Raw genomic sequence first — 211,872 nt, forward strand, 5'->3', positions numbered from 1 at the left:
GAGAACAGAAATCGTGCTCCGGCAGTGCGGCGGCAGCAGGAGGCCCCATTAGCTAAAGTGGTGCTTCAGGTTAAGAACAGTTTCAGGTTAAGAACGGACCTCCGGAACGAATTAAGTACTTAACCCGAGGTACCACTGTATTAGGGGGGTGGGCAGGGGAAGCATGGCTTTGTTTTTTGCAGACTTCAGATGAGGACCAGACCATGTGAAAAACGAACTAAAGATATTAGCTGCAGTTCACTCATTTTCAGCTTTGTATTCTTATTATAAAAAAAGAGTGCCTAGGCATTCTGTTGTTGCGCCCATAATCTAGGCTTAAGGTACCATTTACCTCCTGGCTTCCCTATCTCTGTTTCTAACACTGGGTCACCCTATATGTCAAAGTGCAAGAGCAGACAGGTTTCTGGGGGTGAAGGGCTGGCAAGGGGTTGGGAGTAGAGTCATCATGGTAATAATTTCCCTCTTGCTGTGGAAAGCGGGTAGGAAGAGGCGTCTCCCTCCCGCACGCCCTGCATTGATGACCATCCAATGAAAATGAGTGGCAGGAGAGCCAGGCAAAGCCAAAAAAAAAGGGGGGGGGGCTTCTTCCAATGATGCAAGATTAACTTTATTGGAATTTGCTGTCATGAGAGGTGGCTGCAGTCACTCCCTTAGGAAAAATGCAGGGAGGAGAAAGAAGAGGGTCTGCCTATGGCTATTAGCGAGGGATGCGGGTGGCGCTGTGGGTTAAACCACAGAGCCTAGGGCTTGCCGATCAGGTCGGTGGTTCGAATCCCGCGACGGGGTGAGCTCCCATTGCTCAGTCCCTGCTCCTGCCAACCTAGCAGTTCGAAAGCACGTCAAAGTGCAAGTAGATAAATAGGTACCGCTCCGGCGGGAAGGTAAACGGCGTTTCCGTGCGCTGCTCTGGTTCGCCAGAAGCGGCTTAGTCATGCTGGCCACATGACCCGGAAGCTGTACACCGGCTCCCTCAGCCAGTAAAGCGAGATGAGCGCCGCAACCCCAGAGTCTGCCACGACTGGACCTAATGGTCAGGGGTCCTTTGACCTTTACCTTTATGGCTATTAGCAACAATGAACAAAAGTTTTGTGTTCACAGGCAGCCTTCCTCTGAGTAAAGCAGCCCTCTTAACTCTCTTGCCAAAGAGTCATACTCTGGAATCTGCCTTCTGCTAACCAGCAGCTGTTTTCTAGCATTTCAGACAGGAGTCTCCACTAGGCTTCGCTGGGGACTGAGCCTGTGGTCTTCTGCATGCAAGGCAGATGAGATGCTCTGCTGCTGAGCTACTGCTGTCCAGGAACAAATGTCAATGCCCAGAGTCGGATAGCACCTCCTGGGTCTGCAGCTGGGTGTGGGAAACAAAACAGTTTTAAAAAGAATTACGCATGCGAAAGCTGGCATGGTTAGGAGCTTCTCTCCGACATATTAGGCTTTGACATGAGAATAGCTGAGCTCTGCCTGGTTTCTCTCCTCCGCTCCCCCTGCTACAATCCCTCTCTTCACCATTCCCCTCCTGACTTGCGTATACAAGTCAATGTGGACTGCAAGCCTTGCGTGCTAAGTCTGTGTCACTCCCTACAATACCTGTTAGTCATGCTACAGTTGTAACCCTTCATTTCATGACAATACCTGTCTGCAAAGGGTTGCAAAACAACTGTAATGTTTTAATTCCATGGCGGATGCCAACCCCAGAAGGGAAAAGATGGCAAGCATAAGAGAGACAGAGAGGATCCCTCTCAGGATGCCAAGCTACAAATTAGTTCCAAATCTTTCTAGTGAGAGGTACATAGCAGCCCTGAAAACTCCGTCAAGCTGTGTCCCCTGACTTGGCTGCCAAGTGCAGTCAAGCCTATGCTCAGCCAATGTTGCCAAACTGGTTCTTGCCTTGTTCGCTGGGATTTCCAAGAGGTGGTTGATCCAACCAGGATGGTGGCGCATCACATTTTTGGGGATTGCAAAATGCTGGGAAACGAAAGCTCCTGTTGACAACTTGCTCAAGCCTCTGGGCTTGGTTAGGGCAAGTAAGGCCACTTGGCACAAGGCAAGCAATGCAAGCAGCCAAGACTGGAGTGTCATAAGCCTGTGGGAGACCACTCAGAAACTTCCAACTGGTCCAAAATGCATTGGCCAGATTACTGGCTGGGGTTCCATTTGTGTCTCCTATAACCCCTGTCCTAAAACAGCTGCATTGGTTGCCAATTTATCTCCAGGCTCAATTCAAGGTGCTCATGCTTAGCGACTTAGGTCCCAAATATCTGAAGGGCCGCCATCTTCCCTGCAGACCCTCTCAAGTGTGAACATCAGGAGAGGCGCCTCTGTTTGTTGTTCCACCACCCTCAGAAGTTGTGAGGTGTCCTCTGCTGCAGTCCCTAAGTTGTGAAACTCCCTGCCGAGGTGTGTCTGGTACCTTCATCATCCAGCTTTTCCATATGCTAAAGATCTCCCTCTTCACGCTGGCCTTTTGACACAAGAGAATAATTTTTTTGGGCCCACTCTAGTTGTGATGATGACTTGTTTTAAACTGTTCTCAATGTTGCATTTTGCTTTTTTGTAACCCATCCTAGGACTTCATGGCAAAGGCTGGGTAACAAATCTAAACACAAACAAAACAGCAAGGTGCCCTGGAGCAGGCACGTCCAACAGGTAGATCGTGATCTGCCAGTAGATCACTGGATGTCTGTGGTAGATCACTGGCTCCCCCCAAAGCTCAACATTTTTGCCCCCAAAATACCGGGCCTTCCACTTCCCTAAAAAAAGCTAAACAACTTGGACCTGAACCCCTAAAAAACTGGGCTTTCCTCCTCACAAAAAAAACAACTTTGACAAGGGGGTAGATCACTGCCAGTCTGGTGTAGTGAGAGCCAGTGTGGTGTAGTGGTTGAGAGTGGTAGTCTTGTAATCTGGGGAACCGGGTTCACGTCCCCGCTCCTCCACATGCAGCTGCTGGGTGACCTTGGGCCAGTCACACTTCTTTGAAGTCTCTCAGCCCCACTCACCTCACAGAGTGCTTGTTGTGGGGGAGGAAGGGAAAGGAGAATGTTAGCCGCTTTGCGACTCCTTAAAGGGAGTGAAAGGCGGGATATCAAATCCAAACTCTTCTTTTTCTTCTTCTTTGTGAGTAGATCTCAATCTCTTGGGAGTTGGCCACCCCTGCCCTAGAGCAAGCAGGTCAGGTAGTTTGCCTTTCTAAATTAAAACTTTCCACCTACACTGTTTCCTGGCAGTGGCTCTTAAGAGTCTCTAGCAGGGAATGGTATTGGCCATCACTTGTCACCTGCTCTTTTTAACTAGAGATGCCAGGAGATTGAACCCAAGTCTGTGTGTGTGCGCGCGCACTCGTGTGGCCCCCCCATGCTTCCCATCATTTAGGCCCCTAAGAAAGTGGGTAAAGGTAAAGGGACCCCTGACCATTAGGCCCAATTGCGGACGACTCTGGGGTTGCGGCGCTCATCTTGCTTTACTGGCCGAGGGAGCCAACGTACAGCTTCCGGGTCATGTGGCCAGCATGACTAAGCCGCTTCTGGCGAACCAGAGCAGCGCACGGAAACGCCTTTTACCTTCGCACAAGAGTGATACCTATTTATCTACTTGCACTTTGACGTGCTTTCGAACTGCTAGGTTGCTGGAGCAAGGACCGAGCAACGGGAGCTCACCCCGTCGTAGGGAATCGAACCGCCGACCTTCTGATTGGCAAGTCCTAGGCTCTCTGGTTTAACCCACAGCAATAGGTAGACAGAAAGAAGCAGCAGAGACCTAGCAGGCTAGTGTGGGTTGCTGCTGGAGAGGCTCAAAGGTTGCCTACAGAGAACTAGAGTTTAATATGCATTCTTTACTCCGAGGCCTTGAGTGAGGCATTACCTCCTAGAACAGCTACACACAATTCCCAGGGATCAACGTCCATTTGCGTGAAGGCATCCCAGGCACCATGACCTTTTTCCTTTATAGGTTTGTGGGTTCCTCTCTGACCATAGGGGTTAATGTCTTAATTGAAAGCGCCCCCTCCCCTCTGCTCCCTTAATCTTCTCCCCACCCCCCACCGGTCAGCAACCCAATGCCCCTTCCCCTCTCCCATCCCCTTTTCATTGTTTCCTAAACTGTCCTGTGATCCCAGCAAAAAGGATGTGGCTTGCTCCCTCTCTCTCTCTCTCTTAAGATCAAGCAGCCCATTTTCTCCAGACCCTCCTTTGTCCTCCTTCCTCTAGGCAAGCAGCTCCTTTGCATTTTAATGCCTGCTTCCAAGGGAGCATGCAGCCACTAGCAATTACAGATCCCCGTAACAAAGATCTAAGAGACAGAGGGAGGAGGGTTATTTTGACAGAGGGAAGGAAACACAGGGAAGGCTCCCAATGAAAAATCAATCGACTGGCAGGCTGAAAACAGATCAATTTGTATTGGTGAGCAGGCAGGAGTGTGTTTTATTCTGCCCAACATTTAAACATGCCGTGTCCCATGAAAGATGGAACAACCACCCCAGTCTTAACTGTCTTTCAGTGCTGATTCCATCACTGCGTGGCTGGTTTCTTCTTGCCGTTGAGGTAGACCTGGATGTAGCCTCATCATAAAAAAATGGGCTTGACCACAAACCTTTACTTATGGGAATGCAAAATCAACATTTGCAGTCCCATTTGCGGGAATGCACAAGGTGCTTCAGCATATATTGAACCCAACAAAGACCAGGGTAGGAATATCAATACAGAACCACCACCACCACCACCTCCTCCTCCTCCTCCTCTTCTTCTTCTTCTTTCGCGATCCCTCGTAGCGGAGTAAGATTGTCTTCCATAAACACTGTTTTCACAATGAGTTCGTAAGTGACTGTAGAGACCAATTCTGGACCCACACATCCTTCCACAGTGGGGACATAGGTTCCCGGACAGGAGTTGATCACTGTGTGGATTTGCCAAGTGTGCCTTCCTCTTAACACGTTTCTCCTTTGTGTCCTGAGTTCGAGTGTCTTCAAAGCCCACAACACCTTTGGCAAAGGCTGTTCTCCAACTGGAGCACTCGCAAGCCAGTGTTTCCCAGTTGTTGGTGTTTATAGTACATTTTTTTAGATTTGCCTTGAGATGGTCTTTAAACCTCTTTTGTTGACCAGCAACATTACGCTTTCCATTCTTAAGTTCGGAATAGAGTAGTTGCTTTGGAAGATGATCATCAGGCATCCACACAACATGACCAGTCCTTGGTGCTCCCCACCGCGGTCATGGGGAAAGGCACCCTACTTTTAGGATCCAACTTTACTTGGTGCAGGGGGGGGGTTGGGTGAGCCCCCAGACCTGATCCAGGAGCAATCAGCTTGTTTTCATGATTGGAGCTCACCTTTCTTACTAAGCACCATGTTATGGCTTTCTGAGTCGCATCCAGCGGTACACCTGGCTATGCTCCCTCCCATGTGCCTTTGGCACCACAGAGGGCACAACCTGAAATACCTGCAATGTTGCCAGGAAAGAGGCTTCTCCTTTCTGTACAAAGGACAGTGGGACGCAGTTGCCATCCAGCTAGGTCCCATCCAACTTGTACTACCACTCCAGAATGTAGGGTTGCCATATTTCAAACTGTGAGAATCCGGAGCTTTTTTTGGCAAAGTTTTGCCCAAAGTTGTTGAGCTTTTTGGGCGAAATAAATTGCTAAATAAAAAAAGTTATTGAGCAGTGCATAAGCGGCACTGCAGACATGGACTGCCATACATCCAGATTTGCCCAGACATTTCCCCAATTTCCGCCCAGACACTGCTGCTGACTGCAGTATTCTGGATAAAGGTAAAGGGAGCCCTGACCATTAAGTCCAGTCGTGACCGACTCTGGGGTTGCGGCGCTCATCTCGCTTTATTGGCCGAGGGAGCCGGCGTACAGCTTCCGGGTCATGTGGCCAGCATGACTAAGCCACTTCTGGCAAACCAGAACAGCGCACGGAAACGCCGTTTACCTTCCCGCCAGAGCGGTACCTATTTATCTACTTGCACTTTGACGTGCTTTCGAACTGCTAGGTTGGCAGGAGCAGGGACCGAGCAACAGGAGCTGACCCCATCGTGGGGATTCGAACCGTCAACCTTCTGATCAGCAAGTCCTAGGCTCTGTGGTTTAACCCACAGCGCCACCCGTGTCCCACAGTATTCTGGATAGGTCTGGGGAAATCCGGGTGTACGGCAACGCTATAGAATGGTAACGGTGATCACCAGCTGTTATCACCCATAGGATGGGCTTGGTTTGAACACCAATGTTAAGAAGAGCCTAGCTGCTGGATCAGAACAAAACACTCATCTAGTCCATCTTCCTGCCATGGCCAAACAGATGGTTTCCAGGAAGCCCACAGGCAACACATGGAGGCGACAGTCTCCTTGCCCCCTACACACACACACACACACACACACACACACACACACTACTGCCCATTCAGTTGCACATTGTCTCTGAAACTAAGAGATTCCACTTAGGCCTCCTCCATTAATTCATTATTTGTACCATGATGAATAAGGCAGTCACAGGCCATCACCACATCCTGTGGCACTGAATTCCATAAATTATATGTTGGATGAAGAAGTACGTTCCTTTGTCTGCCTTGACTCTATTACCAATTTAACGGGGTAAGCCCAATGTCTAGTGTTATGGAACAGCGGGTGGGGAGGCTGTGGTTCTGTGACAAGAGCACATGCTTTGCAAGCGGAAAGCTCCAGGCTCCATCGCTGACAGGTAAGGCTGTGAATGTTCCCAATCTGAAACCCTGGGGAGTTGCTGCCAGCCAGTGTAAACAATACTGAGCTAGATAGACCCATGTTCTGTAGGCTGCTTATGATGTGACAAGTCCCAAGTTCAAATCCTAGACAAGTCCTGCTCTATACAGGGAAGGGTGGCTCTGGAAATGTGCATATTTGCATTCCAAAGGTCCCAGGTTCAGTCCCTGGTAGGGTCTCCAGGCAAGGCTAGGGAAGAATCCTGCTTGAAACCCTGGAGAGCTGCTGGCAGTCAGTGCAGACAATACTAAGAAACCAATGGTCTAACATGATGTTAGGCAGCTTTCTGTGTTCTGTCTGCTTCTTCCTGAAAACTTGCCTTGGTGCAAGAGTCTATTCTAAAGTCCTTTGGCAGCCATACACACAGAATGCCTCAGATTCCATTGTGTGGCTTTGGGCACTTCTAGAGTTCTGGGTTTCTACAGGAAAATGTTTTGGGGTTGTTGCTTTTTTTGTTTGTTTAAATTGCCTGTCACAATTGGTCAATTCTCAGTCCTTCGTTATTGTTGCTATTTTTGATGTACCGAGTTGGGACACGGCAAGACTTCCAGAACTCGCTTCATTTCCCTTCCCATCCTCTCCAAAAGGGAAAGGGAAGAGACCCAGAGACCTGCACGGGTCACTTGGCACAAAAAAAGCAGCTTGGAAGCGCAGTGACCCTTTCAAGCTGAGAAAAAGCAGTTAGCATGAGAGCACGTTCAGCTTGGCTGAAAAGGAGGCCAAACAATACCCCACCATTCCCTTGGCATGTGGCACAGCAGGCGCTGGGTGCTCAGCCACTGAGCTTCTAGATGCCATAGATTGGCAAAAGGGCCTTGTTTTAGCTGAGAGTGGGAGCAATTAATGGTTTGATCCTGCATCAAGCATTTATGGTATCTGTGTGGTTATTATGATGAATTCGGACTGGCAAAACAACATAGGAAGTACACACTTGAATGTGCATGTGGCGGCACTAAGGCCAATGAGACTGAAAAATGTCACTTGCAACCAATGATTCTGCACACTATATTGCGTGGCGAGTTCCCGCCCCCCACCAGGATAAATAAAGACACGAGACACCATAATTTAAGGTTAAATGGGCGAATTAGGCCACAACTTTATTGAATTCAGGAATGAGAGGCATTGGCTTAGGCATTGGTCCTAACGACTATCCGGCTCCAGCCCATTTGCTGGAGACACGGGGAAGGGTTAACACTATATCGGGGGAGTCTCCCGCCGAGGCACGTCGACTAGGAGCTCCCCCGGGTCACCGCTCGGGGGCGTGCCTTTGGCCCACACCTCCATAGGCTTCGGACAGGGCCACGCCCCCCGGAGTCCTTTAACGGACCACCCTTCGCTCACTGGGGGGAGGTGATGGCGTTCCTCCCCCCCCCACATCCTCTTAACCCCTTCTTACCAATGCCTACCGCCAATGCCGAAGAGTTGTGACGAGTTGCTACGAGGTAGGCGAAAAACCAAATGGCTGTAAATTGCCAATTGGGAAAAATTCCTACCATGCCCCATGCGGCGACAGACCGAAGTCCATAGCAAAGTCAGAGACCTACCTAAAGCCTACCTAAAGGGAGGGAGGGTGGGGAAAAACGTGGGGGCTAGCTGGCGAAAAGAGGGTGAGCCCCCTCTGCGCCAGCCCTAAATAGGGCAGACACGGCCGGGATTCCCCTGCTCTCGCGGGGGCTGAAACCAGCCCCCGCTCACGTGGGGGGTGGGCGTGAAGCCCGCAACCCCACCTCCTGGGCAGGCCGGAAGTGGCTTTGCCTAGCAAATTCGGCTAACAAACTGTAGGACTGGCATCATGTCCTGTCCTGGTCTGTGGCTCCATCTCCTTTTAAGAAGTACTTTTTTCCATACCTTCCTCTCTAGGTAAAAGTGAATGAATCATTATTATTTTAAGGTAAGTCAGGCCACAGTTGCTGACAGTACTATACGTACCATGAAGTTTACATCGGGAGCAGCCAGCTGAGTCTCAAGGGATTTTATTTAAGGTGAAAGATGCAGCCACATTTGCGAAAGCCAAGCAGGTCTGGGAGTGGTCATTGTCTGGGTGGGAGACTACCTGGGCAGCTTACACACTGCCTTGCATTCCATCATTGAAAAAAGGCAGGATATACAGTGGTACTTCGGGTTACATACACTTCAGGTTACCCAGAAGTATTACCTTGGGTTAAGAACTTTGCTTCAGGATGAGAACAGAAATCGCGCGGCATTGGCGCGGCAGCAGCAGGAGGCCCCATTAGCTAAAGTGGTGCTTCAGGTTCAGAACAGTTTCAGGTTAAGAACGGACCTCCAGAACAAATTAGGTACGGTACTTAACCCGAGGTACCACTGTAGATGTAATAAAGGACCTTATCCCAAGGTTTTGAGTTCTGACAACGGGGGCGAAAGAAGGACGGGGGGGGGGGGGACGGACGACAAAGTTAACAGAGGATGGATATCTGTAAAAACAATTATAGCAAATATCAATGGCTGACTTCCACATAAGCATTTCAACTTGGGTTGGCCATCTGCCAGCTCCCACCTTTCTGCCTTCTTGCTTACATACAGGCCAGGATGTCACCGGTTCTCAGCTTCCTCCTCCTCAGTCTCATCTGTGCTGCCATTTGTTATACAGCCTATTGTGTTGAAATGTAGCAGAGTCCTTAAGCAAACTTAAGTTGTAAAAGGGAATGGCAAGCCCTTCAGTCACTGTGTCATATACTAGACAGGGAGCAGTAAAAGGAAGCAGTTGCTGTTTGGGGCCAAATGGGCACTGAACGCTCCATGATGCTGAAATAAAAAAATTAAGGTCTTTTATATATAATAAATGTTCATAAATGTACCAAGCAAACACGTACATAAACATATAAACCACATGTCTGAAGCAGCACAGGAAAACAGCCCTGAAACCATTTTGACTCCAAAACTGACCAGATGATTTCTCTGCAAGGTCAAGGAAAATGGAAAAACCTCCCCATTGTCTTTTCATTCACAAATCCTGTCTTAAGGGTATGTCTGTGTATTAATAGGGTGAGCCTGTGCCCTGGCTCAGGAATGAAGTATTTATCATTACAAAAGACTGGCCAGGCTCCCCAGGGTATCCAATCAAGTAAGCATTAACAGGTAATCTGCCAGACAGGAGATAAACAATGCACTCAGATTTCTGTTGTAGACCGCCCTTTCTGTGATGTAGGTATGATGTATCTGGGGGTGGTCTTGGACTCCAGGGCAGGCAATTTAAAATGTCTATATAAGGGTGGGCACACCTTGGTTTGGGGTCCTCCTCCTTCTCCTGCCTGTGAAGGGGACACCCTGTTGCAACAGTTCAATAAAGATCAGGCTTACTAGCTGCTTTGCTTCTCAATATTCTCTGATTGGCCTCTGTTATTTTCTCCGACTGATGGAGAACCTGCAAAGGACTCTATAATGGCTCTTGTGTCCCCCCATAAGGAAATAAGGGCAAATTTTCGTTTATTACAATGCCAATCACTGTCTCCACCTGAACACCAACATTTAACTCCTCAGGGCTTAACCATTGCAACCACAGGCCCTTTCTCCATTTGTCCTGCAGCCTTTATAGATCTGTGATTGCTACAGACATGTGAGCTATGATGCAAAGGCATGGGAGCAGCCTTCCTCAGTTGCACCAGCTGCAAAGATGGGTGCCAGGCAGACCAGCTGTGGTTCTTCGTTTCCGCGGTCAGCAAAAGACACGCTGGAAGTAGCAGCTTTTATGAGTCTCCCCAGGGCCTGGGAGTCTTCATGGATTCCATTCCTTTTTCTCTCTCTCTCAGCCTTGCCACTGACCTTGTTGGGAGTCACATGCTCGCTTCCCTTCTGGCTGAGTCATGTATACCCTTGGGTAAAATGGGTCTAATCCAACCGCACCATCTCCTTTCTAAACTCTGTAAAGTGCCTCCAGCAACTGGGATTAAAAACTTTGCACAGATATATGTTTCCATCATTCACAATTAACTGCGCTGGCAAGGGCACCACAACTGGAATTCCAGAGCTGAGAACACCAAGAAGGCGGTGGCAAAAGAGACTGGCAGGGATGCAAAATGGCTGGTGCTGCACAGAGCAAGTGCAGGGAGAGGGGATTCAAACCATAAAATGCAATCTCACGTATCACCCAATCTGACATCATTGTTACGAACACACAGACCTGCCTTATATTATTGGCCCATTTACCCCAGCCTTGTCCATTCTGAGTAGTAATAGCTCTCTGAGGTCCAGGCTGTGAAAACCCTCTTCCAGCTTTGCAATCTCTTCAGCTCCAGGCTACGAAGGGGGAAATTCCTTCATTAGACCGTTGTTATGAGATTGTTCCTCTCCCCCAACAAAGTAGAAAAGGTACCCATGGAACAGTTTATTTAGAAACTTCTGGACTTCTCCAAGAGACTCCTGGGAGTTGTAGTTTGCTAAGGGTGCTGGGAATTATAGCTCTGGAAGGGGTAAACTACAACTCCCTGGATTTGCTGGGGAAAGCCATGTGCTTTAGATGTATGGTGCATATGCAGCCCTAGTCTTGCTTTGAAGATTGCAGTGGGTACCAGAGATAACCTGAGCGAGGGCATAGTACTCTTTAATCAAGTTCTGGGGCAAAGACTCACTTCTGCGGCATGTCAGGTCATCATCAGTATCTGAACATATGAGGAGGTGCCATAGTTCAGTAGCAGAATGGATGTGCTTTGCATCTCAAAGGTCTTAGGTTCACTCTTGTTGGGTGGGCCTAAGAACCACTGTGTCTCCCAAGCCTCAGCTTCCAGCATTACACAGCTAAGACAGAAACTTCTTCTTCCACAGGCCTCACCTGTCGTTTGTATAACAGGTTTCTTTCAGGGGTGGGGAATGTTATTACTGGAGCCAAATGCATCTTGAGTGATCACTTGCTTCATGACAGTGACCCAGATAACCTACTGTAATCAGTCTCATTAATCGATTAGTCCCATGATACCCCCCCCCCCCGGGAGCAAATGCAGATTAGCAGTAAATTGCTTTCTCCAAATCTAATTTAAATTGAAGCACGCTGCTCTCTGTAATTGGGAGTTTCTGCAGGGATTGAAGCATGAAGGAAAGCTTCGTTTTCTTAAAGAAGGGAGAGAAAGGAAGCAGAGCAGCCATCCCCCTGGGAATGGGCAGACTGGGTGGAGGGGGATCTGTGCAAGTGACTATGGCAAAGAAACTGTTTGATTTGGGTCATTTCCCAGTGTGGGGAGGAGGGAGGTTATAGCAAAGGCCAGCTTGATCACCAGGGGGAAACCGTTGTCCCGGGAATCAGAAGCACAAAGGACAGTGGAACAATCTCTTGCGGAGCTGCAAAGTCAAGGTTGAGCACCTATAAATGGACAACGCTAGCTGGCACGTAGAGGGTTCAAGCCTTGAACAATGGCTTCTCTGCACACTGCCGCAACCTCCTTTTGTTCATTCACCTTCCCAACTTGGCACCTATCCATGTGCCTGTGACTCATCCCCATGGCTCGTGCTCCCTGGAGGCTGGCGCCTTGCTGGTGCAATTTGTCCCTTTTTATTTCCCTGGCTTTCCATTCTTCTGGGGGTTGGAGAGAGCCTTGGGGATTGGGGCACCATGTTTGCCCACTGAGTGGGCATGGTGTGAGGACACATCCCATGGAATAAAGCAGTAATAAAACTGTCCTCAGAAAGAGGAGATGCCCCCTGAAAAGGTTTTGCAAAAGTGTGAGCCTGTGAAGGAAACGTGCTTTCGTTTTTGAGAGTGGGTGGATAAAGGAGCCATCCTTATTCCATACTATGTTCACATTAGCAATCCTAAATACCTTGAAAACGGGTGTACTGGTGGGGAGAAAACCACAACCAGCTCATCGGAAGAGTCAGAGTTTTGAAGCAAGAAGGACTGGTTTTCTCCATTCACACTGAAACTTCATTCACACAAAGGCAAACACAGCTGGCTAAGTGCTCATCCACACCGCAGTTTAATGTGGATTTGAAGCTGCTTTTGTCTTTATCGCTGTTGTTGTTGTTACTTGTGGCAGATACAGCAATGATAAAATAATTTTTAAAAACAACTAAATATCGCTTAAATACATTTCAAAAACATTCTCAACCAGTGATCTCCAAGTCACCAGGAACATGCCTGGGAATGTTTTAAAAATTCATCAAATTGCCTGGGAATTTTTAAAAATTTCCCTGAAACTCAGTGATGAGACAGACACACCTCACTAAGGAGGGCATTTCACAAGGGGGGAACTGCCACTGAGAAGGCCCCGTCACAGGGAGGCTGTTGGAGGCTGAACCAGGGATTTTCTGTATGCAAAGCACATGCTCCAGTTACTCAAGGTGTGCACCCTCTCCATAGGATTCCCCATCCTTATCACATGCATATTTGCTCTATTCAGGGGCAGGTATCTCTGCTAAACAGGCCTCCAAACCCACAAAACTGCACAAGCAAAGTATCTTGACACCAAAGCAGCCAGCAAATCCTGGCCTTTAATGCAGCAGCTCCTGACTTGGGTCTACACTTGGACCCCATTGGCTCAGGCTGCCTCCTTGTTCCCTCCAAGCACGGGTCTTGTCTATTTGTCTTCTGCATCTAGAACAGAGCATCCCACTGCTCCCCCATCGCTGCTTCCATCCTTTGACCTTTGCCTGACTCAGCCCTGCTCCGCTAGCCACAAGGCTTATGGCCCGGGCAGCTGCCTGGCCTTCAGGAATGTGTCAGCAGAATTCCATTTACAAGAGAGATTTACAAGGGGGCCTCTTCCTGCTGAGGATTCACAGAGGGCCGCAGTCTTTGGGGAAAATGGACACAAAAGCACCTTCCCCCTCCCAGACATCCCCACAGAGAGGGCCCCTGTTTCCTCCTTACAATAGGGTATGATGCCACTGCTGTCCTGCTCACAACGAACTCTGTTTCTTCCAACTGGGCTGCTGCCCCTCCCTTCACAAGAGACCCTCCCTATGTCCCCATGACCAATTACTATACTGCCTAACTCCATCTCTTGCATGTAGACCTGAACATCCTTTACTTAAAGTTCTCCCTGTAAGGAGATCCAGTAGTCTCCCAGGTGGGTTGCTCTGTTAGTCAAGTGCTGGGGTCAGCAAACTTTTTCAGCAGGGGGCCGGTCCACTGTCCCTCGGCCCTTGTGGGGGGCCGGACTATATTTTGGGAAAAAAAAGAATGAACGAATCCCTTTGCTCCACAAATAACCCAGAGATGCATTTTAAATAAAAGCACACATTGTACTCATGTAAAATCACACTGATTCCTGGTCCGTCTGCGGGTCGGATTTACAAGGTGATTGGGCCAGATCCGGCCCCTGGGCCTTAGTTTGCCTACCCATGGCAAAGTGGTTCTTCATAGTTAGCAAAAATGTACCTTCCTGCACCACCAGCAGTCTGCAGTCGAGGTCTCCCTGCGCAAAGCCCAATATGCCATCTTTAGAAGAGGGCTCTGGAGACTTAGATCTGCTATTCTAGGGCTCGGTAACTTGGACTAGCTCTGGTCAACCCTGCCTGTTGAACAAAGTGTCTCTAAATGCACAACAAAACTCTTTCAAAGTACTTGAAACTTGGGGGGGGGGAGGAAGCGGTTCAGATGTTTTAGGTTTCTCTCGGGCAGGGGGAGCACCAGGCTTTAAGCTGATTGCAGTGGGAGACAGAGCGATTCCCAAGTTGCCTCATTAATTACAGCAGTAGCATGTTTCCTGTCGTTAAGGCAAGAAGGTGGGCAAAGGGCCAGTGCAGAGGCTCGTGTGTCTAGTTTGGCCAACAAGCTTTTCCCCACCACACACCCCAAAAGCTGCCATGGCGCTGGGTTGTCTCTTTCAGATGCCTCTATATCCAGACCTTCCATTTTATAGGCAGGATTGTAGGGCCTCATTTTGTGTGTCAGCCACTGGGCATCTCAACGGGAGCTGATGAGCCAAAACTGAATCTGGAGAGCTCACAAGGCGAAGGCAATGCAATGGAGACCCAGAGAAAACAACAGGAGGAGATACAGTACAAAGCCCATCATTTTTTACTACCTGAAGCCCCAGCAGATGTGTCCCTAGAGAGATGGTGAGGCAGTTCAGCTGCCTTCGGAACAGAACTACTACAAGAAATTCCTTAAATGCAGAGAAAGAGAAAAGAGAGGGAGATAAGGAAGAATACATGGGGTAGAAAGAGAACCAAAACCAAGACAGGCACTTCTCTTTCCATTTGCCAAGCCTGAGGCTCTCTGGCTGTCAACTGGGGAAGCAGGTTGCACATCTCTCCAGGGCACAGACATACTCCCAGGGCACTGTAGTGGCTCAGCCCAGCAAGAAGAGCCAGTGGCGTAGCGTGGGGGGTGCAGGGGGTGCTGGCCGCACCGGGCGCAACATCTGGGGGGGGGGCGCTCGCACTCGCAGCTCTCTGCCCCTACCTGGCTCACTCACTCTCTCTCACTGCAGTGCTGGCTGTGCGAATCCGATCCGAGCCGCTGGGTCGCCGCCCACTGTGGAGGGGGTGGGTGCCAGGCGTGCGGTGCGGAGAGAGAGAGAGGGACTATCTGGGGGAGGGACAGTGCAGCGGCCGCCCAGCGCAGCGCTGAGCGTGGGAGAGAACCACACCAGACCAGACCAGGCAGCAGCAAGAAGAAGCTGGCAGCGGCGGCAGGTTAGGGGTTAGGGGGCGCAAATTACTTGCCTTGCCCCGGGTTAGGGGGTGCAAATTACTTGCCTTGCCCCGGGTGAGGGGGCGCAAATTACTTACCTTGCCCTGGGTGCTGACAACCCACGCTACGCCACTGAGAAGAGCTACTGAGGCTTCCTGTTCAGTCTGGGATTTGCCTTGGAAAGGGTGGTCTTGACTGCCCCAGCCCTACTGAACCTGTTCTTTCTATGTTTCTCTGGTAGTGAACTCCCTCTCAGTGGCTGCCCATGCAGCAGCTCTGCAGCTGAACAGCAGGATCTCAAATGTCCCTTTTGCTCAAGTCCCATTTTCACTTATCTGGGCATCAAGATTTCAACTTGTTGGTGGCTTTTTTCAGGCCACCAACTTGATCCTATGTGGAATCAGGGGAAGAAATAGGCTGGTCTAGTCAACCATAATCAAAACATGTTTCCTCAGTTGTTAGTAATCTAGCTTACTCATCTACAATATCAATATACCCAGTTTTACTTGACACAGAACGTGAGTAACTATTTTCCTGTTTTGAATGCTAGACGGTCTAGTTTTACCATCCAACACCAGCCTAACTATGAAGGCTCTGTGCAGTTGATAGAGTAATCTGATGTCAGCAAGTCACAGCATATCTGGAGGTCAGGAGCATTTGTCACATTCTGCTGTCACTTGCAGAATATTATGGGATGAACAATGGTGTGGTTAGGGGGCGATCCCCGCTCACAACCCAGTGCTGTTGGAAATGCCCTTAGATTGCATCTAATATCTAAGAGGCGCAAACTTTCACAAACTGTGCTGCAAGGCATTCTACATATGCTCAGAGGCGTACAGCCTTATACATAAATCCTTCACAGTTCCACAACTGGACTCCAACACCTGGCCCCTGTTCCCTATTTGTGAGGCAAGGCAGACTGCAAGAAAAAGAGCGCTGGCTCCCTTCCGATTTAATGAGGCATTTCTGTGTGGTTGCTAAGAGGTGCTGTGCGGCCACCGGATGGGATCAGGAGGGTGGCTGTTTACAAGCTTGCACTATTAACATTTCAGGTTTTCCAGGGATGTGTCCTGGAATTCTAGTCTAGTCCCAAGGAGGAGAACTCCTTGGCCCTGGCTCAAGTTAAGCCCTGTTTGCAGCTCCAGGTATACATCTCACTCTCTGACTTGGCAGAGCATGGCAGGAAGAAGGGGTCAGATCAGTTTATATTCATCTTACCCAGTCTGATCTTCCAAAAACATTGCATGAACTTCCCCCTTCTTTTTAATAGTTCTCTATACTTGCCAATCATTTACTCATGCAGCCACATTCTCTGCCCAGGATGGAGCCGGTGCCAAAATTGTTCCTTTTTGTTTTGCGGCACCTTGCCACCAGCTCCACCGCTGGCTCCCTGCCCTGCCCTTCCCCTACCAACCCTCACCCTGTTTCTGAGGAGCAGCCACACACGCCAGAGCTTGTGCCCACAAAGGAGGAGGCAGCCAGGCGCCTGGCTTGTCAGGGGGAGTGATGGGTGTTCGAGTGATGGGTGTCATCTGAGAATGCCAACCGCACTGCGGGGGAAGCAGGAACACATTTGTGTGTGTGTGAAGGAGTTCCTTCAAGGTGCTCACTAACACCTGCCTGCCAACTTTTGAAAGACTATAACCCTCCCCTACTTTGCCCACAAAGTGATTTATTTCAGAAATCAAGATATATATATATATATTAAAAAATTATTATTATTCAGCTGTTCTAAATAAGGAGGTTAAATGTATTAACTAATTTATTCTACCCTGTTAGTAAATTCTCATATGGGCACCTGTTTGGCTTGACAGAAACGATAGCAAGACACTTTCAAGAATGCAGTTCACCTCCTCTCAAAGCCCTTCAGCTTATTTTCAAACAAAAGCAAGCAGCTTCCCTGCATCTTGGCTGTTGGATAGCTATGGTCTGTTTAATCTGGCAAACTCGCACAACTGCAAGAACGGGTGCAGGTGCTTTAGAGGAGGGTATTTATGACACCAGGCTGGTGACTTTGAAGATCTGATGCTAGGGGGAAAGGTGTCAGATGGCATCACAATTAATTTGGCTCATTCAATTTGTAAGGTTGGCCTTGGACAATTCTCACTCTATCCTGCTCCCACAAGGCACTTGTGAAAATCAAGATAGGGTTTTATTGTGACCTGCCCTGTAATAGGGCAGGGAAGAAAGTTGCACTGCCTGGTCTGGGTCACGGCATATTGCTCTCAATTACGAACCCATTAAGATGGTGCCAGCCCTACAAAATGAAACAGAAAGATAATAAGGCAGCTCCGTCTGACCGCAGCACAAGGACAGGAGATTCTTTCCAGCCCCAGGTGAGTCACCTTGTTGGCCGTATCAGGTTGAAGCGTATTTACACGGAGGTGGGTGGGGAGCTTTTGACTGCATTCTTGTCCGGCCACCGCCCCGCCAATTCCAGGGAGTTCTTTGATAAGGTAGAAAGAGAGCGGAAGGAAGTTTGAGGTGGCACTGTAGGTTTCCTCATACACACCCTTCTCCTCCAGTAGGTGAGGGGATGCCCCTTCCAGTTGGCAGGAGGCCCAAGACGTTCCAGATCTGATAAGAGGCATTACTATAATAAAAAGGCCTCAGTGAGATTAGCTGAGGGCAGAGCAATTGTGATAGCTAGAAAGATCAAAGCAACTGGCATATGACCAACAGAATAAGCAGCTATTAGACCAGCGCCACTCCCCACCCCCAAACAGTCCTGAGGCAATTGCCCAAGGTTGCCTCTTGATGACTCCCAGCACAGCTACCGATTGTCGCTAGCGTTTTGGAACAGGAAATAGGTGCTCCCCATCTTCAGCTGCGACACCAATTATGAATGTTAATCTATCTAGGGTTATGCATATTTTATACAGTTAAAATATGGCATTTGGGGTGGCGCTGTTCTTGAAGTGACGTGGGAGCTTCTTTAAGTTTGTACATTTTAAATATTTGTGTACAGATGTAGACTCTGGAACACTTCCTTCCTCCCCCGCCCCTCTCTTTAAAGCAAAAAATAATAGAAGTCATTGTGATTCACCCAGAGTCACAGGTATACTGCGTGAGAGATAAATGTACACACATTATACAGGTAGATAAATAAACAGAATGGGATGTAGTGAAGCCAGGCTGAAGCTGCAGCCCACACACCCAGGGAAGCGTTAAAAGGTTCTTCTCTGTTTACCCTAATCTGCCAGAACAACTCATCCGGCACTGTTGTCCTCCAGCTGTGCTGTGGCTTTAGAGCAGGAAAACTATGTGATCTGCCTCTTTCATTAAAAGGCACAGAAAACATTCTGCACTGCGGCCCCTAGGTGTGGCTGAGTTACTCAAAGCCACTCCATCTCAACAGCTGTGCTTCATTTCAAACCATTAAACTCAGGGAATAGGAGCTACTGTCTTCTCTGGTGACCGCTTGCTGGTTTGGAAACCCATCCAGCCAAATGACACCTAATAACACCACGAAGGCACATTCCTTGCTTCCTGGCTCTACCCAAAGGGGGAACGAAGCAGGAGGAGGGGACAAGGGGAGAAAGAGACCTTGTCCAAATATGAGTTGGACCAGCAAGGGATGCCAACATTTGCCGCATTTTCTCCCTCATGGATGTTGTTGGTACATCACACAGGAAAGCACTGGCACAAAGCTGGTGAGGGCGCAAAAACCTTGTGGTCAGCTGTTGTCCACGCAGCACCTCTCAGGTCAATTTGGAGCTTCTCTTGCCATGTGGGGTCTCTCTGGGGTGCTCCACCCCATTCTCCTCTTTTCTGCAGTCTTGAGATTGCGGAGGCGGCAGGGGGAGGTTCCTGGCTTTCGCCTTTCTCTGTCTCTCTGAACAGAGAGACAGAGAAAGGCAAAAGACAGAGCTTGTCCACACATGCAAGTTCTCTTTGGGGTCCAACCGTTTTTGCACTGTTGGGGTTGAGGGCCTTTGGGTCTTTGAGGCATTCCTGTAAACCCAGCAAAGGAGATACATATAGTTAAGGCTGGCTCAAACGCAAGGTTGCAAACTAGGCAACTGCTTGAGGTACTAAAATCCCAGGGGCACCTGCTTCAGCTAGGTAAATATGCTTATGTGGATTCCAAACTACATTAGAGATTGTGCCCAGTGATGGGAGCTCTGTGCTTTGTCCAGATTACCTAAATACAGAGCACAGCAGTGTGATGATAAAGGTGCTTAAATAAAGAAAAAATATGTAAACACCGTGAGCAACTGAATTCATCATCATTTAATGCACAATTGTTAGGCTGCTCAAGAGGTGGTTAGAGAGCAGAATTTTAATTCACAGAGGGCAACCAAAAAGTGAAACAAAAAAACCCACAGCTAAACCCACAGCTGCATCCTTCATGTGACATGTGAACAAGGGGTAACTTGAAGAGACCTGGGGGAGACAAAGGGGGCATGCTAGATCCCATGCTAAGGATTAGGGTGGATTCACAGCCATAGACTCCTGCAAACTCTTGCATCATTTTTTTTCTCTGCCTTGATTCTCACAGTCTTCTCTAAAAAAAAACACACACTACAGAAACCTGGCAGCTGTGAAACACCTCCCCAAACTCCCCAGTATTATTCACCTCTTCAGCTGAAACACACTTCTCCCAGGCTAGCAGACAGCCATAATCTACACTGAGAGCCTGTGGTCAGCAGCTATAAAAATCCATGCTGTAAATCTGCCACAGTCGGACATTGCTATCTCTAAGGTTTGTTCAGGAGATTTTGAAATAATCCCTTAGTGAGACATCAGGTTCCTGTAGGTGATGACACAGGGTTTCTATAACCAGAGTTTCAGGCTGTTCTCTAACCAGCTATAGACATGGGCCTCCCATTGTTCCCTCCCTTTGCTTTTCTGTTTTCTTCTCTTAGCAGTAATTTTTGGTCTTTCCTGATTTATGTTCCTACCTTGACAGTGGTTGGCCTTTCCCTTTCCCCTCTCAGCTCCCCCCACACCCCCATATAGTCAACATAGCTATTAAGTGGTTATAAGGAATGATGGTGAAATGGAGACTTCGTCTTCAGAAGTAGTGTTACACTAAATACCAGTTGCAAGAGCATGAGCAAAGACTACTGTGTTCGAGCCCTGCTTGTGCGCTTGCTAGAGGGAGCTGGATCGTCATTGTGGAGAAACAGAGCAATGGGTCAGATCCAGCAGGCCTCTTCTTTTGTTTTCAATGCCAGAAAACAACAGAGGGAATTTGTCTAGGCCTGAATTGGAATTTTTTGCTTTCCACTCCCAGGGCCTTCATGCTAACTGTCCCTTTCCAAAATGCCCTATAAACAAACATATAAACACTTAATGCACACCCATGTACTACCATCGCCTAAAATGGATCATAGAAACCAATTCCGACAACCCAAAAATGCTCAAAGGGCCATGCCTGCTTACCTTAAATTCACAGCCCTGAGCAGAGCTCAAACACAGAGTTGCTAGCCCAGGGCTACAAGATACACAGCTTCCTATGCACATCTAGTGAGCCACTGTCGGAACAGGATGCTGGACTAGATGGTCTAACTTGGCAGGGCTTTTTTCATGTCCTTATTACTAATTTTATTATTTATTAAATTTCTATGCCAGCTTTCATCCGAGGATCACAGGGCGGTTTACAACATAAAAACACACGTGCAAGCTGCTGCCATTCAGTGAATTCAGCTAGCTCAATATAAGGCAGCTTCTTAGGTTCCTAACGGAAAACTGGTTAGAAACAAACAAAATGAAATTCAGCAGAGACAAATGTAAACTTCTGCATCTTAGGTACACACAAAAACCCAAATACATGGGTACAGGATGAGGGAAACCTGGTTTGGCAATAGAACATGTGAGAAGGATCCCGGCTGATCACAAGCTGAACATGAGTTAGCTGCGTAATGTGGCAGCAAAAAAAGGCTAATATGATTTTTAGACTGCATTAATAGTTTCCAAGTCACAAGAAATTACTTTGTTCTGCAGTAATCAGGTTCATCTGGAGTGGTGGGGATGGACGGGACCACACACTCAAGAAGTTTGCTGACAAATAGGAATTGGTTCAAGTAAGGGCCTGCTGGCCAGTGGCTTACCTAGTCCAGCATCCTCTCTTTACAACGACGTTCCTCATGCCTGTGGGAAACCCGCAAGCAGGACTGGGGTGCAACAGCAGCACTCTCCCCACCTGTGAGTCCCAGCAACAGCCATGTACCGTATTTTTTGCACCATAACACTCACTTTTTTCCTCCTAGAAAGTAAGGGGAAATGTCTGTGCGTGTTATGGAGGGAATGCCTACGGGTGGCATGCCTACGGATTTTCCTCCTCTAAAAACTACGTGCGTGTTATGGTCGGGTGCGTGTTATAGAGCGAAAAATACGGTAGTTCTTATGAGAAGGAGCCTGGATGACAAGGCCCCTCTCAACTGCATGATAAAGCAGCTCATTCAGAAGTGCTTTAAATAAAACCTCAGAATGATCTGGGAAGTGGGGCGTCATTGTTTGTCTCTCCCAGCTTCTAGCAATTCAGTCGGTTGCAGAACATGCTGATCTTGACATTGTTGGCCAAACTAATTTCTAGTTAATGATGAACATGGTAGGAAGGATTAGGAGGGTTTTGTGTGTTTTTTTTGCAGTACAACCTAGGACAGGAAGAAGACTGTCCAACTGAAAACACAAGGAATGCAAGCAGGGCCCTTTTGGCATTATGCTAGCTGTTAATTATGTCCTGTTTTTGCCCACATTGCTATGGATTTTAAGATTTGCAGATTCCATGGTGCACAACCCTACAATAAGCTGAGCTGGTCTGTCTTGCATCCAAGTTATTTTGTGCCCAGATCCAGAGGTTTTTCCTACAAGAAGTCTGTCTGAAGCGACAACATGGTCAGTTTGCCAATGTGTCCAGAAGAGCCATTAACTCAAGTTGACTGCAGAACAGCCCTGCGCCTGCACCACTAAAAGTGCATTTTTAGGGGAAGTTAACAATCTGATGTGCATCACAGTATGAGTAGAGGCTGCTGCATGTCTGGGGATGAAATCACGGGGCTCACCAAACTGGTTGTGCTACTGAAATTCACAGATTTCATATTTCTGCAAATGGAAAAGGGGGGAAAGGAAATACATAAATCAAGTGGGTTTGCACTCCACAACGGAGAATGTGGGAAAATGCTACAGCTACTGCACTTGCTTTCTCCACCCCCCAACTCTGACAATGCTATCACCTCTGAAAATGGGACGAGGATGCTGGTCTTGAGATCCAATTACAACATGCAGCAGGAATTGCCCTCAGGGTCTGTGGCAATCTCAAACTCATGAAAGACAAGGAGCCATGCTTGATGGGTGACTGCAGCTCATTTCAGCTAAATTATAGAAGTGAGCAGAGAAAAGCTTCCCAATAACCTTTTCTTCCTGTGGAAAGAACCTTGGTGTTCCAGAGATCTTTCCCATCCTGCGTAATCCTGACCTGCCTTGAACCGGCTTGGCCAGGGAACAAATGCAACAGTGCAAATGTTTATTTGGCCATTACTTGGAATAGAGAGATGTAGACGTTGATAAGGCAATCCAGTTTATCTGTCTTAATCGCACAACAGCACTTCCATCTATCTCATGATGCTCTTGATGCTTGTTGTTGTTTAGTCATTTAGTCGTATCCAACTCTTCGTGACCCCATGGACCAAAGCACACCAGGCACTCCTGTCTTCCACTGCCTCCCACAGTTTGGTCAAACTCATGCTGGTAGCTTCGAGAACACTGTCCAACCATCTCGTCCTCTGTCGTCCCCTTCTCCTTGTGCCCTCCATCTTTCCCAACATCAGGGTCTTTTCCAGGGAGTCTTCTCTTCTCATGAGGTGGCCAAAGTATTGGAGCTTCAGCTTCCGGATTTGTCCTTCCAGTGAGCACTCAGGGCTGATTTCCTTCAGAATGGATAGAATCATAGAATCATAGAATCATAGAGTTGGAAGAGACCACAAGGGCCATCGAGTCCAACCCCCTGCCAAGCAGGAAACACCATCAGAGCACTCCTGACATATGGTTGTCAAGCCTCTGCTTAAAGACCTCCAAAGAAGGAGACTCCACCACACTCCTTGGCAGCAAATTCCACTGTCGAACAGCTCTTACTGTCAGGAAGTGCTTCCTAATGTTTAGGTGGAATCTTCTTTCTTGTAGTTTGGATCCATTGCTCCGTGTCCGCTTCTCTGGAGCAGCAGAAAACAACCTTTCTCCCTCCTCTATGTGACATCCTTTTATATATTTGAACATGGCTATCATATCACCCCTTAACCTCCTCTTCTCCAGGCTAAACATGCCCAGCTCTCTTAGCCGTTCCTCATAAGGCATCGTTTCCAGGCCTTTGACCATTTTGGTTGCCCTCCTCTGGACACGTTCCAGTTTGTCAATGTCCTTCTTGAACTGTGGTGCCCAGAACTGGACACAGTACTCCAGGTGAGGTCTGACCAGAGCAGAATACAGTGGCACTATTACTTCCCTTGATCTAGATGCTATACTCCTATTGATGCAGCCCAGAATTGCATTGGCTTTTTTAGCTGCCGCGTCACACTGTTGGCTCATGTCAAGTTTGTGGTCAACCAAGACTCCTAGATCCTTTTCACATGTACTGCTCTCAAGCCAGGTGTCCCCCATCTTGTATTTGTGCCTCTCATTTTTTTTGCCCAAGTGCAATACTTTACATTTCTCCCTGTTAAAATTCATCTTGTTTGTTTTGGCCCAGTTCTCTAATCTGTCAAGGTCATTTTGAAGTGTGATCCTGTCCTCTGGGGTGTTAGCCACCCCTCCCAATTTGGTGTCATCTGCAAATTTGATCAGGATGCCCTTGAGTCCATCATCCAAGTCGTTGATAAAGATGTTGAATAAGACCGGGCCCAAGACAGAACCCTGTGGCACCCCACTAGTCACTCTTCTCCAGGATGAAGAGGAAGAGGATAGGTTTGATTTTCTTGCAGTCCATGGGACTCTCAAGAGTCTCCTTCAGCACCAGAATTCAAAAGCATCAATTCTTTGGCGATCAGCCTTCTTTATGGTCCAGCTCTCATTTCTATACATCAGTACTGGGAAAACCGTAGCTTTAACTATATGGACCTTTGTTGGCAAGGTGATATCTCTGCTTTCTAAGATGCTGTCTAGGTTTGTCATTGCTTTTCTCCCAAGAAGCAGGCGTCTTTTAATTTCGTGACTGCTGTTACCATCTGCAGTGATCATGGAGCCCAAGAAAGTAAAATTTCTCACTGCCTCCATTTCTTCCCCTTCTATTTCCTGGGAGGTGATGGGCCCAGTGGCCATGATCTTAGTTTTTTCATGTTGAGCTCCAGACCATATTTTGCGTTCTCCTCTTTCACCATCATTAAAAGGTTCTTTAATTCCCCCTTACATTCAATTCCTCCTCACTTGATGCTTAACTAGTTCCAAATCAGAGATTGTGCCACCATCCTCCCTGAGTAGCTTTGAGTGACTCCATGGACATTCAGGTCTCAAAGGAATGCAGAAACTAAAGGACAGTTTTGGCAGCAGGACAAATCAGGTTTTCCAAGGTGCTAAATGCCATACCGTTTCCATGGTGCGCCACATAAACTTTGGCATTTCTTTGCTGGTCAGAGGTCTCATGTAGTGCCTCAGCTGCGCCAACTCACATCCATCCCACCTCTGTCCCCTGCTTATCCCAAAACCATGAAATTCTACAAGGACAGAATGGATGCCCCATATTTCAAATGGCACTGACTCCTTAACTGGAGAAGGCAGATGGCAACAGGTCATTGCTGCAGCAATCCCATTCCAGAGTGTCTCTCTCATGTCTCTCTCTTTTCTCTTCTACCTGGTACATTGCTTTGTTTTGGCAAGTCTGTGCCACATGGTAGACTGGGCGTGGAAGAAGGGGAGTTTATTTTTGGATATCTGCCTGCATGTGAGAGAAAGAAATATCTTGGAAAGGCAACCAGATGTTCCCTAATTGGTTTGATAAATACAGCAGATGTTTCATCTCCTTGATTTATGGCAGGAGTGGCACTGCCAAAGTTTTGTGTTGTGTGGCAAGGAGGAGGCAGCCCTCAAGGCTGCAATCTGGATTTAAGCAAAGGAGCAGCCCCACCATGAAAAGGTCCAATCTATCACTTTTCTGCAGCTTTCTGGCATTTGGAGCCTACCTTGTACCAATGGAGTGCAAGTAGGAACTGCTTGCAAACTCTTTACACAAACTTCCAAAACTGGTTCAGGGCATCTAACAGCAGATCTCAAGGGTGTGATCCCCTAATCTGTGGCTGGGTGCCATTTTGGGTAACCAGATCCCTGTACACACAGTACAGTGCCCTTGAGGCTGTAACTTAGATTCTTATCCATCCCTGTTCCTTCTCCATGTAGCTCTGATGTTTGCCGCTTATTCCCCAGAGGTGGCCACACTTTTTCTGAAGGAAGAAAAACGAGCAATCCCTGTAATCGTACAAATAAACAATTTTATACTCCACTGAGACTAGAGCTGTCCTCTGTTTCCCATGCATATCATGAATATCTCCAGACAAGAGGCCACTGGAATGAAACTTGCATGGCGTGGGTGGAGAATAAAAGAGGCAGGCCCATAATAATGTTTCTGCTGATGTGTTACAAAACATTTCATAAGCTCAATAAGGGTAATTGTTGGAGAATTGAATAATGCTGACAGAAACAAAGGTGCCGTGGTTAAACAGTGTCAGTTTACTGCATTTGGAGTCATTTAGCAGACACACTCAAGACCAGCTAGTGTGGATTAGTTACTCCCTGCTAATTCCTATTAATCACCTTCTTCAGGGTAGTTTAAGGGTAGATTTTTCTCAGGGCTTATCCACACTTCCCTTTTGCCCCGCTTTTTTCCAGGCAGAAGTCCACATTTTAACGCTTCGTGTCCAAGCGTGTTGGTTTTTTGCCCCGTGAGGTTGCTATTTTCCTAAGTTTGAGGAGGGTGAAGGAAGACATGAGAGAGGGCGCAATGCCCTGGAATCTAGATGGGTCTTTGGGCCACAGCAATTCAGATCTCGCTCATTCTTTCTTTTTCTTTTTAGAATAATTTTTATTAAGGAGTTTCTTAGGTTACAAAAGCATGTGCATTGTCTCTTTTGTTTTTCCTGGTCTTGGTGTCTTTTCTACTGATCAGTTACATTTGATGTGAGGCATTAGTATTGTATACCTCTTTCTTTCAGCTTTCCTTCATTCACTTTCTTGTTTTCCACCTCAGCTTCTTTAACCACCTTTTCTTCCTTATTCCTGCCTCATGTTCCTCTCCCTGCTTATTTCTCGAAGCTTTCCTTCATTCACTGCATGTCCCCCTGCTCACCTTCCTTTCTTTACACCTCAGCTTCTTTGCCACCCTCCTTCCTATTTCCCTCATCTTTCTGAGAGACCTTTCTTGGCATGCCTTCGTCTAGCTGTTTTCCCCCTCAGCGCTCTCTTTCCCCCTTCTTTTCTTATGCTGCTTTCCCCCCACCCAACACTCATCTCCTCAGGTTCTCCCTCTTTCCCTTCCCTTGAGCTTCGAAATGCCGCCTTCTCCTTCCTCAGCTTCCCTTTCCACCTTGACTTCTTAATTCCACACGCCCACAAAATCCCTTCAGAGCCTCAGGCAGGCTTCTTGCCATCCCTTTTCTCTTGAAGACTCTTTTCGAGCCTGACATTCCCTCACTTTCATCTTTTTCCCCTTTCAACCACTTTATCTCCCCTCACCCTCCTGTTTCTTAGCCCTCTCCACCTCATCTGATTTCGTTTTCCTCAGCGGTTCTTACATTTTCTCTATTTCTTTTGAACGGCTTTGCTAATTTTCCTTCAGCCGCTCTCATTTTTCCCGCCTTTCCCCCCTCCCTCTCTGCCCCTCAGCAATGGGGAGGGACCAGCAGCAAAAATAAAAATAAAAGGGCAGGAAAGAAAAACTGCATGTGCCATTGAGGCTCACTGTTATGTACTGAGTTGAATAGGATCCAAAATGCAGCAGTCTGATAGGTCCTAGAACAATAGGATTCAGAATGCAGCAGCCCGATTGGTCCCAGAACAATAGGATCCAGAATGCAGCAGTCTGATTGGGGCTAGAACAATAGGATCCAGAATGCAGCAGTCTGATAGGTCCTAGAACAATAGGATTCAGAATGCAGCAGCCCGATTGGTCCCAGAACAATAGGATCCAGAATGCAGCAGTCTGATTGGTCCCAGAACAATAGGATCCAGAATGCAGCAGTCTGATAGGTCCTAGAACAATAGGATTCAGAATGCAGCAGCCCGATTGGTCCCAGAACAATAGGATCCAGAATGCAGCAGTCTGATTGGTGCTAGAACAATAGGATCCAGAATGCAGCAGTCTGATTGGTCCACAGGAGCCACCCAATCCAGCTCCAGGTGGAAGTGAATCCACAACCTGATTGGCCTACAGGAGAATCCCGGAATTAGCCAATCACGTGAGGCCCATTGTGCAAATAATGTATATAAAGCAGACATTCAGGGGGAAATGCCATTCCTCCTCACCACTATGAGCTGAATAAAGAGCATGAAATCCACTCTCAACGAGTATATTTCACTCACCCAGGTGTAGTTTGTTGCCCTCTTACCCTCTCTGGCCTTGGGCGCCCTTGGCAGAAGGAAGGTGGAAGGGCGTAAAAAGGAGGAGGGGGCTTTTCACAGGAAACAACAGCAAACTCTGGAATATATTGCTTCAGAGGTTGTGTGTTTCCCCCCAATATTGAGCGGCAGCAAGATTTCAGGGCATAGGCGCCATTCCTGAGGGGCTGTGGGTCCCGGGGCAACGCAAACATTTTACTGTGGGTGCCCTGCTGGGCGACCCAACATGTCGTTGGGAATGGAACTTGCCATATTCCAGGAAGTGAAAATCCGGACACAAAAGCAGTTGAACTTTTTTCGACCATTGAGCTTTTTATTTTTGCGAAATTACAAAAAAGGAGCTATTTTTTCGGAAATTCGCCAAGAATTCAACCCTTCCTGTATGGGTTTCCCCAGACATTTTAAAATTCTTCCCGGACGCCCTTTTTGATGGACATATCCTGACTACGTCCAGGAGATTACGGACGTATGGCAGCCCTAACTTTAAGAAATATGACATGCAGAAGGTCTCAAGTTCAATCCTACTGCCAGTCAAGGTAGAAAGTACTGCACTAGATGGACCAAGGGTCTGACTCAGTATATATATATATTTTTAATTTTTAATTTATGATGTTCAGTTATATACATGTCAATAGTTTTACAATCATTCCAACATTTCAAAGCTCAACTTTCTTCCTCTTCCTTATTCAGTTCCTTAAATTAATTTTTTTTACATTTCCTGCATATTCTAAATTAACTTATTAGTTTATTCATCTACTTTAAATATATACTCTTAAGAAACTGCAGGTTATTGCAGTAATCCTGCAATAGGTTTACAGTTTGTTTGTAAATACTCAGTAAACCATTTCCATTCTTTTATGAAAAGTTTGTTATCTTGATTTCTTATTTTTCCAGTAAGTTTTGCCATTTCTATATATTCCATAAGTTTTTGTATCCATTCTTCTTTCATCGGGACTTCTTCTTTCCATTTTTGGGTAAATAACATTTTTGCCGCTGTAGTTACATACATGAATAAATTTCTATACTGTTTAGGTAGTTCTGCCCCTAAAATTCCCAAAAGGAAAGCTTCTGGTTGTTTTTTTTTACAAATGTTATTTTAAACATCTTTTTCAGTTCATTATATATCGTTTCCAAGTAAGCTTTAACCTTACTACAAGAGCACCACATATGATAAAAAGTACCTTATTTCTCTTTGCATTTCCAACACTGTTTTGATTTTGATTTATACATTTTGCCAATTTACTCGGTGATAGATACCATCAATGGTTCTGGCTCAGTATAAGGCAGCTCTCTATGAGTACTGCTTAGGTTATTTCCAGACAGGAACTTAATTGTGTGAATGGGATGTTGCTGACAACGGGGTGTTGCTTTGTTCTTAACTAACTGGATTTTCCCTGGGAAATGTAAATCCAAATTAAATATGGTGGGGTGGGGAGATGCAGGCTGCATTTGGACGCTGCGAAAAAATGTGCATCCATCCCATAATAAACACCTGTTTGGAAGCAGCCTTGCTTGGATTCTTTGGGGCCTGAGTGTCCAAGAACAGAGGGCATCTTTGCAAACATGCCATATAATAATTCCGCCCCCCCCCTCAAAAAAAGAAAAAGAATATTGGGATCTGTAGTTTGTTAAGGGTGCTGCTGTTGCCATTCCGACGATTCTTTGGGAGAAGGCTTGCATGTATCCAGAAACACAAATAGTCTCAATTTTTCCAGCCCCCAGAATGGTCTTCAGCAGAGGTCTTCAGCGTTTTTCCCGACTTGGCTTTCTGGACATGGAAATTGTTATGTACTGATGTTCTCACCCTGGGCCAGCAGGGGGATACTGTAGATAGTTTTCACTCAGGTCCACATATGCAAATAAGGAATTGAAAGTGACGTTCAGTGATTGGATAGTTACAGAAAGTTGTTACTGATGCGTTGTAGTGGAGCTCTATATAAGCAGGCTGGCTGAACCCTTCAGTTCAGTTCTGTTCTGGGTCTGTGAATAAACAAGAGCTGTTTGAAGAATCGCTGTGTCGTCCGATATGTTCACCCACAACTTAACAGAAATAGCCATCATTCTTGTTGGGCCCCTAAATTCACATGACCAAACAGCCCAAGTATCCCTCTCTTTAAATAAAGAGAGGAGGAGATGCCAGTGCCTCAGTTTCCCTCCTGGAAACCAGTTTTGGATGTTTGCTCCTGAGTTGAGAATAACGGCGGTTTTGTAAACGTGACACTCCCCACGGAAGGCCCGTGAAAAGTTTAATGGATCATCATTCAAGGGTCCCATGTAGAGCCCCTTAAAGCTGCGGCGGGGATACTATTTACAAGCCCACAGTGGGCAGCAGGGGGGGGAACCACAGGTCGTTTTTCATTCCTCCACCCCCCCATCCAAACCCATCTGCGTTATGCATCTTGTAAACTGTGCGGCCTGTTGCGCTCCATATTTATTGGACCATAAATAAAACCTATTCAAAATTTTATGATACTCGCTGGATTCCGTGGCCCCCACCCCCGATTTTTATGACCCTTTTTTGCTTCTGATGTGTGATGCAATCGCAAGTAAGAAATGGATACTCTCGCCAGCTGCACCTTAATGCCACGGGAATCACTGGAGGCGTTAGAACCAGGTGGGGAGGGGAAGACTGGGTCCTTTCCCCACACACTTTGGGGAGAGAAGGGAGGTGGGGGGGGGCAAAGAGTGTGTAAAAAACCAGACCCACCAAATTCTTGTTATAAGATTGCTCACTGCTCCAACCTCCTGGTTTCTGACTCAGCTGTTAAACCCTTAGACTTGCCACAGAAATATGAAACGAAATCCTTGGGCTACCCTCTTAAACCAGGATTGGGGGGACGCCTGCCCCCTCCTGCGAGATATTGCTGGGCCCCAGCTGCCCCAACAGCCAGCATGGCCAATGGTCAGAGATGATGATGCTGGGAGTTATACCGTATTTTTCGCTCTATAAGACGCACTTTTCCCCTCCTAAAAAGTAAGGGGAAATGTGTGTGCGTCTTATGGAGCGAATGCAGGCGGGAGGCTCTGCTCAGCGCTCCCTTTAAAGAGCCGCATGGAGCGCATGGAGGGCTGCCCTTCTCCCTCCTCAGGGAAAAGCCCCCAAGAGCCGCACACACAATCTGTGCGCTATTTAAAGGGAGTGCGGCTCTTGGGGGAGCCTTAGCTGTGTGCAGCCTCTCCCGGGCAGGGGATGAAGACTCCCCTTGCCCGGGAGAGGCTGTGCGCGGCTATCCCATAAGCCAGGACAGCTAGCGGGATCGCTGCACAGCGATCCCGCTGGCTGTTCTGGCTTCTGGGATTCAGAATATTTTTTTTTCTTGTTTTCCTCTTCCAAAAACTAAGTGTGTCTTATGGTCTGGTGTGTCTTATAGAGCGAAAAATACGGTAGCTTGCTATAACACACTGAGGGCCACAGTCCATCTACTCATTAAAAGAAGGCAGAGTTGTGATGCAGGAGCTGGGGTGGGGCAATAAAGGCAAGTGTTGGTCTAGCTCAGGGATGGGAAACCTGTGGCCCTGTAAAAGTTGCAGGACTCCCAACAGCCAGCATGGAAGGACGAAGGGAGCTGAGGTCCGACAACATCTGGAGGGCCACATATGTTACCCCTTCCTGCTCTTGTGCTGCCCTCACAGAATGATGATTTCTGGGCTTTTGTAGAGCGGCAGGAGTGATGCTCAGGGGGTCACTCAGCCTACCTGAAACGCCCCACCTTAGGCCCAGAAGACGTGAAGCAATAACCTAGGAAAGAGTGCCCTGAAGGGTGCTTTCCTTCTCCATGCCCAACGGTGGCAGCCAACCCTTGCGCGCTTCTGGCTGCCCGAAAGGTTTCTAGTTCAAAGAAAGGGGCTTTTCCAGCACCTCCTCGCTGGGAAAGGACCCCTCCTTGGGAGCAGCTCCTCATGTATCAAGCACTGCGACTTTAAAAGCCAATCCGCCCAAAGGCACGCACCTCCTGCCGTGCCCAGCCGTCAAGGTACTGGCCAAGAGGTGGGGAGAGAGGCAACCTGGGAGGGGAGCTAAGCTCCCCCTCTCCCATGCCCCCAGATGGAGCCCCCTGCGTGCTGACAGATTTTGCACACACACCTGCAGACACAGCTTCCTTTGCAGCTAGGCAGGTGCTTTTCATCACCTCCACATCTGGGAAACGGTGAGGGAGGTGTCAGGAGGTGCAGGCAAGAGGAAGCTTTTCCACAGTTCTGGCGCTGCTGCTGCTTTTGCTACCTGCAGCTGTGGAAAGCGCCACCCGCAGGGTCGCCCAGCAACCCAGCAGCCCTGCCAGGATCCCTCTTGGCACCAGGAGGTGCCAGCCATCTCCTCGAGTGCCTGGCAGCAGCATTTCGCCTGCGGGCTGCTTTGGGACAGGATTGGGTCCAGGCCCAAAGCAAGAAGGTTTCCTTCCAAGGGTGGAGAGACACCCTCGTGGTTTGCGGTGGGGCAACCTTGGTTGTTAAAAGACCCTCCTCAGATTTGAGGAGGATGCAGGGCTGCGGCAGCATCAGGGGCTGCATGCCAAGGATAATGGGCCACTGACAGTTTTGCCCCTTGGCAGACACGCCTGCTGTTTCAGTTGCCTTTCTCCAAGGGCCTAGCCTCTCTCATCTGGTTGACGAAAGAGCTTCCCCTGCCCAATGGCTGCCCCTGTTCTGTGGAACAGCACCCCTCCTCTCAAGACACTACAGGAGCCCCTCTAGGTCTACACTTTCCGGAAACAGCTGGAGGCATTTTTGTTCTGATTGGCTTCAACCCCAGGTGGATAAAGGGGTCTTTGCCACGCAGCGGCGTAGCGTGGGTTGTCAGCACCCGGGGCAAGGCAAGTAATTTGCGCCCCCTAACCCGGGGCAAGGCAAGTAATTTGCGCCCCCTAACCCCTAACCTGCCGCCACTGCCAGCTTCTTCTTGCTGCTGCCTGGTCTGGTCTGGTGTGGTTCTCTCCCGCGCTCAGCGCTGCGCTGGGCGGCCGCTGCACTGTCCCTCCCCCAGATAGTCCCTCGCTCTCTCTCCGCACCGCACGCCTGGCACCCACCCCCTCCACAGTGGGCGGCGACCCAGCGGCTCGGATCGGATTTGCACAGCCAGCACTGCAGTGAGAGAGAGTGAGTGAGCCAGGTAGGGGCAGAGAGCTGCGAGTGCGAGCGCGCGCCCCCAGATGTTGCGCCCGGTGCGGCCGGCCCCCCCTGCACCCCCCACGCTACGCCACTGTTGCCACAAGTGCAGACTTGTTGGGGTTTCAGTCTGGTTTTAAATGTGTTCCTTGTTTTTGTTTCCCCCGTGGTTTCTAATTATCGTATGGGCAATTTGCCTTGAGATGGTAAGGCGCTGAAGAAATCAATAAAAACAATAATGAATGAACCAGGGCCAGGAAAGATGGCTGGTTCCATCAAGGGGCATCTTTGCTCCTCGGAAGTGGCACTGTGAGAAATCAGAACAACCGTTCCCTGCTCCTCTTACAGGTGTTAACAGGCGTTTTTATTACTCCCAGTTGCTGTTGCTGGCAATGCTCTGAATCCGTATGCTAAGCCTCAGCTGGATTTTCTCTGTCCTGTTGGCATTTCATCACCTCTTGACTCCGCCATCTCCAGTGTTCTCCTCTTCACCCGCCAGCTTATATATTCCTGCCAGCTTCGTGCACCTGAGGAGCACCTCGTCCGCAAAAGCATCTTATGTAATAAAATTGCTTCCCTTTAAAGCTTATGTTTGTTTGTCCTGGCCAAAGGCTGTGACTAATGTGTAGCAGCAGCAGCAGCAGCTCAGTGTACAAGAATGCAGAAGTCTGAAACCTCAAGCCCAGTTATCGCAGCAGAAACAGAGAGATACATAAAATAAGCAAAGTTTAAAAGTCAGATTACTAATTATTCTTAATAAACCTTTCGCACAGGAACGTGTTACTTCCAATAGATGTACATAGCCACTTCCCTGGAAGTATCCCCCAAACATTCCTTTTGGATTTTGTTCTTCATTGGTCAACACAGCTATTTCCTGACTCCAGCTGGCCAGACTCACATCTAATGTCACCTTTCCGTAACCAACGACCAAATTAACTTTCTTTCTTTTCTCAGCCAGGCCTGCCAATGGCAGTCAGAACATAGGAAGAAAATGAAACTTTATGGTTCATGCACTGTATTGGTCAACACTGGCCGGCAGCTGAAGCAGGGAAGACGCTGTTGGTGACTGAAGCTGAGTCCTTGAGTTGAAAAGGATGACACAATGATTCAATCGTTTTTTAATAAAGACAGACACCATATACCGTGGCGTAACCTTGCATGCCAGTTTTGCGTTCCTATCCAGGTGATGATAACAGCAAAAATCCCCTTCATTGATGGTTGGTACCTTTGGGTCTGGTTGGGAAGAAGGCAGGGAGCCCTTAAGATAGGCAGACTGGGGTGGGGCGGGCTGAGGTGGATGAGGCAGTGCCCCATTTGCCCTAATGGGCCAGCCTGCTCTGCCCCAAGTCCGAAGCCAAGTCCTCCTCCTGGTCCTTCTCACTCAGTGCTGGTCCTCCTTGCACTGCCTAAGGACGCCTCTCCAGGGGTCCAGGCAGAGCGGGGAGGCCTGCCCTGGCTGGCCAGCAGATGCCATGTAAGGCTACACATATGTCATATGGCTTTCGCCAGCTGCAGGCACAATGACAGCCTTGGCTTGTTCTAGCTCCTCCAAGATCTGGCCTGGATTTGTCCTTTGCGGAAGAGATTCCTGGAGTTAGCTGACAGTGGAGGTCTTGTGTAGCAGCTCTGAGAGCAAGGCGCTGGGAAAGGGTCTCTAGAAAACTAAGGGCTCTTTGAAGAGGAGGGTGGCAAAACGGGCACCTGCCATGCCTTGCGGAAAATAAGGCTTTTGCGTGTTGCCACAAGCCTTCCTGACGCATATCGTTGGGTGGAGCCGAAAGGCAGCCGAGCTGCTTTTTAAACATTTGGTGATCTGGCCTGATGAGAAATTGTGCACGCAACTGATGGGAGCATGGTTATGCGGTGACATCACGCAGAGTGAAACAGGGTGGTGATGACATCATGAGCCAGTGGCGCAACAGCAGCCTCAAGCCGTGGCGGAGAAATGATTCCTTTCCAAAGAAGACCTAGAGATGTGGGTTTCGGATGTGGTTGCTCAATGCATGCTCAGAGGCACTCTTTGTCCTCATAATTCTCCATCTTCTTCCAGGGCCTGGCCTTGGCATTGCAAAGTGTGTCAATGGCTCCTCTGGACAGTTGGGCCCCTGTGGTTTAGATTGGCTTCCTGTCAGGCAGAAATTCAACAAGTGCAGCCTTCTTTTGTTTCCGTAGCAACTCCTGCAGGATCAGTCCAGGTGGTGTGTTTGGGCATCTAGCGAGGCATCCAGTACAGATGCCTCTGGGAAGGAAGCCAGAAGATGGTGCCTTTTCCTCCTATTAGTCCCCGGCAGCCTTTCAGGAGTCCACAAAGTTGGAGGCTGTACAGTTGTACCTTGGATCCCGAACACCTTGGTACTCAGACGTTTTGGCTCCCTAACACCGCAAACCTAGAAGTTAGTGTTCCGGTTTGCAAATGTTCTTTGGAACCCAAATGTCTGATGGGAATTCCACGGCTTCCAATCAGAAGCCGCCTTTTGGTTTCCGAACATTTTGGAAGTCGAATGGACTTCTGGAACGGATTCTGTTCAACTTCCAAGGTACGACTGTATTCTCATAGCAAACGAGAGCTCAAGAGGAAAGGACTGCTAGATGAAACCCTGGGAGAGCCCATATATTCCAGTACCAGATCTGGTCTGTAGTCAACTCTGTCCTGCTCACAGCAGACCTACTGAAAGTAATAAGGCCTAAGCTAATGTTGTCTGTTAACTTCAATGGGTGTACTCTGAGCAGGAGTAACATTGGCTACAACCCACTGTCTCCCTCCCAATCCTACATGTTGTAGCCAGCCAATGTCAATCCTACTCAGAGTAGACTCAATGAAATCCATAGACATGACTAACATAGGTCCATTAATTTAAATGGGTCTGCTGTGACTTGGTTGGCTACAACCCTAACCATCTTGCCTCTGGAAGGCCAAGGAGCCTTTTTGACCCATCTACCCCAGAGCTAAACAGTCCTGCAAAATTTTCTTGACGCTTTGGAGAGGGGCATCTAAAGTTCTAAACACACCATATTCTGTGTGGGTGAGCTGCACCTGTTGGAATTCAGCCTGCCTCAGCTCTGCTAAAGGAACAAGTGTGTGGGTTTGGGGAAAGCAGCCACCCTCTTTGGTCTGGCATAAAGCACTCCCTGCCCCCAGGAAGAAGCAAAAGGAAACCCCACCCACTATTCACCCTGGCCTCAAGCAAGCCCTGAGCAGAACCAGGAAGCCAGGCTGATGGGTGGCGGCAGCTGCTGCTGCTTTGAGGAAGACGCTGGCCAGGCCACACCTTGCACTACTTCCCTGTGAGTAGGGTATGAATCAGGGCCAGCTCCTAGGGGAGGTAAACAAACAGGGGCTGTTCCTCTCCACTCTCTCGCCAGCTCATGGTGCCCAGTGGGCAAGGAGGTGGCTTGCCATAGAGTGCAACTCCAGCACCCACCAGCAGGACAAGCAAGTTTCCAGGGGGCAACCAGCACTCTTGCGCAAAGGGTAGAGGTTGCGCAAAAGAGAAAGAGGGATCGGCACTGTTTGTTTGTTTTAGGAATTCATCAATGCCTCGCCCTTTAACCAAAAAGGCTTGCAAAAGTCAGCATTAAGGTGGTCCCTGCCACCTTTTTAGACTGCCCTGACAGTCTAAAAAAGGCACGACACACAAGATCTATATGCAATTCTTACTAAGCAATTATACAGCCTGCATAGATTCTGGCTATCTCAAAGAGCAGCAGCTCAGCCGTTGTTTAGGCTGCCTTGCCCCTGATGAAGAGCACACACAGAGAGCGGATCCAGGAGCAGAGGCGATGGCAGGATCCTGGGCGAGAGAGCCTTCTTCAACCAGAGGGCCACCTTCCTTTCTGGGAAACCTTCCAGGGGGGCACATACCAGAAGTGGGCAAAAGTGGCAGAGCAATAAATCTTATCTTTGGACAGGAGGCTACTTTCTACAGCCTGGCAAAAGGTCAGAGTGTTCAAGGGGACATTCCAGACTTGCAAGAGCTGGTGAGGGGTGTGGCTTGAGGACAGTCTCAAGGGTCACATTGGAACCCTGAAGTGAGGTCGTCCATCCCTGCTGAAACTGAAGGCCAGGGCTGCATCCTGGAAGATTACCATGAAGAAGAGGGATGCCTTGAGAAAAGCGTGTGTTAAGCTCCAGCATTCCTGAGAGTCAAGCTGGGATGATTTGCTGGTGCAAGATCTCCCTCTGCTGGCAAGTCCCTAGAACTCGTGGAAATCCAACAAAACTGAGTGTTGGAAGATTCAGAACGGATAAAAGAAAGTACTTCTTCAGGCACAGCAGTCAGACTACGGAACTCACTGCCACAGGAGGGCAGAGGTGGCCACTTGGATGGCATTTTAAGAGGATTAGATAAATTCAGGGAGGAGAGGGCTATCAAAGGCCACTAGCCACGATGCCTATTCTCTGCTACCACAGCCAGCAATGCTTCTGAGAACCACAAAAGCAGGTTACTGCAAACCACAGGAGGGGAGAGGGCTGTTGTGCTCAAATTTTGGTTGAGAGTTTCCCATCATGGGCATCTTGTTGGCCACTGTGAGAATAGGGTGATGGACCGGATGGGAAAGTTTTTCTCCCTCTCTCGAAACACTGGAACTCATTGATATCCACCCAAGGTTTTTTAAACAGAGCCTGATATTCCTGTGTTGCATTGTCTTCTGTTTGCAGGCACACGCGGTAAACCTGGTCTTACGACCGCAGCAGCGCCCGCTGACCTGGAACGCAAAGTATTAGCCTGTAAGGAAACGTATCATTAACTTGAAGACTGCTGACCTAGGATGAAATTATAAGGAGGCAAGAAATTATTAATTTGAGGGAGGGAGGGTGGGTGGGTGGGTGATCCTGGAAGGAAGAAAACCAGAAGAGGCCTGGACAACGGGGTCAGCCTCTTTTCTTTGGCCTTAGCCCCAGCCCTGGCCAGCCGTCCATTGTCCTCCTGGGCAAGGGTGGGTCAAAGGCTGGCTCAAGCACGGCAAGAGTGTTGTTAGCCCAGAAATGGAAACAAGAAGAAATTCAGACGAAAGAAGTATTTGTTGTTGTTGTTTAGTCATGTCCGACTCTTCGTGACCCCATGGACCAGAGCACGCCAGGCACTTCTGTCTTCCACTGCCTCCCGCAGTTTGGTCAAACTCATGCTGGTAGCTTCGAGAACACTATCCAGACGAAATTAATGGACTATGCAAAATTGGACAAAATGACAGGAAGGATTTGAAACCTGTGGGACCAGAAATTTACAGAAGATTGGAAGAAGTATATGAATTATTTGAAGAGCAACTGCAATCAACAAATTACGCTAGTAGGATTACAAGAGGTTTTGTAAGGAGAAATATACGAAGTGTTACAAAGTAGAAAAAGATAGTGATATTGGTTATGAGATTGAAATGTACTAGGGAAGATAAGCACTTCCGGTCGGCGCCATCGGTTAATGGCGGATTTCCCTCCGAGCTCCGGAGGGGGTCTGCTTTACAAGTTCGGGTCCTGTCGCTACGGCGAAGCGGGGACCCTCAAAAATTACAGGCGCGGAAGCCTGTGAACAAGGAGGCTCGGTGGGCACCATCGCGCCCCCCCGAAATCGCAAGGGAGCCTTTTTAAAGGCTCCGGAACGGCAGCGGGGGGAGAAGCGGTGCTGAGAGCCGCTACCCAGCTTGTAAAGCGAAGCCGCATCGCCATAGCCGGAGAGCGCCGATTCCTTCCTGAAAATTGGATTACAAAGTAAAACCAGTGAGTAAGACTGACTTAATTGGGATTTACAATTATCTTTTTGAAATTTGGCTGAAAACGGGATTGGTTAAAGTAAGGAAGTCAGCCTTTCCCGGACTGCATAAGGATAAAGCAAAGAAGGATTAAAAGCTGCAACCATTGAGAGATCGCAAAGAGTGAAGAGAACCAGACATAAACTGTGAATTTTCCCCCTTTTGGTAGGCAGGAGCAAAAGGGGGGAGGAATTTGGAATTAGAACCTGCCAGAAAAAGATTTTAAAACTTTTTATCGCTGTGTCAAATACCCCTGAAACGGATTGCCGGGGCAAAGGAACCTGGAGAGAGAGAACTGTCAGTGAGCTGTCACTTAGATTATTACATTGTTTCAAACTACTCAGCTCAGGAGAGACATTAAATTACTGGTTTGTTGAACTCTGAAAATATAAGAACTGTTACAATTGACTATTGGGAAACCTCAGGGGAATTTTGGACTGTAAGACATTTTGTGTAGCTTTGGAAACTTTGTTCCCCTAGAGGACACTTTGATAACTGTTGCAAATTGGGCTGTAACTATTAAGGCAGTGGAAATTTCCCTTGAAAAACAACTAACAGCTGCGAGAGTGACCTTGGCTAGGCATGAGTGGTGCATCAGAAGAGACAACAACCAGGTCTGGGAGACAATACAAAACAAAATCTTCACAGCGAAGAATTTCAGTCTCAGGCATCCCAGTGGCACCAGCTGCAACTGGTCAGACAAGAACAACAATGTCATCAGATCCTGTAACACAAGCTTTGGTTAAAATAAATGAGTCTTTGGAATCTTTGACAAAGCAGGGGGCGGAAAATAGTAGAAAATTGACAGAACTCTCAATCAAACTTGATCAGAATACACAAAGTGTGAATGAATTAGGGAAAAGGGTGACATCTAATACAGAATCTATTAATAAAATATTAGAGGACTCTGCTAATATACGTAAAATCGCAGAAGAAGCCAAAGTCTCTGCTGATGAGGCTAAAGTCTCGGCGGATGCTACACAGGAAAAAATTGTACCAGTTTGCAAAAAGCTAGAAGATCACACATTGGCCCTGTCTATGCTTGAACTGGAGAGGAGAAGTAGAAACTTAAGACTACGAGCGGTGCCTGAAAGTGAAGGAGACAACTTGGCGAACTTCCTTTCTAAAGAATTTTCTGATTTTTGGCAACAGGAGTTAGAGAAGGAAGAAATTAAAATAGTCACTGCTTTTAGACTGGGAAGAGCACAAGGCAGGAAGAAGCCAAGGGATTGCCTAATAACATTAAGATCAAGAGAGGAAAGAGAAAAAATATTGAGCCTGCATTTTCAAAGAACACTCGAGATTGAAAAGTCTTTTGTGGAGATCTTTAAAGATATCCCAAAGGAAATTCTAGACGCAAGAACATACTATAAAGAATTGGTCGGATTGCTGAAGAAGAACGAAGTACCTTTCAGGTGGGAATTCCCGCAAGGCCTATCTTTCAAATTCAAAGGTAGGAAAATAAGGATAAGATCAGTAGAAGATCGAGATCAATTTTTAAATCACTACAGGGAAGACCTTCTGAAAGGAACAGTCGGAGAGGAAATAACATCAGAAACGAAAGACGCAACAGACATTTTAAACCTGACGTTTGGACTGAAATCACCGACAGAAGAAGAACAACTACTCGGAGCGACAGGAGGTAAATAGCTTCAGGATGGCCCTGCAACTTCTAAGCTGGAATTGTAATGGACTCAATCTTCCGCGAAGGAGGAAAAACATATTCCATTTATTGAAAAAAGAGCAGTTGGACATAATTTGTTTACAGGAAACTCATATAACAAGATTGCATAGGAAATTACTCGTCAATAAGAGATTAGGCCAAGAATTTATTTCATCGGATAAAGTTAAGAAAAGAGGAGTGGTAATCTATGCAAAAGAAAAATTTTCCCCAAAGTTTATATTTAAAGATGAACAAGGAAGATATTTGGCAATTGAAGTGCAAATTCAAGGTGAAAAATTTTTGATACTAGGGATCTATGCACCTAATGAAGGGAAGTCAGAATTTTTTAAGAAGCTGCATGAGACATTGTTGGACTATTTGGATTACAAATTAATTATGATGGGAGATATGAACGGAGTGGTATCTACAAATATGGATAAAGCACAAAGACAGGTAATTACCAGAGATGGGAGACTACCAAAGACTTTCTTTGAAATGACTGAAAATATGGACTTGATTGATATATGGAGAACAAGGAACCCTCTCGAGAGAGAGGGAACCTTCTTCTCTGAAGCAATGATGACCTGGACCAGAATCGATCAAATTTGGATTACTAGTGGGTTGGCTCCAAAGATTAAGAAAGTGGAAATCTGTCCAAAGACTTGCTCCGACCATAACGCCGTGAAGATGGAGATGAAATTTACAGTAACTGGTCAATTCAGATGGAGGATGAATGACAACCTATTTCGAGACGAGGAGATCCATAGAAAGGCTCAAAAAACTTTAAAGGACTATTTTGAAATAAATCTAAAAACTGATGTAGAAAAAAGAGTGATATGGGACGCAAGCAAAGCAGTGATGCGAGGATTTTTAATTCAACAAAATTCAGTAAAAAAGAGAAAGCAAAATGAGAAGAAGGATAAGATCTTGGAAAAGATAAAAGAAGGAGAGAAGAAATTGAGATCAAAACCAAAGTCCCAGGAGATTCTGAGAGAGATTAAGTTATACCAGACACAATATATGGAATTGATGAATCAAGAGATTGAATGGAAGATAAAACAAATGAGACAAAAGACTTTTGAATCAGCAGATAAATGTGGTAAGCTTCTGGCTTGGCAACTGAAGAAAAGACAGAAACTAAATACAGTTACAAGTCTAGAAGTGGATGGAAAGAATATTTCTAAACCCAACGAGATAAGAAACTGTTTTTTGAGTTATTTTAAAAAGCTATATTCACAAGGACCGCAGAAGGAAGAAGATATAGACGAATTCCTTAAAAAGTATGGACTACAAAAAATCTCCTACCAAAGTAAGGTGGATCTAAACCAGAGAATAACAGATCAAGAGATAGAGAGTGCCATTCAAAATATGCAACTGGGCAAATCTCCAGGACCAGATGGACTGACTTCCAGATACTATAAAGCTTTGAAGGAGTGGTTGGTACAACCATTAAAGGAAGTCTGTAATGAGATCTTGGAGGGGAAAAGGGCACCAGAATCGTGGAAAGAAGCGTATATTACACTCATACCAAAGACAGAGACTGAAAAGACTCAACTTAAGAACTACCGCCCAATATCATTACTTAATGTGGATTATAAAATTTTTGCAGACATTCTGGCAAAAAGATTGAAAAGAGTGTTGATGGAGAAGATTCATAAGGACCAAGCAGGCTTTCTCCCAAAAAGGCATTTATCAGATAATGTGAGGAACATAATAGACATTCTGGAATTATTAGAGGTGAATATAAACACTAAAGCAGTTCTGATCTTTGTGGACGCGGAGAAAGCCTTTGACAATATTTCTTGGAGTTTTATGAAAAAGAATCTTCATGGGATGGGGGTAGGCCAAGGATTTGAGAATGGTATGGGTGCCATATACGCTGAACAAAAGGCTAAGTTGATTGTAAATAATGTGATAACTGAAGAATTTAAAATAGAAAAAGGGACACGACAGGGGTGCCCAATTTCCCCTTTACTTTTTATTTCTGTTCTGGAGGTGTTGCTTAATATGATTAGAGATGACCAGCAGGTTAAAGGTGTACAGGTCGGAGCCAAACATTACAAGTTAAGGGCTTTTGCAGATGATTTAGTACTTACTTTACAAGAGCCAGACACTAGTACAAAAAGGGTGTTGGAGCTAATTCAAGAATTTGGTCAGGTGGCCGGATTTAAATTGAATAAACAAAAGACTAAAGTTTTGGAAAAAAATTTGACAGTCATGGAAAGGGAGAAGTTCCAGAATGAAACAGGTTTGACAGTGGTAAAGAAGGTGAAATACCTAGGGGTCTATTTGACATCTAAGAATTCGAACCTGTATAAAGACAATTATGAAAAATGTTGGTCGGAAATTAAAAAAGATCTAGAAATATGGTCAAATTTGAGATTGTCAATGTTAGGCCGAATTGCAGCTATTAAGATGAATGTATTGCCTAGAATGTTATTTTTGTTCCAAACATTACAAATTCTGGACAAGATAGATTGTTTCAAGAGGTGGCAGAAGGATATCTCGAAATTTGTCTGGCAGGGCAAAAAGCCCAGAATAAAATTTAAAATACTGACGGATGCAAAAGAAAGAGGGGGGTTTGCCCTGCCGGACTTAAAACTGTATTATGAAGCAGCAGCATTTTGCTGGCTGAAAGAATGGATGCTCCTCGAGAATACAGATATCTTGGACTTAGAAGGTTTTAATAATACATTTGGTTGGCACGCATATCTATGGTATGATAAAATTAAGGTGCATAGGGCCTTTAAAAACCATATTGTCAGGAAAGCATTATATAACGTTTGGATAAGATATAAAGATTTGTTGGAAAGTAAAACCCCTAGATGGTTGTCACCTTTAGAGGCTACAGCGCTGAAAAAGCTTAATATGGAAGCTGAATGGCTAAAGTATTGGGAAATTTTGGAACAAGATGGAGATAAATTGAAGTTACAGAGCTATGAGAAATTGAAACCCAAGGTTCGAGATTGGCTCCATTATTATCAAATAATGGAGGTACATAAACAAGACAGGAAAATTGGATTCCAGGTGGAGAAATCAAAATTAGAAATTGAACTGTTAGAATCCAATACTAAGAATTTGTCAAAAATGTATAATCTGCTGCTGAAATGGAATACACAAGATGAAATAGTTAAATCAGCTATGATTAAGTGGGCACAGGACATTGGTCATAACATTATGTTTGCTGACTGGGAATGGTTGTGGAACACTGGTATAAAATTTACGGCATGTAATGCCTTAAAGGAAAATATTATGAAAATGATCTATAGGTGGTACATGACCCCAGTCAAGCTAGCAAAAATTTATCATTTGCCTGATAATAAGTGTTGGAAGTGTAAAGAAACGGAAGGTACTTTTTATCATCTTTGGTGGACGTGCCCGAAGATTAAGGCTTTCTGGGAAATGATATATAATGAAATGAAAAAGGTACTTAAATGTACTTTTCCTAAGAAACCAGAGGCCTTTCTCTTGGGCATTGTCGGCCAATTGGTGTCAAAGAAAGATAGAAATTTCTTTATGTATGCTACGACAGCAGCAAGAATACTCATCGCAAAGTATTGGAAGACAGAAGAATTACCCACCTTGGAAGAGTGGCAGATGAAGGTAATAGACTATATGACACTGGCTGAGATGACTGGCAGAATCCGTGAGCAGGGGAAAGAGACGGCGGAAGAAGATTGGAAGAAATTTAAAATTTACTTTAAGAACTATTATAAAATTGAGGAATGTTAAAATGTCGAGGTTTGGAGAAAGAAAAGGAGATTACAGTGACATAAGATTAAGTTGAAGAAAAGAACAAGAAAAAATATATTTGATAAAATTAATTAGAATTTGCTGAAATAAATTTTGGAAATTGGGATGTAGGAAGGGGAGGTTTGGGGGAGTCCGAGAAGAGAGGGACATGAAAAAAAGGTTATGAAATTTTACATGTTTGTATGTCTTTTTTTTATTTGTTTGTATTGTTTAAAATTATTCTGTAAAACCAATAAAAATTCTTATAAAAAAAAAAAAAAAAAAGGGAAGATAAGAAATGCATACTGAGAGATTATATTGGAAAATTTTCAGGGGCCACTAGGGGCGCATCGGAAGATGGCTGACAATAACATCTCTCCGACCCACACGAGGTAATTAGGAGGCTGTGATGGGAGTAAACAGCCTCCCTACCCCCAAGGTTGTGGGGGGGCTGCCCTTGCCTGCTGTGCCCTACACCACCCCCGAATTTGTGGGGATGGGGGTACTAGGCAGAAAGCCCTCCTGTGGATCTCGGCGCTCCTGGACGCTGTCTCTGATCCGCGCCTCTAGCTGCAATAACTTCAAAAGAAGCAATTAGGAGGAAGCGAATGCACATGTTTCAAGGAAGGAGGGGGAGTAAAGACTGCTAACTGAAGAGATCTCTGATAAACAAGACGGGTCGGAAGAACAAGAATAAATCATGAGAAGATCACCAAGGCTCGGTATGGCAAAGGGACTGGATGGGGGAGGGGGGAAAAACTTTCCTTTCTTTCCTCTATGTGATTAACCAAGAATCCCCCCGCCCACAAGGCTGAAATGCCGGTTTAAAGACTTAAGCTGTGGATTTATGACTGTGTGGAGATTATTTTCTAACCAAAGCATGTTTCAAGAAGATAGTGGAAAGTATAAGAGCTTTGGAATGACGCAGTTAAAAATACCATCACCATGTTGGCAAGTTCTGTCGGAGGACTTGAGTCTGGGAGGAGGAACAGAGCTGTTTTTATATTGTGGGTGAGACTCCTCAGAGGGACATAAGAGCGACAGATTTGAGAGATTAATGATGGAAAGAGCGATGTTATTTATGAAAGCAATGATATATGGAAACCATCTTGATATGAGGATTGGACGAACGGAAAAATTCACACAGGATTATAATTGGTGTTTATCTGCTTAAGGAGATTATCAGAAGAGATCATAAAGAAAAAAAGAAAAAATATACGAACAAGATGAGATGTGGAAACAGCAAGATAAGACTGGATAGAATTATGAACATTATTTGGACTGATTTGGATATTAACGCAGTAGCAAGAAGATGATCGGAATCCCCCTTCGGAACTTGAAATATGGGTCCCCTCAACAAAAATTTAAAATTCGGCTTTGTAATTCGGAATTTATGTGATGTGATTTGATTTGATTTGATTGGTCACTGAAAAGGATATATCAAGAACTCTGGCCAAAAGTTTCAATATAAGGAATAATTCCTACTCAAGAGTTGAAATGAAAAACGTGTGTATTCTGCTAAGAATAACAGTTTGAAGCTAGTAGTAGATTTAAACACAACGTATAAGTATGATAGTTTTAAAGTAATGGTAAGTTTGGATACAACGTTTAAGTGCAGAAATAATGTCGTTTCAAATATACAATGATATAGTACAAAGGTACATGAAATACCAGTGCACAACAATTGTTTTATACAAGTCTCAATAGCAGTCAAAAAGAGTCCACATTATATAAAATTAGAATAAAGAATAAAGAATGATCAAATGGGGCCAAAAAGGAGTATCCGGAGTGTGAATCAGATGTACGGTTCAGTGGTGGTAACCAGGACAGGGCCCTGTTTCGGAGTACACGCCTTCTTCAGCTCGGTTTTTTGACGACTATAAATCTGTTGGAAGTCTGTATCATTTAGTTCTTTTATGTTTCTATTTCGACATGCGTCTTAGATAATTGCATCCAAGTTTTCTTGCGTTTCTCTGTGCGTTTTCTTTGATTGGTCAGCTAATAAAAATTATTTTTTAAAAAATAGATTGGAAAATTTTCAGACAGGATTGATGGAAGTCAAAAATTTGAATAAGATGTAAAAGTATGTTTAATTATTGTTGAAAATGATATGTTAAAAAACTAATTAAAAATTATATACAAAAAAAAAGGGCTGGCTCAAGCAGGTGTGAGGCACCTGCCCAGGTGAGCCCAGGTGTAGCAAACCCCGCCCACCTGTGGGGAAGGGAGGGCGGAAATTCTGGGGAAAGGGTTGGGGGGGAAACAAATTATCTTAAACCAAACAGGCTAATTGCCCCTTGGATTCGTCCTCTAAAAGGGGCCCCATAGCGCCCTCCTAAGGAGCAGCTGGCTAGCTTTGACCCCTCTAAAGAGGGTAATAATAAGACGTCACACAAGAAACAGGAAGCGCAGCTCTGTACTCTAGCCACCGGCCATCTTGCCGCTCTAGCCGAAGCTTCTCGCTTGTCCTCCTCCAGGTGGGGCTCCCATTTGAACAAGCCGCTTCCCGGCATCCTCCGCGCTCCACCTGCCACCAATTCAGGGCGCGCGGGGGATGCCGGGAAACGGGAGGGCTGATTCAAATAGAGAGGACGGGAGAGGCGGAGCGAAAGGCCGGGTACAGCAGGAGTCGGATGGCGGACGGGTAAGCGGCTTGGCCGCCATAGAGCTTGGCAGTGCTAGAAGGGCGTTTCCTGTCTCGGGGGCGGGACGCCTGGGATCCCTAGCTTCCCTTAGAATCAGAGACAAAGTCACTGGCTGTGAGGGCAGTTGACGCCGACGCCGCCCTGGCAGGAGAACATCCGGGGCTTTGGGGGTCGAGCTCTGATTGGCTAGCTGCGTTCTGCGGGCGTGGGAAAAACCCGCAAAACTTTCCGAAGTCTTATGTGTGGGTTTTTTTTGCTTTGCTTTGCTTTCCTCCGCTCTGGTGTTTTATGCGCGGGGGGGGGGGAGTGCATAAATACTTTAATAAGTACTTCTATAAATAAACTGATAAATTAAAATGAACTTGTCCTGCAACCGCAGCCCGTGCGGTTCAGCCTGTAGGTTTATGCAAAAAATAATAATAATTGATACCCAGGGGCAGCGTTTCAACGGGCAAGTTCCCAGAATGGCTTCTGGCATACATAACTGTGCGTGTTTATTGCACACATGGACGGTGTTGTAAATAAAAATATGCCCTTTTCCCTTATGGGGTATCCAAGAGCCCATATAGAGTCCTTACATAGGTTCCCTATTGGTAGGAGAAAATAACAGAGGCCAACCAGAGAATATTGAGAAGCAAAGCAGCTAGCAAGCATGATCTTTATTAATCTGTTGCAACAGGGTACTCCCCTCACACGCAGGAGAGGAAGAGGACCCCCAAAAATGCTGTGCAAGGGCTTATAAAGACTTTTGAAATTCCCATCCTCTAGATCAAGACCACCCCCAGAAACATTATGCATACATCACAGAAGGGGTGTAACCTAAGACCACCCCTCAGATAAGGCGGTCTAAAACAGAACATTTGCATGTTGTTTTCTCCTGTCGCTTTGTTTATTTCCTGTCTGGCAGGTTACTTGATTGGATTTCTTGGGGAGCCTTGGCAGTCTTTTGTAATGATAAGGCTCACACCCTTATTCAAACACAGATTAAGACAGGATTTGTGAAGGAAGAGACAATGGGGAGGCTTTTCCATTTTTACCATGCAGAGAAACATTTGCTCAGTTTAGGAATCAAAATGGTTCCAGGTTGGCTTTCCTGTGCTGATCTATGTACGTGTGGTTATGAACGTTGCCATATATCTAAAACCATAAAATTCCTATCACAACGGTATAAATTAAAGCGGCAACTGTAAAAACACAAAACCCCAGCGGTTTAGCCATCTAAAAATTCTGGCTTTGGAAACAGCATGATTTTTTTTCAACTCCTGAGGAAACTTCACGTAAAGACTGCAGCAACCCTGCCCTGGGTAAACCTCTCTGGGGAGGGAGGATGGGGAGTTACAGGCAAGTGAAGAGATTGGAGTGGGTGTGAAAGGGAGGTTTGCAGTTTGTTCCAGTGGAGTTGCCGCTGGGTGTGACCAGAGGCGGGAATCAGTTTTGTAGAGCTTTATATTAAACAAGGTGGTTAGAAGCATTTGTTTGTGAACGATGGAAGCATAATCCAGAAAGAATATGTAATAAACAAAAATCTGCCCTTATTCCCTTATGGGGGACACAAGAGCCCTTATAAAGTCATTTGTAGGTTTTCCATTGGTCAGAGAAAATAATAAAGGCCAACCAGAGAAGCAAAACAGCTAGTAAGCCTGATCTTTATTGAAACTGTTGCAACAGGTTACCTGTTAATGGCTACTTGATTAGATACTCTGGGGAGCCTGGCCAGTCTTTTGTAATGACAAATACTTAGTTCCTGAGCCAGGTCACAGGCTCACCCTATTCATACACAGACATACCCTTAAGACAGGGTTTGTGAAGGAAAAGACAATTGGGAAGCTTTTCCATTTTCCTTTGACCTTGCAGAGAAATATTTGAGGTCAATTTGGGAGGGGCAAAATGGTTTCAGGACTTTTTCTATGGGGTTTCAGACATGTGGTTTATATATGCAGTTATGAACATTTATCATATATATCTTTAGATCTTATATATATATACACATTAGGAAGAACTTCCTGACAGTAAGAGCTGTTTGACAGTGGAATTTGCTGCCAAGGAGTGTGGTGGAGTCTCCTTCTTTGGAGGTCTTTAAGCAGAGGCTTGACAACCATATGTCAGGAGTGCTCTGATGGTGTTTCCTGCTTGGCAGGGGGTTGGACTCGATGGCCCTTGTGGTCTCTTCCAACTCTATGATTCTATGATATCAATATATATATATATATATATATATATATATATATGACTTTAATTTTTTTTTGTTTCAATATTAAAAGTAATTAAAAGCAGAGTATAGGCACAAACAAATCTTAGAGAAGGAAAATGTAAATGTACTTCTGTAAAATGCAGAAGGGAAATGTGATGGAAATGTAAGAAAATAAGAATGAAAGACTGTTAAGTGGTCATTATATTGGTACACGCCACCCCAATCTCTGAGCTGCGTGAGATTCCAATCATCTTGGCGTTTACCCAGGGTCTGTGTTTCCTTTGGAAGTTAGGCACAGCAGAAACTGTAGTGTCTTTATGATAATATAGTTTATTCACACACACACACACACAACCTGAGTCTACAGGGGAGAGAGGGTTCAGAGCATTCATATCTGCAGAAGATTATTTGGTCTTCTGAATCAATTACCTCAGTCAGTAGAGCATGAGACTCTTAAGATTGTAGGTTCACACCCAACGTTGAACAAAAGATTCCTGCATTGCAGGTTGGACTAGATGACCCTCATGGTCCCTTCCAAAATCCACAATTCTATGATTCTGTTATTGTTAGGAGCAGCAGGCTTAGGTCTGCAAGCAGAGGAACTAGGCATGCTGCCTGTCCCTTTGTTACAGCCTGCTCCAGCCAGCCCACCAAGAGGTCTACTGGCCCTCCTTCTTCCTTGCTTTTCAAACCTCTTGCAAAATGCCACAATTTCCCTTGCCATCCAAGCCTGAAATCCTAAACCTAGCCTTTGCCTGTTCACCATACCGCATCTGCTATTAGGCAGTACCACCTTCTTTTGTACTACATGATGGTTCTTCCCAGGTGATTCCTGGTCAGGAAGCTGATTCAGCACTGCTATATCTACATCTGGCACCCAGGCGGACTCCAAGCATTTATTTATTTTTTTCTTATTTTTTTTAAAAAATAATATTTATTAAAGTTTCAAAAGAAGAAAAATCACATTAATAAAAAGATTAACGATAAAAAGGAAAAATACAAAGTAGAAAAAACAGTTAAAAACAATTCCATCTTTTCATCACTTCTTTTACGTTTACTTGTTTCCCGGACCTCCTCATACCTCCCTCTTTTGTATTCCAATTCAATTTGTTAATCCAGCAATTCCTTTCCCTCCTTTTTAATCCTAATCTTTAATCTTGATATATTATAACATTAAATTTTTACATATTAAAAACCAATTTTTCCATATTCTTTTGTACCTGTACAGCTAGAAACCACTTAACTTCAATCCAACATCATTCTAACATTCATTAATTTTGCAATATTTCTGTAAATAGTCTTTAAATTTCTTCCAATCTTCTTCCACCAACTCTTCTCCCTGGTCACGGATTCTGCCAGACTCCAAGCATTTATTAATACCCCATATTTACTCTATAAATTATGGGTGCCTTGAACCCACAAACGCTGGCACCCAGAACTTGTAACAATATGTAAGGATTACAATATGCAAGATTAAAATTAACTACAATTTAAACTACATTAGCCCACCTAAATTCTACCAACTCTCTGGCTAACATTTATAACATTTCCTTTTTTTAAAATAATTATTAATAATTTCAAAATTACAGAAAAGAAAGGAAAAAATTAAAAACAACACTACAATACATAAAAAAGAATAAAAAAAGCAAAACATAAAAACCAATGCAACAATACAGCAAAAAGATAAAAAAGAAAGAAAAAAAGACACAAATCCCATATTACATATCTTTAACTTCCATTTGCTTGTTTCATTGATCTCCTCACACCTCCCTTTTTGTATTCTAGTTTGATTAGTTATTTCAGCAAATTCTTTCCATCTTTCTCAATTTTTATTAAATAATTTATCTTAACAATTTAACCTATTAATTAACTCAACAAATCCTTTCCATCTTTTCCCCATATTCTGTTATTCAAATTACCTTAATTTATTTAACCTTATCTTACCAAAAGATACTTTAGAGCTTAAAGCTTAATATTCAATTATACATAACTCCTAATATCATTTCTACTAGAGTCATATAGTTTCATTCCAACATTTTCCCTAATATTCATTAATTTTAGGCTAATTCCCTAGAAAAAAAATTTCTTTATAAATTTTCTTCCAATCTTCATCCAACGTCTCTTCTTCCTGGTCTCGGGTCGTGTCAGTCCTTACTGTCCATTCCATCTAGTCCATCAACCTGGTAATCTTATGTCCGAGGCCCTTAAGTCTCTTCCATGTCCCTTTAAAAAAAAAAAAAATTATAACATTTCCAAGTGTCCTGACTGTATAGCATTTTAGTTTAAGAAAGGGACAGAGCTTGGGACTTCCGGGTTGGCGCCATCGCCGAATGGCGGACTCCCTCCGAGCTCCGGAGGGAGCCTGCTCGGCAGGGGCTGGGTCCTACCGCACCGGCGATGCGGGGACCCTTAAAAACCACGGCCACGAGGGCCGTGGACATGGAGACTGAAGAGAGAGCCTGGTGAAAAGAGTCGGAGATTTTGACAGCTGTCAAAGTAGCTGTCAAAGTCGGAAAGCAGAGAGGATTTTATTATGAGAACTTTGCTGGCTAAATTTGTTACAATTTGCTACAACTTGTTAAAACTTGGATATAAAATGGCGAAAACATGGATAACAATCGGACTTTTGGACTAGAGAAAACAAAGTTACTACAATCCCCCTAGAGGAGTTTCGGGACATTACAAAGATGGTCGTAAGTGGAAAAATACCATTGGAATTTTACAGGACTGGTTATCTTCTGGGAAAGCTGCAAAACGGAAATAATATTTTGTCTACAGGGTGTTCAGCTAAAGGAGACAATAGAATTTTCTATTGAAGAAAGGAAGGGACTGAGCGCAAGTTTTTGTTCCTGAATAACAATAATCCCTGCAGAGTTACTAAGCTTCTGAATTAGAACGTTTCAGCAGCGGAACAAGAGGAAACTGGACTACAATTTGGAAAGAACAATGGGGGGAGCTTTATTAAAGATCTGAAGTTAAGTGTTTTAAAAAATAATTATAAAAAGAAAAAAGAAAAAAAAGCCAGCAAGGAGTTGGGGGAAATAGGTGATTTATGGACTTTAAGAATTCCAGGCGGATAACATGGTTTGGTGGTCAGGGGGAAATTAAACCGGGGACAGGGGGGGAGAACTAAAACCCAAAGGCTTGTTAACTTCTTTTTTTTGAACTGGCTCTTTTTCATCTATTATACTTTTTATTTCTTATTTCTGATATTTCTATTGTGTGGGGTGTCTTTATTATTAAAAAAAAAGGGAAATTGTGGAATGAAAATGGGGTGGGCCCTGGGAGAGAAATTTTTGTCTTTTATTAAGGGTATTGATGAGGAGTGTATAAATTTTAAATTCGAATAATGGTCTAAACAAATTAAGTTTTTAATTAGAACCGAGAGCTTGTGGAGCCAACAATACGAAAGAGGAATATGGTAGGGGTGGGGGAAGGGGGGAGTCCCAGAAAGTGGATGTATGAAAATAAGGTTCTGAATGTATTTTAATTCTTACTTTCTGTATTTTTGAAAATCTTAATAAATATTATTTAAAAAAAAAGAAAGAAAGGGACAGAGCTCCAAATTCAGAGTGGAATTCTAGGAAATAGAATCAATTTCAGATGGAAAGTAGTGGAGAGCAATATGGCATGCAGGATAGAGAATACTGGAAAATCTGAATAAAATACAAGTCTAGCCTAAAATAATGATTTAAATATAATATATAATAGTGAAGGCTGACTCTCACTGTTTTCTTTTTGGCCAAAAGTGTAGAATGAGAAATGGAAAATAACCCATATTTGAAGTTGTCCACAAGCCAAAACCAAAAAAAGTTTTAGTGCCGTAAAAATGATTGGGTACCATGTGATAAGAGAGAAGGAATGTCTGTGGAAAACGCAGCACAGAAACACCTAATGCAGCACAAATTATTCCAGCAGCAAGAATGAAATCTGTAAGCGAAGGTATATTTGTGAGTTGCAGAGAAGAGATAAATTACAGAATAAAAAGGTATGGGGAGGGAGGCTGCTTATGTGAAAAAGAGATGAATTTGGAATCTCAGACTTCTTCACAACACATCCCTCCCCAAGTTTTACTGCTTGTGTGGCTGGTTCGTTTCATTCCCCCTTTTGCTTGCAACTAAAACTTCTTTTTGCCTTGGTAAAAGTGCCGTTTCCTCTGTGAGCGGAGCCCTGCCTCATCTTCTCAGTCCCTGCTTCAGGTTGAAAATTTGTTGTTTCTCTTCAGGACACTGACTGGATTTCCCTTTCTAGGTGTGCAGACAGCATGCAGACAGTTGACCTACTTCAGAGGAACTTGGTGAGTTTCCCTCCCACCTTCTTGCTGTGGATGGATGGCTGTTTGGATGGGGGTGGGGTGCAACACCTCCCTCCCTCCTTCCTTCCTTCTTTCTTTGAAGCCTTTATATCCTCTTGTGTTCATTCTTTCTCTACAATGTCTTTCCTGGGAGAAAAGGTGAATGGGAAGCAACTTAGGGAAGTCGCAATGGGGTTTTCCTCTGGGATTGCAAAATGGTGGCTTCCAGCTCTGTCCTGGAGGCCCCTTATTTTCCCCAGATATATAAGCTGGGATTCCCCACTTTGTGGCCCAGCATAGGCAGACATGGGTCCCAGAAAGGCAGCATGCTTCTGTTGCTGCTGCTGCTGCGTTTATTTCTTCTTCAAATGCCCCAGGAGCACACCTTGTCTAACTGCTGAAATGAAGGAGTGTCTCACCTGGAGACAGGACTACCAGCCTTGGTACATGGGGAGTGGGGGGGGGGGAGAGAGATTCTGAGCTTGGACTCCACTGATTTCTTTTGTCACCCTGGTGTTCCTGTAGCTCTTAGAGCTGGATCCTTAAAGGGGCACTTGGAACTGCTGGGTAGGAGGCCTGATTTGAACAAGGTTGTTGACTAAGAGAATCTGGCAGGAGCAGAGGCTTTTCAGGCTGCTTCATACGTCCAGGATTCATCCTCTGAAAAGAGCATCCGGGCGGAATTCCCGACAATCGACAAAAAATGTCCGGGAAAACCTGGGCATATGGCAACCCTTGTTTGCAAATTTCCCAAAAATAGTTTAAAAAAAACTTCTTTGAAAGATGGCAGGCGTAGGGTTGGACCCTGCCAATGGCATAGACCGGGGGGGGGGCGCAGAAATCACACCTCTCCACTCTGGCTAGGTGCCTGCTTGCACACTCCCCGGACTGCTCCTCGGCTGCTCTGGGAGGCCAGGCACAACTCCTTGCCAAGGGCACAAGGGAGCCTAGATGCACCTCCCTCAGCACCTAGTGTGGCCAATGGTCAGGGATGGTAGTGATGGAAAACAACATCCTTACCCCTTACCCTCTTGCCACTACCTAAGCCACCCAGGCAGCCTTTCCTGATCTCTCTGTGTGAGGATGGGGGTCCTGAGTGTCTGTCCCTTCACTGCAAGGGGGGCTGCTGGCTATATCGGGGAGATGGCCTTTGTGGACGCTGATTCCAATCCTCACGCCTATATCTGTCTCGTTCCCCAGAAAAAAATCCAGGACCACTTATCCCTTCTGGACACGCTTCAGATGAAGGTGAGAGCAGGCTTCGCTCCTTGGGGGTGGGGGGCAACAAGAGGCAAGATATGGGACCTAGTCTTTCATGAGCTGGTGGGGGAATGGGCATCTAATGGGGGACCCTTTTGAGCCTTGTGGTGCAAGTTCAGCTTTTTGAGTTTGTCTGCTGTTGAAACAAACGGGAGGCGGCTTTGGAGAGTTAGGCAGGGAGGAATGGCAGCGCACGGGTGGTAGTGTTACCAGAAAAATCCGAGGGCTCCCTTGGACAAAAAGTAAAGACACCAACCAGAGTAAATTGGAGCAAATCAGCAGCCTGTAGGCTTGGCCTTTATTGAACTGTTGCAACAGGGTGTTCCCCTCACACAGAAAATGGTGTGCAAGACCTTATAAAAACTTTTGAAATTCCCATCCTCTAGGTCAAGCCCACCCCCAGAAACATCATGCATACATTACAGAAAGGAGGGGCTGAGGGAGGAGTTGCGGTGGTAACCTGAGTGTCCTGTCACCTGGCTGGTTCCCTTCTACCCCTCCCCATGAATCATTTTCTGAAGACAAAAGGTAGTCACAGTTTCCTGCCCCCTGAGGGAAGATCTGATCATTGTCCTTTGTTCCAGTCCGTGCTGAATCCACTCCCATATGGAAGTTCTTTGTGATCTTGATTGTCTTCTGTCTAAGACCATCAGGGTTGGCATAGCAACTGGGCAGGGCTCCTGTGGATGTGCTGGGATGATGAAGGGATCATGGCTGCCATGTATCAAACCTTCCCCATTTTGTAGTCCTTCCTTCATGGAGTAAAATAAAAGTGGAACAGTGCAAATCCGATGTATGGTTGATTTTCTATGAATTTATAACAGAAGTGTAGCGTATGTAGTGTGTGAGTGTGTATGAAGTTTGTACAAACTGAATGATGGGGGGGGGTTCCTGCTACAGTAGGCAGGCACAGGCTGGTGGGGATCATGACCCTCATTGTGCTATGTGGAGGAAGGACCGCAGCTCAGCACTAGAGCACCTGCTCGGCATGCAGAAGGCCCCAGGCTCAGTCCCCACTGGCAGCATCTCCAGGGAGGGCTGGGAAAAGACTCCCCTACCTGAATTCCTGGAGAGAGCTGCTGCCGGTCAGTGTCAACCGTGCTGAGCTCGCAGGACCAAGGGTCTGCCTCTGTATCGGGCAGCTTATTAGAGGGCCACCACTCTGTGGCAGACCCTTGCTTGGCTTGCAGAAGGACCCAGGTTCAATCCGCAGCAGTGTCTCCAGGTAAGGCTGAGAGCGTCTCCTGCCTGCACCCTGGGGAGCCACTGCTGCCAGGTAGTGTGGGCAACACTGAGCTAGACAAACCGTGAGAGTAGGGCTCTGATTATTCTTTTGTTGTATATATTTCAACAACCCCAAAGTTTGAGCATGAGTAGCACTGGTGTGGTAAAAGTGGAGCGTTGCAGTAACTCGAAAATGATAAGGCAGAGGAAATTTTCATTCATACCAGCGACTTGGACGTGTGATATAATCCAGTACAGTGGTACCTCGGGTTAAGTACTTAATTCGTTCCGGAGGTCTATTCTTAACCTGAAACTGTTCTTAACCTGAAGCACCACTTTAGCTAATGGGGCCTCCCGCTGCCACCGCGCAATTTCTGTTCTCATCCTGAAGCAAAGTTCTTAACCCGAGGTACTATTTCCGCATTAGCAGAGTCTGTAACCTGAAGCGTATGTAACCCAAGGCGTATGTAACCCAAGGTACCACTGTACAGCTATTTTAAGAAAAATATGAAATGTGGTTTGTTTGTTTTTAATGATAACAATGGTTATCCTGATGTCGTTGCTGGTTGCAAAGGGGCCCCCATTCACACTTCAAAGCCACCACCGTTCCTGTTGGAGCAACATGGCTCATGGGCAGGGAAGGTTGAGACTGCAGCCCAGCTATAGCTGGCGAGGGGGCCACAGACTCCCCCTATGTGTGCTCAAAGGCGGCCAGGTTGTGCTGAGGGCAGCAGGGGCAGCAAACAAGTGACAGTCTGCTTCAACTATGGTCCCCCATATCTTGTTGGCCCCCAACTCCCATCAGTCAGCATGGGTGGCCAGTGGTGAGAGATGTTAATGGGAGCTGTAGCAGCTGTGAGGCCTCTTCAAACACATTTTCTGAGTTCTCCTTTGACATCCTAGGTGGCAGATGTTTGTGTGGGGTGTGAGGAGACCCGCCGGGACATGGAGGCCGAGGAGGAGAGGCTGGCGGAGCTGGAAGCCCAGTTGAAGATCCAGGATGCCTCACCTGAAGACACGGAGGAGGAGGAGGAGGATGACGATGACGAAGATGACGACGACGATGAGAAGGAGAACGGTATACTGGAGATGGTCAGGACCAACATAGCTCAGCTGAGGGTAAAGATAGAAGCCATGTCCCAGGAGGCAACTGAGCTGGCGGCAGATTTGACCAGGTGTGCCCAGCAGAAGATGGTCTTGGCAGCAGGCCTTGAGGAGGTCCTGAAGGGCAAGCAAGGTGCCCATCAGCGGCGGGCAGAGCCCCTTTCCTGTGACCAGAAAGCAAAGCGCCTGAAAGAGGATGGAGGAGAAGGAGACCAGGAGGTCCCAGCCCCGTCTCTACTGCTGCAAGAGGAGGCGGCTGCTGCCCTCGGAGCAGAGGACCCTTCTGTCCAGGAAGAGGTGAGCTCTGGGGAGGGCCTGGCTTGGCTCTGACGGGGTGTTCTGTGCTTAAAGGCCAGAGGGGCATCTCCTGCAGCAGTATCTCCTTGGAGAAGGGATGTAGTTTAGTGGCAGATCAGATGGTCCTTGCTGGCAGCATCTCCAGGTAGGGCTGGGAATGTCCCCAACCATAAGAAGAGCTTGCTGGGTCAGGCCAATGAGCCACTTAGCAGCCCAGCATTGTGGTTGAACAGTTGCCTGTGGGAAGCACAGGAGCATTCGATTGGAGCACATTAGCACTTTCTCTCCTCCTGTGGTTTCCAGAAACCGGCATTCAGAAGCATTGACGCCTCCGACTGCAGAGGCAGGGCACAGCCATCGTGGCGAGGAGCCTGGCGTGCCACTGCTGCCCATCAGTGTAGGCAGTATTGAGCTAGATGGGCCAGTGGTGTGGCTTCATAGAAGGCATCTTCCTGTGTTCCTAAGGGGAAGCCTCTCTTCCAGCCTTGATTGCCACAGGAAGGATAGCTCAGTTGGTAGAGCACAAGACTCTTAATCTCAGGGACATGGATTCAAGACCAAATATTCCTGAATTGCATGGCCCCTTCCAACTCTTGTGGTTCTGCAATCTAAGGCAGGGATTGGGGAGACATGTGGCCTTCCAGATTTTTCTGGACTACAACTCCCAGCATCCCTAGCCATTGGCTCTGCCGGCTGCTGCGCATTTTAAGGCTCCAGCATGATCTGGAAGGCACTGGACTTGGCTCCACATAAGGCAGCAAGAGGGGCTTCCTTGTTCCGTCACTGGGCCCAGGCTGGCAAGCAGTTTTGGCTGCAGCCACCTGTTTCGCTTCCCACAATGCCCCAGGCCAATGCTAGGTTCAGGGGCATTGTGGGTAATTTTAAAAGGGCAGCTGCGTCCGGCTTGCTGCTTGGAGTACTTGGGCCATACTGATGGGTGCTCAGCAGTGCCAGGGAGTCTGTATATGAAGGGGTCTGAGTGAATCCTAAGGAGGCAGAGGAGAGAATGAGCCCTATATAGAAGATGTGGCAATGGGAGGGAGGCCCCTGACTCATCCTGCTCAACTCTGGCGCTACCTGAAGCAAAAGGGCGCTGGATGTATCAACCGTTCCCGACTGGCTGCAGAGGCTGAGTCAGTTCACTGGCCGGGCTGATTCTGAAGCCATGCCTTGTTGCTCCTGCAGGTCACGAGATTTATCTGAGCAGAGACGGGGGTCTTCCACACCTCCCTAGCAGGCTCGTATGTTCTCCTCCTTTCTCACTGGGTGTCCCAGCACGGGGTGTGAAGAAGGGCACTCTGCAAGCCCTGGTGGTGGTGGTGGTGGTGGTGGTGGTGGTGATGTAGTCGTTAGTGTTGCACCAGGGTCTGGGGAAACCAGGGTTCGAATCCCCACTGGTCCAGGATGATACATCCTGCGTGTGACCTTGGGCCAGTCAGTGCCTCTCTCAGTCTAACCTACCTCGAGGGTCGTTGTGGGCATTAATTGAGGGAGAGAACTATGCACACCACTTTGGGCTCCTTCGAGAAAAAGGTGGGAGATAAATTCAGTGAGTAACTAAAATAATAAAGTTCCTGGGTTGTGGGGTCGGGGCATGAAGAAACAGTGTGGCTGAGGTGGGGGTCAGTTGTTGTGGGGTGCGGGGCATTGCTGGAGCTGCAGACCTCTTGGCCCTGAGGACTCTGTTTTTCCCTGCAGGCTGACACCGGAGGCCTCCAGACCAGCTGCTTACCCCCTACTGAACAACCCCCCATCCTGGCAACAGTGGGGCTGGGTTGTCGTGCCACTGAGGAGGAGGAGCTGGACTTAACAAGCAGTTGACCTCAAATGAGCTTCCAAATGCTGGGGTTGGTGGGGTGAGACGAATTGTGCTTTACACACAATTGGGAGACTTGGTCTGATACCTTTGGGGCAAAAGTGCTCGCGATTTACTTGGGAAGTTGCCACAGAGAAGAGAGTGGCCAGAATCCAGGACGAAAAAGCTCCAGCAACTTTTAACTCCTCTCCATCCCTCCGCCAACATCCCCTCTCAAGAATTAACGTTGACCTATGACCTTCCCCCATTGACCAAAAGTTGTCTTCATTTAAGTGTGGTGCAACTGTGGACTGGCTGCTTGTAAGTTGTTTTCCAGTGCGCTATGCACATGTTTTTTGTTTTTGTGGGGAGAAAGACCCCAGTTGGGATTCTCTGCAAGCCTTTTTAACAGGAAAATAATCCTGGCGGTTCTCTCTGTGCCAGACATGCTTTCTTCCCTTCTAGTCCGTCACAGTTGATCAACCGGAGGCAACAGGGCAGATCTCCAAGCAGAGGAGGGTCTGCGCTTTCAGGATCCCAGAGACTCTCAACAATTTTAGCACAGTCCCACAGTCAGGGCATTTCTGCCTAGGAAGGATTGCAGTGTAAACAGCTGCCTGCCTTTAAAAAAACAAAACAAAAACTTGTTCTTTGTTTTGAAGTGCATCTTGCTCTTTTATCGACAAATGCACTGTTTGCATAGCGACTTTCCTTCTGCTGAACATTTTTCTCCCAGTTTGGAAGTGGTTTAGTGCCTGAGCTCCAGTTCCCTCCTTGAGCTCCTCCTCCTCTTCCTCCTAAGACTTTGTTTTTGGACAGCCTCTGGTTTTGTACGGAGTGGCCTTATTTTTAAATGTGTCCTGTATGTACAATTATCCTGCTTAAAAATGTGTTTCATCCCTATGGGTGTCTTTTTGACTATTTTGGATTTCGAATAAAGTCCTTTGAACTTGCGCTGTTGCAGACATTTTCCTCTTAAGGACTTGCCGCCTGCACAGAGCAGAGCTCTAAAAAGTGGAATCGAGAAGTGTAAGAGCAGCCCATCTGGTCCAGCACCCTGTTCTCCAAACTGGCCCACCAGAAGCCCGGAAGGGAAGAAGCAGCAACAACACGCTTGCCTTCACTTGCAATCCCCATCAACTGGCATCCTTCTGTATGCACTGACCACTGGGGGAGAGAGGTACTTGGGGCCCACCCATGTCCCATTGTCTCTCTTGTACAAAGCCAAGCAGTGGAGTCAGGTGTCCTCTGCATTCATGGGCTGTCTGGGGACAGAGAGCCTTCCTGCATCCCTTTCTAAAGGGTGGAGGCTAAAGGCTACCCATGGCTGTGTGCATGCAGAACTCCCAGGTTTAATACCCTGCTGGCAGCAGCTCTGCGTAAGACTCGGAGAGACTCCCTGCCTTCAGTCCCGGAAAGCTGCTGCCAGCCAGTGTAGACAATACTGAGCTAGATGGACCCAATGGTCTGACTCGTGCCAGAGGTGTCTGCAAACCTGACATAAGGGCTGGCAGCATCAACCCTGCTGGGTGGGAATCCCTTGCAGATTGCTGTGCATTTGTAGCCGTGACCAGAGGAGGAATGACTGCAGGGAGCAGTGCAGAGAGAAGAAATGCCATGGTGCATCTGCTGCAGCACAACTGGGTGCCTTCGTCTGCCTCGGCTGCAACAAAACATGTCTCTCTCCCACATCAGTCTCTACAGCCACAGCAGGAGCTATAACTCTCCAGTGGGTTGACTTCACACCTGAAGGTGCACTCTTTTGTTGTCTCCTGAGACAGATGGATGCCAACCAACTGAACCATTCACCCTCTGTGCCCTGGCCAACGTGCATGCATGCCCCGGGCACCAGCAAACTATGCTACGCCACTGCCCTTCACACAAACACACCCCAAATTGAGGGGACTGCCCCCTTGCAAAGTTGATGGACGTTGCAATTCAAACATTTTGTGTGCAATGTTTCTTGTGATCGATTATGCGCCCCCCAATATTTTATTAAAGTTAGCACCCCTGCTGGCGAGCCACTGCTGCCAGCCCCAGGAGGCAATCCCAGGGCTCATTTCCAAGGCGCAAAAGCTCCCTCTCCTGACAAAAGGGGTCCCAGCTGGTAGTTTACACAGTGAGTCGGGGTTAGAGCTCCAGGCAGACGGGTGTCTATCCTTAGGTCCTTGCTTTGGACTGCAGTAACTTCGGGGGCAGCTGCTTGTTCACAGGTGGCGCTGTTCTGGCGACTTCGTCGGGAGTCGCGGAGCTGTCGGGAGTCGCGACGGGTGGCGGCGTGGGAACCGCCGGCAGGATGCTAATCCCGGCTCATCTGCTCAGCGGAGAGCGTCCGGCTCCCGCGCACGCATTTCAATGGGTCTACTCTGAGGAGCACCCAAAGCCCTCGCGCCTGACCCCGGAGAAGGAGGAGGCTGCTGCTGTTGCGCGGAGGCTTTTCCGGCGAGGAAAGCGCTTTCCCCTCCGCCCCCGCCTCGGGGGTCCCCGGCGCCCCTCCCCGCCTTCAAGGCGGCTTCGTCGGAGGCGCGGCGATCTCCGCCCCGAGGAGCGCGCGGCGTCGGGCGGCTGGGCTGGGCTGGGCTGAGCGGGTGGGGGCGCCGCCCCTCGACGGAGGCAGCTCCGCCGCCGCCGCCTCGCTTCAGGCGCCGCCGCCGCCGCCGCCGGGAAAGGAGCGAGGCGGACGCGCGGGCGGCTCCGGGTGCCTCCTCGATGCGCCCCGGCGGGGAGGGCAGCGGCGGCCGCCATGGGGTCGTGCGTGACCAAAGGTGAGCCTCTCCGCCGCCGCGCCGCCCAAGGTCAAGGGGGAGAGGGGCTCCCTTCCTCCGGAGGGGCGCCCGCCGGGGACGAATACGCAAAGCCGCCGCCCTTGGGGACGGGGAGGGAGGGCGAGAAGGGCCCGCTCCTCTCCCTCCCCATCCCCGGGACGCCCGGGCTGGAGGGGGAGGGGGCGCGCTGGGCTCACCTAATCCGCCCCCCACCCGCTTCTTGGCCCGCGTCTGTTGCGCTTCCTTCCGCGCGGCTGCTCAGCACCGGAGGGACCAGAATCGCGCCCGGCGGGGGGAGCCTGTTGTTATTTTCCTCACCGCCCGCCCCTTCGCAGTCGCTGGGAAGGGAGACGCTTGGAATACCTGAGGTGAGGCAGGTCCTGGGTTCGGATTCTGCCTCCCCGTCAAGGCCCCTGGAGAGACACGGGAGGGGGGCAGCCAGTGGGCTGGAGAGCACGTGGACTGGTAGGAAACAGGACCTGAGGAGCCCTGGCCCCCTGCTGCCCCCTCCCCCCCAACCATAGCTGTCAACTTTTTCCTTATCTTGCGAGGAATCCTATTCAGAATAAGGGAATTTCCCTTAAAAAAAGGGAAACGTTGGCAGCTATGCGCCCAACCCAGAGCAGCAGCAGCTGGGATCTCCCTCCAAATCCGGAGACACGCCCCCACATCCATTGCCAGCCCCGCTAGCCTTCCTGTTGCTGCCAGCTGAGATGGCTAAATGGGGCCTCCACACCCAGGAGCAGTCTACCTCTGCACAGCCGCAGTTGTGGGTTTCTAGGGAGGTACCTGCTTGGTCTCTCCAGGGAAGGAGGAAGCTGGGCTAAATGAACCCACCATGGTCGGATCCAACAGGGCTCTTGTTTGTATTTTACACATGCTCAGTAAAGGTAAAGGGACCCCTGACCATTAGGTCCAGTCACGAATGACTCTGGGGTTGTGGCGCTCATCTTGTTTTATTGGCTGAAGGAGCCGGCGTACAGCTTCCGGGTCATGTGGCCAGCATGACTAAGCCGCTTCTGGCGAACCCGAGCAGCGCACAGAAACGCCGTTTACCTTCCTGCCAGAGTGGTACCTATTTATCTACTTGCGCTTTGACGTGCTTTTGAACTGCTAGCTTGGCAGGAGCTGGGACCGAGCAACTGGAGCTCACTCCATCGCAGGGATTCGAACTGCCGACCTCCTGATCGGCAAGCCCTAGGGTGGGATCCAAGCTGGTACTGGGGATCAACTTAAGATGGGGACAAAGCAGATCCCTAGGAGCAAGAGGCCTCTTGGAGTGAGCAGCCGTGAGTGCCAGCTTTTGACTCACACAGAGACCTTCCCCAAGCGTGGGGGCTCTGCTGGTTTCTTAAGCAAGGGAGGAAACTTGCAAAGCAGGAGGAAGACTGTAAGCTCAGGGACTGTGCTTATGACATGGGAAGAAGGCCGTGTAAACAGAGGCTTAACGCCCAGGGAAGTGGGAGATGTTCAGAGCGGCAACGGGGCTTCTCTGTGTGCGATTCTGTGATTCCATCCCCTGCCGGCAGCTGATTTCAGCTTCTCTTGTTTGCACCAGACTGTCTGTGCTGAGACTGTTGAGACAAGGGTGAGGAGAGACTGAGAAAAGCAGACCTGGGGAAAGAGGGAAGCTCAGGGAAGATTCAAATCTTCAAATCAAGGCAGCTTTGGCAAACTGAGTGAGGTGGGGTCATGGCAGTGAAGGAAATAGCTGCTCTAGGCAAAGATGGGATGAAATGGAGCGAGCCCTCGCTCCTTTCTGCAGAGCAAAGGACCGAAACAGGCTCTGTTGGAAATCACTGAGGACTAGAACCTTACATTTAGCGCAGAGGGGGCGTGATGGCGGAGATCCTCAGCTCCTCCAAGCCAAGGCACTACGGAACAAGCCCAAAGGTCAAGCTTTTGGCGTTGACTTACAGAGCCAGTCCTGGGCACATGAAGGCGTAGCAAAGAAAGGTGCCTCTCAGCATGTGCAAAATGCCAACCTCCTCCCTCCCTCCCTGACCACCACTGTCTGGGATTAGTAGGTGGTGGGTCCTGGCAGGCGCCCTTCCACTCCCCTCGCGCCCCTTTAAAGGTGTCTGGTGGTGCCTGCTGGTTCTCAGTCGCCACTTTTGTCCTGAAAGGAGCCCCCCACTAAAAAGGGGGGGGGGTTGATCCACGTAGGCGCCTTTCTGAATGCAAAAAGAGCAGCTGCAGAATAGAGCATTTGGGTTTGTCCTGAGTCCCCCTGGCTCCCCGGCTCCCTGCTGGAAGATGCGTCATCCAAACCCATTTGAAGTGTGTTTATTTCATTGCCTCGGATGTGAGGTGACTCAAAAATTTAAGGAACAGGAGACCTGCTGGATCCAGCCAAAGGCCTCTGAGCCCAGCCTCCTGTCCTTGTGGCAGCCAACCAGAAGGAAGACGACCTGAGCATAACGCCAGCGCACTCCCAGCTTGCGATTCCTCGTATTCAGACTGCCGGATTAGATCATAGCCATAACCTTTGGCAGCTGTAATCCTCCTCTATGAATTTGTCTAATCCTCCCCCCTCAAAAAAGCCATCTAGTTTGGTGGTTATCATTGCCTCCTGCTGGGGTGAGTTCCATTGTTGAAATCTGTGCAGGGCATCCTTTTTATATGTACAGTGGTACCTCGGGTTAAGTACTTAATTTGTTCTGGAGGTCCGTTCTTAACCTGAAACTGTTCTTAACCTGAAGCACCACTTTAGCGAATGGGCCTCCTGCTGCCGCCGCGCCACTGGAGCACGATTTCGGTTCTCATCCTGAAGCAAAGTTCTTAACCCGAGGTAACCTGAAGCATATGTAATCTGAAGCGTATGTAACCTGAGGTACCACTGTATTATAATAATAATAATAATAATAATAATAATAATAATATATTTATACCCCGCCCATCTGGCTGAGTTTCCCCAGCCACTCTGGGCGGATCTCCCAATCGAGTGTTAAAAACAATACAGTGGTGCCTCGCAAGACGAAATTAATTCGTTCTGCGAGTTTTTTCGTCTTGCGAATTTTTCGTCTTGCGAAGCACTGCACCTCTTCAAGCAATGCACCCTGGGTATTAACGGTTTTAAGAAAAAGGAAAGAAACTTGCAAGACGTTTTCGTCTTGCGAAGCAAGACCATAGGGAAATTCGTCTTGCGAAGCAACTCAAAAAACGAAAAACTCTTTCGTCTTGCGAGTTTTTCGTCTTGCGAGGCATTCGTCTTGCGAGGTACCACTGTACAGCATTAAATATTTAAAACTTCCCTAAACAGGGCTGCCTTCAGATGTCTTTTAAAGATAAGATAGCTGCTTATTTCCTTCACATCTGAAGGGAGGGTGTTCCACAAGGCGGGTGCCACTACCGAGAAGGCCCTCTGTCTGGTTCCCTGTAACCTCACTTCTCGCAATGACGGAACCGCCAGAAGGCCCTCTGAATCTCCCACCATTCAGCTTCTCTGAGTGACCCCACTGGGTCCAAATGTTATGAGAGAGGGAGGGGGGAAAAACATTTATTTCTTACTCAATACCAGGCATAATCTTATATGTTTCTATCATGAGCCCGCACCCCACGGCTCTTCTCCCCCCCCCCCAAGCTAACAAGCCCCCAAACCTCATAATCTTTCCACCTGGGGGAGTTGCTCCACCCCTTTCATCATTTGGTTTGCCCTTTTCTGAAACTTTCCCCAGCTCTACAATATTCTTGGTTTGCACTCTCCCTGCTCGAAAAAAACCTCTCCCCAGTTTTGTGGAGAAGCCTGGGGGGGTAGCAGGGGAAGGGGGGGGAGGTCACAGCAGGACAGCCCCCTCCAGAAGGCTCTTCTGCCCCCCAGAAGCTCTGCTGATCTTTTCTTTCTGCTCCTTCTTCCAGATTTCCTCGCAAGTGCCCACAAGGACCAGGCTGTTGTCACCCCTCAGCTGGAAAGCCCCCCTGTTGCCCCACAAGAGAGCCATGGCCTTTCCAATGCCCCAGAGAAGGACGGCAGCGAGGTAACTGCTTTTGGCATGACCCATCTCTCTCCCGTGGGAATGGTGGTGGCTCTGTGGAGCTCCTAGATTTCTGGTCTCCTGTACCTGCACTGACTGGCAGCAGTGGCTCTCCGGGGTCTCAGATGGCCCTACCAGGAGATTCCAAGGACAGAACCCGGGCACCTTCTGCATGCCAAGCAGGTGCTCTTCCTTTGAGACATAAGAAATGTCCATATCCTGAGTCAGACCGTGGGATCCCATCTAGCTCAATACTGTCCACACTGACGGGCAGCGGCTTCTCTGTGATTTCAGGCACAGGCAGTTTTCCCCCAGGAGATGCTGCCTGGGATTGAACCCGGGACCTTCTGCATGCCAAGCAGGCGCTCTACCTCTGAGCTATGGCCATTCCTGGTGCCAGAGACCCCGAAAGAGCTGCTGCAAAACAGAGCAGGCAGCGGGGGGGCAGATAACTTTCTCTTTTGCCTATATATTTTTTTTTAATAATATTTATTACTTTTCCAAAAAATTTAAACACTAAAAAAAAACAATACAATACAATACATTAAACTAGCAAAACAAAACAAAAACAATAAAATAAATCAAACAATTTCATTATCCCATCTTTCATTCACTTATTTCCACGACCTCCTCACACCTCCCTTTTTGTATTCCACTTCTGTTAATTATTTCAGCAATTCCTTTCCATCTTCCTCTGTTTTCTATCCTATAATTATCTTAACTCATTCTAACCTTATTTTTTCCTTTAATACTCTATTAATCTATTTATACTTAATTCCTTATAACATTTCTACTAAAGCCATGTAACTTCATTCCAACATTTTTCTAACATTCATTAATTTTACAGTATTTCTGTAAATAATCTTTAAACTTTTTCCAATCTTCTTCCACCGACTCTTCTCCCTGGTCTCGGATTCTGCCAGTCATTTCCGCCAATTCCATATAGTCCATCAACTTCATCTGCCATTCTTCCCGGGTGGGTAAATCTTGTGTCTTCCAATATTTTGCGATGAGTATCCTTGCTGCTGTTGTTGCAAACTTTCTCTCTTGCCTAAGGTTGCTTCCTCCACCTAAAAGCAGGTGATGCACCTGTCAGAATGAAACCACCCCTTTTCCCAGTCCTGCTCTTTCACTCCCCCCACTCCTGACCCCCACTCCATCTGTTTTCTCTTCTTGCAGAAATGCTTCAAGCCCTCTGGCGGGCTCCTCTCCAGTGGAGACACCGGCGTCCCCAGCACCTACCACGTGACGGCCCTGGCCACCTCTTCCCTGGGAGGTAGGTACACCTGCTCTCCCCCTCGCACCCTTGACTTCCAGAACTGCACCATGTGTCCTGCTTCTTCCAGGCTCTGGCCCTCTCTCTGTTTCCAAATGTGCTCTTCAGAACATCTCTGGAAAACCAATAATAATAATAATAATTTATTACTTATACCCCAGCCACTCTGGGCGGCCCCAACAAAATATTAAAATACAGTAATCCATCAAACATTAAAAGCTTCCCTAAACAGGGCTGCCTTCAGATGTCTTCTAAAAGTCTGGTAGTTGTTGTTCTCTTTGACATCTGGTGGGAGGGCATTCCACAGGGCAGGTGCCACCACCGAGAAGGCCCTCTGCCTGGTTCCCTGTAACTTGGCTTCTCGCAGGGAGGGAACCGCCAGAAGGCCCTCGGCGCTGGACCTCAGTTTCCGGGCTGAACGATGGAGGTGGAGACGCTCCTTCTGGACTGAGGCCGTTTAGGACTTTAAAGGTCAGCACCAACACTTTGAGTTGTGCTCGGAAACGTACTGGAAGCCAACCCATAAGCAGGGCAAGACTTTAGCAAAACAATTCCACACGCATCCTTTCCCTGTGTCCCTAGCTCTGCTACTTTGGAACAAGGCATTTTCATTTAGCTGTCATGGCCAACGGCTGTTCCTGCACCAATTCTCCAGGAATAGCATTGTCTCCTCCTCTTTTTTTTTTTTTTTTTTAAGCAATCTTAAGTTTCCCATCGTTGCATTTCCATGCCCAGGAGTGCTTCACCTGTTGGATTTTTGGCTGCTGGCAAACTGTTCATAGGGGCCTGCTAGAAGCAGAGAGAGAAAATACCCACTTAAAGAGGTGTGTGTGGTTTGTGTTGAGAAAATGGTCCCGAGAGACGCGAAGGAAGACATGAGGAAACAGTTCCCGCTATGCTGGATCACAATATAATTGGCTCATTGTGAAAGAGCTGGATGTCAACACTCCTGCCTTCTCGGGCCTGGGAAAGCACCAGCCCACAAAATAGAATAAAGGTAAAGGGACCCCTGACCATTAGGCCCAGTTGTGGACGACTCTGGGGTTGCGGCGCTCATCTTGCTTTATTGGCCGAGGGAGCCGGCGTACAGTTTCCGGGTTATGTGGCCAGCATGACTAAGCCGCTTCTGGTGAACCAGAGCAGCGCACGGAAATGCCGTTTACCTTCCCACTGGAGCGGTACCTATTTATCTACTTGCACTTTGACGTGCTTTCGAACTGCTAGGTTGGCAGGAGCAGGGACTGAGCAACGGGAGCTCACCTTGTTGCGGGGATTCAAACCGCCAACCTTCTGATCGGCAAGTCCTAGGCTCTGTGGTTTAACCCACAGCACCACCCGCATCCCTTTTTAACCAGAATGCGGGTGGCAGTCATAAAAAACAACAACCCCTGGACGGTTAAGCCCAGACAAAAGCAACTATGGGGTTGCGGCACTCATATCACTTTCAGGCCGAGGGAGCCAGCATTTGCCCACAGACAGCTTTCCGGGTCATGTGACCAGCATGACTCAACCGCTTCTGGCGCAACGGGACACTGTGACGGAAGCCAGAGCGCATGGAAACACCGTTTACTTTCCCGCCCCAGCAGTACTTATTTATCTACTTGCACTGGTGTGCTTTCGAACTGCTAGGTTGGCAGCAGCAGGGACCGATTCTGAAACGTGTCGGGCATAGCCTGTAAATCCTGTCGTATAGCAGGCAGTTGTGTGAATCCCTTCGGGAGTCCTGGGTATTACTTGCTTCCAGGGGCCCCTGTTGGGACTTTGGCATCTGGATCACAAAGTCACCCAGCACCCTTTCCAAGGGGCCTAGACCACCACCCCTTTTCTGCCTGCCACCACGGCAATCCCAGATTTGCAGACCCTGCGTCCTCTTGGCTCGTCCTCTCACAGTGCAGCAGGGGGAACAATGTGACCGAGTCCCTTTTGGTGCTGTTCTGAGTTCTGCTCCGTTTATTTCTGGCGGGTGCCAGCTTGACGAGGCAGGTGGGTTGCTAACCACAGAAAGGCTGAAATCTGCTGTTCTCCCTTGCAAGCAAAGATGTGTCGGGCCGAAGGAGACGCAGAACGCAGTCATTTTCATCCAATACGTTTATTGCACTAGCCAAAGGCGATTCCTTGCAAGGTAGCAACCTACAAATATATGGTGGTTTTTATGATGTGTTTTTATCTTGCGTTTTTATATTGTGAACCACCCTGAGATGTACGGTGCGCAAAATAAATAAATGTATAGAACATACATTCATCATATAAGCCAGGCATTAGTAATATGAGGAAAGCAAAATCGGAATTACTGGCAGTGAGCTCAGCTTCCGATTTAACCTTCCAATCTACAAAACAGTATTATTGTACAGGGCATTTGTTCCCATGGAAACCTTCCTGCAAGGCTCTCAGTGGGGCTGGCATAGATTCCGTCCCTCTGTTCCCAAGTGTGCTTATTGTGCCTCCTCCATCTTTGCTGCCCCCCACCACCACAGGCCTCGTCCAGAGCATCAAAGACCACGTCACCAAGCCCACAGCCATGGCCCGTGGCCGTGTGGCCCACCTCATCGAGTGGAAGGGCTGGAGTGCTCCGAGGATGGGCTGGGAGCAGGCCCTGACGGAGGAGGAGATCTACGCCGACCTCACCGATGAGCTGAAGGAGGCCTGGTTTGCAGCAGGTCAGCAGTGGGGCTGGGGTCTTGCAATCCCATAAAGGAGGCACCAGCTTAAGAACCATGTTCAACTGATGCTGTCTGGGGGCTGGTGTCCTTGGGGCGCTGAGAGGTCCTGCACCTCTCCTCTGAAACTGCTCATGAAGGCTGCTTGCGTACACTTCAGAAGAGGAACTGTAGCATGTCAAGGGGTGCTGGGAACTGTAGCTGTCTGTGAGGGATCTCCTCTCAGCTCCCAGAATTCTTTGGGGGAAAGCCATGGCTGTTAAAAGTGGTGTTAAGAGCTCTTTAAATGCATGGCACAAATGTCACCTTTTTCAAGCATCCCGGAAGAGGAAATGGCAGTAAATTTTGGCCGAGTCTCCCTGCTATAATCCAGGCAGGAACCGGGTGACGTAGTCCCAGCTGCAAACCAGCCCTCAGCTTTGTTCCCAAGAAAGCCGGGACGTTCTAGATCAGGAGGGGCTCCCTTTTGGGGGGTGGGGAAGGTGTGAGGTTTATTTAGGCTAAGCCTGGCTTGCAGCTTCATTCTCCCCAGACCTGTGAGGGTCCAGGGAGGGGTGGCATGCGCCGGCTGCTTCCCTGACATCTTCTGCCCTCCGCCTTCCCCTGCCCAGGTGTGGCTGAGCAGTTTGCCATTGCCGAAGCCACGCTGAGCGCCTGGTCCTCCCTGGACGAAGAGGAGCTGAATTATGGGGGGCATTCGCAGGAAGGCCCCCAGCTCCAAGGTAACTTCCAACCCACCTCTGGTTCTCCCCATTTTTTTATGTTGTTTTTTTTGGGGGGGTTGCAGCCCACCATAGTAGACCCAGTGAAATTAATGATGCTAAGTTAGTTACGTCTGTCAGCTTCAATGAGCATTGGGTCTCTCCATCCTTGGAGGCTTTTGTGAAGCGGTTGCTTCCACTTATCATTTGAGGATGCTATTGTTCCAGGTAGCCCTTGCTTCACCCTGCCCCCCCAATGCTCTTGAGTTTCCCCTCCCACCATCCCTCACCATTGCCCCTGCTAGCCGAGGCTGAGGAGAGTTGCACTCACAACATCATTTGTTGGGGGGGGGGGCACAGATTCCCCATCCCTGATACGCAGGAATCTGCCTTACATTGAGTCAGGCCACTGGTCCATCTAGATCAGTGTTGTGTACTCTGACTGGCAGCAATGGGTTCAAACCCTACCTAGAAATGCTGCCGGCGGGGATTGAACCAGGGGCCTTCCACAGGCAAAGTAGGGGCTCCCTACCCCTGAGCCACAGCCCCTTCCCCAAATTTAATTAATAATAATAATTTCTCCTCCTTCCAGACCTGAGAGGCCTCTATCTGCCGCCAGGGACCTTTCTCCTCACCCCGCAGGGCACAGGGAGCCCCTCCAACTTGGATAGCAGCCTCCCAGCCTTCTCCCTCTCCAGCTGCAAGTCCCCCCTCCCCACTGGCTGGAGCACCCCGATGGACAGTCTGGTGAAGGCCTTGCCTCAGGAAGCGGGGCAGGAGAGCCCCGTGGGGTCCGTGTGGCTCCAGCGCAGTAGCACCTCCCTCCGATACGTTGACAGCAGCTCCCTCTCGGAGGATGAAGTGTTCTATAACTAGAGGACTCTGGAGGGAGGGCAGAGGCTGGGCTGGGGGGGCTTGTGTCAAGGGTTCCACCATCACATCCGGTGGGCGTTCCTGAGCGTTTGAGGAGGTTCTTCAAATTGTGGCACCCTTGGGTGACGTCTGCTTGCTCGAGCAAACCGCGAAAGAAGTCATGACAGTTGAATCGCTTCAATCATACATTCCTCCTATGGGTGCACCCCGCCCAACACCTCCCCCCAAAAAGCTGTTGTTGCTTTTTTGGTGGGTATAATCTCACTGCTAGGTAAAAGTTAAAGGGACCCCTGACCGTTAGGTCCAGTCGTGGCCGACTCTGGGGTTGCGGTGCTCATCTCACTTTATTGGCTGAGGGAGCCGGCATACAGCTTCCGGGTCATGTGGCCAGCATGACCCAAGCCGCTTCTGGCGAACCAGAGCAGCGCACGGAAACACTGTTTACCTTCCCGCCAGAGCGGTACCTATTTATCTACTTGCACTTTGACATGCTTTCGGACTGCTAGGTTGGCAGGAGCTGGGACCGAGCAGCGGGAGCTCACCCCGTCACGGGGATTCGAACAGCCGACCTTCTGATCGGCAAGTCTTAGGCTCTGTGGTTTAACCACAGCGCCACCCGCGTCCCAATCTCACTGCTACAGCCCTTTTATTTAAACTGAACTTCCGGGGCCGCTCTGTTTACTAGCCCCAGGGTGCCTGGGTTTGGCAGGGGCAGCCAAGAAGGCCTCTCAAGATGGCAAAGGCGTTTCGGGCCGTGTGCCCCACTCCCATCTTCCCACGCCTGCGAGAACCGCCAAACGGCCACCTTCCGTCTGCTTGTTTGGTTTGCAGAACGAGATTGGGGCAAACCCCTCACTCTTTTCCTCCAGGGGAGTCTGCTTGGCCGGCTGGGGGGAGATACCTGCTTTGAGGGACCTCGTTGCTCCTCCACCCTACCCCACACACCCCAGCTCACTGTGTATATTTGTAAATAATAAAAGAGATATTGCACAGAAATTGCCTCCCTGTAACCAGAGTGTACTAACTGCTGGAAAGAAGCTCAGAGCCCTGTTGCAACAAGGGACAAGCTGGAACATGGGCAGAGGAAGGTGACGGAGATGACAAAGGGCAAGCCATATGAGGAACAGTTGAAGGAGCTGGTTATGCTTGGCCTGGAAAAGAGGAGACTGAAAGGAGATACGAGAGCCATCTTCAGACATCTGAAGGGCTGTCACATGGAAGATGGAACAAGCTTGACTTTTCCTGCTCTGGAAGGTAGGACTCCTACCAATGGCTTCAAAAAAGGAGATTCCAATGACACATCAAGAAGAATTTTCTGACTGTAAGAGCTGTTTCGACAGTGGAATAGGCTCCCTTAGGAGGTTGTAGACTCTCCTTCCTTTGAGGTTTTTAAGCAGAGGTGAATAGCCATCTGTCATGGATGCTTTAGCTGAGATTTCTGCGTCATTGGGGGGGGTTGGACTAGATGGCCCTCGGGGGTCCCTTCTAACACTACAATTCTATGAGGGAAGCAGGGACCAATTTATATGTGATTCTTTTGCACTTTAAGCTGTTCTTGCTGGAAATCGGCTCTGGACAGGCTTTGATTGCAAAGGAAATGTCACCATACAGCTCCCTCTTTCCCTTGCCCAGAGGTGGCACTCCTAGGAGCAGGAGGTGGTATTTAAAAATACAACACGCCCCCCCCCATCACATTATTCTGTACCACCCTGAAAACCACTGAAACACCCCCACTCCATAAATTCAGGTGGTGAATTTGGGGGTCCATTTCAACTCAGCCCAAATATTAGCACAGACCTTCCATCATATTGTAAAAAATAATAATAGGGTTTTATATTTTTCAGTTGTTTAAAAGTTTCAGTTGTTAAAGGTTTCAAGACATCCCAAGAGCTTATACTCCTCTCCCAGACCTCCCCACCCATCCTCATTTGCCACCGACGGTGTGAAAATACATCTTTAATTTGCTCCTGACACCAGGTAACATTCAACAGGAATCTCCTTCCATCGTGGTTTCGAATCCCCGCGTGGTCCTCTGTGGTCTTAATTGGGAAGGACGCCTCTTCTCATTTTGCTGCTTTGGGATTTGCCAGGTCTTCGATGGCTTTCCTCACCTGAAGGAAAAAGAAGGAAGGAAGCTGAGAGCTGGATGGGAAGTGGGGTGGATGTTTTCACACTGCAATCAGCCTGGAAGGGGTTTAACTGCCCTAGTTTCCTGCAACCCCTGATGAGGAACTGGGAACTCCTTCCTCAAGAAACACTTATTCCTCCTGCCTTTCTCAGAAGCACTCTGGGTGTGCTGTAAGCTGTTCTCCCACCAACAACCCTTCGAGGTAGGTCAGGCTGAGAGCACGACTGGCCCAGAGTCACCCGGTGTGTTTTGCGGCTGAGGGCACGAGGGGATTCGAATGCAGGTCTCCCCATTCTGCAGCTCTCTGAGTTTAGGATCCAGCCCCATCTTCTCCCAATCTGCCCCGCTTTAAGAGTGCCAGCCAGCTACCTCGTTCCTGGAGACAACGCCAACCACCTTCCCCAGTTGCGTGACAAAAGCTCTCTGAAGGTTCAGAAGCTCAAAAAGGTTGTGCACCTGTGGGGAGAAAAATGGGGAGGAGAGAGATGGGGGAAGGTCAGGATGGTGATGTGGGGTAAAGGTAAAGGTAAAGGGACCCCTGACCATTAGGTCCAGTCGTGGACGACTCTGGGGTTGCGGTGCTCATCTCACTTTATTGGCTGAGGGAGCCGGCATACAGCTTCCGGGTCATGTGGCCAGCATGACTAAGCCGCTTCTGGCGAACCAGAACAGTGCACGGAAACGCCGTTTACCTTCCTGCTGGAGCAGTACCTAGTTATCTACTTGTACTGGTGTGCTTTCGAACTGCTAGGTTGGCAGGAGCAGGGACCGAGCAACGGGAGCTCACCCTGTCATGGGGATTTGAAACGCCAACCTTCTGATCGGCAAGCCCAAGAGGCTCTGTGGTTTAACCCACAGCGCCATCTGTGTCCCAGGATGTGGGATAACCCCTGCCTATAGCTCCTTTAACAAGGCTCCTTGCATCTTGATAAGCCAGCCCATTTCCCTGGTGACAGCAGCATCTTACCTTACCTCTCTCGCCCTGACCTAGCCACTGTGATTGTAACTCGCTCTACGTGGGGCTGCCCTTGAGACTGACCCAGAAACTCCAGTGGGTGCAGAATGCTGCAGCGAGACTCCTTACGGGGTCTTCGCTGCGAGATCACATTCATCCGGTGCTATACCAGCTGCACTGGCTCCCGGTGGAGTACAGGATCAGGTTTAAGGTGCTGGTTTTAACCTTTAAAGCCCTATACGGCCTAGGACCCTCGTACCTACAGGACCGCCTCTCCTGGTATGCCCCACAGAGAAACATACGGTCTTCAAATAAAAACATCTTGAAGGTCCCAGGCCACAGAGAAGTTAGGCTGGCCTCAACTAGAGCCAGGGCTTTTTCGGCCGTGGCTCCGATCTGGTGGAACGCTCTGTCACAAGAGACCAGGGCCCTGCGGGACTTGACATCTTTCCGCAGGGCCTGCAAGACAGAGCTGTTCCGCCAGGCCTTTGGCCAGGGCACAGCCTGACTCCCTCCCTCGGCAATCTTCGCGGAGCTCTGGCCCAATGGTTGCCAGTGGCTTGAATTAATTAATTTTATAATGAATGATTTTAGAGTGTTGTTTGTGCTGTACTTTTGTACTGTTTTATTGTTGTTAGCCGCCCAGAGCCTGGCTTCGGCTGGGGAGGGCGAGATATAAATAAAATTTATTATTATTATTATTATTATCTTGTGAGAACCGCATGCGCACACAGAGAATGCGCCCTTTCCTTCACAGGAGGAGGTAGGATCCTCTTCCACCCTCTCAGGAACCCTGCAAGGTAGGCTGGAGGAAGGGCCCAACGGCCAAGAATTCACAGCTGTGTGTTTTTTCCTTTTGCAAGAAGCAGCCCCACAAAGGCTGTGGAAGGAAAACAAGCCTTGGGAGGCAGGCCTTTCCCCTCCCCAAAGGATCTTTCTCTCTGTAATAAAAACCCCCTACTTCCACACACACACCCTCTGCCCTGGCCTCCCCCCAAAGACCTATCCAGACCTTTCGCCCTGTTTCCCAGGGTGGGAAATGTGCCCCCAGGGTACAGAACGCGAAGGCAGCAACAACACCCCTCCCTGCCATTATTCTCCAGCAGGTGACATTTGGAGGTAGACTCCTCCTGGGCATGGAGGCTCCATTTCACTGTAAACAAATAAAGGGGTGTGCCAGAGCCCAAGAGCACTTCCTGCCATTCTTCATCTGATAACCCTCGCCTGTCTGCCGGCCATTTACCTGGTGTAGGGACATCCATGGGGAAAGCTGCAGGGTCACTGGGCTGATGGCGCAGGATCCTTCCAAGGTCTGGGCAGATGAAGGCTGCAGGAGAGAGTGGGGGGGAATAAAATCTTGCAGGGTGTGGCAATTGGGTGGTGTGGGGCCCATGCAACTCTGGCTAAAGCTGCATTGCAGAGAGGGTGCTGCCCCCCTCCCCCCACACACAGCAGAAGGGGGGCTTGTGACCCACCTCCTCCCCCTGTGCCTTGTGGGGCAAGTTGGCATCATCCTGGGTCTGGAGGAACTTGATCAGCTCAGATCTCTGGATCATCCCCAGCAACATGGCTGTCTCTGCGGGCGAGAGGAGGGAGAAAGAAAAGGCCTTAAAAGGGCTCGACTGCAGGATCAGGCCAAAGAGGGTCTGTTGAGCCCAGCACCCCAGGAAGAACATGAGATGGGCTGGATTAGGCCCGCCTTGGTCTAGCTTCCTTCCCCTCAACAGTGGTCACCCAGCTGTGCCTGACTGGAGGCCCACCCGCAGGACCCCACTAGGGATGCCCACTGGTCCTGCAACAGCATCCTGCCTCCCATAGTGGAATCCTAGAACTGTAGAGATGTAAGGTGCTCCCAAGGGTCATCTAGTCCAACCCCCTGCAACACAAGAGGTAGAATCATAGAATCATAGAGCTGGAAGAGACCACAAGGGCCATCGAGTCCAACCCCCTGCCAAGCAGGAAACACCATCAGAGCACTCCTGACATATGGTTGTCAAGCCTCTGCTTAAAGACCTCCAAAGAAGGAGACTCCACCACACTCCTTGGCAGCAAATTCCACTGTCGAACAGCTCTTACTGTCAGGAAGTTCTTCCTAATGTTTAGGTGGAATCTTCTTTCTTGTAGAAAGAAGAGAGCTAGGTCCCCTCCATCGAGGCCTATGCTGAAACAAGGGGGCAACTCCTGCTGTAGATCTCTTCATGGACTGTGTCAGAGGTGTCTGGGTACGTACCCTGGGGCCTCCTGAGCATGGGCAAAGAGCAAGTCCCAGCTGCTTCTCAATTCCTGCTGTTTCTCCCCTTCTGTCTCATTTCCATGCTATGGTTTCCCCCAAAAAGTGAGTGAGACTGACACTGGCCAGATAGGCAGAAGCCTCAGGTGGGCCGCTTTGGCCAGACAGGGGCCTCGACACCCCCACAAAGCGGGAAGTGAAATAAAGCCCCAGGCCCGATGCCACAGGGAAGGCCATTGGGGTTTGGGAAATGGCGGGAGGGGAGAACCAGGGCTTCCTCCCCCCTCAGAAAACCCATTAAGTCCCAGTACAGTGGTACCTCTGGTTGCGAACAGGATCTGTTCCGGAGGCCCATTCGCAACATGAAAAGAGTGCAATCCACAGTGGTGCGTCTGTGCACGCGCGGGTTGCGATTTGCCGCTTCTGCGCATGCGTGTGACGTCATTTTGCGCATCTACGCATGTGCGAGCGGCGAAACCCGGAAGTAACCCTTTCCGGTACTTCCGGGTCGCCGCGGGACGTATCCTGAAAGAACGTAACATGAAGTGGACGTAACATGAGGTAGGACTGTACCAGCATTGTCCACCACCGGGTACTCGGAGTCGTCTGTCGAGGTGACCGTGCTGAGAATTTCCTGGAAGGTGGCATCCCTGGTCAGGTAGACAAATTTGGTGTTCATGAACTCCTCTGTGGTGACCTTGTAGGAGCTGCAGGCGGGAGAAAGTGGCGTCAGAATGACCCCAGCAAGAGCCCAGTAATGGCAGAGCAAAGATTCCCAGAGGGTCTGCAGGCTGCTAAAAGGCCTGTGAATTGACAGCATGCACACAGCTCCCCAGTAAATGTGTGCCCTGCCCTGGAATATAGGGACATAGGAAGCTGCCTTCTACAGAGTCAGTCCATCTAGCTTTGTAGTGTCCACACTGGTCGGCAGCAATGGCTTTGCAGATTCCAACCCGACCTGGTGATACCAGCAGGGATTGAACCCGTGTCATGGACTGGTTGGTGCAGAAGAACAGTGGGAGGAACCAGCTGAGGAACCCCCAAGGGTCAAAGGCTCAGAGCCTGGAGATTGGTGGTGGGGCGATGATGAGTGGTCACAGTGAGAAGACAGGGAGGAGGAGGTGTCGGAAGCTGAGGGTTTAGTGAGCTGGGAGAGTCTGTGGCAGAGAGAAGTCATGAATCAGAGGCAGAAGCTGAAGCAGAAGCATGGGGCGAGGGAGGCCAAGAGGCAGAGATGAGTTAGGCTGGTGAAGAGTCACCGGTGTCTCCCTCTCCAGCTGTGGCAAGCTCCCAACTCTCCCCTAGTCTCCCAGAACCAGAAGAGGCATGAAAGGGGCAGAGGAGATGTTGGTCTCATGCAGGCGTAGTCTCCGATTCCTCGGAAGGAGCCCTGGAAGAGGAGCAGACCTAGATGGTTGTGGGGAGGTGGGGACTTTTAGTCTCGGCAACTGATTTCGTGGAGTAAGACCTACAGCATGGGTAGGCAAACTAAGGCCCGAGGCCCAGATCTGGCCCAATCGCCTTCTAAATCCAGCCCGCGGACAGTCCAGGAATCAGCCTGTTTACACATGAGTAGAATGTGTGCTTTTATTTGAAATGCATCTCTGGGTTATTTGTGGGACATAGGAATTGTTCATTTTTCCCTTCAAAATATAGTCCGGCCCCCCCACAAGGTCTGAGGGACAGTAGACTGGCCCCCTGCTGAAAAAGTTTGCTGACCCCTGATCTACAGGGAACGAGCTGCTGTGCGAAACAGGCCAGTCCCTCAGCCAAATCCGTAAAGCGTTCACTCCCAACTATTGAAATGTGTGATTTACCAGCCAACTCACTTCGCGACAACCTTGCACCTTCCGCTTGCAAAGCAGACTCTTTGCCCCTGAGCTACGGGCCTTCCCGATATGCAAAGCGACATAAGGCAAGAGAGACTCTGAGCGTGGGCAGAGTGTCCTTTCCCTCATCAGCAAGCAGCACGTCTGAGAAAGCTCTTGGGATGCCCCTCAAAGTCCCGGGAGTGGGAGGGCGAGAAGCAGTGTCCCCACCTGCTCCCCCACACCCTGCGACGTGGGAGGGGGTTTCACCTCACCCAATGTGCCTGCTCCGGATGCGCGGCAGATAGGGCAGCTTCTTGACGATGATGGTGCCGTCGTAGAAGGAGGGCTGGAATTTCTGGGCGATGGCGTTGGCGATGAGCACGGCTAGGATGACGGGCAGGATGTGGGCGATCTGCCCCGTCATCTCGAAGGCCAGCAGGGCCGTGGAGAGGGTGTGGGTGACCGAGCCAGAGAAGGCTGCTGCCCCTGGAGGGAGGAAAACAGAATCTAGAGCAAGGGTTGTCCCTGAAGGGGGGGGTCCTGAGGCACGCCGGCGACTCACCCTGGGCGTGGGTCCCTTGTTAGCCGCCCCGATTCCTATTCCAAGTCCCAGAGCTGAGCTGGCTGGGGTCTGCATCTTGCTTGAAGAGGATGGCATTCCGCACCAGAGCAGAGGAGCTCAGTGGTGCGGAGGACAAGTCATGAATCGAACACAGCTCTGTCCTCCAGCCCTGCCTAATGGCAGAGCTGGCCCTCCTCTGTGCTGGTATCGCACCGGGATTAACGGTTGTGGCCTCCCCATGCAACACGCCCCCCCAGTGTGTCTGAGCTGCTTAGGACTCCAGGGATTCCAGGTTCGGTTTCCTCCGAATAAAGGTCAGCAGAGACTGTGGCGTCTTCAAGATACAGTCATACCTCGGGTCGAAGTTGCTTCAGGTTGAGCGCTTTCGGGTTGCGCTCCCCGACAACCCAGAAGTAACGGAGCCCGTTACTTCCGGGTTTCACTGCTCACGCATGCGCAGACGGTCAAAACGACGTCACGCACATGCGCGGAAGTGCCGAATCGCAACCCACAGAAGTGCAGTCGCGGGTTGCGTTCGCTTCGGGATGCGAACAGGGCTCCACTGTATACGGTTCTATTCACATATATGTATGACCTATGGAGGGGGGGGGGTCACGGCATCCGAAGAAATCTTGCTTCTCCATTTGTTGCCATTTTTGATCCAGCACAGAGCAAGCAAGTCCCTCAGTCTCTGGCCTCCAGCTCAGCTCCCTCACACCTCTCTGGGTCTTGTTCTCCTACCTAGCAGAAAGGTGGGGGGGGGGTGGAGGAAAGGCCCACCTTGGAGCCCAGAGAGCCCCACCCCTCTTGCAACCTGGCCCGTTTTTGCAGGATGCTGATGAGGACATTTCAGTGGCCGGCCAGCTCCTCTAACCTTCCCTGTATACCGGACCCCAAGAATTGGGAGAGGAACCACAGGCATCCTCCAGACAGATGCCCCCTGCAGAATTGTAGTGAACAGAGGCGCTTACTGTCATCGCAACCGTAAGTCCCTGGGGTGGAGGGGAAGGGGCTGTGTGGCAAAGTTGGCAAGTGTCTGCCAAGCCGTAGTTGCCTAGACCTTTGGCTGACGTGGCTTATTGGCTTGCCCTGTAGCAAGTGCCCACCCCACCCGCATTGCAGACTCACCTGCCAGTGCGTAGCTTCCAGGAGTGATGAGGCTGGAGCCCCCCTCCGATGAAATGCCCTGGGGGAAGAGGAAGGCGGCAGTTTCTCCCACCAGGCGCCCGAGCGCAGCTCCTGTCATGGGGGTGGGGAAGGAGGAGGAGGACGACGAGGCAGAAAGAAACCGGTTGCATCTCCGCGACAATCCTTTCCAGACCATGTCTACACTGCACGCTCAAACTGGTTTTGAACTGGATTAACTGTCATGGAGATCCCCTTCTCCAGCCCGTTTGGTACTTGGCAGATGAGACCAGCGAAACTGATCCTGCGTTTACCTGTGGTTCCTGCACTGCAGGGGGCTAAACAAGGTCACCTTTCCAACTCTCCAGTTCTTTGATTCCATGACCCAGTATGGAGGGGGGGGTCATCTGATGCAGGGAGATGGGGGGGCACTTACCATAAACAAAGACGGGCATGAAGTACCCAGCGGGCATCGGCATGGTGGTGGCCAGGATCAGCATCCAGAACTGTGAAAAGAGCGAGGAAAAGTGAGGCCGAGGGTAATGGCTGCTTGCTTTCAGACAGCCTGTGATGCCACAGCATGCCTGAGAACACTCCAACTCCTGAGGGTGAAAGCACCGTAACAGAAGTGGGAGGGGAGTCGCCTGAACCCTTCCTCCCTCATCAGAGAGCCCCCCCCCCCGTGTGCTTCAGAAGCAGGCCAGGTACCTTCATGAACAGGAAGACGGCCAGCGTGCCAAAAATGGTGATGTTGGGGTCCCACCACTCGAGCCACAGGTTGTGGGTGTCGACTTGAAGGGGCCTGGCCAGTGATGCGTTTTGGGAAAGGGCGCTCCAGGTGTGGTTGTCAAGGAGGGAGGTGAGAAGTTCCTTCATGCTCAGCTACAGGGGAGGAAAGATGGGGGTCTGGAAGGGCTGGCGCAAACAGGAGCACAAACGCCCACCCACCCTCCCCCTTTTTGTCTGTGAGGGGGCCGGTGGGTTCCTCTTTCTGTGCCACCAGACAGGTTGGCCTTTGGCCAGTTCACTGGCTGTTATCAGTCCTGTGGGTGCCACCTGTCGTTATTCAGCAGGGAGAGGGTGGCACTCTGCATATGCTCCAGTGTGCTCTGTGCTGGGAAGGAGAGCGATACCCAGTATTTACCCTAGAGGCCATGAACTGCCCCAGGCCCGATGGGAAGGTGATGGAGGAGAGCAGGAGGGCAACCAGCACCGAGTAAAGAGGTTTCCTGGAAAAAGGTACCAGAAACAAACAGACAAAAAACTAGGGTTACTTTTCAGGATTGAAAACAAAAGGCAGGGCTTCCCTGCCCAAAGCTAACTCTGATGGCAGACCAGCAAGTCACACACAGCTCAAAGCAAAAATAGAAATGATCATTTGGTGGAGGAATCTGTACATTTTCCAGGCATCACAAAGCTCTTCCACCAGGCAGAAGGTGCTGAGGATTTCTGTGCCACTTGAAAGCTTGCATAAAGGTAAAGGTAAAGGTACCCCTGCCCGTACGGGCCAGTCGTGACCAACTCTAGGGTTGTGCGCCCATCTCGCTTAAGAGGCCGGGGGCCAGCGCTGTCCGAAGACACTTCCGGGTCACGTGGCCAGCGTGACGAAGCTGCTCTGGCGAGCCTGCACCAGCGCAGCACACAGAAACGCCGTTTACCTTCCCGCTATAAAGCGGTACCTATTTATCTACTTGCACTTAAGAGTGCTTTCGAACTGCTAGGTGGGCAGGAGCTGGGACCGAACGACGGAGCTCACCCCGCCACGGGGATTCGAACCGCCAACCATACGATCGGCAAGTCCTAGGCGCTGAGGTTTTACCCAAAGCGCCACCCGTGTCCCGAAAGCTTGCATACAAGGGAGAATATTTTTTTCTCGGGGTGATGGAGGAAGTAATAATAAAATGTTGGTCCATCTCTACCATGGGTAGACAGACTAAGGCCTGGGGGCCAGATCCGGCCCAATCGCCTTCTAAATCCGGCCTGTGGACAGTCCGGGAATCAGCATGCTTTTACATGAGTAGAATGTGTGCTTTTATTTAAAATGCATCTCTGGGTTATTTGTGGGGCATAGGAATTCGTTCATTCCCTCCCCCCCCCCCTCAAAAAATATAGTCCGGCCCCCCACAAGGTCTGAGGGACAGTGGACCAGCCCCCTGCTGAAAAAGTTTGCTGACCCCTCTACTGTCACTCACTTTTAAATACCTTGTGCACAATATGCTTTTTTTCTATACCCTGCTCATTCTGTTCCCAAAGCCAGAATATATATTTTTTTGTAATCCCTATGTCATGGAAAACCCAAGAAGACCCCAAATATGTGAAAGGAGAATGTCAGCTGCTACGATTTATTTGTGCTTTCATGGAACATTTATCGCCCATGCAACAACCAGGCGAGGCAAACTTCTGTTGTTCCCGTTTTGCAGAGTGGGAAACTGAGGCTGAGAGGCAGCAGTGTGTTCGAGGCCAGTCGGTCGGTCCTTGCAGGACCTCACCCCGCATGCCCCCCAGCGCATGGCCCCCACTCCCAAGGTATGACTTACTCCTCTGCAAGCAGCTTGGCTGTGAAGCAGTTCCTCCGGACGTAGCCCAGGAACCAGCGCTGGCAAAAGAGGTAAGCACAGCTCACCACCCCACAGACTGCGCTGCAAAAGAAACAGGGGAGGGAGGGAGGGAGGTTAGGGTCACTTTGGCTGCTGGGCACACAATACCCCTTCGGTGTCACCCCCACCCCACCCTAAGGCTGCACTGCAAAGAAGGAGATGGGTCACATCCACTCCCATACATTCAGAGCATATTTCAAGCACATGGTGCCCCCATGAAGGACCCTGGAAACTGTACTTTCCCCCCAGAAGCCTTGACACGGTTATAAGAATTCTAAGGTCTCAAATATAGAATGAATGTTCATAAATGTACAAGGCAAACACATGCACAAGTATATAAACCACATGTCTGAAATCCTGAAGTCATTTTGACTCTCTCAACTTGACCTCATATATTTCTCTGCAAGGAGGAAGGAAATGGGAAAAGCTTTCCAATTGTCTTTGGACTGTAGGGGCTTACACCTCCCTTTTCAAATATAGTCTGGCAAGTATCTGTTAAGCTGAGCGAAATATCAATATGTGTAAGAGATTCAGGAACTAAAGTATTTACCATCTCAAAGGAATGGCCAGGCTACCCAGAAAATACAACCAAGTAAGGTATTTATCGGGATGCGGGTGGCGCTGTGGGTTAAACCACAGAGCCTAGGACTTGCCGATCAGAAGGTCGGCGGTTCAAATCCCCGCGACGGGGTGAGCTCCCGTTGCTCGGTCCCTGCTCCTGCCAACCTAGCAGTTTGAAAGCACGTCAAAGTGCAAGTAGATAAATAGGTACCACTCTGGAGGGAAGGTAAACGGAGTTTCCATGCGCTGCTCTGGTTCGACAGAAGCGGCTTAGTCAAGTTGGCCACGTGACCTGGAAGCTGTACGCCAGCTCCCTTGGCCAATAAAGCGAGATGAGCACCGCAACCCCAGAGTCAGCCACGACTGGACCTAATGGTCATGGGTCCCTTTACCTTTAAGGCATTTATCAGGTATCCTGGCAGACAGGAGAGAAGCAACACTCTCAAATATCTGCTGGGGACCACTTCTGTGATATATATATGATTTTGGAGGGGGTGTCTTGGGGTACAGGGTGGGCAGTTTCAAAAGTCTTTATAGGGGCTTGCGCACCATTGTTCTGGGTATCTCCTTCCTCCTTGCAAGGAGAGGAGGGAACTCTGTTGTAACAGAAAAATAAAGATCCCCCTTGCTTTCTATGGATCTTGCCTCCATCCATTCATCTCTGACCGACCATTGACTTAGGGGACTCAGTCCCTTCAGGAGTTGGGCAGCAAAAGCCAACCCCCCCTAGTTTTCCCTATAACAGCACACTCCAGTTCCCAGAATTATTGAGGGGATGCTTTAAATATATGGGGTGGACCTGACCCCAAAATCCCTCACCCATCTCACCCGAGGAACATGAAGAAGAATGTCTCTGGCAGGTCAAAGGGGAAGTCAATCTTAAAGCTGGTCTTGAAAAGAGCCATGATGGTCTCTGGGAAGGGAGAAAAAGCGAGGTGTTTTAAACACAAAACAGGGGTGCCCACAAAAATAGAAGCCCCCTTCCTCGTCTACCTGTGTCCCCCCCCACTTTCCTTCCACCCAAGACCCCCTTCCCCAATTTCTCACTTTCCCCTCTTCTCTCCCCCGTCTCGCTTAAGCCCCCCACACCACCGATGGCCAACATTTGCAGAAGGCCATTTGCTTGGGGCCAAACCCCACTTTGCTCTTGCACAGCCAAGCAGGGGAACCAGCGAGCCACATTGTTTAGCACCCATCACCTGCTCACCGTGGCTGCTGAGGTTTGTCCCCAGAGAGCCTTCCTCCATCACCAACATCCAGGTCCAGGGTTTCCCAAACTGGGGTCTCCAGTTGTTTTTGAACTACCATTCCCATCATCCCTGACCACTGGTCCTGCTAGCTAGGGATGCTGGGAGTTGTAGTCCAAAATCAGACAAGTTTGGGAAACCCTGCTCTGGAAACATCTTCACGCAGCATTGGTGGTGGCTGGTAGGGCGGGAGGCAGGGAGCCCAGCAGTAGGTGGTGCCAGAGCCAACTACAGGGAAACTGCTCCTAGCCTTGCACCGTCCATCCTTCTTTTTCGCCTCCCGGCTACTTCTTCTTCAAGGGCAACACTGAGCCTAAGGAGGATTAGCTGTGGTTCCTGCATTGGGGGGGGGGGGGTTGAACTAGATGACCCTTTGGGAAAGGGAGGCAGGCAGGCAGGCAAGTGGGCCTGGAGGGGTGAAGACTGAGATTGGTGGGGCAAAGCCCCCCTTTGCACACATAGACCATCCTCCACTGCATGGGGGAAATGGTGAGGAAGGGAAGGGGTTCCAGGGAGGGGGACACACCTAGCCTGTTTAACTAGGGTTGCCATATTCGCAAAAGTGAAAATCCGGACAAAAGTTGTTGAGCTTTTTTTCCTTTAGGGGTGGGGGGAATCAAACATTTTTGGGATTTTAAAGGGTTTTTTAAAGTTAAAACAAACATCCTACTTGCCATACATTGAGGTTTCCCCAGACATTTTGCCGATTCTGTGAAAATCTGCCCAGACACCATTTTCAAGCGTATGGCAGCCCTAGTTTCCCTTCCCTAACACAAAACATCCATTTTGCAGCAAGGGTTTGGCACTGAGGGTTCGGCACTTCCAACAAGGTCGCCACAATTGCTCAGTCATCTCTTTCCAGGGCAGTTGTGGTCAGTTTAGAATATTAGTATACCTGAAGGAGCGTCTCCACCCCCATCGTTCTGCCCGGACACTAAGGTCCAGTGCTGAGGGCCTTCTGGCGATTCCCTCATTGCGAGAAGCAAAGCTACAGGGAACCAGGCAGAGGGCCTTCTCGGTGGTGGCACCCGCCCTGTGGAACACCCTCCCAGCGGCGTAGCGTGGGTTATCAGCACCCGGGGCAAGGCAAGTAATTTGCGCCCCCTAACCCAGGGCAAGGCAAATAATTTGCGCCCCCTAACCCGGGGCAAGGCAAGTACAGTAATTTACTCTCCCAAGCAGCAGCAGCAGCGAGGCTTCTCTTTCCCCCGCGCTCTCCTGGAGCTGCCTCTTTTCTTTCCTTTTTTCCCTTTCTCCAAGGCTTTTCGCTTTCTCTCCTTAATTGATTCCTCCTCCACACCGCAGCGTTTCCTAGCTGCTTCCCCCCCCCTTCCCCTCTCTCTCCTCCTCGCTCTGCTTGCCTTGCCCTGCACCGGCAGCAGCAGGCGCAGCCAGACCCCCGCCAGCCAGCCCGCCCGCCCGCCCACCCGGCTTCCTCTCCTTTTTTTGCCCGCGGCAGAAGGCTTCGCTCTCCCCCTTCCGCGACCTCCTCGCCAAGCCGAGCGAGCGCGGGCTCCCTAACCCGTGGATTTTAGTAGGGGCAGAGAGCTGCTAGTGCGAGCGCGCCCCCCGCCCATGTTGCGCCCGGTGCGGCCGGCCCCCCTGGCACCCCCCACGCTACGCCACTGCACCCTCCCTTCAGATGTGAAGGAAATAAGCAGCTATCTTCTCTTTAAAAGACATCTGAAGGCAGCCCTGTTTAGGGAAGTTTTTAATATTTAATGCTGTATTGTTTTTAACACTTGATTGGGAGCCGCCCAGAGTGGCTGGGGAAACTCAGCCAGATGGGTGGGGTATAAATAAATTATTATTATTATTTCCACATGTGAGGCTTAAACTGCTGTCTCCCAGCAACCCCCCCCCCATCAAATCTATTTCCAGCCCATGCAAGGTAAGAGCCTAAGATTGTGCTTAGCTTGCCAGAAAGAGCAGCAGGTGGGCAGAGGTGTTTACTATGTGGATGAGCACGCTGGCCAGGGCGCCTAACACTGCACAGCAAACTGGAAGCAAGAGTTTCTCTCCTCCCACCCGCTTTGCACTTCCCCAGCAACTCTGCTCAGCTTCCTCACCTTGTTCGCTGTTGAAGACGGCCAGCAGGCGAAACATGAAGGCCCCGCAGGTGGCTGAGAAGAATCCCCTCCAGTAGTCCCGGACGGCGAAATGGGAGGACACGACCTCGATGCTGAAGAGGACCCCTGGGTGGGACCAGATTAGGAGGAGAATGGGCAGGTGAAGAAAACAGGTAAGGCAGAGGTCGGCAACTGGCAGCCAATATGCCCCGACCAGAGGCGCACCTAGGCTCCCTTGTGCCTTGGCAAGGAGATGCATTGATGCCTTCAATGTTGGGAGAAACCATAGACAAGAAACTCATAAAGTTTTGAAATAAAAAAATTAAGGTCATGTGTGTGTGAGTGTGTGTGTATATATATATATATATATATATGTATATATGTGTGTATATATATATATATATATATATATATATATGTATGTATGTATATGGGACGCAGGTGGCACTGTGGGTTAAACCGCAGAGCCTAGGACTTGCCGATCAGAAGCTCGGCAGTTCGAATCCCCGTGACGGGGTGAGCTCCCATTGCTCGGTCCCTGCTCCTGCCAACCTAGCAATTTGAAAGCACATCAAAGTGCAAGTAGATAAATAGGTACCGCTCCGGCGGGAAGGTAAACAGCGTTTCCATGCGCTGATCTGGTTCGCCAGAAGCGGCTTAGTCCTGCTGGCCACATGACCCGGAAGCTGTACGCCGGCTCCCTCGGCCAATAAAGCGAGATGAGCGCCACAACCCCAGAGTCGGCCACGACTGGACCTAATGGTCAGGGGTCCCTTTATCTTTATATATATTGTCAGGGGTTCAGGGACAGAGGCACAGGGTAGGCAGGAGATGGAGAGCGATGGGGATGAATCCCAGGACAGCGAGGAAGAGGATGACAATGACTCAAGAGATTCCATGAGTCTTTCCAGCGAATCAGAGGATTCCCAGAAGGGGGCGCCGGTGGTCAGGGCCAGGGGAGCCCCAGGGGGGACGTGTCAGGAGCAGGGGGCCAGCGGGGGATCCCAAAGTGGCAGCTGGGCGTCAGGACCAGTCTCCCTGCCAGAGTGCAGCGAAGGGGGTGGTGGTTCCAGTGTATCAGGGGAAGCAGCTCCGGCAGCAGAGAAGGGAGGGAGGTCGGAGCAAGGCACCCTCCCGGAAGGGGAGGGGAGTAGTGAAGGGAGTAGTGTAACTGTCAAAAGGAAGGTTGGAGGTTGGGCGCGCGCGCCAAGTTCAAATGTAGAGGCGCGCGGAAGTACAGGGAGCCCGGAGGAGGGGCCAGGTCCCAAAGCCCGCAGGAGGGGGCAAGAGCAATCTGGGGATTCCGCGTCAGAGGAATCCAGGAGGGGCGAAACCCCAGCGGGCAGGAAAACCCTGCGGAAAAGGAAAGAGAGAAAGAGGTGGAGCAGCGCAAGCCTCTTAAACTGGTGCAGGGGAGGGACTGACTCAGAGGGGACTTCAACGGTCTAAGCGTAGCAGACGTGGGGCTGCGCGCCTCGGATGTGAAGCAAACAATGAACTGAAATAAACACTTTTGTATATAAGAAGAGATTGGCGTTGGTCTTTTGTGAGCTGAGACCTGAGGCAGCCCTTACATATATATATATATATATATTCATAAATGCACCAATCAAGCATGTACATCGATATATAAACCACATGTCTGAAACCCCACAGAAAGTCCTGAAACCATTTTGTCCCTCCCAAATGGTTTCAGGACTTTGACCTCAATTGACCTCAAACATTCCTCTGAAAGGTCAAAGGAAAATGGAAAAGCCTCCCCATTGTCTACTCCTTCACAAATCCTGTCTTAAGAATATGTCTGTGTATGAAAAGGGTGAGCCTGTGATCTGGCTCAGGAACGAAGTATTTGTCATTACAAAAGACTGGCCAGGCTCCCCAGGGTATCCAATCAAGTGACCATTAACAAGTCTGCCAGCAGGAGATAAACAATGCACTCAGATTTCTGTTGTAGACTGCCCTTTCTGTGATATAGGTATGATATTTCTGGGGGTGGTCTTGGACTCCAGGGCAGGCAATTTAAAATGTCTATATAAGGGCGGGCACACCTTTGTTCTGGGTTCCTCCTCCTTTCGTGTGTGTGAGGGGAGCACCCTGTTGCAACAGATCAATAAAGATCAGGCTTACTAGCTGCTTTGCTTCTCAATATTCTCTGGTTGGCCTATGTTATTTTCTCCGACCGATGGAGAAGCTACAAAGGACTCTATAAGGGCTCTTGTGTCCCCCATAAGGGAATAAGGGCAGATTTCTGTTTATTACAGTTTGCTGTTTGTCGCCTCCTGTGCTCTGCCACTGACTTCCTGCACGGCCGTGACTGGATCCTTCAGCTGAGGCACCCAGAGGAGTCTGCAGACCTTGTCTCGCTGCCCAGAGCTGTGGGGGGTCTCTTACCCATTTCAAACCAGAGTGGAGAGGTGTGGTTTTTGCAGGCCCCTCGCCAACACAGCCCCCTTCCCCCAATGACCACCGGTTTGCCGCTTTAGACATGAGCTGCTTGACAGCGCGACACAAAGCGTTTTCACCAAACACGCGCAAACTCCGAGCTCTGTAAACTTTGCAAGCCACTTGCCAGCTAGGTTTACTGAATCTGACCCACGGGGTAGGGCAAAGCTTTGCTGGTCTGTGTGCTTGTTTCTCTTACCGCTGATGGGAGCCCCGAAGACAGTGGCCACTCCAACAGCAGCTCCAGCCACCAGCATCTCGTTCTGTTTGCTCTTATTCTAGGAGGAAGAGAGATCCGTTTGCTAAGTGCCTCTTGCATCTGCCTGAGAGCCAGCGCGGCTGAGCATGAATCCCCCCAGGGCTCCAGAATGGGAGCTGAGTGCTGCGTTTGCCTTCCAAGCCAACAGGAGCCACTCCAGTTTGACCCCTTTCCAGCTCTGTGCTCAGATTATTAAACTGAGCAAAGATTGGGGGAGACAATCCGTTCCTTCCGGTTCCTCTCCGTTTATCATTTCTCAACCTCTTAAATCCAGTTCTCATTTCAACATTAGTTAGTGATTTTTGAAAAATAAAATAAATGAGATCTGCAACATTCTAGTGCGAATGTTGTTCCTAGTTCCTGATAGGCTCATCTGTGTGTGTGTGTGTGTGTGTGTGATTTTGCCTAATGTACACTTTTTTTTTTTGCAAAGCCATTTCTCTTAATATAACACATATGTGTATGTTGCTTTTCCCTAATGCACGCTCTTTATGTACACTTTGCCCTGGTTCTATGCATTTCTGTACACCTGACTCTGCCTTGCAAAATTTGGAAAGGTCCAAATTTCAGAGGATGGCTGCAATTTAGGTTTGCGTTGTTAGAATTCCTGCTCCATGATTGCAATCATGGGATTTTTGTCTATTACATGACGGTATATGTTTGAACTCCACAGAGTGGGAAGTGACAGGATGCTTGTGTTACTGTGTTCCGTGAAGTGGGACTATTGTCCTTTGTTCTTTTTCTCTTTGCTGTCTGTTGCTAGAGAGAGAGGGAGCCGTGTTGTAGTGCTCCGTGTGTGTTTATATGTAAATAAAGTAGATTAGCCAAAATGCTGAGTTGCTGAGGCCTGTCACGCAAGTTGCGAAGACTCTGCGGATCCCTAAGTGTGCCGGTGTCAATTGGCATCGGTCGCTGTGATGTTCGGGCTGAAGAAAGCTCTTGAAGATCCCGAACGAAATATCAGGAGGGAGAGAACATGCCAGTTGGGCATGTGTCTTTACCAGGGTCCTACTCGAGTGTAGGACGAGCTCCTAACATGCGTATTGTTCCGGACTCACCTCTAACATGAATGGACTCGAATTTCTCCTCTGTCTCCCCTGCCTCAAAAGCACCCACTGAAAATGCGGTGGGGTGGTTATTTTGTGGGGGCAGAAATCACCTCTTCAGCCACCCTAGTTGTGACTGTAGGAAGGTGTCAAGAGGGACAATGAATCTACATTTATCAATCTAGTGAAGGAATGCTTGGGCAGGCCCACTCCAGCCCTTAGCCTTGGTGGGGGGTGGGGGGTGGCTGTCCCCTTGCTCCTTACCTCATATTCCCCAGAGACACTGGTCCGAATCTTCCCTAAGTAGGCAGCGATCATGCTGGATAGGTGAACGAAAGGCCCCTGGGGGAAGACAAGAGGAGGGCAGATTAGTAGAGGAAGGGATTCTACAATTACCGTATTTTTCACTCTATAACACGCACCCGACCATAACACACACGTAGTTTTGAGAGGAGGAAAACAAGAAAAAAAAATATTCTAAACGAAACCGTGGATGTATGAGTTTTGTGGTTCATGCTGTGGCCACAGACATGTGATCTGACAGTGAGTTTGGAGTAGCCCAATGCAAAATTCCTGAGGATCCATGTGGATCCATGCTTTGTAATCACGTTTTTGCACCACTGTGGCCCCAGGCAACAGTGGGTGCGTGATTTTTTTGGTGCAAAATGTAGCCATGGACATGCTATGTGATCTGATGGTGAATTTGGGGTGACCCAGAGCAAAAATCCTGAGGATCCATGTGGATCTGTGCTTTGTAACCACGTTTTAAGTGGGGAGGGAAGGGAAAGCACTCAAAGGACAAGGAGCACGCGTGGGGTGCGTGGAGAAGGATGCTGCTAATAATGCAGAAGAGGGGTATAAGGGGAGAAGGAACATGCGTGGGGTGGGTGGAGAAGGATGCTGCTAATAATGCAGAAGAAGGGTTTAAGGGGAGAAGGCTCCTCTCCTCTCCCACTTTGCTCCTTTAAAGCAAGCAGGCTCTGCTTTTCTCCCTCCTCCTCATCCCCAGCTTAGCGAGCTGAAAAACTTTGCTGCTATATAGCGAGCTGAGTGGGGAGGAGAGAGGGACAGAGAGCCTGCTTGCTTTAAAGGAGCCAACTGGACAGGAGCCGCTTACACTTGTGTAAGCGGCTCCTCTCCTCTCCAGCTTTGCTCCTTTAAAGAAGCAGGCTCTCTGTCCCTCTCTCTCCCCACTCAGCGGCTCTTCTCCCGCTTTGCTGTTTCAAAGCGAGCCACGGAGGAGGGAAGGAAGGGGAACCATGGATCCTCTGCTCAGGATTGCAGCAGATTCCCCCCCCCCCCCGCCACCCATAGGCATTCCCTTCATAACATGCACAGACATTTCCCCTTACTTTCTAGGAGGAAAAAAGTGAGTGTTATGGTGCAAAAAATACGGTATATAGGGATGCTTGGGCTGCGATTCCTACATTGCAGGAGATTGGTGAACCACCATCTGGTATGCAGGCTGAGACCCTACCTGCCAGCGGACTGTCTCGCCAGAGTGGTGCATGCTCTAGTTATCTCCCGCTTGGACTACTGCAATGCACTCTATGTGGGGCTACCTTTGAAGGGGACCCAGAAACTACAACTAATCCAGAATGCGGCAGCTAGACTGGTGCCTGGGGGCGGCCGCCGAGACCACATAACACCCGTCCTGAAAGACCTACATTGGCTCCCAGAAAGTTTCCAAGCACAATTCAAAGTGTCAGTGTTAACCTTTAAAGCCCTAAACGGCCTCGGTCCAGTATACCTGAAGGAACGTCTCCACCCCCATCATTCAGCCTGGACACTGAGGTCCAGCTCTGAGGGCCTTCTGGCAGTTCCCTCATTGCGAGAAGCCAAGCTACAGGGAGCTAGGCAGAGGGCCTTCTTGGTAGTGACGCCCACCCTGTGGATGCCCTACCTTCAGATGTCAAGGAAATAAACAACTAGCTGACTTTTAGAAGACATCTGAAGGCAACCCTGTATAGAGAAGTTTTTAATGTTTGATGTTTTATCACATTATTATTATTATTATTATTATTATTATTATTATTATTATTATTTTGGAAGCCACCCAGAGTGGCTAGAGAAACTCAACCAGATGGGTGGGATATAAATATATTATTATTATTATTATTATTATTATTATTATTATTATTGCAATCCCTTCCTACTTTACAATTTTATGATTCTGTAGGAATCCGGTGTATCTCCTGCAGAGGGTGGCATGGTCCACTGACCCAAGTTTCTTGAGTGGACCTGGAGGCAAAAGTTTCAGGCCTCCAACTCTCCTAGACCCAAGCTACCTTGCTCTAAAGCTGCTGGGGGTGTGAGCCTCTTTGCAAACAGCCACAGGGTGTAAACCAGGCATCCCCAACCTTCGGCCCTCCAGATGTTTTGGACTACAGTTCCCATCATCCCTGACCACTGGTCCTGTTAGCTAGGGATCATGGGAGTTGTAGGCCAAAACACCTGGAGGTTAGGGATGTCTGGTGTAAACGGTGAAGAAGAGCTCTGCAGCCTAGAGGCCATGGGTTGCTTCCCTTTGACCGACCAACGGGTCACTTACGACTTTCCCAAGGAAGATGGTGCTTCCGCATGCCAGGGTGCAGGTCAGGCCCACGACTTTGGCGCTAAAGTTCTCGATGGCCAGGTATTCTTCCAGGATGACCCCCGTCAGGATGATCTTGAGCTCAGGAATGCCGGAACCTGGAAGGAGCACACAGGGAGGAGGTTCCAGGTTGTTTGGGGGACCTCCAGCCAGGCTAGGAAGATGTTCCTGGTGGCCTCCTGAGGAGGATCTGCCTCTTTTCTTTCTGCATTGGCCCCACCCAACAGCCTTCTCCCTGGCCCACCGCACAGGAGGCCTGTTATGTATTCAGTGGCCTGTGTTTGCCTGAGCTTGAGTCTGGACTGAGGATTCTGAGCTCCTGTGTTCTGATTCAATACACGTTGTCCAATCACAGAACATTTCAGGATTTGGGCCTCTGCCATTGGCCCTTGAACCCTGAGTCGTGATTCGCAGTTTGGAAGTTTAGACAGCCAATCACGTTGGCAGTGGGAGTGGCCCAGGCTCTCAGGAATGTATATAAGCAGTTGCTTTGCCTCTGTTTCCCAGTTATGTGGTTCAATAAAGGTTCTTGCTGTTATCACTGTGTCTTGCCTCATGGGAACCCACCTTTAAGGCCTTTGCTGAGTTAGCCAATTAGTCCATCTAGCTCAGTTCTGTCTACACTGACTGGCAGCAGCTCTCCAGGGTCTCGGGCCCCACTTGGAGTTGCTGGGCATTGAACCCAGGGACCTTTGGCATGCAAAGCAGAATGTTGTTCTTATAAGCGGCATTCCTTGTGAGCTGAGTGAAGACCCTTCCTTTAAGATGCAGGAACTGAGGACCCTTGGCCTATTGAGCTCCGTTTTGTCTACACTGACTGGCAGAAGCTCTCTGGGTTTCAAGCAGGGAGCCTGTCCCAGCCCTACTCGACGATGCTGCCAGGGCAGGGCTGGATTAACCATTAAGCAAAACAAGCACGTGCTTCAGGCATCGAGGGAAAGGGGCACCGCAGGAAATTTTCCACTGCCGGATTTTTAACATTAATGGCCACAAATTGCTCAGCTGAGCAGTCATTTTCTCAGCTAAAGTATATTACAAATCCCAACAGAACAACTATACAAACAAGGCATGCTGGATGCCTACTAAGCATAGTAGCAAATGTGTTACGTAAGATGTTTTGAGAATCTGATCAAAGATTTTGCAATTAAAAGAAGCGGAAGAAATTTTTTCAAACACAAATAAAGTGGAAGTATACAAAAACAAGCAGCATTTTCCATCTTACTGTAGGTTTTGTTTCATTTCTAAAAATGGAATTTTATTTTACTGTTTATTATTTATATTTTGAATTAGGTATATGCAGGGGCAGTGCTTTTTTTCCTAAAACATTTTTTAAAGGGTACTCTCGTTTTGACTCAAGAAAGCCACCATTTTATAGGCCACCGTCAGGGGTAGCAACGGAACTGACGATTCACCACGCTAGAGAAGAAACTAAAATTTTTAACATTTTTAGTTTGTTCTCCTGTTAGATTCACAAAATGTTTCGGGGTATGCGTCCCCCTGCGTCCCCCCTGAAAAAGCACTGTGCAGGGACACCAAAATCTATGACCGTATTTTTCGCTCTATAAGACGCACCAGACCACAACACGCACCTAGTTTTTGGAGGAGGAAAACAAGAAAAAAAAATATTCTGAATCTCAGAAGCCAGAACAGCAAGAGGGATCGCTGCGCAGTGAAAGCAGCGATCCCTCTTGCTGTTCTGGCTTCTGGGATAGCTGCACAGCCTGCATTCGCTCCATAAGACGCGCACACATTTCCCCTTACTTTTTAGGAGGGAAACAGTGAGTCTTATAGAGCAAAAAATACAGTAAGTGCTTAGGGTCTCTAAAGCTCTTAACCTGGCCCTGTTCCTGGGGTTGAATCTGGGGGCTTCTGAATGCAAGGCTCTACCACGTGAGCCCTGACCTTTCCCCAGAGTACGAACTCAGTGGCTTCCTGCACCCCAGTCCTCTACAAATGAATTGTGTTTACACTCCTTCCTAGCTGCATCAGGCTTCCTTTTGGAAGGAAAAGGAGGTGCAAATATGACAGTTAAGACAGAAGTGGTGAGCAGGAGTACCTAATGTTCCTTCTCCTCCTCTTCCCTCTGCTGTTAAGTTGCCAGGGAATCAGGCAGGCAGGCAGGCTGTTGAGCTGTTGGCGGTTTGGGGCTGGGGCAGGCTCCACACCTTGGCCGCCAGTGGCCGACCCCTGCTCCCACTCGCCCACCCAAAGGCTCACCTGCAGAGTGTGGTGTGATGCTCTGTGCGAAGCCAGTCGAGAAAGCCGACAGCGCGACGGGGTACATGGTCCAGGAGAGGTACTTCAGCACCGGGTAGTCCCCAATCTCTTGGTAAAGCCACATGTGGGCTAAAGAAACAGAAAGGAAAATCAACATGTCCTTCTGGACGCATCGCTTAGCAGCTGGTTCAAACTGGGCAGCTTAACACAAGGATGGAGGATCCCATGGCCCTCCAAACATAGTTGGATTCCAACTCCCCTCATCCCTAGTCACTGGCTGGGCCGCCTCAGCAATGGCTGGAGGACCACACAGGCCATTTACTGCCCCTGACACTTGCCTTTACTGCCCCTGGCTACCCCCATCACTACTCTGCCTTCTTTTGGGGTTTTTTGGACTACAGTTCCCATCATCCCTGACCACTGGTCTTGCTATCTGGGGAAGATGGAAGTTGTAGTCCAAAAAAACCAACACCCACAACCCAGCTAGAGACCCAAAATTGGGAAACACTTGTCTAAATGACTCTCAGGCTCCCTTCCAATTCTGTGATTCTATGAATGGACAGATGGAAATCATATGTGGCACTCTGGATGTTGCCGGACTCCAACTCCCATCATTCCCCTGACCATCGGTCATCCGGGCTGCTGAGGCTTCTGGGAGTTGGAGTCCAGCAGTGAACTGAAGGGTATCACACTGTCTTCCTCTGCCTTCGCATTTCGCCCAGTCCTTTTAAAAGCTGTGCAAGAAGGTTAGTTTTGTGAATAGCTTCTGAGGGCGGCTTTGTTCTAAGGGCTTCGACGTCCACAATGTCATTCTTATAAATGGCTTTGCAAGTCAATAATTGCTGCTAATTGGGCCCAAAGGCAGAACAGAAGTCTTTTAAATGAATGAGCCCATGCGAGGAGGCTACGATCCTTCCTGTAGGGGCTCTGATGGGAGAATATTCAACTAAGTACCCAACTAGGTCAGGGATTCTTTAGCATTGTGGTGGGCGGGCTAGACTAGATGACTCCCGGATCCCTTCCATTTCTGCAATTCTGTGGTTTACTAAGGCTTACACTCACAATGAACCCATTGAAAATAATGGACCAACGTTGGCAAAGTCTATTAATTTAAAAGGGGCAACCCAGCCAGATGGGTGGGATATAAATAATAATAAAATCATCATCATCATCATCATCATCATCATCATCATTTAGCCCAGTGTTTCCCAAACTTGGGTCTCCAGCTGTTTTTCAGACTACAATTCCCATCATTCCTGGCCACTGGCCTTGCTAGCTAGGGATGATGGGAGTTGTAGTCCAAAAACAGCTGGAGACCCAAATTTGGGAAACACAGATCTAGAGCAAGCTGCTGCAATGCAAGAATCCAATTAAATAAATCTGATGAATAATAATTTAGCTCTCCGGTTCTCCTGGTTCCTCCTGCTGCCTTTCAGAGATTAGGAGCCTAAGGCTGCCTGAGAGCGGTCTGGGGGTGTCTGTTACCGTTGGCCATCCTGGAGACGGTGAAGTCCATGGCGAAGCTGACCAGGGCCATGATGACCCCCAGGGCGAAGAGGAAGTACCAGTCGTCCCCCACGCGGAAAAGTTGCCGCTTGACGAACTCCAGGCAGCCTGCAGGGGGCAGCAGAGGACCAGGGTGAGTCAGGTACATTGGCACCCATAAGAAGAGACGCCCAGCGGAGGTTTTTTTTTGGGGGGGGGCATCTACAGACATTTCATTTGCACACATTGGAATCCACCACCACACCCCCAAAATGCTGACATTCTTATATGCAAATTAAAAGACGCCTGCTTCTTGGGAGAAAAGCAATGACAAACCTAGACAGCATCTTAAAAAGCAGAGACATCACCTTGCCAACAAAGGTCCGTATAGTTAAAGCTATGGTTTTCCCAGTAGTGATGTATGGAAGTGAGAGCTGGACCATAAAGAAGGCTGATCGCCGAAGAATTGATGCTTTTGAATTCTGGTGCTGGAGGAGACTCTTGAGAGTCCCATGGACTGCAAGAAGATCAAACCTCTCCATTCTGAAGGAAATCAGCCCTGAGTGCTCACTGGAAGGACAGCTCGTGAAGCTGAGGCTCCAATACTTTGGCCACCTCATGAGAAGAGAAGACTCCCTGGAAAAGACCCTGATGTTGGGAAAGATGGAGGGCACAAGGAGAAGGGGACGACAGAGGACGAGATGGTTGGATAGTGTTCTCGAAGCTACCAGCATGAGTTTGACCAAACTGCAGGAGGCAGTGGAAGACAGGAGTGCCTGGCGTGCTCTGGTCCATGGGGTCACGAAGAGTCGGACACGACTAAACGACTAAACAACAACAACAACAATGCCCATGCTAGTGAGGAGTCATAGAATTGTAGCGTTGGAAGGGACTCCAGGGTCATCTAGTCCAACCCCCTGGGATGCAGGAATCTCAGCTAAAGCATCCGTGACAGATGGCCATCCAACCTCTGCTTAAAAATCTCAAAGGAAGAGGAGATAGTGCATTTCCCCCCCCCCCCTGCCCTCATACGACTAAAATTCAGGGTCACCCGATTCAGCAGAGATTCCAGGCAGGCAAATCAAAAGGACTTGTCTGCACTGTTGTGAAATGTAACTGACGGAACTCCCTGCCACAAGGTTCTGATTCAAATTGGCTTAAATAGGGAGAAGCTGACACCCACCCACGGAGGGAGACGAGTCTGTTACATCGCAGGGGGTTGGACTAGATGACCCTGGGGTCCCTTCCAACGCTACAATTCTATGACTCCTCACTAGCATGGGCAGCCAGGATTTTTGATGCGGGGGGGGGAGGGGAACCTCAGATTTGTATTGGTTTTCACTGATTTTTTTGGAGGGGGCAGCTGCGCCCATGCTACGCTCACGCTCACTAGGCCTATATTTATAAACATTGGATCATATCATGACACACTTGGGGGTAGGACTTTAAGATGGGACAGTGAACCCCCACACTTTAAGATGGGACAGAAAACCCCCACACACAAAAAACCTCTTCCCACCCCCTTTCACCAGTGCGCGCGGGAAGTCATAAAAGTTGTGCCCCGCAGGAAGGTTAAATCTATTGCGTCCTGAGATCTCAGATTCCTTTCTGAGCAATTTGGCACCAAATGGAATCAGCTCGGCTCTCAGTCTTGTCCCACTTGTGCTTTTGGGGGGGGCGGGGGGGGGGAGAGACGCAGGAAAAACACAAAGTCCGGGACAAAGTCTCCTCCCCATTCCCCGCCGGGTGTATTTTGAAGCTGGCCAGACGCAGGAATGACCGGCCAGGGAGCGTGTGGGTCCATAGCTAAATCCCTCTCTGGGTCACCGCGTTGGAATCCCATTCCCACCTCCTTCTCCCCCCCCCCCCAGGCGGCCACTTCCATCGCCGTCCGGGTAGGGGCAGGGAAAGGTCTGGTTCCTGCTTCAAAACAGCTCTGGCGAGTTCCCGGGGTTTCTCTTGGCTGCGGCGCAGCGCCAGTTTTCGAGACCGACAGAGCTCCGCCTTCATCAGATGGGACTGTTGTTTAGGGACCAACAAGCCCTGCCTACATGAAAGCAGATCGTGCATTTTCCATGACAGCGTTTTAGGCACATTGCCTCGCTTGCAAATTCGGATCATGCCCTTCTCTCTCAAAGGCTGGCAGGTTCTTCTTCTGCCTTGATTTCTCTCTCGCACTTGCTCAAAAACACTTATTGTTTATAAAATATATATATATATTTTATAACCGCTTGGCTGTTAAAAAAACAGCAACAGCAACCTCAAAGCAGTTTTGCAGAAAAGGAATAAAGCAATAAAATTACCAGTGGGGAAAATAACTATGATAATTCAAAACGTTCAGAAAGTTAAAATAGCAGTGGACTGCAAACAGATTAAGACGTTGGCTTTCTAATAAACATCTGGGCAGGTTTCCTTAAACAAAAATGTTTTAGCGAAGGGGCCTGCCTGATGTCAATATGCAGGGAATTCTAAGTGCTGCCATAGAACACCAGTCTGAAAAGATCGACAGTACGTCAGCTCCCAGTACTTTCCGAGCACAATTTAAAGTGTTGGTGCTGACCTTTAAAGCCCTAAATGGCCTTGGTCCTGTATACCTGAAGGAGCGTCTCTACCCCCATCGTTCAGCCTGGACACTGAGGTCCAGCGCCGAGGGCCTTCTGGTGGTTCCCTCACTGCAAGAAGGGAGGTTACAGGGAGCCAGGCAGAGGGCCTTCTTGGTGGTGGCGCCTGCCCTGTGGAACGCCCTCCCACCAGATGTCAAGGAAATAAACAACTTTTTGACTTTTAGAAGGCACCTGAAGGCAGCCCTGTATAGGGAAGGTTTTAATGTTTGAAGTTTTACTGTGGTTTTTATAATTTGTTGGAAGCTCCCCAGAGTGAGCAGAGTTCCTGTATTATTATTATTATTATTATTATTATTATTGCCGCCGCCTCCATGAAGTTCTCTGATCCTCTTTTCAAGCGATCTAGGTTGGTGGTGGTCACTGTGTGAAAAAGGACTTTCTCTTATCTGCCTTGATTCTTCCTGCATTCCCACCAGCAGCTGAAGGTTTTTGAGGACCAGAATGGATGCTTGCACAGGGAACCTGTCTCTGGATAACCACCCGGGGGATCCTCTGACTCTTATCGATCCCTAGATTCCTTTTCCCTTACCTCTGATCTTCCTCCGTGTTTTTGGCCAAGGTTTCCAACTCTGCTCCAGCATCAGAATCCGCTCTTCTTCCTCCTCCCTTCCATCCTTCCTCTTCTGCTGACCTTCTGCATCCATCTGCTGATAGGGCTGGCAAGCACCCCCTGTTGAAAATGGGGAAGGTTCCCAGCGGGTGACTACATGGTGGCGCAGGGAGGAAAGGCTGAAGACCAAATTTGCTGCACCATTCCTCCCAACTCTGTGAGAGTTGTGATCCTGTGGGCAAGTTGGTGCAACTCTGTGGGGCTCTGTGCTGCTTAATTCACTGAGTAAGCAACTCTGGGCCCTTCCCCTAAATCCATCCTTGGCCCTCTTCCGGCTCATTCAAGCCTAGACCTGGGTAAACTCAGCCCCACATTGCCATGGAATGTGCGAAGCAGGAGGGAAAGGGTGCCTCTAGGCATGCACAGAGTGCCTTTTCCTCTGCAAAACCGAGTTCTGAGTACTCCACTAGCACCTGGAGTTACGGACCACAACTTCAGTCTAACATAAAACAGGCCGATCCAGGTAGCCCCCCCTGCATAATTTTAAGTGTAAACATGAAATATTCTGAAGTTCCTGAGGCTGCAATCCTGTGCACACTTAAGCTCAGAGTAAACCCTGCAAAGCGGACCTTCCTGCTTGGGAAAGGGTTGGGCTGCCAAATTACTCAAAAATTCAGAAAGTCAAAGGCCCCCCACCTCCCACAGGGTTTATTTCTAAGAGAAAATGCTAGCAATTTACATCTCCTTCTCCTCTTTCAGCCTCAAGTAGGAATTCATGGCAACGACTGCTGTTTCTTCATGAAAACCACCAAACCGGAAAGAATTAACCCCAACAAAACACCCTGAGCAACCCTTGTCGTTTCAGCTACAGGAGCAACCAAGAGTCTTCTCTGAAGACCCCCTTGCAGGGGGTTTTCTGCAAGAGACTCCCACAGCTCTGCCCTAGGCTGAATTACACAAGAGTAAGACCTGCTATGTTTAAAGGGCTGAATCCCAGGTAAGTGCACAAGTCACAGGTGGCTGCCTGAGTTAACAAGCTACAACCCTAGAGCGTGCAAAAGACTTACCCTGCCTCTCTGGTGGAAAAGTCCTGGTGTGTCCTTTCTGGGATCTTGTCTCTCTGCACCTGCGCTAGCCAGAGAACACACCTGTCTCCCTCCCTCCCCACCACACCCCTCTCTCTGACCTCTAACCATCTGCAGGTGATTTGGGACCTTGCAGAAAGTGCCCTTCAGGGATCCAGGCGGACCTGAGCTGGATGGAACTGGCCTGGCAGCAACTCAGGAGCAAGGAAAAGGGCTGCAAGGGAAGAGCAGTTTGCCTGCGCTGGGATCCAGCCCTCCTACACCACAAGGGTGTCGTCTGAGCCAGATTCGAGGGCCAGCATCTGATTTGAGTTGCAGGAGCTCATCTGCGGAGTACGTGCTTGCATTCCAGTTCCCCAAAGTACGCGTCACACTCTTGCGTGACCAAAAGACAGAGCCAAGGGCAGTGGGGCTGTGTGGGCAGGGCCTCACTGTGCCTCAGTGCTTTCCTTTCTCCTCTGTAAGCGTCATAAATAAGGTGGGATGGTGGCGACAGATTCAGTTTTATTTGTGTTTCAGCGAGAAACTGCCTCTCTGCACTTCTCTGAACTTCATGCTATAATTCCCCAGCCAAACAATGGCAGTGCATAGGTTTGGGGAAAAGGGGCATTAGTGAAAACAACATACGAAAGCACATCATTTGCACAGTGCATAGTTAACCTATGGAACTCCCTCCCACAGGAAGCAGTGATGGCCACCGACATGGAGGACTTTGAAAGAGGATTAGACAAATTCAGGATGAAACGGAGAAATCTGCTATGATCAAATGGGCACAAGATGTTGGACATAACATCATGTTCGCTGACTGGGAACAGTTATGGACCACAGGTATGAAGTTTACGGCATGCAATGCCTTAAGAGAGAATATTATGAAAATGATATACAGGTGGTACATGACCCCAGTCAAGCTTGCAAAAATCTACCATTTGCCCGATAATAAATGTTGGAAATGTAAGGAAACTGAAGGTACATTCTTTCACCTATGGTGGACGTGCCCAAGGATTAAGACTTTCTGGGAGATGATTTATAATGAATTAAAAAAGGTATTTAAATATACCTTCTTGAAGAAACCAGAGGCCTTTCTCCTGGGTATAGTCGGCCAATCGGTGTTAAAGAAGGACAGAACTTTCTTTATGTATGCTACAACAGCAGCAAGAATACTTATTGCAAAGTATTGGAAGACACAAGACCTACCCACTCTGGAAGAATGGCAGATGAAAATGATGGACTACATGGATTTGGCAGAAATGACTGGCAGAATCCGGGACCAGGGAGAAGAGTCGGTGGAAGAAGATTGGAAGAAATTTAAAGACTATTTACAGAAATACTGCAAAATTAACGAATGTTAGAATGGTGTTGGATTGAAGTTAAGTGGTTTCTAGCTGTAATGGTATAAAAGAACATGAAAAAATTGGATTTTTAACAGGTAAAAATTTAATGCTATAATATATTAAGATTAAAGATCAGGATAAAATAAGGAGGGAAAGGAATTGCTGAACTAATAAATTGAACTGGAATACAAAAAAGGGAGGTATGAGGAGGTCCGGGAAACAAGCAAATGAAAGATAAGTGATGAAAAGATGGAATTGTTTTTAACTATTTTTTATTTTGTATTTTGTATTTTTTCTTTTTTATTATGTAATATTGTGAAAACTTTAATAAATATTTATATATAAAAAAAGACAAATTCATGGCTGCAAGTCGCAATGGCTATGCTCTCCACTGTTGGAGACAGGATACCCTTGAAAGTCAGTTGGTGGGCAGCGCAAAGGGAAGAGTGCTGCTGCTGCTCTGCTCAGGTCCTGCTTGTGGGGCTGGACTAGATGACCCTTGGGTTCCCTTCCAGCTCTACAACTCTTATGATTCGATTATTCCCTTTGGGGCATCTGACTGGCCACTGTGAGGACAGAGAGAGGTGCTGGACTAGATGGGACTTGCTTTTGCCAGCTCCGGATGGGACAATACTTGTGTCCTTGAAAAAATGCCCCCTCATCACCAGCTCTGTAACTGGGGGTGGCACTGGGAGTATGTTTGAATGATACGATAAGATAATCTTTATTGTCATTGTCCCACACAGAACAACGAAATTGGGGGGGGGGGGGAATCTACACCAGACATTCAAAAACCAACAAGCCTGCTATCCCAGCTATCCCAGCCTGGTTAGCCCCCTAAAAACTCTGATATCCCATTTTTAAAATACTATACACTCCCATAGAGACTCCTTACAATGCGTTTAAAACCAAAATCGCATTTGGATAGAAACTGTTTCTCAGGCGGCTAGTCCTAGTCTTTATAACCCTGTACCTTCTTCCAGAAGGCAGAAGCTGAAAGAGATCATTTCCGCGGTGCGCACTATCCTGCGCTATCTCTGCAGCTTTCTTATAGAACCTGGAAGCATAGATTTGATCCAAGGTGGGAAGAGTGCGCCCATTTATTCTCTCCGCAGTCTTTACAACCCTGGACAGCATTGTTTTTCCCCTGACTGTGCAGCTCCCAAACCACACACACAGACCATAATACACTCTCCACAGTACAATGGTAAAATGCCACCAACAGGTCCTTTGAGAGATTGTTTTTCCGGAGGATTCTCACAAAATATAACCTCTGCTGTGCTCTCTTCATCAGGTCTTTGCTGTTTTCTCCCCAGGTTAGGTCATCTCTCAACTCCATTCCCAGAAATTGAAGCCCCGAGACCTGTTCCACGCACTTCCCCTCAATAATGGGTGAGGGGGCAGAGACGACATACCCCTGAACCACTTGTTGCAGGATGGAAAATGCCCCCATCACTCAGTGCCTCCTTGTTAAAGGCCGTGCTGGGTTACTGAGCTGAATGGTCCCCATTGTGTACCTGGCAGAGAGGCAAGCTCCCTCTGCTCTGCCCAGAGACATAAGAACATCAGGAGAGGCAGCTGGATCAGGCCCAGGGCCCTTGTAGTTCAGCCTGTTGTTTTCAGTCCCCGTGGCCAACCAGATGCCCCCCAAGGGCAGTCTGCAAGCAGGACCTGAGTGCAAGAGAGCAGCCCCCCCCCCCCGAGTCTCCTGGAAATGGGGTAGGGAGAGAGAGAGGCCGCAGGCAGAAAAAAACACCCCTTTTACTGGGAAATGTGAGCCCCATCTTTTCTCAAGCATTGGGGAGAACTGTGTCAGATGGCTGACCCCAGGGTGTTCCATCTTTAAGTGTGGCAGCAGCGTCCACACTTTGGAACTCCCTGCCTATTGATGTCAGGTGCCTTCAAGGTGTTCTTTTTGGTGCCCGCTTTAAAAAAACAACACCATTTTTGTTTCAACAGATACCCAGACTGTTGACATGGTTTTAATCGGTTGGTTTAAATTTTTCCGACGTTTTAAATAGCTGCTGATAATTTGCTTTTATTTTTGCAAATCAGAGTATATACGTTTTATGAAACAAAATACAGGGGGGCAGCGTAGGAGCCAACTCCTGGGGCCAAGGTACCATCACCCCCCCCAATAATTTTTTTGAGGGGACTGCCCCCCCCAAGTTGATGTGTATTGCCATTCAAATGGTGTGCATGTGTGATCGATTATGCGGGGTTTATTGTTTTGCGTACATTCAATTGTAAGGTAAAACGTATGCGAAGGGACTTGACAGGAAGTCAAAACTGAAGAAAAGATTTTGTAAGATAAAAGGGGGGAAATATTTATTTTCATTATTAGCATTATTATTATTTCTCGTGTGTGTGCGGGTGGGTGTTTTGTATGAAATGTGTGGGAGGAAATAAGACGGCAAATAACAAACAAAATATTGATGCATGTCATTTTTATTTCTCAATAATATTTTGTGGTAGTATGGTTGTAATGCTTTTTGTAACATAAAATCATTTAATAAAAATTATATATATATATATGTATATATATATATATATAAAAGATTATGTGGGGCGGGACTTACCTGCCCTCCCCCAATGTTTTATTCAGTGGTGTAGCGTGGGGGGTGCAGGACGGGCCGGCTGCACCGGGCGCAACATCTGGGGGTTAGGGTTAGGGTGCGCAAATCCACGGATTAGGGGGCGCAAATTACTTGCCCCGGGTGCTGACAACCCACGCTACGCCACTGGTTTTATTCAAGTTGGCATCCCTGGGGGGCAGGCAGGGCCAGTTTGCCTCCGCACCCAAATGTGCCCCCAGTAGGTAACGCGTGAATGATTTCGGTGCCTCCGCGCCCCCCGAAGGAGGAGGAGCCTGCCGGACTCCTGGCTTAAGGGCGAGCGTTCCCCAGCGGGTCTCCTGCGGGAAGCAGCGGAGGGCGATCGGCGTGACATTGGCAGGCGTCCCTGGCAAGAGAGCGCGAGCGAAGGGTGACTCAGGCTTGAGGCGGGACGGTGACCAAGCAAGCCGGATTTAGCTCTGATCCAGCCCCCTCTCCTCCTTCTCCGAGCCGCCTGTGAAATGCCTCCCGCCTGCCACCCCTCCCAGCGCGCAACCGAGGCACATTCCGGGCGGCCGGGTGCGCGCAAGCGCCCCGGGGTGGGCTTGGCCCGGGATCCCTCGGAGCGAGCTAGGAAAGGGAACCTTAAATGGGCGAAGGATGCAAGGGGGGGGGGTCTGGCACTGCCTCCCCCAATGCTCACGGCGTCCCCTTTCATCCCCGCCCCCCAGGGCTGCAAGGCAGGCAGGATTTGTACAGGTGAGGCTTTGGGCATCGCTGCTTCCCCTGTCGGATTCCAGCCTCAGCCTCGCAACTGTTTGGGAATAGCTTCTTTCAGAACGCAAGATGCAAATCAAACAGGTTTCCTTTGGGGTTGTTTGAAGGGGGTCATGCTTGATTTAGCTGTCCCTCCCCCCTTACTGAGGGATGTGGGTGGTGCTGTGGTCTAAACCACTGAGCCTCTTGGGCTTGCTGATCAGAAGGTCGGCGGTTCGAATCCCCGCCACGGGGTGAGCTCCCGTTGCTCGGTCCCTGCTCCTGCCAACCTAGCAGTTCGAAAGCACGTCAAAGTGCAAGTAGATAAATGGATACAGCTCTGGCGGGAAGGTAAACGGCGTTTCCGTGCGCTGCTCTGGTTTTGCCAGAAGCGGCTTCGTCATGCTGGCCACATGACCTGGAAGCTGTACGCCGGCTCCCTCGGCCAATAAAGCAAGATGAGCGCCGCAACCCCAGAGTCGTCCACGACTGGACTTAACTGTCAGGGGTCCTTCAGCTTTTTTTACCCCCCTTACGGAACGATGGTCAGGGCCATCTTACCCATAGGCGCTAGGGGTGTGGGGCACCTGGATGCTGGGCTCTCAGGGGCACCAGGCTGAGAGTCCGGGGCCTGAGAGTTGAGTCCGGGGAAGAGCTGGCCCATCGGTCAGCGGGCTCTTCGGCTGTGGGTGGCTCTGCACCACAAGTTCAGGGGCGACCGAGCCAGCAAGACACTGAGGTCAACCGACTCCGTCCTCCTGTACGCCTGGGACTAGGCAACGGGGGGGGGGGGGCACTGGGCGGATCTTTGCACCCCAGTGCTGCATATGCTTAAGACAGCCCTGACTATGGTATATATAATATTATACATTTTTCATCTTTGTGCTTCCACCGAGTCAAGCAAAAGCAGCAGGCACAAAATTTACATGGCTTTTAAAGTGGCTTAGAGGAGGAAAAGGGCTGCTAGTTGCAATGGCTATGCCTTAACTGGAGCCAGTAAATGTTTATGAATCCCGTTGCAGGGAACAGCAGAAAGGGAGAATTTTTGTGCTCAGGGCCTTGTTTAGGAAGAGGCATCTGGTTGGCCAATGTCAAGGCAGGATGCTGGACTTGGCGGTGGTCCTTTATTTATTTGTTAAAATGTTTGTATATTGCTGTATCGTAAATATCTATCTATCTATCTATCTATCTATCTATCAAAGCAGTTTACAGCAGTAAAAATATAAACCATATTAAAAAGTTTAAAAAAGGACATCAACGAACCATTTTGGGAGGATGTCTTCTTACCTGACGGAATAGGAGGCATTTAAACGCTGGCACAGAAGGCACCTCCTGCTGACTCTCCAGTGGCGGAGAGTTCCATCAGCCGGGCTGATGTTTCTCATAATCGTCAAGTGAGCCTTGCCAACTCCGGGAATGACCAGCGACACTCCCGTCAGTGACTCCCGTGACCGAGCTAGGATATGACAAGGAATTGGTCGATTTCAGTGGGCCAGACCCAGATCTACTGTGCCCATTTCTGGAGACCACTATTTAAGAAGGATATTGACAAACTAAAAGGTGTGCAGAGGAGGGTGACCAAGATGATAAAGGAGATTCCGACTAAACATAAGGAAGACATTTCTGACAGCAAGAGCTGTTCGACACCCTTGGGAGGTGGTGGACTCTCCTTCCTTGGAAATTTTAAGGCAGAGGTTGGGTGACCGTCTGTCAGGGATTCTTTAGCTGAGATTCCTGCACTGCAGGGAGTTGGACTAGATGACCCTTGTGGGTTCCCTTTTATCTCTACAATTACATGATTTTGTGGTCGGGCGTCTGTGGGGCTCTCCGGACGTCCTGTCCCCAAGGTCTTGATCTGCCAGCCCATATCCCAGTGGTTCTCTCTGCTCCAGCTCAGAGAATCGTCCTTTTAGGATCTGCTCTTGTTGCCTCCTGTCACACAAACTCACCCTCCCCGCCCCACCCCAATCCCTTGCCAGGCTCACATGCCCACTCATGCGACTTTTTTTGGAACGCTGGGGGGAGCTGTTATTATCCAGGCCGGCAGGAATGCTAGTCATGACGCTCCCCCACCTTGTTTGTTTGGAGCCCGTGTCGTTCCCCACCCCCCCAATCCACCGGGGAAACTTTCCAGCGGGAGGGTCGGAGGGAGTGATGATGCTAGAGTGCCTAAATTTAGAGACTTTGACAAGAGGCCTGGAAGTCGGCCCAGAGGCTCGGAGCGCCTTTATATGCGCTGCAGCTGTGGTTGAATACCTCACGAGCACCCAAGAGTGACTCGGAGCAGAGCAGAAAGGGCTGAACAGGGAAGGGAATTGCTCTCTCCTCGCCCACCCAACTTGGGTGCCTCCAGACTCCTTGGGCAGCTTGAATTAGGGCGCCTCCTTTTCTTTCTCCCGGATAAGCCCCTTCGGAGAGGTCGAAGCCACTGTTGGGGGTACAGCTCTTTCCTCAAGCAAGGCTCGCCGCCATGGAGAAGGCGCACGGGATATTCGGCGACAATTTTGGGGGCTTCCTGAGGCCACGCAGCGAGCCCCTGGGCTTCTCAGGCAAGGCGGCTGTGGGAACGGGGCGTGTGTGTTTGTGTGCCTGGGTGTGATCCTGTCCACACCAGACATTTAAAGTGCATGGCTTCCCTCAAAGCAGCCTGGGAACTGTAGTTTGTTGAGGGCAGCGCTGTGGTGGGTAAGCTACGTTTCCTGGGATTCTTTGGGAGGGGAGCCAAGACTGTTAAAAGTGGTGTAAAGGTGATCTGAAGGTGGATGTGGTTTCTAAGGCAAATTTGCTCCCACATTCTCACGCCTTGAACCGCAACAGAGCCAACCAAAAATATATTAGGAGATTCAGCACTAAAATGCTGGCGATTTTCTACAGTGACTTTATTTATAAAAAGAATCTGCAAACTAATGTGGAGCACTGAACTTCCAAAGGGGTAAATGATAAACTGGAAGAATCCAAAGATGCAGATCGTTCCATCCTTAACCCAATTGGACCTTCAGGTTGGACGTGGCTCCCCAGGACAGAAGTAGCTACCTTGTGAAGTCTCTCAGACTACTGCTTCCTCCTTCCTCCACCTCTGAGGCGCTGCCCAAGGTCTCAGGCAGAGGTCATTTGGCTGTAGATTGGACCTGGGACCACAGGAAGCTGCATTCAGCTGAGTCCAGCCACTGTTCTATCCTGCTCAGTCTCGACTCCTTCCCAGCCCTGCTTGGAGATGCCGTCGTGGGAAACTGAACCTGGGGCGTTCTGCAGGCAAAGCATATGCTCTAACCACTGAGCAACCACTGCCCTTCCCTTATTCAGACGGGAACAGGCCTGAAACAATGATGGGGGAGGGAGGGCAGCTGGGGCAGACATCTGCTGATTTTCTTACTGATGCTCCACTCTGGGGCTCTTTTCTGTGGCCCAAAGAGGTGTGATAGTATCTGGCACTCTAGACCTGGTCAGCGTAGTGTAGTGAATCAGGCCAAAGGGACCCCACCAATGTATCCCAGCCTCCTGTTCTCACAGTGGCTGACCAGAAGCCCCCACCCCATGGGAAACCAGAGCAACTAGACCTCTGTGAGTGTAGAACATTGCCAATGTGGACGGTAAACAGGATTCACTTTGTTGTCCTCCAGAATTTGTCCAATTCTCTTTTAAAGCCATCCAAATTGTTCGGCATTGCTGCTTCCTGCGGGAGGGAGTTCCACAGTTTAACTGTTGTCACTGGGTTTCCTTTACGCTGTCCTGAATCCTCTAAACCGGCTCTCTCACTTCCAGCTCCAGTATTCAGAGAGGGAGGGAGGACACCTGTCTCTCTGTCCACTTTCTCCAGTATCCTGCCCCCAGCAGACAGATGCCCTGAACCCTTTCATATATATATATATATATACATTTTTATTAGTTTTTAACATATTAATTAGGACACATACAACAGAACTTCACATCTTACACAATTATTATTTTTTGGACTTCCGTCAACACCTCTGATGTTTTTCCGTTCTTATCACTTATTATGCATTTCTTAATTTCATATTACCTTTAATTATCTTTAACTAATAATTCTCCTCATTATCTTTTTTGCAATATTTCAAATAATTCGCCGTACAAAACTTCTTGCAAACCTACTAGCGTAATCTGTTCATCACAATTACTTTTCAAATAATCCGTAAATTTACTCCAGTCTTCTGAGAATCTCTGGTCCCGAAGGTTTCGAATCCTTCCTGTTAGTTTATCTAATTTTGCATAGTCCATCAATTTCAACCTCCATTCTTCTTTCATCGGTAATTCTTCTTGCTTCCAGTTTGGGGCCAATGCTCTGAACCCTTCCGTGGCCCAGAGAACAGATCCTTGTGTCGAGGGATCTGGGGTTCACGTCGACCTTGTCCCTCTTTTTCACAGCGGGCCGTGCTGGAGGGATGGGGAACATCAAGACCTTAGGGGACACGTACCAGTTTGCAGTGGACGTCAGCGACTTCTCCCCTGAAGACATCATCATCACCACGTCGAAAAACCAGATTGAAGTCCACGCAGAGAAGGTGAGAGGCCCCTCCGAGTCCTCCCCCTCCTCCTCTTAGATCCAGCGGGAAATAGCTTTTAAGGGAGCTCTGGACTACAACTTCCATGAGCCACAGAGGTGTGGTGCTGGGGCTGATGGGACCTGTAGTCCAAAGGATCTGGGGAAGGAAGGGTGGACCACAGGGGTGCCCAGCTCTCCTCCAGACCAACCGTTCTGCCTTCTTAGGGCAAAATCTATTCCCAAAGAATCTCTGAGTTTGGGGCTGGGGAAAACACAGTAACTTTAACGCGCATAGGTAAAGGTAAAGGGACCCCTGACCATTAGGTCCAGTCGTGGGCGACTCTGGGCTCATCTCACTTTATTGGCCAAGGGAGCCGGTGTACAGCTTCCGGGTCATGTGGCCAGCATGACTAAGCTGCTTCTGGCAAACCAGAGCAGCGCACGGAAACGCCGTTTACCTTCCCGCCGGAGCGGTACCTATTTATCTACTTGCACTTTGAGGTGCTTTCGAACTGCTAGGTTGGCAGGAGCAGGGACCGAGCAACGGGAGCTCACCCCGTCGCGGGGATTCGAACCGCCGACCTTCTGATCGGCAAGTCCTAGGCTCTGTGGTTTAACCCACAGCACCACCCGCGTCCCAATCTCAGCCCTTTTATTTAAACTGAACTTCTGGGCTGCTCTGTTTATTAGCCCCAGGGTGCCTGGCTTTGGTAGGGGCAGCCTCGGCTCTGTGGTTTAACCCACAGCGCCACCCGCTTCCCTTTTTTAAAGAGCATAGCTTCCCCCAAAGGATTAAGGGAACTGTAGTTGGGAATTAAGAGGGTACTGCAGGATACATTCAGCAAACTGCTCTCACAGTGGCCAATCGGAAACCTGAGGGACAAACTATGGTTCACATAATTCTTGGGAAAGTGCTTGAAAAGTGCTTTCAGCCTGAAATGAGATGGGGTTAAGCAGTGCCCTTTTTGCAGAGGTGCTGGATGTTGGTGGCATAAGAAAGGGCACCCAGGATTCTGCCAGGGAGTGGGGGGGGGGGCTCCTCCTGGACTTTCTCTCCCTGTCTGCCTGGCATCCTTCCCCAGTGACAAATCCTCTCTGCCTTTGCTGGGGACACAGTGCTCTCTCCTCCTGCCACTCCTCCGGGGCGGGAACGCAATGTTCCAGACAGTAGGCATGGTGACAGAAGCACTGAACCATCTTCCTGGCTCTCTGGCTGCCTTGAAAATCCTGGAGGGATTTTGGGAGGAAGACATGAGCTTTGCGGGCCAGGAAATGGGTGCACCTGTTCTGGTTTGCGGTCCCAAGGGGGGCTGACGGGAGAAGGGGCAACTTGGAGAGCTTGGCGTTGGGAAGTGAGGCTGTGGAAGCAGGATGAGTTGGCCCCATTGTACAGACCGGGCAACTGAGGCAGGGAGGTGTGGTTTCTATCAGGGACACCCACCCCACATACCACAAGGATCACAGCATAGCAAGAGCTGAAAAGTGGACAGATTCCAGCCAGGCTGCGTATACGTCATGCATTTTAAAACACATGACTTTCCTGCAAAGAATCCCGAGAACTGTAGTTCACCCAATACAGATCACCCTTAACAAACTACAGTTCCCAGGATTCTTGGGGGGGGGGGGAGTTGGGCAATGAAACTCCTGGAGTTCAGTCAGTCACATCCCTTAATGTCAATGGGCTTACTCTGAGTAAGGCTAGCAATGCATACCACCCAGTGTCCCCCTTCCAGGTCCAGATTGACTGAGCTTCTGCACGGAGGCTGCATCCCCTGCCCTCTGCCCATGCTCTGGAGCCCACCCCCCACCCCCCACTGGGGAGACTCCTTGTCCTCCCCTATACACCACTGTGGTCACGGCCCTAAACTGATTGACTTATTGACTGAACTATTTATAGGCAGATGGATTGAACTATTTATAGGCAGCTCATGGATGCTTTAGCCGAGATTCCTGCATTGCAGGGGGTTGGACTAGATGACCCTTGGGTCCCTTCCAAGTCTATGATTCCATAGAAATGCAGGAAGGTGGTATACACCACCAAAAAAATCACAATAAAATAAATGAAAGCATCAATAAATACTGGTTGGTAGAAATCACAGTGACAAAGTCCTGCCTGAGCAGTAACACTTTTTTGGGGAGACATCTAAAAGACAGCAGTGACGATTCCTGTGGCAGGGAGTTCCGCAGGGCCTGCTGTGCTAAAGGCTGACCCATCCTCAGAGGGAAAAGGGAGGCAGACTAAACATCCCCAGCCCAGGCCCCCGCTGACTCCTCTCTCTTTGCCCTGCTCAGCTGGCAGCGGACGGGACCATCATGAATACCTTCACCCACAAATGCCAGCTGCCTGAGGATGTGGACCCCACCTCGGTCACCTCTGCCCTGGGCGGGGACGGCTCCCTGACCATCAAGGCTCAAAAGCGCCCCGGCAAGCACATCGAGCACGTCCAACAGACCTTCCGGACTGAAATCAAAATCTGAGCATCCCCCATCGCCCCATAGCAACTGGGGGACGGCCTGGGGGTGAGGGGGGGTGTTGGTTGGTTTCGGAAGGTGAGCGAAGGGGTTGGGCTCACCACTCCCCCCCTTTGGCCATTCTCCTTTGTATATAATAGATTGCCTTTGGTTTGTTATAAATTATTGGGGATACCGGTAGCTGGTGTGACATCTGCTTTTTCTCTTGTGGGCGACTGTTTCTTTTCAGAGAATTTTTTTCCCAAAGGGAAGGAGAGTCATCACGTTCGTCTCTGCATGTGTGGGAATCCTGGGGTACAGTTCCGGTTGCTTTGCCTCAAAGAGGATATTGCTGTAGCATTCGGGGGTTTTATAGTTTAAGGAAAAGGTGAGTGAAAAAGGGAAATGCTAAAAGTCTACAAAATTATGCATGGCATGGGGAAAGCTTGATAGGGAGTAGTTTTTCCTCCCTCTCTCATAACGCTAGAACTCGTGGTCATCCAGTGAAGCTGAAAGTTGGGAGATTCAGGACAGATAAGAGAAAGCAGGATTGAACGGTGGAACTCACCGCCACAGGATGTAGCGACGGTCACCAACGTGGATGGCTTTAAAAGGGGGTTAGAAAATCCGTGGAGGGAAAGGGCTGTAGTAGCTCAACGGCAGGACACCTGCTGGGCATGCAGAAGGCCCCAGTTTCAGTCCCTGGCAGCATCTCCAGGCAAGGCTGGGAGAGAGTCCCGCTGCCAGTCAGTGCAGACACCGCTGAGCTAGATCAGCGAAGGATTCAGGGCAGTGCAGGCAGTTCCACTGCACAGGGCACCGAGCAGGTACAAAATAAGAAAACCCAGAATTGAGAAGTTCCATGGGGGCGGGATACCAAACTTTGGCCATGCATTGGATGTCATATTATGCAAGATTATTAAAGTCCATTGTTGGCTAGGGGGACCCCATGCATGGCAAAGGACAAAGCAGCTTCCTCTGTTCTAGCAACTCCGAGGCATCATATCAATGTTCTGCCTTCAAGCATCATGCCTTCGAGGTCCAGTTGCTGGGAAATCCCAAGCAAAGGGGGTGCTTATTATTATTATTATTTTAGCTAGTAAGCCTTATCTTTATTAAACTGTTGCAACAGAGTCCTCACTCCTCCCATGCAGGGAGAGAGGCACCCAGGACAGTGGTGTGCAAGGTCTTATATAGACTTTTGAAATTGCCTCCCCTGTCGCTCAACATCATACATACATCACAGAAAGAGGTGGTCCCCAGCAGAAATACAACACAGGGGGCGGTCAACAGCAGAAAACCTATCTGTCAAGATACCTGATAATGGTTACTGATTGCTTGACCTGGGTATCCTGGCTATTCTTTTTGAGATGCTAAATACTTAGTTCCTGAATCCAGGTCACAGGCTCACCCTATTCATACAAGAAAGAAGATTCCACCTAAACATTAGGAAGAACTTCCTGACAGTAAGAGCTGTTCGACAGTGGAATTTGCTGCCAAGGAGTGTGGTGGAGTCTCCTTCTTTGGCGGTCTTTAAGCAGAGGCTTGACAACCATATGTCAGGAGTGCTCTGATGGTGTTTCCTGCTTGGCAGGGGGTTGGACTCGATGGCCCTTGTGGTCTCTTCCAACTCTATGATTCTATGATTCTATGATTCTATACACAAATACGCCCTAAAGACAGGAGTTGTGAGCAAAGAGACAATGGGGAGAATATCTGAGGTCAATTTGAGAGAGTCAAAATGGTATCAGGATTGCTCTCCTGTACTATTTCAGACACGTGGTTTATATACTTTATGAACATATGGTTTATATATATGAGACCTTAGAATTCCTATAACACATTTAAAACACATTCAAAGGTTTTAATAAAAAATAATCTCTATTAAATAGTTTTCCAATTGAAATGGTTGTACGATCTCAACAATCAAGCAGAAGCTGTTAAAAAGGACCAAATGGGGAAATCCTTTTTTGATTCCTCAATAATAAGAGGCAGTGGGGTGAGGGAGGCCAGGGCCACAGCCACACCATTTAAAGCGGATGGGATGGGGGGCAGGATTCTCCCCTATTGCAGAAACTTCACCACCCCAGTCATCAACACGCAAGCCTCGTTTCCCGTGGCAGGGTTGTTCTGGGGCATATTTGGGGGGGGGGGGGAAGGAAAATAAAAGCTGCAATCCTAGACCCTGTTACCCTATGGAACACAGTGGAACTTACTTTCAATTAAGCCAGTGCATCTTGCTTTTTTCCTGACCGCTTAGGTCAGGGGTCAGTAAACTTTTTCAGCAGGGGGCCGGTCCACTGTCTCTCAGACCTTGGGGGGGGCCAGACTATATTTTGGGGGGCAAAATGAACGAATTCCTATGCCCCACAAATAACCCAGAGGTGCATTTGAAATAAAAGCACACATTCTACTCATGTAAAAACACCAGGCAGGCCCCACAAATAACCCAGAGATGCATTTTAAATAAAAGGACACATTCTACTCATGTAAAAACAAGCTGATCTGCGGGCCGGATTTAGAAGGCGATTGGGCTGGATCCAACCCCTGGGCCTTAGTTTGCCTACCCATGGCTTAGGTGATACCGATGGCTTACAAAATCCCTCGCCAGCCCAGGACCATCCCATAAATGGGAGCTTCTCATACGCAGAAGAATAAAAAAGCGGAATTGTAGAAATCAGAGTTGCTGGGGAATGATGGATCTGGGAGCAAACGTCTTTCTCGGTTTGTGGACCCGGGGGGGAGGTGGAGATGTCCTTGATGCTCTGTCCCATGTAGGCCGAGGGCCAACGGCCTGAGAAGCGAGAGGGGCGGAAGGAGTGAGTCACTCTCTGGAAATAGCTGCCCTGACAAAAGACAGGCACTACTAGCTGGGAGGGTCAGCTGCCTGCCTGCGCCTGGCTTGTCCTCGGGCAGCGATGGCGTGGGCAGTAACCACATCCCATTCGGAGCCACCTTGCCCTTTGGGCAGAAGACAGACAGAAGGATCCCCCTTGGTGCGAATGGCACCAGGCGACTTCTGCCCAATGGCCCAACATGGCTACAGTTTACTCCCATTCTGTCCTGGCTCCATTCATGGCTGTTGGAACTGCATCCCAACCCCAACCCCCAAGCTGAGGAACACACAAAGTTCAGATCAGAGTCAACACTGACCCCAGCCCAATGCAATTTGGAGCCCTGGGAGGCAGCAGAGCAATCCTAGCTCCAGAATATGACTCGAGTGAGTGAGCCCAACTGCATACTCTAAGAATGTGGGAAGCAAGAAAGAAGCCAAGGGGATAAATTAGTAGCTGGCCTCAACTGGCCGTGGTCAGCATTTGAATAGCAAGACCACATTCCTGATTCCCACATGGTGCACAAAGTATTTTAACAGGTAACAGAATGTAAGAGGAGTTCAGAGCTGCTAACTGCATCCAACAGCACACAAACAAATTTAAAGCCATAATTTAAAGCAGCCGTAACTGAAACCGAAAACAATTAGCAATGCAAACCTTTATGAACAGGGTCACTTGCACCCTGAAGGTCTTTAGAAATAAAAAACAGGTCTCATAGCTGGGGCTCAATGAAAAGAGGGGAGGGGGGTAGGTGAGGGAGCCATATTCGGGGCGGGGGGAGGGTGTTTCACAAGCAGGACACTACAAAAAAACATGTTTTTTGGGGAGGGGGGCGGTAGGATATCTAGGGAGAAAAAACCCTTGTCTTTTGGGGAACAAATTCCAGGGCAGGTGGTTGTGTGAGTCTGGGCCAGTCAAAACAGTGGCAAGGGTCTGGTGGCACCTCAGTGGGTTGGATGGTTTTATTTCGCAACTGGTTTATTTTGCAAGGAGACTCGCTGTTCGCTCTTGGGGACAAGATCCGAGGAAGGCCTTGTTTGTGAGCTGCAGTGTGTCACAAAGTTCCATACCAAAATGCTTTTGCATGGGGGGGGGAACCCCGCCCATAGAAATGGGGACAGCGGGGAGCATACCAGGCTGGAATCCTAAAGTGCACAATTTCAAACTGCAAGGATTTGTTTTGATTTGCTGGTGGGGGTGGCAGGAGGCCGGCTGCCTCATCTAACATCTATCCCCAACCCAGATGTTTGGGTGTATAACAGTGTCCTGAAGGGTGAAATTTTGGGGAGGCTGATCTAGCGGATGGTCACACATGTCTTGAAGGGAAGTGTGCCCACCGGCCATTTCATTCTGTGAGGATGCCTCTTGAACTGCCTGGCAGGTGCCAAGAGAGATACCCCCTTGCTCTGAGGGCACCGCATTAAATAAAGATGGTTCCCCCTGGAACATTTGACTCGGCCAAAATGTGTGGGATTTGTGGGGGGGATGGGACGTGGGGAGGTCAGTGCACTTGCATAAGACTTTGGCCGGCCTCCCTAGTGGACAGGGCAGGTGAGAAAGAGCTGGCCTGTGTTTTGTCTGCAAAACAAGCCGCCGGCGCCTGGTGTTTGGCTCTGGGATGGGTCTGTTTATAGTAACACCACGCACTCCTGGCATTGTGTTGGTGCAACAGGGAGAGGAGCATAGAGGTCACCGTGTCCTCTCCCTTTCTGGAGTGGGGGGGGGGCTGTCAGGAGAGGCAACAGCCTGCCATAATGGCACCAGAAAGGGAATCTACCCTGGCCATCACAAAGGCTCCACAAAGCGGGATAGGGCATTCGGGGCACGATTGTCTCAACCAGTGGTCAGCAAACCTTTTCAGCAGGGGGCCGCTCCACTGTCCCTCAGACCTTGTGGGGGGCCGGACTATATTTTTTGGGGGGAAATGAACGAATTCCTATGCCCCACAAATAACTCAGAGATGCATTTTAAATAAAAGGGCACATTCTACTCATGTAAAAACACCAGGCAGGCCCCACAAATACCCCAGAGATGCATTATAAATAAAAGAACACATTCTACTCATGTAAAAACACACTGATTCCCGGACTGTCCACGGGCCGTATTTGGAAGGCGATTGGGCCGGATTTGGCCCCTGGGCCTTAATTTGCCTACCCATGGTCTCAACATTTGAATGTTCCACAGGTTAGCCAGGGCTTTGACTGGAGCTCCAGCTCCATCAGCCCCAAAATCACCCAGAACCATCTGGAAACCCATTGGATCAATCAGCCTCTGAGGCTGTCCACCCACCCTCTTCTGCAGAGGGCAAAGGGTACTGAAAACCTAAATCTCAGCAGGAAGTGATCGGACCATGACAAGTGACTGATGTTAACGCCCTCCCACATGCTTTCCAATCACCTGACCGGTTGAGAAAACAAGGTCCAGAGTGTGGCCTGTCACATGCATTGGCCCGTTGACATGTTGGGACAGCAGCCCCATAATTATCATGGCAGCCATGAAGTCCTGAGCCACCCCAAAGCCAGACACCTGGCCTTGGATATTGAAGTCCTCTGAAAGCAGCAGACTGGGAGTCCTCCATCGTGCCTCCAAGACCAGCTCCGTCAGCTCAGGCAGGGAGACTGCTGGGCAGCAAGGTGGGTGCTAATCAAACAGAATCCTCAACTGGTCCGATCGCCCAGTGCCAGGAACACACACACTATATCCCCCCACAAATGGACAGAGGGCCAGGAAAGAGAGAGGATCACTAAAGACCACAGCAACTCCTGCTCCCCGACTCTCAACTCTTCCTTTTCCCCCCCAGTAAATATTTATTATTTTCTTTACACACTCAAGTACATTAATCAACATATAAACCATTTTGCTCTGCCAAGCTTGCGACTTCCCTCCTTCCCTTCAGCTGGTATCCCTTATCAAAGCCAATCGCGTATTTTAACTTTTTACCTCTTACCGACATTGTAGGAATTAAATTTTAACAGTTATCCTTTAAGTATACAATAAATTTACTCCAATTGTCCTGGAATTTGTGATTGTCCTGATCCCAAATCCTGCTGGTCAGTTTGGCTAACTCCGCATAGTCCTGCCACTCCACAATAGTAGGCATTTCTTGTGATTTCCAGTTTTGGGCCAACAAAGTCCTCGCAGCAGCTGCGGTGTACAAAAATAATCTTTGGTCTGATTTCTTAATCTCCTTTCCCATCAAGCCAAGCAAAAAATGCTTCTGGCTTTTTAGGGAAAGTATATTCTAATATTTTCTTTAGTTCGTTATAAATTGACTCCCAAAATGTCTTTACTTTATCACAAGTCCACCACATGTGACAGAATTCTCCATCCACTTCTTTAGATTTCCAACATTTTTTGTCCCTCATCCTATATATTTTTGCCAGCTTTACACAGGTGGGCACAGCTGATCCAGACCAGATCAGCCTCCTCATTCGTAATACGATCATGGATGAGGAGGGTCTTACTCAGAGCCCTTACTAAGGGCTGGCATTCAGCAACCGCAGCCGCATACCCAAGCATGGCACAGCAGCAAAGGCAGGCTCCTCCTGAGCATGAGAGCCATTGAAGCTTTGCTGTGCTGGGCAATGACTCCTGCTGATGATGTATGCCCAACACGTGTCACACACATGATGTCACAGGTGTATGTCACACGGCTTGGCCCCTCCAGTCTTCGGCCCAAGGTGGTGCTTCTGGCTGGCACTAACTGCCTGTGCCTGGTGCCCCTTACCTGGCCTGCCCCTGCCCCAAAACCATACCTGCCCCTACCCTGATCCACTGTGATTGAGTCTTTCCTGCTGTCTCCAGCTCTTCTACTCTGAAATCAACCCACATTCCTTAATTTAAAAAACAACAAAACCTCCAAATCTAAAAACACAGAAGTTAAATCAGCTTAAAACAATTTTAAACATTTTAAACAGCTAGGGCAAAAACAGCATCAGGATCACATCAACAACCACCTCTCTAAACAATACCCCACCCCTTGTGATCATTCTGCTGTTGTCCAGCATTATGCCAGTTGTTTGTCTATTATACTGATAGTATTCACCTACCTGCCTAGCTGGAAAGTTTACTTTAAACAGCATTCTCTTTATCTTAGTCCTCTCTCCCTCTCTTTCTCTTCAAACTTCTTGTTTGCTGGCGGAAAATGAAGAGTGGAGCAAAAGGTGGAGAAAGGAAAAGAAAGTTTGGGGGACAAGAAAGAGGAACAAAGAAATGGAAAGAAGAAAAATGCATGGGCGAAAAAATATTTTTTTTAAAAAATTGGAATTAAAAAATTGATGTTAGTTTTTTCACTGCGATTACTGCAGCCGTTCGGGGGGGATGGGATCGTTTCAAAAGAGTGGTGTACAAATAACAGTCGATCATGATGATTAATAATCAATAACAATAGGAAGAGGAAAATGTGAGGGGGAAAGAGCGAAAGAAGAAGAAATGAACGGGCGGGGAAGCAGGCAACGGGTCCCCCTCAATCTCTGCGCTTCCCCTATCCCCCGGAGAAACTGCGCTGCCTCTAGTTCTTGTCCCTGCCTCTGGTGTCATGGCGGCCAAGAGACGCTGCAGAGCCGCCTGCGTCACGTGCCAGCCGTTCCTTTGCCCCCGCCCCTTTTCCGCCGGCGAGACGGGACGCGCCGTGCACGCAAAGCGAAAGGGGGAAAAAAAATGCGCGTCGAGAAAGAGGGCGGTGGCTACGGAGACGCCGCTTCCGCCCGGGCCCAAGATGGCGGCGCCCTTTGTCTGTTCCGTGTCACTCTGAGCGCCGCCGCCGCCGCCGCCGCCGCCCGGGATTATGTGACGCGCGCCGGATAGCAGGTGCGGGGTGGTGGTGGGGGCGGGGGGAGGGTTCGTGGAAGGGGAGGGGCCGGGAAGGGGAGGGGCAGGAAGGCAGCCGGGGTGGGGGGGCTGCCTGTCAGGGGGAGGGGGCTGCCAGCCAGCAGGTGGGGGGAATTCAGGGGGCCGGGGGCTGCCTGTAAAGGGGGGGCGGGGAGCTAATGAGGGGCATTGAAAGAGGCGGCAAGCTGGGGGGGTTGGGGGGCCGGAGGGGAGAAGAAACAAGCAGGGGGGCAATCGGGGTGTGTGCAGTGGGGGATCGAGGTTAAGGGGGCGTCCAGGAAAGCGAGCAGTGGAAGGGGGAGAGGAGGAAGGGGATAACTGAGGGCGCTGCCCGCCTGTGGAGGCCAATTGCCCCCCCCCCCAACACACACACACACACACACACTCCGAGTGTCAGGTGCGGAAATTCAGGTCAGTAACATTTGTATTGTGTTTGGAAATACAATTTGGAATTTAAAAATAGAAAAAAAGAAATGTGGGGTGGTGGGACTTACTTGTTCAGGGTGGGGGGAGAGACACAAAGGTCCAGTTAGGATTATTTCTTGTTCCCCCTTTTTTTGGTGAGGGGCAGGAAGCCTGTGACAGAGTTGACTTGGGGGTTCAAAGCGTATTCGGGTGAGGGGAAGGGGCTGTTGCTCAGTGGTTGGAGCATGGCATGCAGAACGCCCCCGGCTCAGTCCCTGCTGGCAGCATCTCCAGGTAGGGCTGGGAGAGAGACCCTTGCTTGAAACCTGGGAGAGCCTTTGCTGCCTGTCCACTTTCTGCGTTGTGGTGGTGGGGCAGGTGATGGGTGCTCTTAATGGGGTGGGATGGGGAGTTTGGCCCCATGAAGGAGGAGATTGAAGGTGTTGGAGGAGGGGAGCTGGGGTCAAGTCCCTCCTGGGCCCCAGACCAAAGACATAAGACATCTCAGCCTGTCTGAGTGTCTGTAAAATGGGAACAAGCTGATTTGCCTCGTCTTGAGAGCAGCAACACTTAAGGGCAGCAGAGCCCATTGCAAATACACATCCTAGAAAAAGAGGATATAACTGGAAGGGTCAGCCTGTTTGGAATGACAGCTGTCAGACTTCTTCAGATGTGCCTCAGGATTAGTGTGTTGATTTGCTTCAGGGGGATCCGGCCTCACTTTTGCTGGGCTGTTCCTGGAAAGGAAGGAGATGCCCTATACTGAATCCCATTGTTGGTTCATCTAGCTCAGTACTGTCTACACTGACTGGTAGCAGTTTTCCAGCATTTCAGGCAGGAATATCTCTCGGCCTTACCTGGAGGCACCACTGTGGATTGAACCTGGGGCCTTCTGCATGCCAAGCAGGTGCTCTCCAACATTGCTAAGCCCCATCCCCTTCTGTTGTGCAGAAGTGGTTGTCAACAGAATTGTGAAGTTGGAAGGTACACCTGAGGATTATCTAGTCCAACCCCCTGCAATGCAGGTATCAAAACTCAAACATCCATGACGGATGGCGAAGGCTTGGAACTGCATACTGCTTTTCTTCGGCTGGGCAGGGCATGATTCGTGGGCCAGAGGGAAGCCTGCATAGTCAGAGGAGGGGCATCTGTGCTCAAGGGCCTCCTGCCTCTCTCCCCGCAGCCATGGATTTCCCTCAGCACAGCAAGCAGGTGCTGGAGCAGCTGAACCAGCAGCGGCAACTGGGTCTGCTGTGTGATTGCACCTTTGTGGTGGATGGCATCGACTTCAAGGCCCACAAGGCAGTGCTGGCAGCCTGCAGCGAATACTTCAGGATGCTCTTTGTGGACCAGAAGGACGTGGTGCACCTGGACATCAGCAACGCAGCAGGTGGGCCTAGCGGCGGATGGGGTTGCGGGATATTATCCCGTGCCTGAAATGTAGGGTTGAGCTGCGTCCTAGCTGGCCAATATAACAGTTGCAAGGGGCCCAAATGACCACCAGGTCCTGAAGCAGCCAGCCTAGGCTGTGCAGGTGTCCCACAGGAAGGGGCCTGCAGAGCTGATTGATTGCATTATATCCAGCCTTTTTCTCTAAGGAGCTCAAGGTGGTTTGCATAGTTCCCCCCTCCTCAATTAATCACCACAACAGCCCTAGGTTAGGCCGAGAAGCAGTGACTGGCCCCCAGGGTTCCCCAGTGAGAGCTTTATGAATGAGCAGAGATTTGAACCCTGGTCCCTCCCAGAGTCCAGTCAAAGTCTCTTAACGAGTACAGGTAAGTCAAGCAAGGTGAGTCCAGAATGAATGGCTCCAGGTGAGTTGAGCAAGGGACCCACGTTGCACGCCTCATGCAAGGCAAACAGCAGCAAGCCCCCTTCTGAAAACTATGGGGCAAGTTGTACCCTCCCACCTCTGGGCCAGAGATAGAAGGCAGAGTCAGGCTTGAGCAAAAACCACCTTGGGGGATGTATGACTGGGCCCTGGCGGTGCCTCTGGTCCACCCAGTACCCTGCCCCCCAATGTCCCTGGTGCACCCCCCCCCAATGTCCCTGGTGCACCCCCTGGTGCCTCCTTGGTCCCCAGAAGGAGCCTAGAGATTTCTTTTAAGTTTCGAGGCGGCATATAAATTAAAAGGTAAAGGTAAAGGGATCCCTGACCATTAGGTCCGGTCGTGGCCGACTCTGGGGTTGCGGCGCTCATCTCACTTTATTGGCCAAGGGAGCCGGCGTACAGCTTCTGGGTCATGTGGCCAGCATAACTAAGCCGCTTCTGGCGAACCAGAGCAGCACACGGAAACGCCGTTTACCTTCCCGTCGTAGCGGTACCTATTTATCTACTTGCACTTTGACATGCTTTCGAACTGGTAGGTTGGCAGGAGCAGGGACTGAGCAACGGGAGCTCACCCCATCGCGGGGATTCGAACTGCCAACCTTCTGATCAGCAAGTCCTAGGCTCTGTGGTTTAACCCACAGCGCCACCCGCGTCCCAGCATATAAATTACTTAATAAATAAATACAGAATTAAAATAAATAAAATGGGATACTAAGCCACAAAGTATAATTTTATTTTGTAAAACAACTTAACTTCCATGCATGTGTGTATGTCATGTGCGACACAGGACCGGGTCTGATTTCTTCACATTAATCTACATGAACAAGACGTCCCCACCCTGCACCCCACCCAGTTTAGGTGGGAATAAGTCATAAAAAGGGAAGGGAAAAATGGCTAGGGAGGGTGGGGAATATGGGGTGTTTCTTACCTTTACTGTTTTCATTTTTAGCTTTGTAAAACTATGAGATTCAGTTTTTAAAAGAAGAGTGTGGAGAGGTAGGAGATCTAGCAAAGTTCTGGCTTTTTCCCATGATGGCTCCTTCAATGCTTTCTATTTTTTTAAATCAAATTCTTTCAAATTGTTGGTGCCCCTGCTTTGCGGATGCCTTAAACCAGGGGTAGGCAACCTAAGACCCGGGGGCCGGATGTGGCCAAATCACCTTCTAAATCCGGCCTGCGGATGTTCCGGGAATCAGCGTGTTTTAGAATGAGTAGAATGTATCCTTTTATTTAAAATGCATCTCTGAGTTATTTGTGGGGCAAGTTTGCTGACCCCTGCCTTAAACCATGTGCTCAATTTGCCTGTTGGGCCATCCAGCCCTTGGCACTAGGGTTCGCTCTGCCTTGCAGGTGGGAAGTCCATGATAGTCTGTCATAAGAACATAAGCAGAGCCAATGGCCCATCTAGTCCTGGCTCCTGTTCTCACAGGGGCCAGCCACACACCTATGCGAAGCCTGCGACCAGGAACTGAGCACATGAGCAATTCTCCCCTCCTGTGGTTCCCAGAAACGGGCATCCACAAGCCTTGCTGCCTCCAACTGTGGAAGGCAGAGCAGAGCCGTTGTCGTGCGCTGACTGCCTGTCCGTGCCTGTTCCAGGTCTCGAGCAGGTGCTGGAGTTCATGTACACATCCAAGCTGAACCTGAGCCTAGAGAACGTGGAGGACGTCTTGGCTGTGGCCGGCTTCCTTCAGATGCAGGAGATCATCAGCGCTTGCAACTCCCTGAGGACTCTTTCAGCACCGGCAGAAGCTGCAGTGGAGAGCCCGGGAGACCCCCCGACAGCTGGTATGGGGCTGTGGTTGTAATTGTATGAGCAGGGAGGTAACAGGGGGCACTGCTCTAGATTTCTGGGCGATCCCTGGTTAGATCTCTGGAGATTGGTCCATGAGCCCCAAAAGGGGGTCTCAGTCCAATATTTACTTATTTATATTTTAACAAAAAGTTTTATTTATAAAGAACTACAATTCAACACCAGTGTAGAAAAGTTATTGAAAATTATGCAAGCACGAATTAAGTAACTGGCTTCATTCTTCACTCTTCAGACACCAGTGGTAGAATTGAGAGGGATACCATTAAACCACTGCATATTTTCTTCTATAGGTTTAAAGGTTAAAATAATAAGCAAAACAGACTCAGTAGCTATTTCTAGTAAGAAGCACACTGTAGAAGAGTAATATGGTCTCCTTTTAACATGATTCGACCCAGCTGTTTCCTTGATTTTGTCTTGGAGTGAATCTCCTCACCAACATCCAGAACCAAGTTCATATATTCATCAAATCCAGTAATACAGCCTTCTATCCTCATGTTCACCTGTTCATACAGCCACACCTGAATTCTGGACCTATTCTGTAGGTATCTGAAGATGAGGTTGACACCATCACTTTCTGCATCTTCTGGCCTTGCCATGGCCGGCAGCTGGGCTGGGAACGACCCCTGACAGGACGAGCTGACTTAGGCAGGACGGGGCAGCCAACGGTCAACTCCTCTCCCTCCTCGCTTTATCCCTCCCAAATATTTGTTTTTGTTGTTATTATTATGATTATTGGAAGTGGAAGGGAACCCATGTATCTTCTAGTCTAAGCTCCTACAATGCAGGAATCTCAGCTAGAGCTTCCATTACAGATGGCCACACAGCCTCTACTTAAAAACCGTGCTGGACTTGTAACAGGGTAAAGGAATATTGGGAAATAATTTATAATGAATTGGGGGGAAAAAATGGTTAAGTACCTTTCCAAAAAAATCAGAATCCTTCTTGTTGGGGATAATTCAGATGGAAATTCCCAGCTGTCAAAAAAGACTACAGTGGTACCTCTAGATATGAACGGGATCTGTTCCGGAGCCCTGTTCGCATCCAGAAGCAAACGTAACTAGCGACGGCATGTCTGCACACACGCGCGTTGCTTTTTGCCGCTTCTGCTCATGTGCTTGACGTCATTTTGAGTGTCTGCGCATGCACGAGCGGTGAAACCCAGAAGTAACGCACTCCATTACTTCCGGGTTGCCGCGGAGCGCAACTCGAACGTGCTCAACATGAAGCATATTCAACCCGAGGTATGACTGTATTTATGTATGCCACTCCTGTGGCCCATGTTTTGTTAGCCCAAAAATGGAAAACGAGAGAGGTCCCATCCAAAGAAGAATGGCAACTTAAACTGATAGAATAAACGCAGCTTGCAGAATTAACTTATAGAATAAGAGAACAAGAAGAACATACGTTTAAAGATGATTGGAAAATGTTTATTGAGTATATGGGTGAAAATTGTGTACATTTAAAAACGCTGGCAGTATTAGATAAATTAAACAGTGTAGATAATTTTTGATGTATCTGACAATGGAATACTGAATGGTTTAGCTTATGTAAAATATGCAGGGATTTATGGTATGTAAGTTGAGCCATGGAAGGAGAATAGGGGAAGTCATTTGAGGTTGTTTAAATGAATATTCTAAAATGTAAAATAGGAAAGCTTAATAGAAATTATACAAAAAACAAAAATCACCTGCCAAGGAAGGAGAGTTCTCTCACCTGTTCCTCATAAAGATTGGTTTCCAGACCCTTGATCATCTTGATAGGGTAGAATACAGCTGTTGCATCACACAGCTGGCTTATGTTAAGCTTGTGGTCCACCAAGAGGGAATCTGTAGGGAGACCCCCACCTTGGCCTGATCCAGCCGGGCGTTCCTCACCCTTCTCTCCCCCAGCACCTCCTCAAGTTCTTGTCATCATGGCAGCCCTTGTGCCCATTGTGCAGATGGGGTAAGTGGGTGGGGCTCAGCATCTGGTAGGTCATAGCTGAGAGGAGCCTGTCCTAGTTGGTTTTGGCCCCTCTCTTTCCTAGGGCAGGAGAAAACGGCTGGTGGGGGTAAAGAGGCGACAGAGACCCCCCGGGATCTGGAGGAGACCCCACAGCCCCTACCCAGCAGCATCCAGAAGGAGGTGGCCATGGAGCCCACAGAGGAACAAGAGGAGGAGGAAGAGGAGGCTGAATGTGCAGCTGGCAAGGGCTCAGGTAGGCACCGGGAACCAGGGGTCTTGGATAGAGCCGGACTAAATAATAATAATAATAATAATAATAATAATAATAATAATTTATTACAGTGGTGCCCCGCAAGACGAATGCCTCGCAAGACGGAAGACCCGCTAGACGAAAGGGTTTTCCGTTTTGGAGGTGCTTCGCAAAACGAATTTCCTATGGGCTTGCTTCGCAAGACGAAAATGTCTTGCGAGTTCTTGCAGGGTTTTTTTCCTTTCCCCCTTTTTCCCAAGCCGCTAAGCCGCTTATCAGCTGAGCCGCTAAGCCGCTTAACAGCTGATCTGCTAAGCCGCTTATCAGCTGATCCGCTAAGCCCGCTAAGCCGCTAATAGCGCTAAGCCGCTAAACCGCTAATGGGCTTGCTTCGCAAGACGAAAAAACCGCAAGACGAAGAGACTCGCAGAACGGATTCTTTTCGTCTTGCGAGGCACCACTGTATTTATACCCCGCCCATCTGGCTGGGTTTCCCCAGCCACTCTGGGCGGCTTCCAACTGAATATTAAAAACAGTACAGCATCAGACATTAAAAACTTCCCTAAAGAGGGCTGCCTTCAGTTGTCTTTTAAAAGTAAAATAAATATGTGTAAATCATATTTGTCTGCATTGTGGTATTTTCACAATCTGCCCTGGAAGTGTTTGGTGAAGGGCACAAACAGTAAATAAGCAAATGAAAACTTTCGCTCAGTTGAAACACTCCTGCTTGGTCCTTGGAAGGTAAAAGGTAAAGGTAAAGGGATCCCTGACCACTAGGTCCAGTCGTGACCGACTCTGGGGTTGCGGCACTCATCTCGCTTTATTGGCCGAGGGATCCGGCGTACAGCTTCCGGGTCACGTGGCCAGCATGACTAAGCCACTTGTGGCGAACCGGAGCAGCGCATGGAAACGCCGTTTACCTTCCCACTGGAGTGGTACCTATTTATCTACTTGCACTTTGACGTGCTTTTGAGCTGCTAGGTTGGCAGGAGCTGGGACAGAGCAACGGGAGCTCACCCCGTCGCGGGGATTCGAACCGCCGACCTTCTGATCGGCAAGTCCTAGGCTCTGTGGTTTAACCCACACCGCGACCCGGGTTCAAATCGTGACGTCTCCAGAGAGCCTGCCACCAGTCAGTGCATGTGATGCTGAGCCCAATGGACCAGTGTCGCTTCCTGAGCCTCTGTTTAAATCAGCCCTTTATGTGGAGCCACAAGGGCTCGTGTTTCCTTCATTTTCAGTAGCTGAGTGGTAGAACACCTGCTTTGCATGCAGGAGGTCCTGGTTTGTTCCCCGTACCACCAGGTTTGGCTGAGAATGTTCCCTGCCTTGTGGGCTGCTGCCCATCGGTGTGGGCAATACTGAGCTTGGCTGAGCAGTGGTCTGATTTGGTACCAGGGGACTTCCTTTGGGAGAAGCCTCCATGTGGTGGGGAGAGAGCTGGCTTGGGATCACGGCAGCAATTTATTAAAAAAACCCACCTCTATTCCAGTCCTCTCCCAAAGCTCAGAGCACGCTGAAACATCTCAGAACAAAACCTAAAAATCTGTTTCGAAACCTTGGGTGCCTTGCCTGATGCAATGAAATGGGCCAAAAATCCAAGTAGAGCTTATTTGAAGAAGCTTCAGAAGTATCTTACAGAGAATAAAAAGGCCCCCCAAGGGCCATCTAGTCCAACCCCCTGCAATGCAGGAATCGCAGCCCAGTAATCCACGTGTAGTACAGCCTTCCCCCACAACTTGATTCCCTCCAGATGTTTCGGGTGTTGTAGTCCAAAACATCTGGAGGGCAGCAAGTTGGGGAAGGCTGGTGTGGGATCTGAAGACCCAAGAGGAGGAAATTCAAACTAAATCTTTAGGAAGACTGCATTACTCAGCGTTCATGAGATCTAGCACCTTGGGTGGGACTTGATTTTAACATTTGCAGCAGGCTTCATCTGTTAGCCGAGGATGTCTGTTCGCTTCCCTCCCCCATCAAATCCTGCCCTGCTTCCTGTTCCCTCTCTCTGATTTGTTGCCCCTTATCCCTGTGGCTGTTGGTCACTAGTGCTGAGGGGTATGTGACCAACTCCTCTCTTTTTTCAGCTGTGGAAGACGACGTCTCCTCCCCAGTGCCTGAGACCTTGCAGACGGAAGACTCCTCCCCTGGGGAAAGCAGTGCTGCCCCAAAACTTGCCCTTTCGAGGGCTGCAGAGGATGGTGAGTGGCAACAGCAGCAGGGCGGAAAGCCTCTCTTGGGTGCTTCTGGGGGTGATCTCTGTGTGGCACCCAAAGGATCTTTGCTTTCCCTTTGCCCATGACGCCTGTAGGTCAAGAGGGCACCAAGCGAGATTCCTTTCGGAAAGAACATTCTTGTATCACCTCAGAAGGGCAACAGATGAGGCTTGCAGGATCCAGGTTCATAGAATCAGAGAATTATTATTATTATTATTATTATTATTATTATTATTATTATTATTATTATTTTATTTATACCCCGCCCTTGCCAGCCAGAGCTGGGCTCAGGGCGGCTAACACCAGTAAAATTACAATAAAAACATAATATGGGGGGGGGGGGAGTTTTAAAAAAAGACGTTAAAATGCAGCCTCATTTTAAAAGTAGCCCATGGAATTGCGGAGTTGGAAGGGATCCCTGAGGTTCATCTAGCCCAACCCCCTGCAATGCAGGGATCCAAGCTGAAGATTTCAGGAAGATGGCCTTCGAGTATCTGAAAGGCTGCCGGGGGAGGGGGGGAAGGCAGATCAGACCTTTGTTCTCTCTGTTCCTCCAGAGGGCAGAGCATGCAGGTGGACAAGGCAGGGAGGCAGATTTTGGCAAAACCTTAGGGGGCTCCTTTGGCCAGGGGGGCACTACCCACCTCAGGCTCAGAAGCATCACCTGGGCATCCTTCTGTTGGGGAGGGGGCTGTACGTTGCAGGATCCCGATCCTTAGCAGAGGGTCAGGCTAGATGCCCTCCAGAAACCCCGCCCGCCTTGCCGATTTTGTGAATGTAATCCCGGAGCGTACAGGGGGAAGGGTTTTTGGGGAGGCAGCTGCAGCCGCCTAGACACTATTGGCTCCCACAAGATAGCGTCTAGCGCAGGTGGCCCACTAGACTGCTTCTTTCTCTCTGTGTCTCTAGCTGAGCCCTCTGACCTGAAGCTGCCCTCTGAGATGGAGGTAGAGCTGGAAGGCAAGGGCGAGGGGACCGTGCTGCCGGAGGCCGAGGTACCTTCCCAGGCCCACGAGGCCCAGCTGGCCAACGGCAACTCCCAGGATGAGGAAGAGTCGGGGGGCACGGACTCCGGGGCAGAGAACGCAGGGGAGGCCCGGCTTCTGCGCTCGGGGACCTACAGTGACAGGACCGAGTCCAAGACCTACGGGTCGGTCACCCACAAGTGCGAGGTGAGAGATTATCATTTCAAAAAATGCATACTATGCTGAGCACTGGACGGTTGGCCAAACAGCATCTGCTGCAGCCGCCTTTTGCAGCCTAACTTTCTGCAGCTGAAATATGATGTGGCGTGGACCTTCTACCCCAGAATGTTTTACTTTGATGTTGAACCAACAGTGATAGGACAGGCAAACCATGTCCAGTGGTGCCTCAGGTTACATATGCTTCAGGTTACAGACTCCGCTAACCCAGAAATATTACATCGGGTTAAGAACTTTGCTTCAGGATGAGAACAGAAATCATGCTCCGGCGGCGCAGCAGCAGTAGGAGGCCCCATTAACTAAAGTGGTGCTTCAGGTTAAGAACAGTTTCAGGTTAAGTACGGACCTCTGGAATGAATTAAGTACTTAACCTGATGTACCACTGTATTTCACTATCAGCCTTAAGTTGTTGGGGGTTTTTGCAACAAAACCTGGTTGCTGTTACCAACCACCTTGAATAGCTCACTGGGCCAATTTTAAGAAAGGCCAGATCCTGTCCTTATGGCCTGGGTGACCTGTATGCTTGATCAGTAGCCACACTCCTCAGTTGTCTCTCGAGACAGACAGATGCCAAACAGTAGGACGGATCCTTTATGACATTGAAGAGAAGTAAGAGGCTCTCCAGTTGAGAATATGGTGGACGAAGGAGCCATTTCAAGTTCAGCAGCAACATCTTGCATCTTGCCAACGTTACCTGTCCATTTGCTGTTGGACAAGGCCTCCCTATCGGATGCCATGATCACGTGTCACAGGGGGAACTCGTTGGTGTGGAGGGCACAAACCAACCAGATCAGCTTACAACTGAGCTTGACCTCTACCTGATGGCACCACCCTTCTGACTGGTGTGAACATTTGTAGAATCGCCTCTAACGGCCTGCAGGTGGGTTATCAGTGCCCTTTGACAAGATTACAAGCAATAACTTGTATCAATAGGAGTATAGCATCTAGATCAAGGGAAGTAATAGTGCCACTGTATTCTGCTCTGGTCAGACCTCACCTGGAGTACTGTGTCCAGTTCTGGGCACCACAGTTCAAGAAGGACACTGACAAACTGGAACGTGTCCAGAGGAGGGCAACCAAAATGGTCAAAGGCCTGGAAACGATGCCTTATGAGGAACGGCTAAGGGAGCTGGGCATGTTTAGCCTGGAGAAGAGGAGGTTAAGGGGTGATATGATAGCCATGTTCAAATATATAAAAGGATGTCACATAGAGGAGGGAGAAAGGTTGTTTTCTGCTGCTCCAGAGAAGCGGACACGGAGCAATGGATCCAAACTACAAGAAAGAAGATTCCACCTAAACATTAGGAAGAACTTCCTGACAGTAAGAGCTGTTCGACAGTGGAATTTGCTGCCAAGGAGTGTGGTGGAGTCTCCTTCTTTGGAGGTCTTTAAGCAGAGGCTTGACAACCATATGTCAGGAGTGCTCTGATGGTGTTTCCTGCTTGGCAGGGGGTTGGACTCGATGGCCCTTGTGGTCTCTTCCAACTCTATGATTCTATGAACTTCAGCTGGTTTTTCTTTCTTTGAGCCTTTCTCCAGAGTGAAGTGGTAGAGATATATTCCACCTGGCTCACTGCGCACAGAAGAAGGCGACAGTGGTGTGGTGGCAGCTGTGGCACGCAGGCCCAACACCATATCTGATGCTCTGCAGAACATTATGCATCTCTAATGTGTTGTACTCTGTCTTTTTATGAGAAGTGGAAATCATACTTGGTTTTCCTAATGTCATTTCATGACTTCCATTATTTCCATCCTGAGCATCTTTGCTCTTCATTTTCATCAGCAGATTTTTTTTGTATTTAATTTGATGGCATTGATGCATTCTGCTTATTTCTGCTTATATTCAGCAAGCTGCCTTCTCTTGTCTTCTTGTTGCTTCTGCTCTTTGTCTGTTACGCTCAGGCAGATCGGGCAAGCCAATCTGATGGTGCAATCGTTTTTTGATGATTTTTATCCAATTTCACGCATATTTTTCCCCATGAAAAATAGTAACGCAAGTTTAAAATCATTGAAAATTCCACGTATTTTTTACATAGCTGTTTACCAAACTAAATTATATTAATTAAACTGCAATAGGTTTTGAATTCCTGAGTCGTGTAACAACTTTTTTTATCACCCCTCATTTTGGGAATTTTGAAAGTTGGAAAATTTTGCATTTGTCCACTTGCGAGGGGGCTTCCTTGGGACCAGCCGCTTATGCCGCCTCCTCCTTCTCCCCCTCCCCAACAGGACTGCGGGAAGGAGTTCACTCACACTGGCAACTTCAAGCGGCACATCCGGATCCACACCGGGGAGAAGCCCTTCACCTGCCGCGAGTGCAGCAAGGCCTTCTCTGACCCAGCAGCCTGCAAGGCACATGAAAAGACACACAGGTAGGTGTCCAGTGACCAGTGAGGCTGATCCAGGAGGGGAAGGCATTGCGGTAGAACGGGCAGCTTCGTGAAGGAAGGGGCGGAAGGATTCCCGTTGGCAGTCGGGGCAGCCGTGCGATGCCCGTGTTGACAGCTCAGCCTTCCCTGCCCAGCTTCCATCTGCATAAATGGCGCAAATGCCGACGATGGGCATCCTCCTCCCAGGGTTTTGGGGAGGCTGCATGAGCCTCCGACCTCTTGGTTGGCATTACCAGCAGATCTTCTCGGCTGTAGTTAATCAAAGCTGACGTTTGTACCCAGGACCACCTCCTGCCCTTAAAATCATGATTAGGTAAAGGTAAAGGGACCCCTGGCCATTAGGTCCAGTCGTGACCGACTGGGGTTGCGGCGCTCATCTCGCTTTATTGGCCGAGGGAGCCCGCGTACAGCTTCCGGGTCATGTGGCCAGCATGACTAAGCCGCTTCTGGCGAACTAGAGCAGCGCACGGAAACACCGTTTACCTTCCCGCCGGAGCGGTACCTATTTATCTACTTGCACTTAAAGGTGCTTTCGAACTGCTAGGTTGGCAGGAGCAGGGACCGAGTAACGGGAGCTCACCCCATCACGGGGATTCGAACTGCTGACCTTCTGATCGGCAAGTCCTAGGCTCTGTGGTTTAACCCACAGCGCCACCCGCGTCCCTAAAATCATTATTGTTATTCATTAAATTTGTAAACCGCCCGATACCCACAGGTCTCAGGGCGGTTCACAATATGAAATTGCAAGATGAAAACACAAAATACATAATTAAAACAAAAACAACCACAGCCTTTGAGGTGCCAGCCCGTCCTACTAAGCACCAAGCTGTTCTGTAAAAACACCTTACTGTTGTGCCACCCTGCAGCAAGGGGTTCCGCCGGTTAACGGCATCTTTTCTTTCTGCAAAGCTGTCCTTCATTCCCTCTTGCCCACCCTGAATTCTCCCGCAGCAGCGTAATTACGCTTCTGTTAGTTGTGGAGTCAGGTGGGCCGGTAGCATCGGTGACCCTTCCCTCTCCCTCTCCCCCGTTCTCCCAGCCCCCTGAAGCCATACAGCTGTGAGGAGTGTGGCAAGAGCTACCGCCTCATCAGCCTGTTGAACCTGCACAAGAAGCGCCACACCGGGGAGGCCAAGTACCGCTGCGAGGACTGCGGCAAGCTTTTCACCACCTCGGGCAACCTGAAACGCCACCAGCTGGTCCACAGCGGGGAGAAGCCCTACCGGTGTGACTACTGCGGCCGCTCGTTCTCCGACCCCACTTCCAAGATGCGCCACTTGGAGACCCACGACACCCACAAGGAGCACAAGTGCCCCCATTGCGAGAAGAAGTTCAACCAGGTAAGGCTGGAGGGCAGCTCCCCTGCTCGGGCTGGGGGGGACGGTGGAATGCCTGCGGGGGTTTGGGACCACCCCCCACCCCCTCTCAAAGCCGGTCTCTCGCCTTTGCTGCCAGGTGGGGAACCTCAAGGCCCACTTGAAGATCCACATTGCCGATGGACCCCTCAAGTGCCGGGAGTGCGGAAAGCAGTTCACTACGTCAGGTATGTGGCTCTTGGGGGTCGCCCAGACGGGCTGGGTGGACCCCGGCCTCCTTTGCCTGTGTCGAGGGAGCTGACACAGAGCACAGTCCGTTTGCAGATCAGAGAGAAATGGGGCAACGTGAGCTCACTTGCAGTTAGTCGTTTGGTTAAGGAATCGGAACAGAAAACATACAGAGACCTCTGAGATATACTCCACTATAGCAAGCAGTTGCTTGGGCTGTTTTGCACCTCCCACTTTACTCCATTCCCTGCGTTTTGGGCCCCTCTATAGTGGACGCAGGTGGCGCTGTGGGTTAAACCACAGAGCCTAGGACTTGCCGATCAGAAGGTCGGTGGTTCGAATCCCCACGATGGGGTGAGCTCCCGTTGCTCGGTCCCTGCTCCTGCCAATCTAGCAGTTTGAAAGCACATCAAAGTGCAAGTAGATAAATAGGTACCACTCTGGCGGGAAGGTAAGCGGCATTTCTGTGCACTGCTCTGGTTTGCCAGAAGCAGCTTTGTCATGCTGGCCACATGACCCGGAAGCTGTACACCAGCTCCCTCGGCCGATAAAGTAAGATGAGTGCCGCAACCCCAGAGTTGGCCACGACTGGGCCTAACGGTCAGGGGTCCCTTTATCTTTACCTTTATAGTGGCCTCCAAGGGCCCCTCTCTGTCTCTGCCTGGCTCTCTGTTATGTGTAGCAAAGAGGAGCCAGCAGGCTGTCGGCAGAAACACTGGCAGGGGTGAAGCTGCCACGTCTGACTCCTGTCTTTACTCCGTGTTGGGGCACCTGAATGTTTTCCCCTTTTCCTCAGCCTCCCAAACTCCCAGCCTCTAGTACCTCCCAGCTCTTCCCCTCCTCTGGGGTGTGTCCAGTTGTCCACCACCAGGAGGCCTGGATCCGAATCCTCTCCCTTGGCGCTTTCCCTGGGGAAAGGCAGTTTCCACCACTCCTCCTGATCTAGCCAGTCTCCATATGTAAAGAAATATACAATAATAAGATTACATTCATTTGTAAAAAAGGAATATACAACAGGAAGTCTAGTGTGTTGGTATGTATATAATTTTTGGGGGGGAATTGTTTTTGTTTTTTCTTGTTCTTTTTTTTTTGTTTCATTTTCTTTCCAGGTACATAAAATTTGTATATAATTTTTGTATACATGTTGGAAATTATATGATAGTAAGTCCTGTAATGTAATATGGCAACATTTACCGATGTAATACAGTGGTGCCCCGCAAGACGAATGCCTCGCAAGACGGAAAACCCGCTAGACGAAAGGGTTTTCCGTTTTGGAGGTGCTTCGCAAAACAAATTTCCTATGGGCTTACTTCGCAAGACGAAAATGTCTTGCAAGTTCCTGCGGGGTTTTTTTCCTCCCCCCCCCCCTTTTTCCCAAGCCGCTAAGCCGCTTATCAGCTGATCCTAAGCCGCTAAGCCGCTTAACAGCTGATCCGCTAAGCCGCTTATCAGCTGATCCGCTAAGCCGCTAAACCGCTTATCAGCTGATCCGCTAAGCCCGCTAAGCCGCTAATGGGCTTGCTTTGCAAGACGGAAAAAACCGCAAGACGAAGAGACTCGCGGAATGGATTCTTTTCGTCTTGCGAGGCACCACTGTATATGAATGTTAACAAATAAATAAAATGCAAATTCAAAAAATAATAATAATCTAGCCAGTCTCCGAAAGCCTGCTCAAGGCCTCTCCATACTTCCTCCTCTTTCGCCCGCAGGCAACCTCAAGCGACACCTGCGCATCCACAGTGGGGAGAAACCGTACATCTGTGTGCACTGCCAGCGGCAGTTTGCCGACCCAGGGGCTCTGCAGCGCCACGTCCGCATCCACACGGGTGAGTTGGGCCAAGGGGGCGCTTCCTTCATTTCCTGGGTGGTCAGAGAAGGCGTTGTAGCTGTTACCTCCCAGCCGGGTGGCTCTCCCAGGCCTGACCTGCTGGGGCTCATAGGATCATAGAGTTCTATGGAGTCGGAAGGGAAGGAGAGTCCGCCGCTTCCCCAGGCCTCTGTCAAACAGCTCCTACTGTTCTTCCTCGTGTTCAGTTGCAATCTCCTTCCTTATCATTAGAATCTGTTGGTTCAAGTTGCGTGGAAATTCCAGCTAAACATTGTGGGAATGTTAAGGATAGTAGGAAAGGATATATTGAATAAGTATTATCCTTCCTTCACTCATGCTATGCCCGTCTAATGTTCGTATATACAGTGGTGCCTCGCAAGACGAAATTAATCCGTTCCGCGAGTGTCTTCGTCTAGCGATTTTTTCGTCTTGCGAAGCAACCCTATTAGCGGATTAGCGCTATTAGCGGTTTAGCGGCTATTAAAGGCTTATCGGCTTAGCCGATTAGCTGCTAAAAGGCTATTAAAGGCTTAGCGGCTTAGATAAAGGGGGGGGAGCGGAAAAAAATCTCAAGACTCGCAAGACATTTTCGTCTTGCGAAGCAAGCCCATAGGGAAATTCGTCCTGCGAAGCAACTCAAAAACGGAAAACCCTTTCGTCTAGCGGGTTTTCCGTCTTGCGAGGCATTCGTCTTGCGGTGCACCACTGTACCTTGTCAATAGTATTTTCTCCCCTTGTTGCACACTGCCTTCTGGAAGAAGGTACAGGGTTATAAAGACTAGGACTAGCCACCTGAGAAACAGTTTCTACCCAAATGCAATTCTGGTTTTAAACGCAGTATAAGGGGTCTCTATAGGAGTATATTGTATTTTAAAATGGGGTTTCAGAGTTTTTAGGAGGTTTCGAATGTCTTATGTAGATTTTTCAATTTCATTGTTCTGTATGGGACAATGACAATAAAGATATTGTATCATAACTTAAAAAGAAGTGATGTAGCAGAGCAGATTCCCCTCAATCTAGCTGGAAGCTAGTTTGCAGATTCATTTGAATCTCTTAGTTAAGATTATTTCCTGGTGTCCCCTTTAATCCCTCTTAAAAGAATAAAGACACAAGAGTCTTTCTGAGTAAAGTAACTCACATTTTAATTCAAGATATGATCCCTGAAAGGCAGGATTTACTTTAGTGGTTACACAAGCAAAGTGTGAGTTACCGGTAATCTCATAGGGAAACTGAACTCATGTGCTGCTGGCTGAGAGCCAGCAGACAGCAAAATAACATTAAGATAACAAAATGGCTGCAGGAGAGCAGCGTGGCAGCAAAAGAACAACAACAAGAGAGAGAATAAGACGACTGAGAAAATGGCTGCATGACTCAACTCTTTTATGGAGTCAGCCAGAGCCACGCGCATGTCCCAGGTCACATGCAGGGGGAGGCTGCTCCAGGCCAGTGGAACAGGAAGTTACACTGCCTGGATGTCACCCTGCCTGTGCCCACTCTTGGGAAATAAGGAATGTTGCCTTGACTGTACCAAGGGATTACACCCCACAAACATTAGGAAGATGTGGGAGGGACAACCTCAGAAGATTGAACCTTGGACCTTCTGCATGCAAACTTGGAGCTCTGACCCTGAGCCGTGGTCTCTTTCCTTAACAAGAAAGCAAGCTTGTAGTCCTCAAGCCATCCAAGTAGGTGGCCATCCCTGTGCCCCCGTGATGTTACCCTCCCCTCCCTTCTCTCCCCAGGTGAAAAGCCCTGCCAGTGCCTGATCTGTGGCAAGGCCTTCACTCAAGCCAGCTCCCTCATTGCCCATGTGCGCCAGCACACCGGGGAGAAGCCTTACGTCTGCGAGCGCTGCGGCAAGAGGTGGGCCCCTCTCTTGGCTCTCGGCCTGGCCTAGGGAGAGCTTCAGGGGTCATCTTCATCCATCCTGGACTGGGGGCTGTGTTTTTGCATGGTGGGAGGAGGCGATCTGTACCATGTGCTAAAACAAAGTATTTTTGTTGGGCTTTGGGGGGGGGTTGCTAAACATGGAGGCAGGACGGGAGATTAAACTGGGCCCTCCAATTATTTTATGTATATATATGCTTAGATAGGGACGCAGGTGGCGCTGTGGGTTAAACCACAGAGCCTAGGACTTGCTAATCAGAAGGTCGGCGGTTTGAATCCCCGCAACGGGGTGAGCTCCCGCTGCTCGGTCCCTGCTCCTGCCAACCTAGCAGTTCGAAGGCACATCGAAGTGCAAGTAGATAAATAGGTACCACTCCGGCGGGAAGGTAAACGGCATTTCCGTGTGCTCCTCTGGTTCGCCAGAAGCGGCTTAGTCACGCTGACCACATGACCCGGAAGCTGTACGCCGGCTCCCTTGGCCAATAAAGCGAGATGAGCGCCGCAACCCCAGAGTCGGCCATGACTGGACCTAATGGTCAGGGGTCCCTTTACCTTTTACCTATGCTTAGAGAAGCCTGTCTGAATGCTTAGAAAGTCAAGGTGAATTTTAGCTCGTTTCAGTAGCTTAACTTTTTGGACTATTGTTGAAAGAAAAAGAAAATCTTGTTTTGTATTTTTGCAAACCACTTTGAGGTTTGTTGGTTTGTTTTACAGTCAAGCAGCCTATAAATTCTGTTAAATAAATCCAGGGAAACATTTTGAATACCTAGAAGTCCTGTACACGTTTCAGTTCTGTTTCTGTGCCTCCCCCCTTCAGGTTCGTCCAGTCCAGCCAATTGGCCAACCACATCCGCCACCACGACAACATCCGCCCCCACAAGTGCAGCGTCTGCAACAAGGCCTTCGTGAACGTGGGTGACCTCTCAAAGCACATCATCATCCACACAGGTGAGTCCGGCTGTAGGGAGAGCCCTGGGGCAGCTGCATCTAGCCAGGTCCACTCCAGCCTCCTGTCTGTTAGTGCATGAGCACCAGCTCTTTCTTCAACTTGGCAGAGTTACTCAAAGACTTCCTGCACAGGAGCATCAGTGCAGCCTTCTCTTGGTAAATTCCCATAACAGGAATAACCACCGTTCCTATCCAGTTCTTTCCTTAAATTCTTTATTATTTACATTGCAAGTTGCATATAAAATAAGAAACAGAACTACAGTGGTACCTCGGTTTTCGAATAATAATAATAATAATAATAATAAATTTTATTTATATCCCGCCCTCCCCAGCCGAAGCCGGGCTCAGGGCGGCTAACAACAATAAAACAGTATAAAAGTACAGCATAAACAACACTCTAAAATCATTCATTATAAAATTAATTAATAATCCATTGACGAACATTTGGGTTTTCAAACGCCATAAACCCGGAAGTAAATGCTTCAGTTTTCAAACACACCTCCCAAGTCGAACATGTTACATGGCTTCCACTGAGTGCAAGATCCTGAGGCCTGGCTGCTGCCTATTGAGTTTCTGGTTTTTGAATGTTTTGAAACAGTTTTCGATCTTCCATAATGGATTACGTTCAAAAACCGAGGTACCACTGTATATGCAGATCTCTGCACCTTTCAGCTATTTGGCCAGAGAGACAGGCTCACAAACTTTCTCATATTCTGGCAGGCGCACTCCGCCGCATGCCCTGATAAAGATGCCTGGAGAATTCTTGTCACTAGGCAGATGTTTTAGGTGTGCTTCAAGGTGGTTTCAAGTTTATTTTGGCAAGACACCAACACTGTCTTCCCGCTGGCCAGCCTGATGCCCCACAGAGAAGCCCCTGAGCAAGACCCAAGTGCAACAGCAGCACCCTCCCCACTTTGTATCCTTTGAGAGCGCAAACTGCCTCAAGACGGTGGAGTAGGAATACAGCGAGACTGCGATAGTCATGTGCAGAGCAGGGAGTGTTACGCAGTGGTGGGGCCCTGCTGGACCTCTCTGTGGGAGAGGCCAAAGTGAGAGGCAGCCAGCTGGCAGGTTGCTGAGGCCTCTGCACCATCCTGGACTCCCCGCAGGCGAGAAACCCTTCCTCTGCGACAAGTGCGGCCGCGGCTTCAACCGTGTGGACAACCTCCGCTCTCACGTCAAGACGGTCCATCAGGGCAAGGCCGGGATGAAGGTTCTGGAGCACGGGGAGGGTGACGAGTTCAACATCGTGACCGTGGCTTCCGACGAGATGGTGACTCTGGCCACGGAAGCCCTGGCGGCCACGGCAGTCACACAGCTGACAGGTGAGCAGGAGATCCTGGCCTTGTCATTCTCTTACCAAGGGCCTGAGGGAGGCTTGAGAACTCGGGCGGGGCTCTCCCCTTAAAAAAGAATGCTTGCAACCCTCGTGAGCGCCATGAGCAATTTGCATTTTCCTTGCTTTATTCTTTATTACTCTATTATCCTTGGCAAATAGAGGAGGTTGCAAAAGAGCTGGTAAACTGAATTTTGAAATCCAAACAAATGAAGCCTTCTGGTTTTCACCCAAAGTTGAATAGTTGTGGGCAGGGTGGCTTTTCTCCTTCTTCGTTCATTGCCTACGCTGAGGAGCAGTATCTCCAGTGTTTCAAATGGGGATGGGGTGTTTTTCCCAGCTGGAAATGCTGCTGGAAACTGAATGCCTAGGACCTGCCTGCCAAACAGATGATCTAACACACTGAAGCTACGGCCTCTTCCCTGTCCGTGGAACAATCTTTGCTAGGGTATTTAGTGTCTTCTCCCCCCTGCCCCCAGTATTTCAGTCCCTCCTTAAGCCCTCCCCGCTGCTAGGAAGGGTCCCCACCACAATGCAAAGGGCCCCTCTGCTGGCCACGGGGCCTCCATTGTGCTGCTCAACTCCCCCATGGTTCTCCTCTGCAGTGGTCCCCATGGCAGCGCCTGTCACAGCTGACGAGACGGAAGCCTTGAAGGCTGAAATAACAAAGGCTGTGAAGCAAGTGCAGGAAGCAGGTGAGCATCCATCTGGGAGCATTCGGGCCACTACCCCTCCAAAGGAGGCCCTTGGCTCAGCTTTCTACGTCACAGCTCAGACTGCGCAGAACACAAAGCTGGGCTGTTTGTAGAAGCTTGCAGTATAGAAATCTGGCCACAAGGGTGCAGCACCCCAATGTGTGACCAGCTGTTTTATGCTCTTCCCCATTCTTTGGCCTTTCAGGCGATGGGGTTAAGCTTGAAAAGGGATGCAACTCTTAGCAGTTCTCAGAGATGTTGGATTTCTAGAGAGGGTCTATTTTTCCTACCATCCTTCAGTAATGCAGCAAGGTGTGCCCTCCAGCTCTTTGGGGCTACAGCCCCATCACCCTTTGCTGTTCATCCATGTAAGGTAAAGGTAAAGGGGACCCTGACCATTAGGTCCAGTCGCTGATGACTCTGGGGTTGTGGCGCTCATCTTGCTTTACTGGACGAGGGAGCCAGTATACAGCTTCCGGGTCATGTGGCCAGCATGACTAAGCCGCTTCTGGCGAAGCAGAGCAGCGCACAGAAAAGCCGTTTACCTTCCTGCCAGAGCGGTACCTATTTATCTACTTGCACTTTGAGGTGCTTTCGAACTGCAAGGTTGGCAGGTGCAGGGGCCTAGCAATGGGAGCTCACCCCATCGTGGGGATTCGAACCGCCGACCTTCCGATCGGCAAGTCCTAGGCTCTGTGGTTTAATCCACAGCACCACCCGCGTCCCTGTTCATCCATGTATCCCTATATAAAAGAGGAAAATACTTAAAGCCAGCTTTTAAATGTACCTAAATACAGGTTCACGGTGGTGGTTTTTAAAAAGGTGCACGTAAAGGAAAAGAAGACGTGCTTAGTAACAGTAAGGAGCTTCACTCCTGGATTCTCTCGTCTGCAAAGAGAAGGGCTTTGGTCAGGGGGGCTTTGCCCTAAATTCACCTCTGCCACCTGCCATGCTGTTGGGTCTGCTTACCCCCCAGCGGGGCGAGAACAGTAGGTGTGCACAAGTTTTCAAAGTGTACTTTTTTGTCAGGCTCAGTTGCACTAGACCAGGGGTCAGCGAACTTTTTCAGCAGGGGGACGGTCCACTGCCCCTCAGACCTTGTGGGGGGCCGGACTATATTTTGCAGAGAGAGAAAACAACGAATTCCTATGCCCCACAAATACCCCCGAGATGCATTATAAATAAAAGAACACATTCTACTCATGTAAAAACACGCCGATTCCCGGACCGTCTGTGGGCCGGATTTAGAAGGTGTTTGGGCTGGATCTGGCCCCCGGGCCTTAGTTTGCCTACCCATGCACTGGACATTTAAAATGTCATGCCGCTTCAAACAAGTCCTGGCAGCCCCAAAATAGCACCAAAGAACTGCAGTTCCCAGGATTAAGTGTAGTGCAGAGAGCCCCGTTTCTCCCCCCAGAGCTACATTTCTCGAGTGGTTTAACACTTAATACCTCTACGCAGGGAACTCTAGGAATTGTAGTCCTGTGGGAGAGCCCTTACACCTTGCCTCAGCACCTGTGACACCTCCCTGGTTTCTTTACGGAAAGCTATGATTTGTAGGATGGGTGGCTGGGGCTGTTTGAAGCGATTCACCCATGGCCCTACTGTTCGGCCTTTCTGTATGACTGTCTCTGGGATGAAGCACTTTCAAAGAAAACAGATGGGACTGACCAGCCCGGCTCTCCTGCAATTTGCTGTCTTCTGGCTTTGTCCTGTCTTTCCAGATCCAAACACCCAAATCCTGTACGCTTGCGACTCCTGCGGGGAGAAGTTCCTGGATGCCAACAGCCTGGCCCAGCACGTCCGCATCCACACAGCCCAAGCCCTGGTGATGTTCCAGGCAGACACAGACTTTTACCAGCAGTACGGTGCCCCCACTGCTGCCTGGCAGCCTGAACAGGTCATTCCCTCAGGGGAGCTGCTCTTCCGCACGAGGGATGGCAACGAGGCCCAACCCACTTCTCTGCCCACAGAGGCCCCACAGACTGCAGAGTGAAGGGAGGGCTGGTTGCAGAGGGGCAAGGGGACCGGTATGGATTCTACTACATGCTGCTCGTTCGGGGCGGCACGTGTGGTTTGGTTTTAAGGTGCTGCTGGCTGTTCCCTCCTTGCCCATCCAATGCCTCCAGCTTCACTCACAAGCAGCTATTTTAAGGAGGTGACGACGACGTTACCAATGTAAAAAAAACAACAAAAAAAGATTATTTCTGTATTTTAGAAGCTCCTGCATCTGTGTTAATATTTAGAAACAAAATAAAGGCCATTATTTTCTAACGTCTGATTCAAAATGCACACTGTTTGGTGGGTATTGTCTCGGCAGCCTGTTTAAAAATCCCTTAGCACTCTATTAAAAGAAAAAGTTTTCTGGCTGTCAAATTATTCGACAAGGTTGAGAAATGAGGAAGCTGGTGAAAAATGGCAGGTCATCAGTGTTGGGTTTCCTAGAGATTCTCCTCAGCTGCATTTGTTCAATATTTTGGCAGGTGGCTGGGTAGATAAAGATGCTCCAGCTAGGGAAGAAGTGAATTAAAACAACTTTAACAGCCCCATTTATTTATTTATTTCTGAAGCTGGAGATTGAACCCCAGCACCCCCCCGGCTGACAAAATGGTTTCTCCTTGTACATCTGCTGCTGCTGCTGCTGCTGCTGCTCTCTCCATGAGCCGGGGGGTGGGTGGGGTGGATGGGGCGCTTCATTTTGGAATCGGGCTCTCTCGCACGGCCTCAAACCATGTAAGGTAAATGCTACAACACCCACATTTCTGCTCCGACACACTCCAGAAAGGATAATAAGGAGTTAACTCACCCTGAAGCAAATATATTTGCAGACCCTCATGTAATTCCATTTTTTTAAAGGGCATTGTTTGTTTGTAGGGTTGGATCCAGACTAAACTGCACTAAAGGCCCCACTGAAATCCACAAGAACAAAGAGCAAACATCCTCAAACCCCACCCCAATCTTTTTCTTCTACATACACATTCAAGCGACTGACAGAAAATGCTGAGACACTCCCCCGCCGTGGGTTCCATCTCCTGTGACAGGCAAAAGCAGGCTCTGCCTGCCTGAAATTACCGTATTTTTTGCACCATAACACTCACTTTTTTCCTCCTAGAAAGTAAGGGGAAATGTCTGTGCGTGTTATGGAGGAAATGCCTACGGGTGGCATGCCTACGGCGTGCGTGTTATGGTCGGGCGCGTGTTATACGAGCGAAAAATACGGTATATACCTCGCATTTTAGGGTTAAGGGTGCTAGTGGGTATAAAATTTTAAAGTACCAGATCCAAGTGCAAGTAGCAGGTGAGAATCAAGCTAACAGAAGGCAAAGAGGTTGAAAGTACAATAAATAAATAAATTGCGGTCCCGTCCCGTCCCCACCCCCGCCAGCTGCACACAGCACACCAAAGACTGGAATGTCTTGTATTTTTTAATAAAGTTTGTAATCCAATGGACACACAAAACAAAACGGCGCTGAGAAAACATTTCCATAAATTAATTGTTAGGACGACAAGGACAGGAGGAGGAGGAGGAGGAGATAAAAAGTCTGTACAAGTGTATAACACTTCCACATGTGAAGGAACAGGAAGAGGCGGGGAGGAGGCGGCAATGTCTAAATGAAGCACACTTACAAATGAGTGACAAATACAAAGTCTGAGTATGAAAATAAGATTTTCTCTGAAAACACATTTTTTGGCACAGATTAAAAAAAAGTATGTTGTGGGGATCAGATTTCTTTTTAAAGTCAGTATTATATATTTATATATATATATATATTATATATATATATATATTTCTATGTACACACACCCACAGAGTCCTGCATATCCCACCAGGAAGGAAAATAGTTCTCTCCCTTTTGTGTTTTGCTTTGCTTCAGTGTAAACTGTACATCCCAGATGATGGAGGAGGAAGAGGAGGCAACTGCAGCATTGGGGGAGGGGGGCAGCGCGCGGGGTCATCCGGGAGAAGGAGTGGGGAGACACATCGTGAAATGCTCCTTGACCCGCAGACTGGAGCGGAAGTTCCCAGGTCCTGCGTTTTCTGAGTCCACAACGCAAGCTCGTGCGTGTATCGAGACATCCACCCTGAACGCCACAACACATCTTTAACTGTGCAAAGGTCCAAAATCACTGATTTAGTGCAAAGGCAGTTCTGGTTCCTCCTCCTTTTTTTGTTTTTAAGTTATTTCGTAGGTTAAAAAAAAATAGCCTTCCTTTCATTCCCCCCACAAGGAGGCACCAGCTCCCAGGACCAGTCTGCCTCGTTGAAGTGCCTCAGGTGTCCGTCTTCACTAGAGCAATATGTAAACATACAAGGTAGAATGGCGGCCACTACAAAGCCAGAGTTTCGGGCAGGAGGGTCCAATCCCTTCCGTCCATCCTCCCTTCCTTTGTCATTCACTGTCTCTCTGTTTTTGCTGTAGGGCCTTTGAGAAAGAAGTCCGTAACTGTAAGCCACTCAGACCGATGCAATGACAATCATCAGGTGAGGAGAGATGTTTGAGATACTGGCGAGGAGGTCTGGGGCGAGGCGGGAGAGGTGACTCTCAGAGAACTCACAGGGTGGGAAGATCTGTAGGACGTAGGCAGGCTGGAATAGAGAAACACAAAGGAGAGGGAAAGGGTGACCACACAAGCTCTCAATGGCCAACACATTCGCCCCAGGCAGGAGCACAAAGGGCAGACCCTCAGCTGCTTGTGCTGAAAGGCCTGGGGTCCTGTGATTCGAACTCAACAGGCTCCACCTTCCTGCTGCCTCACAAGTTCAGCTGTGACATCCCCAAAATAACAAAGCAAAGTTGGGGAGCGGGAGAGATGTGGTGGGGATGTCTCTCAAACCTGCCTGGAAGAGCAGGTGTAGACAAGCCTCATTAAGTTCACACAGTGGTGAAGGAAATGCATTCTGCATATGCTCAGGCACTGCATTCTAACAACAGCCAAATAGGTCCTCACATTTAAACACATTATGGGGAGGAAACGAGCCCATCTTTCTCTCCCTTCCCCATACCTGGTTGGAGCCGGGGTTGGGAACGTTGATGATGCCAGCGGCTTGCTTGGCTTGCAGGTAGCTAATGAAGGCTGCCTTGAGCGACTCCGTCTGGTTCACAACATCCTCTTGGTCTCGTCCACAAGGCAAGGCCAGCAGCAGGCAATAGTCGCTCTCCACCTGGAAGGCAAGACAAGACCCCTGAAGAGCACATCTCATGTGCACGTGCTTTGCTGCCCCATCCCTGCATTCCCAAGGAACCAGCGCCATATACTCCAGGCACCTGCAAAAGCACATCCATCAACACCCGACAGATAATTTCATGTGCACTGATGAACAACCCCTGCTTTCCCCACAGGACGCAGCCATGCAATGTGCAATTCTGCTGCAGACGCTTTGAGCGGCTGGAATCCAATGCAGACGTGCCAAGCGGACTCAGCGGGCGCAAGACCCTCCTCAGAAAGGAGCCTCTTGCTCCAGCCATTTACCATCATCCTGCGCGCCACGCCCTCCAACTGTGACGCTTCCAGCCTCATGCGCTGAGCAATCCTCAGGGGAGGTCCCCCTTCTGGGGCTGGCAGGGAGCGGTGTGCCAGGACGTTATTGCCGGAGACAAAGTGCAGCTGGACGGCCGCCGTGTCATTCTTCAAGGCCAGGAGCCCCTGCCAGACAATGGGGTATTTCTGCAAATGGGGGGGGGGGAGAGAGAGAGAGAAAACACTTCAGTGTGAATGGTGAAAGCGATGGAATAACTGCAAGGAAGCAGGGTAGAGTTGGAGGGGGCGACCTCAGGCCCAGCCACCAAATGCACCCCCAAAACCCATCGTGTTTTTGCCCAGCTGAAATGTATCCTTGCCCCATGCACATTTGCCTCTGGCCCTGCCCATCAGTGACATGCGGCCCCCCCAGGAAGTTGCCTGGAAGAGAACGCGGCCCTTGGACCGAAAGGATTCCCCACCCCTGGAGGTTTCAACAACTAGGTGCAAGATTGGCGAGTGCCTCACTGCCAGAGCCCAGCCTCTGTGGTCCACTCAGGGCCCTCCTCCTTTACAACCAGCCCCTTGCTTCCTACTTGCACTCCCCTTTCCCAACTGAGTGTTCATCACCAGGCCTCCCCCCGCCATCTGCACCCTTCCCCAACCTCCCACCAACAATAATTCAATCAAAATCCAGCACGGAAAACTCACGGTCAGCAGCTGGACCATGTCCACCGGTCTCTGGGAAACAGGATGAGGTGCAAGGTCTTGCTTGAGCACCGACTGGGGCTCGGGCCGGGAGAGGGGCAGCCCCGGAGGAGCCCCAGGCCCAGAGGTGGTTGGGATAAAGAGCGCCGGCTTCTGCACTGGGGCCTGATGTGGGGATGGGAGTTCCTGTTTGACAGAGATAGCGACGGGAGACGGGTAGGAGGTCTGGCCTGCGTCTGCCTGGCTGCGCTGAAGGTGCAAGTGGGGGTCGATCTGCTGGACGTGCCGGTTGACAGCCACTGGGTGGTGAGTGGGGTCTGGTCCTGCCGCCTGGGCTCCCTTGGGCTCCTGGGTGTGCTGGGGAGTCTTGCTATGAGCTGGCTGGCTGGGGTGGGTGTGTTCCCCTTCTGGCAGACCCTGAGAGGCACAAAGACAAAATCAGGGCACATTGGAGGAGGAGGAGGAGGAAACACTGGTCTGGTCCTGCCTTCCTTGTGCCTGCTCTCTGAAAGAGGGCTCTGGCAGGCAGCAAAGGAGCAGCAAACTCCAAAGTTCTCAGAAACACCACCACACCCTCTCCCCAGAAAAGCAAACTAGTGCAGGTTTATCATTCTAGATTAAAAAAACTTGTGGCTTCTATCCCTAGGGTCTCCAACAATGGCTCCTCCTCAAGGATGTCTGCATGCTCAGCCATAACCTGCCTCTGTGGCAGTGGTTCTGGTTTCCAGAGCAGCCTTCTCTGGTTTCCAGGACCTTGATTTCCAAGCCCCCACATCTGTCCCCACACAGCTACAAATTAAGGGCCACTGTAGGACCCCAAAAACACTCCCTGTGACCTGCTACCCTGTGCATCGAATGCTTGTGGTAGCTGCTGCTGGCACACTCCACTTCCTTCTGAGGTGCATGCCTCCCAGCCATGCAAGAACTTGCCACACACATCCCAGCTGCATCAATCCCAAAATGTTTTTATACACAAGCCAAGAGCAGGCTTGGAAACTGGGAGGAGGGGTGGGAACGGAAGACAGAGGGAGGGACTTGCTGGTGGCACTTCACTTCCTTGCCTCAGACAGCCTGGAAGATGCACACGCTACTCCCAAGGCAGAGCAACTCCCAGGCTGTGGAGAGGAAGGAATCAGATTCTGGGCACGTTAAAGAACAGGAGCCAATTCCCACCTGGGTCTCTTGCAGCAAACACAACAGCCAGTCTTGCAACACAGGGACCCCTAACCTTTTGGGGCCCAGGGGCACTTTTGATACTGTTGTGGGCACCACAAAATACCCATTTACAGAAGAAGGAAGGGTGATGCTCAGAATGCTTCCCTGACCCCAAAACAACTAGATGGGGAAAACTCCACACACCTCAAAATAAAAACACAGCAGACAGCCCCCGCCCAACACACACACGTGCGCGGCACAGGAGCCTTAGCACGCACCATGAGAGGAGTTTGAGGGTGCTGTGGTTCTCACAGGCAACATCAGGGACCTCAGTTAAAGAGGAGCCCGCTTCACGATGGCATAAGCCATAAGTTCATAAGCATGAACAAGATTTTCTTTTCTGCACACATTTTAGCCCCAACTGAATTTTGCAGACTGCATTTTAATCAATTACTATGACACCTGGAGACATGGAACCTGGTCCACAAAAACTTATGATGCCATCCTAAACGCTGCTAGTCTCCAAGGTGGTACAAGACGCAGAAGCATCCCACCTATTGATCCCAGTGATTTGGCTTACCTGAGAGGGGGTCATACTCCGAGAAGGCAGCCCGATTGGCGATGCTCCGGAAAACTGAGGATGACCTAGCTGAGCCGCTGGGTGGTAGCTCCTCATGTCCCCGTAGACCGTCCTGTAATCGTGGAAGGAGGTGCCCGCCGGGTGCATGATCTGCACGCCGTGAGGGACGACAACTGGTTGCGTCAGAGGCAGTCCTGGCAGCTGGCCGCTGAGGAGGCGGGGCTCACTGTGGGGGGAGTGAGCCATCTTGACTTCCGAGGCCTTGGGTGCCTCTTTGCCTGACGGGAGAGTCTTTGTGGCGGGGGGCGTCTTCACAGACCTCCCTTCTGGCGTGCGGGACTGCCGGGTCTCTGGGTGGTGGTCGCCCCCCACTGCAGCCATGTGTGGGTGCATCATCATCCGCACGTCCCGGGGCACGTTGTACTGGTCGAGCCGAATGCCGGAGGGGTGCAAGCGGTAGTCTGGCTGCATGACAAGCACGTCCGACTGCACGGGGGCGGACCCGCGGCACACTGTGTGGTGGTAGTGCATCTCCTCTTCCGAGGAATGCTGGGAAGACAGAGGTGGCATGACGATCTCTCGGATGGGGGCTGGCTGCGGCGTGCTTGACCGCTGCGGCTGCAGAGCCGCCCTTGGGGAGTGAAGCGCTTCAGGACGGATGCTGTAAGGCATGCCCGGCAGAGGAGGGGTGTTCATCCTGACCTCCCCTTGCGAGAGGTGCCCCAGGGAGACCGTCTGGGTGACGCTGTGTGGGGGCATGATCACAGACTGCTCGGGGTGCATGCTGGAGATGTATTGAGGCACCGGGATCCCAGGGCAAGGAGACCCCTGGATCCCTAGCATGGAGTTGTTCCCAGACAGGGCTGGGGAAGAAGGGCCGCCCGGATGACAAGCCCTTGGGAAGGGAGACGGAGAGTGCCCGCTTGTCCGTGGAGAGAGGGGCTCCTGCTTTGTGACCCCCAAGTGAGACACCACCCGCTCTGCTGGGGTGCTGGGCCCTGCACTCACATGATTGGCCTCTGGGTGAATCTTGCTAGACAAGGAGGGGTGATGAGGCCCAACCCCGGGGCTCAAGCTCGACGGCTGAAGAGTCTTGGTCTCCACTTTCAGGGCACCTGGGTCTGGAAGCTTTTTGTTGGTGGAAGAAGCAATGCTCTGTGGGAGCACCATCTGGTTGTGGACGAGGATGGATGGAGTGTTGGCAGACTGGGAAAGGACTTTGACTGGCCCTGACTGAGAAGTGGGCGCCTGGACAGAGAGGTGCAGGGGCTCCGATTTTTCCAGGCTGCCCCGTTCCTGCTTAATGGAGGAAAGTACAGGGGAAGGGCTGTACTGCTGAGCTCCCAGCACAAGGGACGATGGGGCTGAGACACTCCCGTACCCCGTTGGCGTCTGAGAGCCCTTTGGGATTGGCTGAGAGGGGCCAAGAGGCTCTTGCTTGATCTGGGACTTGGACACCGACTGCTGGAATTCAATGTCAACTGCACTTGCTGGGGGGATCTGGCTGATCTTGGCTGTGATCCGCTGCTGGCCTTCTGTCTTCTGCTGGGAATAGCTCAGGAGCACGATGCCTTCTGACGTGTTGACGCGAAGACCGGGGCTGGACCCTGTCTCCACCGGCCGATCTTCAATGACGGACATGGATCCCGGATGGAACCGGCTGTTGTCATTGGTACTTGGCCTCTGCTTGTATTTTGGCGAGAGGGCGTTGACTAGGCACGTCTGGGGCGCTTGCTTCACCAGAGTTATCCGCGGGGTTTCCTCAAGGTCAATGCTGTGGGGCATCCTGCTTATCACAGAAGTGGCCTTGGGAGCAATGACAGTGATGACCTTCTCTTTCTCGGTGAAAACTGGGGCCTCTGCAGCTGGCGGCTCCAAAGCATTCATGGCTGGGACAGCTGGCTTGTCTTCTGATCCAGGCCGGACAACCTCTGCCGGAGGGTGTGGAGGATCTTCCTCTACCAAACGAGGTGAACTCACAGGCTCGGCTATGGCAGTCGTGACATGCGTTGTTGATGCCACGCTGGTTGCAGAGACGTACTTGGGCTCCATCAATATTTTCCTCAGAGTGCTGGAATTTGTGTCTATATCCGATGCCTTTGTGTCAGGGGGGAGAGCCGGCGGTGGGGTGGAACGGGCCCGGGCCTCCTCATGCTTCACAATCCACTCAGTCACCTTTGCTGTGCTGGAGTGAAGGGGGGCAGACCCAGCGGAGACAGGCTTTGCTGCAGCTGAAGATGGGGCTGCTGCTGGCAGAGGTGTATTGGGGGTGCCTGGTGGAGGAGTCACTGGAGCACTGTCAGCCCCCGGCTGTAGTTTGAAGGCGCTCTGGCTCACCTCTTCAACAGGAACCGACGGAGAGAGCAGGTCCACTGCTTTGGGCAGGGGGGTGCTGTCTGCCACAGGAGGTTCTGGAGAAGCCCCCTCCAGGGGTGCAGCCTTGCTGGCATCAGGGGGACCTGGCTGGGAAGCCAGAGGAGAGCTTTTCTCTTGACTCTCTTCTTTCGAGGCTCCTTCTGACTTCCCTTTAACCTCGTTGGCCACTGGAGATTTGCTTTGTACTCGTTCGGGCTCAATAGTCCTCGGTTCTGCTGCTGTATCCCCTTTCTTGCTTGTGCTCCGCTTGCGCCTCGGCCGGGTGGTTTTCTGGCGGCCCCGTTCCTTCCGAGCCATGTCAGCCTCTTGCAAGGTTTCTGCTTCTTGTGCTGAATTGGAGGATTCGCTCACACTCACCTCCGCCTCTTTGGCAGAGTCTGCCTCTGGGGTAGTGCCAGGGCCTGGTGGGGCAGGCGGCTCAACTGAAGTGGCTTCTGACTCCAAGATATTGCTCACGGCTTGATCAGTTTCAGGCTCCATCTCTTCTCGTGCGGGTGGCAGCACCAACGGTTCTGCGGGCATTTCCGATTCAGATTCGGTAGGATACGTTGGCGGAGCAGGGAAACTTTCGGCCTCTCCAGAGATGTCATAGATGATGGAGCCAATGGCAGCCGCGAGTTCTGTTTCGCTGGCCTGATGAGCAGGCTTGTCCCCGTCTTCCTCCGGGCGAACGTCTGACACTTCAGCCGCCTGTTCCTTGTAGGCTGCAATCGTCTGGCTTTCAGTGAGCTTTGCAATATTCTCCACAGCCTGCTCCAGTTCGATCTGCTTGGCCAGCTGGTCTGCTTCAGGAGACTGTGTTGACTCACAAGCCAGATCTTTCTCTGTTTCCTGGAAGGGGTCTTCTGCCTCTGTCTTTATGAAATGGGGTGACAATTTGTCTTCCTTCCGGGGACTTTTGTTCTTGGGGGACGATGCCGGCACAGGCTCCGTGTCCTCTTCGCTGGGCCGCAAAGCACCTTTGACTTCATCCACATTAAGCCGGATTTCAACGCTTTTCAAGCTCTTCATCAAGGAGGCTTTATCGGCGGCCTTGACGTTCCTGGATCTTCCACGTTTGGACTTTGGAGTTCTCTCAGAGACAGGCTTTCTTTCCACAATCTCAATGGTGCAGGCTTCGGGGACATTTTTCTCCAGCTCGACTTCTTTCCTCTCTCGCTTCTGGTCACTCAGAAGAGGCTCTTTCTCCACCTTGGGTTTGTTACCGTTTTCACTTCCATTCGAGCCTTGGCCAGAGAGGTCAGGGGGCTCTTCTGGCTCCACCAAATTCTCAGCCTTCGACTCGTTCTTCCCCCCTTTCTTGGCTTGAGGAGTGCTGGCTGCTGGAGATTGGCTGTGTGCCAGCTTCTGGGATCGAGGCGACCTCCACCCCTCCACGGGTTTCGGGACTTCCACCATCTCTTTTGATTCTGCTTCTTCTACCTCTGGGTGAGCTGGTTCAACCTTCACGGGAGAGACTTCCTCCTCAGGCTTGCGACGAGATTTGGGAGGCCTGCCTCTTCTTGGAGGGGTTGGAGTCAAGGCAGAGTCTGGTGGCTCCCTTTCAACTCTTTTCCTGGTAGATCTGGTGACCTCCAGAGTATCCTTCATAGGCGATGGGCCTTCGTGGTCCCCTGTGGTGGCATAAACTGACCGCACATTCCTGCGCCTTGTCCTGCCCACTGGCAAGCTAGGCTCTGGGTTTTCCGGCTCTGGTGCAATACTTGGAGATTTAGCAGCGTTTCTCGAAACCTTCTCTGTTTCCACCTTCAGTGCTTCCCCGCGGGGAGAGCCCGACCTTTTAAGTTTCTCGCGGTCAATCCTTTCACTCTTCCTTGTGACAGGCTTCTCTGCAACGTTTGCAACCGAAGTCTGGACAGGGTTTTTGGAACGTTTATTCTTGTTCGGCTTCTTGTCTTTGATGACAACAAGCGGCTCGGCTTCCATCTCCGTGTCGGAGACTGGAGGCAGGACCTCCACAGCTGGCTCTGCTTTCTGCCCTGCACCAGCCTCAGAGTTCAGAGATGGTGAAACATTTTCTTCTTTCAGCTCAGGCAGTTCCTCGGACCTTGCTGCTGGTTTGAGTGGTGGTGGTGGTGGGATTATTTCAGGTTCTGGATCTGTGCAGATGTCCGCTTGAGAGAAGGAAGATCCGGGCGTGGGTGGCTTTGTGTCCAAATAGGAAGGGTGTACTAGGGATACCGAGTCTTCCTCAGGAGGAGTTGCTGCAGAAAGAGCAGGGTCCTTGTTGCTGTCTATTCCTGGCAGTGCTTCCATATGCTCAGGTGGTTCAGTTTTGACAGCAGCAAGGAGTTCTGGAAGAGGCTTTGGTTCTTCAGCCACAGGACCAAGTTCAGGCAGAGGCTTCTCTTCTCTCAAAGAGGGCACAATGACCGGCAACTTCTCGTTCGTGACCTTTTCCGGCATGGCTGGCCCTGGTTCTTGGAGTACAAGAGCAGCTGGAAATGGCCCAACTGAAAGCAGATGCTTATGCTCTGCCACTTTTTCCTCAGGCGCTGCTGCTTCTGGGCTTTTGGGCTGACTCTCCTTCTCCTCCTGCTTTTCTGCTTCTTTGGGCTTCTGGTCTTTTTCCTTTTCTTTTTGTTGCATTCTTGTGAGCTCCACAAACCTGCTGTGGAAGAGAACCACTGGCTCTGGCACAAAGTCTGACATGCCAATGTTCCCATCCAGGGATGCCTGCCGGCCGTACAATCTACCAGAGAGGAAGTCAAGGTCTTCGTCTTTCCTTTCCAAGTGTTGCAGGCGCTTCGAGTCCTGTTCAAAGATGGAGCTGTGCAGGAAGCGCGAGGCAAAGAGCTCTTGCCTCTCTTGCTCATCCTCCTTGTGGTCTTCCTTCTTATCATCCAGCTTCCCTTCAGAATCGGTTCGGATTTTCTTCTTTTTCATATACCACGAGGGGATAGGCCTTGGAGCAGAATCCACTTTCTCTTTGTCCTTATTGTTCCTAAAATTAGCAAATCTCGAGTCCCAATCAAGGAAAGACCAGTTCTCTTCTCTGGAGGATGAGAGAGATTTGGCTCTCTCAAGCAAGGCCTTTGTGTCAGGAGTGATTGTCTTGTCCAATGCAAAGGAATAAAACTTGTGTCTTTCCGAAGAGGTTGGCAGCCTCTCCTCTCGATCACGAAGTTTCTCTTCCCTGTCCCGTAATAAAAAAGACAACCTGGAGCTCTCCAGCAACGAAGGGGTTTTTGGAGAATGGGCTTTATTATCGCCGTCATCGTCAGAGTCCGAAGGCACCTCTCCTGGCTCCAGATCCCGTATTGACCGCTTCCTTATGCCATCTCTCTTGACAATGCTGCTTGGGAAGGTGATGTCCACCCTCCCAGGCTCTTGCTTCACTTGGGACTCCCATCGGTTCAATTCCTCCTCACAACTCACAGAAGATAATTTTATTTTAGCCATTTCTACCATCTGCTCTCTTCGACTGGAGTCGTAGGGGTTAAATTTCAAAGAATCCTCCCTTACAGCCACATTAGAATATGGAGGACCCTTTTCATCCATTTTAGGTGACTCTTTGGTTTCTTTCACAGGCACCAGCCTCGGGGACTCCAGCATCTCCTCATCCTCATGGAAAGGGAAGGGCCTGAGGCTAGGGGAACAGGCCGTCCTTTCAGAGTCCTCGCTCACCTGCCGAGAGCTCCTGTAGTTTCTCTCTCTCTTTGTGCTAATTTCAAAGTCGAAAGCGTCAGAGGATTTCTTCCGCTTGCTGGGAGGAGAGTCGTCTGTCACATCTTGCGGGGGTTTCCCCACTTCATGCACCAGGCTACGCCTCTCATACTCATCAAGATCTTTCTTTGGGCTGCCAAACTTCTCGTGCTTTGCAATTTCCATTTCCATTTGCTGCTTCAACCTGCGACTCAGCTCCATTTGCTTCCGATAACTCTGTGTGTGATCAATGTCAATGGGAATCTTCTCCTCGATATCGGATGATGGAGGCTTCTCTTGAGCTAGCTTGTGGTCGGGCACTTCTTCGGGAAGACTGCAGTAGGTTTTCCATGTGTCCTCTCGCTCAGTTCCTTGGTCATCTAACAGCTGTGTATGCTTGTGCTGCAATTTGATGGAGTTGACCTTCCTTACAGGGATCTCAGGGGCTTCCCCAGGTTCCTCAAGTAGCTCCCCCAGCCTAGCCTGCAGCTCTAAACTGGGCCGTAAACCAATCCCCAGAGAAATACTGGCTGGCTCTTGAGCTTCTTTGGGGCTGGTCACTGAGGCAAGCCTTTCCAGCTTGGTTTTCTTGGATTCCCTTTTAAGAGTCTCTTTCCTCAAGGGCTTTCTCTCAGATTCACTACTTGTTAACTCAATCTGCTTTTTCAAAACCACACGCGCTTCCTCCTCCTCCTGACTACTCCTTTTAAAGTCCATTTTTTGCTTATCTGGCTTGAGGTTTGCATCCGCAAAGCGTCTTTTGCGAGCTTCCAGCTTTTCTAGATCTACTGGGTTAGTCACTTCACTAGGCAGCTCTGCCTTCAGGTGCTTCCTAGGCTTCAGTTTTGCATCCTTCTCAACCACTTCAATGTGACTGGCAAGCACCTTCTCTTTTGGCACTTTCACTCGGGCGGGTTCAAGTTTCAGCTGCTCTGACTTGGTTTGGTCTGCCTGAGAAATCTGCATTTTTTGTTCAAGCAAAGGAGACTTGAGCATGTCGTTTTCTTGCTTCCCACGCAGCTTTTCCAAAGCAGGCTGTTCGATTACTTTCCCTTCCTTTTCCTTGACTCGTGTTAACACGACACATGGCATCAGCTCCAGGCGGTTCTTCGCAGCTCCTTCTTTATCTGCTCTCTCCCGACTCCCTTTGCTGCTGCCTTTGACCTTCTCAGGGGTGGGCTCCCGTTCGGTTTCTGGGTCTGTTTCCGACGACTGAGAGCTGGGAGAATGATTTTTGGCCCTCCGTTTCTGCTTCTCCGCTTTATCCTTTTCAAGTTTTTCTGGTTTCTCCTTCCTTACCAGGCGCTTGTCTTTGTCCGTTCTCTCTTGCTCAAAGGCCCGCTCTTTTTCGGGCTTCTCGCTTTTTGTGTAGCGCTCGAGGCGGGCTTTGTCCAGCTTGTCATAGCGGGGTGGGGAGAGGGAGCTGCAGCTGCCGCTCCGCTCCGAGGACCGGCTGTAGATCCTCCGCTCAGAATCGCTCTGCAGCCTCTCTGATTGGGACGGAGATGCTCCAGGGCTTTGGGGCCGTCGGGAGTGAGCTGGGCTTTGGCTCCTTTCAATGGGCCTCCTTTCATGGTCCCGGTCCCGGTCTGATTCAAATCGCTCCCGCTCCCGTTGCCTGTAACTATACTCTCTTATGTCTTGCTCGTAAGGGTCACCCCTGTAATCTCTGTATTCCCGTGGGTCGTCGTAATACCGTGGGTCGTAATACTCTGCTTGGTAAGGATCCCAGTCAGCATAAAACTCCCTGCTACGGGCTGGATATTCCCTCCGAGGATCTTCTGGATATGTTCCTGGGGTGCGAACAGCCTCATAGTAGGTACGGTCAGCAGCATAGTCGTAAGATCCTCTCCTTTCATCCCTGCCAAACCCAGGAACATAAAAAAGTCAGCTTCTCCCCAGATCAAGACCACCATATACAGCTCGACTACTGTAGCTACAGGTTCAATCAAAAGACAAAAAGAACAGCTATTTTCTAAGCAGGCAGCTGATCCTTTAGTTCAATAGTCACCACCCCACGTCCCACTGCTAAGAGAGGCTTCAGAGGCTTTTCCTAAGCCATGACCTTCAGCAGGAATGAGTGATGGAAAAAAACACTTCTGCTCTAAGGCCCTTCAGCTTCCAGCCCAGAATCTCGTAGTCCCTTGCTATATATGGAATGTGTCTGGCAGGGCTGGGCGATATCTGTTGCAGGTGCAATTCTGCACTTTCTCAGGAAGGAAGGCCAACATGGCGCAGGTGCTGCAGGCCACTACAGCAGCTCCCTCACCATCTATGTCTCTTGGTCCAATGTACACCGTGAGACAGCACTCTGGGCCTCTCCCTCAAAATGTCCCCCTGTTTACAAGCCTTGGTTATGAGCTGCAATCATTTAAACAGGATTGCTACTGGCTACTAACCCCTTCCCCAACTCACAATGGTATTTTGGATATCCATTGTAAAAATAAAAAAGCCAAAAAGAATTAAAATGACGGCAGGAAAAATGCCAAAAAACTTGAATTATGAATTGCTGGGTAGATCCTCCCAACCTCCAGAGACCCATTTTGGGCTGCTGTAAAGACATCAGAGGCACTTGCCTTCTTTCTGCCAGCATTTCATAGAAGTCTCTGATATCTTGACCCGTTTTCTCCATAGATTGATAGAATGACAACTGGCTTTCACGGTTTGCAAAATCCACCTGAAAAACAAGAATTTTTAAAGGCCCATTACTCCCAATAACACCCAATTATGAAAAAAGGTTCATCATCTGCATTTAAGACACAGGGAAATTAAGACATGATTAAAAGTGCCCCCCGCCCCATTAAACCATCAGATGAGGAGAACTTTGCTTGCTGGTGGGTTTTAATGTAGAAGCTAGTTTTAATAGAATATGGTACTTCACAGCTTAGATGTGGGTATGGAAGTATCATAATGCCATACACATTATGAAAAAAGAACAGCAACCATGCTGGGCCAATTCAGCAATGGCCAGATACATCTGAGAATATCATAAGGAAGTTGGGGAAGACAGGGTGCATTTAGCCACTGATAACCTTCAACATGTTAATATGAGAGTGATTTTAGTCAAAAGGATCACAAGCTAATTATGAATGCATGTATAACTATTGAGACGTTGTTCTTGTTCTTGCTGTTACTGTTGCTTTTCCCAAGAACCACAATTAAAATGCCTCTGGTCAATCTTACACAGCAAGCCAAACCCAGAATACTAAATCCACAGATACTAAATCCCCAAATGCACAGAGTATGGGAAACAAGCAAGATGAATTGGAGCTTTTAGCACAGGATAGCAAATATGACCTGGTAGGCATTACTGAAAACTGGTGGCTTGAGACTCATGACTGGAATGTAGGAATTGTAGGGTATAACCTGTTCAAAAGGAATAGACCGAAGAGGAAGAGAGGAACTTCAATTTCCATGATATCTGTTGGGACTCTAACTCTGCCAAGAATGCAAGGTCCAACAAATTCCTCCATTGCCTCTCCGACAATTTAATTTCCCAGAAGGTGGAAGAAGCATCAAGGGGATCATCAAGAGGAACTGATCGACAAAGTGGAAGTACAAAGAAACTTGGGAGAAAGTGATCATGTTCTTCTGGCTTTCATGATACAGAGGCAAGGGGAAACTGTGTAGTCGGACACACACTCTGGATTTTAAAAAGGCCAATTTTCAAAAAGCTTAAGGAACTACTGGGTGTGATTCCAACAGTTGCAGGGGGAAAGTCAGGCTGGCTAAAGCTCAGAATGAACAGGCTTGCAAGGGAGGTTAGAAATAATTAAAAAGGTTTATTTGGCTATGTCCAAAGTAAGAAGAACAAGGAAGTGGCGGATCCTCTCCTTGGAGAAGACAAGAGAAAAGCTGGAACAACTCAACACCTACTTTGCCTCTGTTGTCACCCAAAAGGAAAGTGATGCCGAACCTGGTGATAACAGAATAAATGATGTAAGGAGGGAGCTGCGTCCCAAGATAGGAAAAGAGGTATTAGGGAACACCTAGTTACTTTAAATGAATTCAAATCTCCAGGGCCTGGTGAGCTGCATCCAAGGGTACTAAAGGAGGTTGTGGATGTAATTTCAGAGCCTTTATCTATGATCTTTGAGAAATCTTGGAGAACAGGTGAGGTCCCTACAGACTGGAGGTGGGCAAATGTTGTCTCCTTCCTTAGAAAGGGGGGAAAGGAAGACCCGGGTAACTACCAACTGGTGAACTTGACATCAATACCAGGGAAGGTCCTAGAACAGATAATTCAACAGTCGGTCATTTAGAAAAGGATGCTGTGATTACTAAGGCCTAGCATGGGTTTCTCAAAAATATGTCATGCCAGAACAACCCGATTTCTTTTTTTGATGGAATTACAAACTTGGTGGATCAGAGAAATGCTGTGGACATAGTGTATCTTGATTTCAGTAAGGCTTTTGACTAACCCCCCCCCCCCCCCCCACAATATTCTTGCGAGGAAGCTGGTAGAATGTGGGTTGAACAAGGTGGATTTGTAGCTGGTTGACTGACTGAACCCAAAGAGTACTCATTTTTGGTTTCTCGTCATCCTGGGGAAAAGTGACAAGTGGGGTGCCGCAGGGTTCTCTCCTGGGCCTGTTGTTCAACGTCTTTATAAACGACTTGGATGAAGGAATTGAGGCGATGCTCATCAAATTCGCAGATGACAGAAAACTGGGAGCAGTAGCTAATGCCACAGAAGACAGAATCAAAATTCAAAATGACAGATTGGAGAACTGGGTGCAAGCTAACAAAAAGAATTTCAATAGGGATAAATGTAAGGTTCTGCACTTAGACAGAAGAACCAGATGCACAAATATAGGATGGGGGACACCTGAGTGACTAGCAGTACATGTGAAAAGGATCTAGGGATCTTGGTGGACCACAAGCTTAACATGAGGCAACAGTATGATACAGCAGCAAAAAAGGCTGCATCAACAGATGTGTTTAGATCAAGGGAAGTAATAAAAAGGTAAAGGACCCCTGACAATTAAGTCCAGTCGCGAATGACTCTGGGGTTGTGGCGCTCAGTTTTTCCGGGTCATGTGGCCAGCATGACTAATCCGCTTCTCAGGGAAACCAGAGCAGCGCACAGAAACGCCGTTTACCTTCCCTCCGGAGCGGTACCTATTTATCTAATTGCACTTTTTGCCATGCTTTCAAACTGCTAGGTTGGCAGGAGCAGGGACCGAGCCACGGGAGCTCACCCTATCGCGGGGATTCGAACTGCCGACCTTCTGATCAGCAAGCCCAAGAGGCTCAGTGGTTTAGACCACAGCACCACCTGCGTCACAGGGAAGTAATAGTACCACTCTATTCTGCCTTGGAATACTGTGTCCAGTTCTGGAATACTGTGTCCAGTTCTGGGTGCCACAATTTAAGAAGAATGTTGACAAGCTGGAACGTGTGCAGAGGAGGGCAACTAGGATGATCAAGGGTCTAGAAGCCAAGCCTTATATGAGAGACGGTTGAAGGAGCTAGGTATGTTTAGCATGGAAAAGAGGAGACTGAGAGGAGATATGATAGCAATCTTCAAATATCTAAATCGTTGTCAAATGGAAGCTTGTTTTTTCCTGCTCTGGAAGGTAGGACTCCTACCGATGGCTTCAAGTCACAAAAAAAGAGATTGAGATCTGACAGTAAGAGCTGTTGAACAGTGGAACAGCCTCCTCCCTTGGGGGTTTTTAAGCAGAGGTTGGGTGGCCATCTGTCATGGATGCTTTAGCTGAGGTTCCTGCATTGCAGGGGTCCCTTCCAACTCTATAAATTAGATTCAATAAATCCCTCTCTCAGGAAGTTGAATAAACAATCCTCAAACACCTGTTACAATGTCAAAAAACCCAAACGGCTAATTTTAATCAAAGGCCAGTAATTAAAAGGTTTAAGACGGATGCACCGGAAGACATTCTGTAATACTCCACAGCAACAGGGCAGGCAGACATCAAACTCACTGAAGCCACACAAGCTATAGAACTAGCACACAGGAGGCTCAATGTTAAATTCATCCTTTACAATGCACCTTTAAGGTGTTCACCTCTTAGTGCAGTCCCCTGCCCCGCCTACCTCCCACCCCCCCAAAAAATATATATGGTGCCTTCCTGCTGGCTGGGGCTGATGTGAGTTGTGGTCCAAACACTGGGAGGGCACTAGGTTGGGGAGGGCTATCCTACTGAGTGTGTGCAAGCACCCAATCACACGCCTGACACAAGGTAGGATGTCTTATTTGGAAGCAGATAACCAAGCAAGACAAGAGGAGACGACATTTCAAAGGCCGTCCTGGACAGTGCCCAATGCACCACAAGAACCACATCTTTCCTCTGACGTAGAGCTTATCTCCATCTTGGAAAAAGCACCATGGGACACAGCACATGCCTTTACTATGCCCCAAATGGCACAGGCCAGGTGGTCAACGCACCTGGCACATCCATGTACACAAGCAAGACTCCTGCGCTCAAGGTGATCTCTCCTTGGGAAGGACGCAGTGAGCCAAGAGGGCCAAGGAAATTCTACAGCTGCAGAGATGTTAGCGGCACAAGGTCCAGCAGCCAAAGAACTTAGGAAAGGAGAAGAACTGAGCAAAGCAAATGACAGGAAGGGAAAGGCTACAAGCAGCAGTTGGAGATGCCCGCACAGCTCCACTCGGCAGAGGGGGTGACAATAATCAATCTTAGAAAAACTTTGGCAAAGCATTCTGTGTCATTAAGCAATTCCCCTGCCTGGCCTATTATTTACTATTGTTTATTATCATTACTACTAATCTTTAGGAACTTAATTTTGCAGACCTTAATTTTATTCCCACCGATTTTCCTCCCCTTGGTCTCTTTTACAGCAGCTTGTGCATATTCAATTTCATTGTAGATAACGAGAGCCATGCCTTTTAAGCGGTCAAACACCACCTGTAAGAACAAAAAAACAAAACAAAACCAAAATAAGAGCCTCATCCACAGGACAGAAACGTCAGTCCCAGCAAACAAATGCAACTAGGGGCAGGGAGAATAGATACGGTTACAACACCAAATTTAGAGGCGTTTTCAGCCTTCCCCGCAACAAGGCATCTTGTAAGAGAGACAATAAAAAGGGGCGAAAGGGACTGCTCTAGGTTGAGAATCATGTGGCTTGAGGCATTGGTAGGCCTTTATTTTGTTTTTCTGTATTTTACTTATTTCCCTGCAGTTGCAAATTTTATGCCCAGAGAGTACAAATTCTGTTTAAAAAAACAGAACAAAAACAAGTGTAAGAAACCACAGTTTCACTAAGGAGATAAACGTGTGCTGCTCGAGACACAAGGCACCAGCAGGCTCTGTGGAAGTAATGCCAAGAGTTCAAAATCCCACCCACTCCCTGCAGAGATTATACAGGAGGCATTCCTGGCTCAAGCTTGTCCAACCTCCCTGCATGATTCATTCACGCAGAGGTGCTACATGACTTTAAGATCAACCTCTGCTCCAGAGATTAAAAGGCAACTCAGTGCATGTACCTGAGATACCTGCAAGGGGGAAGAGGGGAGATTAAAGGCATTGGGGGGAGGCAGGAGAAGTCAGTTGCCTCTGCATTTAGAATGGGAGCCATAAGACAACTTCTGGATCTAATGTGACTGATCTGAGCCCTGTCACTGAAGTGGGCCATGCACCCAAAATTCTAGGGGGAGTCACAGTTTTGCAAAGGGGGGGGCAGGGGAGGAAGAGAAGGTGGGCAGACACACCAAGCACTCTCTGCACACGTTTGGCTTGCCTTAACATGCCATTTCCCCAACTGGAAAAAAGGTGGCGAGAGCTTTGGACCTCTCGGAAGGATAGGCTCAGCCCGGAGAGACAGAGAGAAATATAGAGACAGAAGCAGGTCTTCAGGACGGAGCTTGAATGTGGGGTCAGAAAAGAGCAGGTTTATTGAGGAAGGAAGAGAGGAGACCTCTTCGTGCTGCAGAAAGCCTCCCACCTACCTTCACCACAGGACCATAGCGGCAGAAATGTCGCGTTAAATACTGATCCGTCACGTTTGTCGAAAGACCATCCAACCACATGCAGTTGGTGGGCATGCTCTTCCCAAAGCCCAGCTGGACACAAAAGGGCAAAACTTCCAGTCAGTCAAAGAATTCACAATTAAGCTCATTTAACAAGAGCAGGCCTAATTCTAAACTAAGATCCGTAGAGCAGGTGCGAGCAAGTACTAAGCCAGTTTTGGGTTTTTTTTAAAGCCAGTTTTAATTAACACAAATTCCAGAAGCTTAAATGGACACAAAGTGTGGCCCCTTCCTATGGCAAGTGAATCAAGTGCAACTTGCAGTCTGTACAGGACAAGGAGCTGGAGAGAAAACTGTGAATGGGCAAGAAAACAAATGCCACCTCCACGCCCATTCGGTTTCCAGGTTCTGCACCAAGATGGTCAAACAACTTTGCCCATTCGTGCCATCTGGAGGGACTGAAAAATCCCAGAAACAATCCAATCTCATCTACAAGCAAACAGAAAGGCCCTAAGAGGGACACAGGGCATCTTATCCTTGCTTCACGGCTCAAGCTGACAAGAATCACTTAAAATCTCTGGAAACAAAAAAACCCCTCAAAGAGCAGCACTTCTAGGAGAAAATTTACCTTGAGCCGATTATTTCCGAGATATTCCCCATCCATCTTCTTGATCGCTTTACACACACTTGCAATATCACAGTACTGCAGGAATGCATACTGGGGAACCCCATTCACTTTCTTGATGTCAATATCCTGGTGGGGAAGGAAAGCAGTTCACACTGAGAGACAGACTAGGCCACAGGGCACCAAGAGGACTGCTGGTCAAAGAGAACGCCCTGCTAAGGCAGAAGCAGGCTCATAGTTTTACAGGTTAGCCTTCAGGGATGAAGCTGGACCCCAGTTTAAAGCAGTTGTTGGCCAGTCAAAAACACACACATCCCGCTAAAGCTCAGCAACATAAGTGGGAGTCTGCAACTGGTGGTCCTAGGTCAAGTATCCACTCACATCTGTGGATTCTCTTTTGCTTCCTAAACCAGCAAGGTCAGGTTGGTGTGTGGACACAAGTGACAGAAGCAGTTTCCCCTCCTCAGCTTCTTTTTCTAAATGACAATACCCCCAAACCATTCAGTGTTCCTGTCCTATTTTTATGCTCTTAAAAATACTGCTCATGGAAAACCACAACAATCCACTCTTCCCTCCCTTCCTCATCTTGCAGCTCATTCTAAACCAAGATGACGCACACAGTAAAATCCAGATGAACAACAGCAACAATGCAACAACATTGTGATGCTGATTAATTATTTGAATGCTGGCTTTTGTTTATATATATATATATATATATATATATATATCTTTAGCAACAGCTGAAATCTAAGTAGTGACTAAGATACTCTGGAAATATTTAAAGCCTGTGCTAGAGAAAATTATCTACCTGGGGATTTAATGGGCTTAGGCAGGCAGAAGGATAAACAACATTTTGGCCAGCCTTCACTCTGATGACTAGGAGCCGAGGCAGGCACAATGTTCTCTGAGTAGGACGAGTCATCCTCCCAAGCTAGAAATAGAAGCTGGACACTTTCTATTTTTGCAAAACAACACTCACTTCTGCCTTTGTGAGCAGTGTGTTAGGAGATTCAGGCAAGGAAGGAGACTCCAGCACCTTCAACAAGTCCAGGGACAAGAGCAAAAGATCCAGAGAAGACTTCCATTCCCAGAAGCCTTTGGCTCCAAACAAAGGTGAGGAAGCAAAGACTTGCCCAAAGAGGGGACTTCTCTAACACCAGCCAGTCTTTGTTCTAGTGACATAGCAGCATAGGAGCTTCCAACTTAGGGTGACTGACTTGCCGTGAGCAAGCAATTAAAGCAAAAACAAACAGCTACACCCCTAGGGGTCACTTTTCCATTAATGATGAGGCATCCACACAACAGTGGATCTGCAACATACCCCACTGCCACGGTCTGTGTGAGCAAATGACAGTCTCTTTTCTTGTGGATGTCTCGAGTTTGCATGCAGTGCTTTTCAGGGCATGCAGGTGGGAGATTAAAAGGCCTGGCAACACTCAACCCAGGCAGCTCTCGGTCCTGCTTGCTAACACACTCTCCTTCCCCAATGCCAAACACACAGAAGCGGAAGCAGTTTCTGCTGAACCAGACTTGCATTGTTCAGCCATGGACATGAGTTTAGCAAATGCCTAGTAAGCAAGTGAAAAGGCTCCACCTCTTCAAGACAAAGCGAGAAGAGCTGCGCCCTTCAGGAAGGGAAGTCCCAGGGCTGCACAGCTGCCCCCAGTGCTCTTCCTCCTTGGGCCCTTGTAGGTGGGAAGGGCCAGGCAAGCCTTCTAACCATCTGCCTCAAGTGCCACCTCTTCTTGCAAGGGAGCACAGCAAAGGAGGCAGTCTCTGACACATGTAGGGCTCAGAGTATTCAGCAGAGCAAACGGGGTTGTTTTCAATGTAAGGTTGCTAAGACACTGCTACCCAGGGATAGGGAAGCTGCCTTTTCCCCCTTCCAAATTTATTATTTCTATATCATGGCTTCATAAGATCCAGTGATACTTATCAGATTAATGGACCTTCAGAGCTTATATTTAATGAGCTGAAACATGCTTCTCTCTCAAATGAACTGATACAAACACACACACACACACACACACACACACTGTACATACCACTATCCCTCCAAAACGCTGGAAGATGTTGCGAAGGTCATGATATGTGGTGGTTTTTTCTAGATTGCCGATGAACAGAGTTCTCGTTGCCTTGGGGTGGAATTCATCTATTCTTTCATCTAAAGGCCGAAATTCATTCTCGCTCTCTGTTTCTGGAGGCAGGTGATTTAAAAAAAGTTCTTTTAACATTCTGTGGTGTCTTCTCTCTTTAACATTCTGTAGTGTCTAAATCTCTCTACGCTGCCATGTCAGGAGGGCTGAGCTTCATCCCACCCCATTTCAAATGATTATGGATCTAGTAATGCCAGCAAATCAAAGGTCAAAGCAGTCTACCAACTCCTATTCTGTAAGCAGAAACTAAATTCAACAGACTAATCTGGAGGGAAAACTGAAACAAGAGCTCCCGCCCACTTCAATGGGATTTGTGAAGAGGTTCCTGATGGATGGTGCCAATGCACCAAAAATGACCAGCTGGCTAATGTTTTTGTTAGGGCCAACTTAAGCATCGCTAAACTTGAAGAAGAGCCATAGCTCACTGGCAGAGCATCTGCTTTGAAAGCAGAAGGCCCATGTTCAATTTCCAACACCTCCAAGTTTCCTGGATTCAGTATTTCCTATGTAAAGCAACAGCAAGCTCGCTTTTTTCATGAATTTTCTCCATTCTGGAGAACTTAAAAACCAGCTCGTGGCTTTGTTGTGCTTCAATTGGGCCAAACTGTTGTTATTTGGATTTTCCTTTGAGGGGCCAGCACAAGGCTATCTGCCATTTTCAAGGGCCAGCAACAACCTCCTTGGCTCACCTGGCCCTATCCAAGCAGTCACTTCAATCTGCATGCCAAAGAAGAGTTTCCCTTTGGAAGCATTGAGCGCTTTCTCCTGATCCTCCTGTTGCCGGAAGAACACCAGTCCGTATCGCTCTTCAGAGGCTCCGTGAATCTGCACAGATGTCACCTTCCCGTACTTCTTGAACTCGTGGAATAAACCATCTTTAAGGCTGGTGTCTACACCCCAAGAAGCAAAGCAGAAGATTCATGCTGATGGTTACAGAAGACACTGTAGCCTTTTTGGCAAACGCAGCACAAAGGTTGCAGTTTGTACTCTTTCGTGTTGTGAGTTTCTATTTTAAAATGTATAGTGTTACATACACACAGAACTGCCCCCTGCAGAACAAGCTGCTTGGGTTCACCCTTCTCCCAATCAAACATGCCACCTCTCCTCCCCAATTCCCCTCTTTTCACTGTGAACCATTCCCTGCATTGAGTGATGTGTAGTCTGCACTTGGGAGAAGCCTCGCAGAATCACCCTGGCCAGAAGGGAACCTCAATACAGCCTCCACTGGTATTGTTCTGTTGCTTCTTGCTCTTTTCCATGATGAGCGGAACCAGAACTGTGCAAATGTGCGAATTTGCTCAGTCCTCTTTTGTGCAAAACTGTGCACAGAATTTTGATTTAAAGGCACATACACAGCCCTGCTTTGACTGTTATATATCTTTCACCTGTGGTAGGAAAATTCCATGCACCTTAGGTTGATGAACCAGACTACTTAAAAAAACCCTCTTTCAAAATTAATGCTCCCCCATTTGCAATATGACATATTTTCCACCAGCATTCGCGTCAGCGGTAGCCTACCAATGCAGTTCAAAGATCATTAAACAGGGCTTGCGTTTTCCAGTGGAATATTATGGGCAGTCACAATATTGCTTTGGTTTAGCATTAATTATGGATGATGCCTCTTTAGCTCTTACCTGTGGAGCGCACTGGAAGATTCTGAACCTTAATCCCAAAACTTTTGCGGGGCTCATCTTTTTCCAGAGATGGAAGCAACTGGGAGGTGGGTGCTGGAACTGCCGTGGATTGAACTGAACGGGCCGGAGACTCGTCGCTTGAGCTGCTGCTGGAGTCACTGCTGTGGAAGCAAAAAAAGAATGCAAAATTCAGCAGAGGGAGGCTGCCAGGTCATTGCCTTGAAACAAAAAGGTGCCCAAGGCCAAATTCTTTTACCCATCAGCAGAAAAGCAGCATATATATATCTGAGGACAGCATGAGGATGCCAATGTCTTCACTGAAGAATAATCAAGGGTATGGGAGATGGTTTGCTTTTTGTACCTGGGAAAAACTCAAGGGTCTGGTCAATTTGAGATCTCTTTTTAGTCCTAAGCAGGGTTGGCATTAACAAAATAATTATGAAACTATCCTGTGATTAAGGAAACCCAATACAGTCAAATAACTGGGGAGTTATATAGACTCTTAAAGTTTATTGTAAATCTGGGCATACTGGTTGCTGCCTGCAAGTTAAATCCAAGATTCCAATGTCTCAATTCACACGTTGCCTGAATAAAAGTGAATTTTTAATTGTTATAACAATTAATACATTAAATCCAAAAACTAGTCATTCCACTTTCACACTATATACAGGTAGCCAAATGTTACACGCGTTCCGTATGTGTACGATGGTGTATACGCGCATCATGCTGATCCCGGAAGTGACCCAGAAACATCATAAAGACATCACTGAAACATCACTAAAAAGGCAGAATGGGGGCAGGGGAGGTCAGAACGAGGCACGGCAGAGCAGAGCAGGGGTAGAATGGGATGTTTGCAGGATTTTTCAATGGGTCAATTGCACTCAATTTCACTGGTACGTTGGGTGCCTCAGTACGTAACTCCCGCATCATATCTGCTTACAGACAAGCTCATAATTAGGAAATTAATGTTCTGCTTTTTCTGTACATATACAAGGACACAAGGCAAAATGACTCGCCTGAAGAAAAGGGCAACAAACCAACACAAAGTTAGATGGCAACACAAAGTTAGATGGCAACTAAATGTCCAGAGCTGTAAGAAGACTGTTAACTACTAAATAAAAGTTCTCAATAAATTGGTCACGGGAGAGCGGAATAAGTCACACACCCTTTTGGGCGTAAGCTTAAAGCCCCAATCAAGTGAAAATGAAAAGGAAGCAGAAGATAAACAAAAATCTTCACAAAACCAAGGGACTCTACTTGTCTTGGAACAACTCCCTCTTCACAGTGTCACGTGAACTGGCTTGCTGACTCCACTGATGCTAACCGCTAATCATGGTGACACCTTGACAATGATTGGCTGATTGGTGCAATGGCTAGGACAGTTCAGAGCAGCTCACAGTCCACCTTCCATGAGGAAAAGGGTGTTGGTTAGTTGGGATTAAAACATTGCAGGGTTATGGTTGAAAATTTTGATGGCCCTGAGAGCAGGTAGAGAAGCTAATGGAGCCCCGAGGAAAAGAAAGCTATATGAAGGTGCACAGTGGGGAAACAAACATTTAAAAATTGCATTTTTAAAATGCCAATTTAGATGTATGTGTTGGTTTTGTTTTTTGATTAAAATGTTGTAAGTCGCTTTGAGTTCCCATGGCAAAAAGCGACTAGTACATTTAATAAGCAAGGAGGAGGAGGAAGAACCGGAAGGTAGGGTAAGAGAGGGGGAATTAAGGCATAAAAGGGCAACAAGGAGAAATTAAATCCCAGGAGGAATTTCACAGTGCTTAAGACAAGTAGAATTTTATTTGGGAGGTGGAAGAAAAACTAGGGAGAATGATCTAGAACGGTGGTTTCCAAACTTCCCACCCACAGTCCACTTGAAAACTGCTGAGCGTCAGGGTGGACCACTTAATGGTTTTTCTGCCTGTTGTTTAGGAACTGTAACACACTGTGCATTACAATTTTATGGAATTCAAACTGTAATACAATAAAATACAAAATATAAGAAACAAAAGAAGCAAGAGAAATATAATTAAAATCAATATGAGTATTTAATGTGATGGATGTCTTCAGCCACAAATCGTGGCATGGATCACCTGAATGAAGTGTGAATGGTCTGTGGACTGCAGTTTGGGAACCCCTGATCTAGAAACATGGTAAAGAAAAGAGAGGGAACAAAGTAGACAGTGGCCAGAGGAAGTAATGGGTGGTAGGGACATGGGAGTTGGAAAAGGAGGGTTGGAGACAGGAGGGTCTGGGTACAGGAGTAAAAGGAGCAGCCAAGGGGCATATGGTTGCTTTGCCTATACAGAGACATTTCATCAGTTATGACCTCTGCTATCACTGCAGCACTGTGAGCCTGGCAAGCAAAGGGACAGCGACACAAAGACTAAGAAGCAGCAGAGATGGTATGACTGAATTTCACACTGATTTTAAATTACTAGCCAAGTTTCGGTTCATGTGCCCTGTTAATGGATTCTGCTAAGCACAATTATTTGGCAGTACAGCTCAACTTAAAACTGGGTTGGGTTACCTATCAATGGCATGAAAATTATGGTTTTATGTACAAAAGGATGGCATCTGGTGATTCGATTCATTAATGAGAGATTATTGTCTTGCGAGAAAGGAATGTCCTGGAAGATCCCATTCCTTTCCAATGGATGACTCATTTCAAGAGTAAGGTGTATAGCCAGCACTCTGGTAGCATCACTGAGCCATGATCATGTCTCTGCCAAAGGCAGGGAGTTCAGGTTGAATGCTTCAGGCATAATGGAATGAGGCCAATAAACCAGCTCCAGTTAGGAAGTAGAATGCAAAATTGCACATATTCCAAGGGTCCAGACCCTCATTCACCTTACATTCAGTGTTCAAAAGACACTGCTGTGCGCCAGCCAACCAGCCGATCTGTAGAGATGCCTTGTCGTTGTTTTATTCTGGATTGCTTTATTTATGGCTTTAATGTGTTGTAACCAACTTTGAGATTTTTTCTTTGAAATACAAAGTGGTATAGAAGTGAAATTAACAACAACAAATTCCATTCAGGAAAAGAAATGCAACTAGACATTCCTTTGTGGCAACTGTAACCCAGGTTTAAGGTGCCATTATTTGGTGATTACCGTATTTTTCGCTCTATAAGACACACCAGACCACAAGACGCACCTAGTTTTTGGAGGAGGAAAACAAGAAAAAAAATATTCTGAATCTCAGAAGCCAGAACAGCAAGAGGGATCGCTGCGCAGTGAAAGCAGCAATCCCTCTTGCTGTTCTAGCTTCTGGAATAGCTGCGCAGCCTGCATTCGCTCCTAAGATGCAAACACATTTCCCCTTACTTTTTAGGAGTGAAAAAGTGAGTCTTATAGAGCAAAAAATACGGTAGCTTATATATCTAAGTTTCTAACAGTTCCTTAAGCTTAAGCAGTTCCTTAAGCTTTTTGAAATTGGCCTTCTTAAAGTCCAGTGCATGTCCAACTACACTCAGTTTTCCCTTGGCTGTGTACAGTGGTACCTCTGGTTACATACTTAATTTGTTCCGGAGGTCCGTTCTTAACCTGAAGCACCACTTTAGCTAATGGGACCTCCTGCTGCTGCCGCGCCGCCCGCTGTGCAATTTCTGTTCTCATCCTGAAGCAAAGTTCTTAACCCGAGGTACTATTTCTGGGTTAGCGGAATCTGTAACCTGAAGCGTATGTAACCTGAGGTACCACTGTATAATGAAACCCAGGAGGATATAATCACTTCTTCCCAAGGTTCCCTGTACTTTCACTTCTTTCCTGCCTGTTGGTGAGCACCGGGTCAAAGAGAGATGACCTGCTTCTGGGAAACAAAATTGTCAGCGAGACAACTGAGGAATTTGTTGGACCTTTCATTCTTGGCAGAGTATGAGTTCCAATAGATATTGGAGTAATTGATATTGGAGTCTGTCATGACTACTATATCACTCTCCTTTTTGAATGTTTGGTAATCTGCTCTCGGAAGGAATCATCCAAGTCCTCAATCTGGCTTGGAGGTCTATGAGCAGACACCCACAATAAGGTCACTGCTGTTTTCCTCTCCTACAATTTTTACCCATATACTTCCAATCTGCCTTCCATGCTCCAGGTCATGGATTTCTTCACAAGCATGCACATCCTTTATATATGATGCTACTCCTGCTCCTTTCCTGTTTGTTCTATTTCATCTGAGTGAGTTGTACCCCCCAATTTCTACATTCCAGTCATGAGCATAGCTGTCAACGTTTCCCTTTTTTTAAGGGAAATTCCCTTATTCCGAATAGCATTCCTCACAAGAAAAGGGAAAAGTTGACAGCTATGGTCATGAGTCTCATCTCACCAGCTTTCAGTATTAGGTCATGTTTGCCATCCTGTATTAAGAGTTCAAGTTTTTCTTGCCTGTTTTCCATACTCTGGGCATTCATGTAGAGACAACTGAAACCAGGAGTCATTCATCCTCACACTGCTGCCTCTGTCTCCCTCCATTGGGAGTCACCACACATCTCTCCTCTGGGGACTGCAGGAATCGTTCTGTACACTATCTTCCACTTGGTATGTTCTGAGGCCTGTAACCACTGTACTTGCTCCTCTGGCCAGGAACTGGTGTCTGAGGTGAGGACATGGAACTGATTTTGTAATTCCAGAGACACAGCTTGGCTCCTGACAGTCCTGCTTTTTCGTGTCACGCTCCAATCTCCTGCATCATTTCCCCTCCTACCACTAGATGGCAATGCTCCTCTGTTCTCACTGTATTTTGAATTTAAAAATCACCTGCCACTGGCAGGTTTTCTCTTGCCAGATTTTCCCCTTCTGCCATAAACTGCTTAGGATTTGTTACTCAGGATTTCAAAATACAGTGGATAAATTAAACTCTTGAACACCATACTTTCTGGCTGCTCAAACATATTTGTTCCACTGACTGCTTTGATCCTGCAAATCTGCTCTGGCTCCTGGAAGGTATCAGAGGGGTGGGAAGTGTTCTAGCGGGGGGGGATCTCTCAAAGTAGGGTTGCCATACATCCGGATTTTCCTGGACATGTCTGGGATTCCAATGCCAGAATTAGTGTCCGGGGGGAATTTCAGACAATCACTTAAATGTCTGGATTTTTTTAAATTTCTCCCCAAAAGGCTTAACAATGCCCCCCCCCAAAAGCTTATGTCAAGGGGACTTCTTACCCTCCCACTACTCTACTTTTCTGGTTCTTTTTTTTTATTCTGTTGTTTGGGTTTGAGTTTAGTTTATTGTGTTACTTTGTGGTTTAATCTTGTAAACCTTCATGATAGCGGAAAACAATTTCCTGGTAGCCATGCAACACATAGCAAGAGAAGCACACAAAAAAACATAGATGGTGAGCATCTTGTGATGAGGATGGCTTCTTCTGGGAGACATACATGTACCATCCAGAAACAGTTTTTTCCTACAGCATTAACTTTTTTTCAAGCTGCAGTCAGATTCAGTTAGATCGATGGACATTATCATTTCTTTTAATTGTGTCACAGTCCCAAAAATACAGATATCGCTTTGTCCTGGGCCAGACATGATCTAGATTTGATTATCTAGGTACAGTTCTCAGACTTGGATCATTTTTTTCCTAACAGAAATTTGTTCAGACATTGTTTTGTTATCAGAGTTTAAGGGAGAACCCCAATTTATAAACGGATTACATTATTATTTTGATTAAATATTGAAGCACGGTGCCCTTTTCCAGTAGGAATAACTGGAGAGGGTTCCTTAGCCTGGTGCTTTCAGTGGGGGTTGCCAGAGTGTTCTGTAACAGGCTGCAGTGTCTTCTAGCTTCTCTTTTCAGGGAACAGAGAACAGCAGCAAAAGCAGTCTCTGTTCTGAAATCAGTTTGAAGAAATGTTCATACTCTGGCTCCTCAAAACAGCGTGTGTGCACGAGAAAGACAGAGAGAGAGAGAGAGAGAGGAGGCAAGTTGTGAGAGGCTTGCAGGCATCCTATTACGCTGAATTATTTGCAGGATCTTTCATCTTCTTTGCTGTCACAGGATGAAAATAATGAACTACTGCATGTCAACACACACCCCTTACACAAAGCTAAGCTGTGCCTTATTTACTACCCAAATAGAATGCCTAGTAAATATTTATGAGAAAAAAGATATAAAAATTGTGTGAGATTGGTGTAGAAGTAAGAGTATGTAGAATCTGGGAATTTACCATCAGTGTGGTAATTGGAAGCCTTCCTGGAAGTGCCCTTTTAGAGGGTAGCCCTATGTCCTGTTGCAGGAGCATGGAGGCAGCTAATGATTCAGATTTGTTCAGTTAATTCTCAGTCAACTGGCAAAATGCTCCCCATCAGTTAACATGAGAGTGCCAAAGACATTTATATTGAAGATGAGGGTGTTTCTCTGCAGCCATTTTTCATTCCTTTTCACCGATTACACATACAAAATTACAAAGCTACTTTCTTATTCTAACTCTCAGCAAACAATACAGTGTAAATATAAAATACAGAACTCTTATTCCAGCTGATTATCATTCAGTCCTGGCTACTCTGGGCCCAAAACCAGGTAAACAGACCCTGTTTGATTAGATCTTCTCAGTGTTAGAAACCAGATATATAAACTAATTGCCAAATGTCATCTTAAATCTAGGTTACAGTCACCACAACAGTATGTCTAGGCGCTATTCCCACCCCGCCCCCCGTGAAACTGGTTGTTGTTGTTGTTGTTGTTGTTAATTTCATTTCAATTCTGCTCAATGTTTTAAAGAAACAATCTCAAAGCAGTTTGCAAACACATTAAAACGTCAAATCAAACAATCCAGAATAAAACCAATTCAAGCTTCAAGGGAAATATTTCAGATCCTTCTCTAAGTGACATATTGCTTTCCCCATATTTATTTACCTACTTAATTTATATCGCTGCCCCATAGCAGAAGTATTCTAGAAAGCCAGTGTGATGCAGTGGTTAGATTAGGACATGGGCGATCGGGGTTCAAATCCCCACACTCAGTCATGAAGCTCCCTGGGTGACCTTGGGCCAGTCAAAGCCTCTTAACTACCTTACAGGGTCGTTAATCCCTACAACTGAGGAGGGGAGTGAACCATGTACTCCTTGGGGGAAAAGGTGGGATATAAATGCAGTACATAAGCTCTTCTGCTTATCTCCTTAAGAAAGTTATGGCTATTTGACAGTGGAATGGCCTCCACAGGAAGGTGGTGGACACTCCTTCATTGGAGGTTGAATGGCCATCTGTCATGGATGCTTTAGTTGAGATTCCTGCATGGAAGGGGTATGAACTAGGGGCCCCTCGGGGTGCCTTCTAATAAAATTCTATGATTCTAAGCACTGTGAGCTGGTGATTACAGGTCAAGTATCCTTACATTCACTTATCACATTACTGCTTCCCACTGTTTTTTGCCTGAGATGTCTCACCCCACCAATATGTCCACTCCGGTGTGCAAGTCAAGAGTCATTTCCAGAAGAACTCGAGGATTACGTACCACAGTAACAAAGAAGATGGGCACTGCCAAATGCAGGTTCTTTCCAAGCATGGGAAAGTATCATTACTTAATAAAAAACATGAATTTATACCCAGTTCACTTCTCTGACCCAAATGATACAAAGAACCAGACCTTTCTCAAAGGTCTGTAACCCCCTGCCTTTCACGGTAACCTGCCCCTTTTTAAAAGAAAAAAGAAAAACTATACTTGCTTAGTTTCAGCATTTGGTTCTCTCAGTCCATTAACACATTGACTTCACGGGGAAAACTGCTTTCAAACTAAGGGGACCTACAAAAGCATTATGGGATATGGCATGGGATGGGGAGGCTTGTCTCATGGGCTAATTGAAGACCAGTGTGGTGTAGCTGGCAGGTGTCCAATGTATTAATGTTAAACCCTGGTCTTCAGTTCCATTCAAACATTATCTTGGCGGCCTTGGGCTAGTAATTGCTGTAACTAACCTACCTCAGAAGATTGCTGTTAGAAATAAAAGCATATGTGCCCCATATCTCTATTTCCAGACCCTCCTACAGGTCAATCACAAAAAACCCCACCTCAAATATCCATCCAACTTGGGTTTGCCTAAAGTAGCACTTCGGATCTGTGGGTCAGGGACTAATTATTCCAGGCCTCCAGGCAACCAACCAAGGAAACTTTTTAAAACTTAAAACTGATCTCTCCCCCAACTCTGCAACACGCCTCCCCAGGCTGCCCCTGGCCTGGTCCACAAACAACCAACACCAGCAAGAATCCTAGGAATTCAGGATTTATCCTGCAATATTCTCTTCTCACTCTCAGGAATATGTGAAGTGAGGCTAATGATTTGCTGCTACCAAAACTTGAGCTGATAGAACCTTCCATATGTTCACTTTGTGCCATGGACTGCACTTTTTCAGGCTAGGTGACACACAAAAAACAGAGTTAAAGCTGCTGAAGAGTTAAGTTAGCTTTACCTCCTTGGTCAAACACCTCTGTTTAGCAACATCTGCAAAACTAAAGCATTACCGTCTTGGAGTACAAGTCAATTAACTCAAACAGCCTCTGAACCTAATAGCTTAGTAAACATGCCAAGAGCACAGGTACCTGAGGTGACCTAATTTTCTATTAGTGCTGATCTATTAGTGTTGAAAAGGAAAGTGCGAAGATGCTCTCTAGGAAGTTCAGATGTAAAAATAAGGCAGAACTGAGAATAAAACACTCACTTAAACACATGACACATTAAAAGCAACTGTGCTTGCAGGCAAGAGAACACTTTTAAAAACTGCAAACTGAGCTGCAGAGGAAAGCACTCCACAAAGCACACCACAATCCACATTTTTAATACCACCACACTTTATAACAGCAGGTTAATCAGTTAACTAAATGGGGGGGGGGACACAGAGGGAAGCACGGAATGGAAACTGTCCCTCCCAAGTCAAGACCAACCAAGCCACAGAGCTTGTTCGGGATTGGGGTGGGGAACCATCTGTAGACCCCCACATTTGTGCAGTCAACCTTTCCGCAACACCCTGGGGTCCATACAAGGTGCCAAACATGGAGTATGAAAATTAGATGCATTCTTTCATTCATTCCATAAATTTTATATACTTGATTTTTGGGGGCGGACGGCAGACCTCAAAGTGGTACACGAACTAAACAATGTGTTTTCCCCAAGCTGACACAGCAGATGGGATTCCTAAGCCTCTCACTTTTCATTTTCAAGTAAAGCAAACTATTAGGCTTGAACTGCAGAGAGGAACTGAGAGAATATTCTATGTTCTGTGGAAGGTTCAAGTTGAGGCCTGGATGGGGGGTGGCTGACAGTGTATGGGAGAGGGAAGAGAAGTTTCCATGCTCCATATCCTCCCTTCACAGTCTTTTCCAGGGCTCCTGTCCCTTATCAATCTTATCCTTGGACGTAACCAAAAAGCCGTAACTAGAAATCAAAAGATAAACTGAACTACTGCACTATCAGCCAAGTAATCTGCAGAAGGATCATAGGCATGAATGCAAATCTACATAATGTGCAGAACTGATTTTACACATTTCTTTAAGACAGAACTTAAGATTTCTTTCTGGCATAGAGCACTAACACAGCTCTAAACTCGGTGTATCATTTTCAATTCAGTTTTCATCAGGAGAGACAGCAAAATTTCCCTGTAATCCCTTAAACTCCAGAAATTCAAGCCGTTCCAAACCCCAAACAGGTTATTGGACTCTGATTCGCTCTTCATATACACTTACAGCCGGGGGGGGGGGGAGGACCAGTGACCTCAGAAGAATTTTATTTATGTGCCTTTCTAATGAAGTCTAATCTGATTAGCCGACACATTGTAAAAGAGCCAATCTCAAGTGATCCAATAATCAACGCTTGTTTTCAGACACACGTAGGCAGAAGTAATTACAACTAATTCCTACACACAAGTCCCATCCTTCTCCCAAAGCCTCCATACTTGTATAGGAGACAACACAGTAGAGTGAAATGAAGCATGTGAGACTTTTGAAACAAGATCAGGATCGGCCTTGAGAATTCACTTGTTTCCTTGGCACGCTACTTAACCTGAGTTTCTCTACCTGCAGAATGGGGAAAACTAGTGACCTACCTCAGAGGGATACTGGAGAAAAGAATAAGGAAGCGTTAACATCCATCGAGTCTTTGAAACAGAGTGAAATGTAAATTCAGGAAACAAGCAAGCAGCATACAAGAGAATATGGTCTGAAGATCCAACATATCCTTTCATCAAGGCAAACTAACTTTGTCCTCACAACTCTGACCTACATAAGACGGAGGAATCAGCTGGTGGCCATGTGTCACGTCCTACTAGTTAATATTGTCATATGACCGTGTCGATAAACAACTACTGTAATTCCCCCCTAGCTAAAAATAGGCCAGTGCTCAGGCAGAGTCCAGAGGTTCTTAGTCAGGCACAACACACCGGTTTCTTGATTTACATACAGATTACAAGGTGACAGTAAAGGACTGGTTAAGCATGTTAATGACCTCCAAATTTTGGACTTGTGTCTAATAAGCAGAATTTGGAACACATCCTACAGGTAAACACATGTGCCTTAATTTGAAATGGGTGGTGAAATACATTTAAGTGTGTTATTTCACCTGGTATTCTTGTAGACAATGGCCTTAAGAGAGATATTCAAAATGCTTCCAGTACCCAGATACGAGGTCTTCCTTAGGACTATTATTATTTCAAAAACTCTAGTAGTATTGATTTACATAAGGTGCAACACCAAGCCAAGGGGGATGGGAATTACATATGATAATATATCTGGAGTGGGTTGGCAGGGGTTTTAGCAGTTTGTGCTAAAATGTAGAGATGATTTTTTAAAAATAAACAAACCTGTCCCACTCTTTAAAAAAAGACTTTAAAAACAGAGGATATATGTGTTTTCTGAGTCACTTTATGTTTATATATGATTTGAAGTGTTATAGTAGCTGCGAGCGGGTGGCGCTGTGGAGGGACGCGGGTGGCGCTGTGGGTAAAACCTCAGCGCCTAGAACTTGCCGATCACATGGTCGGCAGTTCGAATCCCCGCGGCGGGGTGCGCTCCCGTCATTCGGTCCCAGCGCCTGCCAACCTAGCAGTTCGAAAGCACCCCCGGGTGCAAGTAGATAAATAGGGACCGCTTACCAGCGGGAAGGTAAACGGCGTTCCGTGTGCTGCGCTGGCTCGCCAGATGCAGCTTGTCACGCTGGCCACGTGACCCGGAAGTGTCTGCGGACAGCGCTGGCTCTCGGCCTATAGAGTGAGATGAGCGCACAACCCTAGAGTCTGGCAAGACTGGCCCGTACGGGCAGGGGTGCCTTTACCTTTTAGTAGCTGCGAGCATGTTTTAAGCTGGAAATCTCATGCTCATCTCTCACCTCTGCCATGCACTAACTGCAGGGCCTCAGCAAGCCACTCTGATTCAACCATAGTCTGAGCCTGCCATCTCTAATAGAGGGGGAACCTATAGTCCTTTTTTGTCAGCCCACTGGTTCATCTAGATGTGCTGAACCAAAGCTGAGATGTTCTGGGAGCTCTGCAAACACCATCTGGATAGTCAAGTTAACTCTACAATTACTTTAACTGGTAGTTGTTGCAAGATTGAGCTGATATATAATCATATTTGCTTGCTTTGATGCTATGCTTATCTCTGGGCCCTGGGATGCTGGGCTCTTGGCCCAGAGAGGGAAGCTATCTTTAAGCCTTGGATATTTGCCATCTATGCCCTCATAGGTCAGGTGGATTGATGGGAGGTTCTGGTCAAACTTACTTATGTTGTTGTTTGTATAAGTAATGCTTACATTATACAAATTAGCACCTTGTGGACAAATCACAGTAACCTCTCACTGTTGTGGTGTCCGGTCCTAGGTCTGTAAAGCCACTGAGGCTTTGTAAGCTGCATTGTACGTTTACACCAGAGGTCGGCAACCTAAGCCCCATGGGCCGGAAGTGGCCCATGAGGGTCACTTAACCGGCCTATGAGCCACCCCCGAACCGAGCTGCCCATTCGGTGAGTCCCCGCACGCTGCGCTAAACTGGCACAGCACGGCGCGGTGACTCTCTTCCCTGGCTCCGAAAATCACGTCTGCGCGTATCTGCGGTGCCAGAAATCACTTCTGTGCATGCCCAGATGCCGGAAATCGCTTCTGCGCAGGAGCGATTTCGGGTGCCTGGGTATGCACAGAAGCGATTTCCGGCGCTGTGGACATGCGCAGGCGCAATTTCCAACTGCACCAGTTCAGCCCACAGAGGATCTCCGCGGGTGTGATCCGGCCCATGCCCAGTAAGCCTTGCTGACCCCTGGTTTGCACCTTTCTTTAATAAAGCACTAGAAATGGCCACTCTGGCGTTTTTGACATCCTTGTTTGGTATCCCTGCATCAAACCACTTAACTCAGGCTCTCTTTTGGGCCTGCAATTCACAACACTCAGCAAGTATGGCTTACTCTGACTAGCACCAGCTCTCCTGGTGTCTTTCCAGTTCAGCTGCCCAATAAGCTTTCAACTGAATATGATATCAGCTCTCCCAAGATTTCAGACAGAGATTTCCCATTCCCCGAATCCTTTTGGTAGAGATGTCAGGTATTAAATCTAGAACTGTGAACATGCAAAACATAATGCTCCACTGCTAATTAGCCATGAAAGCTTGAAATTCGGATCTCTTGCCAGCATCCTTTCTATTTATGACAAGTAGTGCTAAATTCACACCAATATCTGGAACTGAGTTCATCCACAGTCTAATTCCCCAACTGGGAACGTGAGTAACCAAAGCAGCCCAAGGTTATGGTCAAACTTTCCAAGAACTTCTGAGAATTGTCTTTCTTCAGCCAGCATAGCAAAAAAGAAACATTCCCAACCCTTAGGCCTGTTTTTGAAAACCTGGTGTGAAAACTGAGCAGGTTCAGACAGTATGTCCTTAGACGTTACTAGCCAGACTCCCTACAAGTTTACAGAAAATTTTTCAACCTGATCACCTGAAGACAACATTTCCTCATGGGAATCATGTGAGCAGCTATTTACAAAACCCAGGTTCAGGTGTTCTGGCGATAAGCAGCAACAGTAGTGATCTGGCACAACCGTTTTTTAGTCTACCAAGCTGCAAAAGTGCTTCTTCCAATACACTCATGGGCACCTTATGCACAAATAAAATTTCTAAATGCAAGTAGCAAGCATCCATGCAGAGAACAGCATCCTCCAGATATAGCTATGTGTAGATACATGGACAGCAAATGTCAGACATTACCATTTTGATCAGAGGTGTCCTTGAACAAGGTTTGGGGAAAGAACAGAAGATTGCCGCCCACACCTGCTGTTGCAAAAACAGCAGCAAAAGACCCAGCAAAAAATGATAGTCATAAGAGCCAGACTGTCACACTATTTATGTATTTATTTAGTGTCTGTCAATGACATGCTAGGCTATGGGACTGGGTTATATTGCCCAAGACCAAACAGTACACTGTTCATACCAACAGCTCCATTAATTATGAATCCTGAAATCTGGGACCCCCTCCAAACCGGCACCAAAATTTTGCAATCTTTTTGAAGCATGCTCAAAGCATAGTAAGTGATACATCAACCCGGAGCTTGTCATTAACACCATTCAAAATACATCATTCTCCTCCTATTTACTCCAAACTGGTGCCAAGCGGCTGCAATTGTTTTGCAGTGCAAACCCTATGTTTTGCAGCACCTCAAAAAATGAGTAATTGGTACTCAAACCGGGGGTCATAGGTATCACCCAAGAAACCAACACTGTCCAATTCACTCCAAACCACTATCAACATTTTGCAGCTGCTTTGCAGCATTTTGTAGGGCAAACCCTACACTTTGCAGTGCGTGCCCCCCGCCCAAAGTACAGTAAGTGATATATCTAACCAGGGCCCCTAGTTAACACCACTCAGAATCCAACACAGTCTTGATTTACTCCAAACTGGTGCCAAAGTTCAATCAGTGATTTACTCCAAACCTGTGCCATATTTTTGTACAGTGGTGCCTTGCAAGACGAAATTAATCCGTTCCGCAAGTATCTTCGTCTAGCGGTTTTTTCGTCTTGCGAAGCAACCCTATTAGCGGCTTAGCGCTATTAGCGGTTTAGCGGCTATTAAAGGCTTAGCGGCTTAGCTGCTAAAAGGCTATTAAAGGCTTAGCGGCTTAGAAAAAGGGGGGGCGGGCGAAAAAAAAATCTCAAGACTCGCAAGACATTTTCGTCTTGCAAAGCAAACCCATAGGGAAATTCGTCCTGCGAAGCGCATTGAAAAACGGAAAACCCTTTTGTCTAGCGGGTTTTCCGTCTTGCGAGGCATTCGTCTTGCGGGGCAGCACTGTAATTGTTTTCAGCATTTTGCAGTGCTCTTCTAGAAACTGACGAGAAACCAAAACATTTATACACACATTCAACATTCATGTAAACATATATACCAACATCAGCTGCAAATATCTACATACACATGCACATCTACATACACATGGTCAATTACTGAGAAAAGTATTTATTAGCTCAAGTTGTTATCACCAAGACCTGCAAGAATTCCAGAAGTATAATGTGTGAGAATGAAAATAGACCAGACTGAGGAATGTGGGAGCTTTATATGCACAGATTCATTGTTTTAAAAGCTGTAAGACACTATTTAGAAATTATAACATAGTGTAAAATTGAGTCTCCAAGAAGATAGCACGTTTCCTGGGAACATCCACTGAAAATGTTTACTGGCTCAGTTGCCAAAATATTTCTGTGTTCCAGTTTCATAAGGTTACAGAAAGCTTAGTGCCAAATTTGTATGTTTCTATACAGGTGTAAATCTGTATATGACAAACGATTTGCCTATTTTTACTGCATAATGACTTCTTGTTCCTTAGGTCATTGTATTCCTCCCACATGTCATGATGTCTCGGAGAATATGCTACATAATGCTCCATGACATTCAGGAGGATTGATTGGCTCCCTCGGAAACGCACAGCACCTCTAAGAACATGTCACACACAGCAAAAAGTGATGCACTCTCTTAAAATTGGAGGGGGGGAATCCGTAGACAAAAATAAGTTCTACGGGATTAAAAAAAATTATACAAAACTATATAAATCTGAACCATTGGACTCCCAAATCTTCACAAATTTCCTAGAAGAAAAAAAATGAATCCAAAATTTAATAAGACTCTTAGCAGAAATCCAAAACAGAAAAACAAAACAGAAAAATCTCACATTTTCTTCTGAAATTGTTTCTTGACATACAGAATAGAGGCCAAATTCCTGAAACTTGGCATATCTCGTTTATCACAGTCATACCCAAACCACAGAAAGAACTTGATCAAGTTGAATTATATAAACCTTTTTCATTGATTAATGTGGATGCTAAATTATTTACAGGCATAATGGTCAGTGGACTTTCAAAAATTTCACCCAACTATGTCCACCATCACCAAGTCAGATTCTTAAAGCTTTCTCTATTAGAAGGATTCAATGCAATTTTTAAAGAGTTAATCACATCCAGAACCTACTGTTTTCTCGATGCTAGGTGCAGTAAAGGGATTTAATGGTTTAAACTGGCAATATATCTTTACAATTCAATGTTCCTTTGGTATTAGTGCATTCTGGGTTGATAAGCTTTATAATTTATACTATGAGTCACTGGTCCATGTTTTGGTGAATGGGGAACTCTCTTTGACATTCCCCATTGGTCGGGGCACAAAGCAGGGCTGCCCACTGTCTGTCCTGCTTTTTACCTTGGTCAAATCTGCTATTAACCACTTTCTAAAATCAGATTTTACCATATGGAAGTAATGGAGACTGAACTTCTACCTTCTGATTCCCTCTTTAGTCCCAATAACTCAACACTTCCTTTCACAAAGCAGCCAAATCAGGCTGATTTCCTAGGTGGGAAACAGTGGGATTATATAAACTCAGACACTTCTACAGTAATCAAAAGCTCCTTACAGCTCCAGAATTATTATTTTCCATTGGGAGACAGATCATATGGCTGGTTAGAGGTACACCAGATTATACATTTTCTAAATCAATCAAATATAAAGACCCAAGCATTATGCAGCTTAAACAGTTTGGAGCAACTACTCAACTCAACCAACTCATCCACTGAGAAAGGTCATCTCCCAACTATATAAAATCCTCACACAACTGGCTACCCTTCCTCTCACTTCATTAAGACTAAAACAGGGAAAGACTTTGGAGAAAAATTAGAGAAACAACTCTGGGAACAAATTTGGAATAAACTACCATTTGGATTAATCTCAGTTAGAACTTGAGAAAATGCTGTAAAGATAGGCAAAGTAAAGGACCCCTGGACAATTAAGTCCAGTTGAATTCAACTATGGGGTGCGGCACTCATCTCCGCTTTCAGGGCGAGGGAGCCAGTGTTTGTCCACAGACAGCTTTTCCAGGTCATGTGGCCAGCATGACTAGACAGCTTCCGGTGCAACGGAACACCATGATGGAAGGCAGAGCACACAGAAATGCCACTTACCTTCCCACCACAGCAGTATCTATTTATCTACTCGCGCTGGTATGCTTTCAAACTGCTATGTTGGCAGGAGCTGGGACAAAGAGACAGGAGTTCACCCCATCACGCACATTCAAACTGCTGACCTTATGATCAGCAAGCTCAAGAGGCTCAGTGATTTAGACCACAGTGCCACCCATGTCTCCTGGTACACGTGCCTAGCAAGACTATAGAGAAGTGATCATAACACACTCAACCTTTGCTGGCAGAAATGCAATTTACCTGGCTCTCTAGTATGTTGTGAACAGCCCTGAGATCTGCAGATGAAGGGTAGTATGCAAATGCAAAAATAAATTAACAACAACAACACACATGTGGTGGTTTTGCCCAAAAATCATTTGCTTTTCAGGAAAGAAGTTTTTCAAACAAATTATCAAATGATGGGACAATTGCTACAACCAGACCCAAAATAAACCCTATTATCTTACATTTATCGGGGGCAGGGGGAAGACTCACACCTTTTATATGACATGGTGTCCTTTTATTAACTTTGTTAAGACAACGGAACATGGTTTCACCCTCCACTGACTCATGGAACCTTAAGGAGAGACACTTTCATTTGACTGCCTTGCTTAGACCGTCTAATACCACCATCAGCTCCTATTTTTCTTTCTTTTCTGTACAACTACTAAGCTCTAGTTTCCTTGTATGGGAATGTTTTGTTACTTGAGATTAAGAATCAATTTAAAAATCAGTTCTCATTGTCCTTCAACTCTGCCACACAGAGCATCAGAGGTTCTTCTGCTAGGATGTTTCCATGCACTTCTTTGGTTGTAGACAAACAGTGTGACTTTATCACTTCTAGCACATTGATGATACTCTGGCATGTGTGAATCACCTTCTCTTTGTCATCCTTCTCAGAAATTGGACGCAGTACATTATCTGTCTTTCCTAGGTATTGTTACTGTATTTGCTTTTCTGTTGAGCATTGTCTTGAATAACATGTGATTCTGGGAATGTTCAGAAATCCTCCCCCACTAGGTTCAGAAGCACATCAAGTAGTCACCTTTTCTTGAACCATTTCTTTCCTATCATCCTCAATGATCACAGATGTAGGTTGAGCTGCAGCAGCCAGCTTCCTGGTACTCTCTAATGACTGACTATGCCTGAAAATGAAGTCACCCAGATGCACAGGTAGAGTTGTATGTTTGAATTCTGTACACTTCAGGTCCTTGAAATAAGCCTGACTGGAAGCACTGCTGGCTGTAACACCACTATACCCATAGAATGGGACCATCACAGCTGTCCACAGTGGAATCAAATGCAAAACATTGTCTAGAAGCATTTGCTGGTTACTTCTAGTTCCAGAACAACCTTTGTGGCGACAGTATTATTTTATTTCCTTCACAACGGCACCTTTCTATGGAACCAGAAGACATACTTCACTGCATTCTTCTTTACCTCGCTTAACTCACAATCTGCTGGCACGCCTATATCCTTGCCCTCTCCCTCAGTTTCGCTCATGGCAACAGTGATAATTTTATATGAGGTGTTTGACCTTAAGTAGCAATACTCCTTAGGTAGAAGTGACGAGTAAGGCGTTATGGTCCTCACAGAGTAGGCCATTTTGCCATCAGGTTAATCATGTGTGCTATGTCATAGGGCAAATTTGGCAATCCCTTATTTTCAATCAAAATCTTAGTACACTCATTCAGGTACTTATTATTATTATTATTATTATTATTATTATTATTACTGGGAGAGGAACAGCACCTAGGCATTCTGTTGTGGTGCTCATAGCCTAGGTTTAAGGTGCCATTTGGCGATTGGCTTATATTTCGATTGGCATTTCTAACACTGTGTGCCTCGCCTTGCCTTTTAGAGAGGCTTTTGGTGAGGTGTTCAAGGGAAGATCAGTTGTGCAAGCTGCTTACCATTCACACAATCCAATATTATTAAATGACCAGTGTTCTCTCACTTGCTCTGGAGATCTAAAGCCAGAGTTTCAGCTGTGAAAACACTTTTCCAGTTCAAAACTGGTCTTACTGATATTCATAAGGTCAATCCTCTATTCAAATCCTGATAGATAGTGAGTGTGTTTGAGTGGGAGAAGATATAGCCACACTTATTTTAATCTACAGACTGGATCCTGATCTTTCTTAATCTGGATTCTGTCAACGAGGGAGACGAAAACTTCACTACTCCTCAAACAGCAGATTACAACAGGGGTGTGATCTGAAATGTCTTGTTCAACTTACAAGTGGGAGTGGTGCCTTTCAAAGCCTCCTGTTGGCCATTGTCACTTTAAACATCTGCACTCCAATGTCAAACTAATTTTCTGTGCCTTTAAGTGTCATCACATCTGCCAATGCTGCACAAAAATAAGACAACAGTATTGCCAGCTCCTGGGTACCAGACTTGCATTTGAGTCAGTATCCCAACCAAGAGAATTAGATGCTACAGATTTTGCGCGCCTTCTGACAGTTCAGTATTCTCATTCAACTCTATATCCTTCGTAAGAGTAAGGATACATTACTATAATTCTTGTAATGTATCTAACTTCCTAAGTAGAAACTCTACCATCACAGAACAGAAGAGATACTGGAAAACAAGAATTGTATCTCCCTTTCTAATTCAATGCTATCAATACCATCACTACCACTTTGCAACTCTTTCTGCTAACAACAAAAACAGTAACAATTTTATAGCAATTCTATCTGGGGTACACACACACAAACTACACAATGATCAAATTAATCAGTTTTCTCGCATTAATTAACTCAAAAGTATCAGGAGTTGAGTGTCATACTATTCCCCCATCAGCCATGAAGTTCACTGGGCAACCTTGGGCCAGTCACTCCCCCTTCACAAATAAAATGAAGAGAATTATGTATGCAAACTTGAGCTTCATGGAGGAAAGGTGGGGCAAAAATAGGATAAATAAAACAAATAAATAAATGTGCTCAGCCAAACCTGAAAAAGAGAAAGTTGAAGATGACAACAGTGGGTGAGGGGTGGAGACCAGACAATATAAACAGGTCAATCAGGCAAAAATTTAACTCTCCACATTAAATAATATTTGGAGTGGGGGGGGTCACATAAATAAGTTCTAAAGTTAGGCCTCCTAGCTCTGGTTGGGGGTTGTTTTTCAACAGCAAAATTCAAAACTGGAAGAAAAAAAGGAAATAAATCTTCAGCCCTTTGCTGCAGAAAGGCAGCAGGGGCTAATAAAGAGAGAGCGCTCATAATGACTGAACACAAAAGATGAATAAAGCACAGAAGGTGCAACAGTCAGCACTTCAAAAGATGCTGGCTCTTTAGCGTGTGCCTAATTAAAGGTTTTCTGCACTGCTGTGTGCCTCAGAGAGTACACATCCCAGGTTAAAGCAGTCACCCCTTCAAATCCAGGGATCAGCCCTTCCCTTCTAGGGATGGCCAGAGGTCCCTGTCTGTCACAGCAGCTGAGGAGTTGCTTGTTCTCTCAGCTCTCTCCCACAACTTTCTGCTTTGTACAAACAAAACACCAGGCCGGCAGGACCTACATCTAACACAGCCTCTTGGGAGGCGGCACACGGCCAAATCCGACTGGATGATTCCAGTTCAGACTGGTTCTGGGAACACAAACAAGGAGGTCCTTGCACAGTCGACACTATTTGGACACAGCAGCTCCCACAGCATACAAGGCTGCTCCTTGCTTATCAGCTGTGGAGACCTGAGGCCTCGTTTGCCCACATTTTTCCGGCCACCTTATCTGAGTGGAGGAAGGTGGGATACCAGTGTTTTTCTTTTAATTCGTTTCACTGTAATTATAATTTTTGCTACAGAAATCAAATAAACTCCGCAAACATGGCTGATTTGCAAATGCACCTTGACTTAGACCTGTACAAATGAAAACAAAGCCTCAAGATGGAATTAATCAAGAAATGTTTTTGAATGCAAAGCATCTGAATGAACAATGGTCTTGGGTCCTGTCCTCCTGAAGGATTTTAAGATGAGATCTTCCCACAGGAACGGAACATCCTAGCAAGCAGCCTTGAAAAGAAACCCTAAACACAGACACACAAATCAACATGCCTGATAGCTACACTCCACACTGCTGAACAGTAGGGGACAGCTTAAGGCAAGGAATGCTAACACCTCTGGAAGAGACTGAGCAGTTAAGGAGAGCCTTAAAGAGCAAGAGAAAGGCATATCTGACAGGGCAGCTTTTGAAATTACTACTCTAGAGAGAAGCTAACACAATCCGCAGTTTACAACCCTGCAACCGAAGCTAGCCAACAGGCGTTTAGTCATTCAGCTTCTGGCTTAAGAAAGTTCTCTTTGTCCTAAAAGAATTACATAAAAATATCATAACAACGTAATATGTAAAAATGAACAGGGCTCTTTCTCTTGAAGAACTGTGTGTATGCTTGGAGGGGTGGGGACAGGGACATCCAATATTAAATTAAGAAAGGAAGGAAGAAACTGGTTATGTTCCTGAATGCTTGCACCATTAGCATGGGCATGACAGGCAACAGAAACAATTCAGATCTTTTATACAAGGCTAATCTCTCTCTCTCTCTCTCTCTCACTCACACACACACACACACACACACACACACACACACGGTGGTCAGTCCATACCATACCATACCATACCATACCATACCATACCATACCATACCATACCGTTGCTGCTGAAGTTCTCCACTCAAACTGCTTCTCCACCAGCAAAACCACATGGAAAATGGCCTTTGTTGAGCCTAAGTTCTGAAGCAGTTTTCCCCAATTGTCCCCATGAACAGGAAGCACCTAACCCACCCACACTCCACTAAATACCATTTTAAGCAAGTGATTCATCCTTAGTTGGCAAATTCCAGAGCAGGAAAGAAAGGAGGGGGTGCCACAGGAGGGAATGGCCAGTATTATGTAATGCAATAAAGTTTGCCAATGTCTACTTTCACTCCAGGAGAGGAGGCTGGTAAGCAAGAGACAGCAACCAATCTCTCCAGCCAAGTCTCAGGAAACCTGAATGTTAAGTCATGGTGGTTTTTCTAGCACCTTTCACTACAGTAATTTTCATCTTCATGTTTCAGGATACATGCAAGTAATCAATTTTAAAAAATCCATGACAAGGGCAAGTTTCAACAAAGAAGACAAATTCTTTCTAAAGTTCATCTGGTTTAACCAAAGAGTCATAGTCCATTAATCACAGCAACTACATTAGAAAACACAAGAATTAATTCAAGTGGAATTCTCGAAACACATTCTAGATAAAAAGAAGCTCTGTGGTCTCTACAGTAACATTACTTGAAAGCTGGGCTTCACCACAAGTATGTGAGTTTCACAAGCCCAATGTGAAATAATCACTGTTTGAAATTCCCCAGGCACTAGGCACGTTCTGCAACTGCTACGGGTCCAATTGCAGAGGTTGGCCTCTGACATCTCCATCTGACTGGCCCCTCCAGCTTTCTTAAGAAGGTGAGCAGAAGAACTTACATACTTTATTGCATTTATATCCCACCTTTGAGTCCTCCTCCTCAGTTAATCTACCTCACAGGGTCATTGTAGGGGTTAGGAGGCTGTGAGTGGCCCAAGATCACCCAGTGAGCTTCATGACTGAATGGGGATTTGAACCCTGACCTCCCAGGTCCCAGTCAGACACTCTAACCAGTACACCACACTGGCTTCCTAGAATACTTCTGCTATGGGGCAGCTATATAAATTAAGCAGGTAAATAAATATAGGGAATATTTCCCTTGAAGCTTGCATTTATTTTATTCTGGGTTGTTTAATTTTCTGTTTTGATGTATTGTAAACTGCTTTGAGATTTTTTTTCTTTGAAATATAAAGCAGTATACAAATGAAATTAATAATAATAATAATAAATTAATTGCAAAAAAAAAATGGGGATTGTAACCTAGATTTAAGGTGCCATTTGGCAAATAGCTTATATATCTAATGCTGGAAATAATACATTCAACAACACCAATCAGTATTTCAGGCAAGTATGCCAGAGTCAAGTCTGCAAAAACCGTGTACTAGTGGTCAAGCACTAACTAGAATAAGGAAGACAAAAATTAGTTTGATGAAACACTGAAAACACATTTCAGTTGGTAAGATTTTTATAGACACCAATAGAGGATAACATTGCAATGTTGGACCCTTCTTTTGCAAAGTCCTTCGCTGATTGGAGAAAATTAATTTTCAGAGCTACCAATTATTTACAAGCATCTATAGCACTTTTCCCAAGTACCTGTAATGAACATTTGGACATGGTTCACATAAAACACATAGGCAAATTATGGCTTTGCGAGGACAAGCAAGTGTGCCAGTACATACATGTGTGCCTCACCCTGTCCCGTTCCACCCCCGTTCGGCCTTCTACCACGTCCAAAAGGACCCACGCATCAGCGACTGTTCATCAATTGGACATGCCTAAAATGGCTGTCGCCTGTACACACATACAATTTGACTGGGAAGGAAGATACAGTCCTTTAAAACCAGTTTCATATGATACACATTCTATTCCAAAATTTCTCTCATTCTCCCACAGCTCTTCATTGATAAATAGAAACAAAACAAAAAAAATCCTTCTATCAAGTCCTTGCTAAGCTTGAACAACATTATTTTGCCACAGTAATCCATTCAGCTACAGCCACAATTTAAAACCAACACTCCGTTCATCTCTCAGGCGTCATTACCAAGAGGTTATTCCTTTAAACTTACAAAATATGCTGGAAAAAACACATGCAGGCAGGGGGTGGGAGAAGAGAAAGCAAGGCAGACAATGACTGATAATTGGCACTGGATTTTAAATAGAAGTGGGAAAGCCGTATGAAACCAATCATATTAACTTTGTTCCATGAGGCACCATTTAAGTTGACACATTTTGAAATGTAGTACATATAAATGTCAACAACTTCATTCTTAAGCAGGGGCTCAAATGCTGAAGGCACAGGTCTTCAGGGGGCAGGGGACTAGAACAATAAGAAAAGGACACTGCAATATCCCATGGGTAATCCTTGGGAATTCATATCAGGGCCCAGGATGAAAACATGGCATTAATAAATATGACAGGGGCGTTTACATACCTGTCACTGCTGGTACTGCTACTGCTGCTGATTGAATCACTGCTTGATGATCTGCTCCTAGAGCCACTGCCACTAGGGGACCTAGTAGGTCTTGACGCTTGGCTCGCCAGCCTCTGAGGAGACTGGGTCCTAGACTGGGATGAATGTGGTGACCGGCTCCTGCTGTGCTGGTAATTCCGCTCTGGCCTCCGGCCTCGTACCTCCCGTGTGAGATCATCCCTGTAGATATCCCTGTGTACCACGCTGGGCAAAGTAAACTGCTCCCGGGCCCGAGGTTCGTAACGGGGGTCATGAGCATCAAAACGGCTCGGGCTGCGACTCCGAGAACTGTAATAGAGTCCATGTTGTAAAGTCCGCTCTCGAGGATCTCTATAGTAATCCTGATCATAATGTCTTGTCCGATCAAATCCTCCTGTCCCCCGTTCATGGTGTCCATAGGCACTATGTTCATAAGCACGCTCCCTGTTATCTGAAGCCCTGCATTTAGGAGGGGGAAAATATTTATGTCAATCAGAGATGGAGGAGAAGGTCCCAACATCATGCAAACATTTAGTGTGGCACTGGCGATCTTCACAAGTAATATTAACAATAAAAGACTCTAAATGACTATAATGACTATTAAGCAAAACCAATGAGCTTGGTTCTTCCACACAACTCCTCAGTTACATCTAGGTACAGCACAGTTTGGCACTGATTCTGCTTCACTGATTAAACTGGGCTTTCATGACCAGAGTTCTGCATCACAGAACAAACTAATGATCTTCTGGGCCCTGAATGATTTTCACATAGTTTTTTTGTTTTATAAAAAAAATCACCAATTTAAAATATATTTTTTCTAGGACCACAATGCTCTAGGATTTTAAGTAATTACAACTATTCATGTTTTTCATTGCATGGGTATGCTGAAGATCTTTTGCTAAATGTTTGGCTGGCCATGAAAGCCCCTGTGAAAAGCATGAGTCCAGAAAAGGCAAGTTACTGTTAGCATTTTAGTTGCTAAGATTCCTTGGATATAATGTCAAAACAGTGAATGCTCAATACATTGATCCTATTAATTATCCAAGAGGTAGGTACTTTTAAGTGCCATAGACAATGTGGAGACAAAGCCATGCCCACAAAGGTATTAAGTCCCCAAAGCAAGATTTCTGTTGATTTACTGGTAAGCTGTGGGTATTTTTGTAAGCAGCTTTGAATCAAAGAAAAGTGGGGTATTAATATTTAAAGAATAAAGCTAATTGCCACAGTTTCTATACTCCACATAAATAATCAGCAGTTTGCTCTACTATGTACTTCAGAGTTAATGAGAACACTGTGCCTGTGACTCAGTTCTATGGCCCAGAACACTGATGAGTATTTTCATAGGACAGTATTTCAAAACAGAAAGCAAAATGACCCAGAAGGCTTCCAATAGTTTAGTACTCTAATTTATTAAAAGTAAAAGGATGGCCAATCTTTAGCGGCATGGCTAATCAAGAAAAATAGTAATTCAACAGGAAATGTTTGTGGATTTAGTAATAAGCCAGAGCCTGAGTTAGTTGCAAAATTTAAAGCCCCATTTTAGGAAGAAGGGTTTTAAGCCATCTCCCTTTGTTCCAACAGTCTTCTTTGAAAACCAATTCACAGCTACTTCAGTTCTAGGCACTCAATCCTCTCCCACCTCCACCCCCACAGTTCCTCCTCTTCTGCTGGGTCCCAGGACAGATCTTCTCAAAAGCTTGAACTCTCTTGTATTTTTCTTTTGTTTAGTCTTAAGAGTGGATTAGAATCTTCCTTGATTATAAATTTCTCTCTCTTCCTACACATGCATCTCAAGCACAGGGCTAGTAATCCCTGAGATGAAGGTGCTTGATGAATCTTAAAGGCTTTCTTTTCTCTGAATTCCTGCCTCTTGAGCAATTCAGAGTTGTCTTAACAGAAATGCAAAGCAAAATTCCAAAATGCACAATATACATTTCCAATTATTTGCAGCTACATGCAAATAAGGCAGCAAACTGTTTCCAAATGTGTGCACGTGTGTGTGCATGTGTGTCTTCTTCCTTAAAAGAAGAAAAACAAGCAGCACTTTGCACCCTATGGAACATTATGCCAGTGAGAGCTGGTGTAATAAAGGAACAGAAGCAATACTCCTAGAGGGTTACTGGTATAGTAAAAGAGCTCCTTATCCATTAGAAGGACACAGAAGACAGACAAAAGAACTAGCAGAGCTGAAAATCTAATGACTACAGCAGTGCTGATTATCTATTAGTACTAATTACTACTGGAGTTAGTGGAAAGAGGGATTGACTTGGGTTAGGAGAGGAGCTAATATACACAGGGCAGGACATACCAACCTTTTCCAAGTGTGGAAACACGACCTATATTCCCAATTAAATCTAGGGAGAGAATTGTGAACATAACTTCCCCAATTTTGGCCCCTCTTATAGGGGTAATCCACCTTCTTAATGGGCAAGGGTGTCAAAATGATATTTTAGATGAGCGAGCAAGAAAAAAAATCTTAGTGACAAACAGGGAAAAAAATCCACTGGAAGCCAGTTGTCCCAGATTGACATGAGGACTCTGTAACCCCCAGACTTCATTCTTCAGGCAGCAAATCACGTCTAGGTATATCCAACAAAAGAGAGTGACTCCAGCTCTAAGTCTGAATCAAACAGTTGGTAGAAAATACACCAAGATATGAATAGATGAATGCCTCTCACTGCTGGCTAGCAGACATCCTCTGTCCATCTTTGTAACCATCCAACAAAGTCAATTTTCTCTTTATGTATCCACAAGCTGATTATCAACAGAGTGTCTTTAAAGCTAAAGTGCCTTTTAACTGTACAGTGACAAGTGCGCTCTTAACAAGACTAGATAGTAATCCACTCCCCTGGGCCACTGGGATCTTGGCTGTGTACCATCCCACAAATTCGAGGTAGTAGCCATTATTCCAGCACCTTAACAGATGGCCTGTAATTTCCAAGATTTAGCAGTGTCCATCTCCTTCACTTTTGCCAATACCACGAGGAACAGTAATCCCAAGATATACGGAAGTGGTGTAGATCCAAAAGTGGAAACATCAAAAGCTGCCTTCTGCTGTCTTCACCATACCACAATGTATTCCCATGGCTAGAGGTTGTTTGTAGAATCCAAGACGATGAATGCATAACTTTTAAAAAGCCTACTAGAAATTTTTGGAATCAATCCAATTCTATACATAAACTATGCACACCAGAAAAACCCTGAAAAAACTAGCCATGAAGCTTCTCCAAGACTCTGTAGGTTCTACATTCTGAAGATACTCCATACTGGGTTTTGAGGCTTGCAGTAACGAAATAGCTCCATTTGATAATAAGGATACATCCGAGTAAAGCCTTAACGTTATCCAAGAATGAGATTGTTCTAGAAGTTCTAGAAGAATAGCTCCATAATCGAGGATGACCATCGGAAGTCTTCCGTCTTAGGACCAAGTATCCAACCAGCTGCAGGAAATATCCTCTACAGATCCACAAGATACCAGCCACTGGGGCGGGAATCACTTCCGTTTCCAAACCCAAAATAGGAAACGCAGATAAATCCCCAAATTTTAAATCCATCTGGGGGCCCTATACAGGAGTTTGTGTTTCTCACCACATCAAATACAAAATACCTGCCTAGTGAAACCTTGGAACTTACCCATCAAGTCTCCGCTCATAGCGTCCTTCCCGTGCATGAAGCGATGGTGGTGGGCCATACGTGGGCCCACCACCACCTCCTCTGAACCCAGAAACCTCTCTACTACGAGATGCTATGGAAACTGTATCATCCAATCCCCGAGCAGCGCTAGGAATGGTTCCCGGTTCATTATAATCCGTCCGAAGGTCTCTATCTCCCATTTTGTTGACAGAGTTGTGTGCCTTCTGGGCACTCTTGATGTCCACAAAATCCACAAAGGCTGCCACGCCACCTTCTGACCCCCTTTTGGGGAGAATTTTGACACTTTCAACACGTCCATATCTAGGGGAGAAAGAAAGAAAAATAGTATGTATTAAAGGCTCACACAGACAGAACATGTTGTCGAACCACATTTTATTTGGCTGAAATTTCCAGCACTGAGGCTGTGATGCTAAGCATATTTATTCTGCAATCCATATGTGACTCCCCTCTATTTTATCTGTCCTTGTAAACAAAGGTTTCTGTTAGATTTGCTTTTGATTTTATTGTGTATTTAGTGTCTGTCGATGTTAGGGATGATGTCACAACCATTGGCATTGGCTCACACAATAAAAGTTTGACTTGCATATTTATTTTGAATTTATTCCTGTTAAACGCATTGCAGTAACTGTGCTTCACATCATGGCTTTAGTCTGTTAGAAACAAAGTTTCAAACAAACTGCTTTTTTACTCAGCTGCTCCTATCCTTCCCATCGCACTTTATAAGTAAGTAAGTAAGTAAGTAAGTAAGTAAACAAACAAACAAAGCTGTGATACAATATTCAGTTTTGAATACCCCTAAATATATTTTTATAAAATTATGCTTTATACTGAAAGAAAAAGTCTTTTACATAAAGGTTTGCCACAGCTCCAATATGCTTCAGTTCAATCAGCCTTAAAAGTAACCAGATCAAAGGATTTATTGAATGTGTGTATTTCCAACTTGCTCACAGTTTAGTAATAATATTTATTATTTGCAAGGCACTGCTATAAAAATTTTAAAAATAGAACTAATAACCAAGTCCTGCCCATGGGCTTACTATCTAAACAATGCTGTAAATCGCAGGTTTGGAAGAATATTTGGGAATTCCTAGGAAAAACCAGATAAAATATTTCATATCCCTGGATATCAGCACCACAGTTTGCACACACCAGTCAACCAAGGAAGTTTCTGTGTTTTTTGCAACCCCAGTGAGCAGGGAATCTGTTTGACCACTAATATACAAATGTGGGTTTGAAGCCAATACACAAGATAGTCCTATTGAAATCAACAGACATGTCTGCTTTGAGTATGACTAATTTGATACAGCCCCTGGAAATATTTTTAACGTTCCCAAACTGGATAGACAAGATGGAAGTTCTGAAATAATCCAGTTTTAATAAATCCACTGTAAAGACCCTTTAACTGAACTCCCAGCTCCTTTGAACAAAATAAGTTATTCTGTAAGCATTACAGTTCCACAGATGTTCTATAAATGCTCCTTTTTAAAACAGAAAATAAACTAACCTGGAGAAAGATGACAAAACAGTGCTATCTCACTAGAGAAAGTGCAAGAACTACCAAGGTTGTCAAGACAACCTTCGTGTATCTTTAATTACCCTTTAATTATAGCTGAGGAAAAGAACCAATTTTGACACACCTGACTCCATTTTCAAGAGTCTGAATTAGAAGTTTTAGGCCCAAGCAGTGAAAGAACAAGAGTCAAAAACCCAGAAACACAGTTACATAGACTAGCCACATGGCAAAAACAAGATCAGATTGCTTTAACAAAAGGAAAGACACAGGGACCACTGACAACAATATGTCAGCAGCACAATTCCCTCAGCATCATTCTTTCTCCTGGCTCATAGACACCAGCGAAATCCACAGATTCATCCTTGTGTGAGAATTGGCACCACCCAAGAAGTTCCACAGGAAGGGAAACCTGCTGAGTATTGCCAGGAAAGGCCCTACATCTCTGCCACAGGGAACAAGGGGGCCACTAATGCTCTTCAGTAGAAGCAGAAGCCTGCCACAGAATTTGAGGGTTATTACTTGCTTCACTTTCTCCAATGCTAGAGCACGTTCTGTTCAGATGACTCTAAGTGTTTTCAAAAACAACTGATGGGGTGATGTAGGACTCCCAGCCTTGAAATCTCTGCTAGCTACACGAAGCTCATTCTAAATCAGCACAGCCAATCAAAGGGAGGGGGGGAGGACCACAGCTCCGTAGCAGAACACATGCTTTGCATGTAGCAAGTCCCAGGCTCAATGCCTGGAGATTTCAGGAGCAGATGACGGGAAAGGCCTCTGAATCCAAGAGCCCAAAGGGCCACAGCCAGTTAGAGAGCCTAATACTAGGCAAGATGGAGAAATGGTCTGCGCTGGTTTAAGGCACTTTCCTATAATCAGAGGCACAGGCCAAATTTACAATATGTGTGGGAGGAAGGAAACCTATGCAGTCCAATTTCTCCATCTACAGTTTTAAAAACCAGGCACAGCTGGAGACACTATTGCCAGATTACTACCATAGGGATTGCCCTAATTTTTTCAGCCCTAACACAGATTGCACAATACTTGTTCACCCACACCTAAATCTCAGGGCTGTGTAACTATTTGGCACAGCATGTCTTCTCATGCAACAAGCCGCTGGGATGCGTGTGGCAGCTGCTTTTCAAGGAGGAGAGAGTAAAAGTTACACATCCTCACCAACATACACACAACCCTCAAGACAAAGCAGCTGTGCGAGCAGGAAGGCTTTCAACGCTCTGTGCCCTAGCATCGCCTGCGCCTTTTTAATTGCACATACCTTTTAGTCACCCACCGTGAAGATTAATCTGCCTAGTGATCCAGCCCAGCCCCACCCATTGGCTACTCTCCAAACTGCTCCTGTGGTGGCAGTTCCCGCGGGGAGGGGAGCTGCACTGCTTCATGCTATCTGATCCAGAAGGAAGGGAGGGGAGGGAAAAGATCTGCAATGTTGCATCACGGGATCATTTACTGCAGCAGAACAATGCACGGCAAGGAGAAGAGAGGCTTTCTGAAGGGCTGCCGGAGGACAGGCAATGGAGGAAAGGGAGAGCATTTTTCACAGTGGCATTTGCAAGAGCCACAACAAGGAAGGAGAAACAGCAGAGAAAAGCTTTTGTGAGGGTAACCTTCGTTGGGAAAGAGACACAAAAAGGACAGGAGCCATCATGACCTTCACCATGCTGAAAAGAGCCCTTGTGAAAACGCTTCCTCCATCTCTCTTTACTTACCTCGGCCTTTCCAAGAAGTAAACAGATAAAAAACAGAGCAAGGGGGGAGAGGGGGAATTTGCTGCATGCTGGCTCTAAAGATCCCCATGAAAACAAAGCTCCTCTTGTTGCTCTTTTTTAGCAACCTTCCCCACCTTGCATAATTCATGTTAATCAATAAGTAACTCGCAGCATGTCAGACAAGCTGGTCTCATTGTATGGTTTGCTTTTCAGTGGCTTCTATGAAGCTCTTTCTGCAAGTAGAATCCTCTGGGGGCATGAAGCCCTTTTCTTGGTTCTCTGGAACAAGTTAAGACCTTTCAGTTGATCTGTTCCTTTAAGGAACCTGAAGGCTACAGAAGACAGGACAGCAAAACTGGGACTCAGGGCCCCTTGTCAATTACCCAACCACAAGGCCATGCTAAGCCAGTTTTTCTGGACTTAAACATGATCAGCACATTCACCTTAGACCAGGCTACCACAAAGAAGCCAACAGGGCAGCTGTGCTGCCCCCTCTCATCTTTCTTCCTCCACAATGGATCCTGGGGCAGGTGGTATTTTTCCAGGCTTAATTAAGTAGATTTCTTCATTGTCATCCTTAGGCTACGTGTCACCATGAGACAAGCCTCAGCTGAACTGGGGAAATGGGGAGACCTGAGGAAGCTGTCTGCAATAATCCATCATCACACTCCATAGCAACCTAAGTTAATGATGTGCATGTTAGCATTTTTGTTTGTTAACTATAATTAGTAAAACTGATTACAAAAGATTATGACACTGAGGACATTAAATCTGGGGAGACAGAAGTCTGCAAAGGCCACCAGAAAAAAATAGGACAGCTTAACAAAATATAAACGGAAAGAGCAAGAGCCAATGTGGGGCTGTTTTCCAAAAATAGGCATTTCATGGTAACAGGGATATGGTGACCGGAAGTTTAAAAGTCAATATTCTATCACTGAATCCAACTTAGTACTCATTCCAAAGACTAACACAATATCTAGATTTCACACATGCATTTTGTACAGTCATTATTGGTCAATTTAGTCCTTTTAAAAGCATAGCTGTGAAAGAGAGCTTGTGGTTTGCAAAACTAGGTTCTCCCAAGCTACTGAAAGCAGAACTAAACTGCTGCTGCTTATTTGCTGGCAACAGATTCCAAGGGCTCAAGGCAGAAATTGGCTTAATTAACAACACTGATTAGGAGAAAACCATATTCACAACTGCTGCAATGTGTATTTAACCAAAAAGAAAGTGTGCTAAACGTGGCAGTTGGGGAGGGGGGAGATTCCAGAACCTGCCATTCACATTTTTACAAGTCACTCTTCTTTAGACAAACGCCAGCTTTGCTCAAATCTATCACGGAATTGGAGGAGGGTGCGTAGACACATGTACAGGTACTATAGGCTCTTGCTAAGCACTATAGGTGTGTTCATATTGCTCATCTTTGTTCATGCAAACACAGCCCAACCAAGTGAGGTCAACAGCACTGCTGACAATGTGAATGCATATATTCTATTCAATTAAAATCTCTATCTCCCCCCCCCCCCACATATCCCATGGGCACATAAGCCGGTTAGCAACACACACATTTAAAAAAAACCAATGCCCAAATAAATTATAGGTATTGCAGTACTGGAACACCTACAGATACACTGATTTAATGGCATGCACAGAGCAGGGCAATAATCTTATGCTGCCTGTTACCATTTCCCACTAGTCTGCTTGTATATGTCTATAAAAATAGGTAAGGAAGTTGCAAGCACTTTCCTCTATATTTACTGGAGTCCTAGTAATTATCTATGTTAATTTCAGGCAAGTACGGGCAGCTCCATACCATACATTTAAAGCATATGGCTTTCCCCAAGGAATACCAGGAACTGTAGTTTGTTATGGGTACAAAGAACTGTAGCTCTGTATGGTGAAAACTACATAATTCTTTGAGGAATTCATGTGCTTTAAATGTATGTTGGATCTGTTTTAAATGTTTGGTGTGGATCTGCCCTAGCTCACAAAAGAAAATTCTATATCACATAAAATTTACACCATTAAGATGATAAATCCAGAGGAGTTAGGCATGCTGAAGTTCTTCCAGGCAAAGAATAACAGTACCTACTTCTTCACTATAAGCTCCATCAAAACATCAAACACTTGTTTCATGTTAGTTAGTTGCTAAGCAGTTGTTGTCACAGGCATGTTTAGCAAGCGGCTAGTTTTATCACACTGACCACACTGCGATAAATGCTGAACATATAGCAAAAAAGCATTACTGTAAAGGAAATGACACTTGGTCATCCTCAGAACTGTTCTCCGGGGCAGTGTGCATCCCTCTTTCAAAAACTATGCTTAAGTTCAATGCCCTCAACATCCAGGGCATTTTTGGTTAACCTAAAAGGGAGGTGCTAAAAAAAAAAAAAAAAGGCCATTCCATATAGCTCTCCCCCTCTAGCCAGATTAAACACTGCACATTTTCCCTCAAATCAAGGGATAACTAGCTGGAGGTGGTCTGCCTTTGAAAAAACAAGAAAGCTCAGTTCCAAAGAAGTCTTCGGTGGCATTAAATTGAACTGGTTGCAGCTCTAAGCTGCCAGTGCATTTTGGCTTTCACCACAGACACATAAGGAGCACACAGCAGCTCTTCCTGGCATCCACAGATCTGGGTGGCCAGTGCCAGTTTTCAAGCTGCTGACAGAATTTCAGACTGTGCATCATTCCAGTCTATCCTCGAAAGAATAGCAGATGACAGCTATTTTCAAATGCAGTATACAACCCACCCACCCTCAAGGATCATCAGTGCACCAGTTTGGAATTAAAACACACACACACCACACCTCCCATGAAGCTAAAGAGCACAGGCATTTTTTTTTAAGGGGAGGGGAGACAGTGAAGGTGCAAGTATGCAAGACTGAGATTTTTGATTCGTTTGCCAATGCATCAATTCAGGGTGGGGAAAATATTGGTTGGTTGGTTTATACAGCACATTTATCTTCCGGTGATCTCATGGTTCTCCTCCTCTCTACTTCATTCTCACAGCAAACCTCTGAGGCAGGTCAGGCTAAGAGATGGTGAGTGGCCCATGGTCACTCAGTGAGCTTTATGGCTGGGTGGGGATTCAACCCCAGCTCTCCCAGGTCATAGGTGTGCAGTTCAAGCGCTATAAGACTAAAGGCAAGGCATGAGCCTAGCAATCATTTTGACACAAGACTTCCTGCCACGGAGAACGAGAGTTCGTTTCTGAACATGTCATGGAACCAGTTGGGACTGCATAAGACTTGCACTGGTATAGGGAGAAGCACATGTGGGCACACAGAGTTCTACCTGAGTCTTCAAAGAAGTTGTAAGTTTTAGAAATAAAGGCTGGGCCCCTGAACAATAAGGACTATGTTATGTCCTCCAATTGCTCTTGCAGCAGGCGCAAATAGGTCAGAGTCCTGTGTTTTCCCATTGTAACATGAGGCTAAGGAGACTTACACAAACAGAAAAGAGGTGTTCTGAAAATCAAGAGGGAGGAGCAGGAATCATCAAATGCATCAGCCAAAGACAGCCCAGCTGTCACACAAACCATATCTACCTGAATGTAGCTCACAGTCAGGTTGATGTCACTCAAGTGTCCTAAAGGCCATCTTGGCACAGCCTCATCAGAGATGTCCTGTTCCCAAAGTGAAGAGAATTCCCTAACATGGGGAAAGTTTGCCAAAAGGGAGATCACCCCACCTACTGGTTTTAGAGATTCTCTTTTGCTTTCCTTAAAAAAATGTGTTTCTTCAGACCGATGGCGAAACCAAAGACCGTTACCATTTGTGGGGCTGCACTTGCTCAAGGCTGCTGTCCACAGACCACAATGAAAGTCTCAGGGTACCACAACACATGTCAGAACAGCTTCTGTTGCTTTGGAAAATGTTTCACAAGTGAATCAACTTGCAACCTTATATGGTTGTATCGAACATTAGTCCTACTAAGAACAGACCCATGGAAATTAATGGACATGACCAACTTACTAGGTTTAATTTTCAAATGTTTTGATACTCAGCACTTTTGCTTTTTTAAAAAAGCTTCCCTTTCTACAAAATATAACATAGCTTGCCACCATTAAGGCAACATACTTCCTACATCTGTGGTTTGACAGAAGCAAGGCCCCCATGACCTCTGCACAGTGTTCAAAACTCCCATTGTTCAAGGCGCATTTTGTGACAGGGAATTTCATTAGGGCAAGCAGTTTCTGAGCTCTGGGTGCAGTAGTGTGCCTAAGATTTCAGATTAAAACTGCAGAGTGGAAGGAAAGGAGGACCTTTTTCCTGCCTTCCCACTTCCAGCTACTCTCTGAAGACTGGAGAAGAGCCCCTCTGAAGAATATTAGGGGGCTGGACAGGGGAAGAACTAAACCATGTGAAAAATGAACATAATGTTTTATATCTCAGTTCCTAACACTGCCTCTGCACAGTTCTAACTCGGAGCTAGTACCATGGGAGCAATTATGCAGGAGTCAAATTGCAATAACTTACCCATATAAGTCAAGAGATTGGTGGCAGCATGTCAAGACTAGTCCTGACCCAATACCAGACACTAAGTGCTGTACTTGAAGGGAAAACCAGATTTCCCACAAGCCGAGGCCCTTGGGGATCAGGCAGTGTCCCCCAGAATTAGTGTTGAGGATCAAAGGGGAAGGCGGGAGCCCTGCTCCCTGCATCTGCTGGCACCGAAAGGTCCAGTTCTGGGCCAGACTGACAACAGAGCATACTCTGTGGACTCAAAGTCCACCGAGCCTCATGAGTCAAGGGCATCCTCATGAGCAAGTAATCCCTGAAACTCCTTCACCACCAGTAACTGTGGTTAGGGTGTGGTCTAGGAGGTCTGAGTACACAAAGTCTGCCTCTTGAGCCTCCGAGTTGCAAGTAACTTCCCATATCACTGGTTCCTTGTTTCCAAGCCTCATCTCCCCTCCTTGTTGCGCTGCACTTTGCCTGGACTCCCTGAGGTATTGACCTCGGACTGCTGCCTGGCATTGCCTCTGCATCATGCTTTGCACCTGAACTGATTCCAGGTGTCTGACCCTGGTTTGTTTGGACTGGACTGCACCTTCAACCTTGTTTTCCTTGGCGAGTGTTTCTGTAAGAGGCTTACAGCTCCTGGAACTGGGACCCAAGCTCACTGAAGAACAACACAGTAGGGTGGGGGAAGAGAATGAAATAAATTCCTTGCATCAGATTATAAGGAACATATGATCATGTTAGTTTTCCATACCACTTATATAGCCAAGGCCAGGGGTCAGCAACCCGCGGCTCCGGAGCCGCATGTGGCTCTTTTACACCTTTGCTGCGGCTCCGGGGCGGATACTAGCGAGGGGAGGAGGCGCATTGTGTGCCCCGACACTCCCCACTGTTTTAAATGTCGCAATGGTTTTGTGGCTCCCAGTTTTTTTTTCTTCGGTCCAAGTGGCTCTTTTTGTCTTAAAGGTTGCAGACCCCTGGCCAAGGCAATATACAGCAAAATATAAACCAACAACCATTAATAAAATAGGGTACCCAGCCTTTAATACACTAGAAGGAATGCCTTAATCTCAAGAACAACTCAATTTTACAAGTGTTGTTTTATTAATGTTTATTCTATGCATTTATTATTGCAACTCACCGTGGAGTCTTACGACAAAAGGGTGGAATATTAGCTTTAAAAATAAATTAAAGTAACCTTTCAAGAAGTGCTCTGGGAATGTGTGTATAAGTCAGTGGTATGGATGCAGCCCATGGGGCCTTCCTATCCAGCCCCCGTGTCCCCTTTTCACCCCCACCACAATTAAGCTTGGAAAAAATCTGTCTAGTGGCTCAAACAGAATGTTTTTTCCAAGAGTAGTTGTTGGGGGTTTCTTCTGGGGGGAGGGATGGAGAACTGGGTAATCTTCATGGAGAATGCAGCTAAAAGAAAGGTCAAGCCTCCCAGCTGTAATCTCCAGGAAGATCACATAATTGGGCTCCCATAAAGGCTCAAATGCTTTTTCCAAGCCTAACTGTTAAGCATGGAGAGTGAATGTGTATGTTGCATGTCTGTGCTCAGTATCTCTACCTACTTTTGTCTTTGCCATGCCCACTGTTGGCATTCCCCCCCCCAAAGGTTAACCAAGGAAGTATGCAACCTGAGGGGTTCCTCTCCATGCTAGGCAGGCGTATTATCTCTCATACACACTATCCATCAGGGATCTAAGTAAGAGCGTCTACAAGTACTAGTCATGCTTCCAGTTTCAGGATACAGTTTGATGCACCAAAACATGATGCAACACTAGCTTAACTAGAGGCCACAGTGGGACATACATGCACATATGCCATTAGTAATGACTAACCTACACCACTGCCCTTCAGTATCTCAAGTAAACAGACACACAACCCTTTCTTTATCTATTCATTTGTAAGAATGAAGCCAACAGATCATTAATGCATGTAATTAGCAGTCAACTTAGTTTCGTCAAGTTTAGTCACACTGAGTGAGAGTATGACCACCACTCCCCTCCCTCGCCAAAAGCACAAAAATGTTTGCGGAATAAGAACATTTACTTCTGTAGTTCAAAGACTTCAGGCTTTGCAACAAGGAACCCATGAGCCCATCTTGCAACACAAGTGACCTTTGTCTAAAGCTTTACTGCATACAACCAACCGCAACAGAGATATTATGAACTCAGCATCATATTTCTTGCCCCTGGAAGAATTTCAGCCTTCCTAGAAGTTTTACATCTGGCAGACAAGGAGATAGTTTACAGCTAGAGATTATAATGATTGCCTTCTCTCTCAGCTCATTTAATTACCTCCTTATCAGACATGTCCAGTTTCACAAAAGTCAGCTAAGATTCCTGGAGCTCACTTGGGTTAATTAGAAATTTGTAGAATACAAAAGGCTGAAATCCTAGCACAATTACAAGGAATCAAGTCCCATTTAATGCAGCGGGGCTTGCGTCTGCGTAATCAGTTTTGGGATCAGAATTCAAGGCTGACTTTGGGAAGGTTATGTGCTTCAGTGCGTACCTTTCTCAAATAGCCAAGCCACTTGCAAAACAGGTTGCAGATCACATTGCGGAATGTCAGACATGGTATCACTTTTATGGTATCATGACTATTTAGAAGCAGGCTCTTCTAGAACAAGAAACAAAGCAGCTATGTGGGAAGTTTAAGAAAAATACAGCCCAAGAAGTTTCACCCATTGACACGAACTTTCTAGAGGTTTGGCTGCTTTGTGGCTTTTATGTGTTTTGAAATGTTATTTATAGAACACTGTCATAGAATGCAAAGAACCGCTCCCCAAAGGAAATTTCAAGGCTGCCCCCACTTTATGGGCATGAGGCTTGCTCAAGGCTATCCAAAAATCCATGGCTGAATCAGACGATGTGAGGCTGCCCCTCCTGTTCAAACACTCATTTCATGTCCAGTGGGCTGGCAGGAAGGAAGCATCCGAGGATTTCTCTGGGGAAACGAACCAGCAGCCTCAAGCTGTTTAACAAGCATGTAGATCTGAGGAATCCTACACATCATGAAGTGGCAGACAGCAGAACAGTTCTGTCAGCCATAGCATAGCAGTGATCCCACAGCTACCTAGAACCTGGAGCACTCTGCTCCTCTTCCTCCAAAAGATAACAATGAGGGTGTGGGTAGAATTCAAAACACAATAGCATTAAGGCAGCAAACCAAACTTTGCCAATATCAATTGCAGTTATTCTCATGGGGATCTCTATCCGTCTTCAGAAGGAAAGCCTACTTTCTCTGCTACATCCTTCCCAATGACTCATTCCCTCTCTGCACCAAATCCTCCTTCTGTCAAGTCACTTGCAAAACAGGGTACGCAACACCACGCAGCTGCAAAATTTAAATGAAGGTGGTAGTTTACTTAGGGAGCCATGTACAAGATCCAGATCCAGTCATCTCAATCCGTATAGCCTTGGAAGCGTGTTTAGGCTTTCATTAGTCATGCAGAGGCAGAACAGTGAACAGAGAGACTAGACAGCTAGCATCCAGCTGTACATACTCCTGTCTGTGGGGGATGAAAATGCCAGAAGGCACGCAGCTTGCGCTGCTTATGTGCATTAGTGGAAAGGTAGATAACATGGCGCCCTCCAAATGTTGTGGACTCCCATCAGCCCCCTCGCCCCCACCTCTGCCAGCACGTCATGGATGATGGGAGCTGTGGTCCAACAGCAACTGGAGGGCACCACATTGGTAGAAAGGAAGAGGGAGCAGTATGCGACTTGAAGTCACCAAAAATAAAGAATGTACAGGAAAAGGCCTTAAGGAAAAACAGGTCTTAAAGGATACCAAACTGGTGTTTTTCTCCCAAAATAAGACTCAGGGCCTAAAAAGGGTAAAATGAAATGGGAAACCTCGAATGTCACTTTTCATGCATCTTGTGAACATGAAGCAGCACAAGCTCTTGAGAAGCACTCATTATGTTAGTGACGCCCATCTTTAACAGTCACCATTTTATTAATGGACTAAACACACACATTATCTTATGTACTTAAAACAGAAGTAGTTGAGAGCAAAGGTTCTTATTTTTCTCCTCAAGTTAATCGTGGAGAAACGTGGACATTTGGCATTTGTGCAGAGGAAAAATGTTACTATATTTAGCCTCCTTCTCTTTGCAGGCTGCCATGCTTCTGTTTCAGCAGTGGGAAAGTGCTTCAGTACGTCAATGACTGAAATGATTTGGATGCATTTACACTAGCGAAACACTTTCAGTTGCAACTAATCAACTCCTCAGGCCCTGAACAGAAACCATGAAAGGAAGGGGTACCTTAGCAGTTTCAGATGCCGTTTTAAATACGACGTATAATCTGTATGCACCACCTTAAAGAGACTTAAAAAAAAGAAAAAAATCTGTATTTCCAGAATTACATATCACCTCCACCATACCTATCACATAGCCCCCTTACCAGCAGTCATGTTTTAGACTGTACGTTCTTTGGGGCAATAGACCTGTTTTTTCCTTCTAAAACTCTGTAAAGTGCTGTGTACATAAAGGGCACTGTATGTATAAGAAGAATAAAATAGTATCTTTGACACAAACAAAACCTCAGGGCAGTTTTCAAAAAAAAAAAAAAGGATCACAAGAACTGTCAAAATTACAGGCAAAACATTATTCGGATATTATAGTAACAGCCCCCAAATATACAAAAACACAAATTTACACAAACTAATAAAAATGGTATGTATCCAAATTCATTTTACAGAATTCAGAAGCTTACAAATTTATGACATTTTGCTTGGTCCTAATAAAGGCATTATGGAAAAGGAAGTTTACTTGAGACTTCCAAGCCTCTCTCCTCAATTCCCTTTATAAGGTTTTAGAGTTAGGAGTCCCATTCGAAAACAATTTTTTTCCTCTTTAACGAGTCATTCCTAAATGTACTTTTTTTAGAGTACATTTTTTTTAGAACCCTGGAATGAACAACTTGAATGTGTTTTCTTCTGAAATGAGAATGTATCACCAGTACCAACTAGAATGACTGCATTTCACGCTGGTGTGCTGCTAACCTTTTTTTACCTTTTGCTGCTAACAGAGGCTAGTATTTGGCTATGCCTGCCATTTATGTCCGGCAATACAGCAGGTAGTTTTTTTGCCTCTGCAGCTAAAGGATGATAATTACTGCTTGCTCAGACTCTGCATATTCTTTGTCCTATTTTCAGACTGGGGGGATGGGTGGGAACTTTGCACAGCCCAGCTAAATCCAAAAAGGCTCTTTTCACTCTGAACTAAAAGAGGTCCTCTCCTGTAATTAAACCTTATTCATTCTATAGGCAACCACTATCAGCAGCCTTTCAAATATATATGCAAAACACAGCTATCCTCCAGCACACTGATCTGATCCTCAACTGGCAGGTCAGGACTCACTAGTGGGTCACAGCCTGATCCAAGGTGGGTCATAAAAGGAGCACTACCATCATGCAAATTATGGTAAAAGGATAATAAATGGGTCCCCAGTTGCATGTTTGGGTTAAAAGTGGGTCCTGGGCCTGAAAGGGTTGACAATACCTGCACAAGACAGCCAGGCAGTTATTGTGCAACTGGGCTCTGCCCTTCCCCCACACAAGCCAGGGACATACAAAGGAAGGGCTGCTCTATTGTCAGTGTACAGTACTCACAATGGCCTCCTCCTGCCAACCGAAACTCAATTCAACAGATATCTGATAGTGAAAGGATTCAGTAATCCAAGTAGCTAGAAGCAGATGGAAAACACTTTTGCATATTTGGCCATATCAATTCTGGAATGTGCACCTTAGTATTTACCAGCTCCCACCCACCCCCAATTCCAAATGCAACAGCCAAATAAATCTGATTCTGAAATCTAAGCACATACACACACTAAATTTCAAGACCTATATTTAAACTGATGGCACATTCAGAAAAATGAAAGAGCCACTTAATTCAAATCCTTCCATTTTTCTGAACCATCACTAAGCAACAGCACCATGGCAACTTTGTCCAGCATTAAAAATGCTCTGTGAAAACAGGGTGAAGACGACACTGCAAAGTCAGATTTAATTCTCACTGGAGAAATCCTTTGGCAATCTTGGTGCATAAACCCATCATGTCTTTTTTTAAAATCACCACTCCAAAATCTAGTCTATCACTACCCTGCAACAAGCATTATTTTTAAAAAAACCAGACAGGTCTTGTTGTACATATCATTTTAAGCTCTGGTTATCTGTATTTCCAGTGTAAGGCATAATAAATAATAGGGCAACTGACCATTTCTTAATGGGAAATAAGGCAGCTGCTTCAGTTTTATGTAACAGCTACCAGGATCTGACTGGCTGGATTATGCCCCTCTTATACCTAGATTTTAATTCATTCAGATTAATTTCTTAATCCTTTGTCTGCCATTCTGTGTTTCATGCCACTTGGCACAAGGTTATTCGTACAGATTTGGCCCTTTACAAAACCTGGGAAGACCGTTTGCAAGGAGGGGATGTCCCTCGTGACCACAAATGCTGCAGCAGCAACTGCTCTTTTCTGAGAAATATTTTCCCTCTGCATGTTTTGGAGGAAGCTCCGCAGCTCAGGCAACTGTAACAAGGGAGCTGGAGAAATTCTCTCCTTACGCTGCTCTCCTAGCACTCCCCCACCTCCCTGTGTGCAGCCCGAGATCAGCTCTGTTCTTCCCTACATAAACTGGGCCGCCATTTTAGAAAGGCATTCACACCAGCCAAAGCACTGCACCAGTCACCACTTCAGAAAGGGAGTCCTTTCCCTGAACACTTCCTCCCTCCCAACCTATGGAATATGAACAGGGAAGAAAGCAGGAAAATGTCTCTAGAAACAGGCAGCGCTGCGAAAGAACAAGTCAAGCTACATGCTGCTGGTCACAGCAAATCCTGCAACACACAGTTTGCCTGGATGTGTCTCTTCCTCTCTCAGCCACAGAAACCAACACTAAGAAACAAGCAACGCATAGGGAAACCAAGCAGAAATAAAAGGAACCATTGTTCCCATGCATGTTGCATTTTGCATAGAGGAGCACTGTTAAAACCTTTCCCCTCCCTCACCCCCAACACAAAAACAAATGAAAAATTAATGACTGAAGAAAGAACAAATACCAGTTTATCGGACGTAGCACCACTGGTCTTCCTCCCCACACCCAAAACTGCAATACTGGGGAGGAGGGAGATAAATGATCTGCTTTAAAAGTTGCAAAATGAGTTAACTCTGACAAATTCGGAATATACGTAAAACACTGATGAACAAGCGAAGGCCAAGTAACTAGAGAGCTTCCCTTTAATAAAGCAGGACAGAGTTCTACTCTCCTTTCTCCCCCTGCTTCACCAGCCAAGCTTGTTCCCCATGAGGTAGCGACCAAGTCTATTTTTCCCATGGTGACTCATTAGGTTCACTCCATAATTTTCCTACTCTAAACATTAGCAAGAAAATTACAAGGAAATTTACAAGCCCTTTCAGAGTCTCAAACTGGAAACTATTTTATCTGACCAAAACACTTGTCTAGAATTCTACCTATCAGTTTCCTTCCACAATGCCATTAACAGGCTTCCACTGTAACAGCAGAAGTGAGTTGCGAACATGGTGCTTACTCCTGCAATCATACATCACCTAGGATCCATCCACTACTAAGAAGGCTTACAAATCTCTCTCTCTCTCTCATACACACACACACGCTGGCGCTATTAAGTTAATAATTAAGCCAAATATGATCTGTTGCTAGATGAATAAGAGGCAAGGATATATTATTTTTGTTTGACTGGGCCTAAGGCAGCAAGAAAAATATCAAAAGTAACAATACCAATCTGGTCTTCAGAATTAGCCATGGCAGAAAACTGTTCCATCACAAAGGAAACCAAAGGAAGTTGGGTTCAAGCAGGATTTCAGCTTCTACTCTCTCAAAGTTGTGCTTGAATTACCAGGTCCCAAACATTTCATTCATAAATTGCTTCAAGAGGCAAGCAAGCAAAATCAATCAATCAATAAACAGTTCAGACTGACACTTGTGCACCCCTGAAAACAGCAAGTTTATCCATGTTGTGTTTATGATACACTGAAAAGCAAAAAAAAATCCAAGAAACAAAAACCCTCAGTTCCATCAGTGGATAGTGCTGGCACAAAAATATGGAAAAGAGGAATTAGCAGGCCTCTTCAGGTAAAAGTTGTTTCCATTCCAGGATGCCCTTAGAAAAATCCAATCCACAATGCTGATGGCACTTGGCGGTATCCTTCTTCCTCAGACTCTGGAGTTTCTTTTCTGAAGTTCCTTCCTTTAGAGTGTCAAAGATTCCAAGTGCAGGAGGGGATCCTTAATCCCAGCCCCCCTGAACTTCCTTCTCTCTTGGATCCAAGGTATTCCAATTCTACCGGATCCGTAGGGGCAAGCAAAAGCAGCAGCTGCTATAATACTCAAGACAGGTTTTCCCAGGCACACCTGCCTTCTGTGGCTTGGCCTGTGAAAGGGCTCTCTCATCAGGCACTTAATTCCAGGTCCAATCTTAGGTTTTCCCTTCCACATGGACAACCACGAAACTCCCTTCCCTTCCTAACCCATCCTGATTTATATCCATGCCTCCACAGGCACCCCCTCCCAAACTAGGGGTATTTGATCTCTCTCTCCCCCACACCCCTCCCACCTTCTCTTCTGCTTTCACACAACTCCAAGAGGAAAAGGTTCTCCCCTCAATCCTGGAAGTGGCACTTTATGTGTTGTGGGGTGAGAGTAGTCACCTTCCTCGTTCTTCTCTTGACATCTTGAAGATTCCTCATAGTTGCCATGTCCCTGGGGATGGTACTCCTTCCCTCATTTTGCTAACCTCTCTCCCTGCATGATGTGAAATGGAAGATTCAACTACCCTACTCTTCCTCCCACCCCACCCCCACTTGTTAGCTTATGCTCTCCTGAAACCAACAACCCTTCATTATCTGGAGGAGTCACTGTTCCCTGCCTTCACCTCCCAACGCGCTCTCAGAAGCAACTGCCCTTGTTATAACTTAGGTCTTGCCTCAGTTTCCTATTCCCCCCCCCCACTTCCTTAAGTCCGGAATTCCCTTCTTCCACTTTTATCTAGGGGCTGAGCTCATAGTCTAGACTCTTCCCCTCACTCAGCCTCTTGCCTTTCAAACGTTAAGGGTTTTTCCTTTCCCACCAGTGTGTCTCTCTTCCCCTATTTATACAGAGAATTCGAGGGTGGGGAGTGTGTTCATCTAATATATATATATATATATATATATATATATATATATATATATAGACTCGTGGTGGTAAACCCATTCACCCCTCCCTCTCTCTCTCCCTCCCTACCTGCCTACCTAGGTAAACCCACCTGGAGCGCTTATCTTCAGCTAGGCAGGATGTAACTAAATGTAATGTAAACCGCCCTGTGGCCTTCGGATGAAGGGCAGTATATAAATGTAACAAATAAATAAAATACACTCTTCCTCTCCCGCGTTGGTTGAAATTATGTGGGGGAGCGGGAAGATCCCTACATGCACCTTTTCCTCTTACGTTGGACTGAAGCGAGGAACCCCTTTCCCCCTCCTTTTGCCTCCCCCACCCGCCTTCTATTTACCCCCTGCTCTCCCCCCACTTCTTCCCCCTGCCCTTTCGGGGATGTCCTTCTGACTCCACCACCAGCCCCTCCCTCCCTTCCTCCTCAACTCACCGCTTGAAGTGCTCGATGATCTTCTCCTCGCGGACGTTCTCCGGCAAGTTGCCCACCCAGAGGTGCCTGGTCTCCCGGACCATGCTGCTGCCAGGCGATGGGGGCTCCTCCGCGGCGGGCGTTGCTCTCGCCGCCGCCCTCCGCTCGGCTCGCCTCAGCACCGCGAGCGGGGGAAGAAGCAGAAGCAGCTGCAGCCTCCTCTTCTTCCCGCCGCCGCCGCCGCTCTTCGCCGCCGCCGCACTCGGCCTGTGCCTGCCGCCGCCGCCGCCGCTCCTCTTTCGCCGCCGCCGCCGCCTCCTCCCTCCGCGGCGCCGGTGGGGGGCACCATCCCACCGGGCCCTCCCGACACCCGCCGCCGCCTCCTGCTGCTGCTGCTTCTCCTCGCGGCTGTCGCTGGTGGTGGGACCGCTGCCGCCGCCGCCGCTCCTCCTCCTCCCTCCGCGGCGCTTCTTCCCAATTTCTCCTCAGTAGCAGTAGCAGCAGCAGCAGCAGCAGCCCCCGCGGCGTCCCCCGCTCGCTCCGTTCACTCGCTTGCTCGCTGTCTCACCCCCCAACCTCCGCGCGCGCGCGCATGCGCCCTCGGCCGCCGGCCGCCACCAACCCGGGTCCTCGCGCTTCAAGGCTCGCTCCTCATTGGGCGGCTGGGCGCGCGGCGAACCAGCGCGTGCGTGTGCGTGTGTAAGGAAGAGAAAAAGGGGCTTGTGTGAGAGAGACAGAGGGAGAAAAGAGGAGGAAGCGCGCGCATGCGCTCTCGGGTATTGTGCGAGGAGGAGGGGGGGCCGAGCGCTGCGAGCTCTCGGAGGCCGGGAAAGGAGTAGGTA

At 47.9% G+C, this 211,872-nt stretch overlaps 6 protein-coding genes across 16 annotated transcripts; 4 read left to right on the top strand and 2 right to left on the bottom strand.

Moving 5' to 3' along the window:
• Positions 1-36,177: 36,177 nt before the first annotated feature.
• On the top strand, positions 36,178-59,866 carry LOC308483520 (uncharacterized protein). 7 transcript variants are annotated; one of them, XM_081017560.1, is made up of 6 exons: positions 46,571-46,747; positions 53,165-53,236; positions 54,434-54,481; positions 56,621-57,118; positions 58,304-58,359; positions 58,817-58,949. In XM_081017560.1, exons 1-5 carry the CDS (start codon positions 46,658-46,660, stop codon positions 58,319-58,321), a joined length of 726 nt encoding a protein of 241 aa, XP_080873686.1. In that variant the 5' UTR covers positions 46,571-46,657; the 3' UTR covers positions 58,322-58,359; positions 58,817-58,949. The 7 variants fall into 7 exon arrangements, with proteins under 7 accessions (XP_080873684.1, XP_080873686.1, XP_080873683.1 ...); XM_081017563.1 differs by lacking the exons at positions 46,571-46,747; positions 58,304-58,359 and adding exons at positions 46,806-46,990; positions 52,689-52,881 and having other exon boundaries at positions 53,191-53,236; positions 58,817-59,866; XM_081017558.1 differs by lacking the exons at positions 46,571-46,747; positions 58,304-58,359 and adding an exon at positions 36,178-36,248 and having other exon boundaries at positions 53,191-53,236; positions 58,817-59,866.
• Positions 59,867-61,570: 1,704 nt separating this feature from the next.
• FAM131C (family with sequence similarity 131 member C) lies at positions 61,571-72,155 on the top strand. The gene is made up of 6 exons (XM_081017569.1): positions 61,571-61,678; positions 65,537-65,655; positions 66,832-66,928; positions 69,403-69,585; positions 70,197-70,307; positions 70,879-72,155. The coding sequence occupies exons 1-6, from the start codon at positions 61,657-61,659 to the stop codon at positions 71,160-71,162; spliced, it is 816 nt and encodes a 271-aa protein (XP_080873695.1). The 5' UTR covers positions 61,571-61,656; the 3' UTR covers positions 71,163-72,155.
• An 812-nt stretch (positions 72,156-72,967) lies between these two features.
• On the bottom strand, positions 72,968-107,340 carry CLCNKB (chloride voltage-gated channel Kb). 2 transcript variants are annotated; one of them, XM_081017379.1, is made up of 21 exons: positions 107,183-107,340; positions 106,675-106,843; positions 99,640-99,780; positions 96,487-96,615; positions 95,002-95,130; positions 92,743-92,882; positions 90,456-90,533; positions 89,086-89,164; positions 86,445-86,570; positions 83,957-84,041; positions 82,508-82,609; positions 81,115-81,199; positions 80,679-80,852; positions 80,407-80,476; positions 79,974-80,084; positions 78,556-78,769; positions 77,046-77,179; positions 75,718-75,818; positions 75,486-75,569; positions 73,657-73,743; positions 72,968-73,270 (listed from the first exon to the last, which is right to left on the bottom strand). In XM_081017379.1, the coding sequence occupies exons 2-21, from the start codon at positions 106,691-106,693 to the stop codon at positions 73,223-73,225; spliced, it is 2,136 nt and encodes a 711-aa protein (XP_080873505.1). In that variant the 5' UTR covers positions 106,694-106,843; positions 107,183-107,340; the 3' UTR covers positions 72,968-73,222. The 2 variants fall into 2 exon arrangements, with proteins under 2 accessions (XP_080873505.1, XP_080873506.1); XM_081017380.1 differs by lacking the exon at positions 99,640-99,780 and having other exon boundaries at positions 106,675-107,340.
• A 294-nt stretch (positions 107,341-107,634) lies between these two features.
• HSPB7 (heat shock protein family B (small) member 7) lies at positions 107,635-112,540 on the top strand. The gene is made up of 3 exons (XM_081015683.1): positions 107,635-107,936; positions 109,771-109,907; positions 112,181-112,540. The coding sequence occupies exons 1-3, from the start codon at positions 107,858-107,860 to the stop codon at positions 112,364-112,366; spliced, it is 402 nt and encodes a 133-aa protein (XP_080871809.1). The 5' UTR covers positions 107,635-107,857; the 3' UTR covers positions 112,367-112,540.
• Positions 112,541-119,823: 7,283 nt separating this feature from the next.
• ZBTB17 (zinc finger and BTB domain containing 17) lies at positions 119,824-142,563 on the top strand. The gene is made up of 15 exons (XM_081017349.1): positions 119,824-119,982; positions 121,592-121,798; positions 123,839-124,027; positions 126,079-126,249; positions 128,331-128,444; positions 129,369-129,631; positions 131,891-132,033; positions 133,091-133,391; positions 133,507-133,594; positions 135,305-135,421; positions 137,166-137,286; positions 138,128-138,258; positions 139,368-139,583; positions 140,200-140,289; positions 142,014-142,563. The coding sequence occupies exons 2-15, from the start codon at positions 121,594-121,596 to the stop codon at positions 142,283-142,285; spliced, it is 2,421 nt and encodes an 806-aa protein (XP_080873475.1). The 5' UTR covers positions 119,824-119,982; positions 121,592-121,593; the 3' UTR covers positions 142,286-142,563.
• A 1,138-nt stretch (positions 142,564-143,701) lies between these two features.
• SPEN (spen family transcriptional repressor) lies at positions 143,702-211,319 on the bottom strand. Of its 4 annotated transcripts, none has more exons than XM_081017227.1 (15): positions 211,052-211,319; positions 193,686-194,006; positions 190,035-190,511; positions 166,583-166,743; positions 165,638-165,838; positions 164,838-164,989; positions 162,796-162,921; positions 162,147-162,260; positions 160,990-161,103; positions 156,790-156,890; positions 148,193-156,074; positions 146,461-146,874; positions 145,762-145,956; positions 145,295-145,453; positions 143,702-144,877 (listed from the first exon to the last, which is right to left on the bottom strand). In XM_081017227.1, exons 1-15 carry the CDS (start codon positions 211,132-211,134, stop codon positions 144,746-144,748), a joined length of 10,632 nt encoding a protein of 3,543 aa, XP_080873353.1. In that variant the 5' UTR covers positions 211,135-211,319; the 3' UTR covers positions 143,702-144,745. The 4 variants fall into 4 exon arrangements, with proteins under 4 accessions (XP_080873353.1, XP_080873355.1, XP_080873354.1 ...); XM_081017229.1 differs by lacking the exon at positions 211,052-211,319 and adding an exon at positions 209,188-209,359; XM_081017228.1 differs by lacking the exon at positions 160,990-161,103.
• Between the last annotated feature and the right edge of the window lie 553 nt (positions 211,320-211,872).

The sequence above is a fragment of the Podarcis pityusensis genome (assembly GCF_964106645.2).
Source record: "Podarcis pityusensis genome assembly, chromosome: 8".
Taxonomy (NCBI): Eukaryota; Metazoa; Chordata; class Lepidosauria; order Squamata; family Lacertidae; genus Podarcis; species Podarcis pityusensis.

Excerpts from the sequence above, each read along its gene's own strand:
- LOC308483520 (XM_081017557.1), top strand. The coding sequence starts at position 46,658 with ATGCCGGGAAACGGGAGGGCTGATTCAAATAGAGAGGACGGGAGAGGC. Across the intron at positions 46,748-53,164 it reads AGGAGTCGGATGGCGGACGG|GACACTGACTGGATTTCCCT; the intron begins GTAAGCGGCTTG and ends GTTTCTCTTCAG. Across the intron at positions 54,482-56,620 it reads TGGACACGCTTCAGATGAAG|GTGGCAGATGTTTGTGTGGG; the intron begins GTGAGAGCAGGC and ends TTGACATCCTAG.
- FAM131C (XM_081017569.1), top strand. The coding sequence starts at position 61,657 with ATGGGGTCGTGCGTGACCAAAG. Across the intron at positions 61,679-65,536 it reads GGGGTCGTGCGTGACCAAAG|ATTTCCTCGCAAGTGCCCAC; the intron begins GTGAGCCTCTCC and ends TCCTTCTTCCAG. Across the intron at positions 66,929-69,402 it reads GGCCACCTCTTCCCTGGGAG|GCCTCGTCCAGAGCATCAAA; the intron begins GTAGGTACACCT and ends CCACCACCACAG.
- CLCNKB (XM_081017379.1), bottom strand. Across the intron at positions 81,200-82,507 it reads GCCAAGCTGCTTGCAGAGGA|GAAACCTCTTTACTCGGTGC; the intron begins GTAAGTCATACC and ends ACCTTTTTCCAG. Across the intron at positions 78,770-79,973 it reads TGGAAGCTACGCACTGGCAG|GGGCAGCAGCCTTCTCTGGC; the intron begins GTGAGTCTGCAA and ends TCCTCCCTCCAG.
- HSPB7 (XM_081015683.1), top strand. The coding sequence starts at position 107,858 with ATGGAGAAGGCGCACGGGATATTCGGCGACAATTTTGGGGGCTTCCTG. Across the intron at positions 107,937-109,770 it reads CGAGCCCCTGGGCTTCTCAG|CGGGCCGTGCTGGAGGGATG; the intron begins GCAAGGCGGCTG and ends TCTTTTTCACAG. Across the intron at positions 109,908-112,180 it reads TTGAAGTCCACGCAGAGAAG|CTGGCAGCGGACGGGACCAT; the intron begins GTGAGAGGCCCC and ends TGCCCTGCTCAG.
- ZBTB17 (XM_081017349.1), top strand. The coding sequence starts at position 121,594 with ATGGATTTCCCTCAGCACAGCAAGCAGGTGCTGGAGCAGCTGAACCAG. Across the intron at positions 133,595-135,304 it reads AAAGCAGTTCACTACGTCAG|GCAACCTCAAGCGACACCTG; the intron begins GTATGTGGCTCT and ends TTTCGCCCGCAG. Across the intron at positions 140,290-142,013 it reads GAAGCAAGTGCAGGAAGCAG|ATCCAAACACCCAAATCCTG; the intron begins GTGAGCATCCAT and ends CTGTCTTTCCAG.
- SPEN (XM_081017227.1), bottom strand. The coding sequence starts at position 211,134 with ATGGTCCGGGAGACCAGGCACCTCTGGGTGGGCAACTTGCCGGAGAAC. Across the intron at positions 162,922-164,837 it reads AGCGTTTTGGAGGGATAGTG|GATATTGACATCAAGAAAGT; the intron begins GTATGTACAGTG and ends CTTCCCCACCAG. Across the intron at positions 144,878-145,294 it reads CCAACCCCGGCTCCAACCAG|CCTGCCTACGTCCTACAGAT; the intron begins GTATGGGGAAGG and ends TCTCTATTCCAG.